This window comes from Abramis brama, assembly GCF_963993115.1.
Source record: "Abramis brama genome assembly, chromosome: 10".
In the NCBI taxonomy this organism is placed as follows: domain Eukaryota; kingdom Metazoa; phylum Chordata; class Actinopteri; order Cypriniformes; family Leuciscidae; genus Abramis; species Abramis brama.
Window position 1 is genome coordinate 23940071 of NC_139972.1, and position 288358 is coordinate 24228428.

At 37.9% G+C, this 288358-nt stretch overlaps 11 protein-coding genes and 1 long non-coding RNA gene across 18 annotated transcripts in view; 8 read left to right on the top strand and 4 right to left on the bottom strand.

Moving 5' to 3' along the window:
- Nucleotides 1-20410: 20410 nt before the first annotated feature.
- Nucleotides 20411-21358, top strand: LOC311090357 (olfactory receptor 52K1-like; the record flags this gene model as incomplete). The annotated part of the gene is made up of 1 exon (XM_084125617.1): nucleotides 20411-21358. One exon carries the CDS (start codon nucleotides 20411-20413, stop codon nucleotides 21356-21358), a length of 948 nt encoding a protein of 315 aa, XP_083981743.1.
- Nucleotides 21359-28454: 7096 nt separating this feature from the next.
- LOC311090358 (olfactory receptor 52K1-like) lies at nucleotides 28455-29402 on the top strand (the record flags this gene model as incomplete). The annotated part of the gene is made up of 1 exon (XM_084125618.1): nucleotides 28455-29402. The coding sequence occupies one exon, from the start codon at nucleotides 28455-28457 to the stop codon at nucleotides 29400-29402; it is 948 nt and encodes a 315-aa protein (XP_083981744.1).
- Nucleotides 29403-41046: 11644 nt separating this feature from the next.
- or30bw1 (odorant receptor, family 30, subfamily BW, member 1) lies at nucleotides 41047-42042 on the top strand (the record flags this gene model as incomplete). Its single annotated transcript, XM_084125619.1, has 1 exon — nucleotides 41047-42042. One exon carries the CDS (start codon nucleotides 41047-41049, stop codon nucleotides 42040-42042), a length of 996 nt encoding a protein of 331 aa, XP_083981745.1.
- Nucleotides 42043-47000: 4958 nt separating this feature from the next.
- On the bottom strand, nucleotides 47001-60937 carry LOC311090360 (protocadherin Fat 4; the record flags this gene model as incomplete). The annotated part of the gene is made up of 10 exons (XM_084125620.1): nucleotides 47001-47864; nucleotides 48802-49899; nucleotides 53561-53834; nucleotides 56448-56665; nucleotides 56763-56890; nucleotides 56972-57145; nucleotides 57312-57397; nucleotides 57507-57808; nucleotides 58385-58486; nucleotides 58591-60937. The coding sequence occupies 10 exons, from the start codon at nucleotides 60935-60937 to the stop codon at nucleotides 47617-47619; spliced, it is 4977 nt and encodes a 1658-aa protein (XP_083981746.1). The 3' UTR covers nucleotides 47001-47616.
- A 13192-nt stretch (nucleotides 60938-74129) lies between these two features.
- Nucleotides 74130-77546, bottom strand: hmgb1b (high mobility group box 1b). The gene is made up of 5 exons (XM_084126209.1): nucleotides 77392-77546; nucleotides 75548-75703; nucleotides 75246-75391; nucleotides 74989-75163; nucleotides 74130-74885 (listed from the first exon to the last, which is right to left on the bottom strand). Exons 2-5 carry the CDS (start codon nucleotides 75692-75694, stop codon nucleotides 74760-74762), a joined length of 594 nt encoding a protein of 197 aa, XP_083982335.1. The 5' UTR covers nucleotides 75695-75703; nucleotides 77392-77546; the 3' UTR covers nucleotides 74130-74759.
- On the top strand, nucleotides 76105-85885 carry tex26 (testis expressed 26; the record flags this gene model as incomplete). Its single annotated transcript, XM_084125621.1, has 6 exons — nucleotides 76105-76170; nucleotides 79678-79839; nucleotides 81493-81556; nucleotides 81676-81685; nucleotides 83580-83713; nucleotides 85752-85885. 6 exons carry the CDS (start codon nucleotides 76105-76107, stop codon nucleotides 85883-85885), a joined length of 570 nt encoding a protein of 189 aa, XP_083981747.1.
- A 907-nt stretch (nucleotides 85886-86792) lies between these two features.
- On the top strand, nucleotides 86793-107183 carry wdr95 (WD40 repeat domain 95; the record flags this gene model as incomplete). Its single annotated transcript, XM_084125622.1, has 29 exons — nucleotides 86793-87101; nucleotides 90606-90659; nucleotides 90753-90836; nucleotides 90993-91073; nucleotides 91536-91766; nucleotides 91879-91964; nucleotides 92323-92415; nucleotides 92727-92772; nucleotides 92857-92903; nucleotides 93196-93313; nucleotides 93571-93640; nucleotides 94399-94621; nucleotides 94804-94909; nucleotides 95848-95999; nucleotides 96145-96247; nucleotides 97176-97282; nucleotides 97367-97446; nucleotides 101238-101292; nucleotides 101382-101427; nucleotides 102458-102517; nucleotides 102619-102787; nucleotides 102898-102996; nucleotides 103076-103134; nucleotides 103245-103383; nucleotides 103453-103492; nucleotides 103652-103740; nucleotides 106471-106649; nucleotides 106768-106863; nucleotides 106968-107183. 28 exons carry the CDS (start codon nucleotides 86793-86795, stop codon nucleotides 106849-106851), a joined length of 3009 nt encoding a protein of 1002 aa, XP_083981748.1. The 3' UTR covers nucleotides 106852-106863; nucleotides 106968-107183.
- Nucleotides 107184-107548: 365 nt separating this feature from the next.
- On the bottom strand, nucleotides 107549-124395 carry hsph1 (heat shock 105/110 protein 1; the record flags this gene model as incomplete). The annotated part of the gene is given in 27 exon segments (XM_084125623.1): nucleotides 107549-108027; nucleotides 110047-110079; nucleotides 110082-110168; nucleotides 110539-110646; nucleotides 110972-111094; nucleotides 112092-112094; nucleotides 112098-112229; nucleotides 112443-112547; nucleotides 116366-116422; nucleotides 116426-116559; nucleotides 116645-116688; nucleotides 116690-116776; nucleotides 116887-116993; nucleotides 117755-117983; nucleotides 118919-118935; nucleotides 118938-119168; nucleotides 119238-119383; nucleotides 119452-119549; nucleotides 119831-119936; nucleotides 119939-119978; nucleotides 119980-120005; nucleotides 121729-121774; nucleotides 123568-123630; nucleotides 123720-123777; nucleotides 124107-124211; nucleotides 124213-124279; nucleotides 124353-124395. Coding segments are annotated over 27 exon segments (2487 nt in total). The 3' UTR covers nucleotides 107549-107835.
- On the top strand, nucleotides 124255-233607 carry b3glcta (beta 3-glucosyltransferase a). 2 transcript variants are annotated; one of them, XM_084125757.1, is made up of 16 exons: nucleotides 124255-124602; nucleotides 125036-125276; nucleotides 141441-141487; nucleotides 158574-158613; nucleotides 179420-179529; nucleotides 197490-197566; nucleotides 199119-199230; nucleotides 200913-201049; nucleotides 201400-201463; nucleotides 204996-205127; nucleotides 209670-209739; nucleotides 210519-210632; nucleotides 215161-215260; nucleotides 215389-215508; nucleotides 220646-220790; nucleotides 233102-233607. In XM_084125757.1, the coding sequence occupies exons 2-16, from the start codon at nucleotides 125042-125044 to the stop codon at nucleotides 233258-233260; spliced, it is 1662 nt and encodes a 553-aa protein (XP_083981883.1). In that variant the 5' UTR covers nucleotides 124255-124602; nucleotides 125036-125041; the 3' UTR covers nucleotides 233261-233607. The 2 variants fall into 2 exon arrangements, with proteins under 2 accessions (XP_083981883.1, XP_083981884.1); XM_084125758.1 differs by having other exon boundaries at nucleotides 124255-124477.
- A 7640-nt stretch (nucleotides 233608-241247) lies between these two features.
- Nucleotides 241248-272890, top strand: rxfp2b (relaxin family peptide receptor 2b). Of its 3 annotated transcripts, none has more exons than XM_084125294.1 (18): nucleotides 241248-241571; nucleotides 245207-245347; nucleotides 253118-253195; nucleotides 254209-254314; nucleotides 255611-255682; nucleotides 258228-258299; nucleotides 258633-258704; nucleotides 260946-261017; nucleotides 261275-261349; nucleotides 262781-262852; nucleotides 263145-263216; nucleotides 263335-263406; nucleotides 263535-263606; nucleotides 263847-263918; nucleotides 265728-265957; nucleotides 269919-270329; nucleotides 271717-271935; nucleotides 272157-272890. In XM_084125294.1, the coding sequence occupies exons 1-18, from the start codon at nucleotides 241478-241480 to the stop codon at nucleotides 272399-272401; spliced, it is 2247 nt and encodes a 748-aa protein (XP_083981420.1). In that variant the 5' UTR covers nucleotides 241248-241477; the 3' UTR covers nucleotides 272402-272890. The 3 variants fall into 3 exon arrangements, with proteins under 3 accessions (XP_083981420.1, XP_083981421.1, XP_083981422.1); XM_084125295.1 differs by having other exon boundaries at nucleotides 241250-241571; nucleotides 245210-245347; XM_084125296.1 differs by having other exon boundaries at nucleotides 241250-241571; nucleotides 245210-245347; nucleotides 269925-270329.
- An 841-nt stretch (nucleotides 272891-273731) lies between these two features.
- Nucleotides 273732-288358, top strand: part of frya (furry homolog a) — a 72539-nt gene continuing 57912 nt past the window's right edge. For 2 of the 4 annotated variants that reach the window (XM_084126974.1, XM_084126977.1), the window contains exon 1: nucleotides 285576-285862. In XM_084126974.1, coding sequence (XP_083983100.1) covers nucleotides 285793-285862 — 70 coding nt within the window. In that variant the 5' untranslated portion in view covers nucleotides 285576-285792. Of the gene's footprint in view, nucleotides 273831-280056; nucleotides 280357-285575; nucleotides 285863-288358 lie in introns of those variants that run through there. The other 2 variants (XM_084126976.1, XM_084126973.1) reach the window with 2 other exon arrangements.
- On the bottom strand, nucleotides 277222-285542 carry LOC311091173. Its single transcript, XR_014608013.1, has 2 exons — nucleotides 285398-285542; nucleotides 277222-280394 (listed from the first exon to the last, which is right to left on the bottom strand). It is a non-coding gene; the product is annotated as an uncharacterized lncRNA (long non-coding RNA).

Below are 288358 nucleotides of genomic sequence, written 5' to 3' on the forward strand. Positions count from 1 at the left end.
TCAGGCAATGGCACTGGCACCACCGGCTCAGGCAATGGCACTGGCACCACCGGCTCGGGCACTGGACCTGGCACCACCGGCTCGGGCACTGTAACTGGCACCACCGGCTCGGGAACTGGCACCACCGGTTCGGGAACAGACACCACCGGCCCGGGAACAGACACCACTGGTCCAAGTGTGTGCGTAGCCCACACACACCACATGGCTGTGGCCATAATGGCCAGTGTCGCGGTCACTGAGGGCTCAGGAACAGACGGCTCCGACTCAGGAACTGGCAGCACCGGCTCGGGCACAGGAACTCGCACCACCGGCTCGGGCACTGGAACTGGCACCACCGGCTCGGGCACTGGAACTGGCACCACCGGCTCGGGCACTGGAACAGACACCACCGGCTCGGGCACTGGAACTAGCACCACCGGCTCGGGAACTGGCACCACCGGCCCAGGAACAGACACCACCGGTCCAAGTGTGTGCGTAGCCCACACACACCACATGGCTGTGGTCATAATGGCCAGTGTCGCGGTCACTGAGGGCTCAGAAACAGACACAGAAACAGACACAGGCTCAGAAACTGGAACAGACTCAGACACTGGCTCCGGCTCAGGAACTGGAACAGACACAGACACTGGCTCCGGCTCAGGAACTGGAACAGACACAGACACTGGCTCCGGCTCAGGAACTGGAACAGACACAGACACTGGCTCCGGCTCAGACACAGACACTGGCTCTGGCTCAGGAACAGACACTGGCTCCGGCTCAGGAACAGACACTGGCTCCGGCTCAGGAACAGACACTGGCTCCGGCTCAGGAACAGACACTGGCTCCGGCTCAGGAACAGACACTGGCTCCGGGGTGACAGCAGGCTGTACGGGCACGGTCTTGGACCCGTGGTCGAGGCCAAGAGGTTTCCCCCTCCTCCGCCGTCTCTGATGGCGAGTGGACGGCTCTGGACTGGGTGGAGCCCACGGCGGAGGGACCTCTGGATCAACGGGCGGCCAGAACGGGTGATGGGACTGAACTCCCTCCCGACCCCCTCCGCCTCCTCTGCGACCTCCACGAGTCCCGCGGAATTTAGCCAGTTTGGTCCCCTCGAAGGACTTGTCAGGGCGGGGGGCGTGGTCCGACCCGAAGCTTGCTGTGGGCTGGGAATCAGGGGTTTTGATGAAAAATCTTTCGTCCGTCCTACGAGCCCACAGCGCAAAGCAGTCAAAAATGTTCATTCTGGGCTCTGGCTTACTGTCTGATGGTGCTGGCCATCTCCTCTCCTCTCCTCTGGCAGCGGGGAAATTGCGGCGGCCACTCATCCTGCTTGGATCCTAGTGGTGGTGGATCGTTCTGTCACGGATCGCACAAGGAAGAGGGCAAAGCGGATCCAAAGTGCAGGGATGAGTTTATTATATAGGGCAATCCAAAATCATAGTCAAAACAGGCAGGGTTCAAAGTCCAGACAGGCAATACAAAACAATAAACAGGCTACAGGCAAGAAACACGGGAACACAAGCGAGGTGACATAAAACAACGATCCACACAGAACATGAGACAAACAGGGCATTAAATACAAGAACAACGAGGGAACAACGAGAGACAGCTGGGTGATTAAAAATACCAACACCTGGGTGTAATCACGCAGACAGGGATAGTGGGACATGTAGTTCCTGTGAATGACACCGTGGGGAAAAGGAGGACATCTAGTGGATACCCGGGGAAACACAACCAGACACTGTGACATTTCCGGCATAGCGCCGCTGCAATCTCGAGTTGACTCTGCGAGTGGGAACGTCACGTGACTGAACTCTATCCATCAGCTGCTCTAACATCTCCATCATACGTGAAAGCACTTGACTTTCAGGCTGCTGTGTATTCTGTGTCATGGTTTGGACAACAGGCAGGTTTGAAGCAGAACATGACCGACATTGAACAGTACTGGGCTCTGCTGAGAGCTCTGGCTGCTTAAATGTATTTGGCGTCAATGGAAAACTCGATGCATCCTGAATAGCAGACTGCGAAAAGCTGACGAGGTGATTATGCTCAGTATGCTCCTCATTAAGCACAGCTGAAGTGTGGCTCTTTACATATGCACCAGCACGACCCATGTATTCACTTTGATAGTCATCAATTCTGCTCTGTATGTCTTTAGCTCTCCACTCATGAATAGGTTTACATTTGAATACACTAGTCAAACCTGGGTCTGGACAGTGCTTGATGAACATCCCTGTCACCTCTTCACTCATATCAGCCAGCTGTTTTCCTTGTCTATGAAGGCCATCATTCGCCAGATCAGCAGCCTTGTTGATCCGAATCCAATAGTCTACTGGATTCTCTCCAGCTCTGGGAAGAGTAGCATAGAAATTGGCAAGAGGTAAGCAAGATGATGTCTCACTGAAATACTGTAGCAGAATATTATAAATCAGCTCAGGATTCTGCTTTACATCAAGCGTACAATTGCTACGCAGACTGATTTTAACAACATCTTTTGCTTTTCCTGCAAGCCTGCTCATAATTTCCTCAGCTTGTTCTGAGATGGGACATTTCTGCTTTCTTATACAAGCTTTGGTTCTATCAACCCACTCGTTAACACAATACTTGTCAGATCTGTCACCACGAAACATGTCATGTTCTGACCCCACATGTACTGACACTTGTGGTACCATCATAGACATAGACTGTTCAGGCCTCGTCTTTGGTTGAGTGTGTTGGTCTAGGGAATCGCTCTGGCAGTTATTGCTTGCATTTACTAAGCCTGCTGAAAGCAGCCTGGAGACAATTGATTCTCCAATCTGTGTACCTAACTGGCCCATCATATCTGTGAGGTGACTAAGAGCATCCCTCTCAGTATTTGGTGTCGAAGTACAAGGGAACTCAGCTGTGGCATGACCAACAGGGGAATTATCTGTTGTTAAATGTAAACCACGACCCCCACTGTGGTCATTGTGAGACCTTGACTGACCCACCCCTCTACTGCTACTTTCATTGAAAACACCATTCCCAGAAGCACCAATGAGCCAACCACCCCTCCCTCTGGGAAAACCGGTGGCTTCCATGAATGACCTATCCATATCTGTATCACAATAATTTTTTTTAGTCATAACTCAGTCACTGTTACTTACAAGCAATAAAGAAAATGAGTATATATATGTATTATAGACTTAAACAATGAAAATGATGGGACACTGAAACACAAAGTTCAAGATGGTAATATCAGTATAAGTGTGCTCAAAAGTCCATATTCAAACTGTGTAAAGTGATTGTCAGTCACTCAGCTGTGTAGCAAGTGTATGCGTTTACGGTCTTTATCCACGAAAAAGATCCAATCTGGGTACAACCACAGCCGATGAGCAGCAACCACGGTCGATCTGCGTCAGGCTGATCAGGGCGATCCAAAGGGTCACGGCACCAGTGTAACGATTGTTGTTCTTAATGTGTCCTTTACACATCCCCCCACAACCGTCATCAAATCAAAATGGACGACGCACACAGGACTCTGGTTCTCTGTTATCTTTATTCTCCGCAGCAATGATGATCATGTCCGAAGAATACATCGAAATGTATCAATTTACTGGGTGAAAACACTGCAGACATAAATTACCGCAGCAGTGTCAGCCATTTCTGCTGAACTACCAATAACTTGTAACAATTCCACATTAACAGAACAATTAGTACATTTGAAAATCACATACCTGAAGAATACATCAAAATGTATCAATTTACTGGGTGAAAACACTGCAGACATAAATTACTGAAATAAAGAAAAACATAAAAATCAACAACTCATTCTCATTGAGAGTAAATGAACTATTTAGCCATCCGGCGCTACATTAGCAGCAGCACATGTTAATTTCCTATATGAGACACGAGGCACAAAAATAATTACTCAACAAAGTTTCATTGGACATATAAACCCATCCAACACAATGTATGTTTGTTGACAATCACTACAAACATTTACATCTCAAAGAACTCATATAAAATACACTTGTATCACATTAAACCCAATAAACAGGAGAGAAGAGAAGCACTCTCACCCGCAGCAGTGTCAGCCATTTATGCTGAACTACGGTGCGCAATTGCGGACAAAATAACAAACGTCTGCAGTATAATAACCACTAGGGGGCACTAAAACACCATTTGATGTAGCTTCACTTCTAATTTCATGTAATTAGATAATATGAATAACATTAGAATTAATGTTCTTTTTTTAACTCTGTTACACATACATTGCTCTAGGGTCCAGGAAATATTCTATGTGGTCAGAATATAATAATATTCTAAATGTGTTTTTAAAATAAAATTAAGATGTTTGTTATATAGGCTAGGCCTATATTGTTAATTACATTATTGCGCGCACACACACACACACACACACACACACACACACACACACACACACACCAAACACCTGCAAGGCCTGGAAAAGAGCGAACCTTAAGCCAGGTGACAAAAAGTATCGCAAAAGTACTATAACATTATTTTCCATAAAAAGAAAATATGTAACAACACTGGCTGTAGCACACAAGTTGAATGGCTTTTGTGGATGCTTTATGGTGTTTGGTTCTATTTGACAAGTTCCAGACCGCCATAGACAGTGGAAGGAGTCACGTCTCATGCATCACATCTAAAATTTCGTATCAATTCAGTCACAGGTGACTTACAAAATTGTCAGAAGCTATATCAGCTTCCGAATACATCATGGTCGGCCTCTTTGTCATTCTCGCGGAGAGATCTCGTTCGAGTGTGCACAGCTTTTGGGTTGGCATTTGCTCCCCGCTGTAGCACACCTATGGAGAAAACAAAGAAACGCAATTTTGCGTTGGAGTTTATTGGATTCATCATTGGATTACATCGCAGTCATCTTTGGATATTGGATTGGATTGTTTCAGACCCATTGGCTATCCAGGATCTTCACAAACACGGTGTTCTGGCCACTGTAGTTGATGCGAGTGTTGTGAGAACTTATAAAAAATTAGGTTATCAAGATCTTTCAGGACATGGTACCAAATAAAAAAGTGTTGCTGTAAATGGAACAGGTAAATATAAAAATGTAAAACAGCAAATAGTTTCTGTTATTATCAGCAATGTGTAATTGTGATGTTCTATCAAAACATCTACAATAAAGTCTAAAATGTATGTGAGCATGTGCTGTCTTCTCTTTTAATTGTATATTTTGTAATAACTGGATAATTTGTGTTAACAAGCAACCACCCCCTTAGTGCCCCTTTTTTTGGTTTAGGCCACTGCCCCTCAGAATGTCTGTGCACGGCCCTCCACCCACGCGCGCATGAGCGATTGACATGCAAATCATCCACGTGAAGGAACGCAGACCTGAAAACGCCCATTGCCTCAAGAACAAAGAATCAGAGACTTCAGTTCTCCTCTGCTTTTCATCGAGTTTGGAAGACACGTTGTGTTTGTGCTGTGCTGTTTACCTTGGATTTACCTTGGAAGAATTAGAAGAACGCGATTTGAAGATGAGAAAGATTTTTAAGGTAAGACATGTCCACTCATAATAGTAAGCATGTTATTGTTGCATAAACTTTACATTGTAGCAACTAGTCAAACTGGTGCCAGACTAAAATGTATGTTATGAAATGAGATTGGAGTAAAAACATGAAGCCTAATGCTAAATTTATATACATGTATGACATGACGATGTTTTTATGTTCGATAATAAAACACAGCATGATATAAAAGTAGGCTAGTATGAGCGTTTACTCTAATATGGTGAATATTATAATGTTTAGACCAGTGTTTACTGTTAAATACTGTGTTTGTGGATATCTGCTCAAACGTAGATATGTATAATGTGGTAAAAATAATGTTTCATATGAGGAGCGGCTCGATCGCTTCAGTAAATGGTCTCTACACGTGCTGTGAGTTTGAGTCACTCGCGCTGTGCGTTTAAAAAGCAAAACGCACCAAACATTAGGCTTCATTTTTTTTACTTACTCCAATCTCATTTCATAACGTCATAACAAATGGAAACATTTGAAGTCACATATGATAATCCATTTATTTTTCTCTAGTGCAGTGTTACTGAAGTGTTCATTTTTAATGATTTATAGGCTGCATGCACTCATCAGTGGCATCTGGTCCCAAAAAACAAACAAAAAAAACAACTGTGAACATGCTAATATGATATATGTGTGTGTATTTTGTACATTTTAAATCACAGTTTTAACCAGAAAAATCTAAAATATATTCCCAAAATCATGCAGCCCTATAGTTTCTCTTGATATTAGCATGTTCACAGTTGTTTCGTTTTTTTTTTTTTTTTACAGGGACCAGATGCCACTGATGAGTCCTGCTGACTTCAAAATTCACATGAGTCTCTGTACATGAACATTGTAAAATGAAAAATCAATCAACATGGAACTGACAGGTGTGTACTATGTTTCAGGAATGGCACAAAGGTGTGTGACTGTTCAAGTCTCTGTCTTTAGATCTGTGAGTTCAATAATGTGCTTTTTTGTCCTTTGTTGTATATCTTTGGTTTATGTTGTGTTGTAAATAAATCCAAACAATCAAAAAGCCATTCTTTTTTAAATCTCTCCTCATTCTTTGTGCAAGGTTCCTCATAATGATAGGGCCTGATAGCACCTGATAGGGCCATTATGGGAGGGTCTTTGTCTTTCTCAGGTGTGAAACACATCAATATTCATGATGATTCAGGCCAAGCTTTCTTACACAAAACATGCCTTACAAATTTTAAATAAATATAATGTTTTATCTGAATGAGTATGCAGGATGATTTTCACATAGTTTTGAAGCAAATATGTACTAGGAAGCCTACTACAAATGGGCTACGTAATACAATTTCAGACCCCAGAGGGTTAAGGGCAGGGAACCTAGCTGATCAGCAAAGGTAGGTGACGTGGGAGAACCTACAATCAAAACCTCAGTTTTACTCTCATTTAATTGGAGAAGGTTGTTTGAAAGCCTAAGCTTAATGTCACTGTAATATTCCTGTACTTTGTCCAGCTAACAGGTTTTATCTAAGCTCACAGGAAAATAAAACTGAAAATCGTTGGTGTAACAATGGTATGCGATACTATACTTCTGAAAAATAGTGCTTAGAGGAAGCATATATAGAGAGAACAGCAACGGTCCCAAAATCGACCCCTGAGGAACATCACAAACTAAAGGGGCCAGTGTGGAAGAAAAGTCTCCCACATTCACAGCAACTGTCCTGTCTTTTAAATACGAGGCAAATCAATGAAGGACTTTACCCTGGGACACCAACCCAACACTCCAGATGGTTCAGAAGAAAAATATCATGGTCAATCGTATCGAAGGCAGCGCTTATAATAAAACTAGAACAACATGTGATCCTGAGTCCAACGATAATAATATATCATTAGTGACCTTAAGCCAGGGGTGTCAAACTCAGTTCCTGGAGGGCCACAGCCCTGCAGAGTTTAGCTTCAACCCTAATTAAACACACCTGATCAGCTAATCAAGTCCTTCAGGCTTATTTGAAAACTGCAGGTGTGTGTGTGTGTGTTGGAGCAGGGTTGGAACAAAACTGTGTAGGGCTGTGGCCCTCCAGGAACTGAGTTTGACACCTGTGCCTTAAGCAATGAAGATTCTGTGCTGTAACAGGTCCTAAAGCCCAACTGGAATGTGTCTAAAATATCAAAAGTATTCAATTCAATTCAATTTCAATTCAAACAACTTTATTTATCCCCGTAGGGCAATTCAGTTTTAGCCTACCAGTCGTATCAACAAGACAAGAAGACAACACTTAGTCAAGCATTCAGAAACACTGTCAATGACATCATAATGCATTTGGGCACCAAAACAAAGCAACAAATACACAGGCCACAATACATAGGCTAAGCAGCGACCACGTTCAAGTAGATAAATAAATAATAAATAGAAAATAATACTAATGTGGCGATACGAGGGGCATTGAATGGTTGAGGGGCAAGCTCTCCCATACAGAGCTATAATGAATCACGACTACGCCACCCCAGCATTAACCCAGCTGGGGAAATACCCATAAGAAAAAGGGCACACAAGTTCGCTTCTCCCTCCCACAATCACCAGACACTGAGACGTGAATACGTACAAAAATATATATAATTCTTTAATGATCATAAATAATTTAAAACAGGGTACTAGAGTCAGTCAAACAATGGGGCTTGATGGCAAGGCCACTACTTTGTATATGAGCAGCGAAGTTCAATCAGTACAAAAAAAGACATGTTGACCCTCGTGATGGAGCTGAATGGCAAGGCCATTACTTTGTACATGAGCAATGAAGTTCAACCAGTAAACAGACAGGTCGACTCTCGTGACGGAGCTGGGGTGTACCATTAGCTGGACAGGCTGAGCAGTAGGCCTCGAATCAGCCCGCAAAGAGTACACCATGCCCAAAACTTCCAACGCACCCACACACTTGTGAAATCCACTACAAGAAAGCCTCTACCGCACACTCAAAAGAGAACTTCTGTTCGCCATGCACCGGACGGCTAGCCTGCCCGCTTTTGGGTCACCCCTGCTCCGATCGGCCGGACTTCCGTTCGAATATCTGGCAGACCATTCCCTCATCCCATTTACTCACGCACCGAACAGTAAAGTTGCAGTCTCTCACAGCACACCGGGTTATACGTGCGATCGATTCCCTTTTCTACACTGGAACTACAGCAGCAGTGTAGGGGAACAAAAACCCTTGAGCAGTACGCTCCGTACCTCCACGCAGACACCAGCTCACGCACCGAGCAGTAAAGCAGCAGTCACTCACAGCACGCCGGGTTATACGTGCAATCGGATCCCTTTGCTACACTGGAACTATAGCAGAAATGTAGAGGAACAGCAAAACCCTTGAGCGGTACGCTCTGTACCTCCACACAGACACCAGCTGCGCGGAAAAGTCAGCTCATACAGAGCAAGCGAGCACCAGCAACCATGACACCCAGATGAACGCAAGGATGACGCCATATCCTACCACTCTGGAAATGCCCTTTATAAGGCCCGCTAAATAATCAGGGGGCGGAGTCATGCTTAAAGGAGCACTTCACCACAATCTACCCCCAATTTATGAATCGTTGCCCCGACGATTAGGCCCCAGACCCAAGAGACTCACCTCTGCTATGGGACCTAACAAACGCTAAGGGAGACCCTCATTACAGATCTTCTTGCCATAACGGCTACACAACGAGAAACACTAATTAAAAGTACTCTTGCCATGACGGTTTAAAAATGAGAAACAAGTGATACACAAGTTATCTGCCTTGACGGCTATACAGGCCCCAGACCCAAGAGACTCACCTCTGCTATGGGACCTAACAAACGCCAAGGGAGACCCTCATTACAGATCTTCTTGCCATGACAGCTACCAATGAGAAACACTAAATTACAAGTGCTCTTGCCATGACGGTTTAAAAACGAGAAAGTGATACACAAGTTCTCTGCCTTGACGGCTATACGACGAGAAACACGAAATGCTCAGGCAGTGTGTCGGTATCTACAGGTTGAATGTACCGACACATGGCCCAGGTATCCTCGGGGGGGTCACTACTAGGAACAGGCGAACTGACCAGGGCTTGATCTTGACGCAACTTCAAATTGTCAGCTCTTAATTTAGCTACTAACTCTCTTAATTCCTGCGGTTCGTCTTCCATTGTTAATTCACACAATAGAAGGGAAACTTACCACCATTTTGAATAGAGAATCTCACACGTTAAGATGGAATTCAGCTTACTACAAAAAGCACACTCCCAGCCTAAATGAACACTGCTGTTTTGTTTCTAAAGGAAAAAAAATAAAATAATTAACAAACAACAAATCAACCACAACAATGCAAATACAAATATCCACATCTCAGATCAGTATGTGGAGAAGGAGAATCCTGCCGACTACACCAGATGTGGCGTTACGAGGGGCATTGAATGGTTGAGGGGCAAGCTCTCCCATACAGAGCTATAATGAATCACGACTACGCCACCCCAGCATTAACCCAGCTGGGGAAATACCCATAAGAAAAAGGGCACACAAGTTCGCTTCTCCCTCCCACAATCACCAGACACTGAGACGTGAATACATACAAAAATATATATAATTCTTTAATGATCATAAATAATTTAAAACAGGGTACTAGAGTCAGTCAAACAATGGGGCTAGATGGCAAGGCCACTACTTTGTATATGAGCAACGAAGTTCAATCAGTACAAAAAAAGACATGTTGACCCTCGTGATGGAGCTGAATGGCAAGGCCATTACTTTGTACATGAGCAATGAAGTTCAACCAGTAAACAGACAGGTCGACTCTCGTGACGGAGCTGGGGTGTACCATTAGCTGGACAGGCTGAGCAGTAGGCCTCGAATCAGCCCGCAAAGAGTACACCATGCCCAAAACTTCCAACGCACACACACACTTGTGAAATCCACTACAAGAAAGCCTCTACCGCACACTCAAAAGAGAACTTCTGTTCGCCATGCACCGTACGGCTAGCCTGCCCGCTTTTGGGTCACCCCTGCTCCGATCGGCCGGACTTCCATTCGAATATCTGGCAGACCATTCCCTCATCTCATTTACTCACGCACCGAACAGTAAAGTTGCAGTCTCTCACAGCACGCCGGGTTATACGTGCGATCGATTCCCTTTTCTACACTGGAACTACAGCAGCAGTGTAGGGGAACAAAAACCCTTGAGCAGTACGCTCCGTACCTCCACGCAGACACCAGCTCACGCACCGAGCAGTAAAGCAGCAGTCACTCACAGCACGCCAGGTTATACGTGCAATCGGATCCCTTTGCTACACTGGAACTATAGCAGAAATGTAGAGGAACAGCAAAACCCTTGAGCGGTACGCTCTGTACCTCCACACAGACACCAGCTGCGCGGAAAAGTCAGCTCATACAGAGCAAGCGAGCACCAGCAACCATGACACCCAGATGAACGCAAGGATGACGCCATATCCTACCACTCTGGAAATGCCCTTTATAAGGCCCGCTAAATAATCAGGGGGCGGAGTCATGCTTAAAGGAGCACTTCACCACACTAAGTAAATAATAATGAATTATAAATACAGAAGTTTGCGATGCCTGGCACCTATCTAGTTGCTGCTGTCAACAGTATTTAAAAACCTGATGGCAGAGGGAATAAAAGAATTTGCATATCTGTTAGTTTTCCTTGGGGGGGGCAAGGTAGCGTCGTCCTGAGGGCATTAGACAGAATTCCTGACTAAGAACATGGTCAGGATAACTCATGACCTGTCTAGCCTTCTGGAGCACCCGTTTTCTCCTGAGGGAGCTCAGGTCTGTCAGCTGAACTCCAATGATCTTGGAGCAGATTTTAACAATACTGCTGAGGCTATTCTTGTCCCTCACAGACAATCCATTAAACCAGCAGATGAAAGAAAATGTTAAAAGGCTTTCAATAAATGAATAATAAAAGTTGCATAAGATCCTTTGAGATACATTGAAAGAATTTAGCTTCCGCATCAAGTGGATTCTTTGTTGTCCCCGCTTAGTGATTGACTCTGTGTTTTTAATCAAACTTGAGGTTTGAATCAAACGTGGTTCCTAAGTACTTATACGTCAAATATGAATATAGCTGTGAGTAGACCACTTTCTCTAAAATCTTGGAGATAATAGGCAGTTTAGAAATAGGTATATAGTTGTTATATACTGTATGATCCAAATTAGGTTTTTTAACAAGGGATGGAGAATTTCATGTTTGAAACTGTTTGGTACTACTCCATTCATCGAGGAGCTGTTAATAATAGCTGTTAGGCTAGAACTCACAGAAGGAAAAGCATCTTTAAAAAGATGAGAAGTGAGAATATCCAGTCTGAAGCTACCTCCTTTCATTGTCCTCCATTCATTGCAGTTGGCAGACAATGTCTGCCAATTGCGCTGATGAGACTGGTTCAAAATTAGTGAAAAGGTTAGACAGGGCAGGAATTAATGAACGGGAATGTGAAAGTACAATTGCACTTCTGATCTTCACATTTTTTTGAGTAAAAAAATAATAAAAACTCGTCACAAGTCTCTTGTGTAGCATCTCTAATAACATTCCTTGAGGAGATTAAAACAGATTCAGTTATATCAAAAATTACTTTTGGACGATTTGCATTACCTCTAGATAGTTAGTCAGAGACACTTTTAACATCTCAAACGAAATCTGAAGCTTATCTCTCTTCCACTTTCGTTCAGCTTTTCTGCACTCTTGTCTAAGAGAGCTGGTGATATTGCTTAGCCAAGATTGAGAGGTTCCCTTATGTTTCTTTAATTTAAGAGGGGCAACACAATCTAGGGCAAGAGTACATGACTTAGTAAAAGCCTCAATCAGCACTTCAGTGTCCTCTCCACCTAAGACTTTGTCTGAAACGTGATAAATAACCTTAGCAGATCACCTTAGCAAGCTGTCGACAACATGCACTGTCTGTTATCTCATGTTGCTACCTTGGGTCTGAAGGTGAATTTTCAGAAAATCTGCCTAACTCCATGTCAGTCAGTCTGCTTTCTGGGCATGCAGTTGAATTCTAGGGCATTGAGCTACCCTCACGGAAGGTAGAAGGCAGGTATTGCAGACAACCTTAGCAAAGTTCCAGGTCCATTGCAAGCTGCCCTTTATCAACTTCCTAAGACTGGCAGGCCTTACCACAGCGGCTTCATCCGTCATTCAGCTAGGCCTGTTGCATCTTTGTCTGTTCCAATGCAGGTTGATAGCCAAACGTTTGTCATTGGTTCACAATCGACACACGCTGGTTCGGGTCATGAGCAGTTGTGCTGCTTCTCTGAGACTTTTGAGGAGGGACAAATTTCTACGAAGGGGAGTGCCAATTGGGCCACCTCCAGCACGCAGGGAGGTGGTAACCACAGATGCCTCCCTCAGTGGGTGGGGGAAGACTTTGGCAGCACCGAGGTATACGGGGCAGTTGGGACCCATGGTTAAGTGGACAATTTTAGCAGTTTTGAAGTTCAAGTGCTTAAGATAAGTACAGAGGATGCCCTTCTCTGTGCCTTGATTTATCGACCACCCATTATAATAAGATAATAATTTTATCTTCTCTGGTACCTTTTTATGACAAACTATTAATTGTTGGTGATTTTAATATACATGTATTGTCCCTCTCATCCTTTGGTTAATGAATTTCTGCAAATTATTGACTCTTTTAATTTCATTCTACGCATAAACAAGGCCATACTCTTGATTTGGTCATTTCAGTAGGTCTCTGTGTCAGTAATATAGAGATTTATGAATTCTGTCTATCAGATCATCAGCCACTATTGTTTAACACTGTGCTCAATACTTCAATGTACTGAAGTATTCAATACATTGGTTAATGTCAAGTCTTGTTGTCGTCCAATCCGGTCTGTTAAATCTGCTACATCTAAACAGTTCAAAGATGCTTTTGTTAGGGATGCTTGCCCTATTGTGTCTTTTTTCTCAGAGCTGTCTGTTGATGATCGACTTTATTCTTTTAACACTCTGTGTGGCAATGTTTTGGACTCTGTTGCTCCACAAGAAACCCAAATTAAAGACGCAACCTTGGCTTAACAAGGATGCTCTTGCCTGCAGATAGAAATGGAGGAAAGCTAAAAAGAAAGTGGAAGAAAGATAAGCTCCAAGTATCCTATGAAATCATGAGGGATTGCATGGTGAGCTACCAGCACTCTGTTATGGCTGCTAGGGAAAAATATTTTTCTAACTTGATAGCAAAGCATGCTCACAGCCTATGGATTCTGTTTACAATACATAATGTACAATACATAATGTACTAAATCCCAATATGCTTTCATTCCCTAATGCTACATCTACAATCTGTGATAACTTTGTGAAGTTTTTTTGTTGATAAAATGAATACTAAAATAATACTATTTGATCTTTTATCCTCAAATTTGATATTAACTCATCTGTTAATGACCCATGTTCAGTCTACTTAACTGAATTTGAGCCTATTTCCTCTTTTTTTTTTTTTTTTAGCTTTTTAGCTTTTCTTTTTAGCTTTTCCATAAAATGAAGATTTCTTCTTGCTCCTTTTCTCTTGGATGTAGTGCCTCCTCGTCTCCTTATGGACGTGCTGGGTGTAGTTGAAAATTATAAATAGTAACCTATCTCAAGGCACTGTTCCATCAATCCTGAAACATGCAGTAGTGAATCCACTTTGTAAAAAGGCCAATTCAGATCCTTATGTTTTGGATAACTATCGAGTTGAGTAACTGCCTCTTATCAACTCTAACAACTGGTCCGCCTCACCCCCTGCCACCGCGGAAGGATCAGCTGTCACAGATGGATCGGGCACTGTGGTAGAGGTCTGCAGGACCCGCGGGACCCGACCAGATATTTTGCGCCGCGGGATTAAATTTCCGACTAAAAAACGGTAGCGGTCGGTAACTCTGGTGTAATTTGAACGGGAGCGGTCGGTCATTCAATATCACGTTCCCGACGCCGACGTTCTTTCAGAACAGCATATCTTCACTTTACCTAATCTTAATCTTATCGACCACCCGGTATAGGCTACAGTCTGCCCTACATATTGTTCGGTTAAGGCCTACATATTTTGCTTAATGACATGTCATATTTTCTTTCTTTCTCTGACACTTTTCCTGTGTTGACAGCAAAATGTTACGAATTTTGATAATACGAATAAAAATAATAGCCTACACTTCATTTTTTTTTCGCTGCGACATTTTTTCCCCTACTGTCTGCAGCAAAATGTTACATTTTGTATATTGACAAGGCGAATAAAATAATAATAAAAAAATGTTTGTGCAGACTACATTTTTATTTTCTCTGTGAAAATGTAGGCTACATGTGAAATTCTGGGAGATCTATATTAAGCGGGATGGTCGGGTCGGGAAGAAAATTATTCTAAGCAGACAGCGGGTGAACAAATAGTGTATATATAGCGGGAACGGGTGGGTGCGGGATATAACCCCAGCGGGAGCGGGAGGGAGCGGGACTTAAAAAACAGTCCCGCGCAGACCTCTACACTGTGGCATCCCTTTCCGGACAGGCAGAAGCTGTGCATCTGGCCCCTGGGGTTGAGAGGGTGCTCTCTCAGTGTTCAACAGGAGTAAGGAATACGGTTATGAATGCTGCCTTCAACACGTCGCACAGATCGTGCTCTCATCCAAGTTGATTGCCCTATTAGTGAAGTGTTAGACTTCCTGCAGTACTTGTTGGATGCTGTACATTCTCCAGCCATGCTTAAAGTGTTTGTGGCTGCCCTGTCAGCTTATCGGGATCATATGGAGCAGGTGTCAATTGTAGCAAATAGGTTAGTGGTGGCTTTTCTAAAGAAAAGAACCTACGAACCAACCTCGGTTAAAGTCACATGTGACTGAATTGATACGAGATTCTCGATGTGATGCGTGAGACATGACTCCACCATTGACCATCTCTGACGGTCTTGCACCATTCATAGAACCACGGTTACGTCAGTAACCAGCGTTCTTTATGGAGCTTGATAAATGGCTTTAGTGGTTGCTTTATGGTGTGTTTTGAATATTTTTAGAGCTTGATAGCTGTGACCACCAATAACTGTTATTTTTTAGTATTATTTTTCTTTATTCATTTACATAATAATTTCAAAATATATTTTATGAGTCAGAGTATGTTTGTACATGTGTGCTGATGAGAGATATGGGATAAGTTATATATTTTGCTTAGAGGTACGTGTGCAATGCAACGTTCACTGAGCAGAGATGTTCCACTAATGATGATACGTCAATTGTGTACAGTTGGCATGTTCTTTACAAGGAAAGGAATGTTTCAACTGATGCAAATGTACCACTATGTATACACTGAGGGATAGTTTCTTAATGTGGAAATTGGATTGTACCATGTGCAAGCATGAGGTATAAATTCCATTTTAAACATAAGCAACTTGTTTTTCTACCTAACAAGGAAGTTGAAAGTTGCTCAGTGGTGTATATAAGCTCAATCCTTACTGTGCCACCTCTGAGAAACATAGAGGCATGACGGGGTAAGAGGAAAGAGAAACATACAGGCATGACAGGGTGAAAGGAAGGGTAAACATAAAGGCATGAGGGGGTGAGGGAGGAGAAACCCAGAGAAACCATTTACAATTGGCATGATGGGGTGAGGGGATAGAGAAATGGGGAACAGAGAAATCTGGAATGAAGACCACCTCTCATGTGGTCCTTATTCTTCTATGCCTGTTTCTCTCCTATGTCTGATACATGTATAAAAGTAATAAATAAGAAATCTCATGGCAAAAGTAACTGGTGTAGCTTATGATTCAACAATAATGGGGAAAAGCATGATTTTCAAATCTACACTGATGTTATGGGAAAGAGTTGGGTGAAAATTCTTCAGGATTGTTCCCTTAAAGGGATACTTTACCTCTGGAGAGATGAATGTGTATTTAAAATGGGTCATTTATGTAGTAGAAATGTGAAATTATTTTTGAATTTGGAGCCTTCTAGACTGAGAAAAGCCAGAAAATGTATTTTTGGCTTATGTGGATGAAAGACAACAACTCCCAGAATGCACTTGCTTCGCTGCTCTACGAGGCCACTCCCAAGCCACGCCTACCGGTAAGAGCGCGCAGTTAAACAACAAGACTAGGCTACTAGTGAGTCTCCGTGACGAGTCTGCCCGGGATTTCGAGATCGCCCAAAATGTCCGGGATTCGGCTTTTGCGTTCTACAGTCGCCATTTATTATGTGTACTGTGGCGAGCAGGACGAGGCTGAGGCTGTAACCCCTACTACTCAGCTTTCTCCACAGAACAAGAGCCTGCTAGCATAGCTTCCAAAGAAAGACGGCTGACACTATGTGTACATTCTGTGAGTGAGATCCCACCCTCTATGGGCGGGTTGAAAACATGCATAACAGCCCCTACTACTGGCTGTAGTCTTTACTGCCCCTTATATACTTAGGTGCCCCTTATATACTTCCTGGTTGCACTGATGTCATAGGCTGTTGCTGGCCAATACAATTGCCATGATTTGACAGTTGCTTCAGATACCAGTCACACTGAGCGTTCCCCATAAGTGTCTCAGGACGCAGTGTCTCATTCCCTGTTCTCAGGGAACAAGCTTTACAGTCATAACCCGAGACATTATTTTGGTGAACTCAGAAGTAATGCAAAAGTAGTGTGATGCATTACAATTCAGACAATTCAGTCTTTAGCTTCTGGCCAAAAACTTTTTTCCAGACAAAAAATACATAAATTTCTCGTCTCAGGGGGACATGAGGGAGGAAAGCACGGTAATTCGAAAACACTACAGGTTTTCTACTGATACAAAGCTTAATGCTAAATCCTGAAGTATCCCTTTAAGCTCCATGTATAAAATGGTAGAATATGGGTTTGGATTGACGTGGGGGTGCGTAAATGTCAGAATATTCATTATTGGGTGAACCATTTAAGAGATGTACCCTATTTGACATCCTTATTCACGTTAACAGTGTTGGGAGTAACGTATTTACAAAAGTAATTATATTACAGTAATATATTACTTTTTGCTGTAACGCGGTAATATTATACCCGTTACAATCTCAGTAATGCGCGCTACAACACATTTTTACCCCGAAATCAAGTAGTTATTTATTTTTTATTTTTTTAAAGAATTTACCAACACCGCAAGACATTTCAGCACTAGAGAAAAAAATTTGCGGGTAAAAAATAGCACGTCTGTTTCCTGTAGCTGGAATTCGATGGTTGAGATGACTGCAGAGACAGATTCTACATTTATGAGATGGACAAATTCCCATTATTTTCAGTTTGTCAGAGACATATTGTCCCCCTAAAAGTGACAGGCCAGGGTTCCTGTTAGACCCCTGGCCATATTCCCTTAAAGGAATCCCTTCCCAGTGAAGATGTTGGTTCCAAGCCCTTGAGCGGCATTTGAAGCTTTTTGATAAGGCCTCCGCTTATCTTAGCCAGATAATGATATGTCATGCGTTCGGCCCTCTGAGAGCTGCATTGAAAATCAGTGTGTTGGGTGAGTGCCGAAGCCACTGCTCTACTGAGCTCATTGTGGCATGATAGCTCGGGCAGTGGCCATAGGGAGTATTGTCAATGACAGTCTAGTGTGTGACCAGAATTGGTGAGTGGTTTTGGCATTTCCGCTTGAAACTGCCATTATTGTGCAATAGTCTCAGCCATTGTTTTGGCATGCACTCCCCTCAGCATGGGGGCGAGGGTATTTCTCAGGACGCAGTGCGAGTTCCCTTTTGAAAGGGAATGTCTTGGGTTATAACTGTAACCCTTGTTCACTGAGAACAGAGAACGAGACACTAAGCCTTGTTGCCATGCCTCCGGGCTGCCTGCACAGTCCCTCAGACAAGAAGTGGATGACATATTCTCTAGGTGCCCCTTCCTGGTTGCACTGATGTCATAGGCTGTTGCTGGCCAATACAATTGCCATGATTTGACAGTTGCTTCAGATACCAGTCACGCTGAGCGTTCCCCATAAGTGTCTCAGGACGCAGTGTCTCATTCCCTGTTCTCAGGGAACAAGCTTTACAGTCATAACCCGAGACATTATTTTGGTGAACTCAGAAGTAATGCAAAAGTAGTGTGATGCATTACAATTCAGACACAGTAATATTGTAATGTATCTAATTACTTTCAAATGACTGTAACTAAAATATAATGTATTACATTTTGGAAGTAACTTGCCCAAGTCTGACAGTAATTGCTGAATTTGTTAATGCTCATCCAAGTCATAACTTTGAGGGTCAGCTGGTAAAAAAATGTAGCCCATCTACAGGTAAACACACAACTCTAGGTTCATACATATAAGAGGTTCAGACATGCAACACAAATTAATGGACGAATTCACTGTAACAGTTTCAATGTAACTTTAGTAGGAAAATAATATTGTATAGAGTCACAAAATAATGTAGCCAGCGTACAAATAAAATGTAATAAAACCCCTTTTTGAAACGAATATTGGTGTGTGCGTTTATCAGTGTATGTGTATTGTACATGACCAGTTCGGCAAGTCTTTCAAAGGTAGTCAAGCATCAAAATTATTTTCCAATGTCTGTTAAATTACTTGTTGGTAACAGTCCGTCTACCACGTAATGTTTCAGAATTTAAATATCAAGTTTGTGGAGACTCCAGAAGATCCAGTTGGGTGGCTCGCCATCGACGGTTTCACACTCCTTACAGATTAACGAACATAATTCCTGATGAAAAGACCCGACCAAGATACACAGGAACCCGATCAAAATTATGTGTATATTATTAATGTGTAATATCTTTTTCAAATAGTTAAATAAAATAGAAAAATAGTTCCAACAGATTTTGCTGTGCTGAAATTGGTACAGAGAACCGTAAAATTTTAATGGTATCAGTACTGACTATTGGAATTTTGGTATCGTGACATCGTGAACATTAAATAAGATTAATAAATGTGTAAACAATAAACACCCATTTGAATTACACAACAAAATTAAATTAACTAATAAAAATGCATATTTGTGAGTAATACATAGCTGAAACAGGGAAGAAAGAGGTAAAAATTCATGGCATAGTTTATTATTTGCATCTATTTGACTTCATTAAATAATCATTTTTTTAAAATGCATTTATTAAAATTGCTTAGCAAAAATCTGTTCACTGTGACAATTAAATTTACTCAGTTAAAAGGTATGAACATGATTAAAATATGGCAAGCTGTAAAACAAACAATATTCACTTAGTCAAAATATATTAGATAATGCATGCTGATTATAAAAGTGAAAGAGTAAAATAGTGCATGTACATTGTAGTTGCTTTTATTTTTTTCTTTATTTCCTGGTGATGTTTGGCTCATTTGGTAATGGGGATTGGAAGATTTCATTGAACAATCAGGTGATTTTTTTTTTTTTTTTTTTTACTGTAGGCTGTCAGCAATTGTGGCTACTCAATATAGCATGCCATTTAAGGTATTATGAGGGTTTATTTTAAACTACAACAAGACTCAAGCATGTTAGTGTTGTCAAAGAAATCAAACTGTTTCCATGAAAAAAAGAAAACCAAGTGGCAATGAGACGGGATAAACTCCAAACAACACGTCACCCTGTGGGGAGGTGTCTTTGGTTTTGGAGAGTGATGATAAGCAGTCTTTGTCGTTGTCAGATGGATGAACAGAGAGACAGACATTTTTATTTATGCCATACCTATGGCATATGCACATGACAGATTATTTTTTTGTTTGTGCATTAATACAATTGGTGATTCAGTGAAACTTCTCCAGTTTGGTGGTCAAAGTCAAATTAATGTAAATTTAATAGATTATGCTATTCACATCTAAATAGTTTCCACAGAGGTATGTACTGTATGTGAACTATAGCGTATCAATATAATCTGTACTTTATAAAGTCAGTAATTGTTAAAAATGTTTGTATGTTGCTTTATTTTGCCTTGACAGTCAAATGCTTTTGTAAAAGTCAATGCTTTTTTACATTTTTGCTGTATGAGGTAATTGTGAAGCCGTATAGAGTCATGATCTACACCAATGTCACTGTCTTTACTGAGTTCTACCTGCTGGGATTTCCAGGACTCCATCAACAGTATTATGGAGCTGTGGGAGCCCTTTTGTTCTTTGTCTACTTGACACTGGCAGGAGGAAATATCTTTATTATTTCTTTTATTTCTTATGAGAGAAGCCTTCAGAAACCCACCTATTTAATCTTCTGTAATCTTGCTGTGTGTGATCTTGCTTTTGGAACTGTCACGCTGCCTAAAGCCATTGCAAAATACTTTTTTAATAGCAGTGAGATATCATTTTATAGTTGCTTAGTGCAGATGTTTTTTGTTCACTACTTAGGGACTATTAACTCTTTCCTAATGCTATTAATGGCCATTGATCGGTTTGTTGCAGTGTGTAACCCACTGAGATACTGTGTCCTTATTACAAACAAAACTATTTTTATGGCATGTGCTGTGATTTGGGCAATCTGTATATCGTGGATGTCAGTCATTGTTTTTAATGCCTTCAATGAACCCTACTGCTCTTCTAATGTAATAACCCAAAATTACTGTGACCATAATTCAATTATTAATCTGTCTTGTGGAGATGTTAAGCAGAAAATTTTTGTTACATTTTCATGTGCTATGTTTGTTCTTTTGGGCCCTTTAATTTTCATTATATTTTCTTTTATTGCCATCATCACTTCTGTTTTCAAAATCTCAGACATTCAGGCCCGATATAAAACATTCTCAACTTGCACTCCTCAGCTTATTATCATTTGTCTGTACTATGTGCCCAGATGTGTTGTTTATGTGCATGATGTGACAAATGGGAGAATCTCACCTGGCATCCGGGTTATGTTAATAATGTGGTACAGTCTGCTCCCACCTGTTGTCAATCCCATGATATACTGCTTCAGAACCAAGGATATCAAAGATGCATTAAAGAAAAAAATTAGAGATATGAAAGTGAGCATATGAATAGAGAACAACCTATGACATTTGGAAAAAAAGATTGAAATTGCTTAATTGCAGTAATACTGTTATTTTGGCTGTGCTAGCCCCCTTTCAATCCGAATCAATTACATGTTTGTGAAATTATTTTGTTTAATAAAATATGCTAAATGTAATTTTAATTTTCCTGATGCAATAACTAATTTATTAAATAAGTAAATATTATTGCCCTCTAAATGAGCATCAAAACGCGTCAAACTATTTTCTTTAACTACTTTCTAAACTATTTTCCAAACCATTTAGAATTGAGTTGTATGGTTTGGTTTTAATTTATATATATTCCAAATGTGAATTTAACTTTTTAAAAATAGTACAACATTACATGAAATATCAGAAATGTTATCTTAAATTTTAACAGTCATCATGGCTCAAGCCATTATGTGGTATTATACAGAACAATTTAGTAAAAGAGAAAGTAATTTACTCATAGATGAGGGTGAAAATATGGAAATTGAAATGAAATATAACAGCCAATATTACAAATATTAATAACCGATAGGATTTCTAATTCTGCCTTGTGATATGCATAAAAATAGTGTGGGCCTACTGATTTTGTAAATACAGTACATTATTCTGTTATGTGACATGCATATATCCATTTAACAGAGACACATGAAATGTACTCTAATAGGTTCAGTAGGTTTAATGAAAACAGTAGGATGACAAGATGATTTTTTTAAACATAAGATAACTTATTTACCATCATTTCCTCATATTAATTCTGATTCAAATAATACAGAAAGTGCTCAAATTTGTAGATGAGTGACACAGTTCCTCTGTGTCTTTGTTCATGAACTCTTATTTTGACATTGCCTGCATTCAGTTCCTGTGTGTTTAGTTCCTGTTTTCGTGGTTACCATAGTTATTCATTGTTTCATTGATTATGTCTTACGTGTTACTCATCATCCTGTGGATTTATACCCTGTTATCTTCTTTTCTTTGTCTTATGTTAACTTTTCATGCTGGTGTTTCTCGCTAATGTTCCTTGTGTTTATTAAATGTGATTTTATCATTCTTCTCTGTCAAGCCTTGTGAATCTGGATTATCATCATCTCTAGCCAGCGCATGATAACGAGATGGAGATGAAAGTGGAGGAGTGAGAAAAATGCCAAATCCTTCTCCACTGAACTTTCCCTGGCATACAGTGAGAATGACCAATGATCAATTCAGTCAAATATATTTATACGTTACTATATATGTACTTTACTTTGGAGAATTAGCGCATGTACCCCACCAGTAACAGCCTTATCTCTCCAAGTCCTTCTGACATTTGTCTCTGGCTCTGATGTCTCTGTAGTGGTTAAACATGAGCTAATTCATTTTGGGTATATCTAACAGGCAGTCTTTGATCTCATGAATCTATTATTTGTTTCTGGGCAAATTTGTTCTGTCTCAGGGCAAAGTTAAGTTTAATAACTTTATATTTTTATTTAACTTTAATGCTGTACTAGAGCATATATGCCTTTGTACATATGATTGTTTGTGTATTTTATTGTACAAACTTATGCTTGGATCGTGGATATTATTGTTCATTAAATATTATTGTTAAATAAATAATATTTTATATAAAATTTAAATGTTATTGGTGTACCTGGTATTGAGAAATAATAGAATGAATTTTTCAGCGACTTCAGTGCTGGTTACATTGGTAGCTGGTGGCAAGGGACTGTCTTTATGAGCGAGTTAGCGGACAATTCTTTCAGTCAAGTAATTAAAAAATGCTGATTCATTCAGAACAAAACAAGGTTTTGAGCAAGGGAATTATTTGAACTTTTCTCACCACCTATTAAGAGGCTCAATTGTAGGTATGAGAGCGAATCAGACAAAGATGACTTGTTCAAACTAACCAAAAGAGATGAAACTCAGGACCATAAATCAGAATATCCTGTAATTTTGGTATCAGCCAGTCTAAAAACTCCACAGCTAAGTAATGCAAAGACATTCCAAGCTTGTAAGAGATGTTAGGCAGTTAAACCAAGACAAATGGGACCGAAGAGGGAACATCTTGGCTATCACTGAGAAATGAATGAGTTAAGACCCAAAGGTGGGGTAATTCCCAAGACAGAGACCTAAAACAGACCTTCCTTTTGAGACTTCTTGGTGACCTCTTGGATGCTGGACTGAAATCCTCTCTAAAACCCACAGAGACTATCTTTCAATATCAAAATGCAACAGATTATCCCAAAATTATGCTAAGAGGACTTATTGTTAAAATCATTTAATTACATAATTCTACATAATGTCTGTTGATAGCATAAAGACAAAATAAAGTCTCGAGTGTTTGCATTCAAGTTTCGAGTCAAGTCCCGAGTCAAGACAGAAGTCCAAGTCAAGTTGCAAGTCCTCGAGTTTAAGCTTCAAGTCTTAAACAAGTCATTAGTGCTTTTTGCACAAATTAGTGTCTGTTATTACTATAGTAAATTAAATGTATTCTTATTTATCTCAGGAAGGCTTTTAAAATAGGTTCATGACTTAGCAGTTCAATTTCATGATTGCGATACAATTTTCACTAAGGGCACCCATCTATCTCAGTTCAGTTTAGGGATTGTTCTTACTTGTGACAAAATAAGGAAAAGGCAGTGAAAAAAAAACTATTTTATTGGTAACCGAGTAACAAAGGCAAAATCATTTAATAGAAATAACTGCTACACATTGAGTATGTGTCACGGTTTGGGTTTTGTTTCTTGTTCCTGGTTCTTGTCTGTCATGTGATCCCCTGTTCTAGTCATGTGATTTTTGCCTTGTGTTCCCCTGTCTGTTGTGTCATGTTGTCATTGGTTGATTGTTTAAATGTTCACAGGTGTGTCTTGTCATTAGTCCAGTATGTATTTAAGCCCTGTGTCTAGTTCAGTCTTTGTGAGTTCTTGATGTTGTTAAGTGGATGTTGGTTGTTCTGTTCCTGAGTCCTCCTGGTCCTGTATTTGAGTTTGTAAGTCTGGAGTTTGTTTAATAAACTGTGCTGCATTTGGATCCTGCTTCCTCCATGTTTCAACTGAATGGTAACAGAATGTGTGTGTGATTGAGAATGTGACTATTAGTGTATCTAAGCCATTATTTGGAACCTAAAATAAACCGAATAAGAAAAAACATCTGTGAGAAACACAGATGCATAAGAAATAACTGCTACCATAACACACTTTACAAGTGAGAGAGGAAACATGCAACATGGATGCAGACAAACTCATGAAGACACGGCGCGTCCCAATTCACATACTATCCGTCCAAAATAGAATTCGAAAATAGAATTAGTATGTCCCAAATCGTAGTATGTTGAAATGAGTGTTCCAAAGATACCCGGAAGGTCTACTATTTCCGGTCAGAATCCAAAGTGCAGATCGATGCGCACTCTAACGGCTAATATTGCCCACAAACCATCGTGCGTTAAACGAGGATTCGATTAGAACTACAAACACGAGTGAAAAGTGTTTAAAAACTACAGACATGGAGGACGCGCGAGTCCGGCGGTTATGTAGAAAGGTTTAGATAAAGGGGTTTGAGTGATTATCACTAACCTGACGAAAATTGATTTATTCAATGTTGTCTACATTATATTGCATCTGCAGCAGCATTGTGAACTTTTGTAAAGATACGTTTAGCTATTAACTTTTAAATGCATCATTATATTCAAATTGCAAACACATGAGGAGAGTCTCTGCAGATGATAGGGTGGCCATTTCCATAACACCAAAAAGGAGGACACTTTGCGGGATTTAGTGAGGCAAGGATAATTGCATAGGACTCTGGTGTACTTGCAACTACAATACAATACAATACAAAGTGCGCAGTGCCTGAAAACATAACATTTCTGGACTTCTGGAAATAACAGAAATACATAAACAAATAATGAATGCGAAAAATAAATAAATATATATATAAATATAAACTTCAGTTCTTAACAAAGAAGTTCACACTCTGCAGCAGCTCAGGTGACACCAGCTCCTCTAGGGTCATCATGGCCAAATTCATGCTCTTTTGTCCATTCCGGATGAAATGAGGTCTGACGTTTCGGCATGTTAACGTTATGATATGACGTAGCCAGCACGTGGACTCCACGACTTGGAGGCTTGTTTCAATTTTTAACCAATGATATATCAGATATTTATTTGACAGTGCTTTCAGCCATTAATTGGTTTGACCAGAGATCTTACGACATTAAAAAAGGGAGGACAAATGACTTTACATAAGTTGGCAAATCGGGACGCAGCATCAGTCATTTAAAAAATGCTGTGCTACCATACTTAAAGGGGTCATCAGATGCAAAATTCACTTTTATATGCGTTTTTATATGCGTTTGCATATAAATGTGTCTTTGAAGTGTGCGCAACCATCATATAATGAAAAAAAATCCATTTACTCCTTTTTTATCCTCAAAAAGTCTAGACACACTCAATAATCAAGCCGTTAGGATTTTCTGAGCAATATGATGTCATATTGCTCATGCCCACGACCACTGACGGACTGTCCCATATTAGCATATTTCCGTCCTTAGCCATTTGTATACAGTCTGTCAAGGCAGAACTTTATGTGTCTTGTGTCGACACCCCCCATGGAAGAGAGGGGTGGGGTGAGCAGTTGCTCATTGTCATTTAAAGAGAGATGCACCGAAATGGGTCGCTGTGAACAGAGCTGTTTTTGAGGAGGTAAAAAGGGTGTTTTTTACACAACCATTAAGGAATTTTAACCAAAGTATGTTAGAAACTTTACATAAAAGGAACAAACCGATGATCGACTTTGTGGTTGTTTCATGCGACCTCCGGCCGTATGTCTTGGACACTCGGGTGAAAAGAGGGGTGGAGCTGTCAACTGATCACCACCTGGTGATGAGTTGGATCCGATGGCAGGGGAGGAAGCTGGACAGACTCGGCAGACCCAAATGTACTGTGAGGGTCTGTTGGGAACGTTTGGCAGAGTCCCCTGTCAGAGAGATCTTCAACTTCCATTTCCGGCGGAGCTTCGACCGGATCCCGAGGGAGTCTGGAGATATTGAGTCTGAGTGGACCATGTTCTCCACCTCCATTGTCGACGCGGCCACTCGGAGCTGTGGCCGCAAGGTCTCCGGTGCCTGTCGAGGAGGTGGATACCGGAAGTAAGGGATGCCGTCAAGCTGAAGAAGGAGTCCAATCGGGCCTGACTGGCTTGTGGGACTCCTGAGGCAGCTGACGGGTACCGGCAGGCCAAGCAGACTGCGGCCCGGGTGGTTGTGGAGGCAAAAAATCGGGCTTGGGAGGAGTTCAGTGAGGCCATGGAGAAGGACTACCGGTTGACCTCAAAGAGATTCTGGCAAACCGTCCGGCGCCTCAGGAGAGGGAAGCAGTGCCCTACCAACACTGTTTACAGTGGAGTTGGGCAACTGTTGACCTCAACTGGGGATGTCGTTGGATGGTGGAAGGAATACTTTGAGGATCTCCTCAATCCCACCAACACGTTTCCTTTGAGGAAGCAGAGGCTGAGGGCTCGGAGGTGGACTCATCCATCACCCAAGCTGAAGTACTAATAATAATAAAAATAGGGGGGGGGTTTGGCTCGAGGTCATGGTGCAAAGGACCCTAGGTTGAAATTACTCCGTACCATCCCTTTAAGAGATCTATTTCAAAAGAAACAAATTGGTATTCCTTTACAGTTGCGCTAATGTACTTTATTGCTTGAGCTGTACAAACTGTTGTCAAACTCTAGATAATATCCTCATATTGCTAAGCATAAAACAGATTCCAGTAGGACTTGTTAACTAACATGAACTAACAATGAGCAATACATTATAAATTATTTATTAATCTTTGTTAATGTCCGTTAATAAAAATCCAGCTGTTCATTGTTCATGTTAGTTCACAGTGCATTAACTAATGTTAACAAATATTTTTTTTGTATCAATGAACATTAACTAAGATTAATAAATGCTGTAGAATTATTGTTAATTCTTAGTTAAGTAGTTAACTCATGAAACCTTATTGTAAACTGTTACCAAAATTCACACCCATTTGAATTATACAACTAAATGAAATTAACTAATAAAAATGTTATGCATGTTTGTGAGTAATATATAACTAAAACAGGGAAGAAAGAGGTAAAAATTCATGGCATAGTTTATTATTAACTATTTGCATCTATTTGACTTCATTAAATAATCATACTTTTAAAATGCATTTATTAAAATTGCTTAGCAAAAATCTGTTTACTGTGACAATTAAATTTACTCAGTTAAAAGGTATGAACATGATTAAAATATGGCAAGCTGTAAAACAAACAATATTCACTTAGTCAAAATATATTAGATAATGCATGCTGATTATAAAAGTGAAAGAGTAAAATAGTGCATGTACATTGTAGTTGCTTTTATTTTTTTCTTTATTTCCTGGTGATGTTTGGCTCATTTGTATCTCAGCTATATGCTTCTTTATAGCTCTTACTGTAGAATGTCAGCAATTGTGGCCACTCAATATGCCATTTAAGGTATTATGAGGGTTTATTTCAAACTACAGCAAGACTCAAGCATGTTAGTGTTGTCAAAGAACTGTTTCCATGAAAAAAAGAAAACCATGTGGCAATGCATGTCAACACGTGATTCATGTCAAACAACACGTCATCCTGTGGGAAGTGTCTTTGGTTTTGGAGAGTGATAATAAACAGAGTATTTGTCGTTGTCAGATGGATGCACAGAGAAACAGACATTTTTATTTATGTCATACCTATGGCATACCTATGGCATATGCACATGACAGATTATTTTTTTGTTTGTGCATTAATACAATTGGTGATTCAGTGAAACTTCTCCAGTTTGGTGGTCAAAGTCAATCAAAGTCAAATTAATTCAAATTTAATAGATTATGCTATTCACATCTAAATAGTTTCCACAGAGGTATGTACTGTATGTGAACTATATCTTATCAGTATAATCTGTACTTTATAAAGTCAGTAATTGTTAAACATGTTTGTATGTTGCTTTATTGTTAATGTTTGTATGTTTTAATGTTTGTATGTTGCTTTTTAGACAGTCAAATGCTTTTGTAAAAGTCAATGCTTTTTTACATTTTTGCTGTATGAGGTAATTGTGAAGCCGTATAGAGTCATGATCTACACCAATGTCACTGTCTTTACTGAGTTCTACCTGCTGGGATTTCCAGGACTCCATCAACAGTATTATGAAGCTGTGGGAGCCCTTTTGTTCTTTGTCTACTTGACACTGGCAGGAGGAAATATCTTTATTATTTCTTTTATTTCTTATGAGAGAAGCCTTCAGAAACCCACCTATTTAATCTTCTGTAATCTTGCTGTGTGTGATCTTGCTTTTGGAACTGTCACGCTGCCTAAAGCCATTGCAAAATACTTTTTTAATAGCAGCGAGATATCATTTTATAGTTGCTTAGTGCAGATGTTTTTTGTTCACTACTTAGGGAGTATTAACTCTTTCCTAATGCTATTAATGGCCATTGATCGGTTTGTTGCAGTGTGTAACCCACTGAGATACTGTGTCCTTATTACAAACAAAACTATTTTTATGGCATGTGCTGTGATTTGGGCAATCTGTATATCATGGATGTCAGTCATTGTTTTTAATGCCTTCAATGAACCCTACTGCTCTTCTAATGTAATAACCCAAAATTACTGTGACCAAAATTCAATTATTAATCTGTCTTGTGGAGATGTAAGGCAGAAAAAGTTTGTTTCATTTTCATGTGCTATGTTTGTTCTTTTGGGCCCTTTAATTTTCATTATATTTTCTTTTATTGCCATCATCACTTCTGTTTTCAAAATTTCAGACATTCAGGCCCGTTATAAAACATTCTCAACTTGCACTCCTCAGCTTATTATCATTTGTCTGTACTATGTGCCCAGATGTGTTGTTTATGTGCATGATGTGATAAATGTGAAAATCTCACCTGGCATCCGGGTTATGTTAATAATGTGGTACAGTCTGCTCCCACCTGTTGTCAATCCCATGATATACTGCTTCAGAACCAAGGATATCAAAGATGCATTAAAGAAAAAAATTAGAGATATGAAAGTGAGCATATGAATAGAGAACAACCTATGAAAGATTTTTGAACAAAAATATTGAAATTGCTTTATTACAGTAACACTGTTATTTTGGCTGTGCTAGTGCTTTAAATCCGAATCAATTACACATTTGTGAAATTATTTTATTTAATAAAACATGCTAAATGTAATTTAAATTTTCCTGATGTATAAACTAATTATTAAATAAATATATTTTATTGCCCTCTAAATGAGCATCAAAACTATTTTCTTTTTTTGCTTATGCAAGGTTTACCAAATGTTCATTTAATAGACTGCACTATTTTTTTTATATCTGTTTTCACCTGTTCTAATTAAGATATTCCAAACCATTTAGAATTGAATTGTATTGTTTGGTTTTAATTTATATATATTCCAAATGTGAATTTACCTTTTTAAAAATAGTACAACATTACATGAAATAACAGAAATGTTATCTTAAATTTAAACAGTCCATCATGGCTCAAGCCATCATCTGGTATTATACAGTAAAAGAGAAAGTAATTTTACCCATAGATGAGAGTGAAAATATGGAAATTGAAATGAAATATAACAGCCAATATTAAAAATATGAATAACCGATAGGATTTCTAATTCTGCCTTGTGATATGCATAAAAATTATGCATATCAGGCCTACTGATTCTGTAAGTACAGTACATTATTCTGTTATGTGACATGCATATCCGTTTAACAGAGACACATCAAATGTACTCTAATAGGTTCAGTAGGTTTAATGAAAATAGTAGGATGACAAGATGATTTTCTTAAACATAAGATAACTTATTTACCATAATTTCCTCATATTAATTCTGATTCAAACAATACAGAAAGTGCTAAAATTTGTAGACAAGTGATACAGTTCCTCTGTGTCTTTGTTCATGAACTCTTATTTTGACATTGCCTGCATTCAGTTCCTGTGTGTTTAGTTCCTGTTTTCGTGGTTACCATAGTTATTCATTGTTTCATTGATTAGTGTCTTACGTGTTACTCATCATCCTGTGGATTTATACCCTGTTATCTTCTTTTCTTTGTCTTATATTAACTTTTCATGCTGGTGTTTCTCACTAATGTTCCTTGTGTTTATTAAATGTGATTTCATCATTCTTTTGTGTCAAGCCTATATATATATATTGTGGCGGGGTGAAGAAGGACACGACGCGAGGATGCAGGTGGATTCCCCGAAGGGTGGATTTTATTAAGGGCAAACTGGTGAAAAGGCGTTGGTGCTCGGTGCTCGGTGCTCGGCTTCCTCTTCGGTTGGTGCGCTTGTGCGGTGTGGGTCTGTGCTCTCCCGTGTGCGGTGGGGCTGGTGGTCACACACTGCTCTCTGCAGAAACAACAGAATAAGGGGGTTAGCCAAGTCTTGTGGAGACATCTCTCACCTCTGCGTTCGTTTGCTGGGTTTAAATAACCAGAGCTTGATGGGGCGCAGGTGTGTCCGCTCAGCCCATAACGAGCAGGTGCAGGTGTGACTGCTCGGTTTCCAGGGTGACGCTGACGAGAGCTCGGGACACGTGTCACAATATATATATATATATATATATATATATATATATATATATATACAGTGAGGAAAATAAGTATTTGAACACCCTGCTATTTTGCAAGTTCTCCCACTTGGAAATCATGGAGGGGTCTGAAATTGTCATCGTAGGTGCATATCCACTGTGAGAGACATTATCAAAAAAAAAAATCCAGAAATCACAATATATGTTTTTTTAACTATTTATTTGTATAATACAGCTGCAAATAAGTATTTGAACACCTGTCTATCAGCTAGAATTCTGACCCTCAAAGACCTGTTAGTCTGCCTTTAAAATGTCCACCTCCACTCCATTTATTATCCTAAATTAGATGCACCTGTTTGAGGTCGTTAGCTGAATAAAGACACCTGTCCACCCCATACAATCAGTAAGAATCCAACTACTAACATGGCCAAGACCAAAGAGCTGTCCAAAGACACTAGAGACAAAATTGTACACCTCCACAAGGCTGGAAAGGGCTACGGGGAAATTGCCAAGCAGCTTGGTGAAAAAAGGTCCTACAGGTAATACACTAAGACGTCATGGTTTGAAATCATGCATGGCACGGAAGTTTCCCCTGCTTAAACCAGCACATGTCAAGGCCCGTCTTAAGTTTGCCAATGACCATTTGGATGATCCAGAGGAGTCATGGGAGAAAGTCATGTGGTCAGATGAGACCAAAATAGAACTTTTTGGTCATAATTCCACTAAACGTGTTTGGAGGAAGAAGAATGATGAGTACCATCCCAAGAACACCATCCCTACTGTGAAGCATGGGGGTGGTAGCATCATGCTTTGGGGGTGTTTTTCTGCACATGGGACAGGGCGACTGCACTGTATTAAGGAGAGGATGACCGGGGCCATGTATTGCGAGATTTTGGGGAACAACCTCCTTCCCTCAGTTAGAGCATTGAAGATGGGTCGAGGCTGTGTCTTCCAACATGACAATGATCCGAAGCACACAGCCAGGATAACCAAGGAGTGGCTCTGTAAGAAGCATATCAAGGTTCTGGCGTGGCCTAGCCAGTCTCCAGACCTAAACCCAATAGAGAATCTTTGGAGGGAGCTCAAACTCCGTGTTTCTCAGCGACAGCCCAGAAACCTGACTGATCTAGAGAAGATCTGTGTGGAGGAGTGGGCCAAAATCCCTCCTGCAGTGTGTGCAAACCTGGTGAAAAACTACAGGAATCATTTGACCTCTGTAATTGCAAACAAAGGCTACTGTACCAAATATTAACATTGATTTTCTCAGGTGTTCAAATACTTATTTGCAGCTGTATCATACAAATAAATAGTTTAAAAAAATCATACATTATGATTTCTGGATTTTTTTTTTTAGATTATGTCTCTCACAGTGGACATGCACCTACGATGACAATTTCAGACCCCTCCATGTTTTCTAAGTGGGAGAACTTGCCAAATAGCAGGGTGTTCGAATACTTATTTTCCTCACTGTATATATGTTTGTGTGTGTGTATATAAGGCTAGATTATTGTAATGCTCTACTGGGTGGCTTCCCTACATGCTTAATTAGCAAACGTCAGCTGGTCCAAAACGCAGCAGGTAGAGTTCTTACTAGAACCAGGATGTATGACCATGTTAGGCCGGTTGTGTCAGCACTACATTGGCTCCCTTTTAAACATTGTATACATTTTAAAATCTTTCTAATTACTTACAAAGCATTAAATGGTTCAGTTCCCCAGTACTTGAGCGAGCTCTTAATGCATTATAGTCCTTCACGTCTATTGCAATCTCAAAATTTTGGCCAATATTCAATAGTACCTATATAATTCGATAATACCTAAAATATCAAAATCAACTACAGGCGGTATCCTGTAGATCCTTTTCCAATTTAGCACCTAAACTCTGGAACGGTCTTCCTAACATTGTTAGGTAAGCAGACACACAGTTCAGGGAGGAGCCATAGAGATGTTGTCACTGACGCCACCATGAGGACGACTGCAGGTGACGATGACATGGAGGAAACGAGCCCGACCTAGGTGGAGCCGACGTGCTGAGGGAGTCCGGCGAGGAGCCAGGGCAACAGGTCGAGGAGGAGGAGAGCACACAGAGGCAGAAGGCGGAGCCACGGGATTCCCACATCCAGGAAGAGATGGCTCCCAGCAGTCCCAAGGTGGATCCACGCCATGGAGAGGAGGCTGAGGTGAAACTGAAGGGCTAATGGGAGGCAGCGATGATTGGGTGGCAGACGTGGCTGGGCACAGGAGAGTGATGCAAAATCCAACAAAAAATAAAGTCTCAAAAACATTTTGGAGAGGTGGTGGGAGAGGGAGGTTGGCTGGGACCAGAGAATTAGAAACGTAACAGACAGATTCAGATGGTAGAAAACTGGGCAGAAAGTTAACCTCCAAAATCAAAACAGTTTTCCCATGTGCTTGCCAAACACTCTCAGTGGCGTGAGGGTGGGGCTCCCTTCCATACCCTCATATTCCACTAGCACTCCCTCAGCATGGATGAAGCTGCCGGCTCACACACCTGGTCAGGCACACGTTGTTCAGGTTCCATAGTGATGTTCTGCACGGTCACCCTTGTTGGCGTTGGCTGGAACGTCACTGCAAAGTCTCTCGGTCTGCGGTGGGCTCAGGCTGCTGATCTCCGCAGTCTGGGTGTTGTTGGCTGGGCACTGGGTAGTTAGTGGGGCTGGGTTAGGGTTAGGGTTAGGGTTAGGACACAGGACAACAGCACCCACTCTACGTATCTGGTGAAGCTCCCTCGAGGGCCATCCTCGGACAGCTGCTCTTTGGTGGCGGTGTTGAGGCCGACATGCAGGAAGATGCAGAGGCAGTTGTCCGGGAAAAGTGAAGCTGGCACAAGGCTGAGGAATTCCTCCAAATTTTCCTCAAGGGAGCAGTCCTTCTGCTCAAGGCATAGCAGTTTGGCTGCTGCAAAGTGGTCCATATTGCAGAAGGAAAATCAAAAAAAGCGTACTCAAAGAAAATCAAACAAGAAACGCTTCAATAAACACGCCGCTTATCCTTTCTTAGGTCTGGTCTTCAGTCACGTGTTGTGTGGGAGGGACTAAACACACGATTAACACAAAGATAATAAAGAACTCATGAAGACAGTCATTTCTGTGCTACCATACTTAAAGGTGCTGTGCCACCATACTTAAAGCAAAATTCACTTTTAGATGGTGTTTGCATATAAATGTGTCTTTGCAGTGTGTGGACACAACCATCATATAATTAGAAACATCCATTGACTCCTTTTTTTATCCTCAAAAAGTCTAAACACTCTCAATAATCAAGCTGATTGGATTTTCTGATCCTCTGATGCTCATACTCCGCCCACGACCGCTGACAGACTGTCCCGTATAAGCATATTTCTGCTCTTAGCCATTTGTATACCGTCTGTCAAGGCAGCACTTTATGTGTCTTGTATCGACACCTCCCATGGAAGAGAGGGGTGGGGTGAGCAATTGCTCATTATCATATAAATGGTGTTGTTTTTACACAACCATTGAGGAATTTGTTACAAACTTTACATTAAGACCCTAAAGAATCATACCAACTTGTGGAAAATGGGCATCCGATGACCGCTTAAATACTAAGAGAGAGTCAATGTGAGTGAAATGAATATTTGAGTCAGTAAGAATCATTGATCTTTTCTTTGGGCACTATGATGCATTGTACTTGCAAAAGATCAAATTGGCCAAAAGTCTGTCAGACATGATGGGGCCGTAGTATGATGCCTCCATGGCTGAAAACACGTCCATACTTGGAAACTCACATTCAGGGAGGCCTGGTGAGGCCTACTACCTGAGAGCCAGTCAGGCTAGCTGTCCAGTTGCCCATATGTGAGAACTCACCTTCAGGGAGGCCTGGAGGGCTGGTGAAACTGGTGAAACCCGATTCCGGGTGTCAGTCCCAGAGTGGCTTGCTAAGGCCAGCTGTCCAGTCCTGGGGCTCAGTCTCGGAGCGGCCTGTTAAGGCTGGCCGCCTGAAAGTCTTCTTAGGTAACAAACTGACTGCCATGGAACAGTAAGGTTGGGGACCGAGCTTCATGGTGGCCTGATAAGGCCAACCGCCTGACAGTGGTCTTACTAGCTGGCAAAAATTACACACGCTGTTGGGTTTTGCCTTCTGGGAGGCCTAAACGGCCAACCATACGGTGGCAAATCTTATTTGACTGATCATGATCGGGGCTCGCCTCCAGAGAATCCCAATGAAGCCAACTGTCTGATTGGCCAGTGAATTTAACAGCCAAGCACCCTATGTTGGGGCTCAGGGTCAGGAAGGCCTGCTAAGGCCAGTGCCTGACTGTCAACACTGCTGGCTGTGTACCCCGTCACTCGAAAACTCATTTGAGGATTTGAGAGGCCTACTCAGCCTAAAGCACACCAGTGCTTTCAGCCATCTACCCATACTGCTGGGGACTCGCTTTCAGGGAGACCAGATTCAGGGGCCTACCATCTAAACGCATGGGTGTCAGCTCATGGCAAAGCTCTGGCTTCAAGGAAGCGTACTTCGAAAACCAAAATAAAGTGAAACTTTCCGCTCGACCCGAGCCATAGTGGTGAGGTAGAATGATACAGAGCTGAAAGTGGAGTACTCATAACTATCTTGTATCGACAGGGGAGTACCAACCACCTGCCCCTGAGAATTTTAACAGGGTGTGGGCCTGCCAGTGGCTCTAGAGGTGACAGGAATTTTCCTGCGCCCGGCCCAGGGGAGTGGGGCTTGTCTGCAAGCCAACCACCTTCAACCCATCGCTTGAGCAGTAGCTCCGCGAGCTGAGTGGAGCCTATTCTGGAGGCCCAAGTCCATAGGCTAGCTCTGCACGGCGGGGTCTGACAAACAAAAAATGATCTCTTCGCAGACCGAAAGACTGCCTAACCCTGCCCAAAAAGACCCATTGTACTGGGGATGCCTTATTGAAGGCTTAACCCTAGGTCTTTATCAATCATGCCTCTGCACCAGCCTGCATTACTCTTCTCACCTCTGAATGCAGAGAAGGGGGCGGGTCTTAGCTGAGCGACTCCCTCTGGGAGGAGGCTGTCACATAGGGATGCTAGAAAGCCTACATTCACATAGTGAAGGGCCAGAGGCAGAAAATGCTTTAGCAGAACGCCTTCACTATCCCTAGTACAGCCTAGGCCAGCTATCGAGGCAGCCCTGGTGAGGGCCAGCCTACAAGGCATATATATAAGAGGCTGCAAAAACGCTCAGCCTGTACGAAAAATCAAACAGAGCTAAAGGGAGTGATGTACTCAGATCAAGAAATGTCAGACGGCCCATAAGCCGAACATAAGATCTATCTGAAGCTGCAGCGTCAGTCTCTAGAAAAAAAAATCGATATACTCTCCAGTAATTTTTTTTTTTTTTAGAGAGGAGACTGTAATGTATTTGTAATTGTAGTGATTCGTCAATTTAGCTCAAAGGAATTATTAATTAATTTATAGGGAATTCGAAAGAATCACTTATTACAACCGAGCAAATGACTCATTCACGGTTCATTTGAACTGGCTGTAACTATCAGCTCTGCAACGTTCTTCCTTTAGTTTGGCCATAAAGTTCTTAGCTGGGGTTTTTTCGTTGGTTAGCATAGGCTGGCTGGAGCCTGATTTTATGGCTCTGGCTCTGGAATGGTGATTTGGGGTCTGGAATGTTGAGTTCTGTGTGGAATTATGTTTGAACAAATCACCTGAAAGATTCATTTGTGTTTGATTTCAACCTCAAATTCTACAAGACAAACTACTCTACCCTGAGGTGGCTAATAGCCCGAGGGCTAAGGCAGGTGTGCTTAGAATTTAAACCAAGCGGCAGCATACAACATTTCCATTCGTTTTTAGAATGATGTTCCGCCACTTAGTGCTCCACTTAGCAGCGGCCTCAAAATGCTCTCATAATGAGAGGAAGCCTAAGCTGTTAACATAGTTTACACCTAGAATGAGTGATGGCGCACCCGTGAAATCACAAAAGGGGAAGCTATACATACTCACACTTGAAGCCCATATAGCTGGTGCTTCCCTCTGTTTCTAGCCACCTAACTTCAGGGCCCTTAATAATACCAACCTTACATTACTTTATAACAGTGACATGACCCCATAACTCTACACAGGGAACGAGGATCTGTAGAGAAATACATTTTAGTTTTAGTTGCACACAAAAATGAAAAAAAGACTAACTCAGCTCACCTGCGGTGTGCAAAGTGAAGACTCACCACACAGTTATTTTATGAACATGGGGTCTACCACCATTACATGCCTGAAAGAGGCACTCTCACTAAGCCTAGGCGGGCCATCAGAATATTCCACTCATCATGGGCCCAGCCTCAGGCCTGATGTAAGAAGCGCCTGGGGAGTAGTGGATGAGGGGAGAGGGCTAAGGTATGATTACATAAGGTATGATCCATTACCGACACTGATTGTGTTTGTGCTGTATCACCTCCCTCAGATCCCTCTTCTTGCGGGAGTCCCGTCTCTTCTGTGACCTACTTCTCCACGGAGAGGGTGCACGAGAGGCGATGCTGAGCGTGGACACGGATCTCAGCAGTATACAAGTTTTAAATGCCGCTGAGCGTGCCTTCGCCTCTCTGAACTTACCAACCACCGCCTCCACGGAGGTGCCGAAAAGCTCAGAGGGCGAAATTGGCGAATCAAGGAGAAAGCCCTTCTCTTTCTCCCCAATGTCAGTCAGGTTCAACCACAGATGTCTCTCCATGGCCACCATCGTGGCAGCAGTTTGTTTGGTGGCCCAGAGAGCTAGGTCTGAGGTCCGTCGCAGCTTAGCAACCGCCTCAGGGGACAGCCCCTCCCCTTGGCCGAGATCCCCCAGCAGATCGGCATGGTATGCCTGCAACACCGCCATGGTGTGCAGGGCAGCACCGGCCTGACCCGCCGATGTGTATGCTCTGCCATTCAAACGGTTTGGATGGCAGGGTTGGAGCTCTCAGTGTTGATGCCCGCCCAGATGTCTCGTCAATGGGCGGCATCGACACATACCCACGTTCTCCTATCCCCTCAACATCAGCAAAACTAGCCCGCTGATGTCGATGGATACGTGCAGAATATGGGTTCTTCCATGCCCTCTCGATCTCAGTATGGAGATCCGGAAGGAATGGAAGGCTCACCTGAGCAGGTGATTTATGGCCGGAGAGAAACCGACTGCCAAGTCTCCCGCAAGCGGTCTCTCTCCCAGCGCGCTGCCACGGCAGCATAAGACAGACCACGGCGCATTCCATAACCGCAACTAGCTCATACACTGGGCAGGGTGGCTGAGAGGATTCAGGATTAACCTGATTATCATCCCCCTCATCAGCCATCTCCTGCTCGTCCGGAAGAGCACTCGCTGCCGGACTAGGAGGGGAAAAGTCACCATCCACCTGCAGCTCACCCTCGTCAGCCGCTGAATTGTCTGTGAGATTACACCCCTCTCAAGGTGATCGGCGAGCTCCATCTGAGAATCCCATGACGCACGTCGCCGCTCTGCCTCAGAACTAGCGGGACCTGAGGCGCGAGGTCCAGACGCTGAGCCCTCTTCACTCGAGAAATGGGCCAGACGAGAGCAGAGTGTTCTCAGAGGAAAACGCTCACAATTTGCACAGGCAGATCAGTATGACGTTCTCCCCTGTGATTATCAGTTAAGACTCATATAGCATATTTCTCCATATAAAAGCGTCTTTCGCCGGCGTTTGTTCTTAAAACGCCACGCCTCCGAGTGCATCACTTTCCAAGGCCACGTCCATGCAAGCCATGTTCATCAAAGACTAGCGCTCTCACTGGGAGTGCGCGAGCCCTGCCTCGCTACATTCGAGGACCACTAAGAAAGCGGCTCTGCTCCTCATTCTCCACTGTTCTCTCCCTCTCAGAAGCATAACATGTCGAAACAATGGAGTCACAGGCCTGAGGAAACGGGGCTAAGTGAGCCCACGCCGGCCTATATCCTGCGTGTCTCACTCTCCCTGAATCACGGCATTCCCCAGTGCTGCTTCCACTGCAAGAGCAAGCACAGCGCTGATGGCTCTGCAACTGAAAATTATGTATCTCCCCTGTAGCTAACAGGGAGACTCATTGAGCATATTCCTCTCTAAAGAATATCTTTTGCCGGCAGTTGTTTTACAGTCCCGCGCCAATGAGCGTGTCACTTGCCAGGGCTGTGCCCACGCAAGGTACGTTTAGCAAAGATGAACAATCTCACGGCGAGAGCGCAAGTCTCGCCTTACTGCGCTCGTGTTCTGCGGCTCAGCAGCGACCCAGGCGCCCAAGCAGAGCAGCAAGCCAAACATTACTTCTATGAACGCCAGCTCCCCGCCCTATCTGAACTGCCCGCCCAGAGTTATGGGGTTTGAGTTATATTTGGCCTCTGAGGGCCCAACAGAGTCTGCTCTCTCAAGATTGTTGAGACCAATATTCACTCCAGAGCTCCCTCCATTAGGAAACTGTACACCCTGAAGTAGAGTGTATAGGCCCTGTCGGTTTCCCCTTTATTTTTAGAATTTGCACTATGCATGGTAAAAACTTTTATAGCCTCCTGGTCATGATGTTACCCGCCTATGACGTTCCATTACACTTTCTAGTTGGTAGTTGTTCTGCTTCGGTGGCAGTAGCAGGGCCTAACCCACAGATTGCAGACGCTTGCCTCTCCTCCCTGGAAGCTAAGCATCCACTTGTCAGAATAAGTGCATCCAGCCCCCTCAACGCACATGCTCCATTCACAAGAAGACAATGTAAAGCTTACAGGTGTCCTCAGATGTCAAAAAGTGTGGACAGGGAGGCACACAATTCCTGAAACTCTTACTGTTTGCCATGGTTTTCACACACTACAAATAAGTGGGTCCTGAAGACAATTAAGCTGATTTTGTGTAACTCAGGCACCATTTTATATGCATGGGTGCTCTGTGTGTGACGTCATGGACTGCCATCTGCCAATAAATTTGAAGTGTATTTCCAATATCGTCAACACCAAGACGCAGCGCCGAAGTTCCACTTCGAAAGGCAACTGCTGTATGCGCTTTTAATAATCAGGGCATTTTCTAGCGTTAATGTGGAGGGAATATAGTGTAATTATAATATTGTTATAATTATCTTTATAGTATCGTTATTAGTGTGAATGGGCCTTTAACCCTTACAAGTTATGGATGCTACGTCAATGATATTGCTTTCATAAGCGGGCATGGCAAACTGATTTAAAAAAAAAACGTAACTTAAACACAGTAGTGGACGAAGTATGCAAATTAAGTACTTGAGTAAAAGTACAGATACTCTTTTAAAATATTACTCCAGTAAAAGTATTTAGTACTCCTTTTTATTTTCTTGAGTAAAAATAAAAAGTACTAGAAGTTTAATGTACTTAAGTATTAAAAGTCAAAAGTACTGATTGATGGATACCACTGCTTAAACAGCCCAAGCTGTCATTGCTAGCTATAAAGTGACGTTTTAGACCTGGGCGCATTTGTTGTTCTATCAATGGCAGCTTTGAATCCATGGTGGAAAAAAGCAGTTTTCTGTTTCAGTATTGATCAACCAACACTGATGTAAAGGAAGTAGCAAACTTATTTATTGATTTATTTATTTTAGCTTGGCTGACCTCTGCACTTCATCATTAGGCTATATAATGTTGACAGTAAATACGTATATAAATGAATACATTACAAATATAGGTTTATGTGCATCAAAACTGCTTTTTCCACCCCCTATGTAATTTTAAAACAATAACACAATAAATTTGGGGCCCTTGGGGGGAGGGGTTATACATGTGAGAGTTGAATATTACGTCAAAGAGTTTAAGTGTATCTCAAGTGTGAGCATTTAAAAACCAAAGCCAAAGCAAATTTGTACCCATAACGTAACTGAGAACACTCTGACCTGTGCTGTAAGTATATTTGTTATGTCTAGAAAAAGATCATGAGCCTGCGTTTTGTCTTATCCTTTGCCTCCCCCCTGCCCTCTTTCTCACCTCACTCATTTGTAAATATTGTGTTTGTAGATACCGCACTGTAAAAAAATATCATCTAAGCTAAAAGTATTAACGTCTATGCTAAAATCATAGAGCAATGTTCTTCAAATGTTTTATCTTTATGTAGGCATACATATTGTACTCATGCAAGAGTTTGTGTATATAAAGAGTTTTATTGTGCTATTTTACTTTTTATTTTGCCAGATGGGGTTGGGCAGCAATGATACCTACCAAAATACAAACAGCACAACAATGATCACTGAGTTTGTTCTACGAGGTTTTCCTGGCCTCCCTCCTGAGTATTACGGATATGTTGGAGCTTTGTTTTTCATCTTATACCTTCTTCTTGCTACTGGGAATATTTTCATCATTGTCTTTGTGATGTGCGAGAAAAGCATTCAGAAACCAACATACCTAATCTTCTGTAACCTCGCAATGGCAGATCTTGCACTTGGAACGACAACCTACCCAAGAGTCATTGCAACGTACTGGATGTTTAACAAAATCATATCATTCAAGGCCTGCTTGACGCAGGTGTATTTTGTCCATTTTCTTGGGGCTACAAATTCATTTCTCATGGCACTGATGGCTCTTGATCGATTCATAGCTATTTGCAATCCTCTCAGATATCATACCCTGATTAAAAATGCAACTATTGCCATTATGTGTGCATGTGTTTGGATAGCAAACATGCTGCAGTTAGTTGGAGTCACTCTCCTGATCCTTGGTGTGAATTTCTGTGGGTCAAATGTCATACCCCATTGCTACTGTGATCACGTCGCTTTAAGCAAACTGGCATGTGGAGATATAACTACCATGAAAGTCACATCTACAGCCATTGCCATGTTTGTTCTGTGGGGTCCTTTAAGTTTTATCTTATTTTCTTACATCTCTATCATCATCACTGTGTTGAGAATTTCAAATTCAGAAGGACGTTATAAAGCCCTTTCCACGTGCACTCCACAATTACTGATCATTTGTCTGTATTATCTACCCAGAACTTTTGTATATTTGACAAATGTTGCTGGCTATGAATTTAGTACTGACATCCGCATTGTGGTCTCCATGATGTATAGTCTCATACCTGCTGTTATTAACCCGTTTATATATTGCTTCAAGACTAAAGAGATCAAAGAGGCAGTGATTAAAAAATTTAAGATAAAACAGATTGGAGTCAATGGAAAGTTCAATCTTGGGTAAAAATAATCTGGTCCAGTATTGCTTCTTCCTTAATATCATAGAAATAATTATTCCGATACAGTGACAATGAAACTGAAACACTGGCCAATATAGTGTTGGAGGTTTCACGTCCATGTGCATGGCCTGGTGGCCAATCTTACAAATATAAATACAAATATTATTTAATTTGACAGATACTCTTTGTTCACCTCTTTAATAAGATATTTGTATCAATGTAAAGCACATTGATCAACTTTCAGTTGTTTTAAACTGTGCTCTAGAAATAAATTTGAGACATCGACATGTATGTTAAATGTACAATTAATTGCTTTTATTAAAATTTAAAACTCTGTGATTGCACAAGCCTGTCTTTGGTCCCTCAATTTTTATCTATGTTTGTGCTTTTAAAAACGTAAGAGAACTAAGCCTTGAATTATGGGTTTTGAGAAAAATCTGTCCCTATATACAGTACAAAGATCACACACACACACTGCAACAAGACTAACGATCTATCTTTTATTTATTTATTTATCTGCTATTATTATACTGATATGTTTTATCTATTATTAAAAATATCTATTTACTATTACATTTCTGTTACCATTAAATACAAAATTATAATACCATAAATGTTTGGTAACGGAGATAAAGACTTTTCTTTCTCCCATGGTAAATTTACTGCAAAATGCAGACAACAAACAAATGTGTGATGGTGTTTATTTTATTGAAGGATGAAGCAGACTGAAAACAAAATTATAAAAAGTGAATTTATAGAGTGAACTCTACCTGTTGTACTTGGTAAAGTACAACAATTTAACACTTTTTTTTTAATCATGATTAGAAACATTAAAGTTTTTAAAATACTTCATAAAGTAATAATTTAATAGTTAATCTCCAAAGTAATGTAGAAACAACATAAAGACAGTTTTAAAAACTTGTTTAATGGCATCTTTTTATGAATGAAGGCCAGTATCACTGATACCAGTGTCACTGATGCCAATTTTAAACATTATAGCCATTCACCATTACCGTGTAATTGAAAGCTATCAATTTTAACATTTATTAGGCTCCCAAAAATATAATAACTTTTAATTTGAGTGAACTTAAAACAATCTTCACATAAACCCATAATAATTGTCATATTTACCTGTACCCTTCCTACCTGTCTAACAGGTAGGAAATATACCAACATTTAGAATATAATTAAGAATAAAGTTATCAAACACTCTGCACTGCATAAATTATAAATTAAATATATTAATCCTTATTAAAGCTACAAAAGTTCTTTAGTCAAGAGAGTTATTTTCTCTGTTACCTTTGTTCTTTGATTAACATTAATGACAGACAGCATTATAGTGGCTGTCACTTTAAGATGTGCTGCTGCTGCACATGACGCGGATTTTATACGCATCCCATTTTCTCACAACTCTTTACATTCATTTAAGACTTTATATAAATACTCAATACATTTTCAACACAGTTCTGAAGTTCCCTTTTAAAATATATAATAGTATTTTTCTAAAACCTTCAAATCATTGTCAAGCAACAGCAGGTGGCCACTGTGACAACTTACCCCCTAAATCATGTTGTCACAAAAGGTCCATGTCTGTTCAGTAAAAAAAAAAAATTCCCTGGGCACAGTGGAAATGTTCAATCCCTTTTTTATAGCAAAAACATTTTTAAATGGATTTAGAAAATAACTTAATGTTGAGAAAAGTTTGACATTTAGGCCTGCTTTTTTCCATTTTCATGAACATGCAATAGCTTGTAAATAAAATGCATATTAAACAAATACCCAGCTGCAACATGCAGTTATTTCGATCCGTGTAAAAACACATTTTACCTCCTCTGACATTTTTAATAATAGTTACAAAATTCAAAGTTCAGCTCCATAAAAAAGTAGAAAATCAGTCGTGAACTGACATCTAGCATTGAAACTTAAATAAAGCTTAGATAAGTAAGGGATAATGTACATCCAGCCGGTGGTTCTCTCAGAATAACCCCCGGGCCCCGACAGGGTGATGAGGAAGGGGGTTATTCTGAGAATAAATTATGCTGCTTTTTACACGGCTACTTGCCACATAAGTAAATAATTTGACATGAAATATTGATCTGAGTTGAAATATTTTTTTAGGTCTTTAAACGCAAAGCTTCCGCGGAGAGAGCCGTTGCAGCGCGGCAAGTTCAAACTAAACGGACATGAAAGAGATACGGTATACAGTTATTCATATGACTTATTACACAGCATTTCACGACATAAATAATTATGGGGATAAGATATATTGATTTCAGATTAAACTGTTTTAAAATCGTACCTGTTTGTATCTCATCTATCTAACAGTGTACAAAACTACTCGGTTACTAACGTAACCTCAGTTCCCTGAGATGAGGGAATGAGTATTGCGTAAGACTAGCTTACGCTATGGGAAAACCTCCTTTTCTCGAGAATATTGAAGCAAACTTTTTAAAATGCATTGCAGCTGCACAGCGAGCACAACTGAGCGCAAGAGCGGTCATTGGCTGTGCTGCGGCAACTGCACAAACCTATGGCGAGGCGGCTTTGACGCGAGAACCAATCGGGACGCTTAGCGCCCTGGCGCATCATATGGTCAGAGGCTATATATTGGCGTGTCTCGCCTAGGTGCTCCAGGTTTAAACGACTGAAGCGATCCCCTGATCCAAGCACAGTAGCACGGCAGGTTACGCAATACTCGTTCCCTCATCTCAGGGAACTGAGTTTACGTTAGTAACCGAGTAGTTCCCTTTCGAGAGGTCTCTCGTATTGCGTAAGACTAGCTTACGCTATGGGAACCCCCTGCAAAACGCTGTGTGTGCTAACTTCGCTCTACCGTGACCAAAGCATATGTATGAATCACAAGGGAAGCATGATCCTAATATAAGCCAGTAAAACGGGCTTTATATATTGGATAACTAGGAACTTTAGTTCATGGTGGCCAGCTAAAGCAGCGCCAGGTGTGTATGAACCCTAAGACTTTGTGGGGGTGCTTAACACTTTTACACTGAGATAACCTTGGCCTGGCGGGTACCTCCAAGTTATAAAACTTCACAAATGTGGACGGCGAGGCCCAGCCAACCGCCGCACAAATGTCCTCAATGGGTATTCCACTGGACCAGGCCCACGAAGAGGCCATGCCTCTCGTGGAGTGAGCTCTGACACCCAAGGGGCAAGGAAGGCCCTTGGACTTATAAGCTAGCGCGATAGCATCTACTATCCAGCGCGACAGTCTTTGCTATGTAACAGCCAAACCCTTAGTTCGGCCGCCAAAGCATATGAGGAGCTGTTCTGACTGCCTAAACGGGGCAGATTAATCCTGAGAGCCCTTACAGGGCAGAGTAAATGCACATCACTCTCATCATCTGGCGAGGAGAGAGCCGCCAGGGAAATGACCTGTGCTCTAAATGGAGTGGAGAACACTTTAGGGACATAACCGTGCCGCGGTTTAAGGACGACTTTAGAGTCAGGCTATTGAGCGTGGAGGGGGTGCACCCCACATCCAGCAGCTCTTGCAAAAATGTGAGCACACTTGGTACTTCACATGCCTGAGGGTCTACACCAGCCAGCAAACACTGCCCATTTCTGAGCATACAGGTGCCTCGTTGAGGGCGCTCTCGCCTCTGAAATACCCGTTGAGGGACCATGCGTGGAGGGCCCATAAATCTGGACGGGGGTGCGAAATCGTTCTATTTGCCTCTGTGAGAAGGTCTTTTCTCAGTGGAATCGGCCATGGGGCTGTTTCCAGCATCTGTAAGAGCTCTTGGTACCAACACTGGGTTCTCCAGAGGGGGGCTATTAACAGCACTGCACATTTGCACTCCCTGATCCTTTCGATGACCTGTGGTAGCATCGTGACAGGAGGGAATGCGTACAGAGGGCGGCTCGGCCAGTCGTGGGTGAGCGCGTCCCTGCTCTTCGTAAAACACATTTGGCAGTGAGCGTTGTCTTCTGAGGCGAAGAGGTCGACCGCTCGCAGAGAGGGGCGTTGGTCGGCCTGTGTAAACAGAACTGGCGAGGGAGATCGCTGGAGAGAGACCGAGGCACGCGGGGACTGGGCCGGCGTGAGCTCGCTCGTCTCAGCTCGCTCAGGCTCCCTTTGTGAGCTGCGCTTCTTCTTGCACGGCTCGAGCAAAGGGGAGGGGAGTGGATCGTTGTTGGTGAAGCTGGCGAGCCGAGCCCGCAGGGTGGAAAGGTCCATGTCGTCACATTCAGGGCAGCCGCCCTTAGCGAGTGCAGCTTCGGCATGGTCGCAGCCCAGGCAGGAAGTGCACAGAATGTGGCAGTCTCCACCGAACGAGTGGGCCTCTATACACAAGGCGCAGGTGGTACGAGGCATTTGCAACAACACCTTCGAAATCTACTCTTTTAGAGTGTGAACGCAGCGGAGAACACGCGTGAAAGGCAGTAAAAAGGATATGCGCACCGGATGGTACAGTGACACAGCTTGCTGAAGGTGGCGAAGAAGCCGGCGTCCTCAGAAGCTCTATCCCGCTGAATGGCGTTTCGACGGCGGAAAGATGCTTCCGTATTCCGAAGGTCAGTGAAGTGGTGAAGTCCCTGAAGGAATAAAAATCTGGAGCACCTAGGCGAGACATGCCAATATATAGCCTCTGACCACGCCCATACTGACGGGCTATGACGCACCAGGGCGCTAAGCGTCCCGATTGGTTCTCGCGTCAAAGCCGCCTCGCCATAGGTTCGTGCAGTTGCCGCAGCACAGCCAATGACCGCTCTCGCGCTCAGTTGTGCTTGCTGTGCAGCTGCAATGCATTTTAAAAAGTTTGCTTCTATATTCTTGAGAAAAGGAGGTTTTCCCATAGCGTAAGCTAGTCTTACGCAATACGAGAGACCTCTCAAAAGGGAACAATAGTCACAGAATGGCAGCAGCTGTTTGTATGAAACAAGAGAGCGAGTCCACAATACTGGATGGCATAATTAAATAACTGTGCACAAAATATTGATTCGACTGAGTTTTAATATTTTATTAGCTCACCAAACGCAAAACATCCACAAAGAAAAAACGTTCCTGACTTCAGTGACCCGGATGAGCCTGTGGGTGTCTGGGAATAACAAACCACTGGATGGCGCAATTGACCAATCAGAATCAAGTATTCCACAGAGTGTAATAAGTAGATGTAATGTTAGAGATCTAACAACAGATGGCGCTAATGTAACAATATTATTACGCTTCTCAAACACTGTGATACTAAGCCTGTTTTAGGGGGGGGACTCTCAAGGAGTTTTTAAAGCCCCCAAAACATTTCATTAATGTATTTTTTAGAGCAACTATGGGTAAAACCTATCAAAATAATGTTATTTTTGGTCAAGTTTGGCTAAAAGTAATGCCCCCCCTAAAATAAGCCCAGTTATGTCCATGGTTATACACAAGAGATAAAAGCAATATTAATGATTCAGTCACTACTGGTAAATTACAATAAGTTTAAATAATATATTTACAGTTTTATTAATTCTCTTAATGAATAAATGATTCACCAGTATTTCACTGGTCAAGTATACAAAGTACATGTACAAGTACTGACTAAATAATTAAGGATTTTGTGAATGCTGTTTTAACACTTTCAAATGATTTCCTCTTGGTCACTTTGAAAATCACAATCAGCTGGCTGAATAGTCGGTAAGCTAGCTATGTCCTGGAACACATCTGCATAGGTGTTAAAGTGAACACCTAGATTTAGAAGATTCTCTAGCTGCTGGATCCCGCCGGAGACAGAGGTGTTGGGGAGACTGTGGACGGAGGGGGATGTGACCATGTCTCTGAAGGGTGAAGGGGCCGTTAGTATAAACTGTCCTCTGGACCAATCTGCAGCTGAAACAGAGTCAAACAAGAGTCAAATAAAAACCAAACCCAATAATTTGTTCAATAATTGTCATAATCAAACAATGCTGTGCATTCACATTTGATATTTATCAAATAAAATTTGTCTTAATATTTCGTTTGAATAGTCAACAATATTAAAAGGTTAAAAAAAATAAGGTCTTTCTTGTTTCCTAAAGCAGTGTAAAATGTAGAAGTGGTGGTGAACGAATGTTACATGGCCACTAGATGGCGCCAAATCTTCAGAATGCCTCTGACAGACGTTGTTCTAAAAAATGAGGATTAATTATTCAAATTAAAATCGCATATCAATATTTGCTGAGAAATATTGATATGCTTTTACATTTTAATTTGTTATTGTTTATTTTTTTTAAAATAAAATACAATTTTAAACGGAAATTAAAAATGTAACAATTAAATTTCTAAATAAATGCTCATTTAGTTAATTATTTAAAAAAAAATCAACACATTTAATCCTTCTGACCCATATTAATTTACAAATGGACCAGTGGGCATTATTAAGTGTTTTATTTATTTATATTTTTAAATAATTAACTAAATTAATAATTTTAGAAAACCTTATTTGGATATTTTTGATTTAGGTTTAATAAAAAAAAAAATTAAACACAAATTAACTTTTTAAATAAATATTAATGTAGTTAATTATATTTAAAAAAAATCATGTTAAAAATAACACATTTATCCTTCTGACCCATGTATAAATCCTGTTTTTTCTTCAGCCTTAAATGGCAACAATTCCTTTCATACCAAGACAGAAATGTCTCTCTTTTATTGTTTGTGTCACCCACATCATGTATATTATTTTATTTCTGAATATTATAACTAAAGGGCCAAACCAATATCCACCCCATTTTTACGAGCCTCTTTAATTTAGGTGTCATAATCGAAACTGCCAGTGTGTTCTTGCCTTCAGGTGCATGTTCATCTTTCTCATGTGAGCTGACAAGGGACAGTTCTCGCTCACAGTCAAACTCTGAGCCGGTGAAGGAGCAGTGACTTTCACTCTCTGATGACGTCTCTGTCGCCCCGCTTCTGCATGGCTTTATGGGACACTCTCTGAAATTGTGATGAGGGTATCCCTTGTGGTCCCGTGGGGTGTTCAGCTTCTCAACCTCATCTACTGAGAGATGCTGTGGAGGGCCTGTCAGATCAGGAGCCAGTTTTCTCTTGAAGAAAAGGTGGGACTGACGTTGCCACTGGTGAAAATCGCCTCTAAATGTTTTCTGATGAAGTTTAGGAGATGGATCATGATTAGTTTGAGGTTGAGAAAATTTAGGATTGCCATTCGCCTGATCTCCACGTTCATCCTCCTTCTTCAGCTCTGGGGTCTTCAAATCTGAGTATGTGCTGTCAATCTCGTAGTACTCCAGTTCACTCCCTCCAAAACCTGAGACATGACAAGAAGGCCCACTTTCAGTACAACCTTCCACTCCTTGCATCAAATCCCTTGGTTTTATCAAATCCGGTTGCTTGCTGGCCCCATTTGAGATGTTCCGATGAGACTCATCAGCAGGACCTAAACTAAATGCCAGGTTATCTGTTCCGTGCTGTTTGCTTGGTGGCATGAGGTAGACATGACTCCTCTTTTCACCCTCACAAAGTTTTCCTTGTCTCCTGAGGAAAAAACATAGAATCAGAATCAGCAGAATGAGGATGATGGGAAGAACGATGGCCACTATCCATAAGGGGACGCTGTTTTGTGTTTGAGAACAGGCCTCGCTGTGGACGACATCAGATGAACAGGATCCACACGGAGACCCGGACACATTGTATAGACAAATGCACCAGTAGTCTTCTTTGGAAGAAGATCCACAGTCACTATCGTTCCAGCAGGGCTCAGATAGACAGGAATCCTTGAGGCATGGAGTCAGAACACAGCGGTTCGGAGAAACGCAGAAGGTTTGGAAGACAGACGGGCTGGAGCTGGCCTGGACTATCTCATTATAGCCGCTGAAGGATAGGAGGTGGCCGTTGAATTTGATGTATTCCACACACCCTCTAAAACCTGGAAAGACAAGAAAAGCAACATAAGCAGCAAAATAAAGGGGTTGGACAAAATAATGTAAACAATAATGTAAACACCCATTATTATAGGGGTTAATATCATTTGTGTAAGCTACAATGACAAAAAAACAAACATTGCAATTATATATTTTTTAATCTTTTTGTTTTTATTCTCTATCAGAGTGGTATAAGTGGTTTTCAGAAATTTTCATCAGCGAAGAAGAATAGAAGGAAAAAGCCGAAAGTGAATGATAGGGATCGTCGAACACTTTTTTGTGTTTGTGTTTTTTGTGTAGGCATTGTGTCCAAACAACACCGAACAACTGCAGCAAAGTGACAGCAAACATCAATATTTCCCCTGAAGACCATGTTTCCACAAAAACTGACCACAGAAAACGTCATAAAGCCATCATCAATGAAATAGCTGCAATTGCTTAACATTTAATCTCAGACAACACTGCTAAAATGTGAAAAAGATAGTGGTAAAAACCAGGGCTGCTTTTCTCAAAAGCATCGTAGGCCTAAGTAGATTGTAGAACTGCCACCAGTTACAGTCCCGTATTTCAGCTCTATTTTTAGTGTCCCGACTTATTATGAAAAATGCTTTGTCCTTTATTTCATCTTTCCTAAAATGTCTTTATTGCTGAGCGATAGAGCAAGAAGTCGTCATCTGTCAACCGAGAATAGCCTAATCAAAGGTTAGCCAAACACAAAATGTTCTTCTGCTCAAACATATATATATATATATAATGTTGTTGCCATATAGATATTTTTATGCATGGGGTGGGGAGGTATGGAAGGCATTTTCTGCCAAATTTAAAAAAAATAAATTAAATGATTAAAATTAAAATTAAAACCAGATTAACGATTTCATTACAGAAAACTGTATGCAAAAAATGTGACAAAATTGAGAATGAAATTAAATGATTTCATTTTCACAGCATTATCCCTCTCAAATTGAAAAATAAAATGCAATTGGTGATTTCACATTTCATTTTCACTACAGTCTCGAGGCAAGACTGCCAATATTAAAATGAAAAGCCAAACGTGAAAAAGAAACTACAAATACAGTTTTTACAATGCTCTTTAGTAATGCTCACGCAATAATAGTGACACAATTCAAATACAAATGTAAATTTTCGTTTTCATTTTAATTCCTCTTTTATTTCAGTTTTCATTTTCGTTTTCATTTTCAAAGACAACCTGCATGCAAATTCTATGTTAATGAGTGGGTGTGGCTTATTCTAGTAACGGCGCTGAGACACGCCTTCTGTAAAGCGAAGTCATCGACGTCCCGTGTGCATGAGTTGAATGTGTGAAACGAAATTATTTAAATGTAATTATATTGTAATCGAGACGACAAGATATGGCGAAATCTGTTAGTGAGCTTTTGCGGGAAGCTGCCGCAGCATTAGAACATGGAAACAACCAGCCTGACCATGTTAGTTATGATGTTACTCAGACTAGACCATAATCGACGATGAGGTTCATTCATGTATTAGGCTGTTTTGGAAATTCAACTATTTGGGTGTACAAAGGTCTTAGTAACACAATTTCTACAACAATATAGCCAGACATTAATACCCACTGGCTTTAACCGAGAACCTCGGCCAATGTTTCATATTCGCATCGTGCCTAACAACGCCCTTCAGCCGTGACTTATTCAGATACAGCACTAGCCTAGAGTACCTTATTGCTTTTATAAAACGGTTACCACGCAATACAAATATTAATCCCGAAACATATGTATCTATGCAACTTTCATGAAGTAAAATGAATCACTAAAAGCCAATTCCTTCCGCTGGAGAAAAAAAAAATAGTCCCTGACCATAAAGCAACAGAAGAAGTTACATTATTTCTCCATTAGATGGAGACAAAGACTGTCTTAATGAGTGAGTCAGTCAGTCAGTTGAGAAGACTTTTGAAATGACTCAAACTTGTGATCACGGAGAAGAAAGACGCAACTGACATGACTATAGGCACGGACAACCCCTATTAACTGTTAAAAGTACAAGATATCACACCGGACATTCAAACGGATTTTTTATTATGAATACAGGACTGACCTGAAGGAAAATGCTATATCTAGCCTACTGTAAATGCAGGTACACTCGCTTTCTCGATCTCATCCAGAAGTTGTTACTGGAAATGAAAATCAGCATTGTGATTCTTTTTGTACACAAACTTAAAATAACCAAAAGACACGTAACAGTTAAACAGCGGACAGATACAGGCTAGTGCTGTATCTGAATAAGTCACGGCTGAAGGGCGTTGTTAGGCACGACGCGAATATGAAACATTGGCCGAGGTTCTCGGTTAAAGCCAGTGGGTATTAATGTCTGGCTATAATTGTTGTAGAAATTGTGTTACTAAGACTTCTGTACACCCAAATAGTTGAATTTCCAAAACAGCCTAATACATGAATGAACCTCATCGTCGATTATGGTCTAGTCTGAGTCTAACATCATAACTAACATGGTCAGGCTGGTTGTTTCCATGTTCTAATGCTGCGGCAGCTTCCCGCAAAAGCTCACTAACAGATTTCGCCATATCTTGTCGTCTCGATTACAATATAATCACATTTAAATAATTTCGTTTCACACATTCAACTCATGCACACGGGACGTCGACGACTTCGCTTTACAGAAGGCGTGTCTCTAGCGCCGTTACTAGAATAAGCCACACCCACTCATTAAAATAGAATTTGCATGCAGGTTGTCTTTGAAAATGAAAACTAAAAAGAAAACTGTGAAATAAAAGAGGAATTAAAATGAAAACTAAAATTTACATTTGTATTTGAATTGTGTCACTATTATTGCGTGAGCGTTACTAAAGAGCATTGTAAAAACTGTATTTGTAGTTTCTTTTTCACGTTTGGCTTTTCATTTTAATATTGGCAGTCTTGCCTCGAGACTGTAGTGAAAATGAAATGTGAAATCACCAATTGCATTTTATTTTTCAATTTGACAGGGATAATGCTGTGAATAATGAAATCGTTAATCTGGTTTTAATTTTCATTTTAATCATTTAATTTATTTATTTAAATTTGGCAGAAAATGCCTTCCATAGGGAGGAGGGTGCCTGTCCTTCCTGTATTACACTCTGAGAAATCTGGTCACCCTAATATTATTGAACTACTGTGGCCAGTTTTGGAGAGAAGAATGAGAAGCAGATTTCCTCCTTCAACATCCCTGAAAAAACTGGCAGATGTTCTGATAGACGACATTTGACTGCAGACTATTAAAAAGTTTGATTCATCTATTGTAATAAGGTTGGAAGCTGTAATAAAGGCAGATTTTGGTAAAACACCTTAATAAAGATATATTGCCTATTTCCCAGGTGTTCACATTATTTTGTCCAACCCCTGTATAAGGGCTTTATGATCAAACTAAAAAACAAATAAACACTATTAAAAAATCATGAATATATTAATTGAAAGAAGAAATGAAAGAAAACTAAACTAAATTTAAAATACAACTGAAAATAAAATAGAAATAAAAACTGTTCAAATTCTATACTATAAAATAAACAAATTATAAATTAAAAATTTGAAATAAAAAGATTAACCATTTTAAGCAGCAAAAAAAATAAAAATAAAAAATTCAACTAAGTACTGTAAAGCATGTTTAAGTTTATATTCAACAAACCAGGGGCAATCTAACCTAAGTCCTGGATCCTCTCTGGGAAACCTCTGGATTCTCCCAGTGAAGTAGTGCCCAGAAAAATGGTCTCCACTAAGAATGCAGAGTGAGTTATGGTGCCATTGGTGGTGTTGACAACAGGCCGTTCATCCACAAACAGAGAGATGTATGCACCCTTTCTGCATAGCTGAAGAACATGCCACTGTCCATCTGACACATCTCCCTCCGTTGAGAGCTCCAGCTGCTGACCAGATGTGACATTGGTGAAGACATACAGAGGTTTTCCATCTGATATCTGAGGAGGTAAGGGAAAACATGTTATCAGCTGAATTAAGAGATACAGTGGGGGAAATAATAATTTGATCCCCTGCTGAATTTGTAAGTTCGCCCACTTACAAAGAAATGAAGGGTCTATAATAATGGTAGGTTTATTTTAATGGATAGAGACAGAATATCAACCAAAAAATCCAAAAAAAACACATTATATAAAGGTAGTAAATTGATTAGCATTTGTCGAGTGAAATAAGTATTTGATCCCCTACCAACCAGCAAGCATTCTGCCTCCCACAGATTGGTTATGTGCCCATGTGGAACACAGGTTAGTCCTGTCACTTTAAGAAAGTTCTCCTAATGTCCTAATGTCAGTGGACACATGTCCACAGAATCTGTATCTTCCATTCCAACCTCTCCACCACCATGGGCAAGACCAAAGAGATGTCAAATGTCAGGGACCAGATTGTAGACCTGCAAGGCTGGAATGGGCTACAAGACAATCAGCAAGAAGCTTGGAGAGAAGGAGACTTGTTGGTGTGATTATTCGGAAATGGAAGAAATACAGAATGAAAAATCAATCGCCCTCGGTCTGTAGCTCCATGCAAGATCTCGCCTCATGGGGTAAGGATGATCATGAGAAAGGTGAGGGATCAGCCCAGAACTACACAGGAGGAGCTTGTTAATGATCTCAAGGCAGTTTGGACCACAGTCACCAAGCAAACCATTGGTAACACACTACACTGCCATGGATTGAAATCCTGCAACACCCGCAAGGTCCTCCTGCTCAAGAAGGCACACGTACAGGTCCGTCTGAAGTTTGCCAATGAACATCTAATGATTCAGAGAAGGCTTGGGAGTAAGTGCTGTGGTCAGATGAGACCAAAATCAAGCATTTTGGCATCAACTCAACTCGTCGAGTTTGGAGGGAGAGAAATGCTGACTATGACCCCAAGAACACCATCCCTACAGTCAAGCACGGAGGTGGAAACATTATGCTCTGGGGCTGTTTCTCTGCTAAGGGTACAGGACGACTTCACCGTATTGAGGGGCTGATGGACGGGGCCATGTACTGTCAAATCTTGGACGAGAACCTCCTTCCTTCAGCCAGAAAAGTGAAGATGGGTTGTGGATGGGTCTTCCAGCATGACAATGACCCAAAACATACCTCAAAGGAAACGAGGAGTGGCTCAAGAAGAAGCACATTAAGGTCTTGGAGTGGCCTAGCCAGTCTCCAGACCTTAATCCTACTGAAAATCTGTGGAGGGAGCCGAAACTTTGAGTTGCCAAGCAACAGACAAGAAACCTTAAGGATTTAGAGAGTATCTGTAAAGAGGAGTGGGACAAAATCCCTCTTGAGATGTGTGCAAACCTGGTGACCAACTACAAGAAACATCTTACATTGCCAATAAGGGTTTATCCACAAGTACTAAGGCATGTTTTGTTTGGGGATCAAATACTTATTTCACTCACTGTATAGTTCAGATACAACAGATTCAAGTTTTGTGTTTACTGTTAAAAACAAATGTAACAAAGATGAAACAGCAATAATAATTTATATTAAAATATATAATTAAGGTTCAATAAAAGTTAAGCAGTTAAACTCAACAGAATGTGGCATAATATAGATTACCACACACAAAAAATGTGTCCCTCCTTATCTTTATAAATTGCAATGGCACTTACAATGGAAGTGAACGAGGCCAATCCTTAATGTTTTGTACAAGAACAACAACAACAAAAAAACGGTTACTAACCTGTTTTAAAATACATGTTGCATCCATTTTTTACTTACTTTTATTTATTATGCATCTAAAAAAATCTAACTAAAATAAAAAGTAAAAAAGTAAAAAAAAAAAAGTTAAGTAAAAAAAAGTAAAAAACTAACGAAAACTAAACAAATTTTAGAGGACGAAAATAAAATAGAAATAAAAATTGTTAACCTGTTTCCTGTTCTGTTTTTTTTATCCATTTTTATTTCTTATTGACCACTTTTATTTTTTATGATTATTTTATGATTGTGCTATATAAATAGACTTGTCTTGCCTAAATTATATCCAATTTTACGACGTAACTAAAATGACAGTAAAAAAGGTAATTAATAAAGATTTAAAAGAATTATTATAAGTGCTGTGCTTTTATAAAATGATAAGCGTACTGGTCCCTAGATCTAGGCGGAAGAAAAAGTGTTTTTGCCATAGCCGGCCCTAAACTGTGGAACAGCCTACCGCTCTCTATTAGAACAATCTCATCAGAATCACGTTTTAAAGCAAAATTAAAAACCTATCTCTTCGAGAAGGCTTATAATCACTAAGTCAAATGGGGCTTGTCTAATTATGTGTTTGTGTCTTATGTCTTTTAGTTTTCTTTTAAATATTGTTCAGCGCAATGGTCCACCACTGCTGTTTTTATTTGTGCTTTATAAATAAATTGATTGATAATCTTCACATTTCTGTTTTAAAACCTCCAAAAACTGTCTTCTTTTACTTCCATTGTAAATGCCTCATTGTAACCTTGATACTTTTTTTTTTAAATAAAAGAGAAACAGTTGAAAGATTTTTTTTTTGTGGTAATTAGCTGCAAACGCTATCAGCTTAACTTGTATTGAACGTTCCCTTAAAAATCTTTCAGAGCTCACCTTAAGTTTTAGATGTGCTGTTTGACACCAGCACACAAGCAAAACACCATTTCTTCTGACAGTCCTTATCTTGATCTCAACACTGTCAAACCCCTGAGAGTCTCCTTCCTTCCCATCCAGAATGGCTTGTAGAAGCTGATTTCTTCTGTAGCTTTCCTTGACATCAAACTCAATGTAGGCCTCTCCGTTGAGAAACAATACATGCTGCTCAGCCAAATCTATCAGAAAGCGAATTACATTCACTTTAAGGCTTTAAACTTTGAACTATCACAGAAAAAAAACAGACAAACAACAGATATGTATGGATGAAATTACTCATGGCACAGTTGGGTCCTGTGAAATGGTCTCTACACTGGCAGTGGTGGTGAGACCATCGGTCTTGACAAACTCCTTCATTCAAACACTCTGCTGTTTCGCAGGGAGGAATATTTGCTCGCGGACATCTGATCATCAAAAAGAAATAAACTTAAACATGGTATTTTTAATAGAACTTTTACAGTTACAAAGTTTCTTTTGAAACTGACCGATCAAGAACATTCTGGGATGCCAGAGATTTTAAGGAATCTGGACCAATGTTGTTCACTTGCACATTTCTCATACAGCCAACAAAGTCGTGAGTCCTGATTTGCCTTTGCAAAATGACATCAATGGACTTTACGCCACCAAATGTCATGTTATTTGAGCTCACTTCCAGAGTTCTGTGTGTAAACATGATTTAGAGTTCAGTATGAGTTCAGACAAACAAACAAGTACTAAGATGATGTAAAATGGTGATTCATAAGCATGAAGATAACATTGAAATTATTATGTGTACTAGTATGTTTAATCTTGGACAAAATGGCAAAATTAAATTTAATGCTATACCTTTGGGTTCCAGTGCCACCATTCTGCGATAAGCAAAACCCTTGGGGTTCATTGGCAGAGCAGTTGTCTATTTCTAGAGAAGCTATCTGAGAGACACAAAGGGAAGTATACCTGCAGAATATCTGACAAATGTTTCACAAAAACGGCTTGATTGATTGCTAAGTTTAAATATAACCATGTATAGGAATCACTTACATTTCCAGTTCTTCTTGCGGTGATGTTGTGAAAACTTCCATCAGCCACTATCTTTCCTGTTTCCAATCTTATCACTCCAGATCCAAGATCATAAGACAGCCACAGCCTTCCACTCACAATTTCAAGGGCCATGAAGTCTGAAGTTGATGGGTCACCATGGTTGTACAAAAGCAACGCGTTTTGCTGTACAGTCGCAAATTCCAGATAAATGAAGTTATATTGTGGATCCAATGGAGGAAATTCTATAAAAGAAAGTTCCTGAAAGCCATAACTGTGTTCTTCACAATTGATTCCGCTCACACCTAAAAAAATAGGAATGTCAGAAATATCTCTATTCAGAAATGTATCTACAATGTATCTATGTCTATAGCTAATCAGAAATGTATCTATTCAAATTAATATAATAATTAAAAAATTAAATGATGAATAAATACATTATTCATACTTATCATTAAAAATAATATAATATTTAATATTTAATATAAGTATTAAATAACAATGGAATGTATTAATTATATAAAATAATATACAACAAATACTATATTTAGCTTAATAATACATTATTCATTTTATCATTAAAATAATCTAATATTTAACATGAATATAAAAATGAATAAATTGAATCTAATCAAACAATACATTTTATTATTCTTTAACATTTAAAGTAGTATAATACATTGAATTTATTAATAATATTAATAATTAATAATATTGTTAATATAATAAATACTATTAAATAATAAATTAATTGAATTTAACTATAAATAATATTCAACTAAAAAAATAATAAAATGTTTCAAATATGTGCCTATGATCAATATAAAAAAATGAGGTCAGACATTTTATCATAATATACAGATACGTTCATTTCCTCTTACCAAATGGACACTGGCAAGAGTAACCAGTTAAAAAACTGAAGCAGTTGCCAAACACACAAGGGGAGGAAGCACAATGGTCAACAATACGATCGCAAAATCTTCCTGCAACAAAAATAAGTGGTTAATTCATGTACAGCAAATCAATTAAAATTAGATAGAGCAAACACAAAAAAAACTGATTCAGTGCATAAGTTATATGACCATACCTTCATACCCTGGGCTGCAATCACATATGAACCCTCCCTGTCTGTTCCAACACGTTCCTCCATTTAAACATATTACCGTTTGACATTCATTATCAACTGTATTGCAGTGCGGTCCTGAGAACCCCTCTTTGCATTGACAAAAATAAGTTCCTGGATTATTATAGCAGTTTCCCCCATTTTCACAAGGTTCCTTGGTGCATTCATCAAAGTCTAGTTCACATGCATCACCTGTAAAGCCTGTTGGGCAAGAGCAGTTAAAGATCTCCGCAAAATAGGGAGAAACAAATATAAGACTAGAGCTTTCCAACACAGCAACTTCCTGACTGATGTGAATGTTTCTGTTGCAGGTGGCACCATTATGGCAGGGACGGAGCATACAGGGGTCGCTGGTTATTTGGGATATAGTCACATTGCTTTGCACTTCCAGTAACTTTTTATGCATGTTTGATATTCCGCTTGCTGCCTCTCCAGTTAGATACTGACCATTGTAGCTTTTCACTGCAGCCAAAAGCAGCATTTTATCTCCTTGCAACTTCATTCCAAATAAATGCGTTTTGGATGCTTGTAGGTTAAAGAGGCTATCCAATGCTTTGACAAATTTTAAATACTTCAAAGACAGAAATTCCTCAAGAGTAGATATAGAGACGTAGAACAACACACAGTTGTCCAGAGAGACGTTGGTAAAGCCTTTGTAATTGACGTAGATGCTGTTGTTGACTGAAGGGTGGAGCTGGTCACTCGCTTCAACAGAAATATTATATGTTGCCTCTCCTTGGTATGGGGAGGACCACAAATTACACATCCCAAATGGGAAACTAAACATCCTAAGTGGCCCATTTCTGATTGTACAATTGAACACATCCAGTTCGTCCTGATCGGTCGGTCTCACATTTCCGATTAGTCCTCCTGGGAAAGAACTTCCATAATATTTCACCAATATATTGATGTTTCTCTGAAGTGGTGCATTGTCATTTTCATCAAGAACTTTAATATTAAACAAAGTGGTGGAGGACATAGGCGGCTTACCAGCATCTTGAACCACAATATGTATGTGAAAAAGAGGGTTGTGCTCCCGATCAAAAGGTCTTGAGGTAAGGAGAACTCCATCAGATGCAAGCGAAAAACCCTCAGCAGGTCTCATCATCCAGTATGTGAAGGGACCTTGATTTGGAGGAAGATCATCATCTGTGGCAGCTAAAGTAGAGACGAGAGTGCCAGCAGGTTGGTTTTCTCGTACAAACCCTTCTGTGTTCAACAATTTGGGAGAATTGTCATTGACATCGGTGATGGTGATAGCTACCTTTGTGCTTCCGGTTACAGCAGGTGTGCCCTCATCAACAGCAATGACCGTCAGGTTATAGATGGCCCACATCTCTCTATCCAGGTGATTGTTAACTAAAATGACGCCACTGGTGGGATCTATAATGAAGGAACTATTGATATTTCCATGTTCAATGCTATAAGAGAACCTGCTCCATTCTGGGATCACATCCCGATCCACCGCTTTGACTTTAGTTATGGAGGTCCCAATCGAGATGCCCTCCGGCACTGCTACAGTGTAGAGCATTGAATCAAACTCAGGGGGATCGTTTTCATCTAATATGTGTAGATGTATCAATGCCTCATCAACATTAAATCCAGTAATGGCTCCTCTGTTTTTTGCCAACACTCGCAGGATGTCTTCATTTTGAAGGCGATTTTTCAAATCTTTGCAGATATATATTATTCCTGTATGCTCGTCCACCACAAAACTAGCTTTTTTACTTTGCCCTGCAAGTACATAAAACACTTTTCCATCAGGCCCTAGGTCATAGTCTATGGCGATGACCCTTCCTATTTCAGTTTGTGGCGGCAAAGCCTCTGACACAGAGAAGTTGTATAGATGTCTTTGAAAAGCAGGTATGAATTCATTGAGGCCAGCGACCTGGATGTGTATATGGGCAACATTAAACAAATATGGAAACCCAATGTTGGTAGCCTTGACTGTAAGTTCAAAATGCTGATTTTGCTCATAGTCAAATATCTCTGAAGTGGTGATAGTGCCATTTTTAGTGTCCAAATAGAAGAGATGGATGTCTCCTGCAATAAGCGAATACATGATTTGAGAGTGAATTCCTGTGTCAGCGTCCTTCGCCCAAACCTGCAAAACTGAGGTACCAATTAAAGCATTTTCTGAAATAGTGGCAATGTAATCTCTAGATGTAAACACAGGAGGGTTATCGTTTAAATCTGTAACATATACTGTGATATTGAGTCGCCCCATCTTAGGATGCCAGCCTCCATCCTTGGCAATGACTTTTAGATGGTGAGTTTCTGATTCTTCAAAGTCAAGCGCTTTAACAAGCATGATCAATCCTGACGAGTGTCCAATGGAAAACAATTCATTTTCATTCCCACCATCAAATGAATAGGAAATAACACCATTGATGCCAAAATCTTTATCTTTGCCTTGGATCTTTCCAATAACTGAACCAATGGGCAAATCTTCTGGAACAAAAAACTCAACTTTGCTGTTAAGAAAATGTGGTGCGAACAGGTTCTCTTGTGTGACTTCAAAACTGATTTCAGTTTGTGCAGAAAGAGGAGGGAGGCCTTTATCTTTCACAGTGATTTGAAGTGTTAGGATGATGTTAAGGCTATTTGCTAAAGTTTTATTCAACAGCACTTTTCCGCTGTTATGTTCTACCTCAAAATAAAGAGATCCATTGCCACCACTATTAAAGTACTCAACATTGTTGTTCATTTCAAGAGAATCTTGATCTATTGCAGATATCTGGATCACTTCTGTTCCCACAACCAGGGTTAAAGGGACTGATACCAAAGGCATGAAGGGTAAAAACGAGGGTGGGAAATTATTATATTGTACTATTGTCACTGAAACGATGCTAGAGCTGTTCAAAGGAACACTGCCGCAATCAGACGCCACAACTGTAAAAGCAAAATTTACAGATTCAGATTTACGGAGAACAATGGGCTGTTTGTTTGAAATTTCCCCAGTTGATACATTTACCAAAAAAAGTTCATTTGGAGGGTCGATGAAGTAGAGGATATGTGCATTCTCACCAAGATCTCTATCAGTAGCACACACTTGTAGAAGTGAAACTTCTTGCATCTTCATCTCAGGGACAGTGACAGAGTAAAGTGGTTGATAGAAGATCGGTGTATTGTCGTTGATATCTGTAATGTCTATGGTGATGTCTGTGCTAATGCTCCAAGCAGAATCGTTGGCATTAACCTTCACTATGTAATGATCCTGATCTTCTCTGTCCAAAGGAAGCAGTACCAGTAAAATCCCAGTGGTTTTATCAATACTGAATGGGAACTCACTATAATGGCCAATGATTGTATATTCAATGACAGCATTTAAACCCACATCTTCATCTGTAGCAGTTATCTGAATGACTGAAAAGCCAACAGGTGCGTCCTCAGGAACCTCTGTGATGAAAATCTGTGAGAAGCGGGGCGCATGATCATTTGTGTCGAGAACTACAATGATAACTGCTGCAATGGCCGAAAGACTGTTGTTTTCTTTATCAATAGCCTTGAGGGTGAGATTATAATATGGTATTTTTTCTCGATCTAAATGCTTTGTTGTGGAAAGACTGCCACGATTTTTGTCTATTTTAAATGCGCCTCCGATGTTACCCGCTAAAACGTAGTACTCCACCTCTGCAAACACTCCAGAGTCTGCATCAGTTGCTAACACATTACACACCCTACTTGAAGCCAGGTTCTCATACACGTCACATCTGTAGATGCTTTGCGAGAACACTGGTGGATTATCATTCACGTCACTGACATTCAAATGAAGTTCGGCATATGATGAATATGGCGGTATCCCTGAGTCCCTGGCTTCAACTATGAGAGGAAAATGCATGTTGGTTTCAAAATCTAATGGATCCTTGACAGTCAGTTCGCCACTGCTGTGGTGAAGCTCAAAAACTTCCCCAAAGTTTCCAGAGGCCAGATAGAAAGACAATGATATGTTTCTCCATGTTTCTGCAGTCACAGTAGCCACAAGGGTCCCAGTAGCTGCGTCCTCGGAGATGATGTCTTTATATACTTGGACTGCAATTCGAGGAAAGTATGAGTCATTCTGGAATCTGACAGTCAAGGTTGTTATGTCCATTTTTGGTATATCTGCTCCATCCTGCACATGAACATCAAATGTGATGTCATTTCCTCTTTTCACAGAATCTGTAGTGAACACAGTTCCTGTGCTAGGGTTAATTGAGAAGAGATGGGCCTGTTGGCCATGTAGAGAAAAATGTAGTTTTGCATTCAATCCAGCGTCTGCATCCTCTGCCATCACTGTGCCAACAACTGATCCTGTAAAATACATGTTGAAAACAGTTTTTTTTTTTTTTTTTTTAAAGGCAGTTATCTAAGAACACTGGATAAAAAATATTAGGGTCACTATAATAGTGTGTACATTCACCTTTGGTTATCCCAGCAGGAACATTGGCCACATATGGTCCATAAAGAAAGGACGGAAAGTTATCATTCACATCCTCAACTTTTACTGAAACAGCAGCTGAGCTTGAAAGAGGCTTTGTGGGATGTCCGTCAGTGACAGTCACCAAAAATCTGTACAAAGCCACTGCCTCTCTGTCCAAGGAACTTATAGTAAATAAATCTCCAGATGTTTCATTGATGGAAAAAGGAATATCTAGGCCTTCTAAAGAATATCTGCAAGTGAAGTTAGTGAAATATCTACAGTCAATTATATTATACTACACAGGATCATATCAGTGTTGTTGTTGCTAACTAAAACGATTAAAAATATAAATATTAAATGAAAAACAAATGAAAATCACAAATGTTGCCTTGGCAACTAACTGAAATAAGTTGAAGAACTAAAACTGAAATAAAAATGAATTAAAGCTATATAGAAAAAATATATATAAGAAGAAGAAATTACAAAAGTTCATAACAAAAATACTAAAGCTAAAATTAAAATACGTGCTTCAAATTACCTTAGTTGTCCATTTGTCCCCTCATCTAAGTCTGAAGCTGTAATTCTCCAAAAAACCATCTCAACAGGAGAATCCTCTGATATGTGAGTATTGAACGTGTCATTGTCAAATACTGGAGCGTTGTCATTGACATCATCAACAACAATAACCATGGTGCCTGTGCTTGTCAGTGATGGGAATCCTAGAAAGGAAAGACAAAGAAATTGTAATAATAATACACTGATTATGTAAAGAATAAATTAGTGATGCACCGATTAACATTCTGGCTATTACCAATTCATATTTTCATGTTATGGCTGATTTTTAAATTAAAGATAAAACACTAACAACATAAATAAATAGTTTTAAACGCTACTAGTGAATATAGGCATCACAACATCAGAATGTACACTATAAAAAAATGGATATTCATTTTTAGGAATTTCACTAAATACTACATTTAACTGTTAATAAATTATTAGTGTTATTAAAGATTAACATTTTGAAACTGAAATGTAAAAACAAGGAAAATAAGCATGCACAATTAAATATCCAATATACACTGATAAATTAAAACAAATCTCTAATATTAACTAATAACCAATATATGGCACAGAAATATCGTGCATCCCTAGCTAGAATAACAAACTAACCCAGAAACAAGCAAATAAGTGATGTATTGAGCCATTGAGGTGAATGAAGCAAATGATTACCTGAATCAACCACAATAACTTTCAACATGTGATGGCTTTTCACTTCCCTATCAAGATCTTCTAAGATCTGGAACGTTCCATTGGAATGAAGTGAGAAGATACTCTCATCATTTCCTGATTCTAAAGAATATGTCAGCTGACCGTTAACTCCCAAGTCCTCATCAGACGCATATATCTACAAAATACGTATTTCATATCTTCATGAATCATTGAACAATAAATTAAAACAAAAACAAAAAATTTAGTCAATTAAACCACAAGTTAGTGTATCATTTCCATTTTATATTAAGTACCTGGTGGGTGTGCTGAGAAGAGTCTTCCCCATTTTCGAAGACATGTAATATAAGTGATTCGGATGAAAAAATAGGCACGCAGTCATTAACGTCTAGGACTGTGACGTTGATGGTTGCAGTGGCAGACCTTTGAACATCTCCCTGGTCTTCTGCTAGGACTGAAAAACTATAGAAAGGCTTCTTCTCACGGTCCATCTTGTCTATCACTGAGACAATGCCTAGAACAGAGTCTACCATGAACCCACTCTCTGAGACAGAGAACCGCACCTGCCCGTTTGACCCAATGTCTTGATCACTTGCGTTAACTCTGAGCAGGCCTGTTCCGCGAGGTACATCCTCATATACTGAAAGGCTGTAAGAGCTTTGACTGAACTCTGGATTGTGGTCATTCACATCCTCAATTAGCACTGTGAGGTTCAATGAACTGAACAACGGAGGTACACCTTTGTCTTTGACTTTCAATATGACCGTGATAACATCCTCGGTTTCCCTGTCCAATGGCTTCTGCAGGTACACAACCCCAGTTGAACTATTTATACTGAACGGTTCTTCTTCTGCACTCTCAAAAATGAAAACAACTTCACCATTGGATCCAGCATCAGCATCTATGGCCTGTATGACCGTAACAACAGAATGAAGAGGTGCGTTCTCAGGAAAACGGATTGTACTGGGTGTTGTGATGAGCGGGGAGTTGTCATTGACATCCAGAAGATAGACGGTAACATGCACTGAGGTTGTGAGTCGAGCCTCTGTGGGTAGAGCACAATCATTGGCCTGGACAATGAGACTATACATTGCGTTTGTCTCTCTGTCTAACTCCCCTCGCAGACACAGAGCTCCCTGCTGGTTTATAGAGAACTTACTCTCAAGATTTCCAGATGTCACCACTAAATCCACTTCTCCATTTATACCTGTTGGATACAAGAAAACAGAAAACCTGAATTACAATAGCCAACATAAAACCTAGTTCTTGGTAATTAAGAAAAAGTAACAGTAATATATGACAATTATAGGACATAATCATCAATTGTTTTGAAATAAAGTCTGGGCCTGTCAGCGGGAATCCTAAAAAGGAAGGCCAAAGAAATCAAAATAATAAAGCACTGAGTATGTACAGAATAAATTAGTGATGCGCCAATTAAAAATTTGGCTGATATCAACAAATTAATAAATATTTTCATGTTATGGCTGATTACAGATAAATGACTGTCATTAAATTCGGTCACACTTTAGATTAGGGTACAATTCTCACTAATAACTATAATTTTTGCCTCAATAAACTCCTAATTACTGTTTATTAATAGTTAACAATGTAGTTGTTAAGTTTAGGTATTGGGTAGGATTATGGGATGTGAAATATGGTCATCCAGAATAAGGCATTAATATGTGCTTTATAACTACTAATAAACAGCCAATATCCTAATAATATGCATACTAGTAAGCAACTATTTAATAGTGAGAATTGCAACCAAAACTAAAGTGTTACCAAGTGAATTTAGACATCACATCATTATAATGTACAGTATGAAAAATGCCTTTTTAAAAAGAAAAATATTTAACAGCGTTATTAAATTATTCATGCTTTTAAAGACTAACTGAATGTAAGATGATGGCGAAGGTGACGTTAATAATCATCAGATCTGCATACAAAAAGTTTGGTAATTTAGTAAAAGGCTTGTAAAAAGGACAGAACTTCAATCCCTGAGGCGGAAAGCAATTGTTTTGGTGCAACATCTCCAATAAAGAGCATGTCTTTCTCTTTCCAGAACAAATGAAGTGTCTTTTCAAACACATCTCAATAATCTTGGTCACTCTTGTTGCTGTTAAAGCTTGTGTGTAATCCTGAACAAATTCCTAAATGGGTTTAAAGGAACAAAAATGTGAATTTCATTGTGCACTTGTATGTGGAATACATAATATGCTTCAACCTGAACCTGAAATAAGAGAAGCCGAGATAGGGTGTTCTCCATTATTAACAGTAGCCAGCATCCCCGAGAGAGGACCCTATTCATCGTCTCAGGACACTTACAAAGGAGAAATGACGTAAGATTTAATGAGACCACTTTAGCCTGTTTGGTATTTCCCGAAGCTTTTCAAACGTGTGAACCTGGAGGTTTTGTGCTTAAAGGAAAATAAAAGCTGACCGGTACCATCCATTGTGCTAATTCTATATTTACTAGATTTAAGTATTGTAATACATCCACACTTTGCTTGAATGTCTCAATTTTGGTAATGAAGGAGATGTAAAAACCAAAAGAAAAAAGAAAATATTTTCGAAGACTAGACTTAAACAAGAATCTTATGAACACATGATCAATAATTGTTCATGAAATAACCTCTTATGCTCACCAAGGCTGCATTTATTTGATCAAAAATACAGTAAAAACTGAAATATTATTACTATTAATAATAACTGTTTTCTATTTTAATGCATTTTAAAATGCTTTTTACTTTAAAGGACTTTATTCCTGCAATGGCAAAGTTGAATTTTCAGCATCATTACTCCAGTCTTCAGTGTCACGTGATTCTTCAGAAATCATTCTAATATGCTGGTTTGCTCAAATTACCATAATCAGTGTTGATTATGTATTTTTATTGAAATCACAGTGCATTGTTTTCAGGATTCTTTGGTGAATAGAAAACGAAAAAGAACAGCATTTATTTGAAATAAAAATAGTTTGTAACATAAATGTTTTACTGTCACTTTTGATCAGTTTAATGCATCCCTCCTGAATAAAAGCATTCCTTTCTTTGAAAAATAAACAGTAGTGTAGTGCAATGTTACCCTCATCTGGATCTGAAACATTCAGACTTAGGAAGCACATTCCAACAGGTGAGTCTTCTGGTACAGAGGCAGAAAAGGCTTTCTGGTTGAACACTGGTGGGTTGTCATTGACATCGATCACATTGAAGTACACCCTGACCCTGCTGAGCTCACTGTCTCCCTGCTGAGCTGCAACAGTCAGGATGTAGTAGCGTTCCAACTCAAAATCCAGAGCACGGGACAGGAGGAATTCGCCGGAATGTGGATTGAGAAGAAAGAGGCCGTCGCCATCATCCTCCTGAACAGAGTACACTGAGGTTTCATTCTCTGCCTCCACATGTCCGACAATTGTCCCTATGAAGGTGACAGACAAGGCTGAATTTAAGTAATATTAGAGAAATATAGAAAAAAATAGTGTTTGAAATGTGCTCACAAACAGATATATCTATATATATATATATATAGACAATATATAGTAATATATATATATATATATATATATATATATACAGTCCTGGTCAGATTATTGGCACCCTTGGTAAATATGAACAAAGAATTCTGTGAAAAGATATCTGCATTGTTAAACCTTTTTTTTCCCACAAAAATCTAACCTTTCATTGAAGTAAAACAATTGAAAATCGGGGGGAAATCTCATTATGAAATAAATATTTTTCTCTAATACACGTTGGCCACAATTAATTGCACCCTTTTATTTAATACTTTTTTGCTACGTCCTTTTGCCAGGATAACAGCTCTGAGTCTTCTCCTATAATGCCTGATGAGTTTGGAGAACACCTGACAAAGAGATCAGAAATCATTCCTTCATACAGAATCTCTCGAGATCCTTCAAATTCCCAAGTTCATGTTGATACACTCTCCTCTTCAGTTTTCCACAAGATTCAAGTCAGGGGATAGGGACGGCCATGGCAGAATTTTGTGCTCAAGTTACCCATGTTTGTGTTGATGTTTGTTTTGGATCATTGTGCTGATGGAAGATCCAACCACGGCCCATTGTAAGATTTCTAGCAGAGGTGGTCAAGTTTTGATTTTTTTGACAAGATTTCCAGGACCTCCAGCAGAAAAATAGGCCCACAACATTAATGATCCAGCAGTATATTTAACCGTGGACATGGGTTACTTTTTTATCCCTGTGAGCACCAAACCCATCTGGTGGGTTTGCTGCCAAAAAAAAAGAAGCTATTTGTTTGGTTTCATCTGACCATAGAAACCCCGTTTAAAGTTCCAGAAGTGTCTGACAACTGAATATGCTGGAGTTTAGATTCCGCAGATTTGTAACATTTCCTATTGACTGGAACTTTTGAATCATTGCCCTGATGGCTATTTTCTTACAGCCCCTTTCTATTTTGTGAAGCTCAACAATCTATAGCTTCACATCAGAACTATATTCTTTGGTTTTACTCATTGTGATGAATGATTAAGGGATTTTTTTCTTTGTGTTATCTCATATTATACTCTTGTGAAACTAGAAGTCATGGCAGCATAATTTCATGTTCCTAGTAACCCTGGCATGCAAAAAAATGGTAAATGTGAAGTGGAATATACTTCAGAGATATTACTCGAATTTCTAGGGGTGCCAATAATTGTGTCCAACGTGTATTAGAGAAAAACATTTCTTTCATAATGTGATTTTCCCCCCACTTTCATTAGTTTTACTTCAATGAAAGGTTAAGTTTTTGTGTTTTTTTAATGAAATATCAAAAGGATCAACAATGCAGTATTATTTTCACAGCCTTCTTTGATCATATTTACCAAGGGTGCCAATAATTCTGACCACGACTGCATATATAGAAAAGCAATGCTCACCAGGGGGGGTGTCTTCCATCACTTCAAAGGAATATACAGATTTGGAAAAGGATAGCTGTGAGAAGCTTCTACGAACTGGAGCTAAGCCTGATTTGCTCATAGATGGCCGTGGTGATATGTTGAACCAGTTCTTTTCATTACTATTACCCATCTCTTTTCTTGTTGAACTGGTACAGCAAGCACCATAAGCAGTAAACCTGAAGAAAATCTGTAGGATAAAAGAAAAAACAATAACTTATAAATTAGCCACTGCGGAGAAAAACATCATATCAAAGGTGTGGAGCAAGAAACATGGAACAGTTTCAGCCATTAAATCCCATGACATACAGGAAAAGGCTCTTTATAAGAGACCTTTTCTAAAAGCGGCAACAGTATACCTTGATTTGTGTAAGGTCTGTGCTTTGAGAGCTCTTGTGGTTCTCCCCTTACCACAGTGTCCCACGCCAACCTGAATATGTTTCTTTATTTGGGTTCCCAAGGTACCTGCCTTTGTTAAGCTCTAAAATGTCAATTTAGATCTGGACAATCTGGTATCCAATGAGTGGCTCGGTGAATAAAAAGGAATGTTCTAATCCTGTTTAGCTGAACAAACAATAAATTTAAAGCATCACTTCATTTTTCATTTTTAAATAAAAAATAAATTGGTGTTTATTTTATTTTATTTCGGTCCTCTCGCAATATGTCAAGTAACTTACACTTTCATTTGTTCATTTGTTTTATAGATACATTAAATTTTCACATTATAATTAATTATATCAATATATATATATACAGTATATGATTTACTATGCAATTAATTATAGGCTATACATTTAAATACATGATATAAATATTTCATTAAATACATATCAAGAGATGTAGCCTATGCATGTATGTTCATATATAATTATTAATATATTTAATTAAATATTAATATTATCTATTTAATGTGTAGGCTATTTAATTAAAAATTACATACTAAATCAATGTGTTCACAAATTTTATCACGGACATGCAGACCATGATATTTAGGAAACTGTACATATCTTGCGCACTTTCGCAAAACTTTTCACAAAAACATAGGCTACAAGTTTTTTAATTGTAATAATAATAATAATAATAATAATAATAATAATGATAATAATAATAATAATACTCACCGTCGCGTGAATGAGAAATATACAGAGATGCATTGTTCCAAACTTGTTCATCTTTGCTCGTATCCATTTACCTCTCTACCAAAATATGAACATTTCTCGGACATAACACATATTCGAAGAACTTTGTGTGCACCATCTCTCTGTCCACTGTGCAGTGGTGGGCAGTGTGGGTGGGTGTAGATGTCCCGTGACGAATTTTATTGGCGCTGCCGCGCTTCCAGTCCAAATACACCGCCTCCAACTGTAACGCCAAAACGCGCAGGTAACGTCACTAAACTAAACTTTAATAGTTACCAAACAAAAAGCCCTAAAGTTATAAATAAGTTCCCCTGGTTGGCCTACATGATAATAATATTGTCTCTATTATCTAACTTAAGTAACAAAGACTTTAACATGTAGGCAAGTTTTGAGTGACGCAAGCTGTGTTTACAAGTCGGTTGGTCTTCCAGTGGCTTGATGCCATATCTGTCTGCCCACTTTTAATGTGAACTGACAATGATCTATGTAAATGTTCCCCCTCTCATGCGGCAGCAAAGAGATCATGTGCACTGTTTCTGTCTCCATTTGAATTCAGAGGATGCCAGCATGGCACTCGCCCAAAAGGTGAATGAATGGAGTGCCGCAGCGGGGAGCCACCAGACAACCATTAAACAGTACAACAAAAGACAACTACAATTTCGGGATTATTAATATTGGAGCAACTCTGAGTGAAATCCTTCCAGTAGTGATGACGAGCGCTTTCGAAACGCTTAGTGAAGCTTCGAACCCTTTGCGAATTTTGTTTCGAACCAGTGATTCGGAACTGCCAAAGTCACGTGATTTCAGTAAACAAGACTGAGCAAGAGTGAGACTGAGCATTTCGAAATGTTACGGAATTTCAATGGTTCATGAGATCTCTGTGACACCCATGAACCAGTGTCTATGTCTGATTTTTTTTTTTTTTTTTGGGATTGCCGATCAATTTGTTAAATTTGTAGACATGTAATATAACAATAAAACATTTTTTGGATTGCCGATCAATTTGTTAAATTTGTAGAAATGTAATATAACAATAAGACATTTGAATTTGTTTGTAAAAAGTTGTTTTTATTCATGTTTGGGCTGAGCAGTTGCTTTTGGACGAAGGAAATTTGTTTAACTAATGCCCCAACGTTTGCGTGCATTTCTTCGTCTTCATCTACATAGCCTACATAATTGACATTCTGCTAATTGTCCGAATTACTCTGCGTTGTTGGTGGTTATTGGCGGTGTCACTGCGACCAAACTGCCGCCTGTTGCCTGTCATATATATTTGCCATAAAGGTGCGTTTCATGCCATGCCATAATACCGTAATTCTGACTTGTAAAAAACATTCATGTGATTGTAGAACTCGCAATTACAACTTTAGATTCTTAATTTACTGAGAGCTATGACTTTGTACCACGTGAGTTAATAATACAAGAGAAATGTATAAGTCCGAATCCAAGGACATGAACAGGCTCCAAGTACAGTGTCCATGTTGTCATCTTTTATTTACGGTAATTACGACATAAAGGCTTGTTCGACTTCATGCAGTGCTGCGCAGACCAATCGGTGGCTGACTGAAGCAGTGCATGCCGGTTAGAAAATGTGTCCAACTTGAGACAGTGCCAATGCCACGTGATTGTGATGTATGCCATCAAAGTACCGCGAGAGCGATAAGACTCTAGTAGTAGTAGCAGCAGCTAAGCTAGTCATGAGATGTCAACATGGTGGAGCCCATGAGTACACTGTAAAAAATGAGCATGTTCAGTTGTTGCTTTAGGAAGGTATTTCTACCTGATTCTACCTATTAATTCTAATTTTGTTGTTGTAACCTAATTCAATCAGGCATATGTAACATAAAACAAGGGAATGCTGTTTTAACTTAATTGAGTTACATTGACCCAATATACAATTTCCAATAAAGCTCAACACATTAGACACATGTGTATAGGGCAGTATAGTCGTGACTCGTGTCAGCTACTGTATACAGGACATCTGCTCTGAAGCACAAAGAAGAAAATGGGTTTGTGTTTGGCAGCTTCTTGCTGATCGGCGAATTTTGCTTCAATGAGAAATTTTGATTTAAGGTTACACATTATGTTGCACCAAAGTGAAAATCACAATTGTAAAACAAATATACACTCAATTTTTTTTTTTTTTGCCTCTTGTTCAGTTTAATTAATTAAAATGAGCTTAAGTAACACAATTTGACATTTTGTCCCAACTTAATTGTGTTCAATCAACCTAATATTTAAAAGTGAAGTGTATTTAATTAATTTGTGTTAAAACTACATGAATAATTTTTATTGACATTAAATGGGCAGTAGATCTGTAATTCCCAGCATGCTTTGCAAGGGATTAAGTGTTATGTGCTTTTCAGTAAAGGGAAAGATGTTGTAGTTTATGTTCATGTTTAATATTCAGTTATGTTGGATATTTAGAGTTGTTTCTGTTATTTAATTTTGTGGTTACCATTGTGCTGAAGAGTAGCGCACAGCACTTTGCTTACGCTGTTGGCACTCAAAGTTTTATGCTCAGCTCAGTGGTTCATTATATACATTGTGAATATTGATGCATGACATTTCATGATTGATAAGTAGTAAATAAATTTAAAAAATAGATTGGACCAACATAAATGTAAAAAAGTTAAGTAAAACATACTAGAGTGAATAAAGTTGACATAAACCAACTAATTTGTGTTGACCCAACTAAACTGATTTATTTTGAATTAACTAAATTAAATTGTGTGTAAAACATTTCTTTAATTAAATTAAGTAAGGGTAATGGATTCATTTTTTGAGTGTATTTACATCAAGGTGGAAAAGGACTTTCATCATTATTAAGTAGTTTTTACCTTGCTGGTGAAATCAGGTTATATATACTGACAGTTATGTTTCAGTAAAACCTTGTTTTTTCAGGTTGGTTGAAATTCAGTTATAATAATTAATCTTAAATTATTTATTTCATTTCAACAAAACCACTTTTTGCTTCACAGCTTTGTCAGCTACAATAAAAATGCTCCATTAGCCACATTATTTAAACTGATTGGGGTTGCAATTAACTGTCAACGGCACCCCTAAAGCGCCCTCTGGCGGAACTAAATAAAGTCTGCGTTATTTTTTATGGCCTTGCTTTGTTTGTTATTGTCTTTTTCCATCTTCCAGATATTTGTCTTCAGATCAAGTAATTAATAGTCAATTATGTCAACAAGTACTGTTTGTTTTACAAATGCGTTGTGACAAATATGAAAGAGTTAAGTGCTTGTCTCTTATTGACTTGTGATCTTCCCTTTATCTTGAGTAGGCCTAATCATTATCGCAACAGATTAAAAAAAACAGAAATATCAGACGTCATTTAACCCCCCAAAAATGTAGATACAATGCTTTAAATAGGTGCTTTAGCATACTGTTATTTTGTCCTTCCTTGCAGTATTGGACCTTGTAAAAGACGTCAAGGTGAAACCTGAATAAGATGACATCATCTGTAGTGTGACAGTAAACAAAGTAGTTACACCTCACGGCCACAGGGTGTCGCTGTGTTTAGGTATTCCTTAACATAGTCAAAGTTCTTGTTCAATCACACAGCTTATTTAAAGTCATTAACCAAAACATTTAGATTTTTAGGTTACCTTTATGCTGTCTGATAAGAGTGAGAGTGTCTAAATTTCCATTTCCAAGTAGGCTAAAGTCTTCTCTTCATTTTTGATGGCACACTCCAATACACTGCATTAATTCATGCCAGAGCACTACTTCATGCAACACTGGGTAAGGCTTTGTGTGAAGCAACATTCTGAAATTCATTTATATTGTACACAACTGGAAAATTCAAAAACGTTTAGAGTCTTAAATGTGCTGCAATGTTTAATTGGCTGATGCAGATAATTTCTTTGTTGATTTTGTAATATTAATGAACCAGTTTATAATACAATGCATACATGGACCGATAACTTCAGATATTAAGTATAATATCCAAGAACTCTGTCACTACAGTAGCTAAGGAAGAAAAAAAACAGGACAGTTTTCTAAAAAAAGAAATGTTTACTTCAGACACATTCTTAAATGTCAAACAAAGCTGTATTCTTGTAATTAGAGTGGTATTCAAAGTACAGTTAAAGGACCTTATGACGGCAAATACGAAAAATATTTGTAAAAACTAATATGATAGTGCACTACAGATCTACATGAACCAGATACTTGTGCTATGCACCTTCAGAGAAACAGTTCAAATCATATTCAACCTTACGCTGTTCCTGGCAAGAACTACCACTAACGAAAAACAAAGATAAAAAAGAAAAATGTAAAGACTGAAGACACATAGTGTTAACTTTACAAAAGGAGAATAACACTGTACATCTTAAAAACGTCGCATATACACAGCCTAACAATTCTTGTTTCTGCTGTATTACGTTTGAAGATGTGAATCGTGTACAATTGGGTTTATGGCATGAACAAGAACTTAGGCTATATCAGGAGCTAATCTACTCATCATCATCCTCATCTTCCTCCTCCTCCTCCTCCTCTTCGTCTTCGTTCTCATCATCATCCTCCCCACCATCTTTTTTGGACAAGCCTGCAATTCCCTTTGTGCGGTATAGGGCAATATCCTACAGAAGATTCAAAAAGTTAACAAATAGGGCAGGTGCATTTTCAAATTTGAGAATATTAAAGAGTACTCAGGGAGGAAAGAAAAAAGAAACTATACACTACCTTGTCGTACTTCTCCTTAAGCTTTGCAGCTTTCTTCTCATAGGGCTGCTTCACCTCAGCCGCTGAGCCGTTCCACATTTCTCCAAGCTTCTTGGCAATGTCTCCGATGGAAAGACCTGGGTTCTCACCTTTAATCTTAGGGCGGTAGTCACCACAGAAAATAAAGAACGCCGACCTTGGGGGGAAAAACATGCATTCAAACCAAACCGTCTTGAAAAATGCTTTATTTTCAAAAGCAGTGAAAAGCTTGAACATACGGTGGTCTCTTGGGCGCGTTGGGATCCTTAAATCGCCTCTTCTTCTCTCCCTTCGGTGGGATGTAGTTCTTCATTTCTCTCTCATAGCGAACCTTATCTTGCTTGGCCATATCCTCAAACTTACCCTTCTCTTTGGCAGACATTGTCTGTTCAGAACGAGAAAAGGCTGTATCAAAACGTGCAAGTTACATTACAAAACAGATTTTTACAAAGATTTTTCTAAGTAAGCCTGAAAGCACAACAAATATAATATTTATGCAATATAACAGCATAATTTGCATCCACGTTTTTCAGAACAGTACCTTCCATCGTTCTGAACACTTCTTGGAGAATTCAGAAAAGTTAACGCTGGCTTCAGGGTGCTTCTTTTTGTGTTCTTCACGACAGGTTTGCACAAAGTAGGCATAAGAGGACATCTTTCCCCTGGGCTTCCTTGGATCTTTACCCATCTTTACTCTCTGTGAAAAAAAGATATTCTTAACTAAATGAAGGTGACACAAGCTATACTCATTTTATAACTCGTAATCTTGTATAATTATATATCATATAATTTTTTGTATATATTCAATTATATTATTATCCAGTGCAATTACATATTTTATATATATACATATATATAAACACACATATATATAAATGTATATGGATTAATCTATTTGCTCCCTGTAAATGCTTCCTAAATGTAGTTAATGTACTTCTAAAATGTATTTGTTCACTACAATTTAAAATGAATTTATATATATATATATATATATATATATATATATATATAGTTATTATTATGTACTGTGAGGGACATATTTGCACTAACTAAAAAAATGATTAATGATGAAATGTGCAGTGAAATCATATTATTGAGATGGACGGTGAGATGCACAAAGACCCCCTCAGGTTCAGGGTGAAAGACAAGGACATCCTCCATTTCGTGAATAAAATAAAATATTTAATATCCATTCCCACTATTTTATTTTCCATTGTGTGTATTTCTCATTAACGGAACATTGATAGCAGCATTGATCATGTGCGGGCAGATAGATTACATAGGGCCCGCCTTAAAATGCCTAAATGCTGCAATAATAATATTTCTTCTTCCATTTTGAAAAAGCCGTCTTCATGAGAGAAAGTCCCCCTCAATTGTCTCCTCCCACATTCCTGGGTAATTTCTAGGACCTAAAATCACCGCACTTTGTCCGTTTTTCGCCCCTGTCCCGCCGCCTTCCGATATTTCGCCTCCCCTATGGAAGAAGTCGGTCGGTCTGGACACAGTGTCTGTAACTATAAGCGCAATGCAATGGGAGTTTAGCTCTCGTAAGGCCGCCGTTCAACTGGAGCCACATGAGCACAGCTAGCAGAGCCAACATGGCTTCCTCTCGCTCTCTCCCTTTATGTCTGCTAGCCAGAGCCGCATACACACACACACACACACACGACACTGGCGGTGGGAAGCAGTATAAATATAATTTTACCCCCTTTTTCTCGCTCGAGTTCTCTTTGAAAACACCGGCGTTCCCTGAAATAGACCCTCGGGCTTTTGTGCGAGTTGAAAAAGCAATGCAAACGAGCTTGGATGAATTTCATTTTATTAGTTAAGTTGAATGTCGCTTACACCCCGTCCGTCTCCATCCCCCGCCACTCACAGGCAAAACGCAGAGTATATCCTCCGCAAGCCAACCATATTATATTACAGAACACGGCCGCACACGTCCCGTTCAGAGAGAAAAATGCACAAAATGACGAGTGCATTCCCTCGGGACTGGTAAATCTATCCGAGGTGTTATTTTAGTATTTTTGTGTCAATGCCAAGCACGTCACTGACTGACACAATAACACCCCAAAAATACCTCAAAAAGCTAACTGCTTTAGCTGGGATGGCTACCTGACAAATATTACATCCCACCCTAATAAAGACTATTCTAATACTGTCATTTCACATGAAAAATGCAATAATTTTTAATCTTCAGACGATTTTTCCATTCAGGACATTTCACTATGACTGAATGACTGGCGAATAGATTCTGACAAAGATTGCTCGCCCTGCGTTCACGAAATTACCACGCAACTACCAAGGTAAATGTGTTGTAATATACGACGCAATTTAAAAAATAGTTTATTAAGGCCTTGACAAGCATATTTTGACAAAACTCACCAGTCTTCTCTATTTGCAGCTTCTGTGGATGCCTAGATAATGGGGCTTTGAAGTACAATAACACCGATGCGCGCTCTTCCAAGTGCTTGCAGAACCCTCCGCTCACGAGAGACACAGTATACAGTCACGAATCCTATTGGCTACCACCAAGTCCTGAGCGCTCCTGATTGGCTGTCGGCGCACTATAGTCCCTACGAGAGCTGAAGTGTGGTTGGCTGTTCCTCGGCGAAACGTCACATTTTTTCAACGGCGCGTGAATATGAAAAACCATACATTGGTGCAAGTGCAATAGTTTCAGACACCGTTTTGTACTGCTGTGAACATACTGTAGTATATGTAAGCACACCCTTGTCGTTGAAGTAAAGGTTTCAAATTGTATTATGAATATTTGCTTTAAAAGCATAGTATTTCAAAGATTTCACAGCACAACTGCACACTGATAACTGTCGGAAGAGAAAAAGATGAAGAGTAGCCTATAGGGTATACTTTCTACCAGGGTGCAAATTACGGGAGTTTGGAGGGGTCTGGACCCCTAATGACTGTTTTAATCCCCCTATATAATTAACACAAATTGTTGTGAGTTTTACAAAGCATTAAACACATTTAATAATGTATATTTGGTAAGGAACGCTTCAATAGCATTTCAAATTATTTTTGCCGCAAACAAAATGTATTGCCTACGCAACCATACAGCAACAGTATACGCTCCGCCAAATTTTCTGATGAGAACGCAAAGCATATTACTGTCAATATTTATCACTCAATTGCATATTCACATAGGCTATGTATTTATTGGCGTGCCTGTTTTGAAATCGTGCAAATGCAAAAGCTGATTTAGATCCCTAGCTGCACGAATTTTACATTCAACAAACTAGTGAAAAATGTTATTACAATAATTGATCATGCATTAATTCATTGTTCATTTTTTTCTTTTAGAAAATTGTTATATAACACGCGGATTTAATAAACGTGACATAGATGAATCACAGGCAATGTTTTAGGACTTTATATTTTAATGATGTCATCGTTGTTGGTTCTGAGTTTGTAATGGTAATCTTTAAAGTTTCTTTGACATGAATAAAACAAAAAAAGACTGAGTATTATTATCAATCTTTCATTGCTCCTTGACAAATCTCACAAACATCATTGTAAATTCTCCAAGAACTCAAGACGGTAAACCTGTGCTGCCTTTTTAATTTATTTTGATAAAGGATGCAATATATTTTGTCGAGATATTTTTATATTTTATTATTGTTGCTGTTATTATTATTACTATTGTTATTATTTATAATTGGTGCTTTTTATTCCTCACATGTAGCCTACTATATTATTATTACATTTCAATTCCTTATTCGTGTATGTTTTGTGATCCCTGGCAATAATAATAATAGGCTAATAAAAAAGAAATAAAAAATAAAAAATAAAAAATAAAAAAAAATCTTGAATTGCATTATATCATGTTTTCCACTGAGCGGCGCTATATACGCCCAAATAAAATCGAACTGGCTCGATTCTGAAGGAATTTAATGATTCTGTTTCTTTAACGGTTACGAATTTTAAGTATTAAGAAACGTGATCAAATAAATAGCCCACAGCTTGTAGACTATTATAATCCTAATGCATGTACATCCTTTGCATGTTTTAATATTTTGTTTTGCATAGCTATAGGGCAATTATTTCAGTCAAAATGTAATCATATACCTGGAATATAGATTTCAGTGTGCTGTCTCCAACCTCTTTGGACGTTTGACACTGGTTTGTGGGTTTCCTCGTACGTGGAGAAGGACCATAGAAGGACCCCTGCGGAACAACCGTTGTTGTGCGTTTCCTATAACAACGCCATCTTACAGATAACATCCGATTAGATGAGCATTCATGCACATTAACATGCTAAAAAGTTTTTCTTCTTGATTCTCACTGTAAAACGACGGAGATACTGGTGAACAGCACATAAACCTCAGATACTGGAACTGGACACATTAATGTCGTTTGGACAACAGTCAGATATTTCACATCTGTCAAGACAACCATTGCAAATTATGGTTACACACGGTTTTTAGTTCATTTTCAGTGTTACTTTAGTTTTTCTTCATGTTTTTTTTCACTGTGCATTTTAATCTAGATATTAACAAAAAATGGGATGTGTATGAAACTTCTCATAAAAGATATTTCATCAATAGACTTATCTATTCCAATTCTAATATGGTGAGTTTTCTGTTAACAAAAGTGATGCAAAATATCTGAGTTGAGAATCATCTCTTTTTTTTAATCTGTTTCAAACACAAGGCCGAAAACATCTCTGGCAATATCTATAGAAATTCATATGCATTGGATGATCCAATGGGAGCAACTGCATACAGTGAAGACTTCTGCTGGAAGCCTGTGTCAAAGACTGTTAGGTCTGCCACAGCATCAGGAAACCGAAGGAACAACCCACACCCAAGCCAGGTAAATGCCACATTTTGTAATTTGCTGTGTTTGTAGTGTATAATTTGAAAGCGTCTGCTTGTACTATTGCTATGAATGTGCGTAGGCCTACTGTTAAACTTAAAAAAAGCACAGCAGCACTATATTTGTGTTCTGTCAACATGTTTGGAAAAACATTAGAATGTACAATCTTAAAAATAAAGGTTCCAAATGTTTTTTTTTGTTTTTTTTTAAAGATTCCATAAGAACCATCTTTGGTTCCACAAAGAACCTTTCAGTGAATAGTTCTTAAAATAACCATTTTTATTTCTTAAGGCCCGTTCAAGTCAAGTCAAGTCAAGTCAAGTGTATTTATATAGCGCTTTTCACAATACAGATTGCATCAAAGCAGCTTCACAGCATTAAACCAAAATAACACAACAAGGTTGTTTCTAGTGTAAATTTATTGATTGATAAAATTAAATTAATATCCCCAAAATATCCCCAACTGAGCAAGCCAAAGGCAACAGTGGCAAGGAACCGAAAACTCCATCAAGTGACCTAATGGAGATTAGTTGACCATGATATCTATCTATTAGTTAGACCTAATGGTGTCCTAAAACTCCATCAGGTGACCCAATGGAGAAAAAAAACCTTGGGAGAACCCAGGCTCAGTCGGGGGCCAGTTCTCCTCTGGCATTTATGAACTAGAGGCCAGACCAAGAACGATAACTATAACGATAAAGGTGTCTAAAAATCGTTCTCTAAATTAAAGAATAGCAGAGTTCACACCACAACTGTAACGATAAAGATCACTTTTAGAACGATTAAAGATAAAACACTGACAGCCAATCAGAATCCACTCGAATTTAATGGGCTTGTGCATTTAAAATGCAGACAATGTGACATTGTGGAGAAGTTAATCGCCAAGGTACAGAAATATCCAAGTCAAAACCCCTTTTCAAGTTAAAAAAAAAAAAAAAAGGATATATGGAGCAATACCCTTGTAGCCTACCCTTGGAATAAACGGTGAGATCATAATGCAGGCTAGCAAATCCTAGTGTAACAAAATTACCTCAGGTATGCAGCGCTAGTTTCGACAACATTGTATTGTTTCCTTTGAAGTTGCAGTGAAAAGACACACACACACACACACACACACACGTATATATATATATATATATATATATATATATATATATAGATTAGATCAATTACACTAGCTAGCTTCACTGTTTAGATGCGCTCAAAACGTAGCATGCTGAGGACATCTGCTGCCTGGTAAAAGACGTATAAACAAACTGATATTGATTCATTCGAAAGTATGAAAAAAATGACGTCTTCAAAAGACGACAACTCTCTAATCAGAGTGACGGTGTTTTGCCGAATTTCGCCCCCCTGCCAAATTATCGCGTGCTTAGAATAAAAAATCTGTTTTCGTTCGTCAGTGTAGACGCAAATATAGCCTAGTTATAGTTAACATTCTTGGTGTGAACGGGCCTTAAAGGGTAGTGTGAAGAACATCTTAATCTGAAGAAACTTTTTCCAGTTCTCTTTTTCCAACATTGGAAAGAGTGTACCATAATTGTATCTCTTTTATCACAAAGGCATTCATGGTGTGGAGACATAGGCCTAATGCAGATCAAATTAAACACTTTGATGGTAATTCCTCTCTTCAACTTTCTTTGACAAATCCAAAAGGCTCTGAGTGCCCAGTACAGGTCAACCTACCAGACTGACTTTATTGGATTACCTCAAGGTGAGTTCTAAGAATTACATTATAGGTGTATACACTGAATCTTATTTAATTTCAAGGTCTTGTGGTTCCAAAGATATCTTATTATGACTGAAGCATCTCAATGTCTTTGTTATATTCAGTCCGAATTTGGTCACAGGGATTATGAAGAACCATGCAATCTTTGCTCCTTTTAACCACAGTCTGTCACAGTTCTGCAAGAGATAGGACCCAAATGCAAATGAGCAGACAGGGTTTTTTTATTTATTTACAAGACAGAAGACTAGAGACAGCAGGGAGAGTGAAGCGTGAACCACAGCTCAAACAGTAGGGCAGGGCAGACAACGACAGGCAGGATGGGTGACCACTGAGACCGTCAGTAAGATGGCGATGACGTGAGTGAAATAGAGGCAGCTCCAAAGGAAAGACCAGGCAGGAACTCGCAGCTTGATGTAGACCTCAGATGCAGCACCAGTCTTGCCACCAGGTAGAGGCTCACAGAACCAGAGGCTTGACACAGGGGTTAGATAGCTGCACCAGTCAGGCTGCCCGGCAGTTAAGAGTCAGTGGCCAGGGAACTCGGAATACAAGGCAGGAGCACACAGAAAAACATACAAGACAAGACAGACAAGATATAGCAACAATTAAGAGAACCAAAATTAAACTGATAAGATCAATGACTAGAGGAACAAAAAGTTGAGAAATAACAAAAGCAAACTAACGAAAAAAGTTTTTAAAAAAACATAGCAACAAGGATATTCTGATACTGGGAATAAGATAGAAAACTAGAGTAAGCGCTAAAATCATTTCAAGAGCACAAACCAGAGAACACCATAAAGTAACCTACAAACACAAAACGAACCAGCAAAGACATGAGGGAAAGAGGCACAATATAAAGGGACCACCAGAGCACATGAGGATCAGGTGAGCACAATTAGTGAAATGAGGGAAAGACATATGCCGAGTCCCAATTCGCCTACTTATACTAACGACCTAAAAGTATGTACTTTTTTTTGTGAGGAAAAAGTACATACTTTTGAGTGTGTAGCAAAAGAGTATGCACGTTCTGGGACATACTTTGATGACGTCATGCAACGTGAACTTGAACGTGGTTGCCTAGTTACGCACACCGCAACTGTTAAAACAGATTTAATTCATTCATATGTCCAATATAATTTTATTTACTATTCCCATCTTTTTTTTCCTCATCGTTTTTTCCACAATACATTACAATGTGTTTTACCAAATTGAGGAGTGAAGCAGGGCGTCGTCGTAGATTAACCAAACGCAGGTCGTTTGTGAGGCGGCTGGTTCTGACGTTCATGTGCAATCGTGTGCAATGTGTGTAACGAAAGCTACTTATTTTTCTGAGTTAAAATATTTAAAGTTTATAGTATAACTATTGTTTAACGTATTTTATACTTAATTTTATCATTATGTATAATACTCAAAAATACCCGATGAAAATGAACCATGCTTTTACTATAGTAAAAGTGTAGTAACTGTGTCTTTTAGTTGGACTAATAAAGTTAACATTTGTACAGCCACAGTATTACAACAAATAAGTCAGTGTGGTTAAATATAACTTTAATTAGGGTTAAACATTTGAATTCTTACATTTAAAAACTGAGGGTGTATCTCCGCTGCTGCATCCAAATGCCATGTTTACATTATCACCACTATCACCACAAAGCTCCTCCCTCCCGCACGCAATGGGTTGTGGGCAATATTAGCCGTTAGAGTGTGCATTGATCTGCACTTCGAATTCTAACCGGAAATAGTAGACCATCCGGGTATCTTTGGAATACTCATTTCAACATACTACGATTTGGGACGTACTAATTCTAGTTTCACATACTATTTAGGACGGATAGTATGCGAATTGGGACTCAGCAATAGACTAAAAAAGGGGGCGTGGTAACAGGAAACAAGGAGCACATGGCAAACACAGACCAAGACAGAGCCATGTGCTCAAACACAAGACAAACATAGAAACATGAAACAAAGACAACACAGACAAGGCTGCCAGGGCAGAACCCTGACACAGTCTTGCTGTCCACTACTATACCCAGACTGAAATGAGACATAACTACCGCCCACCTCAATCAAAACTTGAGCTTCTGGGGAACAACTCTTGCTATGGGTGCAATATGCTGCATGGTATAGCAGCAAGGGGTATTGGTAAGCTTTGGAAAACCTGCAGCACTTCTGTTTCAACTAGGCTAAAATACCAAACTACATTGTTTGAAATTTAAGACAACCAACCCTGTCGGTAGCCAAGACACAATGCAAACACAAAAAAGTAGACTAGACATGCAATGAATTACAAGTTGAATTGCAAGTTAATTGACTTAATCTATCAGTTAGTTGACAATTACAAAGTACACTATATAATCATTCAATTATTGTTAAATAATTACCTTATGCCCTTTTACAAATTCTTGAGGGTCTTAGAAGGGTCCACTAGAGTAGGTTTTCATGGTCAAAAAAACTAATTATTTTTCACATATTTTACATTGTTGTAGCACCTCTCTTCCCAGTCTGTCAGCAACACACTATTTACTTCCTGTCTCTATGAAACCCCTCCTTCCGAAAAGTGCAATGTGCTCTGATTGGTTGGCTGGACCATTGTGTTGTGATTGGTCAACCAATTTGAGCATGTTTCAGAAATATCACACCCCTTACCATAACTGCGAGTTTCAACACACTATTACTCAACCAAATCAACCAGGCCAAAGTCCCTTTCAAGGAAAGTCTGTTCACTCGGCGGCCATATTTGCAACGCCTTCGGGCAGCTATTTCAGGCATCCAAGACCAAGTCCTATCTATTTGAATGGGGGGACTATTTGAATTGTACATTAAAATAATACACAAATAAATAAAATATTTCAAATCAATCAACAAAAACAACAATCAACAATCAATCAACAAAATCTGACATGAACTGTCCCATACATGTTGTTTCTTATAATCAAAAGCGTTAAAAAAGCTTATTTTCAGGCTAGAACAGCCAATGCGCATGTGCAGTCATAAGCGCGAGCTTCTAACAGCAGCTCCAGTGACGCAATGACTTTATCAATCAGTGATAGGCTCTTTTACTTACAAGGCGGCATGTATTCCGCCATATTGTGCATTGCAGTTTCTCCCATTCATAAGTAATAGGAGTGAACTGTCTTTCTATATCTATAGTCTTTGACCAGGACTCATCCCTTTATTTTTATGTATGCCTTGGGCGGAAAATATTTAAATTCATTTTCATTTCATTTCATCTTCATTTTCCAGCAGGATTTGCACCTGCCCACACTGTCAAAATAACCAAAACCTGGTTCAATGACCATGGTATCACTGTGTAATTACTGTGTGATTTCATGTAATATTCAAATTTTTTGAAATCCTGTTTTCGTGGGTTTTATGAGCTAGAAGCCCAAATTATGTACAAATAAACAACTAAATACTTGAAATCGTTTAAGTTGTGGGCCCTGAATCTATAATCTATGGAAGTTTAAGGCTTTGAATGGAATTATGGAAATAAACAAACTTTTTCATGATATTCAAATTTTTTGGAAAGGGTCTGTATAATGATATGCCTTAATGCATCTTTGATGATGTGCTTAATAAAATACTCAAAATAAACTGAAAACAGACATAAATCATTTTTTACTGTACACAGTTCTTTTTTTGTTGTTGAGATTTTTACTACGATGAATATACATGGAAAAAAATATAATTAATCATTTGTCTCTTGAGAATAATAAATCTCTTGAGATTCTGTACTGGAGAATAAGGCCCTATAGTCCTCCTGAGATAAATAGTTTATGTATTTTGACTTTATAAAATAATAGTAAAGGTATAAATCAATAACATCAGGTGAACTGATTTATTATGCAGAGCACAATAAAGAGATATGGATATGCACAGCAAGCTGTTTAATTTTGTTTTAATCTTAATACCACAGGTATCTTTCTCATTAAGTTTTTTAAATTGAAAAACGAAGAGTGAAAAGTTTTATTCCCCCTGAAAATTAAGAAAATTAGTTTGCTGAACAGACGTCTCTGCTTAAAAGGTATTTTTAACATTATGAAATTTAAAAGTGGTATTTTTAACATTATGAAATTTAAAAGCGGTTTTAAATATGTCTCTCATCACAATGCATGCGTAGCCACTCCACTCGGATTTGTGTATCAGGTAACCTGAGACTCAGGTGTGCTGTGTCTCTAAGCTCCTTTGCAAAACAAGCAAGCAGTCTCTAAAGAGAACGGAAGCCAAGCCGAAAAAGACGAGATACTCTCAGACCTCTTCAGTTATGCCGCTAGGCAAGAAAATTCGGGCCTCATCTGCTGGAGCCCAACTTGAGACCCATAACAAGCCCAGGTAATCTGCTTTATGTTTTTCATTTATCTATATCTTGACATGGCTTCCAGTTCCCATATTTAAGCATTTCATTTGCTCAGCACCACTTTGAAACAGCTCCTGATACAGAGACTAATTTGTTCTGCTTCATGACTTTCATTTCAGTATGAGGACTATGTTTCGTACCACATTGGTATTCGGTTGTTTTCCAGCTCCTGACCTTGAGTGTCACTCCTCCTGTTGTTCATGGTATTTACTGTTGCCAGGGAATATGGATAATGCGTTTGCCATGCTGGAACCAGTTTGTGTCCTTGAAGATTAATTAATTTATGTTTTGACAGACAAATATGAAGATATTACTTGACTCTAATTTGATTTGACCTAACATACTCTTGGCTTTCGCTTTGCAAAATGAAATTTTGCAGGTGTAAAGTTCTCCCTATAAAAACAACAACAACAACAACAACAACAACAACAACAAAAAACTGGCAGCTGTGGTTGACAAAATAATTCTGTAAAAATGCAGTAAAATGTACAAGTACAATTTTATTATTTAAAGCTGTAATTTACACACACACACACACACACACACATGTTGGGTTTTCATGTTTTATGGGGACATCCCATAGATATAATACTTTTTATACTGTGCAAACTATATTCTATTCCCTAACCCAACACACGTGCGTGTTTGTGTGTGTGGTTACTCATGACACATAGCAACACAGCTAAAAGGATTGCTAATATGTTAGATCTTTTATTGAAAGTAGCCTACTTTTACCTGTTGAGACATGTCGTCACAAGCACCTGTAAGAGGTATATGCGATGTTTGAGTTTGCTGTTGGGCGATGCGTGATGCGCGAAAGGGCCATTTGCAAGGTTGTTTCTTGATAACTTAAATGAAAAAGAAATGATAAACAAAATATTCAATGCAACACTCTTATGCAGTATTTCGACAGATTTTGGACCAGTGTATGGAGCGGCTGGACTGAACCAGATGCAGGGCACGTGGTACAGACAGCAGGCTGACGGGGTTCTGCATTCTACAGGGTTCATGTTAGACCCTACAGAGAGGAGCCAACAGATTCCTGCCTGGCTGGAGAGAGAGCTTTTGAGGCAAGAACCCAGACGACACTCTCTTGCCCTTGGAGACGATGTTAAACTTAGCATGCGAAAACGCTACAGAGCAGATCCTGCTGGGACCCTCTATGAGCTCAAGGTAAAAGTCAAAGGGTCACACTTGTGCAGCATCTGCTGCTTGGCTGCATTTCCCAACAATTATATTCTACCTAGATTGAATGCAATGCCTAGATTGGGGCAACTTGCCCCAGCATCATCTCTCACTGGTCAGGTATGCAAATGCAAATGTTATAATGATAAATAAGGGAGTTGGGCAGCTGGATTGATGCACTCGTAGATCCATAATATTGCATAAGAAATTAGAGTCTAATATAATGTTTACTATTTAATATATTAGGTTATATTGAATGTGTAACCCCGCCCCCTCCAGCACAGAGCCCGCCTTCATTTGTTCTAATCTTGTTTTGCATTTTTTAAACTGATCTGCTCTAACCGACCAGTAAACAGACCACTCAATTCAGTTTTTACATCAACTTTAGGTATGTACAGAATATTTTTCTTTTCATATCTTTTGTCTGCTCTAAATCATATCATATTTAATTCTTCAAAAAGCTATTTATTATGTCCCAGGTTTTGATGTAGAAGTAACCAACCAAATTGTAACTGCTTTTAGCCAACCATCTTTCAATCTTAAAATCTAAAGGTGTCAGTGTAGTATAAAAGAGGTCACTCTTCTCATACCAAAGCTTCATTAAATTTGCCAAAACCAAATCATTAACTTTCTGCAGGACAAAATTGTTGTCTTTTTTCAAAAATGACATTTTGATTCCCATTAATTCATTAGCTGGATGACCTTTGGATGGGCATGGGCAACCATTGCAGGGTAATCTGTCATGACTAGCGATTGACTGAAATGACACAGTGGACATGCATTATTTATTTCAACAGAGTGCTTGAACTTGCTCCCCAGAAAGCAAATCAATTTTTTTTTCCTTATCAAGCCCAAATTTGTTTGTGCTGGAGGTAATTTTCCCTCTGACTGCACAGTGAAATAGGAATGAAAGTTATAATCTGTATTTATCAGTAGGAGAGCAAATAACTACAAGTAGGAACACCCCAACTACATTTTTCAGTTGTGTAACGTTAACCGTAGCTCAGCTGTTTTCAGTGTTCATTTTGCTGTTTAATGCTGTCACCCTAATTTAAATCTTAATTGTTTTTGTGGCAGATGCAGTACTTATTATCAACTCCTAGGCTAACCTTGGGTTCCCTCTGCAATTTCCTATGGATTTTTAGTGGTGATTTTCGATTTGTGAGTAAATTGAGATCTGTTGTTATTCTAAAGAGACTGTTGTATATCACAAAATACAGTCTCAAACATGAATTTTAAAAACTTAAGTTGCTAAAAATTTGCAGAGATTTTTTTATTTATAATTGCAGAGGAAACCCAAGCTAAATTAGCCTTATAAATAAAAAAAATACTAATCTAAAATCCTATTAACAATTGTAGAAGAAACCCCTATATCTTAGACTGGGTAAACCCAGCCCGATCTGTCGGCGATTTGATTTCGCCCTGCAGCTCAGGCTGGAAATCTGTACATTCTTCTATCCTGCTTCCATTACAAATTTGCGGGGACCAATCACAAACTGGCTTATCCACCTGGCGCGCTATTGGTGGGTTTAATCCAATCCAATTCCTTTTAACCTCTCGACGATGCTCAATGGCTTCTTTAGTTTAGTAAACAAATCGCGCAAGTGGGTGTAAATACCACTCACTTTAAAGGGGACATATCATGCTAAATGCACTTTTTTAGCCCTTAAATGCATTTTGTTGTATATTTGGAGTGTTTAGAAGTACAGAAAAGATGAAATTATTCTCTTCAGGAGCTTCGTTGATATCTTTATATTCTGTTTTGGTCATATTTTTCAACCTGTTCCGATTTTTCTGTTATCTATGACGTTTTTTGAACTATTACGTCACAGTATTTGCAGCGGAACTGCCAAATAAGGACATTGACTTCCGGCCCAACACTTCGAGCAATCCGCCATTTTTATTTCTCGCTGCAATTTTGTAGTCCAAGCTAAAGGATGCAGAAGTTACGAGAGGGTAAGCTAAAATGTTCGGTTGTTGGATGTAGTAACCCACACGCTTCATTACACAGTTTAATGTAGATGAACTGCCGCGCTTGTGGCGCATGTTTAACTGAAAGAACGGGCAGAGACCCGGTCGCGCGCGCGCGCACTCTCTCTCGGAGCCAGGCGAAAGTGTAAACAAGACTTCACCGTCTCCAAACTAGACGCTGTCTTGCTCTCTCTTCCTCGCACATATTAATCAAAATAAATCGACACGGTGGTAAAAGGTCGGAAGACCAAAGTTTCATGTGTAAATACAGTACACACCATTGCGATACATCCATATGAAGACGTTGTTCTACAGGTTCGTCGTCTTCATTTTCATCTCGCTCCGGCTCCGACTCTGGCTCGAACATGTAAGGCTGGCTGGACAAGTCTTCCGTTGTTGACATTTTGTTAATAACGTGTGAATAAAAAAGTTTCTGTGCCGCTAGATAATCGTATCTCTGCTATCAGACTACAAAAATGGCCGAACGGGGTGGAGTTGAACCTCTGCAACCTGGAGAGGGGGCGGGGTATGAAGTGTCTCAATTGCATTTAAAGAGACCGCACCAAAACAAGTTGCTCTCAGACGCACATCAGAAAAGGGGTAGAAAAGGGGCCTGTGGAGCTATAATAATGAGGAATTCAGACCCAAGCATTGCAGTTCCGCTTTATATAGACTACAAATGTATGATTTATATGTAAAAAGGAACAATTTAAAAGCATGATATGTCTCCTTCAATGTTGTTGTTTTTTTTGCATAACCTGCAAAAATCGCTCGATGCCATTGCTGCTTCTGCAAACCGCTGATCAATGCTCCAAACCAACACGCTTGTTGACACGTTTCCTGCCTAGAGTTTTATGCTGCAAAGTATGTCACCCGGATCGTTGGTCTGATTGGTTGAAGGACTATCCAATTGCGTACAGAGTCATTTGAACTATGCCCGTTGATCACGCCTCTTGTGCTGTAGAAAAAACAGAGCAGACTCCCCAGACTAATGTTCAATCTTAAAAGATTGAGCTTGGTCTGGTGATAGCCAGACTACCTATATCTTATATCTTTCATCAATTCATCATATCATTCCTTTATCCATGGTAGATGGTTTGACTGATTTGACTGGCATGTAATCTATTGATTGTCTGCAGACTGATGAAGCATGTGGGTTTTTGATCCACAACAAAGTTTAAATTACATCATGTTGCAACGAAGCCATTTAAATTTCAAGTGAATTTATTATTGTAAGGAGGAGCAGAACATGTGACAGCAACCTGTTGAAATCCAGCAGCTGTTTCATTTTTTGACATGCTGAAAGATGTTTGATCATCCAACAAATGTCAAACAACACTTGTCGATTTATACTATGTTGAAATAGCATCTGTCACAGTGACTTTATGATGTTAATCTTTGTTAATCTTCTTTCTTACAAACCTCTCTGTAGAGACTTGCACATTTAATACATGCTCCTTCCAACTCACATGTTCTGTGAGATTTTTGCCTTTTTTAATTTATTTTTGCTGTCCAACATAGATTGAGAAGATGGTGTCCATTGATGATCTAAAGCACATTAAACTGGCCTATGATGTAAGTATTCAAAATGTGTAGATTATTTGGAAATCTAATTTAAATGATTAATTAGACACAATATGATTTTCCTAATTCTGTTCTCTTGAGCAGGAGTTTGCAAAGGCTGGCATCCATATGTTGGATTATTCAGAATTCAAATCTGTTGTGAAAAACTGCCCAGGTTTGAAAGGAGTTGTAAGTACTGTAAAAGTACTGTAAGAGAGGTTTATGTATTCAGTTATATCCTGTTGCTTGTGTAAATGGATTAACGGAGACATAAAATCTTAATGTATGATTGTACAATCTTCTCTCTCTCACTGTCTTCCCACCCATTACTTTGGACTAACACTTTTTGAAACGTCACAGAAAGAATCTCACATTCACCAGCTATTCATGAAGATCGATTACACTTGTGATGGCAAAATCGAATGGGTATGAATAATTCACTGCTTCCTCTTTAAATCTCAAACTTGCTCTCTTAGATGAACTGACAATTTGTTAAATGCACAGTTGCATCTGTTTTTGAGTCGAGTTTTTGCATATAAAAAACCTTTGTGGGCAAGTGGTCAAAATGGGTCTCATTCGGTAACTTTGAAATGCACATATTTGTGCAGGAAATTGCTTGCAAACATTTTCAAATAGAAGCCATGATTGAAATTAAGTTTGCAAGTAAATGTATCCCTAATTTCCAAACGTGTATGCAAAAATCCAACTCCTGATGAACTTAATGTTTTTTTTATATAAATGATATTGTTGTATTACGTAATGAATACATATTATACTAATTTTATTATGTTATATATTGTATGTTTTCATAATATTATAATATGAATATCAAAATAATATAATATTGATATTATTAATACCCAAATTTTTGTACTCTCTTTGTTTTAGCATGAGTTCTGCACATACATATACCTGGAGTACGAAGCAAAGGAAGAGACTGTGCGTCGCAGTAAAATGGCAGCTTTTATATTGCCGGCTAACATTAAGTTACTAAAACGTGGGAAGCCTGTTGTGAGAATCCACTTGCTTTCTAATGGAACCGTTGTGACTCTAAGAGAAGATGGGGTTGTTAACTTCTGGACCCCCAAGCTTTATTTGAAGAGCAAGAAGAATGTGTTTGTGGGTTACATTTACATTTTATTTGTTTACTTCTGTATTCCTGTTCCTGCTCTCCTCCATTTTTTAATTAACCAATATTTAATTTGAATCATTTCTTTGTTTCTATATCCAGCCCGAGAGATCCATCATTCGAAAACAAAAATGGTCTACTGATTTTGTGCCAATGTCAGAGTACAACAAACTGATCATTGGAACTGGGTAAACTGCTTTTAAAATACATTTATTTTTACATAACAGTCTTTATAATACACTGTAGTAGTGTATAGAACTTTCTAATGAAGATTTTTCCCTATGGCATGCTGTTTCAAATGAAGATGAAGTAGTCAATTTGCAGATGCTTTTATCCAAAGCAATTTACATTTATTACAGTGAAGATTCCCTTGGAGCAGCCTGGGGACTGCTCTGTTATTCTGCTAAAGTATAGGCCTACCTTGTAACTTTGTAGTGTTCTTGGTAAAAAAAAAAAAAAAAAACAGTTTTATATATAAAACAGCCACATCTGATCTCTGCCTTTCCTTCAGTCAATCCAAACAACATATTTTCTCCCACTTTACAGATCCAGAGAGATCCAGTTTTATGAGCTTTCCTCTTTGGAGCCTTGCTGTCAGTTGAGTGCACTAAAAACTGTGCCTTTAAACCTGGATTACTGGTGAGCAGACCTGATTCATGTCAGACATGTTGATGTGATTGCTGTTTTGTGAAGTTTTGGAGTTTTATTCATGTTTAATGTTTTCAGATATGATTTTAGTTTAAAAAAAACAACTTAATTTGCTCTGCATTTACAAAGTAACATGATATTAGAAAACATCTCAAATAAAATAATAAGGGTATGTTATGTTGGCTCTTGCATTTTTATTTTTGTGTACTAACATATTTAAGAACAAGAACACTCAATGCTCTTTGTTGATATGTCAATGTTTGCTTTTCTTGTAATTAAAAAATATACTCTGGTTTTGTTAGCTCTACTGGCCCAGATGAATGTATCATTGTATATGGCGATTCTCAGGTAAGTAAACGAAGGCAGTCCCACACATATGAATTCCATGAAAAACAATGTGTTTAACTAATCACAAAGCTTTTGGCACTCTAGGGCTGTGTGAACATCCTGTTAATAACATCGTTCAGGGATAAACTGAGGTAAACAAGGTTTCTTAATAGTATAAATTTTCCATGTGCAGTTTTGTAAAACAAAATTACAATAGCATGTCATGCAGGCGTGTTCTAATTTTCATAAATTAATGAATAAATTAATTAGGAAACATTGATTCTGTTCTCTGAGTTGTGAAAGATAACTGGCCTGTTAAGAATATTATATTACCCTGCTCACTGTCTGACACTGTGCATGATATTCATCTTATTTATATATCCTTTTTATAGTATATTTTATGCATGGTTTGTAAGCTTTTTTAAGAATGCATTTATGCCCTAGATTGTGGAAAAGATTGCCGATGGTTGACAACGTTCCAAACATAAGCCTCGACCGTGCAGTTCAGTCTCCAGAAATTACATTTATCAGATGGAAAGTCCACCAAGACTGGGTGTCAAAGGTAAAAAATGTATTATTATTATTATCATTATTAATGTATGTATTTTTTTTTTCTTATTTTCATCCTATGTTGTTCTATTGCTGCAATGCACATGGATATACATTGCCATGTATATCAATTGTAAATATTCCATCAGTGCATTAGTGTAAGATACTGACAGTGAAATATTTTACTAAATTAGTTTTTATAATCATCTCATTTTTTACAAAAGAAAAAAAAAGTGTCTAAAATGTAACAATATTTTATTATCAATTCAGGTGAAATATTTCCAAAGCTTACCTGCCATTGTATCCTCATCAGGGCATGAAGACTCTGCCCTTGTTATAGGTAACATTTAAAAATGACTTCTATTGGTTTACTTTTTGCAGTACAGTGGGATCATTGTGATTATTTTGTTTTCTCTCATTTAATAGGATTATATGTCACCCCAAAATCAAAAGTAAACATTAGAAATCATATTTTGCCTGAATAAAATTAAGCCTATTTTTAGACTATTCAGTTTTTTATTTTTGTACTTTTTTTTTTGTACATTATTTCATGGCACTTAAGCACATTGTCTTCCTCATTATTGTATTACAGTAATGATAATCATAATTAAAAATAATGAGAAATATAAGCAAGAGGGAAACAAGGAATAAGATAATGAGAATAGGGGTCGAAATGGGCTTAGTTGAATGAAAATAATGTCACAGAGCAAAAAATCTTATTGATCCTAAAAATTGCGTTCATTTTATTTATGCAAGATATAATTTAAGATAATTTTACTATTGATTTTAGGGTGAAATCTGACCTAAACATTCATATAAACCCATGTGTAGAAAAAAGTGTGTCCTCTTTTCTCACTTCTTTATCAGTGATGTCTGTTTAACATGGCAGAAGGAAGAAAATAGCTACTCTGGCGTCTTGCATGTTTAATGCCAGATGAGAGATGTGTCAGAACTCTCAGTGCAATGAAGCTCTGGTTAAACTCATTTGAATAACACACCATGACTCAGAAAGAGGGGAAACGGGATCTGAATCTGTCAGCTGTGATCTGTTTGAGTGGATATGCGTGTATGAAGGTTTGACAATCTGTTTTTAATTAGGATTCATTCGTCCATCAACCTACATGCAAGAGCAGATGAGAGAGATGGCAGAAGTGAGCAAAAAGGGAAAGTCTACGAAAGTCACACAGAGGGCAACCGGCAACCAAACAATCTTCACCGTTCCTAAAGGAGTCATGACCTTTGATTTCTGTGAGAAGCGTAATCTTTTGGTCACCGGCGGGTTGGACAGGCTGTTGCGCATGTGGAATCCTTATGTGCCTAAGTATGCCTTATATCTTTAGGGTATCTTCTTCATAAGTGGCATCTCTCTGATTTTAATTCTTTTGGACAATTTCTTCTCTGATCTATATAGGTGTCAGAAAATATGAAATATACATAGATAATACTGTTATCAAATACTGTTGTTAAATGCCAGGCTAGTAATTTTACATTTCGAAATGGCAGTAGACCAACAGGGATTTTGAAAGGTCACGATGCCCCTGTTTCCTACCTCTGTATCTGCTCAGAAGCTGGGCACATTTACTCAGTCTCCACAGACAAGACTGCTAAGGTGAGGAATTGATTCATTACTTAAAATCCAAAGTCAAATCTGGATTTATTATATCAAAAAAGTGTTTTAAATCTTCTCAATATGAAAAAGCCAAACATTAAACTAAACTAAAGTTAAACTGAATGTTCATAATCAGTAAAACCAAATGCAACATTTATAGACTGCACCACTTGTTTATTAAGGGATAGTTCACCCAAAGATTGAAATTAATTTACTCATTCTCAAGTTATTGTAAACTCGAATGACTTACTTTCATCTATATCCTGAACACAAGAGGGGGATTTTTTAAGCAAATGTTTATCACTCTTGTCAGTATAATGAAGGTGAATAAGGACAAGGCTGTCAAGCTCCAAAATGACAAAAAGCACCACAAAAAAAGAAATAATTAAATCCACCCAGTCTCTCCTTGATGCATTTATGAGAAAAGTAATGTCCAGTTTGTGAAGGAATCATTCTTTGAGTTAAACTGTTCTTTTCTATGAATCAGTTGATCTAGTCAACTAAACCTGTCTGAAAACCGGTCTGAACCGGACTGATCTTACAGACTCAATGATCCGGTCACAGTAAACAGCCCACTAAAGTGAAGATTAGCATGGAATAGTCTGTTCATCACGCAAAACTATTCAGAAGACTTGCAATATGGTGTGTAATTCACAAGGACCACTTTTATGAAACTATTACTTTTGAATCCTTTTCGAAGCTTGACAGCCTCAGTCCACGTTTACTTTCATGTTTTTGACAACAGTGGGCAGAATATTGTTTAAAATTCTCCATTTGTGTTTCACGTTAGACAGAAGGTTTGGAAAAACATGAGAGTGAGTAAATGATGACAGAATATTAATTTTCTGTGAAATATTCCTAGTTACGTGCTACATGAATATGAAAATGTATTATTTTTTTTATGATGACATTTTCTTTATTTCTTTATTTCTTTATAGATATGGCACATTAAGGATGAGACGTGTCTGTTTACTGCCAATCCAGAGGCAAGTAATATCCAGGGAGAATTGTCTGTGTGCCTCTACTCTTCAGCTGTGAAGGGGCTCTACATCGCCACAGATTCTCTCGCCTTACTATCCCTTCAGACAAAGTATGTATCTTAGATGTTATTTAACAAAGATTTCAAAGCCTATTATGAGTATCAGTTGGCTGTAAGACATTAGGTTGTATGTGTATTTAGCTACAATTTTCTTGTCATTTCTTGCCTTTCTCCTTTCATATGCCATCTGTTGTAGACCACAGCCTAAGGGCAATCAGATTCTGTCTCATGAAGAGCCAGTGTTGTGCTGCGCATACAGTGAGCAGTTTAGGCAGGTGGTGAGCTGCTCTAAGGGCTCGGTGAGTGCTTTTGACAAGTATCTGTATGAAATACATTGAGGACACAGATGCTCTGTTCCTCATGCTCATAGGTCGGTTTTTGAAAGAAGTCTCTTGAGCTCACCAGGGCTGCATTTATTTGATTAAAAATACAGTAAAAACAGTACTATTGTGAAATATTATTGCAATTGAAAATCACTTTTTTCTCTTTTAATATATTTTAAAATGTATCTTGCTCCTTTAATGGCAAAGCAAATTTTTCAGCAATCTTCAGTGTCGCTTGATCCTTCAGAAATCATTCTAATATGCTGATTTGGTGCTCAAGAAACATTCCTTATTGTTCTCAATGTTGAAAACAGTTGTGCTGCTTAATATTTTTGTGGAAAACATGATACTTTTTACAGGATTATTTGATTATAAAGTCCAAAAGAAAACTATTTATTAGAAATAGAAATATCGTGTAACAGTGTAAAAGATTTGACTGTCTCTTTTGATCAAGTTAATGTGTCCTTTGCTGAATGAAAGTATTAATTTATTTTAAAAAACTAAAAGCTTACTGACAATAAAACATAAAAACATACAAGTACTTCATACGTCTTGTGTGCTATATTCCAGTTCTTATAAAGTCATATGATAGCTTTGTGTGAGTAACAAATTGAAATTTATGTGAACAGGTTTGTTTGTCTTTTAGTAGGGTTTTTGGTTGAAGTTAGCAAAATTGTGACTAAAATCGCTTATTATTGTGAGTAGTCAAGGTTCCTTTAACATTCATTTTTCTTAAGATCCAAATAATAGATAGGCCTATACATTTGTATCCAGTAAAAATGTCCAGTAAAGTGTTTTAAAAGTAATTCTATAACTTCAACTCATGACAGGCTGAGCTGTTTTTAGTAAAGCAGCAGTCCCTCTTTTCTAAATGTAGTACTTTAACGTATTTACTTGAATTCAGGTTGTCAAAGTCTGGGATGTGGAAACTGGAGCTCAGATGTTTGAGTTTGGAGGTGCTCATGGAGAGTCTGCAATTACCTGCATGGCTCTTGACTCTAGCGGAAGGAGGTTGTTAAAGCTAATTTAAATATATGACATTGCGTAATATTACTGTTTTGTGCAGGTTTTTTTTGCTTTCTTTTTTTTCACCAGGCTAGTGACTGGTGGAAGAGATGGCTGCCTTAAGATGTGGAACTTCAACAATGGCCAGTGCGTGAAGATATTCAAGAGAGGTCAATAATTCCTTATAGTTCTTAATGTGCATTTGATTGATTTGCTTTGCTCCTGAGTAGGGTTGGGAACCGAAAATCGGTTCTTATCCAGAACCGTTAGTGTTTTTGAAAAATACCGGAACCGTGCGAAATTCCGAAGTTTCAGTTCCAAAAACGGTTCTGGTGCGATGTGTGGGCGAAGTGCAGGGAGCTTATCCTTTAATAGCGGCGTCTCAGCTCATGAATATTAAAATAGTAATGAATGCACTGGCCCTCGCACTACTCATATACGTTTTGCGTCAGATATCAATGCAGAGAGAGTATAAAGGCAGTAGAGCTGCATGATTAATCTTTAAACGATCTCGATTCAAACACCCACGCGATCTTATTCCTAAATGACAAAAAATTCACACCGGAACATTCAAATCTGTTTGCGCTGTCGTTCAGAGAGCAGTTGGCAATATATATGAAACAGCTTTACTTTCAGTCTTTTCAGCCACACAGTATCGACATTTCTGTGTAACAAATATTCAAATGATCACAGAAGTACTGAGATAAAAGTTTAAGTAAAAATTAAGTCGAGTAAATCACCTTTTGAAAGTCGCTGCCTTCAAATAACGAGTGTATCGATTACATTTGATGCTTCAAAACATTCATAAAGACGACTGTTAAAGCTGCAGTCTGTAACTTTTTTAAGTTCAGAATTTAAATTTATATAATGAGCGAGTACCAAGGTTATTATAGTTTTGCTTTTTTAAATTAGTTTTTATTTTAATATCGTTTTCAATTTTGCTTTAAATTTAAGTTTAGTTTTAGTTAGTTTCATTAATGGTTTTGTTAGTTTAAGTTTAGTTTTTATTTTGCAAACACATTTCTATTTAGTTTTTATTTTATTTAGTTTCAGTTTTAGTTTTAGTAATTATAGTTTAGCAGAGCAAACAGAACACTTCCAGGGTAGACCAAAGCGAGACGCAGAGTGACGCTTTTTTCAGAGTGACACTGGTACATACAACAACAAAAAAACAGCTAAATTAATCTGACAACCTGCTGTGAAGCCAGTGTGATTAAATAATGAAGTATCTATGCTGTTTGTGAATGTGTACATGTTTTTCTATCGTGGTGGGGACTTAAACCTGAATGCACACACACTCATGGGGACTTGTGTCACTGTGGGCCTAAATTAAATCACACAGAATGAGTTTTTTTGAAAATGTGTGTGATGGGTCGGTTTAGGGGTCGGGTTAGTGTGTGTGTGTGTGATGGGTCAGGTTAGTGTGTGTGTGTGTGAGTGTGTGTGTGATGGGTCGGGTTAGTGTGTGTGTGATGGGTCGGGTTAGTGTGTGTGTGTGTGATGGGTTGGTTTAGGGGTAGGGTTAGTGTGTGTGTGTGCGTGTGTGATGGGTCGGTTTAGGGGTCGGGTTAGTGTGTGTGTGTGTGTGTGTGTGTGTGTGTGTGATGGGTCGGGTTATGTGTGTGTGTGTGTATGTGTGTGATGGGTCGGGTTAGTGTGTGTGTGTGTGTGTGTGTGTGATGGTCGGTTTAGGGGTCGGGTTAGTGTGTGTGTGATGGGTCGGGTTAGTGTGTGTGTGTGTGCGTGTGTGTGATGGGTAGGTTTAGGAGTCGGGTTAGTGTGTGTGTGTGCGTGTGTGTGTGTGATGGGTCGGGTTATGTGTGTGTGTGTGTGCATGTGTGTGTGATGGGTCGGGTTATGTGTGTGTGTGTGTGTGATGGGTCGGGTTATGTGTGTGTGTGTGTGTGTGTGATGGGTCGGGTTTGTGTGTGTGTGCGTGTGCGTGTGCGTGTGCGATGGGTATGTTTAGGGGTCGGTTTAGTGTAAGGAGACAGAATATACAGTTTGTACAATATAATAGCCTAACCATTACGTCTATGGAGAATCCCAACAAAGATAGTGGACCAGAGAGAGAGAGAGAGAGAGTGAGAGAGTGTGTGTTTGTGTGTGTGGACATGTCTCCACATGGATAACAATATTATTAGCAGAAAATCTTTTGTAAAAACAAAGATAACAACAGCACCTTTCAACCTGTCAACCTTCATGAAAGCATGACATCGCCAGATTAAAGGTATTTTTGTGCTTGACGGACTTGTTTTGCTGTTGCACCCGCGTCTCGCACGCAAATGAAAGGACATTCTAAAAACGCTTCGCTCAAGTTAAAAGTTCAACTTGCGTCTCATTACCTTGAGTTATTATTTCCCATTCCACTGCCACAGACGCATCCTTTATGAACAGCCGCTTAGGACTAGAGATGTGTTCGTTGGTCCTTCATTGAGCACGTCACAGGACAGCGGTTAATCGCCTCAGCAACTTCACGCGTGTGAAGCGCAATAATACAGGCATTTCCCTAAACAGCCACAGGTCAGACTTTCCACAAAAGTAAAGAGCTTATTAAATACAGCAGCCATATAAATGTAATGAATTATTATTATTATTATAAATACGAAAACGATTATTTATTTTTGCTAATTATTATTTTATTTCAGTTAGTTTTTCAGTAACTGTTGTTAGTTTCGTTTAGTTTTAGTTTTTCATTTATTATGAATTTCTAATTTTATTTCAGTTTACGAAAATGTTTTTTGACCAATAGTTTTAGTCTTAGTTTCAGTTTTCGTTTACGAAAATAACCTTGGCGAGTACATCATGAATGCCTTTTTTCAAACCGTGTTTTTGTCTTATCCTGATTCACTACGGTAAACCTGTAATAAGCGCTTAGACTCGGACTACTTTACACCGGTCGAGTCGGCACTGCTGCGGAGTAGCTCAGACATAAACAGAGAGAAGTAGGTCCGGCTACAATGTTCTTCCGCAAGACGCATGCAGTTCTGTTTATTAACTGCTAGAGCGCTGATTCATCCAGTAATGCAGTGGTTCCCAATCCTGGTCCTGGGGACCCACAGCTCTGCACAGTTTGTATGTCTCCCTCATTTAACACACCTGATTCAGATCATCATCTCGTTAGGAAAGAGCTCTATGAACTGAACTGGGTGTGTCAGATAAAGGAGACATATAAAATGTGCAGAGCTGTGGGTCCCCAGGACCAGGATTGGGAACCACTGCAGTAATGAAACAAGTGAAGTCTTTATGAATCAATCATTCAAACCGATTTTAAAAATATTATGTTTCACCGGTCTGGATCTTACATGTGTGTTCAAGCATATTCTACCCTTTCTGAGAGTGTATAAACTATAGAAGAGGTCCCAAATTATCCTAGAGCAGTGGTTCCCAAACCTGTCCTGCCGGCACCCCAACACTGCACATTTTCTTTGTCTCCCTAATCAAACACACCTGATTCAACTCATCAGCTCATTAACCCATGTGATAATGAGCTGATGAGTTGAATCAGGTGTGTTTGATTAGGGAGACAAAGAAAACGTGCAGTGTTGGGGTGCCGGCAGGATAGGTTTGGGAACCACTGTCCTAGAGAATGCAGAATTGTTTATTTTCCTTCAGAAAAATGTATTATTTTTTGCAAAAATTGCTAAATAATATGTTGAATTTGTTGACATTACCAGTCTGTTAAACTCATTTGACAAGTATAAGAAATAAACTCAAAAGGATTGTGCATTTCCCCTTACTACTATTTCTTTTATTAGTTGTTTTAATAATTTTTATTGAATGAGAACTGGAACCGAAACCGGAATCATTTGGCGGAACCGGAATCGGAACCAGAACCGAAAAATTTCTTACGATTACCAACCCTACTCCTGAGTATGACTGATTATTCAGAGTATATTATATCCCACATTCCCTATAAAGCTGTTGTGAAGCAAAGCCCTTCATTATGTTTTTTTCCCAGATGGAAAATGTGCAGAGATTTGTGACTGCCTCTACCTGACATTGCACATGAACACGTAAGTCTGCTGACTGCAAGCGCCATAATCTTCATGGATATTATTATCCTCATTATTTGGCTGATTCACTTTTTTATTTCTTTTGGCAGATTTGTGATTTCTGTTGGTTGGGACCACAGGATCGACATTTACTTGGTGAGTATAAAGTGACCAGCCTGCTTCCCTTACAACCTTTTTTTTATATCAGCATAATTCCCCAGATGGCTCTCATAAAATGGTTGACTGCCATGACCTGTTTCTTCCCCCTGGTACTCTCGCCTTTATTGCTGTTCACTCCATTTCCATATTTCATTTACTTCAATGTTTCTCCCTCCTCAAAAGTGCTTGAGTGCTGTTTGGTGTGGTTTATTCTCCATTCCCTTCTGACAGTCCATTATTCCATCTATTACAAGAGCTTTTGTTCACTTAAGAAAAGAGAATCCGAGCTTTGTGAAAAAAGATACCCTAAATGCATGATTTTGACACCAATACGTATCTCATTTTATTAAAAACTTTCCCTCCCCATCTATTGTCAATTCTGTATTAAGTCTTCAGAGTACTTTGATTTAGTAATTCTTTCAGTGGAAGAGGAATATCTATCTATCTATCCATCTATCTATCTATCTATCTATCTATCTATCTATCTATCTATCTATCTATGATTTTGGTGATTTTATTGCTAAATGGCATGTAATTTATTAAAAAAATATTGTATGGTTGTCACGGTTATGAAATATATATAACATTGTTCTAGTTGTTTTTGGATATTTCAATCCAAAAATCGATATTGTGCCTTTAAATGAATGAATTAAAATTATTCTCCAAATGAAAAATTAATTAGATGAATCCCATAACCAACAAAATACATGTATGTACTTGCCGAGGGACACAGCTGTCAAGTTTATGACAAATAAAAAAAATCTTTTAAAAATGTTCAAACATTTTCTGAACTATTTTTTTCTCGCCACCAAATCACATAACATCAAGGATGTGTAATTAGTACTTTAACTTGTTGGTCAGGTTGTCTTATATCTGAATGGACCATTCTTTGCCAGATTAAGCCACAATATGGACCAAATTTAATGCCAGTGATTTAATTTAATTTAAGAGATTGTGAACAGAATAGTGCAGAATTGCCAGTGATTACTTTTGAAGCTAAACACGTTATTTATTTATTTTTGGACAGGACTCCAAAGAGGAAAATCTGTACAATCAAAGACCAAAACCTTCTTGGCAGGACGATGTGGTATTAGCATCCTCACACCCATGTTCTACACACATGTACTTTGAATCCCCTTCAAATATGCAGGGGCACTTTGGGAAATGTGTTGAATGTTTCACACACAGAGGAATGGGCACAAAGCCGATATTCTGTGCATTGCTCAATGCACACCACACTTCCTGGCCACTGGCAGCTACGATGGGGAGATCATCGTATGGAATGTAGTGTCTGAACGCATACTGTCTCGCTTCCAGACTCCTCAGCAGACCCCTCAACAGAGCAGCAGTTATCCTGGTATTCCAATCTTCCCATGAATTTTCAGTTAATACTGATTTCTGTTATATGAAAACTTGGTATATTATGCACAACTCATATGGATTACTTTTAATTTTTTTTATTTATAGTTCAATGCACAACTGTGCTGAGCCTCATCTTCTTAAAGACCCGGGCGTTTGTTCCTGAATTGTTGTCTTCTGCTTGGCTTGTATCTTCAGATACTGAAGGTAAACTGGTCCTTGCGATGAATAAAATGATAGAAATCAGTTCATATACAATTTGCAGAACGTATTTCATCTTTCAAAGGTTATGTTCATTTCTGGAGTGTTCTGAATGGCGGGAAGTTCATCACATCTTTTCAGGCTGTAAGTAGTATATTCGTATATTTTATATATCATATATTTCCTCAAGTTTGATTATAAATTCAATGTCAACAGAATGAGACAAAGGTTCTAATTAAAATCTTATGTTTAAGTCTCAGCATCAGCAGGCGATTATGAAACTGGCTTCAACGCAGGATGACAGCATGCTTTTTACAGCCGATCATGTCGGCTTCATCTACGTTTATGATGTCAAGCAATATGCCCTGGGGCCTGAACAAAACCCTCCTAAAAGTAAGGACATTCCTCATTTTATTTTTATTTTTTTATGTTGAGTCTTGATGTAGTGTTATTCATTTCTAGAGGTGAACTTCTGGCGTGCACACATCAGCAGCATCACTAGGTAGGTTCAATAAGTGGGGGGGGGGAAAGCAAACAAAAAGTGTTTATTCAATATTCTTACTATTATTTTATGTATTTTCCTTTCATTTTTTGTTTAGTATTTGTTATTAAAAAAAAAGACATCTCATTAACATTATTACCATAATTTCCTCTCCTCAAGCTTGAAGATAATTGACAAGGACCAGTTTCTGCTTACCTCCTCATTGGACTTCTCAGTGCGGTTGTGGAGTATCCATGGGGAGTTTATAGGTACATCTACAAGTTGCTTAGATGTTTGTTTGTTTTGTTTTTTCAGTTGTGGCATGTGCATTCTTTTGCCAATGTGCATCATACTAAGTATCATATTAAAATACTTGGACAGCATTTTCTGCAATACTTATTCAGCAGTTCAACAACGGCGATACTAATTCTACGTAACCAATGTAGTCCGATTCCGGAATAATGACTCTTGAGTTGGTTCTTTTTAAGTGAATCAAAAACTTTCAGGTCAACCAGTGCAGTCCAACACCTGAACGAATGACGCTAATAAATTGGCTCTATTTCAAGCTGCGATCTGTGGGGTTAAAATCAGTGGTGGACGAATCAAGTACTTGAGTAAATGTACATTGTAACAAATTATCTCAAAAGGGAAATATGAATAATTAATCATAACTTGTTATTATTTATTATAAATATTTGGATCAGTTAACTTAATGTAGCTGAATTAATATTACAGTCAATTAATCTGTTTGTCCAGCGAACTCTCAGTATCAGTCTATCAATTCTCAGAAAGGATTTTTTCGTGGCCACAGAAAATAACTCTTTCTTAGCATGTAGCAAGCAGGGAGCAGAATCAACACTCAGCTAAAAAAAAAAACTAAATCACAAACACATAACTAATCTAAACAAACACATGCACACAATCACGCATACATGGGTTAAATGGAAAGTGAAAGTAAATGAAACCAGAAACGGAAACAGGGAATGAAGCTATGGAAAAGAGTAATTTAAATGGATTTACCACTTATACTGAACCTCTAGTTAATTGTACGATACTTGCAATGCCTTAGCCATTGAACGAGCATCGAGATGCAGTCCCAGGAGAAAGTCTTGATGATTCCATGAGTCTATGGTGTTGAAGATGCAATCAATTTAAAAAATCAAAATGTATGAACTTAACTTTTTTATCACCAAAACTTATTATACATGATACGTATTATTATTGTTATTGTACACTATTACTGCAGATTTAGATCACAAATAACTAGGGCTGTTTTCGACTAAGGATTTTCATAGTCGAATCTGATTCATTAGATTTTGCCGTAGTCGACTGATAGTCGAACCTTTTTTTTTTTTTTTTTTTTTAGATTTTTTCCATTTCAAACAAAAGAGCTAAAAAAAACTAAAAGAAAAACATGGTGTGTAACAAATACCTTTTATTCATTTAAAGCCAGATGAACAAAACATATCACACATATATCATAACATTTCATAAACATGTGGAGCAATATGAGAGAGAAATTTGGTGATCGTTGTTTAGGTACATTAAATCACGTAAAGTTTTTTCACGTCCATGAGAACCGTGTGGAGTCAACCCACAACCGCTCCGCTGCCCTGCTGAAAATGTGAAGCAGAAACGCTTAATGTCAGATAACGTCCATAATAATTGGATTCTGGGTTCGATTTTTTTTACCATTTTCAGTGGTTATGAGGAGCAATATGAGAGGGAAATTTGGTGATCGTTGTTTAGGTAACGTTACATTAAACCACGTAAAGATTTTTCACGCCCATGAGAACCGTGTGGAGTCAACTCACAGCCGCTCCGCTGCCCTGCTGAAAATGTGAAGCAGAAACGCTTAATATCAGATAACGTCCATAATAATTGGACTCTATTTTCAGTGGTTATGAGGAGCAATATGAGAGGGAAATTTGGTAATCATTGTTTAGGTACATTAAACCACGTAAAGCTTTTTTCACGTTAGCCCATGAGAACCGTGTGGAGTCAACCCACAGCCGCTCCGCAGCCCTGCTGAAAATGTGAAGCAGATTTTTGAATACATTTTTATTTATAGTAAGCTACAGGACATCGTCTTTCAAAACATGACCTGCGCGAAAGCGAAACATTTTTTTTTGTACCCAGCCCTTCTGAAAATGCGAATGCGTCTCTGTCCCCAGCACATTTCAAACCAAATTGAGCCCATGTAAATTCGACTACGAGGTTCATAGTCGAATCAGACCTCTCCGAATCGAATCGTCGAATCCTCGACTATTAGAACTCAGCCCTACAAATAACTGACAGTCATGACCTAAATATGATTTTCCTTTACAATAATGATGCTAAAATTCAGAATTAGTGACTTATTGCGTCAATCAAGCTACAACGATACAACGAACATTTTGACCGGATCACTGAGTTGTTAACTCAAGAACAGCTGCAGTCAGATTAGTCAGATTCATGAATGAATAGTTCAGTGCAATTGTGAACCAATTCAACAGGTTCATTGGAAAGAATTGGCTTGTTCATGAATCAATCTATCTTGTTTCAGCTTGGGTATCAGGTGGCAATTTCTTCAGTTCAAAATAACGAGGAACGATATATTTTTATGAAATGAAGTAGAGTAAATAGTATGATATTTTGCTTTGGAATGTAGTGAAGTAAACATTTCCCAAAAGAAAAAAAAAATACTCAGAAAAAATAGATACTTGAAAAATGCACTTGTCAAAATCAATTTACAAAATTTGTCACGTTGACCATTGCTTCAATACTGACAATAGATTTTTTTTTTTTGTCCGCAAAATTTTGCTAATGTGACCGCACCTTTAGTAGACCTACAGACTACTACTTGAAATGATAAAATCAAAATTTTCAATTTGTAGGTCCACAAGACATAAGCTATATGTGTTTGATTCACTGGTTCACTGAAAAAAAAAAACAATTAATTAGAGTCATTTGTTCAGGAATCAAATGTATGACAACCTACACTACACTGAACTCTACAGGTACATTTGGACAAAGTGAGAGTTGGAGCATCGACACACCATCTTCTTGGAAGCACCCGGCTGTTCCCTCGGAAATTCTCATAGATCCTTTAAGCATGCCTTCTCAACCCATACTGGATAGAGAGACCAATCTGTCAGATGTCTTGGACTCGGTGGAAACTAAAAATAAAAAGAGTGAGGTAAGATATTTGGATGAAGCCTGGTGTGGTTGGGGGTTGTTTCATAAAGCTCTGTTTTCCCCACGTTTCTGAGATTGAAAACGGCTTCTAAAACAATCCAAATGTGCTTTAATTGCAGCTGGATGTCCTCATCGATGAAAGTGACCATCCATCAATCCTCAAAGAAAACAAATCTGCACAGAGCAATTCCAGGTGTGTCTGAGCCTGGCAAGAGGTTAGTGTATATTTTCATTCAGACCAAGCACACATCTAAATGTTAACCAAGTCTCCTTATTAAAGAGTAACAAATTGGATTTTCTCCAATTTTCTGGATCGCAGGCAGTGCCACGCAATATTCAAACGTATCAGAACTTCAGACAGAATGGGTCTCAAGGACTACCACACTTTTGAGGACTCATACCTTGTTGTTAACCTTACAACAATTAAAAAAACAGATCTCTCCAAAATCAATCCAACAATGCAGATGACTAGTCACGTCAAAGTCAGCGTGCTAAGATAAGGACAAATAAATGACATAACAGTACTATCAAAGGAGTGAAGAGTTGTTTTTTCTTTAGATATCATCTCATGATTTAAAGACATGCACTTTTCATGTTTATTTTCATTACAGTTCAATTTTTTTCTAACCATTTTGAAAGCCTTAAAGGGAAAGTCCAAACCTAAAGAATACCGTTCCAATTCTGAAGAATGTTTAAACTCTTTTTGTCCATACAATGGATGTCAAAGGGGTCCAAAACAACATTTTCCATCATATATTTTGTTCCAAAGAGAAAATTCACTAAGGTTTGGAACGACATGAGGCTGAGTAAATGATGACTGAATTAAAAACATTTGGGTAAACCTATACCTATAAGAGATTTGCAGAAAAACATGGATTAGAAATTTTTAGAAGTGTTTATTTTATTGCGATTTCAGCAAAAGTTTCAGGTACAACACAAAGGAACAAACAACAATTCACTGTATCAACAAATTTCCCAAGGACAGGTGGTGCATTTCCACCTGCACAGATTGTCAGTATGCGCTATAAATAAATTGCGAACTTAACATGACATATCCTATTGACTGCACAGTGAAAATAAAGCGAAACGCTCAAGCGTATAGCAGCAGTCCTTGTACATCAATTTCTGAAATTGCAAGCTTTCACTTTAGTGCCATAGTTTCAGCATGAGCTTTCTTTTAGTCACTGCTAGGCAATGCCAGTTTCAGTTCCTTTTGCTGTTCTCTTAATATTGTTGTTAACTGCTATTATGGCAGGATCATGATCAGATGTGTGTTTATTCTGAGAATCCTGTATGTTTGTCATCCACACTTGAGTATCTTCAACATACACTCTGACCTTGTCCATGTCTATGGCATCAATATGACAGTAACTGTCACTCTGGGAGACAAAAGTGTGCAATATATAATAAATGCACAGGGTTTCTGCACATTTTTTAAAGTCAAATGTAAGGCTTTTTAATACCTTTTTAAGACCTGAAGAAATAAAAATGAATACTGTGCATTAGAGGTGTGCAAAAAAACATTTATCTCGATATTTTCAAAGATTTTATTGATAGCAATAATTAGATGTTATTTAGCTGAGTGTGTTTTTGTGCTGGTATCATGGCTGGTTTAGACAGCTGACTTACAAAGCCATTCATATTACTCGTATTCTATGCGGTGGTCAGTTCACAGCAGTGACAGAAATTGACTTTTTTATTGAGGGGCAATATTTTCCTCCTTAAATAAATTTCCAGGGGCATTTTACCTATATAAGGGCATCTAAACTTATTAGATGTATGCATCACTTTTTATGTCAAATTCTAACATTCAAATTCAATTCAATTAGAATAATAACACAGTATAGGGCTGTTACCAATTAAATTAAATCATTATGAGCAAAATCCATCTTTGCAGTGCAGAGGTAACGCATAAGCGGCATCAGAAGTGGCATTAATATATTTACAATACATTTTCAATTACATAAATTACATGCTTTGAGATTTTTTTTTTTTAATTATTCAATATTTTAAACCGCCAGTAGGTGGAGCAACAAGGCCTCAGCGTCCGTTTTCAGGCTTTCCCACTTAGGTCTCTACAGCACTGGAAAGCTTTTCTAATATCAGCGCGGGTCCTAAAGCTCTTGCCTGATCATAACCCCCCCTTTTTCCTTTGACCTTTTCTCTTTTGTAATGCCTCTCAGCCCATCTCTCTCTCTTTCTTCATTCTTTCTTTCCTCTTGCTCACTTTGTCTCCTCCCCCAGCATGAGTGTTTACGCCCCCTACTGCTGATTGGCTACAAGTGTGTTGTGCCGTTCAGTCCACTTTCAACAGTGTTTCCCAGAAATCGCTTACTGCACCTTTAAAAGTGCGGTTTTTGATAGGAATGTAATGATTTTAAAATTAAGATAATAAAATTCTATATATTTGTCTAAATTAATTAAAACCTTAATAACTAAAATCAGTAGTTTTAAATGCTACAAGTAAATTTAGGCATCACTATACAGTAAGAAAAATGGATATACATTTTGAGATTTTTAAAGATTACATTTAACAGTGTTTCAAAATATCTCTTTAAATATTTACTGTGCGCATTAGATGATGGCAAAAATAGAGGAAATAAGTATATACAGTTAATTAAATATGATTTAAAAACCCTCTAAAATTGGCCGGTAACCGATATGGCAACAGTATATTGTGTAGGCTATATACATTAATTGACATTTTTAAAAAGGTTTCTATAGGAAAATATTAGAATTTTTATTGAATATCAAATTGAAATTTTTCATATACCTGTTATTATTATTATCATCAGTATTATTTTTATTTTTTTGTAGAGATAATATTATTAAATAATTTAGAATGATTGTATACAGTTAATTGAAATATTATTATGATTATTTTAAATTGTATTACTTTCAAGTTTGCCATGAAAAAGCTTTTCATGCTGATATGGCATTAAATGATAAATAAATAAATATCATGCATCCCTAGTTATTGACAAATTATTGAATTTATTATAATATTGTGCTAACTATAAGACAACCATTGATGCCTTGCTATACTTACAAACTCTAGTGTTGCACTGGCTCGTAATTTTCTTGTCAGTTTAGAAACTTAAAAGTATTGCAGCATTTCTGATATTAATCTCCTTAGGATGAAGTGCGGTGTTGTTGAATCCCTCATTTGTAAGGTGCTTTGGATAAAAGCATCTGCTAAATGAATAAATGTAAAAGCAGACATTCTTTATAGTCAGTGATGTCACTGATGACTGAAATCTGACTGCACAACTGCATCCATTATAATGTAAAAATTTTTTTTAGCATAATGCATCCCGATGCTATAATGTTCCTTGCAGAGCATGATTGTTTCAAATAAGATGTAAGATATGACAAAGTAAATGAGAGCGAAAACTTACTCCATGCTTGTATTCCTCCACAATAGTCATATATAACTCTGTATTTTGTCTGACAGTTCCTCAAACATTTTGGGTCTCCTTATGGACTCCTGGTATCTGTTTTGCACAGGCAAACCCAGTTTCTGTTGAATAAATCAAAAGGCTTTAATACATCACTGTTTGCAAGCATGAATGCTTTTGTTTGGTTTGCAGTACACAGCATCCAATTAGTGCTCTTCCTAAAGTGCATCAGAAGGGTTTTGAAAGCTACACAAATGACTCGCCCTGCCTTTAAGCGAAGCACATGCCATTGCAAACGCTGCGAGCTGTCAAGACAGCGCAAGTCAATTTAACCACAAAACTTTGGTCGCATATCAAGCAGAGTGTAATGTTAAACCTATTGCAGTGTACAAGTCCGGCTATCTCTGAGAGAACACAAAATAAATTTGTCACGGCACACAAAGGCTAACCTATGATCAAATGTGTTTGTTCATCAAAAAGGACAAACGACTCATGTATTTCTGCCAGCTTGTTAATGTACGTCTGCTTATCTTGGTCTGCTCCCTCATCATACAGCCAGTTCTCTGTGCCCTTCAAAAGCTCACAGAATGTCTGATGGTCCTAGAGAAAAGCAAAAACCAGCGCTTGTTTAGCAGTATTTTATGCCGCATTTACATTTGTGGTCCATTCAACTGCATTTCACCAAAGAGCTCATATGAACTACAAACTAATTTGAATGAAAGTTTGTTTCATTTATGCATGAGCTGAAAATGGCCTTTAGAGATTCAGCAATCAGGAACAGGCTTCTGAAACATGAAAACATTAAACGGGCGCTATGAATAAATCACAATCTGTTGATAACAGTTCCTGTGAGCTAAATAGATTACATGTCACTCTACAGGTAATGGCGTATTATCTGGGAAAAGCTGCACGGAAGATACATTACTTGAGCGTTCAGAAACGTCTGAAAGGGGCCCTCCAGGTTGTGTCGGTAGTAATAGACATTCTCCTCAACTGCGTTTTTAGCATTGTTACGCTCTTTCTCCCAGTCTTGCTGTATCATTTCGCTCTGTCAGAAAAAAAGAAGAGGAATTTAAGAGAGCGCCAGATGGTGAGAATGACTGATGGATTTTTTAATAGTTTTGATACTCAAAAATCCACCATAATGTCTTTATTTGTGTTTACGGCTTCATACATTGTCAAGATACCAAAATTACACTTCTTAGGCTAACAAAATATCTATCACAGCTTTTGAATCATCTTTTGAGCTTTACTGAAACAATATCATACAAAAAAGAGAACTATATTTGTTTTGCTTTCATCACTTAAAAACTATTACATGTACAGTGGGGGCTAAAAACTATTTAATATGGCTTATATAACTATGCATTTTATTATTAGCATTACAATTAGACTGACATTTTTTATTAAAATGAATTTCAAAATGGCTATATATAAATGAACACTTATTACATTAATTAAAAGTGACAGTAAATACATTTATAATGTTACAAAATATTTTGTTTTCAAATAAACACTTTTTCAAACTTTGTTCAAAGAATCCTGAAAAAACGTATCAGTTTCTACAAAAATATTAAGCAGAACAGCTGTTTTCAACATCGATTATATTTGATCAAATAAATGCAGTCTTGGTGAGAAATAAGAGATTTCTTTCAAAAACTTTTTTTTTTTTTTCACTAACCCCAAAATTGTCTATTTTTTAAAATCCATTTGTGACCTAGGAATAGCGCTGAATCTTAAATATTTCTTGCTCATTTTTTTTCCTAAAATGACTTGTTTTAAATGTTTCAACATCCTAAAACTTTATCCGGAAGGATAAAAGGAGTAATGACAATGGAAGACAAGAAAAGGCCAGGGGTGGGACTTTGCGCAATGTTTTTATGCGACAGTCGTCCATGAGGGGCTATTGCTTACTTTCGTTTGGTTTATTTTGTTATTAAAGTTACGCTTGCCGGTTCCCGCCTCCTTCCCTTATCAACGAACTTAGTTACTTTTAGTCACTGATGTATACATGTGGCATTAAACAAACATTTAGTCAACAGTACCTCCTACTCTATGTTAGTTCTGAGGCGATCCTTTGGCAACAGTTGGGTAAACGTCTCCTCAATAGGCAGAACAGCATGCTTGACCTTCATCTTGGCTTTTTTAGCATCAGGGGGGTGATTGTTTACTTCTCCATTCAACTGTAAATAACAGACAATGTCTATTTGCATAATGGTGTGGCAGTCAGTCAAACTGACAGAAAATGTCCATATTAAGATATGTAACAAGACATGCTGTGAATAACAATTTCTTACATAAACTAGATACACATCAACATGTCCATTTCATATGCACATACAGTCTAAAGCTAAATGTACTGGCCAAGCAGTAAGTGAGAGATGTAGCTCACTCATGCTCAGTGCATCTCTTTGATTCTGCTTTTCCATGGGGGGAAACTGTGCTATTGGCATGTTTTCTTTGTCTACCAAGAGCTGAATATTTGGCTCCAGTATCTTGTCCTATAGAAATCACAGTACCAGGGTTACATTTGATAGTTACATTTCTACACAACAATGTTACTGCATCACACAACAAGGAGCCAATCTCTCACTGTCACCCTCATAGAAACCCAATCAGTCAATGTTATTGATCATATAAATCATAACTATGAGAACCACATATGTTAGCTAAGCTACTGTAAATTAAAAAATATATATAAATATATTCCCACCACTGTGTGTGTATGTATTTCATCACTAAAAGCTTGAGCTGTTCAGTCATGATGTCAATTTGTAGACCATCCTGGAAGGGGATTTTAGAATGGTGTTTTTTATATATATTTTTAAGTAAATTAGTACGTGGTTACATTCCTTGAAGAGACTTTCCTGGTTTGCTACATATATTAAGAGTCTTGCCTTTAACTCAACCAGGGGGCCTCAACAAACTTCCAAAGGGGCCTCAAGGTGGCTTAAAATGATTTAAATCAATCAATTGTATCCCTTAAAACTCATCACCAAAATTACATATTTAAATCTTTTTTGTGAAAAAATATTTGTGAAAAAGAAATATTCCTGCCTTAAAATAGCTTGAATGTAACTCTACACCCTTGCTTCCTTAAGTACACAGATCCATGAATATGCAAATGAGCCCCGCTTCCACTCACTCATACAGGGTCGTCTATATAAGTCAATGTATCAGAATGGTTAAATGCGTTTTATGTATCGCTCTCTACGTCGGACACATAACGGTAATTAATATGATTAGTCTTTTGCTTGACTACATTATCAATCAGCTAATAATGTTGCTAATTTTACACAAACCATGTTCCTGTTCGCCATCTCAGTCTGCCTTCTAAAAATCAGCATCCTTAGAAATGCTTTGAACAACTCAGAACGTCAGTGGAGAAAGGCATATAGTTCATCATAACACCTAATACATAATTCATCTGCTACATTGCTAAATGCACACGATTTTTCATATCAGCAGAAAAATATACCGGGATATTGCTTCCTGGCTTCTCTTGAGTCCCCCCTGCTTCACAGTTAAAGGGTTTGTTCACCCAAAAATGAAAATTATGTCAATAATGACTCACCCTTATGTCGTTCCAAGCCCGTAAGACCTCCGTTCATCTTCGGAACACAGTTTAAGATATTTTAGATTTAGTCCGAGAGCTTTCTGTTCCTCCATTGAAAGTCAATGGACGGCATACTGTCCATGTCCAGAAAGGCAATACAGACATCATCACAGTATGCCGTCCATTGACTTTCAATGGAGGAACAGAAAGCTCTCGGACTAAATCTAAAATATCTTAAACTGTGTTCCGAAGATGAACGGAGGTCTTACGGGCTTGGAACGACATGAGGGTGAGTCATTAATGACATAATTTTCATTTTTGGGTGAACTAACCCTTTAAAGATATGCTAAAGCCACATGATTGGTTACAAGGTAGTTTGTGACGTAAGAAACACCGTCGATTTCAAACTGCGTTTTTGAGACTGTCTTTTTGCAGTTTTAAGGAGAAATTACTCAGCAATGGTGTTGACTTATGAATTTGCACATGGTTTGTCTTAAAGGTGCACTGTGTAGTTTAAGTATTTTATTAGCTAAAATCAAATAAAGTCTTTATTCATATGTACTCATTGGTGTAAAATTACTTCTGCCTATGATCTGACTTATCCTCGTAAGCAAAGAATTTCTTATCTTTATTTACATGGGGTGGGTAAGTCCATGGAGGATTCCATGTCGTTCCGCCATCTTGAAAAACTATAATAGCAGAGAGGGACAGAAAGCACTAGGCTACCTCAACGCGTTTTCATTCAGAGCCAGCGTCACGTGACTGAAACCAGCTGAAAAGGACAAGGAGATCAGTGAGAGGCGTAAAAGGAAACGTGACCGGCGATTTCAAAAAATGAGGGTTAATGTCGGGATAGCTTTTTCCAGGTGGAAAGAGCTAATGAAGGAGAAAGGCTTCGAAAGGCACGCTGAAGTTGCCTGCTTTCTTCTCGACAGGTAAGTCAATGTTACGGTCTAAATTACAAGCTTTTTTTCATTGATTGGTTGTGTACTTTATTATATAGGCAGCATAACAGTAGAACATGTATAGTTAAAAGCTAAACAGGCTCTTTGATGAATAACAGCATAGGCTGTGTTTGATGTAATAAGGGTTGCATTTCATGCATGTAATTCATATTGTAACATTCGTTTGTTTGTTGTGTGTCAAGTTGCAGTTTGTTTGAAATAACGAACCTCTTCACCCGAAAGAAAACTCGATGAAGTGCTATTGGAAGACATGCTGTGATAGCTTCTTGGTACATAACGGCTACCGTAGTTGCAACACGCATTTGAAAAAGCGAGGCGCTATAGAGCACTATTCGTTTGAATGCAAAATACAATTTCACCGCTAGATGGGAGAAATTCCTACACAGTGTAACTTTAAAGCATATTAAAAACACCACATAGACATATAAACAAAATTTAAAAACTTGATTTTCACCACAGGGGGTCTTTAAAATGGCAAAACAAGCATGACAAGCTAAAACAACTAAAAATCTATATATTTATTATTATTTGGTTACTTTTATAAAAAAAAAACATACATCTTTCTAGTTATGCCAAGCTCTAAAATATTTAATCAGGTAGAAAGTTGTGAGTGAGGAGGTGCCTTCAAATATTGTTATGGACACAACAGCTCAAAATTCACTATAGTACTTTTATAGCAGTCTTTATATTTTAAAAATGAGGTATGATTGTGTATAAAACTAAGCTCTAGTGACTTTGTCTTGACATGTACAACCATTTTTACAAAAAAGAAAAACCATCAATAGAATACATTTTATAACATCCTCTTGTTTATAATTGAATAACATCTGAGAAAGAAAAGTATCTGTAACAAAAACATGGTTTGCAACAATACATTGAATTTGGAGCTGTTAAGTGCTTTTTATAGTGTGTCACGACACAGAAGGGAACAGACGGTGGATGTAAAAAGCAGTTTATTGACAGAGCGGGAGCAAAACAACACAACAGGTGAAGGATGGTATTACTAGATGACACGTAGCACTTAGCTGACTGTAATGCAAATGAAGATTAAGGAAGTGAGGTTGATGATGTAGATCAGGGAACAAAGACACAGGGAGGTAATGAGGATCCAAAGTCTGCAGACTGATAAAGACAAAGACAAAGACCTAGAATGCTGGTAATCTCTGGTGAGAGCAGGAAGAGTCTGTGTAACGTGACAAGACCAGACAGTGAACTGAAGGGAGTGTAGGCTTGATATAGTGAGGCTGATGAGGGTGAACAGGTGCAGGTGATTAGAATTCCGGTGATGATGAACGAGTGGGCAGATCTGGTGCTGATGGCTGAGTGGATGGTGTGAATCCGTGACAGTGCTTATTTAGCAGTAATAATTAATATTAAAAAATATATATTTTTCAAATTCGGTATGAATGTGTGTAAAACTAAGCACTGTTGACTGTTTTTCTTGACATTAGCTTGTACATCAATTTTACATAAAAAAAAAAATCGAATGAATATATTATACAACATCCCCTTGTTAAAGGGAACGTTTACTCTAATATGAAAATTAAGTAGTCATTTATTCACCCTGGTGTTGCTCTAATGTCATATATTTCAAGTGTCCTGAGGTATACGATAGGGTTTGGTGAAAAACAACACCAGGCTGAATAAATGTAGGGTAAACTATCACTTCAATTATTGGATAACATCTGAGAAAGTAAAAAATATCTATAACAAAAAGATGACAAGAATTAAATGGCAAATAAATTTAGCTTTTGCTGTTACCCATGGTTATGGAACACAAGCCCAATGTGGTACCCACCTCTATTTCAATATCATCAGAGCCACCATGACCGCAAATCTCATCTATTTCTGTGGTTTAAGATTTGTCTGAGCTGATCCTCAGGACCACAGTAGCTGAGCTCACACTGACTATACCACTGGTGTTTACTTGAACTTTTACTTTTGCCTTTTCTCCATTCTCCTGAGGTTGAATGTTCTGCACTTTATATTCACCTGTGGAAGCATTGCACACATGCATAGCATTAATTCACTTTCAAAATATGATTTCAGTTTCATCTGTATGCTGCAATATAAACACTATTATGGCCTGAAGGGCAAACCTTTTGATTCTCACCAATCTGGAGCTTGCAGAATCAAAGGCTTGTTTCTGTAAAACTTAATCATTTTGGTTGATGGACAAGGATGATTCCTGCCAAATATCTCATGACAGCTGGAAGGTAAGGACAAACAACGCAAGGTTAGTATGTGAGATGCACAGTACAGCTTATGAAAACAATATGCTTGGTTCTGATAAGTGAGGTAGTTAACTGAGAGGCTTACGATTTGCCTTCATCTGCTTCACTTGTCCAGGAAAGAGAAACAGGGAATGGGATTACATCTGTGATGGAGAACTCGCACACTCTGAATGCAGGAGAGAACATGGCGCACTCTGGAAAAATCGTTATACAACAGATTAACTTTTCATTCCATCAGTATCATTATTTTTGTATAGATTCACACTCATTTCAAATTCTGTATGAAATATACTGTGCAACATGCCTCAAAACACACTACCGTTCAAAAGTTTAGGGTCAGTAAGATCTGTTATTAAAGAAATTACAATTTTACAAAATCTTCTTATTTGAAATAAATGCTGTCGTTTTGAACTTTCTTTTCACCAAACAATCCTTAAAAAATAAATCATGGTTTACAAAAAGCCACACATCAAATATTCAAATATTTCTTGAAATCAGCCTATTAGAATGATTTCTGAAGGATCATGTCACTGAATGATGCTGCAAATTCAGCTTTGCCATCACAGGAATAAATTAAAATAGTAATTTACAGTATTAAAACAAAACTATTTTTTATAGTAAATTGTGATCAAATAAATTCATATTTAGTGAGAATAAGAGACAAAAAAAAATCTTACTGACGCAAACATTATAAATGGTAATGTACAACACTCTGGCTGTTTTTCTAAACTGATTCCATTTTAGGATTCCTATTCATCTACTTTTTAAGAATTTCTGGTTCTTAAAACTGAAGTGTGTAATCTCTGCGCTACTAGCATCAAATTATAAAAACCTTGTAGTTGTCTCTGCATATTCAACTAGGCAAGGAGATAGCATTTTAACATAATATTATGTGCTTCAGCTTTAGATGAACCACATTATGCTATCTGTTACGTATTATAAAACCCACTTACGTGTAATGCACAGCCTCTGGCCACTGCTTCATCTGCATTTAATGTAGTGCTCACATCCCTCTTGAAGAACTTACTGATCTGTGCCTTTACAGCAGGGATCTGTGTGGCTCCTCCTACAATCTCCACAGAACTGATGTCCTGAAGCCGCACTTGAGCCTGTTCTAGAGCCGCCATCAAAGGAACCACCATTCTCTCGATCAAGTCAGCACACAACTCCTCAAATTTGGCCCTGTGTGGAAGAGGAAGGCATTTACTTCTCTTGGCTTCTCCATTTAAGCCCAATTGCAGTTCTGCAATAACATTATTGGTGCTTTGTAGACATGCATTTAGTAGCAAATAAGGACAATTAAATAATACTCGTGTAAACAGATTAAGATGTGAATTTAAGCATGTTACAAAACACAAGCGGGGGACTCTTAAATTACAGAATTAGGGGGTTGGGAAAACCATAGTCACTTAAAACTTGCATAAAATTGCCTATTAGAATACAATCCTGTGTCACTTAAGCAGATAAGACTGCTCCCAATATAACATGAATCTTATGCAATAAGTATTTGATTATTTATTAAATAATATAATCATTATGAATGTACTTTCAAAGTAAAGGTACCAATATGCAGATAAATATTTTATGATTTGTATATTATGCCTGATAACTGATGAACAGCCGATATTAAGATTCTATACTATTTTGTTTAAATAAGTAAAAATAAAATGAATCATTCAGAATGCTAAAAGTAAATTTAAGCATCACAACATCACAATGTACAGTACAAAAAAAATTATATTTATATTGAAATCTGATAAGGATTACATTTACATTTACAAAATTCTACACTATATTAAATAAATTACAAATAAAACACTAAAAACTCAACAACAACAAAAATCAATATGCTCCAAGTGAATTTAAGCATCACAACTTTATAATAAATGTACAGTATGAAAAAATGAATGTTCATTCTGAACTTTGATAAAGACTACATATAAAGTGTTAATAAATTATTAGTGTAGGAGGAGTGAGGAAATACAATTAAACATCAATTATCTACCAATAACAATAAAAAATAAAACTCTAATTTTGGACAATAAACTAAATGGAACAGATATACTGTGCACTCCAAAACAGTTCTGCGCTCTAAGTAATACTAAACAGTAATGTACCTGTTCATTTTCCCACATAGGCTACGTCTTTATCATCCATAAAGCACTTGATGTTGAGGGAAATGTCCGTAGAGTTGCTGCTCATCGGTTTCTTGAGTTTCTGGCACTTTTGTGTCAGTCGCAACAAAGCTTGAGCCTTGGACTTTACATCCATCTTGTACCTGGACTTAAATCCAGCACAGAAATATTCCACCAGCCTCTGATCAAAGTCTTTCCCTCCCAAATAAGGATCAAAGGCGGTAGACGGCACCTGCAAAGAACAGAGCATGCACTGATGAGCGTGAAAATGCAAAGTTGGTAATCTACACAGGCGTCTTACTTTGACTGAGACTCGCCTTAAGTTTGCCTTTGTTGAATGCACAGAGACCTGGAGGAATGAGTGGCCCATGTCCACAAACGCCACAATCTTTGGATTCTCATCGCAGCCTGGAAGATCTTCCTTATATATGCCGTAGTTTAAAGCCACTGGAATGATGCTGTGGACATGACGAGGCAAAGGCAGTTGTAGTGAGTTTCATTAATTCAAAGGATACCTGCAGTGTTGTCATTCATTAGCTTTAGGCAGTTCAAGCCAGCAATCTTGGCAGCATCCAGAACCGACCTCCTTTCTGAATCAGTGAAGAATGAGGGATCATGCAAAATCATTTGTATGGACAAAGAAATAACACAAACAAACAAACCATTGGATTGGTGGCTTGCACATTAGTGATTTACATACAAATTAAAAAAGGCCTGTATGAAAAAAAATGTATGAAAGCGAAGCAAGGGCTTTTCTTTAATTTATCATGATGACAAGCCTATAAATTACTATAATATATTATCATGTGGGAGAATTTCTAATGAACTAAAACCTCTATTTCTGGTACATGCCTCTGGTATCTATTAAATATAAAAAAATATATATATTTTCACAAGGCTCCAGTGCAAAAATGTATAGAGATGACACACTCCACCACTTTCTTCTGCAGATTTGCCTCTGCAATGTTTTTCATTTTGGTCAGCAACATAGCTGTGACTTTACCTTGACTCTAACCTTCCCATCATTTAGTGGTACCAGACCAGTTCATATATGGTAAACTAGCCTTCTCTGCACAACATACGGTGGCCGAGAAAGCTCAACGCGCTGCAACTGAAGAAAACACATGCAAATAGAAAAAAACACCTGCAAATTAAGAAAACATCTTCATCAGTTTCACAACACACGTGTGCTCCAAATACTCACAACACAACCCAAATACAGAAACGTGCTGCAAAAGTTCACATCACAACCAATTACAGAAAAGTGCTGCAAATAGCACAGACCACAGAAATGTTTCCAGGGGACCCCAATAAGTGACGAACCCGGCTGGGACGTACTTACAGCTCAAAAGTCTACTTTATTTTTTTATTTTTTTTACAAAACATACAGAGATGACATGTTTATGACATACAAAATTGTACACAATATACAAAATGTATTAACAATATGTTCAATGTCATCAGAATACAAATGAGAAAAGAACAAAAGCTGAAAACTAAAATAAATAAATAAAAAGACAGAGAAAAAGAACATGAGTGAAAGATATTAATCTATACATTGTACACATTTTGTCACGTTATGTTTAAATTTTCATAAAGAGTTATATAAGAAATTATAGGTAATGCAGGGTCCAAAGTTTTAAAGTTTGAGACACTCACACACAGCTATATAACGCATATTTTAAAAGCTTTTTTGTAATATATATATATATATATATATATGATATTTATATATATATATATATATATATATATATATATATATATATATATATATATATATATATATCATATATATATATATATTTGCAACCGTTATGTTAACAGCATTAATAAGATATTTCTGTCCTAAGAACAGCTATTCAGCTGATGGACACCGTGCTGCGTTGTCATGGGAACCATAGATGAGAACATCCCAGGTGAAAATAATGAGGAAATTACGTTGTCTTTCATTGCTCCCTCAAGTGTGGTCCAAACGGCTACATAATGGCACACAAGTGCCGTGCTCCCTCCAAAGTCCGGCTCTGCCGTCTACCCTTCGAAGGGAATAGGACATAGAGATGCTCACGAGCAATAAGGGCCCTGTCCCAAATGGCACACTTGTGGTGGACTTCCTCAGAGTCCACACTTTGGTGATGTCATGTAGTGCAGACCTATAGGGCCCTTGACGCGAGTCCACGAAGGCGCATTGAGAGGTATTTTTGGGACAGACTCGATCGTCCCGCCGGAAATAACGGTCTGGTTGTTGTTGGACAGGAGAAATCACATTTTTGCGCTCCGACGTCTTATCTCCATGTCAACTACACAGCCTAATTTTACAGTTCTATATTTTGATATTGTGCATGCCACATTAGACAATAGATACATCATGCTTATTTAAATGATGTATACAGTTGTACACAATAATACATAATGTTCCATTTGAACTAAGATTACAATTTGAACACATAATGAAAATGTGCATTAGTTTCAGATGAATTTACAGGTTTCAATATTCATACTATGTTTCTCAGTAAAGCCCTGACATTCGGTTCTATTTATTTAATGAAACATAATGTGATCGTATTATTCAACGCACTATTATTATGTTTGAGACATCAACCACTGGCAGAGATGGGCATAAATACATGGAAATGTATTTAAAATACAAATACAAAATACTGTGTGGAAAAATGTATTTAAATACAAATACAGTATTTTGTATTTTGAAAATACACAAAATACATGTGAAATTGGCCATCCAGTGCAGGTATAGGTCACAGTGAATGAAGAAACTACATAGGCCTACTGACTTTTCATTCCTAACCTCATCTCTGCCCTCTCTGTCATTCTTTCTTTCTGGCAATTACAAATAAACTTATGCAAAATAGCAGCCATTTATATACTTATTTCTGGTTACAATGTAGCCTAGTCTATTATTTGTGGTGAACACTATTAAAAAATTCATACTGTATGTAAAATTGTGGGAACCTTTTCTGCTATCTAGCAAAGAATATGGATGGGCGATTTTTACTTCACAGTAACAATATCATGGTTTCACAATTCTCAATATCAGTTTTGATTCCACAGCATAAACTGAATTTCAAACTCTTTTGAGGTTTTGTTGTTGTTGTTGTTGTTGCAGGTAGTCCAATGCTTTTTAAGTAATTGTATGTTTATTTTATGTAAAGTTTATTTGTTTCTATAAGTTTATTAAAATTAGAAAGTGTATCTAAAATTTAAAATTAGAATTCATTTAGATTCATTTGACATTATTTACCCATTTTTTTATTATTAATTTTTATGTACAATAAAACTAAAAGCTGAAGATTTTTGTGGAGTATCATTCATCAGTGTTTGTTTTTCCACTCCAACGTTCCAATAATTCCTGCCCACTAAAAGCTGCACGGATAAATTTGCTTACCTCACAAATAGGCCTATCTATGTAAACGATTTAGAAAAAGTTCCATCAATTCACACTTTATATCATCGCTATGATATGTAGTGTCATATCACCCAGCCCTAACATACAGTAACATACAGCTTTAAACACATTTGACAAGCTAGTTGATAAAAATCAACAACCGGTCAAGACTGATTGGCTAACGCTATTTTCCCATGTGTCTGCTCTTTTATTCTTTCATGTTAACTGAAGTGAATAATGCACTATTTTAACTTTAATCAACAAGTAGAATTGATCATGACATTCTCACCTTATTCCAAAAAAAATCGCTGATCCAATGCTGAGCCAGTGAATGTCTGAACTAGCTGATGCACAAAATCAATACCCTGATAAAGAGGTTGACTGGCAAAAAGTATTTTATGTATTTTGAAAATACAAAAATACTCATCTTAAATGTATTTAAATACAAATTACATTAGATTTTTTCCAAAGGCTTTAAAATACAAAATACAAAATAGTATTTTGTATTTCAAATACGAATACATGTATCTGAAATACTGCCCATCCCTGACCACTGGTCGATGACCATAATGTTAGTATAAACTGTAGGTAACAACTGTTATGTACATCTAGGTCATAAAAACCGTAATATTTTCTTCTCAGCCATGTCAACAATTATCCGTGAGCGAAATCTCCTCCGATCCCTTGTCTGATTGGCCTTTCGCAAGGATTCCTGGGTAGTTAAAGTGTGTGGAGCCTGCATCTATGCGGGCTTCGCGGAAGACCGCTTCAAGGGTACAAAGGGGGCGCAGCTGAGCACACTTCAGAGTGTTAAAATGCTGAATGGGACGGCCTACGACCTTACAGTCTATGCCTACGACTCGTAGACTCGGCGAGCACGCGCAATTTAAGTCCACGAGACTGAAAGTCCACATGAAGTGCGCCATTTGGGACAGGGCCAAACACGTCCCAGCCGGGTTCGTCACTTATTAGGGTCCCCTGGAAACATTTCCGTTGTGGTCTGTGTTATTTGCAGCGCGTTTCTGTATTTGGTTGTGTTGTGAAGTTTTGCGGCGCATTTCTGTATTTGGTTGTGTTGTGAACTTTTGCAGCGCATTTCTGTATTTGGGTTGTGTTGTGAAACTGAAGATGTTTTCTTAATTCGCAGGTGTTCTTCTATTTGCATGCGTTTTCTTCAGTTGCAGCGCGTTGAGCTCTCTCGGCCACCGTAACAACATGATCCTTAAACAATCTGCCATGAGGTCTCATGAGACTCATGAGAGACCATGCTTGCAGCAGGATTGGTTATCATCTAGAACAAGTGAAAAAAAGACTAATGGTGTTACATCACGCTAGATCATTTTCAATTCATAATCATCAGATGAGAACAGGGATGCCTACCTGGTTTCTTGCAGCATTACCAATGGTCCTGTTCTTTGAACTAAATGATACAACAGCTCTAAAAGAAAAACGTTAAGGCATATTCAATTCTGAGGGGCCCAAATTGACAGATAATACAGGTTTCAGATGTTTGACATTGACAGGTATATGATATGAGGAATGATGAGTTCTGATATTTTGTTATTTATTTTTATTAAGACAACAATAACAGCTTATAAATTAGACTTTAGATCCTAAAGTGTGACTTATGCTTGACTATAGTCTTTCAGCCTGGGTGGATACCAAATGTAGAGTAGTCGACATTCATCTGATACACTGATGATTCATGCAACGCAAGCTCTGTGTATTTTTATGCATTCAGCAAGCACAGAATCAGCATCCACTTACGGCCTGCATCTGTCTGAAAATTCATTGGATTCGGTCTCGATGCCCCCGCTTTTGACCACAGCTATGCAGCAGTTTTGAAATCCCACATCAAAGTCCACGACAGCCATCCTGGACCTTCCTCGGTACGCGAGCGGTGTTAAGATCAGATAAACAAACGAACAAACCCGCCTGTGCTTGTCAGTCCAGTCAATGTTGGTAATCCAAAACCGTATCTCTTTTCGGCGAACTTTCCAGAAACTTCCAAACACAACAGCAGCAGCAGCAGCAGCAGCGGCGCAGCTCGGTCCATTCCGCGCAGATTGCGTTGACATTTCCAGAGCTTTCCGGGCAGAACTCAAAGCGGAGCGTCCGAAGGGTTGCTGTGGTAACTGGTAACCGTGCGAGAGTATTCTGCGCTACAGCTAAATAGCACACATCTATTGATTTCTTGTCGTTATTTTAATGTTACAGAGCGGTACGGCTGGATGTTATCTACATAACAACATTTGTTCAATCGGTCAGTGCACATATTAAGCGTGAAAAAGACTGCATACATGTTAGTGGAGGTGATAGTCATGACTCTTGACTATTAAATATGTTTTAATATATAGCCAGATTAGGTTTTTAGTCATGTTTTTAGTCATGTCATTTATTGGGTTTGTGATCAAAATATGCAGGTTAACATTTTAGGTGATTTCATAACTGAAGCCAAATTATGACGTGATTGTTCACATGTTCTGTCATCATTTGCCATCTTTCAATGAACGTGAATGAAACTGTCGTTCTGCCGTTCTGTCTTTCACGGGACAAATTAAGGTTTTGATCAACGAAGATGATGGCTGTTACATTTGTTATCAGTTTCATTTGGCGATTCTGTCCAACTATCCCTTTAATAAACATTTGAATCGCACTTGTTATGTTAGTGACAAGCACTGCCCCTTTTGTTGTAGTTAGCGATGTGGACACTAGAGGCCGCAGCCGAGGCGCGCGTTCAACAGGAAATGTCCTCGCAAAACAAAAGCTGTGTAATGATCGGCGGGCACTGTAGTGAGTGTTGGATAGAAGATCAGTGCAAACATTCTGCTACAGCGAGCTGGCTGCCTGCGCTATCCGCGCTTCGTATTACTATGCTTCCCATAAACTCTCAATACGGATACAGTGTTGCCCAATATTTCTTGCTTTTGTCGCTTGGTAAGTATTTCTCTACTCATATAGCCTACCAAAATGAAGTTTTTCAGCTCGAGAATCTTACATTTATTTCTTTTGCTGTTTGTTTGAGAAAGGCAGCAGTCTAAAAGGATGTTTACTTCTTTTACTTATGGAAAAGCATATGCTGAGTATAACCGTTATTAGTAACAAGGGTATAGCTATTTTAAATAAGCTGCCACAAATGACACTTCCTTCTTTTTTAGTAACAGCTTTGCTGCTCTGTCAAGTTATGGGGAATGCTTGAGACCTATCTTTACAACTCCATTTGACAGTTGAATGAATTAAACTCCCAAATATTTGAAGGATACGTGCCTTTTCAAACTTATTTGTCTAATAGATTGAATGAATGGCTGAGCTGCCTAGGCAACATTTTGGGCATCATATGTGTGATTGGCCGTTTCAAAACCTAGAGAGCTGCGTGTAGACAGCATATTTGTGCATTTGTAGGTATCATTGATTGTCTCTCGAAAACCTAATGAGCTGCCAATCTTGACAATATTTTTTTGAGCATCATAGGTGTGATAATCTGTCTCAAAACCTAGTGTGCTGCTTGTCTTGACATAATTTTTGGGCAACATGAGTGTAATTTACTTTGAGTAAGCTGCCTTAACCAGAGTATCTGGTTGTCATTGTTAAAAATGAATTGAAGAGAAGGACAACAGTTTGGAGTAGATGCGTGCAAATGTGAAGTATTGTTTAACTGAAATCTTTTTTTTCTCCCCCTTCCTAGTTGAGGTCTATGTGCCAGGCAAATGAGTAATGTTACATGTTTACAGAGCACCAATGCAGATAGAGGCATTTTAATGTATTGATCAATGCCTATAAAGACAGTTTAATATGGACATTTGTGGATATTGGGGTCATAAATCAGGCCTAACCACCTGATTGCATGAATTGTGTGTTTCCGATGCAGTTCATGTAAGATTGTGTATGCCCTACATGCCAGTCACGTAAATGCAGTTCAGATTGTTGGACTGAGCATGCCATCCATTTGTATTGTGTATATATAGAGCACGTGGGTCATAATGGGTCTGAACACATGAACCACCGGCAAATGTGCACTGTCTGATAAGAAGTGTTGTCATTGCCCCATATTTTGTCAGTTTTGCCACTGAGGTATAATTTGCTACTTCTCAAAGTGCCTCAATTTGTTTTGGCAATTTGTTGAGATATGTAGAGAAAATAAACTCCTATTGAGGGCTTCTTTTAAATTCAAGAAGTAGGCTATGCTGAAAGATCTCACATAACTGTTCATGGAATTATTGATGTGCATTGTGCACGTAAGATATACCTCGTTGTTCAAGAATGAGACTTGTGGTTGCTAATATCTTGAGGAACTGACCTAGTTTTAGTAGTACTCGCACCTGCAGAGTTCAGTTAGGACGACCCCGCTGGTCTGGGGCACATGTGAGAGAGTTTCCAGGTCAGTTGACAGAACCGGAATCTGCTATTTTGGGCTAGTGGTACGTTATCACTACATCTTACATTTTCCGATCTTGCCCATATGATTTTAGATCTGGTGGATTTAAACATATCATATCAGTTTAGCTAAGTGACATGCGGTATTGTCAAAATTGCAAGAATTATTATGATAGTCTCGAAAGTATAATTTGGAATGTTAATTTTAAAGAAAATTACAAACCCATCAGTATTTTTTTTTTTTTTTTTTCATTTGGGTGGTTGACGTGAACTCAAATCCAAAGTGGAAAAAAATTTTTTTCTAAAATGTATGTCAAATATCTTATAATTATATTGCTTAATATGTGAATGACTCAAAACTGAATGTGTCCCTTTCTAATTCCTTATTTATTTAGCATTTTATTAACTTTTTTGTGTGGTAGTCCCAAATATTGTCCACCGGTGTGACAACATTTTTTATGTTAATATTTAATTCAGAGATTGTGTGACAGATAAGACAAATATGCACAATCCTTATCAATTTGTCCTCATTACATTCCTACATCAAAAGTAACCAATAAAAATTCACAATCATGTTATTATCCCACTATAAGATGTACACATAGGGACTTTACCCAAACGTCTGGATTATATTCATTATAATTAGTATAAAACCTAATGAAGCTTCATTCCATCCTTATATGTGCATAGTGATGATATCATTATTATACTATTCAACACCTTTTACATAAATTTGTGCATTTAAATGCCTTTTCCACTTATAATTCAGTTTGCCCACCACAGGACATTTCGTCACACCATTGGACAACAAAAAGTACCGGTATGCCCCTGTTTTGTACAAAGTCACATTTATTATTTCTTGTTCAAATAATTAAAAAAATTCATTAAAATAAAGTTACAACTTCAAGTTTAAATGTGTTTTGTACCATAAAGTAAGAAGAAAGAAGAAGAAACTATGCGCGTGGAATCTGCCTAACAAACATCGATTTCATTGGCCTTTTTACGCAGTGGTATTACGCAACAAGGAAGTGTATATACAAACTGGATACCACTGTTTTCAGCGGAATCTGAGAAATACGGCAAACAAGACTGCACCTCTCTATCATTAACAGTTTTTAAGATAATTACACATATGTAAAAGTATGCAATTTTGGGCGGTACTGCCTAATCCGTCCCCATAACATTTCCCATTGAACAATCCCATTGAAATGTGCGATCTCAAGAGCTTAAAACCATAGACAGTATATAAACTGGACACAGTGACCCCATTGGATTCAACGGAGACAAGTGAAGTCAATTAGAAGCTCTCACTTCCTGGGGGTCGAGCGTACTGCGCAGACTCAAACTGAGCTTGACGACGTAGCTGTGACGTGAGCAACCCGTCTGTCTTCTAGTAGCTGTGCCAAGAGAAATCTGAATCATTCCCTTCCGAAACTTGCAGAGACGGAGAGTGTGAGTAGGAGGTGTCCATGAGCTAGGAGCAACTTTTGCTAAGTATTCTGATTAATTATTTTGTCACTTTGCCTCCACGTCCCCCCGATTGCCCGTGAGCTTCTCCTCCTGTCCATACGGTAATCTCTCTACTGTGCGACAGAGAGTCACGTGGTTATGACGCAATCGTTAGCCTATTTTTACAAAAACTGCATGGGGCCATGCAGTTGGGGCCATAACGTAAGATACAAGGGGCCATAACGTAAGATACAAGGGGCCATAATGTAAGATACAAGGTAATGGAGCCTTTTATACATTTTCGTGTTTCTTTAGAAATAAATAATGGACAAATGGAGTCTTTAAACGCCTCAGATGTAAAGTTATTCGCTGTCAAAGTGACGCCAAAATGAATGGGAGTCAATGGAATGCTAACAGCAGGTGGGGGTCTGCTAATCAATGGCGGCGCCCGGGGAAGCTTCAATGTTTTATGAAACCCTGCCCCCCTGCTTAAAACAGCTAACTGAGCTAGCGATGACTCTCCTCTTCCTGATTCGCGTCAGCTATGAAATCAGCGTGATATGATTAGTTTCTAAAGCTGTCAATCATCTCACGTGAACCAACCAGACCATAAGGCTGTTCTAATGCAATGACGCTGTCTGTGTATAGTTCCTCATTCTGAGCTACAAACACAACTAAACGCATCTCTTCATCTGATTCAAGAAGCTAATACATGCAGGATTCAAATATATCTGGTTTGTGTGTGTGTGATTTCTGTCCATTTTGGTTATTTTATAGGAACAAAGAATGTTTACATCCACTGGTGTGACAGCCATTTCCACCAGTGTGACGCTGATTTCATGTCACACTATAGGACAGTGCTGTCACACCAGTGGACATTTTCAAGATCAAGGCCAGTTTGCAGCCTAGCTATATGAGAGACAGTCTTCAATCCTGACTAACAGTGTTAAGGTTTACATTATTGTCAATAGTCAATCAATATAAATTGATGAAAATTTTCAGATCAATACTTAGATTATGTCACACCAAAGGACTGCATAATGGATCCCATTTCCCACAGTGCACGGAAATAGCAATATTATGAAAATATTTGAAACAGAACTCACCTTTTGGGCAGTCCATGTACTCCAGTGAGGTCTACTGTACTTCCTGGATGAAGAAGGGCCCCTCTCAGTAATAGGGTGCCCAAATTAATGCCCGTTTTATATCTACAGAATGGCGTCACACCAGGTGGACACCAGTTTTGCGGACAAAATGTAATGCGTCACAATTATTTTAAATGGGGACCTTATGACTTATAACCTTTAGTTTCATTAAGTTAACACCGCTATAACATCTATTCAAGTATTTTAATGTATTTAGACTTATTTTTCATTTAATTACAGTTAGGGGTGTAACGGTACGTGTATTCGTACCGGACCGTTTCGGTACAGGGCTTTCGGTTCGGTGCACGTGTGTACCGAATGACCGAATGCAATATTTTGTGTGCGGAACATAGGTACATTTTCGTGTTTCCACACGAACATATTAAGTGGCGGAAGTCTCCGCGTTCAGCGCAAATCCCGCCCTGCAGCTGACGTTTGTATACTGCTGATGTTCAGCTGATTGTAAAGTTTTACCAGAGCCCGTCTGGTTTTACCCGTCGTCACTGTAACCTAAACCAATGAAATCGACTGCAGAGCGAAAAAAAAGCTTTTCCGCTCCGTGTGCGCCGCCGCACTCTCCGTTCCGTGTGTGTGTGTCTGCGCGCTGCGCTCTCTGCTCAATGTTCGACTCCGTGTTTGCGCTGCGCGTATGAAGGACTAAAAATGACAGAACGAAAAATAAATAAATAAATAAATAAAAGTAGAAATAAATAAATAAATGCAGAAATAATAGTGAAAATAAATACATTTTGGTATTATAAATGGCTATTTCTGTATTTTTACATGTATTTATTTATTTATTTATGCATTTTTATATGTATTTATTTATGTATTTATACATTTATTTATATATTTATGTATTTATTTATTTATATATGTATTTATTTATACATTTATTTATTCCTACATTTATTTATTTCTGTATTTCCACATTTCTACATTTATTTATTTCTGTATTTCCACATTTCTACATTTATTTATTTCTGTATTTCCACATTTCTACATTTATTTTTCCCTGCGCATGTATGCTAATTGACCAATGGCTAACCACGCCCCCTCCACTCACTCGGACAAACAGTCAACATTCGGTAACGGGCGCTTTGGCAGCTGTCACAGTAGGAGACATTTCACAGGAGGCAATTGATGATTTTTTGGAGACAGAAAGATTATATATCATCTCGATGTCACCAAAAGGGCCTTAAATATGCATTGGAGGGTTATATTAATAATTTTATAGTTGAGAAGGTCGATAAGCTTCAGCTCCAGAACAAAGATTTACAGTTCACAGTGTAAACGTTATAGTTTGGTGCTATTTCGCTTCAAACGCTCGCTTTATACGCGTGTCCTATTCGCTTTGGATTCAAAATGTTCAAGCGTCGAACTAGACGCGGATACGCGCGAATTTGACGCTCTATTCGCGTTTGGTGTGAGCGCAGAATAATGGCTGCGATGTCAAGATTGCATTGCTGGAATGTGTGTGTGTGTTTGTGTGTGTGTCTGTGTGTGTCAGAGAGCGGGCGCGATCGAACAGTGTAAACATAAAAACATACTCCATTTTGTTCATACAGGACATAATTAAAACTGCAAAGTGTTTAGCCTACTTATAGTTGTGTAAAACACAACATTGTGCTTTTGTCAAACTGTAAACTCTTGTCAAACTGTAACCTACAACTGTCACCCAACCAAAATCACACACACACGCTGTTTAAAGCCAAAATGACAAGAAAAAACATAAAAACGAATGAAAACCGATAACCGCAATGCATTGCAATGGACGAGGAAGCAAGCAGAGAATGTATGCGTACTGTGATTGGCTCATCTCGTTTGGGGGCGTGGCTTAGCCATTGGTCAATTAGCATACATGCGCAGGGAAAAATAAATGTAGAAATGTGGAAATACAGAAATAAATAAATGTAGAAATGTGGAAATACAGAAATAAATAAATGTAGAAATGTGGAAATACAGAAATAAATAAATGTAGGAATAAATAAATGTATAAATAAATACATATATAAATATATAAATAAATAAATATATAAATAAATGTATAAATACATAAATAAATACATATAGAAATGCATAAATAAATAAATAAATACATGTAAAAATACAGAAATAGCCGTTTATATTACCAAAATGTATTTATTTTCACTATTATTTCTGCATTTATTTATTTATTTCTACTTTTATTTATTTATTTATTTATTTTTCGTTCTGTCATTTTTAGTCCTTCATAGCGCGTTCTGCTCTGTCGTTAACGGGCCAAACACTTCAATCATGTACCGATCACGCACTGGAAAAGCAAAGTCCGCTCAAATAAGGTGAAATTTCTCTGTAGAAGACTTCTGTTTGCTGAGCTGGTATAGCCATGATGGGCAACAATGGTAAAATGACCTGCTCTGATCACATGCTCTGGTAATAATAGCTTTGTAGGAATATATTTTATTTTGATAATTAGTAAAAAAAATGGTGGAAAAAATCTTAAATTGATTGTTGATTGATTATTGAAAAATAATAATACATTGATATATATGTTTAATATTATTTTAATATAGGGCTATTTTCTGTTCCTTTTTTTCCCCGGTGTTTCATTTAATTAGGTGATTCTAAGTTTAATGATTGATGATTACAAGCTTGGATGAATTGCAATTAATTACAGCAAATTGTGCAATTAAAGTTCATTTTTTTCCCAGTCTTAATTTTTAAATATGAGCAGGCCTACAAGCTGGGATTGGTAATGCTGCACTGTAATCATAGTTATTTATTTATATTTTTCATTAAATTTATTATGTGATATTGGTTTGAGACTGAGAGTATTTTATTTAGTGGAGAACTTTGCAGCAGTATTTTATTTCTTATTCTTTTTTTATTTTATATATATATTATTATATTTAATTAAAAAGTGTTTAAAAAAAGTGTAAACAAATTGTTAAAAAAAGTTTATAGTAATAAACAACCTGCAGTTTAATGTTTGCATTTCTTTCCCTTACTGTACCGAAAATAAACCGAACCGTGACTTTAAAACCGAGGTACGTACTGAACCGTGATTTTTGCATACCGTTACACCCCTAATTACAGTAGTTTTAAGATAAGCAACGCTTATCCCCCGGACAGTCACGCCAGTGGACAAATGTCATGTTTAAAACTAAATATTTACATATTTGAATTATAATACTCATTAATTACAGATGTATTAGTTCTGGAAGATTAAACTGTATATAACAACAGATATTTTAATGAAATATTATACATTTTTATTTATATTTGTCACCATGAACACAAAAATGTAGCATCACGTCAACCACCCATTTGCCATTGTTTATCAATATAACCATCATGGAGTTACATTATAGCTGTAGAAAAACTAAATAATAAATTCAATATTGGACATTTTGTGACAAAAAACTAATGGAAGACTTTATCACAGTAAGATTTTTATGGAAAAATGGGAAAAAATACAAAAATAAATATTTTATAAATATAGAATTCAAATAAAATAAATAAAAAATAAATTTCATTATTGCAAATCAAAACCTAGTAATTTTTTGTGACGAAAATGTAAAATTTAAAAAATACAAAAATACTATCTGTAATATTGTTATGATTTTTTTTTTTAAGTAGTTGTTGTTTTTTCAGCCAAATGAAAACATGGCAAATGCAGATCTGAACTACTGTCACAACCAGGCCCAACTGGGACTGTGGGGAAAAAATACTGTTGATCTTAAAATATGTTGTATTTTTCCCTGTAAAGAACTTTTTGTGTAAGGGTTTTATGAAGATATGTATGTCAAGATTATATCAGCGCTGTCCTGCTGTATTTATGATGTACAGAATAAAACTTTGAGAAAACATCTCAGGCCTACCTTTTGTGTGAACCTGCAGGCAGAAAGAATGATCAGTCAAAGGCCACTGCGGTTTGGCTGTCAGTCACAGATAAAAACAAAGCCATTTAAAATGCGCAACAAATATGTTTTGTTATGATGAGTTATACTGCAAGATTTAGAATAATTATAGGCATTTTAAGTCTTTCCCACAGATGTTATTCTGCAAGTTATTCCATTGCTTGAGTCAGGAGGCAGTTTAAACTAGCCGTTTTGAAAGATAAAAGTGCTGTTTACACCTGACAGTTAAAAAGATAAACACTCTCTGACTGTCTGGAAAAGTGACTGTCAAATACAAATCTTAAGGTATGCAGGGAGCGCAGGAATCCATGGATGGCATGAAATCACCTTGGCGGTGTGAATACTTGCGCTCTGTTCTGCTTATCAGTGAGAGGCAGTCTTAGGATTTGGCTTGGGATTGAAAGCCATGGGAGATGGAGACAAACCGGCATTTATGATGAGCAAATAAATGCCAATGCATGCTCGTTTTCTTTTCTCCCAACTTTCTAACTTGTGGTAAAAGGACATCTCTTCTCTTGCCGTGACATCTCTCTTCTCTTCTCTGATGACGTGTTTACTGGCGTGAGGGCGGGACAACCTGTCACTCACATGAGGTCATAGACAGAATCAAGTCCTGCCCGACATTTTTTGTTGTTGCTCGAGAAGCCGTTTCACTCACATAAAAGTCACAACAGGGAAGAAAAGACTATCGCAACTTGCGTTTCATGTCGACTTAAATACTCAAGAAGTCTAAGTCCCCCTGTGGTAGAGAGAAGTCTGTCATTTTACCGGAAGGTTGAGTTACTGACGTTTTAATTGAAAATGACTATGTGTTGCAAAAATAAACTGAAACATGCATAGATGAATCGATCACAATAAGATAGAAAATCAATGCATTTTTATTTCATGCCCACTTTAAAAGCCATTCTCAGTTCATTTTTGAAGAGTGCACAGCCAGAGACATCGTCACACAGTGGGAGAGTTGTAGTCTGCTCACATCTTGTTGTCATCTAACTGCACTTTCATCATGTTTCGATCTTTTGAGTGATCAATATTTGTCTGTTTAGAGAACTGAAGACCCGTCATGTACATTTAACAACAAACTCTTGATGTGATTATCAGGCCTGCCGAGTCAGCTGACAGCTTCTTCTCTAAAGTTTTCCTATTTTTTTCTTAGACTGACAGGTCATCAGAAAATCTCTAGCCACCCGCTTCCAAAGTGAGATGGTGAAGTGATGTGTAAGATGAAGAGAGGTAGCCTACTTTTTATTCAAGAGATAAGTCATGCTCCTTTCAGGGCATATTAGTTTCATAGTGCCATGAAATGTTGTGTTTTAAAAGCATTTACTCATCCACTTTGAATGAAATGTCAAGAGAGAGTAGTTCAGGTTTAATACAGCTCACAAGCAATAATTTAAAAGGGATCTCTGATTGACTCATGTCTTAGATTGGATTTGGATTTTGTGTAGTGTTCCTACTGTTTGTGGTACTAATCATCATCACAGCAGGGTCTAGTACTCAGCAAGAGAATTAATACACACCAACAGAATACAGAAGCAGAGAACAGTCTATAGATTTCGATGTTATCATTTAATGGCTGTAACACCATTCAAGTGGCAGTGGTTGGTTTGCAAGTTTCTAATAACTAGGCTAATGCATTACATTAATATAATTCTCTCAGAACAGCTTTGAGGTCTCCTCTGAGTGCCTATTTGATAAATATCAGTGCGCCTTTGTGATTTATGGAAGGAGTAATGACTAATAACTTGCTTTATTTGCTTCACACTTGTGAATTTCTGACACTTTTTATACATTCTGTCTTTTGATTAACACTTATAGGTTCATTATCAACTTGCAGAGTATATTGAGTACAACAAATGACTTCTCGTACACTCTAAAAATGTAATTAATTTAAAAAAAACAAAAACGTATTATCATGTAATTTGTGCTGCTAACCACTTACTGAGGCAGTGAGCATAATGTGCAGGAAAGGTTGTGGAGACCTGGTAATGAAAAGAACTTCAGACACAAAACGGCACGCATGCATGAACAATAAATTTGGCTTCCGGAACCAAACCAAAGTGACTGCTCTCATTGTGACTCTGAGACTTTGGAATCCCATTTCCTTCATATAAAAGCCAATGCTGACAATAGTTTTGTTTCAAATAAGTGCCAGTTACAATTCTGATTCAGGCAAAAAGTGGCTAAATTTGGAAATGTTTGGAGGTGTGGTTGATGGAATGAGGCAAATTAATGCATTCTTGATGAAATTCAAAACTCCATGTTCACCATCCAAAGCTAAGTAATGCAAATTCATGTACTTTAAAAGTACATTTTGAGTTTGAGGAAGAACTCAGGGATGCACAATATCATCATCATCAGCAGCAGCTGGTTATAAAAATTAATTAATAAAAATACATTTTAACAGACAATATTAAATGTTTTTTGTACAGTTGTTTTTTTTACATTTTTTGTGAACTCTTCTTCAAAAGCTTGAATAACACTAAAAACACTGTTAAATGTAATCTTTAGCAAATTTCAAAATGAATATCTATTTTTCATACTGTATATTATAATGCTTTATTACATGGCTTGGTTGAATTCCAATGTAGAATGCGGTCTGTTTTTTTCTTGATAACAGACCGCTGCGAAGTATAGCACACGGAGCGTTGCTATGGACGCAGGATTCTTCTAACCGTAGAGACGGAACAGACTATTTTCTTTAGCGGAAGCAATACCATTGTTTTTAAATCAATAAACTCCTTTTTAAATCAATATTTTGTGTCAAATTATTGATTTATTTGGTGGGTAGCCATGTAATAAGTGGGATAATATAGAGCGAGGCGGTTGTTATAGCGAATACAACCCCTTCAGGCTGATTCAAGACCCCTCCGCTTCGTGTCGGGGTCCCGATCAGCCTGTCGGGGTTGTATTCGCTATAACAACCGTCTCGCTCTACATTATCCCTTACGTGATGCCTAAAATTACTTGTAGCATATAAAGGGTTTATATGTAGAAACCCTTGTCATTAGCGACACCGGTGGCTGTAAAGTGAAATGCAGCCAGCAACCTATTACTGAGACACAATGTGATTCAAGGCCACGATATACTTATGAAGTTCTTTGAATTTCATGATCGTTTGAATATAAAGTATATGGGACATTCCATGTCAAACCAACCAAATTTTGGAAACTTCCCCGGCTCAAATTTTGGATTTTGGTAATATTTTTTTCTGAAGAAAGACAAACATAAATAGTGATGAAAGTCAAAATATTAAATGTGATGGATGTTTGTTTACTGAGTAATCCATTATTTTTTAGAGGGGGTCAAAATGACAATTTTCACCTGAGATTTGGAGCCAAGTTACAGGAGGTAAAAATTACTTTAGAAAGATGGCAGCGTCAGTATTTTGTTTTTACACAGAGATTGGTAGGTCTATTAGTTAAATCTGTTGTCTTTAGCAATCTTTGTTGCATTATATGCCAATGCTGAAAGTCCCAATAGAAATGAAGAAAAAGCACTTCTTTTGTTTTTTGCCCCAAATTTGCATGCCTGTAACTCAAGAAGTATTAAAGATATCTTAATATCCTTTTAGATTCTGTTTTTTTTTTTTTTATCAAACTTTCCTAACCGTCACATCCTTTGGATTTTCCTGCTGAAACCGGCCCGAGTCCTTCACATAAAAATCAGTTCACAACCTACGAAGTCGGGGAAGGTTTTTCGTTACAAGCTGTTCAAACATTGGCAATACAAAAAGTGTAACATACATTAAAACTAAAATCAACCGTTTAATGGGGCTATATGTAAGAATTTTTGTGTTTTATTTTGATTTATTCTTAATCCATTTAACTGTAGGGGAATTACAGCTAGACCCCATAGAGAGACCGATATGGTCAGTGAAGACCAGGAGTCAAAGTTAAAGTTCAATCAGTTTTTGTTTTCTATTGTGTATATGATGAATACTGAGTATTCAGGCATGCTGCCGATTTGACATACTAATTTTTGCAAACTGTGTAGCAGGGAAGTATTCATATTTGTTCATAGGAACTGTGCATCAATCTTTCCTAGCAGACTTTGAAATACCTTTAATTGCACAAGTACAGCTTTCATCCAAATCTTCTAATTTCACTAATTTTTCCCATGTTGTTTTCCTTCATCTGAAGGAGCATCTGTTCTTTGCATTTGTCTACTCTAGAAGACATCTGAAAAAAATTGTACACAGATGTCATCAGTTCAGGCAAATGATTTGCTTGCAGTATTTTATCAAGAATATAGCCAGCAGTTGTTAAAAGCAACACTGGCAATAAAGAAGGGCACTTTATAGTGTAGCCGTCTCAGTGGCCATGTGCAAGCAGAGCTATACAGTGCTGGTAAATGGCCCTCGTGTGTGTCTTTCCCGCCCTATAACATCCTCAGGGGACCGGCATGAAAAGATTGAAAGTTTGCGACAGATGTCAGAAAATGAGGAGTGAACTTGGATGCGTTCCTGCAAGAAGCCAAGGTTTTCAAGCCAAATGTTGCATATTTAATCCACTCTGACAGACTCCAGTCCATGTGAGAATGTAGCCTGTCTTGCTGCTGAGAGAACCACTCTTTTCTTTGTTAAAACCCATTCTCTTATTTATGTGGAATTACTTATTTAAAATTCAAGATGGATCCAACTTTTTTGCTTGAATATGTTTGCTGAGTGAAACGGTGCTAGTGAATGCGCTCGGCTCTTAATATTAAACGCATATTTCTTGCATTTTACAATCGCTTTAATGGCGCGCTCAGGGAGATGTAGTATTATGAGCCTCCCCTATTGCTTTTCTTTTGTGATCCTGTCAGAGCACTAATATGGAATATTAGATTTGAGGTGAAATTGTGATCTATCTTTTTCCGCTATGAAAGTAGTGCACATTAGGGAAGCTATCCTGATGATAGGTAGTACCAATGTTCATTTTTCAACTGTAAACAACCCAATGCTTGGGTGAAACTGTTAGGGGAATTATCTGACAGCAACAGCAGAATTATATATCAGCTCTGGCCTCGGCTCATCCTGCCCACTGATATGCTGAAAATGCCTTGGCTCTTTATGATTCAGCCACAGTGAGAAAGATACTGTTCAGGGCATAGCAAATCCATCCACTCATGGGTTATTTATTATTAATGGCTTACATTTTGTAAGATAGAGGGGAAGTGATGTCCCCCTTTAAAGTGTGTTGGAAGATCATCTTAAACATTTGGAAGTTGTTTAACATGAATTAAGTTGTGTGACCATGGTGGTAAACACGGACACCTTTATTTAAATATTAGATAGATAAGCAGGTTAGTTAGTAGTGGTCAGAATGTTGACCACTGAAATGTTTGTCGGTGGCCGATGTGGATATCTAGAAATCATAGGGCCAGATTAAACATACTATATGGGCATTTTGCCACATGCCTGTGGGCACTACCAAATTGACACAATGCATTTATAAATGTTTTTATTTATTTATTTATTTAGGCTGCGCAATGGCAAAATATGTATGGGATGGTATACTAAGATATTACGCACTACTGTTTAAATGTTTGAGGTTTGGCAAGATTTTAAAAGAAATCCCTGATGCTCACCACGGCTGCATTTATTTGATCAAAAATACAGTCAAATTTGATTGCAATTTTATTACAAGGATCAGTGGCTTGGACCTGGGGGACCGCTGGGGAGTTGGGGGCTTCAGAGGGTAAATTTTTGTTTTGTTCATTGTGAAGAAACCTTTGGGCAATTGTATGTGATCCTGTCTATGAAAAATCCATTAAAAAAATGTATCAAAATACAATAAATAAAAAATGTTGTAAAATATTATTGCGATTTAAAATAAGTCTTCTACTTTACATTATTCAGTCTTCAGTATTACATGATACAGTACTTCATAAATAATTCTGATGTGTTGATTTGGTGCTCAAGAAATTCTCAATGTTGAAATAGTTATGCTGCTTAATATTTTTATGGACGTTGACAATTTGTTTCAGGATTTTTTTTTTTTTTTTTTTTTTGATGAATAGAAAGTTTAATAGAACAGCATTTATTTGAAATGTATAAAAAAAATTGTAGCAATGTCAGTTTACTAGGCTTTTTCCTGTAGTCAGTGTACCGGTCTTACACAGTGTTCGGCCGTACAGTGATTACATTACTTTGTGCCCACCATGGCACCACCTCTACTGTCGTTTTGCTTTTTTCTAGAAATAAAAAAACATTTAGTTCAGTTAGACAACAGACACTACAATTATAAACTGAAATTTCCTGCTCAAATCATCTGCTCTGCTCCATAAAGCATTGGTAAAGCATTGGTCATTCATTGACAAATATCTTGTAAAATATGCGGTCAGTACCGCCGTTCCTTATACTTAGGGTACGCATGATCTCGAATTCGCATTGAAGCTACAGTCAAAAGCGAGCCTGTATTCGAAAACTTTTTCAATAACCCACATATTGTTAGCGGCTCCCTGATATATACAGATATATATATATATATATATATATATATATATATATATATATATATATATATATATATATATATATATATATATAGTTCTCGTGACAGCGAATTCGCAAGTTTATGTACCGGTGTGAAAATTTCCTCATCGTGACATCCCTAGACTTTACTGTTACTTTTGATCAATCTAATAATGTGTCCTTGTTGAATAAAAGTATTCATTACTTTGAGGAAAAAACAACAACTTTTGAAGTTTGAACGGTAGCCTATATGACAACAAATGAAAATAATGATAACAATTGAAACATACATAAAATTGCTGAGAGTAGCATTTAACTAAATATTTTGTTATAAAAAAGAACTAAAAAGCTGCACGGGGACTTTTTAAGCTCGGTTTATTCATATTAAGCATTCAAACAAACAAACTATATTTGTTATTTTCCAATGATCCATGGAAAGTTTAAGTGAGCGTGTTGGTTTGTTCCCTGAACTCTGCAAAGCTGTTTGTGCAAACAGTGTGACATTAATAAAAATAAAAAGACAAATAAGCACATATATAAAATGATTTATATAATTTTTTCAGCAACATTAATTAGATCCACAGAGCCACTCGTGCTGTTTAGGTCTAATGAGCTCACATGACCTTTTGGTTCCCTTCATTTATGATTTTGCTCAATGTTTCCTCATTTCAAAGTTAACTTGGAATTTTAATGTTGCCATGTCTAGATTTCTTTCCACTTTTCTCTACGGCTATGTTTACCCATCATCATCTTTTTAACAAGTTTAGTTTTCATCGATGTCTACATTAATGAATTTAAAGATGTTTTCACTTAAGCAGCCATCAGATATTTCTAACATTGAGACATTCATTTATGCATATTTAATTTACTTAGCATAACACTAGGCCAAGAAATAAAACTTATTTTCCCCTATTACTTTTGGATCTTGCCATCATTTCTATGTTTATGAAATACACAGAATGTAATTAATCATGCTTGAATTTTTTCTGCAGGCTTCTCAACAGTTTTTTTTAGCATCTACAGAGAACTGGACTTCATAAATAATTAAGTTACAAGCATACAGGGCCAGGGATAAAGAAGCTAAATAAAATTCAAACCAACTATTGGCCTAGAGGTGTAAACATCAGCCTCATTAAAGAGTTATATGAAAGAAGATTTCACAGGTTGCAAATGGACTTGTGAAGTAGCAACAAGCAAATGCCTTTTAACCCTCATACGAGTTAATCTAGAGTTTTAATGCACACTTTCAGGGCTCTGCTCTGATAATGTCACCCGAGAAGCGGATAAGTAAAAGGAGCAATTATGAACTGTTCCAAGGACAGCATAATGGCCAGAAACCTGTGGTATTCTCAGAAGCCGAAACTCACTCGCACTGATCTCACTGGCACGGAAAGTCATCTCTGCATCTGCCGTTTTGACGCTCGGTATCGATTTTGAGGCTCCTCTCAAAGCGACTCTCTTCTCGGGATCAATGGATATGTAATTTGAGAGAAGCTTCTCCAGCTCTAATGAAAAACTTTGCAAAATACTTGTGGTGCAGAAGTCCCTAAAGGCTGGTGCAGATTAAAGGGGAAAAGATTCTCTTCTAATCAGCTGGCATTTAACTCCCTCTTCTAGATCTTAAAGGAGCAGCACTTAGCCTAACATTTACATTATAAAGTCATGGGCTTTTAGACTATTGCCTATGTGTTGCAGTTTTGCCAACATGTTAAATGGATTGATGATGGAGCCCTCATTGTTGTGACCTGATGTTTTCTGTTTGATTTTATTCCAGTGCCCCTCATCACTGCAAAAGGAGATGATGTGGAGAGTCACCAAAAGGTAAGGGTTGACGGCATGTGACAGCAGTTTGATTTTAAATGGCAGATCTGTAATCTCCTGTTCTTTTGTTTGTTTGTTTCTCATACATGGCTCAAGACCTATCACCCTTTGTACAGGTTTTGTATCTCCAGCACCAGAAATGCAAGCTACAGCTATAATTTTCTGCTGAAAGTGCACCAATTAAAGCCAAGCATATACAGTGCAATGCATAAGTGAATACACCCATGCTAAAGTTGACTAAAAAGAGGAATAAAAAATCATATTTTGGAAATTGAACTTAATGCCTTAATTTAAAAAATTAGGAAAAATCCAACCTTTAAGGACACCAATTTTCTTTGTGAATGAATAATGTATCGTAAATAAATAAATGTTCTTCCTTAAAATACATGGTGCATAAGTGAGTACACCCCTATGTTAAATTCCCATAAAGGCAGGCAGATTTTTATTTGTAAGTATTTTTAAAAAAAAAATTTAGGATACTATGCATCCTGATAAAGTTCCCTTGGCCTTTGGAATTAAAATAGCCCCACATCATCACATAGCCTTCACCATACCTAGAGATTGGCATGATTTTATTTCAGTTAGCCTAAAAGCTAGTTTGATTTGCATTGAGAGATGATCTTATGGAAAGTACCCAATGCCAATCTCTAGGTATGGTGAAGGCTATGTGATAATGTGGGGCTATTTTAATTCCAAAGGCCAAGGGAACTTTATCAGGATGCATAGTATCCTAAAAAAAAATACTTAAAAATAAAAATCTGCCTGCCTCTATGGGAATTTAACATAGGGGTGTACTCACTTATGCACCATGTATTTTAAGGAAGAACATTTATTTATTTACGATACATTATTCATTCACAAAGAAAATTGGTGTCCTTAAAGGTTGGATTTTTCCTAATTTTTTAAATTAAGGCATTAAGTTCAATTTCCAAAATATGATTTTTTATTCCTCTTTTTAGTCAACTTTAGCATGGGTGTATTCACTTATGCATTGCACTGTATATATAAGTTTTCCACAGCATGTATGATGATTTTTTTCATAAGCTTGTTCTTTGTAAGCTTGATTTTTAAGTGGCCTGTCAATATTATAGTAGACATAAATACATTTTGACATAAATAATTGCATTTTGCGACAATTAGGGTTGCACAATATTGGGGAAAAAAACTTGACAATGCAATATTGTGTTTTTCTGCTATATTGTAAAAAATACAAGAAGTTTCACCATATTAATTGAATAACTCCATTTGAAAAATTCTAAAATGATTGAAGTGATTTTGTTAGGGAGTGCATCGGCATAGAAAAAAGAGCCGGAAAATTACTTTTTACTCTAAAGACTTCTTGTGTGTGTGCGGAAAGGAGGGGTTTAGACAGACTGGATCATTGGAAGATTCGTTTGAGAATCATTGAAAAATGTGGTGATGTGCAATGTATATTATGAGAAAATATAACTGTTTTTGACATTTGATGCATTTAAACCCGTTGTAGGAGACCTCCAAATCAAAATTAGGAACCTTTAAAATAGCACAATAGGGGCACTTTAAATCACAGCCTGCGCAATTTGACAATGGCAGTAAGCCATATCACAATATTGATTTTTTTTTAAATATATATATCGTGCAGCTCTATTGCATTAGTTATCCAAAGCGACTTGCATAGCATTCAAGTTCAAATATATTTGATCAGTCTATGAACTTGGTGTTGCTAGTGTAGCTCTTTGCTCTACTGGAACGTTCTTAGGCAAATTATGAAAACCACCAAGATGTCAGTAAATTAAAAAGCAGTAGTTATGCATTGGTCAAATCACATTGTAATGTCCATATTCTAGAGTTGAAAGGGTTGCAAACAGAAAGAAAAAGTCAATTTATCAGTTATCCGCCATAACATGCTGTTTATTATCGGTTATTGTTGGTGCATCCCTGAGGTAATTTAGTCTCTGCATTTTAATCAATACGTGTTTCTTATTTGGTTCCAGATCCATCTTCAACTTGTCAGGCTGTGTCGTTGTCTTGCAATAAGCATTACACTGAGTTTGTCTAACTCTAAGGGACTTTGACGGGGGCCTTCACAGCTGAAATGCTGAGCATATGATCCTTGCTGCAAGTGACATTTTTCTCTTTTATTGCGTCAGCCGTTTCTGCTTTCCGCCGATAGGTTTCACGGTTAATGCATTCATTTTCTGGTGTAGCTTTTGTTGAGTTTTAACCAGAAAGGCCACTGAGATTATTGGTCAGGAGAGGGAACAAAGCACAGAGAGCAAAAGGAAGCGAATACATTAGAACGCATAGAACACTTTAATATGTGTTTAGACCTTGGACAGGGTTCAGATGTGCTTGTACATCTGGGGTTTTTAGCAATTTTCCTTTTCTTTGTTGATATTTCCTTCTCCTTTTTTCAATCGATGAAATTAAAAGTGAAATAGTACAGTTTGTTAATGTTACCCTCACTATGGTCGAAGGTTCACATGGTTGATTGAGTGTAAAAGTGGACATTTTGATGAATAGATCTCTCTAGGTCCTTTCAGACGCATGGAGAGGAGAAGAAATAGACATGAAATAGTGGAGATGCCTCTCTTGATATGCACAGCAGGATGACAGGATGGAAAATTGTGCAGGCCCTCCTACTGTTAAATCAGTGCTCTTCAAAGACAGCACATCCTTGTGCTCCTGGGGTGAGAGGTTTGACTGGTTCCAATCAAGGATCCAAATGAATGTTGCTGTTGCTGTCATTGAAGTTTATCTTTTTCTGCCATTTCTTTTTGTGCATTTAGTTGGACTGTCATTCGCCTACAGTACCGGCTAAATGATTGGAACCATTAGGCTACTATTTTTAATGTTTTTGAAAGAAGTCTCTTATGCTCAGCAAGCCTGCATTTATTTAATCAAAAAAATAGACAGAATACAGAAAAAACATTAAGATTGTGACATATTATTACAATTTGAAATAAAGATTTCTGTGATGGTAAAGCTGAATTTTCAGCATTATTACTCCAGTCTTCAGTCACATGATCCCTCAGAAATCATGCTGATTTGGTAATCAAATTATCAATGTTGGAAACAGTTGTGCTGCTTAATATATATATATATATATATATATATATATATATATATATATATATATATATATATATATATATATATATATATATATCAAAACATTTCAGTTCTAAATAAATTTTTATTTATCAAAGAATCTTGAAAAAAGTATCACAGGTTATAAAAAAATGATAAGCAGCTGTTTCCATCATTGATAATAAATCGGCATATTAGAATTATTCATAGAATTATAAGGATGTGACACTGAAGACTGGAGTAATGGCTGATGAAAATCCAGCTTTGCATCACAGAAATAAATTATATTTTAATATATTAAAATAGAAAACCTTTATTTTAAAGAGTAATAATATTTCACAATTTTTCTGTATTTTTGATCAAATAAATGTAGGCTTGATGAGCATAAGAGTTCTTTCAAAAACATAAAAAAATAGTAATGTTTCTAAACTTTTGACCGGTACTGTACAGTGAATCGTATATAATAAAAGTAGTTACATGATGTTGTAATTAAATAAATCACAATTGAATGTGTATATCAATATTTGCTAATAAATAATTAAATGACATTCAAAGCATTAATAAGAATTACATAAAAAATAAGAATAACATTAAAAAAAAGCATTTTAGAGGTCAATATATTGTTTTTTTATTTCCATATCATTGAACATAGACCTATCATGAGTGTTACTAGCATTTGTTCTGTAGCATCTTGCACCAAAATGCTGAATATTTAACAGGTTTTTTTTTCTCTTTTTTTTGAAGTTTAGTTTTGATTTTGGCTTTGTGTCAAGTTAAAAACCATTCAATCCTGTTGATTCTGTTTTATTCTTTTGCAGACCTAACAGCTGTTTTTAATCACAAGAGCGTGTTATGTGTGTAACAGGCTCTGTAATCTCATTCTGTGCTGAATATTCTCAATCTCAGTCAGGAGATATGATTAGATACATTAGTTCATTTTAACATATTTAATATAATATATAATTAAAATTGAATTAATTGTACTAAATTAAAACACATCAGTACTTCTGTACAGAAAAATGGTTTAACAAAACAGTAACAGAATACAATAATAATTAATATTAATATTTTAATTAATTACTAATATTGTATTAATTTCATTTGTTAAGCAACTGTGACATTTAGCACCACATAGTTGTTTTTTTAGTCTGAATTTAAGTGCCTGCAACAGAAAGTTGTATCTGAAGTTGTATCTATAATGATCGCAGATTTGGCATGTCATCACCACGACACTGTTGCAAAGCATGTTGTACAAAGTCCTTCTCGAGGCTTTTTTCGGGTGTTAGGAGGTTTTAATTATAAAGATATCCTAGTTACAGGTTAGGTGCTTTACAAAATCAGATTACTTTATGGAAGTTTTCTCCATAATATTAGAAAATAGATATTTCGAAAAATGCTATTTTTTTTTCTTCCATACAGTGGAAGTCATTGGGGACCAATGTTGTAAATTTGTACCCCATTAAAGGGGTGGTATAATGCCCTTTTCACAAGATGTAAAATAAGTATTTGATGTTCCCAGAGTGTGTATGTGAAGTTTTAGCTCAAAATACCCCACAGATATTTTTATATAGCATGTTAAAGTTGTCACTTTTTGAGGGTGAGCAAAAACGCACCGTTTTGTATCTGTTCCTTTAAATGCAAATGAGCTGCTGCTCCCGGCACAGGGGGCGGAGCTTCAAGAGCTAGCACTCACACAGACATGCACTGAAAATTTCAAAAACCTTTAGCCTTTTATGTTCAAACCGGATTCAGACAAAGATGGAGAGACTCAAGAAGAAGTGACAACATGTAGAATGCAACAGGACATTTCTGAATGGTTAGTTGATGAATTTATGTAGCTTATGTGTAGTTATCTTCTAGTCATTGATTAGCATATTCTGTCATGGTAATCTATAAATCGTGTTCAGGGGGCGGGGTTTATGTCAATTCCAGGGTTGGTGATGTCACTAACCCTGGAGGAATATCGTGTAGTCTCTACCAGCCATTTGTTGTAGTCCTTAAAAAGCAATTTCTTTAAAGAAAATATCTCCCTTTGCTTTGAACTTTGAGCGTTGTAACTTTGCAGATGTTGTTTATGCTCAAACAGCAGCATAAACACTAACTAAAGTTAAAAAAAGTGAAATCATAATCAACCACCCCTTTAACTTTCATTAAATGGACAAAAACAGTTCTTATTGTATTGTATTCTTCTTCAGAATGTCTTTTTTTGTGTGTGTGTGTTTCTGGATGTAGTTTAGGGGAATTTTTTGGTAAACTCCCTTTAAAGACCCATAAGTCTTGGGAGACCCTAAAGACTCCCTACATTTTCATTTATTTATTAGCAAGGTCACTATAGGCCTATGCGGTACACATGACACCATGTTTGTACAGGACAGTGGTTGCATGCAAATTATGTTGTTGGGCTGTACACTTGTCCTTGATCTTGGATACAGGACAGGGATTACAGTTTGGCTTGAAATATGGAAAATAATCTACAACCTATAAGTCGTGATTTACAACACATCCAACGCCTCATAAAAGATACACCAAGGTGCCGTTTTCATCTTCAGCTTTTTAGTCTTGCATGACCTTTGCTGTCGACCTTTTTCTCAATAACCGGCCACATTGGTCATGCAGCTCGAGGAGAGGCGCTGGACTCGGAATCTCAATGGCTCGGGGAACAGAGGCCAAATGAGATTCAACAGGTCACTGGTGTGTGCTGGAATACTCTACCATATATCACAAGGACAGAGAGAGCGAACCAACCTTGGTCTGTGTATGGAAAAATGAAAGGCGGGTAATCATGGATTTTTCTGAAGATTTCCTTGATTGAATTGCTCTGGAAGGCGAGCACACACATTAAACCCAACTCCAATTAAGCTCGGCCCTGTAATTTCAAGCAGCTTTTCCCATGTGAACTGACTGGTGACTCATTTTTACCTCTTCAAACAGGTTCAGTCCTGTCAGTGCTATAGCTGAAGGATATCGAGAGCCAGCTGGCAAATGTCACTCAAGCTACTTGCAATCTCTGCGTGTTTGTATTGGCAGTCCTAGACTTTGTCATTTGTGCCAAACTGTCCTTTCTGAATATTTCACAGAATCTCGCAAAAGAGTGTTTTTAACACACTTTGAAGCATTGGGAATGGTGAAGAAACAGCACTTTTCTGGGCTTACATGGTTCCTTCTCTTGCAGGAGGATGAGAAAGGGCCATCATGAGGGATTATCATTAGACTCGTCCCTCAGATCAGGGACAGGCTCCTCCAATGAGTTATGTGACAACAATTCCTTAAACTACAGGATATATATGGGACAGGATGGGAAGTTAAATCTTTCTCTGCCATTGGCCATTGAATAGTAATTGGTTCATTGACAGTTGTACCACTGGCGAAAGAGGCTCCCGGCAGCCCTGAGATGCCACAGTGTGTAGAGTTTATTATGTTCTCGTATGACCTTGTGAAGCAAGAAAAAAGATTTTCTGAGTCCCACATGTGTCTTGTGCTTTTTATTTGATATTCTTAGCAATGCCCACATGCAGCCATTCTCTTCTGGTGCATTGTTTTTGTCTCTGATATCCCCCGTGTTGGTGGGTTGAGCTTGTCCTTCATTCTCTTTCGGTTTTGTCTGTTGACTAATTTTCTTTATTTTGTGTTTAAAGAACAAACCTTCCTCTGGGTTCTTACTGGTAAAAAATAAATGGTAAATAAATACAGTGAGGAAAATAAGTATTTGAACACCCTGCTATTTTGCAAGTTCTCCCACTTGGAAATCATGGAGGGGTCTGAAATTGTCATCGTAGGTGCATGTCCACTGTGAGAGACATAATCTAAAAAAAAAAATCCAGAAATCACAATATATGATTTTTTAACTATTTCTTTGTATGATACAGCTGCAAATAAGTATTTGAACACCTGTCTATCAGCTAGAATTCTGACCCTCAAAGACCTGTTAGTCTGCCTTTAAAATGTCCACCTCCACTCCATTTATTATCCTAAATTAGATGCACCTGTTTGAGGTCGTTAGCTGCATAAAGACACCTGTCCACCCCATACAATCAGTAAGAATCCAACTACTAACATGGCCAAGACCAAAGAGCTGTCCAAAGACACTAGAGACAAAATTGTACACCTCCACAAGGCTGGAAAGGGCTACGGGGAAATTGCCAAGCAGCTTGGTGAAAAAAGGTCCACTGTTTGAGCAATCATTAGAAAATGGAAGAAGCTAAACATGACTGTCAATCTCCCTCGGACTGGGGCTCCATGCAAGATCTCACCTCGTGGGGTCTCAATGATCCTAAGAAAGGTGAGAAATCAGCCCAGAACTACACGGGAGGAGCTGGTCAATGACCTGAAAAGAGCTGGGACCACCGTTTCCAAGGTTACTGTTGGTAATACACTAAGACGTCATGGTTTGAAATCATGCATGGCACGGAAGGTTCCCCTGCTTAAACCAGCACATGTCGAGGCCCGTCTTAAGTTTGCCAATGACCATTTGGATGATCCAGAGGAGTCATGGGAGAAAGTCATGTGGTCAGATGAGACCAAAATAGAACTTTTTGGTCATAATTCCACTAAACGTGTTTGGAGGAAGAAGAATGATGAGTACCATCCCAAGAACACCATCCCTACTGTGAAGCATGGGGGTGGTAGCATCATGCTTTGGGGGTGTTTTTCTGCACATGGGACAGGGCGACTGCACTGTATTAAGGAGAGGATGACCGGGGCCATGTATTGCGAGATTTTGGGGAACAACCAACTTCCCTCAGTTAGAGCATTGAAGATGGGTCGAGGCTGGGTCTTCCAACATGACAATGACCCGAAGCACACAGCCAGGATAACCAAGGAGTGGCTCTGTAAGAAGCATATCAAGGTTCTGGCGTGGCCTAGCCAGTCTCCAGACCTAAACCCAATAGAGAATCTTTGGAGGGAGCTCAAACTCCGTGTTTCTCAGCGACAGAGAAGATCTGTGTGGAGGAGTGGGCCAAAATCCCTCCTGCAGTGTGTGCAAACCTGGTGAAAAACTACAGGAAACGTTTGACCTCTGTAATTGCAAACAAAGGCTACTGTACCAAATATTAACATTGATTTTCTCAGGTGTTCAAATACTTATTTGCAGCTGTATCATACAAATAAATAGTTAAAAAATCATACATTGTGATTTCTGGATTTTTTTTTTTTAGATTATGTCTCTCACAGTGGACATGCACCTACGATGACAATTTCAGACCCCTCCATGATTTCCAAGTGGGAGAACTTGCAAAATAGCAGGGTGTTCAAATACTTATTTTCCTCACTGTAGTATTATATACTAATATGTAGTTTTAATCATATTTTCAATTGGCTTTTATTTATTTTTATTTTCAGCTTTCATTTTAGTTTAGTTTTAGTACTTTTGTGCTTTTTTAATTTCTATTTTTTTTAAAACATTTAACTTTATATTCGCTTTAATTTAACTTTAAATTTCAGTTTTAGTAATTTTAGTAAATTAGTTACTTATACTTAACATCCCTAAGGCAGCATTTCTATATTATCTAATATTAATATTTTAAGTCAGCTTTATTTCAGTTTTAGTCATGTAAGGTCCATCCAATTGGCCCAGTGATGGTGTCCAATGGTGTGGTTGAAGGTTTCCTGCATGTTCTGTCTTTTTGGTGCAGAAAGTAATTAAATTCCATTTAAACTTGTATTAGCCTACTTCATTTTATCATGACCTCGAATTCAGGCTGGAATGCCAATTGATTATTTGTCATTTATATAATCATTTATGTAGACATTTGATTATTCTATTTAACTCTGTTTAACTCCTGCTTCATGCTTCAAAGCATGATATGCTAAAGACCGCCCTCACATTGATTACAAGGTAGTTTGTGATGTCAGAAGTGCCGTAAATTTCAAATTTCAGTCCTGTCATTTTTTTCACTGCAGTTTTAAGGAGAAAATACTCAGAAATGGTGTTTATTTATGAATTTGCACATGGTTTGTCTTAAAGCATATTTAAAACACCAAATAGACACAACATTAAAAACTAGACTTTTCACCACATGGGGTCTAGGCTGCCCATGCTCACAATTAATTAAATAGTAGTACCATAATCAGAGGTTATGGCTAGTACTATAAAGTATTTTTGTCTGCCAATACAAATAATATAATACAATACAAAACATCAAATGCTCAGAAATAAAGAGTAAAGGTGCATATCTGACATCTGAAAGATACATAATGCTGAGTGTACAGAAGACTCTGCATTACTGGATAATCTGGCTACAGAATCAGAGCCTTTTGCAACACTTAAATACCCAGACCAAGACAAAACATCCTCCAAATGGAGGCATGAATTAACAATTGAAATTTGCATTAATCAAGATCCCAGACCTGGGTCAGAGCATGTGAGTGGACTGGAATAATATTTCCTTTCTGAAGATTCCTCTCAGGGCCGCTCACTCAAACCAGAATAATCTTTGTGATATGCTGGTTCGAGAATATGTGAAATAAGCAATAGGTCTAAGGTTTTGGAGTTCAAATAATGAAGTTGTGAACCTTATACATACTTAGCCTAAATGCACAGTAAACATCAAAATTAAGAACGAAGGAGGAGAAGAAATTGAAAGGAAGTGTGAAGGAACTGAGTTTGCAAAGATTCATATATATATACATATATACATTGTACCAGTGACACTGAGACATTTCAAATGATATCGAACATGACTGTTACTTCAATTGAATTGACAGAACACTATATTTTTAATATAATTATTCTGAGTGAACTGAGTAAAGGGAAGAATGGGTATAGGAAAGAAAATGGGGGAGAAGGAACCAATGTTGAAGGAAGGACAAGAGGGAAAGAAGCTTTTCCACATCTTCACTCTGTTGTGTGTGGCGAAAGATGCCTGTATGTGTCCGCATTATCTGTATCTCAGGAGATCAAAGTATCTTTCAACCTTACAACACTGGGAATGAACAGCATTTTCAGATTATAATTAATTATAAAAGCCCTGATATACTTCAAGCGAAATTGAAGAATGACCTGATGTGACGTTATTTTGAACAAAATTAGGCCAAACAGCTTCCCAAACTTTCTGGAAAAGTTCTCTCTTGCTAGTTAACACCTTTGTACTACCACTGGTTCGTGGCGATTACGTAGTAGGTAAGTGTGCACTGAATCTCCTCCTCCCTTGATGTGGAAATCTTCTCTGGTTCATTTCTTCTGTTCAGTCTGTTGAGGTCGGACGTCCTCGAGTGAAAACATGAACACACTGGAGAGCCGCTTTATAGTAGAAAATGAAGTTGTAATTCTGATTAAATGAGACACTGGCACTGTTTTTCATGTTTAATACTGTAAAGCTGCTTGCTTTTAAGCAATCTATTGTATAAAGTGATATATAAATAAACGTCACATGATGTGCCTTTACAAGACTGCCGAAATGCAGAGCTTGTGCAAATGCTATGATCAGATTCTTATGCTTTATTTAAAAAAATGCTTGCTGTTCTCTGATTTTTGTTGTGTGTTTATTTTGTTATTGAGAGGAAAGCATGCAGCACATATTTATATATTCATCTAAACTCCGCTCTTAGCAGTGTGGGTGGCTTCGGGATGTTTGCTAACAGTAGGCCTGTATCGCTGCTATGTAACTTCTTTTTACCCCTAAGCGAAGAACAAAAAAGAACTTGCTGTGAGTATATCAGGGTCTTAACTGAAGCCTATCCCCAAAAGAAAACATCTCTAAATTTAAACTTGATTAATAATTAATTAAATGAATTAATAAACAATTATATTACACAATTAAAAGTCCCCATTTAGACATATGTGAGTGTAAAAAATAGAGAGCTAGTAGATGGTATAGTGGGAATGTGAATGTTATAATTTTCCAGCTCAGAAGTAGAATTTGGATAGAATAAATATATCTCATGCTTACAAAAACACACTCTCAGCAAACTGCTGTTTTGGGGTTGTAGAGATAGAAGTGGAAGACCAGGTAGTGTGTAATTTTAATGGGTTTTTTTTTTGCTGTTGACAATACAAGATCATGGTTGTGTAAACCACAAGTAGCATGCTAAAGCCACCTCCAACTGATTGTGTTATCCAGACGACAACAGTAGCAATGGCCCATTTTCTCCTGTTTAGTCCGCTTCAGAAAGTATGTGACGAGGAGAAACCCTTGAGCTTGATAAACCACAGAGCCTAATTAAGTCAGTGCCTTCTACCCACCCCTGGCACTGATCTAAATCAGTTCTGATGTGGTCCTTTCTGCCCATGCATAAATTTTCCTCTCACTGAAATCCGATCAAAAAATTTGACAAACCATGCAGACGTTTTTTCCTGGCATCCTGTTATCCACTTACTTCAAACAGATTTTTATTCGTCCCCTGTCGATTATATGATGAAACTGAGAAAGCATGCGTGTAAATCAGAACTTTCTGTGTGTGGAAATATTGGTGCTGTATGGCACAATATAAGGTGGCGTATCTCTATGGTGGGTGGCAGAAGATGTGTACAGTTTGACATGCCTCATGTTACACTTTCATTTTAAATGAATATGCAAAAATAGGAAATTGAAATGTTTTTTTTTTTTTTAGTGATGGATCTCTACGGGGGTTCAATTTAGACGCGTAACCTCTCATAAAGGCTTTTAGCATGCTGACAGTCAGTTAACCCTCTCCAAGAAGTTGCGTGACTAAATTCATACCCATTAAACCACCACCTCTACAGCCAGCAAAGGAGTGTTTTTTTTGTTTGGTTCTTTTTTGTAACAAATTCACCAGCCTCAGTAGTTCTGTCAGATTTCAAATGTGTGAGCAGAGTTTTTTATTATGCATGGTCTCTAGAAGTGTTGTTGTTGTGAGGACTAAGGTTATAATTAAAAGTTATAGTTAATAAAATGTTATTGTTATTATTTTGCCTATATTTGTTCAATATCTGTCAGTTAACCTATTTGAAGTCTGCACTTGGCATCCATTTATCCACAGAAGCACATCTGATGGTGTCTGCTGGACAAAAACCAGCCTAATTATACAGGGCTTTTTGTCCAAGTCATTCAGACAGCCCACTGACTAGTCGATTTTGAAGATATGTAATTTTGAATATCTTTTGTGCATTTTTTTCTGGCCAGAACCCACTTACTTAAAGAGGTCATGCATTTTTCTTTTCTTTTCTAATGTTCTCTGAGGGCCACTTATAATTTTATCAGGATTTGTACATCAAAAAACATCCTAATTTAGAAGTAATTATTTTCTATCCTGTTTTTTGACCCTCTATTTGAAACACACTTTTTTTGATGGGCATACCACATTCAATACTAATGCCCACTGCTATGATTGGGTAACTGTTTTACATTTTTAAATAATTTTCAATGGCCTGCCATTACATCTCGGAAACTTCCGATGTTGAAAAATATCTCGTTAGATTGTTGAAACATATGCCAACAATGTGAAACATTAATGTGTATTGTATATGTTTTGGTTAAGTCTTGGTTGTGACAAATAAAGTTTAAGTACTTGGAGTTACCATAGTTATAATTGACAAAGGATGACTTAGTGTTTTGTGTAAATGGAATTATGAATGAATGAATGTGCCATTGCTAGTCACCCTGTCATTCTTGTAGGCTATATTCATCAGGCTATTCATTCAGGATTACAGCAAATGGCTTGGATCAAAACAATAACAAAAGCAGCGTTCTCAACATGCTTTCTTCCGTATCCGGCAATCTCCCTCATTAACCCCATAAATGCCGAAGCAAAGGAAAGAACAGCCAATCACAACAGCATATCGCATCTATTCACCGTTTGACTGTGGCGCTACAGTATAAATACTCAAATATCAAACGATCTGTAACAGACTAAGCAATAGTGACACATGGTAAAAACAATGTTTACTCACACTTGTGTGTTGTGACATTGCTGTCGGATCCAATATAGTCGGAACTGCATCATCTTTAATTTTCAGTCTCTCCAAAAAGCCTGCGGCGAACTTTGAATCTGCAGTAAAAAGAAGCGAGCAAATGAACAGTCTTACTGACGCGATCTGACTGGAACTTCAGTTCATCCACGCTAGGGGTCATGGGACGCCCATTTTCCACAAGTTGATATGATTCTTTAGGGTCTTCATGTAAAGTTTGTAACATACAAACCAATTCCTCAATGGTTGTGTAAAACAACATCTTTTTTACCTCCTCAAAAACAGCTCTGTTCACAGCGACCCGTTTCGGTGCATGTCTCTTTAAATGAAAATGAGCAACTGCTCACCCCACCCACAGCCGCATTAATGCATGGGCTTACCTGGGCTGAAGCCCAGGGGCCTCCCAAGTTCAGGGGCCTCCCATGTTCAGGTTCATGATGAGCTGAAAAGGTCATATTGTTTTGTAACTTGTCAGGTTTTCTGTCAATCACTCTAATCGCACGTTACAGCACATGTCTGCTGATTGAGTGACTCACATGGCCCCATAAGCCCCATTCACACAGCCAGCGATTTTGTCGCTGTATGTCGCTAGTCTCTATACTGTGAAGTCGCTTGTGGGCGTTGGTAGTGCTGTCGCTCTAATGTTATTGGTAGACTGCTCATCTGGCCACATCTATACAAAACACCATCACAAGTGATACAACTATATTATTTTAATTTGACTAGGAATTAGGCTCAAAAGAAACAGTATGCTGTCGGGAGAGTGTTTTTATATTACCACACAGCAGTGTTCAGTGGATTAAATAATTTACTAGATTAACGATCGATCAATCTACAAATTAAACTCACTCATACTGTCATAAATTACTAAAACGTAATCCGAATTTGACAAATAATCAATTTTCTTGTCCCTAATAGTCAACATAATGCAGGGGAAACTGTGCATCATAATGCATCATAAAACTACAACACTCAAACTATAAATGTATGAATTAAACTCACTGAGACTGTCGACAGTTTCTTTTCCATGCATCATTTTATTATCCATGTTTGTGGTTAGTTACAGTCAAATCATATAAAACAGTGAAATCGCCCTCAAACTCTTCTGTCTTGCCTGCACTGCACTCCAGACGGTTGCGGGAGCTGAGCTCCACTGAAAGGCTTCTTTCCTATTGGTTGTCGCTCGTGAAAATCGTTTCTCATTTGCATAAAGTTGAAATTTCTCAACTGTGATGTAGATTACCTAGATATTACACTTTTTTTTTTTAAAATGAGACTCTATAAATCGAGGGGATGGGGGGCCTGCAAAACCTCTCAGCCCCGGGGCCTAACATTAGGTTAAGGCGACTCTGACCCCACCCCTCTCTTCCGTTGGGGGTGTGGACACGACACGTAAAGTGCTGCCTTGGCAGACAGTATACAAATGGCTGAGGGTGGAAATATACTAATATGGGACAGTCCGTCAGTGGTCGTGGGCGGAGCATGAGCAATATGACATCATATTGCTCAGAAAATCCAAACGGCTTGATTATTGAGAGTGTTTAGGCTTTTTGAGGATTAAAAAAAAAGGAGAGAAAGGATTTTTTTCATTGTATGGTGGTTGTGTCCACACACTGCAAAGACACATTTATATGCAAACACCATATAAAAGTGAATTTTGCATCCGATGACCTCTTTAATGTTAGGATCACAAGGAAGGCAATGCAAAGTCTGTGTTTTTTTCCGCAACTTGGCACTTCAAAACGTCTTGTAATCATCAGAGGCATCACTATGGTTTTATTGCAGGAGTATTCCTGTGTTTGCGTCTTTCTCGTATTTACTACTACATGACGTGTGTGAATCGGTGGGCAGGGCTAAAGAGGCAATGATTTAGAAGTAGGCGTTGATCTTCTGCAGAGGCAGTCTTTCGACGTACTATAATATAAATAAAGTAAAGCGATCTGAAACGAGTAATTTTTTGATCATGGTTTCAATAAAAGCTGGTTTTGGACTAACAAGGAAGTTTTGAGTTCTGAAAGGATATTTTTACAGTACAATGACCTCTTATATGTCAAAAGATGAAGGAAATTTTGATTTCTCAATTAAAAAAATGACTGACTGACATTTAAAACTCCAGTTTATTTAGTTTGTATTTCTTAATTAGGATCAGGTTTAACAGTATAAACACTATTATATAACTTATTATATAACTATAAATAAATATAATAGTATTATAAATATTATATTATTATATAACTTTAAATAATTTTGTACAAAAAAAGTATACAAATAAAAAACATTTGTATGTATGTATTTATTATTTTGGCAGCTTTGGAATTCCATATCACCAGACCTCTAACCACAGCACTTCTTTTAGTTGCACACTTCCATTGTGTATTGGTTTCAGGGTCAATTATACAACTGGAGGTGGCTCTTCCGTCTCAACAAGTCCCTGTCTTTGAGTTTCCTTGTCCTTTGGGGTTTCAGAATCAATGTTTTTCTCCTCTTCGGGTTGCCGTGGATTGAATCTCTAACCGTGCCATGATTCACTACGTCACCTTGATGATTCAGCCTCTCTCTCTCACTGTAATGATGTGCCACTCTCTGCCCCCGGTGTAAAGATATATGACTTGTTTCTCGAAGGGCTGCTTGGAGCTCAGGACTAGAGTAATTGTTAGCAGAGTGGTAGCAATAAATCAAAAGCCATCTCCTTTTTTCCTCGTTATCCTCTAATATACCACAATACGAGTAGGGAGAGCATTGAATATTGCTCGAATTTGCTCCCTTCTCTCTTCATGTCCCTGAGGACGTTAGATTTGGTTTGAGTGGGGAAGGCTTGTTCAAAGTTCGCAACAGGAACTGTGATCGATTCACTCTTTCCTCCACAGTCGACTGGTAGCACTGACAGCTCTGGTGGCAGAATGAGCTTCCTGATACTCTAATTGAGCTGAGCACTCAGGGTTAGAACAGCATCAGCTCCAGGCACCGAAACCACACAATTTGCAGTGAACTAATGACATGGTGAATCATGATTTATTAGTTCAAATAACCCTAAGGATCCTATCCACATTTTGATATTCTTTTAGAAATTTAATTGAACAACTAATTTATGCATACAGGAAGACTAATTCTGGCTTCATGTCAGAATGATTATGTTTAGGAGATTTGCATGAACGAAACCACAATGTCATAATTACCATTAGGGAAACTTGAGATGTTCTTTTATTTGTGGTTGATGGTAATTTGTTTTACATAATCAGAATTATAAACAGAATATAACATGAAATAAACAGAAATAACAGAAGAAATATAATAAATGGCAAAAGTGTAGGGCAGGCAGGGGTGCCTAATCCTGCTCCTGCCGATCGACTGTCCTACACAGTTCATCTCCAACCCTAATCAAACATCTTTAATTTTCAAGTGTTCCTGAAGACCTTTTATTGGTTGCTTCAGGTGTGTTTGATTAGGTTTGGAGATGAACTGTGCAGGACAGTCGATCGGCAGGAGCAGGATTAGGTACCCCTGGTGTAGGGTCATTCCATGTCAAATCAGCCAAATTTCGGAAACTTTCCCGGCTCAAATTTTTTATTTTGTTAATGTTTATCTGAAGAAAGACAAACATAAATGATGATGTAAATGCAATGTAATTTTAAATGTTATTCAAATATCATGAATTCATTTTGAAATTATACATTTCATTATAATATTAATAAATTAAAAGATTTCTGTTTATATTTTTGTTTTAAATTCTATTTCAAGTCCCTGATTTTCAATGTAATGTCAGACTTTTTGACCCCACCTACAAAAATATTCAAATGCAAACAAATAAATAAACTATTAAATTTAGATGCCCATTAAACCCTAGATGCCCATTGCATTGTAATTTAGATATCTGATCTTGTCAGTAAGAACTTCCCAGGAGGACTTGATGACATTACATTTAGAATAACCATTAGCTTGCAGTTTATTTAGACTTGGGAAAGGTTCTGTCTCATACATCTCTCTCCCTTAGTGTTTAGGTTGTACTTATTTGCATGTTTTAATAGTGCTGAATTTTCTTGTCAAAACGAATGATGTTAAGAGTGCCTCCAGGTTGGACTTTGATTTACTTGCTGGTTAATTTGTAAACACTGCCTCTAATGTTGTCTTTCTCTCAATTTCTCTTCTCAGATCCATGACGCTGACAAACCTCTCGCTGAGAGTCAGCTCGGTGAGTATCCAAGCAGCTTCTGTTTCCTTTCACATCCTGCAAAAGTCAGCCAGAGTGTGAGGAGCTTTCAAAAGACACCAAAATCCTATGGAAATAATTCCTGTCAGAGACTTCAAGTTGTATTTTAGTACCTTTTCAGTTTGGTCTTATCACATTTCATATTGTGTTTCTTCAGACCAACTGTAAATATCACTGATGCCTCATCTAAACAGAAAATGGTAAGGTTTATTTTAGATGGCTTTAGTTGATGTGGCTCTCCGTGCAGCAGGATTGGATTTTAGGGCACGGCTAATTGATTTGGGTCATCGTTTGCAGTGTGCTGTATGTGTGTTTGATATTTCAGTGTAGCGAGGCAAATGAGAGTAATCTGGCATGGCGTGGTGGAACGATCAGATCGTAGGGGTTTATTACAATACCCGTAATTTAGGTCCTCTTGAAATTGCCACAGTAAAACATTCGAACAGAAGGTGCGAAAAGTTTTGGATGATAAGAACTGGATGAATTTGACCTCTTAATTCCAGCAACCATTACAGCTAAATTGATACTGGTGTTTTGCTTTTCTTTTGTCTTTAAAAGGCCTATGCTAGAGCAATCAGCATACAAATGACTCTAAAGGTGCAAAGGTCAATTATGATTGGCTGTCGCCGCTTAACAAAGGAAATCTCAGTGGATGAGGCAGAGGAAGAGAGAAATGACAAGGGCATGTTAAAAGATGAAAGTAGATCAACAGTTTGAGCATAGACTGGGGGTTCAATTATGTACAGGCATGAAATTAGCCTTTATAAAAAGGAGAATAGAGTTAAACATGGTCTTTTTGAAATTTTTCTTTGTCTGACTCAAAAGTAGGCAAGTACGGCAATTAATCAACTTCATGAAGTGGATGTGGAGTCTGTCGAAATGTAATGACTTTCATACATCAAACAGTTGAAGGAAGCCTGAAGTGCAAAAATTTCACAGAACTCTCACTTTCAAAAAAGTCCTTCATATGCTTCAGCCTATAGTATGATTACGAATATTCTCAGAGCCTCTTTTTGCACCAAGCGTGTGACGCAGAACAATAACCTTTATGGTTTTGAAGTTCTCTTCCATAGTCTCCCAGAAGTGTTTGGATGCCTGAAGCGCTTTATGCGTATATGTCAGAGAGGCATTCTTTTGAGCTTTGTTTTCTCTTGTAATGCACTCTACAGATAGCGAAAAGTCAAGCACACTAGCATAATCTCTAAATTATTTCTGGATATTGTCTGTGCAGCTAAAAATACTGTACTTCAGACCAAAGTCTACATCATATGGGAATGTTGAGAAGTTAGAAGTAGTTTGAAATCCATCATTCCTCCCAGAATAAGCTCAAATGGAATATTTGAGTGTGTTTAATCTTAAATATTGTTTTTTAGAATGGTTTGAAGGCCTGTATGAATTTGATTGCAATTGAAGCAAACCGAGGATGCTTCCCTTATCCACCACTCCAGAACTGTAGTACCCGATGCCTCTTCATCCCTGTGCATAACAGTCACTTAACACAGTCACGGTTGCCATGGTGTTGACTTGACATCGGCCCTGTCTTATCTTTTAGAAAGTCAGGAGCCTTTTTTTTAATGTAATGAAGCATTAAGAAGAGTTGGATGGAGTGGTTAGAAAAAAAGGGATGATTTGAACATTCGAAAAGGGATAAAAGGATTTTTTTTTTTTCTGTTTAGCAACGCGTCAAACTGTAAAATTGAAACGTGAGGTTCTGAGGTGTCCTTAAGGATGTTTTATACAACTCTCTGATTGAATTTAAACTGGTTCAAACTTAAACGTGCCATTTGTAAATCATCTCAAAACTCTCAGTTGGTGCATTAAGAAGATATCAGAGTCTTTCAAGAGCCTCAGGAAGGGCGAGATAACAGTTCCTCTGAGTTTCATTTTCAAATTGGAGATTTTTCAAGGGTTTTTAAATGAGGCTTTAATGACTACAGCTTCTGAGTGCGAGAAAGAAAAAGGATATAAATCGAAATGACACCAATTGGTGTTTTATTAATAATAGCACAATAACTGATATTTCTAGCAAATTTTAAAGGACTAGCTGCTCGTTTACATACATTGAAAATGGACAGAGATTCACACTGTTGCTCCAAATTAAATAGCAATTAAATAGTTTTCTCTCCTGTATTGCCTCGTCTTTTAACATTTAAAACCGACACAGCTTGGGCATTTTGCCTAACATCTCCTTGGATCGACAACATGCTTCAACAGGGTGAGTAAATGTTGACAGAATTTTTTTTTTATCCTTTTAATAAAAAAGTATGGGTTGAAAAACTCTAAGTGCATCTCAAGTCTAAAATTAAATGCCTAGAAGATTTTCAAAGGCTTGTTTTACTTAAAAAAGGAACCTTGCCTCAGTATCAGTGACTCTTTTTTATTATATTCTTTTATCAGATACTCTCTTCATCGTGGTTACTCTCTGGACCATCTCCTAAAGGATCATTCACATGAAAAATAGCTTATGTAGATACAAGCCAAACTGTAATGCTTAATTAACCCAGCTTTACTTCTTCTTTATCCAGCACTGATGACACTTAGGTTTCATAACACAACACCTTGGATGTGCTGCTGTGTTTGTGTTGGCGTCTCTGATTTCTAATGTGATTACATCTATAAATATGATTAAGACCTTGGTCATTGTTCATAGTCATACTGCTGCGATGTCAGGTTTTATTACTTGGGCATGTGCCAAGTTATTAGGAGTCTTTGCAATTTCTGCATTGGTTATGATTAAGATTATTCTGCCAGAAGGCATGCAGAGCATGGCTCAAACTCTGTAGTTTAGTTTAATGATAGGCTTTTTTGTCGCATGAATCTATCTATCTATCTATCTATCTATCTATCTATCTATCTATCTATCTATCTATCTATCTATCTATCTATCTATCTATCTATCTATCTATCTATCTATCTATCTATCTATCTATCATCTCAACTATACCTCTTCCCAACTATCTGAATTATTCCTCTGCATCTATCACTACTAACTACTTAACTAACTCTCTGACAGTTGAGTACCACAGATTTGATCATTCCTGTGACATGAGACATAAAAATAAGTTTTCTTCCTCCTCATCCTACATTTTTTCCCTACATCTCTCTGAACTCAAGTAACCCGCATTCTTTTCTGGGATCTGCTTGGAAAATCTCACGGTGTTGCTTCTTCTGAACAGTTTGTCTCCTAGAAATGCGAAAACTCAGATGCTTTCTGATTAATTAAAGCGCAACTCTGCTTTTTAAAAAGTGGCTGAGATCATGTTTACTCAATCCACATCCTTGGAGCGGCGCTCAGTTTAAGACCTGATAATGAGGCTCACGGATTTGGAATCTTTTAAAGTGGAGCTGCCTCCAGGCCTTGAATTATTGATGCAAAGTAGGAGGTTTAAAACTGCCTTCAACGCTCATTAGTTTCCGGGTGAGATGCACACAGGGACTGCAGCTTTATAATGAGCATGATTAAACCAGCTCGAGCTCCCTTACCTAAGTTCAGGTGTTGGAGTCCAGGAGGTTTTGTGATGTCCAACCCTTGCTGAGAATCCTAATGAGTGTTATTCTTTTTTCTGTTCTGCCAAAAAGTGTCTACCTCTCTCTGCTTCCTTCCCTACAACTAACACTCTTCTCTCTTTTTTTAAATAGTTATTTACGTCATTGACCTTTCCATCGGTGAGTTAAAACTATGCGTGTTATATTGACCATTTGTGCTGAGTATTTAAACAGAAATTCACAGGTATAAAATGGTGGATGATTATACCATTAATGCAAATATTAATATTATATAATATTCTTAAAATATATTAGACATATTGGTTGAATTTACTAGGCAGTTAGTAGGGTCGACTAGTTAACAGTTTCTAGATTTTTTTCTTAATAAATTTAGCATCAAATCTTTAATAGGCATGTTGTTTGTTAAACAGTTTGCACGTTAAAACCATTTTGTGTGTAAGTTAATTCCTTTCAAAGTACTGCCACTTCAGCCATATACACTATTGTTAAAAATTCTGTAAGATTCTGTAAGAAAATGCATTAAATTGATCTAAAGTGACAATTTCTTTAGAATTTTAGACTTTTACATTGTTGCAAAAAAATATATTTCAAGTATTCATAAAGCCATCTATTCATCAAAGAATTTAAGTATTTAGCAGAAGTGTTGTCAACATTGATAATAATAATACATGTTAATTGAGCACCAAATCAGCATATTAGAATGATTTTGTATGTGTACATATATGGATGTCTTTAGCCATTGCATTGCGCCTCACCTCAAATGAAGGTGTGTCAGGTTAATAATCTCAAGAATCCTGTATTTTGTACTTGAGAACATGTCTTATGTAAATACATCTGATTAAGTCAGGTGTACCCAAAGTCAGCCTAATTATACAGTGTTAATTAGTCATTAGTCGTTTTTTCAAAAAAAAGATGTAGATGCACATCCCTAAGTCATATTCTCCATGGAAAAGCGTTTCATCTTAAACCTAAGATGGTTGTATTTTTTGTTTTTGCATTAATGTCCTATTGAATTAAATCTAAAGGGCTATTTTTGCTCCAGCTGATTTAGCCAGGCTTTTCTTTGCTCCCTCTTTCATTCCACCTCTCCCGTCTTATCTTGTTTTTCCATCTTTTTCTTCCCTATCATCCTTTGATCCCTTTCATTCACTCCCTTCTCTCTTTCCTTTCCTTGCTTTCTCTCTTCTTTGAACGACGTGTTACCCCGGTGAGTCGAAAGGGATTGGGTAGCTTTGCATACAAACTTGGATCACTCCAAATCGTTACATCTACAGCAGCACAATGATCTGAGTCACTGGAGCACAGCCAGTTCTACATTGAAACAATCAGCTCTGGGCCAGGATGCACAATGCCACCGCTCATGGAAATGAGCCATCGACAGTCTTTCTTGTCTCCCATCACCTGCCACTGAGCGTGCAAAATCCACTCTTGACATTTTCATTGTTTCTCCGTACGGCTTAATGGCCCCTCTTGTGTGGCTCCGTCATTTAGAAAGATGTCTGTTATTGTTAAAGCAACATTCAAATCAGGAGTAGGCGAAAAAATGGTGCCATTATTCTTCACATTTTAGAACTTCACATTCTTCACACTTTTAGCTTTCCATCTGGTACTCATTGTGATGCATGATTGACTTGATTGACGGAACAAACTCTCTCTCCAGTTATTTGGGGGGCTCATATAGGGGCTATATCCCCCCCCCCAGTTATTCCAATTATCATTGTTGGTAGACTGCTGCTTATTTGTACATTTGCCAAGTCTCACAGGGATAGTTCACCCAAAAAAGAACATTTTGTCATTTCTCACCCTTCATGTTGTTCCAAATCTGCATGACTTTCTTTCCTCAGAGGAGGAAATGAAATTATGAAAACTGGTTGCTGGTTGCTCTTTTCCATTCAATTACAATACAGTTACTGAAGCTTTCAAGCTTAAAAAAAAAAATCAAAAGCAACCTCAATGTATCAAATTTAATAAATGAGACGAATGCACTATTTAATGCACGTTTTAATTTTACTAACCAGTTTTATTTACTGCAGCCAAAATGTAATCGATTCAGTGAGTTGAACAAGACTGAATCAACTGAATTATTTGTTCGAGTCAGATCTTTTCAATAAATCATTCACAAATCGAACATGTCTACTTCAAAGAGAACTAGGGCTGGCAAGATTTTAAATGAGTAAGAAAGACTATAAAAAATACTTTATAATATAGATTTTTGTGTTCTTTTATTATCCTTTATTGAAGCATAAAAACTTCAGTACCAATTCATTGTAAATCGTTTAAAAGAATGACAAGCATAATTTCAGAATTTCTGCTGTTTTTCCACGAAAGAAAGTAAGTCTTACAGGTTTGGAACATCATGATTTTGAGTCAAAACTGACATCATTTTCTTTTTGGGGGGAACTGTTCGTTTAAGGGTGATGGATTGAGTTCTCTGCAGCTGTTTTGCTGACATTCAGAGATTTGACAATCCTCCAGCGGGGGCACGAGGTGACTGTCCTTTACGCTCCCCCCGGCCACCTCAGGCAATGCAAACTGTCAGCAAGGGTTTGTGCCAGGTGGATGGACTGTACCACCACACGGACAGCACATTCGTTTCTCTGCATTCAATCAGGCATGTGCACAGACTCTTTCTATGTCTTTAACTAAATCTGTCTCTGTAACCTTCCGAGTTGAGACTCATTAGGTCTGCATGACTCCAGTTAATGGAAAAGGCTTGTCTCTGGACTTTTTGAGTGAAGTCCAAAAATGGAGCAATAAACCTGGAATGGTAGATACTGTTGGTTGGTTAATCATTGCATTTTGTGCTCCCTACTGTTGTGCCCTCAAACATCACCTCTAATTACTGTACTTCAGTGCCAATGTTCTCTAGTAGATGCTATGATGGAACTTGTGAGCACCCTAATCGCTGGAAAACTTTTCTTCTTTTTTTAAATTTATTTATTTTTTAGCCTTTTTCACACTTCAGCAACTGCCATATGAATTCACTGCTCAGTCTAACATAATTTTTCTCTTCGATTTAAGGCGGTATGAGTGCACAATAAAGACTTTTAGCTTTTTTAGCTGATCCAAGCACAGCACACAGTGAAATTCTTGATTGCCTGTTGGTTGGTTGTGCAGAATATTTTTAAATCTCCCCAACCCCTTTGTCTACAAATATTATGCCACCAACTGTTCAACTGTCTTCTGGAAAATGGCTTATTTTTATGTAGCCTACTTGCATTCTGGGTCTTTCTCTTTAGAGGTAAAATTGCCATTTGGATTCAATTAAATAGTCTGCATTGAGATCTATTCCTCAGTAATCAGTCTGTTTTGTCAATATTCTGTTTTCAATCTTACATTTTATTCACCTCAGGCTTGTACCTGATTCACCAGCCTCTGGGTATAAATGTGCTATTTTCTCTTTAACTTTGTAGTGCTCTCTTACTTCCTTCTCCCTTTTCTGTCACCTCTCTTTCCCTCTTTCTATAAGCAAACAACATCATGTCTGACTTTGTTCTGGGTTGCTGTAGAACTAATTTGAGTTTCTGCTGTCATGTAGTTCCATCTTGTTGTGTTGCCGTGGGACAGAATCTGATTGGTTTGGGTTCCTGGGTAGATGCAATACCATCTGAGGTTCATTTTTAGTGGGTTTCCTCAGTGTGACTATAATGATACACTTGCGTTCATCAGATGCCTCTTCCTAGTCTTAATATCTGCTGTGGTTGCCAGAGCCTCTCTGTAAAATATGATGACAATGTTTCTGGACGTGTTGTGCCTATATTTTTTTTAAAGTTCATAACCATATATCGACAGTAAATTGGTAAATCATATATACAAACCCACTTAAAGTACTTGCATTCAATGTTGTTTTAGTATTATTTATATACTGTTATGGTATTTATTCAGATTTTGAATTGGATTTTATTTGTATATTTTCAGTTTTTAATTTAATTTTAGTTTAAGTACTTTTAATCATTATTTTTATCATTATTTTATTTAGCTATTTAGCTTTATTATTTCTATTTAGCTTTTATTATTTCTATTTAGCTTTATTTCTATTTAAGCTATTTAGCTTTAGCTTTATTTTTATTTTCATTTTAGTTTTTGTAATATTAGTAGGCTACACAGCTTAAACTTTTTTCAACTTTTGTTTCATTTAGTTGCCAAGGCAAAACATTTTTAAGTTTCATTTTTCAAGTTTAAGTTTTTCATCTAATATTTATTCAAAATATTGATGTTTATATTAAATATTTATATTTTAGAAGGAGGGATGTTTTCATTTACTGCATGAGAAATCAGTTAAATTTTAAATACATATATTTGTTTTTTAAATCAAATATAATTAAATATGACATGGCACGCAGGGAGTTATGGGAATGTCCTAGAAGTGTGTTGTCTTGTTTTAGGGGCCGTTCACATGTCACGTCTTTTGTGTGCTCATTCTAATAAGCTCATAATAAGTTAATTATTTTAAATGTAGACGCATGACAAGTACGCTCATATAGAGAGCAACACCATTGCGCCGCTCGTGTTGTGAAGCGCTCGCTTTTCCCAGGTGCGTTTACACTGCAGCGAGATTAAAAAATCTCACCTTTTTAGGTGAGGTCATGTGACGAGAACCAGCTTCACCCTTTTTGTAATAACATTGAAAGCTCAGCCAAAATGGACGAACAGCTAGTGATACCTGTACAGGGTGTTTTTTTTTGTTTTGTTTTTCTCATCTCCATAATAAATATATCTAGTAGCAGAGCTCATGCATAGGCTGGAAATACATTTATCCATTGCTGAAACTTCTTCATCTTTATGGAGAACGCTGCTCATGATTGCTTGGCAATGGCAGACACCACGGGAGAGCAAGCTCCAATGCGCTTTTTGAAAGAAGAAGAAAGCGGCGCGGCGTTTTCCACGAGTTTTTAGGCCTGACAAGTGAGCTAATTCCATTTTTTTTTTTTTTTTTTTACATTTGTGTTATTCATGTTTTTCTTCCAAAAGCAGCATGCAGCAACATTGCAACTTATTAGGTACTAGTATTTCTGCAAATTAAGACCCCTGGAGAGTGGCCAAACCCTGGAGGGCGTGATGGGGGGAAAAAAAACAAGCAGAGGTCTTAGCTTTGAAGGTGATACTTTATATGGGGAAAACAATTCACAACAATTCAGTGACTGAAGCTCAATTCTCCAGCGTCTCATTCAATAAATCTCCCTTATCCAGAAGATTCAGTTCCTTTATCTTTCGAGTCACCCCTCCAGTAGAATACAGGATGAGCAGAGAGAGAAGTGAGAGAGGACAGAAGAAACCTGACGAAGGATCACATGCTTCTAAGCCCTGTAATCAAGTGATACCTCACTAAATAAATCATAGACCTAACTCAAGCCATCAGCCACCTCTGTCTCCTCTCCATGTCAGAGTTTGATTGGCCTTCTCATCCAAAAGTAGTCTACACTGACAGTTTGAAGAACCGTTCTCTGCATTTTTACAATTCAGTGGTGGTCTGCAGTGAAGATATTGCTGTTTTAAAGCCTTGTGTAATAATTCAATACATTTCTTAATTGCTTACTTAGCTCCATCACGCAGAGTCCTCGTCCGCGAATTTGGCGCGTGCAAAAGTGATGGTGACCAAGCTTAGAGAGAAACGAGGCTGATGTAAGGTCAAAAAGAGAGACAAAATGTCAAGGCTTTTCCTTTTTCCATCCCTCTGCTGTTCCGTTGTTTAATGATTAATCGAACGCTATTAGTGGAGGCCACACCATTTAAATTCAGGTTTAATTAGTTTCTTTTTTTACACACTGCTCTGTGCTTTCATTCTGACATCACACAGGCATAGAGACACAATGAAAGATTGGCAAGCACCTTATCATTGATGCTTGCCGGGACCGGATAACTGTTATTACTGTGGCACCCCACAATGCCAGAAAAGAAAGACACTAAGGCTTTTAATACACCTGCACAATGCCTGTCAGACATACCCTTAACAGACGCAATCACTCTGTTACGAAACCTTGTTAGCTGCCTACAGTACATGTTTGACTCTAGATTCGTTATTTTACCCGTCGATCAGATATAATAATATATTATTTACAAATATCATGTACATTGGATTTTTTTTTATGCATTTCAATAACTTCTAACCCTTACAAGATGACTTTCTTTTTGGCCAAAAGAGGGTAGTATTCTTATCTGGCTGTGGAGAAGGGAATCCCATACATTGTGACAAGTCCAATTAAAAAAAATATATCTGACTGAATAAAATTTAAATTAATTTTACCCAGTATTTGCATTTGCGTGTGTTTTTGTGCGTATTAGAGGATTATGTTGCTAGCTTAGCAACAGTCTAACAGCGAACTATACTGAAAGCAATTGTGAATCTTGTCTTTTTGAAGCACTATGTGTGAAGTTATGTTGTAGTTTAATATAGAGAGCCTATATATGTAGAGTGTTTTACAATTTTCGGTGCAAAAACGGTCCATTGTCAATAGTGCTCTGACTGATGTATTGAAGCACAGCTCACACAGAAGTCACTTTCAAACCAAACAGCTTTCTGTTGGTCAACACGGCAAATCCACCTGACCATCTTAAGGCGAGACATTAGGCAAAAACAGTGTTTTTGCATGCATCTGTCAATTTTAAGCTTTTGGGCTTTTTGGCTTTTCACTGTAAACCCGGATAAGTAGAATTTACTTAAAAAAACCAAGGTAACTCGTTGCCTTAAAATGTTTAAGTAATGAAGCATTAGTTGAATAAGTGAAATGGACTACGTTCAATGTACTTAAGCCCATAATGGAATGGAATAGAACATTTAAGTTGAATGTACTTATAACCGAGTTAAAGTAACTGAAGATACTTAGTTTAAACAATCATCCCCCACCCATTTATTTAACTCAGCTTGTTAAGTAAGCATTACTCCATTACCAATTCAACTAAATTGTATATTCTAACGTACCCAACTTAACTTTTAGCTCCTGAAACTCAAAATATCTTTCAATAAATAGAGCCATGTAAAATATTTTGCCATTGCCAGCCACATACTGTATTTTTACAGCACTAGTACAGTAAAAAGCATTTATAGTACTCCACTGGAATTACCAAATACAGTATATACCACATACTTTTACAATATTAAACTTGTATACAGCAATAAATTGTATTTTACAGGGAATGCTGCTTTTATAATTACATAATTAAAATATTATATGTTAAGGTTTCATAAGAGTAGCCATACTAGGAAAAAGAAAACAACATTTTCTGGGTTTTAAAACATTTATTTTGGTTAAAAGCAAAGATCAGAAAATTGCCTTCTGTGAACATGTTGGCTGAATTTTTTTTAAACATAAAATGCAATTTTAACACTTTAACAACAAACAGGTAACACTTAGCGCTTAATTAAAGGGATAGTTCATCCAAAAATTTTAATTAGCCCATGATTTACTCACCCTCAAGTCATCTATATGACATTCTTCTTTCAGACGAATACAATTGGAGTTCCATTAAAAATGTCCTGGCTCTTCCAAGCTTTATAATGGCAGTGAATTGCTGTTTCTGTTCTGAAGTCCATAAAAGTGCAAACGAAATCCCATTCAAAGTCTTCAAGTTTTCGCAGAAGTGAGGAAACCTGTAGGCTTACAGTGTTCTTTTTTTGCACAACTTGGCCAGCTTTCTTTGAAGTTACTTGTCCTTTCTTTGTTTTTGATCCACGTTCAGGATTGATGTCAAGAAAGCATCTAAAAGGCTGAAAAGAAAGAAAAAAAAAAACAATGAAATATTATGGACTGAGTTTATATATTTTGACAGAGATAGACAGCACAAAAGATGTGTAAATAAAAACCAGATATTGGTTTTAACGACTAATTTGTTTGGATAAAACTGAACAACATGAAAAAAAAAGCAATGTTGGATGTTGTGATCAATAACTGATATTTTTTCTGCCCTGGTTAAAATACATCAACTCAATGTGTCTGTTTACATGTGCACCGTCATAATAAATACTACTAACTAAACTTTTGAAAGTGGGGTTGCCAGATTTAAAGTTTTATTCTACAACTTTTGTCTACTCATCACCCAGCTCATTAACAATATCATCCCCTCATCAGGTCCCATCAGAGTATCAGTGGAAAGGCAGCCATAGACTCTGTTTATATAGAGCACACATTGCCAGAATCCAGCCCAAACCTTTGTGACAAAAATAATTTAACCTTAATTGCAAGCCTTGCAATGTGAATTGCATACATGACTACATGATAATGTTAAACATGATATTTACCAGACTAAAATGCATGTTTGCACCCAAAAATGAAAATTCTGTCATTATTACTCACCCTCAAGACTTTCGTTCATCTTCGGGACACAAATTAAGATATTTTTGATGAAATCTGGGAGGTTTCTGTCCCTCCATTGACATCAATGTCATTGCAACTGTCAAAGCCCAGATAGGTGGTAAAAACATCAGTAAATAGTACATATAACTACAGTGGTTCAACCTTAATATTATGAAGTGACGAGAATACTTTTTGTGTGCAAAATAACCCCAAAATAACGACATTGTTGAATAATCTCTTCTTTTCCATGTCATTCTCCTACACTGTTGACTTGCACTACGCAAGCCAGTGCAGCGCTTATGGGTTCTATATCAGAATGTAGGCTCACTATTGGCTAGCTCTTGGGTCATCACACACGACCAGAGTTGGCCAATAATAAGCCTACGTTCTGACGTAGAACCCAGAAGCGCTGCACTGGCTTTTTTTCCAAGACTTGCACCTAGAAATCTAAAACAGGGTTTACATTCTCGAGCCACCAGACACATCCGTTTTGTGCAGATTAGTGGGCCGGAACGCGTTAAAGGATAACTCTTGCCAAAATGCAACCTCTTTTTGTTAATCTACCCGAGGCAAACTTTCGTTTAAAAGCATAATTAGGATGGAAACGCCACTTTTAAGTTTGACCGTATTTTCGTTTTCGGTCAAATTGCCTTTTGAATGGGAGTGCTTGGGGCACGACTATTATAGCATCAAAAATAGCTATTTTTAAAACAACCAAGAAGGCTCGACACAACATGAAACTTTACTGGAAGTATCACTAGGGGCTCTACACATGAACTCCAGCATTGAGAACATTGTTTGTGTACACAGAGTTTACTAAAAAGAAAGATTTTGAACAACTCACGGAAGCTGTGTCCGCCGGCATTTTGACGGTTAAAAAATAGTCTATCTAATAAATTTATTCTAGAGCTGCTGTAAAGCCTAAACAATCTATGTTACTGTACTTTTCTATTATCACTGTAAAGCTGCTTTGAAACAATCTATATTGTTAAAAGCACTGTATAAATGAAGGTGACTTGACACTGTTTACACTACGTCAACAGCGTAGGAGAATGACGTGAAAGAGTAGAGATTGTTGAATAATGACGTTATTTTGTTTTTGTGCACAAAAGATATTCTCATCGCTTCATAATATTAAGGTTGCACCACTGTAGTTACATAGATTATTTAAACGATGTTTTGACTACCTTTCTGGGCCTTGAAAGTTGCAAAGACGTTGCTGTCTATGGGTGGTTCAGAAACCTCTCAGATTTCATCAAAAATATCTTAATTTGTGTTCTGAAGATGAATGAAGGTCTTACAGGTTTGGAAGAATTGGTTAGTAATTAATGACAGAATTTTCACTAATCATTTAACTGAAAACAACTTGCACTGACATATCTTAAAAAATGTGACTGCCACTGTTTTGTCTCAAGATGCACACCAGTAATGTTTTTTTTTATTAGACATTTTTATAAAAGCTGCTTAAATATCCTAATTTTATTAAGGCCTAGACCTGGCTTAAGCTAAGCCCAGTATGGAAACCATGGCCATATTGTTTATACCAGTAGTCAGCTTAATAAATACTGTCAAGACAAGTCACAATTCAGTCCAATATTTATATGAATGGCAATTATGTCAATGACTAACCTCTGAACAAACTCAAGGTGCTGCCTCTTCCTGTACTGCAAACTGAACTCATAGGATGAGGCAAACAGCGCTGCCAGGCCAGTGATGAAGATGCTGTGATCCTTTCCACACACACCTTGACCTTCCAAATGTAATATCCAGCACTGGTCGCATAGAGATTGACCTGTAATTGAAAAAATAAATTAATAAATAATATTAATAATTAAAATAACTAGTGTGAGTTTCACTGTGGTTCGATGTAGTTGTCTATTCATAATTTTATGAATTACATTTTTCACCTAAACATTAAAATTGATTAGGGTTAGAACGTTAAAAGCACTGGCATATTATTTTGCTTGTTTTAAGCATAAACTCACTTAATTTTGACTTATTCTTTCAGAAAACAAGACAATTTTTACTTGTCTATTAAATGCTTCTTCATGTAAGAATTTTAGATATCTGGACTGGAAACAAGAAAAAAAAACACTAATTAAGAAAAACATATTTTGCAGTGGGGTGAGTAAATGATGGCTTTTCATTTTAGATTAAAACTACCTAATGTTTACATACCAAGCAATATAAAGTGTGGACTCTCTGGCAAATGTAGATTGCTGGACATCAGCTTTGCAAATTCCTGAAACAATTTTTAAAAAGGACAGCACAGCCATGATCAACAAAACCAAAACATAAAACATATTACAGATTAATGAGATTTGTTGAATAATCTCTACTTATCTGCTTTAAGGATAACACCGTCTAACTTCTCTTTGAAAGGTGGGAGTAGTTGTAGGACCATGGCATGGCAATCAGGAATACTACATTTAAAAACAAAATTAGGAACATGGATTTTCTTGTGCTAGCAAAATTCTGACAACGATTCAAAAGCACGATCACATAACTGACAGCATTATTTATTTATTTTTTTACCACATAGATAGACTATAACTGTAACACTACTTAAAAGCACTTACATTAGCACTGGATTGTCATCAGATTGCAAAGCCTGAAACGAAAAAAATATATGTATATATATATCAAAAGTGTGTCATGCAAATAACATGGTAAATGCATAGACTGTAAAAAATAGGGTAAATGTTGCCTATTAGGCTATGTGAAATGTCGAAGTTAACGTTAACTGTTACATGGTAAACAGGTGGAACAGAGTGAATGCTTGCGAGGCCGCGGTATAAACCGCGTTCGCAAAATCAAACCAAATAAGTTACGTGGAAACAATGTAGAAATGCGAACGCAAAAATATATATACTGGCTTACCGTATCACTCAGTTGAACAATTTTCCCATCTTCTCAAACTCTAAATCCCACTTATCGTCACAGGCGCAGCTAGATTATTCAGATGATTCTTCCATCCATCTTCATGTAACGTTAATGTCGTCCATTTTCTGCTGCGCCTCAGGCAACTAGCTACTGTTTGAAACACGAACCGAAGCTCACAAAATCTTAAAAATTGCTCACAGATTCGCAGACACTGTTTATCTTGATAGGCTAACATGAATGATTATTCTGTTCAGTTGAATGAATCTCGCTGACAAATCAAGTTTGCCTGTAGTAGTGTCTGCTCGCGTCACATTTGAACTGAATTGAGCGCAAAATAAATCAATCCCACAATGCAATACCTTTTCAGTATGATACTGTATTACGAATTTATCGGGTTGAAAACAGAAATGTGCTGTATATTTACAGCTGTTCTGTAAAAGATACAGCCTAATACTAGCTGTATTATGGAAATACACTACAATTCTGTAGGAAATTAGCAGTAAATTTACCCGTGACTCCATCTGGAAAATAATTCGCGATTTTCGTATTTTGTTTTTGACCCTCTGAACATACTGTTGGACAGGCAAAACTTGGTGATATTAAGTAGTTTGAGCTCAAACACATAATTACAATAAGATAGGCCATTAAAAAGTACAGTTTACTCAGAATTCATAATTAATGTAAAGAAATGACACATGTTTAAGTAATACAAACTCAGTTTGTTTGAGTAGAAACTACTGATTGGACTTAAAAACTCAATTACAATAAGAAAGGACAAGAAAAAGTTCAGCTTAATCAGAATTAACAAGTAATGTCAATAAATTAGACACATTTGAGTAATATGAACTCAATCTCTTTGAGTTGAATCAAAATCTGGGTTTACAGTGTTCATAAAGTGTTTTTTCAGACTAGTGGAAAGAAAACATCCAAAATACACTTTTAAATGTATCTTTTAGAGCACTTTATCTATTTGCGTCTGTAGTAGATTTCAATTACAGTCAGTATCTCCATGTCAATAGCACTTGCACCAAACTTTACAGTTTTATTCTTATCTATATTTTGAAGGTTTGAACTGAGGGGTTTGTTCATATATATTTTTCCAGATTTTATACAACATTTAATTCCTAAAATAAAATGGTGAAAATGTATTTATTTTTTGGCTGTTGACGATTTGTGGAGTGAATCAAAAGTAATCCAGGGATAACACGATGATGTATTGTGCATGACTATTTAGCTCCGCCCACGGCACGCCTCCAGGAGCTCGGCTGTTTTCGGAAAGAGGATGCAATACTACTCAATAGGTACTCAAAATTTACATGAGATTGGCAGAATCTGTGCGTGTTATGTGCCCTTTAAACAAAATCTGTAAAAAATTCAAACATTCACAGAACGTTTAAATTTGACCGCCCCTTTAGAAGGCAGCTTTCTATGTAGACAGAAATGCAGTTCACTTGGTTTTAGAATCAACTTTTGTTACCATGGAGGCATTGACAGACCCAGTGCTCCAAAATTCATGTATGCTATAAATAGATCTCAGAAAAGATCCTATCTCACATCCGTAAGCAGACACGTACACGTACATGCACACAAACTTGCAAGCGTACTTAGCACAAAGGCTTTTAAAAGTGGGATTGTGCCACTGAAAGCTCAAGGATGTGAATGGGAAGCTGGAGTAAATGGCATGTACATTTCTTTATAAGTCCCTGTCATTCCCTGAGGCAGGCAGATCTGTAAGAGATGGGCACGCCGTGGTTTAGGAGGTAAATCCCCTTCCCATCAGAGCCGGCAGATCAATAGCAGCTTTGAGGTGGAGAAGGACAGAGCGGAGACGGCAGGCAGCAATACTAAATTACAACAGCATGGCACTACATAACAGATCATGCCCATGGCCCTGGGCTTTCCTGCCCCTAAGCTTTGCGTGGACAGAGCGTTCAAGCAAAACAACTGTAGCTTTCAGTCTACACAGACTTAGGCCCTGTTTACACCTGGTATAGAGATGTGTTTTGGTCGATTAAATAGCAAGTGGACGACGCTAAATACAGATGTAAACGGGGTCAGGGCTCGACAGTGCAAGCATTTAATGCGTATTTGAAAACTAAAAATAGATGTGTGCGAACTGTAAAATGCATTTAGTAGCATGAGTGCGAATAAAACTTATATATATATAACAAACATCTTATCATTTTAAGATGTTTTCAATTAATAATAAACTAATCCACTCTTGAAAATGAAGACTTTTATGTTCACTCTTACATCCAACAACTGGGATTGCTTACAAGACATTGTCACTACAGCTGCTCGAGCGCGGAGAAAATGGCGGATAGTGTACAACTCACTGAGGGCGGAAACTATGGTAATGCAGGACTGTCAGTCAGCAGCCGTGGGCGGGGCCTGAGCAGTATGATGTCACACTGCTCAGAGAATCAACATGGCATGTCTAATGAGACTGATTTGGTTTAATAGGGATTTAAAAAAGAGTGGGCGGATTTTTATCATTGTAGGGTGATTGTGTACTGATTTTGCATAATCGTTGAGCTTTAAATATGTGTAATGCCTCATTTGTTAACATTTGCTAACAAACTAACAGTGATCAATATATTTGTACAGCATTTATTAACTTTTGTTAATGTTAGTTAATAATAATATTCATGTTCATGTTAGTTCACGTTAACAGATACAATGGATTTTGGATGGATTTTAATAATATATTAGTAAATGACGAGATTTAAATAACTAAAATTAATATATGCTGTAGAAGTATTGTTCATCCTCAGTTTGTTATTTAATGTAGTTATACATATATTATTTTTTTTATTATTTATCAAAAAGTATGCAGAATATTTATTTTTATTATTAGATTTTTATTTGCATAATATCCGGTGAAGTGAATATAGCATGCAGCCGATGCGCACTAGTTTGTACAGTGTATTTTGGGAATTTTTAAGAGAGTAAATAGTTCTTTGCACTGGAACAACCTGGACAATGGGACAGCCTTAGAAATGGCTGAAACCCTGGGAAGAGGGTTTACGACTTAACTAGGGAGCAGATTGAGGCATACAGAGATTGTTTGCTCATGTCAGCTGTTTTCCACATTCTCACTCTTTCTCAGCCTGTCTCGGAGGAAGATTACAAAGCTGTCGCTTTCCTCGTACTCCTTGTCTCGTTTGTGTTGACAAATGAGACTCATTTCTCAGAGCTGCTTAAAAACTGCATGAAGGAGAAAACTCGGTGTCCAATCATAATTTACGATGTGTAATATGCACTGTGTGGCCACATTTTGCTGCAGATGTTTGAAAGAAACCTAATAAAGAGATCCAGAGTGCTGTGGCTGGCAGAGAACCTCGTACATGAGCTTGAGCTAACATGCAACAGAGCTCATGATGAAGTGACTGCAACACTTATTAAAGAAGTGACGCTTCTCATTGGCATATGGGTTTTATTACATGCCAGAGCTTTCTTACTTGGGAGAACATATGAAAGCAAAGTTAATTCTCCCAGCCTACAGATTTAGAGTCGGTTTTCAATGTGTGGGTGTTGTAGTATAATGAAGTGGAATATGAGTGCATTTGGCTGGTTGTTCTTTATAGTTAAACTATATAGTTTACATTGCACCTGCATCAAGGATTTTTAATACCTCCTGTTACGAGATTTAATGCTGTATGTTTTTTTATGATTAGCGTGTGGAGATAGATATCGAATATCTCTATGCTTCCTGTGTCTGCGCTACTTAAAAATAATATTTTACCCAAAATTGTTTCTAACCAAATATAGCTTTTCTTTCATCATTTACATACCCTCATGCTGTTTTCATTCTGTATTACTTTCTTCTTTTGTTGTATCAAAAAATAGAGATTGAGCAAAATGTTTAAAAAAAATGTCAATGGGCACAGAGCTGTCAATCTCCTAAAATATATATTTTTTTAAATCACTGATAACGTAAATTCCCCACCCATCCATCCATCCATCTTCTATTCTGAAAATGATCATGTGATGATGTTTCCTGACTGGTTTGATGATAAATATAAAGTTCATGAATAGATTCCATGACTGTGACATTAGACAAATGCCGCAGATTCGTATTCGGTGTGATCAGTGTCTCAGCATGTTAAATCCGAGTCTAATTGCACCACTCACAGGCCTTCAAACGAGTCATTTTCATCAGGTCCACACTCATGACTTAAAGCCTCTTATGACACATTTATCAATGAGGTGGTCTAAGCTAATTCTCTGTTTTTTAAACTCATTATAAATTAATCCTTTGTGAATCATTCAAGAGACCATGCCGTTACATTTTTATGTAGTACTTAGCTATTGTAGATCAAGAAACAAACTCCATCTCGAATCAGGTCTTATCTGTTTAGTAACCATGGTGATTTCAGTTCTCATTTGGAACATTGAACTTGCCAGATCTTAACTTGAGACTTGAGATAGGAAGTTTCTGTAATACGGCCCCAGAAGCATAACTGTACGAACTTGACCTAAAGCCCAGAGAGTTCTGCTCTATAAAAGCAGTTTTTTTAATAGATTTCAATCTTGTAGCACATTCATAAACTGACAGGTGCGCCATGCTAAGCCCTATCTCTTCCCAGGGCAAAAACCCTCCGAATGTTAACGGTTTAGAAAAAAAAGGATGATTATTTTCAGGGCTTTTAGATTTATTGAACAGAGATAGTATAGAGACAGAATACACTGGATATTCGAAACCTGCATCTTCTGTATTGGCACCAAGGTTCAACGCTAACTGAGGAACATATGTGCTAACCATAGTGCAATGTTTTTATTCCCTCTACTGTCACCGTCCCGTATATGGGACGCCTAAGTTTACTTCACTATATTACAATTAAATCCTAATTTAATCATGACAAACTATATATCGTTGGAAAGGTCTAAGACTCCTTAATAGATATTTCAGCACTGTTTTTTGTTACAATTTATGCAGGAACAGTAATAGATGAATTTATGACAAGAGCGCACATCAAAAAATCTACATCATAACAGGTGTTTCTGGCGTTTGTCACAAAAAGTCGACTCACACACTTTTAATAATTGAAACTTTGGTTTTCATGCTAAAAATTCATAATAAAACATTTAATCTAGTATTTGTCAATAAAAAAAAATATATAAAATAATATTATCCTCTAAAAAGTATATTATCCTCTAAAATATAATATTATCTTTTTTATTGCCTTTTTTATTACATCACATATTTTAGTAGTTATCATAAATTAGGTATCATTTGAAAGCTTACGATCTCAGAATTCATCCTGTGAAATTGGACATTGTGTTACCATAGAAACGGTACTCTAAATTATTTTATCAGGCTCCTCCCCTTTTGGGCGTCGTCATGTTTCATAATTTATGATCAAAATATTTTCTAATCTTGACAAAACACATATTGTCAGAAAGGTCTGAGTCTCAAGGTTCCATATTTTGTGACAGAAGTGATATTTGGACAGAAATTTATTAATTTGTTAGAATGCATACAGTTAAATTCAATGGAATTCAATTACACCCGGTGGCTATTTTTGGTAATACGCCTAAACAAAATCTCATGGGAACTTCAATTTTTGTGATATCAACTTCAAATTTGGAACACAACTTGGTTAGATATATGGCTTTGATTTTATAGTAATTTTTTTGTAAAACATATTTTGTAAAATATATATTTTATATAAAAGAAAAATATTAAATAAATTATATTTGATTTAATGTAAATTTAAACTTCCATAACTTTTTCATACTTTAATTTTTTGAAGTGCTTTCACCTCAGTAATAATCTGCATTTTTTTCCCTTTAAAACAAGACCAAACTTGGGTCTATACTCCAAAGCATTCTTGAATAACAACCATTTAAGCTTGAATAGTGCATTTTAATGTCCATTCTCAAAAAGGGGGGTGACAGCTAAGGGGTTTTAAATATTGTGCTCAGTATTCTGCATGTCCTTCCTCTGCTTAGAGTTAAGAATGAATACTTTCCATAGATATGCTTGCCTTTGCAACAAAATAATTCTTACCCAGCCTTAATGTCATCACTCTCAATGGGAAAGTGTGGTATGCTGTGCAGGAAGCAAATTAACGGGGATGACATGTTTTCTCTGTTTGTTGTAGACTTGAAAGAAGTGGTGTTTGTCATCCAGAGCCAGAGGAACTCTTTCCATGTGCAGCAGGCAGAGAAACTCAGAAAAGACCTTCTTCAGCAGACACAAGCTCTTCAAGAGGTATCAATATTTATGATTTTTTAAATTCAAATTTTCACTTCGGTTTTTCATGACCATTTGACCTCATGCCTGGCATGTGTTCACATAATTTACTCTCATCAGTTCAACCCAAAGAGAAATTATTTGTGCAATTATGCTCCAATTTTGTCCATGACTTTCTGGACAATTACACCCATCTGTTATGAATTTTTTGCTAAGCCAGATTTACAAGACCAGTCAAAAGTTTGAACACACCTACTTATTCTTTATAAGAATAAGTATATTTATATATATATATACAGTATGTACATGTCCTCCTGAAAATTCTTATTTTAGGAAAGGCGGAAAGGCAAGGACAGATCATGAAGTGACATTTTCTCTAAGTGAAGTGGTGGGATTGACATTTCAAATGTTAAAAGCTTTATTTCAATTAGAGAAACTGTTGGGTTCATCCTCAATCCTCCCCCTTGATAGTGTGTTCTATTCATTTCTCAGCATGGCGACCATCCTCTGAGAGTGAAAGTGTAATGCAATCTATTTTTTCCTCCCCTCACATCCTCACCTGATAGTTTACAGCTTTTGTAGACAAACTCTTTCCGACTGCTTGTTTTGAAAATCTGGAGTGCCAAACCGCAATAACCTCCGAGCTCTGCACCAGTTCACTGAGCTGTCACCCTCCGATCCAATCAAAACCAGATTAAGAGACCGCTCTTATCCTGCACTATATCCATTCTGCTTCCTTTCTTTCCTTCTCAGGCTCTTCTTTTTGCAGAACATATTAGCCAGAATTTTTAAAGGATGTACAGTACAATGGATGTTCGACAGTATGTTGCATATTCTTTCATCTTTCTCATATCAGATTAGATGCTTTTTAGCAACACTTTGTGAACACAAATGAAGTGGGAAAAATGCAGTGCAAATTACAGAAAGTGCAAAAGTGTGTGATACCACATAAAAAGTTGCACTTCACTCAGTAGAGTGCTGTCAAACAGGACCATCGTCTAAGAATTCCTGCTTTTGTGACAAAGTTGAGTTTTTTTTAAAAACTCGCCCTCAAGCAAACAGCAAATCCATAGATTATTTTAGATATGTCAGTTTTGTTCTCAAATGCAATGTCCATGCAGATATTTTTAGAGTCAGTGGTGGTTCGGTTATTTATAAAATTCACTGAAACATACTTCCTACATAAGGACACAAAAACTAATAAACAATGTAATCAAATCCCACTTTAACTTTTTAAATGTAGGGTAGGCAATTTCAGAGAGGCTAGCAATAGCAAGCTACCTTTGAAAGTATAAGATCCCACCCTCCCTTCAGAGCCATGCCTCCTTCAAAACACAACGTGTACAGCAGAGTCTGTAAAGCGTCAAAGACTTGAGATGGCATTAATCTACCTCATGTCTCAAAGCAAATAACATTACAATAGTAATGAAATAGTAATGGATGGAAATACATATATTGACAGGCAGGTAGAACATCATATCATTGCATTCGGACCAAAAAACTTTTTTGTCCTGAGACTTTCACAAAAGATATATGTACACGTTTTAATATTTAGACCACTTCTATTATTGATTGCTATCAGGATGTGTAGAGTTTTAAACAGTATAACAGAAAGTGTTTATAAAATAAAATTGTCTACCCTACCTTTAAGATCATATTATAAATGAATGAGGAACTAGGCCATGTACATGTTGTCAAGAGTTTGAGTCAATTTTATCCAGATGAACAAAAAAAGTTCTGTTTAATTGTATTTATTTAGCCTTTTTTTTATATACGTATTATGTTTTCCTTCAGTGTATTGTTTAATTTATTTTATTAAAAAACATTTAATTTAAACTTTAAATTTAAAATGAAGTATACAAATATTATAAAATATTATATTATAAAATGTAATATTTAATTAAATGTTTTCTTTTTCTTTTCAATAATAAATATTATATTATACATTAATTTGTGTAATTGTATTTTTATATAATTATAATTAATATTTTATGCTTTATTTTTATTTCATTGTATAGACAAACAAACAAACAACAACAACAAAAAACACCGAGTCATTTTTTATCTTATTTTTTGTTCCAAAGAAGAACGTCAATAATAACAGAATTATTATTTTGGGGGAACTGTCTTTTTAAATAATGGACCCTTTTCGCATTTCCGGGTTTCTCAGAAGCGAAAGTTGTGATAGTTGGGTAAACTTCTATAGCGGTAAATAAGAGAAAACGTGAAATATATATATTTTTTGTGTTAAAATGCGTCATCACAGTCTGTGAAAAGGGTCCATACACTAAAGGAGAGCTTCTATAGATGAGACTGGATAACATCAGAGATATATGGAACGTCACTGTTCCTCTGAAGGAAGTTACAGCTTTGTACCTTCAGACCTAGAGCTTGCTGCTTTATGCATTGCCACAAGATGTCAGCACTAGTCTGAGACATGAGAGGGTTGATTTCTGATGCTTAATCCGTGTTTCAGTAGAGCAATGAGGCCTAACATCTATTCGTCACAGATAAATACTCATGCAACATGCTCTACATGGATGTGCACATCAATTCTCACCCTCTCTGTCGGTCTGTGAACCCTGACAGCTTCAGTATTATTAGTGTAAATTAGACTTCAGATTTATCTGTGTGACTGTACAGTGCTCACTTGCTCATATTAACACCCCAGTGTGCAGCCAGCAATGAATGTTATGTTGTAAAAGCTGTGGGATGTTTGTTCCACCACTGGGGGGCTGAAGCAGCAGAACAGTGGAGGAGTTTACAGCAGAGAACAAATTCAGACCAGTCTGTAAACACTGAGTTATTCATTTCTAAAGCCTTGAGAGGGCACAGAACAGAAGTTTACAAACTATATGGCAGCAACTGATATGACCTGGACAGTGGTGTATAGTAACAAAGTACAAATTCTTCATACAGTGCTTAAGTAGTTTTTGTATATTTGCACTTGAGTACAAATAATTTTGTTGACTACTGACTTACTTGACATATTAAAGAGAAAATTGATACTTTTACCCCAATACATTTGTCCAGACCCTTTCGTGACATTTGCAGCTGCAAAGTGCAAAAAATAACAAAGCAATATTTGCTGTGATTGGTCATATTATCCAGTTTGGAAAATAATCTTTTGATCAATTCGATTCCTTTAAATTTGTCAAACTAGTTCACGGCTCTCCACTGGTGATCTAAATTGAAGACGCTGTTTATCAAAGTACATACGTTTTAGGCTTAAGTAAACATTTTGAAATTGTGATTATGTGTGATATGATTGTAAATGTATGTGCCATAGGATATATGACTGAACTCTCTCGCAGGTGGTGATGAAAAAGATGAAAAGCTTAGTAAACATGCAGGACATCTTTGCCCATTGTGCCTCCTTATTTCCAATTTGTAGTAGGACACTCTCATTTAATTGTTCAGTTATTGAGTTAAAGTGACAGTTTACCCCAAAATTCCATTGTTTACTCACCCTCATGTATGCATTTGTAACTGGTCTGTTGTCTGCGTTGTGTTTTGGTTGATATGAGGAGGACAAGACAGCATTCGCAGTTTCACCGATCTTTTATTCCTGATGTACAAACAAATGTAATCAGCCTCTTAGTGAGATTCGCCCTCTTTAACTCTCTCAGTGCGTTACCAATGCAAAGAGCGATAAATCACATAACAATAAAATGCATATAACAGAACATACCTGATGTACAAACAAATGTAATCAGCCTCTTAGTGAGATTCGCCCTCTTTAACTCTATAAAACAAATGTGATGTACACTCGTCACATGTGCTCTCATTTCACATTTAGGCTCGGATGCAAAAATATAGCTCAATCGGAGTGAAATGACAAAAATAACCACTCAGATAGGTAAAATAATATTATATACATAAATTAGAGTGAAAATATAGACATAAAAGCAATGATTAAAATAAAGATTAATTTAGATTAACAGGAGCCCAAAATAACCTCACCTCTCAGTGCGTTACCAATGCAAAGAGGAAGAGGAGGGGATAGAACAGGAAGATATACTGACTCATGACGTCATCACAATTAATTAAAGGGAAAGGTACTCATTTCACTTAGGCAGTCATATCAGGTACATGTAAATGAACAATTTTGTGAGAATTCTAATAAACTATACATACATTTAACAGTACACATTCTGTACCTGTTACACTCACCCCTCAGAATTTACACAAAATTTCCAGAGTATAACAAAAAAAACACTGGTCACTAGAATTACATGGTCCACACTTAAACAGTGAAGACACAGCGTAAAAAGCTACCCAAATGAAAGGGATACAAATATGAAGAAAGTTGGCCAAACTTCTACACGTTTTGTAGGCATTACCAAAGTGCCCATTACACTTTGAAAAGAATCTCAAACCAGGTACTCAAACAGAACCAATAGGCATTAGAAAATACAAGACTTGACTCCAAGTAGAGACAGCGGTGAGAAGAAGAAAGAAGAGAAAAAAAAAACTCTAAACATGAATAACAGGAGAAACAGACTCCATACCAAGTAAGGTTTCGAGCTGAACCATTGACTCAATCAGCCTACGAACAGGCCTAATTACTCTACCAAGCCTGGTAGTGTAACGATCATCTGTATCTAAATCAGCTACAGGATCTTGCCTAAAGGGTTCACTGGCAGAGACAGGAATTTGGGGAGAGTGGATAGCACCAGCCACAGCCACAGTATCATCATCAGTCACTGACACATCAACTTGTGCATTTGGCTCCTCTTGATTCGACAACTGAGAATGCACCCATGAAGAAGTGCGGGCATCACCACAAGTAGCAACAATGGAGATGTTCGACATAGAATCTGCATGTGAGAGTTCCTCAGCCTCATTCTGCCCATCATCTGCGTTCCCAGCAGACTCAATTTCAGCATTGTAGAAGGACTCAACACTGCGTGTTTGCTCGGTTAGACCACCACTGCGTGCCACAGACATCCGTGAAGGTACACTACAGGCAAGTACGTCAGCAACCTCACGATCAGTACTAGCCATTTCTGGTTCAAGCAGAGGAAGGAAGTTCACTTGAAGAAGAAGATTCCGATGCACTATTCTCTCATTACCAGCTCTGTCACGGATCTTATAGACATGTATGGAAGGTTTTGAGGCAACAACAGTGTACATGACTGGCTCCCATTTGTCAGCGAGTTTTCGTTTTCCTCTACAGCCTTTGTTAGCCACAAGCACTTGATCACCAACGGCTAGAGGTAGGCCTTTAGATCTCTTGTTGTACTGGTGTTTTTGTTCCACAACAGTGTTTTTCTGTGCTAACGTCATGGCAGACTGGAGATCGCTGGCAAGAGATTTGACATACTTGTCATAGTCACAGATTGCCTTGTCTTGCAGGACACTACGGAACATGAGGTCGACTGGCAGCCTTGGTACCCTTCCGAACATTAGGTAAAAAGGGGCAAAACCTGTTGTTTCATGTGCTGTGCAGTTGTACACAAATGTCATGGTCTGTATCAACTGTGGCCACTTCTGCTTAGGCCTAGGTGGAAGAGACCTCAGCATATTACCTAATGTCCTGTTAAAACGTTCAGTACCGCCATTCCCCATTGGGTGGTACGGAGTGGTTCTCGACTTGTCTACTCCAGCCAGTTCAAGTAGCTCAGCAATCAACTCACTCTCAAAGGTAGCTCCCTGATCAGAATGGATGCGTTGGGGAAATCCATAGACGCAGAAGAAGCTGTCCCAGAGTTTCTTCGCAACTCTTTTTGCTGTCTGGTCTTGACACGGGAATGCATGCGCCAGCTTTGTGAAGTGATCTGTGACCACTAAAACGTCCACAGATTTGTTGTTCCGATCTTCAGCAGACCAGAAGTCGATGCAAACTAGCTCCAGTGGGGCTGTGGTCTTAATACTCTCCAAAGTGGCTCTCGCTGCAGGCTCTGGAGTTTTGCTGAGGACACACCTGGGACACTTTTTCACATAATCCCGCACATCACGCTCCATGTCAAGCCAGAAAAACCTCTGACGGGTCAAAGACAGAGTGCGGGGCTGCCCTTGATGACCAGCCAGGTCGTGTACACCCGAAAGTGCCTCAGACTTCAAGGAGTCAGGTAAAACGAGTTGGAACTTTTTGTGCTTGGTGAGCGGGTCTTTAATAGCTCTGTACAGGATTCCATTAAGCAAACAAAGTTTGTCCCACTGCTTCAGAATTCTCAGCACACACTGGTTATCATTGGCACGTTCACGTCTTGATGGTCTGCGTTTCCTGCCGACATAATAAGACACTCTAGCAATGACAGGGTCTTTGTGCTGGTGATCTTGTATGTCTATCAGTGAAAGAGAATGAAACACTTCCTCGTCTCCACTTATTAATGAGTTCAGATGTTCAGTAAATGATGTTGCTCTACATTCAGTTCCTGTTTCCCATTCACCACAGGAGGACAAAATGGAAGACACGTCATCAGCAGACATTGATGTATCCAGCCCAGCATCAAGTGATCCTGTCCCTAATGTTTGCGGTTGGCAAGTAAGACGGAACACCTCCTGCACATTTCCATCCTCTACACAGTGTACTTGTCGCAACAGTTCAGAATAAGGCTCGGACAAAAGCCGCTCACTCACCGGCCTGACAAATGGATTCCTACTGAGCGCATCCGCCACAACATTGAGTTTTCCAGGAACGTATTTGATCTCAAAAGAATATGGAGCAAGTTTCGAGACCCAGCGCTGCTCACATGCATCCAACTTCGGCTTGGTCATAATGTATGTCAGCGGATTATTATCCGTCCACACAGTAAACTCATGGCCCTTAAGCCAGTGACTGAACTTGTCGCACACCGTCCACTTCAGAGCTAAGAATTCCAGTCTGTGTGCAGGATATTTAGATTGGCTGCGGCTCAAAGCTTTGCTAGCAAACGCTATAGGTCTTGCTTTGTCTTCACCAGGAGGGATCTGAGAGAGCACTGCACCTATGCCATCCAGCGAGGCGTCAGTACAGAGAAGAAAAGGACGCTCAAAATCAGGATGAGCCAGCACCACACTGTCAACAAGGGCCCGTTTTAGCTCTTCAAACGCTACATCACAGTCAGGGGTCCAGTCCTGGGGTGTCAACTCCCGAAAAGTTCCTGCTTTCTTGTGACTACCAGCAGCTTTCACTGAGCGTTTCTGGCCAGCTGTTAAGTTGAATAAGGGTCTGGCAATGCGTGAGCAACTTGGAATGAATGATTGGTAGTACAGGACCATGCCGAGAAACGATCTGATCTTTTTTTGTGAAGGTGTGATTTTGTTTTCCTTCATTAAGTCCTCCTTCTGAAAAGCAGAGATGACTTTAACTTTCTCCTCATCAACTGAAACACCAGTACCATCTATCACATGGCCCAGGAACTTTACGGATTTTCTCAGAAAGTGACACTTTTTAGGTGCTAGCTTCAGGTTGCTGGTTCTCAATCGAGAAAACACGATCTCCAGCCGCTTCAATGCCTCCTCTTCAGAAGGAGCAAAGACCAACAAGTCATCCAGATAACAGAGCAGACTGGAAAAGTTAAGGTCTCCAAAAATGCTGAGCATCATGCGCATGAAGGAAGCTGGGCTATTGCAAAGACCTTGAGGGAGACGATTATACTCATACAAGCCCATTGGTGTTGTGAAGGCAGTGTATCTTCGGTCAGACTCATGGAGTGGTATGTTGTAAAATCCTGAAGTTAAGTCCATGGTGCTGAAAAGGGCATTACCACCCAAGGCTGCGAGACAGTCAGCTTGATGGGGCAGAGGATGGGCGTCCTTGAAGGTTTTAGCATTCAGCCAACGAAAATCAGTGCAGACCCTCAGATTACCGTCTTTTTTCCAGACCATCACCAAGGGTGACGCATATTCACTGACAGACTTGCTGATTATGTTTTTCTCCTCCATCTCTGACAACACTTCTCTCAATTTTTGATAGTGGGCAGGTGGGATGCGGCGATAGGGCAGACGGAATGGGCGCTCATCATAAAGATGGATCCTGTGCACAAAATCCTTTGTTTCTCCACAATCCAGCTTATCCTTCGAGAAAACATCCTGGTATGCCACAAGAAGATCCGTCAATTTCCTCTTCCAGACCTCAGAAACCTCACATCCATCAATGTCAATATCTTTCAGACCACAGTCTCCCAGCAATCGTGCAAGATCAGAGGATGAAGCAGTTTTAACGGGTAATGACTCAGAAATGTGACAATGGGTTCTACTTAAGCCCTGAATGACTGTGAGATCCTCCACAGCTAGACAAGAGGAAACATCGGCCAGTTTAGTGTTGCGGCGAAGCGTCACTGATGTTGGATTAGGGTTAAGGATCTTCATTGGCACCCATCGATCGCCCCACATCGGTGTTATTACTCGTCCGACAAGAATGTTTTTAGGAGCTGAACGTGCAGTGGTCGGCTCAACAATTACAGCACTTCCTGGGGAAACAGGCACATTAGCTGGCAATTTGCCCCAAACAAGATACTCGCATTTGGGAAGCAGAGTGACTGCCTGACAGAGTTTCACAGTTCCAAGTTTATCAGGCTGTTGAGGTCCAGACCATCGGGAAATACAACTCAGAAGCTCAAGGAATTGCTCACACTCAGGATTATTGTTATTGCAAGAAAGAAGCTCCCAGTACTTGTCATGCGATTTCATCTTCTGCACAACACATTTGATCACATTACTTCCAATTATGAACTCATCTCTTTGTCCTGGCACCACAAGAGTAGGAACAACAAACTTGAATCCATAGACTTCAATCTCCAAGTCGTATGTACACTTTGGCTGAATCGTTAGGCCGCCACAGCCGACCAGGACCACATTACTTGCAATCACTTGAGGTGGTGGAAGAAGACCATCAACTTGCAGCTTGGACTCACCCTCTTCACTAAGCGTGCAGGCCATACTACCAGAATCCAGTAACCCCTTTAATGTGTAACGTCCACTAACCGTCACAGGAGCATAAAACAACTCACTTGCCCCATCAACTCTTTGAGACCCCACATATAACACGGTTTTGTCTTCTGGCAATAGTTTGCAGCTGTTAACAAAAACATTTTGCACATCTTCTGTGAGGGAGGTTCTATGAAAACTGCCCATGCTACCCCTCTCGTCGCATGGGCTCTTTAGTTTAACTGAGCAGTATCTGAGGGAGCCGCAGGGCATGCAGCCTTAGGACAGTCATTCTTAAAGTGGCCGGGCCTGAGACAGTGACGACATAGCCTTTGACGTCTACAATGCTCATACGTTGTGTGTTCCTTGGATCTACAAACCCTACATGCAGTGCTTAAGTTGGCTTTGAAATCTGGAGTTTTAATTGGGTGAGCCTGACTGGAAGTTAAAGAGGCAGTGCACAATGACAGGACTCTATCCATCATGCCAACGATGTGCTGAAGGCTGGTATCTGGAGAGAACGGAACAGCATATGGATTAAGATGGCTTACAGGAGTAAGTGACTGGGCTGGCATGGAAACAGGCTGCTGAGGAGAACTGGGCATGGAAACTGGCTGCTGAGGAAAACTGGGCATGGAAACTGGCTGCTGAGGAAAACTGGGCATGGAAACTGGCTGCTGAGGAAAACTGGGCATGGAAACTGGCTGCTGAGGAGAACTGGGCATGGAAACTGGCTGCTGAGGAGAACTGGGCATGGAAACTGGCTGCTGAGGAAAACTGGGCATGGAAACTGGCTGCTGAGGAAAACTGGGCATGGAAACTGGCTGCTGAGGAGAACTGGGCATGGAAGTGGGGCCTGCCATAACAGTGCACTGATTGCTTGCTGACAAAGACATTGTGTGCTGCATCCTTGAAGAGACTCTCTTTAGTCCCCTCTGATGACCATCCAAGCGCTCCTGGACCTCAGCGGCGCTCCACTTCTCAGCTGGCTTAAACTGAAAAGACATAGCAAGACTTGGGTCTGGGCAATGTGAAATAAACATCATGACTGCTTCAGCAGCGGGATCCTCGACACTCTTATTACGTCTACGCAAGCACTCATTAGCAACATCTATGGACTTGTTAAGCCGTATCCAGTAATCCATGGGGCTTTCATCTGCTCTAGGGACAGTGTTATAGAAGTCAGCCATAGGCATGTTAGAGTAAGACAACTCACTGAAGTTTCGTTTGAGTATGTCAAACACTGCATTTGGTAGCTCACTGGCACTCAGTTCAGGTCGGCTTCGCAGGGACACCTTAACTATATCTCTCGCTTTGCCAGCCAATCTGCTTAGGATGAGATCAGAGACATCAATTTGCGTTCTGTATTTTGTTCTGTTCAAATAGCTGTACATCATATCTTCCCACTCGTGCACAGTAAATGAATCACTCTTATCTCCCCTGAAGAATGGCGGAGGTGGTGCATCTTGCTGTACTATCACCTTAAGGCTAGATTTATCCATATCCTCATTGGAGTGCTGAGACTGGCACGGTGGATTAGGCTGTACTGGGCTGGGCTGGTGCGCGAGGTTAAGGCTGGCTGAAATACTCTCTCCTATTTTCTGAGCCAGATCTGAAATGATGCCCCCTAATGACTCAGGAGTAACGACACGTTCGATATCAGGGCGTATGATTGGGGTGGAGCTAGCTGCTGGACCTACAGAAACGCCAATCGCTGAATCAGCTGTGCGCACATGGTCAAGTCCCAAATTAGCTAATGCTCTCCCTCTCCCATAACAACGTGTAAAATCAGAAACCCTCTCATTTCTATATATTTCAGGTCCACTGCCTCTGCCCAAAGGAAAAGTGACATTAGATTGTTTCACAGGACTGAAATCGTCTTTGCCAGTATCCTCAAACATGCTTCAATTTGTAAAGTGAAACAGATAAAACATGTAAAAATTACAGCAAATTATGTTACAAACAGTGTAACTTCAAATGATGAAAAGTTCAAGCATATGCAAGGAAATATATGAAATCAAACGACTCAAAATAAAACACTTCAATATCAAAATCCTGATGAAAATAAAATTTCCCTTCTCAAAATCAATTATATAATTTCCCTTGTTCAAAATGCATCAAGTGTCATTGATTATATACTATACAGATAAAGGATACGATGCTTGCAGGACAATGAAGCGTCCCGCGATGCTTATCACAGTCTCTGTCGTTCAGAATGCACCAACGAAAGTGCTCCGGAGAGAGAGAGAAAAAGTCTATTAGAAAGTCAATAACTCTTTACCGTCACTTTAAGATGCAACAGTCCGGACCGCGATATCACACGCAGTTCACAGGCGCGCGCGCCCTCCTTGTGCGCGAGCACGGCGCCGCCGCGAGCAATGGCGATGGGGAAGATCGGCGAGGAAGAAGAGCGGCGAAGCGTGCGAGCCGTCCCGCAACCACGGCGATCGGCGAAGCGCTGATCTGATGACCCGAAATGATCACGGCACCAAGTGTAACTGGTCTGTTGTCTGCGTTGTGTTTTGGTTGATATGAGGAGGACAAGACAGCATTCGCAGTTTCACCGATCTTTTATTCCTGATGTACAAACAAATGTAATCAGCCTCTTAGTGAGATTCGCCCTCTTTAACTCTCTCAGTGCGTTACCAATGCAAAGAGCGATAAATCACATAACAATAAAATGCATATAACAGAACATACCTGATGTACAAACAAATGTAATCAGCCTCTTAGTGAGATTCGCCCTCTTTAACTCTATAAAACAAATGTGATGTACACTCGTCACATGTGCTCTCATTTCACATTTAGGCTCGGATGCAAAAATATAGCTCAATCGGAGTGAAATGACAAAAATAACCACTCAGATAGGTAAAATAATATTATATACATAAATTAGAGTGAAAATATAGACATAAAAGCAATGATTAAAATAAAGATTAATTTAGATTAACAGGAGCCCAAAATAACCTCACCTCTCAGTGCGTTACCAATGCAAAGAGGAAGAGGAGGGGATAGAACAGGAAGATATACTGACTCATGACGTCATCACAATTAATTAAAGGGAAAGGTACTCATTTCACTTAGGCAGTCATATCAGGTACATGTAAATGAACAATTTTGTGAGAATTCTAATAAACTATACATACATTTAACAGTACACATTCTGTACCTGTTACACATTTATATTATAGGGTTGGTTGATTTATGATTTCACTTTTCTAACTTTAGTTAGTGTGTAATGTAAAACAACATCTGCAAAGTTACGACGCTCAAAGTTCAAAGCAAAGGGAGATATTTGCTTTTTAAAAAATAGCTTTTTAAGGACTACTACAAACGGCTGGTAGGGACTACACGACATTCCTCCAGGGTTAGTGACATCACTAACCCTAAAATTTACATAAACCCCGCCCCCAGAACAAGATTTATAGGTAATCATGACATAATATGCAAATCAGTGACTAGAAGATAACTACACATAAGCTACATAAATTCAACTAACCATTCAGAAATGTTGTCTACATGTTGTCACTTCTTCTAGAGCACATATGTCAAACTCAAGGCCCCCGCGGGCCTATTCTGGCCCGCCACTTTATTTTATAAGGCCCGCGAGAGCATATGATTGTCTTAAAATTAGGGATACACCAAATTTAGGCTGCCAAAAATGTTCAGCCGAAAATTGTATTTTAGGTTTTTGGGGCGCCGCCCCACCCTTCCGTGTTCGGCGATCTGGTTTCACTCTGGCTCAGCATGTTTTGTGACTTTGCGAGCGGCTCCGCTTCTGAAGATGCACAACTTCGAAGCATGTTCCACTGTGTGTCTGCGCTGTGCTCTCCGCTCCGTGTTCGCAGCGCGTTCTGCTCAATGTTCCGCTGCAACCTCAGTGTGTGTGTGTGTGTGTGTGTGTTGCGCGCTCTGCTCAGTCGCTCACGCTCACCGGAAAGGCAAAGTCCGCTAAAAAACATGCCGACATGAAATTTCTCTAGACTCGTTTCTGTTTGCAATAGCACTACTGTGCTGTAACATGGTGTGTATAGCCGTGCTGGGCAACACTGGTAAAATGGTGCTATACTCTCATTCACTGGTCCTCTCCCTGCTATCTGCTCACATGCTCTGATAATAATAGCTTTGTAGGAGTCGGACTATACTTTATTTTGACAATTGGTCAAAAACTAAATCTGTTAAATCTGATTCTGCTGCATAGAACTGAATGAAGAATAATATATTGGTATTTAATATTTTAATTATTTTAATATATGCACCAGTATCAACCTTTTCACCGTTTGACTTGCATCATTAAGCCAGTAGGTGGCGACAAGTGACTGTCTTTATGAGTGAACAATTTAACTTTAATTGAACTGATTAGTGCCAAATACATTGATTAACTCGTGAAAACCAAGTTGCTGAAACCAATCTTTAATGCTAATATAAATTGCTCATTTGCCTCTGGACACATAAAGATTGCACTGCTGTTTGATTGAAATGTAACATCTATGCAAAATAATCCTTGAAAGATTTCTCATTTAAGGCCATTCCTGTTTGGAATATGTGATTGTGTATTGTCAACAATAAGCAGAAACATTCTGCATTTCCATTTTGTAGTGTGGATCATTCATTGCGACATTTAAACTGATTCTAATGTTTAAGAATCTGTTATCTGCTTGACAAATAATTTATGCAACTGCCCACACTGACATGCTTTTAAAGCTATTGTTATCCAATTTTTTTGGCATTCAAACACCTTAAAATCCACAAATGTAGGGCAGATAAATCCAAATTTACCCTCCCATGATGTTTCGGGCTCAGCCCCTGATGTTTTTAAAACCTAGAAACGCCCCTGCAAATGCATATATAGTATTTGTAACTTAAATAAGTAATAATCAAATAAAGAGACAATTTTTTAACAATATGTTAAAGTCCAACTGAAATCAAAATTGACCCTATTTACTTTGTTAGCGCATATTACTAGTCTTGTGGTGAAAAATTAATCCGTGCAAGTTAATACACAGAAAAAAATTGTTTGCCGTCGTAATCTTTAATCAAAGTCTGAAAAGTTACTTCCGGTCTGGAATGGCGTTCCTTCTCTGATGATGTAGGTTTGACGGCTTGGGTTGGGAAACGCTTAACCACTCCCCTCAAACCGTTAGTCTGCTATGAGCGAGAGATGGAGAGGAGGAGCGCTAGAGTAAAACCCTGCCCTCTGTTCAATATTCCGTTTCACTGGGAAATACGTCACAGCACTGGAGAAAAGTTGTTTGCAACTTCCGGTTCACGCGGACTTTAAGGAGTAGTAACATTTTACAGTCTTACAGTTACAACCGGCCCTTTGAGGGCAGCCATAATGCTGAAGTGGCCCTCAGTGAAAATGAGTTTGACACCCCTGTTCTAGAGTCTCTCCATCATTGTCTGACTCTGGTTTGAACATAAAAGGCAAAATGTTTTGAAATTTTCAGTGCATGTGTGTGAGGTAAAAGGACACAAGCTGTTGAAGCTCCGCCCTCTGTGCCGGATGCAGCAGCTCATTTGCATTTAAAGGGACAGACACAAAAACGGTGTGTTTTTGCTCACCATCAAAAAGTGACAATTTTAACATGCTATATACAAATATCTGTGGATTTTTTGAGCCAAAACTTCACATACACACTCTGGGGACATCAAAGACTTATTTTACATTTTGTGAATAGGGCATTATACCACCCCTTTATGGAAAATAAAATAATATTTTTAAAAATCTATATATTTCCTATGTGATTTTTTTTTTTGTCAATACAATGAAAGTCACTGGGTTTCCATGTTTTTTTGGACCACTTTCATTATGTAAAGAATGATTTTTAAAAATATCTTCTTTAGTTTTCTGCAGAAGAAATTCATACAGGTTTGGAAGGAAATGAGGGTGAGTAAATTATGATATTATTTTATATTTATATTTTTTTGTGTGTGTGGACGATCCCTTTAATAACTCTTACATAACACAGCATCTCGGTGCCATTATTTATAAAATGTACCTGTACTTTTAATACTTGAGTAGCCTACTTTTAATATCAGTTACTTTAATGCTTTTACTTAAGTCTTTTTTTATGAGCAACTTTAACTTTTACTCGAGTCAGTTTCAAAAACTGTACTTTTATTGAGTATGACAATTGGATACTTTATACAACACTGGACTTGGACTGTTTCCTTCTGTTGATGTCATTTGCATTGCTTTGTAGATAATTACAGCCTTAGTTCAACCTGAAATTGTGTATCATTTTAAGAAATGTAAGATTAAAGTTTGAAAATGATCGTTGTAATATCTAAAGAGATTATATTTGTGTGTGTGTGTGCACGCTAATCAACTAACTAATCAACATTTGGTTGATGAATATTAGAACCTCACTGTGTAAGAAAGATGGGGGGAACAGAATTTGACAGCAAATAATTACTTAGCTGTATTTCAATCACTGGTATTTTCCAGGAAATGTTGATGTAAGTTAGTAATTTAGTTTTGGAGTGTGTAGACATGGAGTTTAATTAAAAAAATATTAAAAAGTAGCATTTTTAACAAGTCTTTGTGTATTCTCAACATATAATGCTTCCTGATTCATATCAAGTAGTAGTGGAAAGAGTTCTATAATTGCAAATGACTTGGAAAAGACAAATGGGTTATTCATTACAGACAGTGGGGAAGCTGTAATTAGTTTCATCCATTACCTTAAATTTGCCCTAATTAATTACACTGATACACACACAAGCACTCTTTAGCAGAGCATTACAATATAATATGTTTGTCCCAGTCTCTATGGTAATCAGGCTGAATGTGCAGAGAACATTAGATAAATTAACCTGACCTCACAACTGAAATGCTTCCTCATAATAAATTGTATTAGTTTGACCTGACATGCAACTTTTAAAATATTGTTTATGCTACCTGCCGACTTGTATATTTTATGACATTTAAGTACCCAAATCTTAAAAAAAAAAAAAAAAGCTTAATGGGTATATTGATCATTCTCTTCTGTAGTGATTTTTTGTGAGTCTCTTCTGTAGTGATCTTCTGTAGTGAGTCAAAAACATGATGCTAGCAATCGTATTTAATGTATGTAATGTAAGTGTTTTTTTGAAACTATCAGTCAAGTTGTTAGACCAAGCTTAGATGGCCAGTCTTACCAAATTGTTTCATTTAACGTCCATGTTCTCTCAAGGCAATATTCCATCCAAAGCCTGACATTAAAGTAGGTTTAGATTAAAAGACATTTTCCACAAAAAAAAATGGCACCCTAAGAATAGCGCAAAGGTTTATTATTGAACCGTTAAATCAAAAGGGACCTTTTTTTGGTGATAGAAAGAATCCATTTCTTTACCAATGAGTTAAAATTCAAATTGAAAGGACAAACTAAGGTAATTGAACTCGCTAAATGCAAGCTTTAGTCTCTTTTTTGCTTATATGTCTATGACATATAGGACAGACAGATCAGACACTTCTAAGAATCAAGTGCTAATTTCTCACCTTTCTGGTCTCTGGCTGCCACGTGATTGAGCCAGGGCAATCATCTGTGGTTACATAAGGTAGCAAGGTCACGCCGACCCCCATTTTCAACATCTTTAGTCACAGCATGATCACAAACCCTTTTTTCTGGTCACATCCTAATGAGCTGTATCAAGACACAATGGGTGTCTCAGAGTTCTCAGTCATTCATGTCTCTCTTTGGAGATAAGAATAACGTTTTTGTGAGCACATTTGTGAATGTACTAAGGGATACTGAACATGAGCACTCTCTCATCTGATTCATTGTCACTCCTATAAAAATCACAAATGTGAATTGACTTAGGATAAAAATGTTACCCCTGAAGGGATGTTGAAAACCTTTTTATTGCATATAGAACACTTGTGTAGCTCAAGGTTATGATTCTCTACAGGCTGATGATATAATTGTCCAATTTCAGCATTTTCTGCAATTGATTCCTATTATTAGGGACAGAAAGTGTGTGACTGCAATCTGATTAAAAAGAATATAAGGCTCTGTCTTCATTTATGCAGTCTTATAAGTGTACTAAAATTCAACAGTTTAGTTGAAATATGAGTGAGGCAAGTACATGTGGCTAATGTGAAGTGAGCGAGCAATTTTAAGTCGCACATCTTTTTTGTTTTGTTTTTGGTATATTAACTGGTGTGGGAGTTTATGAGTCGTGAAACGATAGAAGTAGAATAAAGTATTGGGTAATATGCTTTAAATTATTATCAATATCAGATGAATCTCAAGATTTAAGATTCATATTAATATTAATAAGCACCTAAACAGAGTTAAGCATCTTCAGTAGGAACTACCGGTATATTTAGCAGCCATATCAGAATATACTACAATATACTACAAATTTAGTCTCTTAAGGGCTATTTAAACTTATGAACTATGAAGTCTATCATCTAATCCTCCATAATCATTCTAATTTAATGAGAATAGTCATGTCCAACGCTATGCTGTTCAAAAGTTTGGGGTGAGTCTTTTTTTTTTTTTAAGTAGTTTTTATTCAGCAAGCATGCATTAAATTATTAAAAGTGATAAAAAATTATTAAAAGTGACAGTAAATTAATAATAAATAATAACAATAATGTTAAATAATTTATATTTCAAATAAATGATTATATTCATCAGAGAATCCTGAAAAAAGTTTTCATGGTTTCCACAAAAAATATTAAGCAGCACAACTCATTTCAACATTGATAATAATAAGAAATATTTATTGAGCAGCAAATCAGCATATTAGAATGATTTCTGAAGGATTATGTGACCCTGAAGACTGGAGTAATGATGCTGAAAATTCATTGGAATAAATGACATTCTAAAAGTATATAACCGTTATTTAAATAATATTTCACAATACTACTGTTTTATGGCTTTTTTGATCAAATAAATGCAGCCCTGGTGAGGATAAAACACTTTTTTCAAAAACATTACAAGGTGTGTCTTAAACTGATCGCTCTTCTGTTCTCTCTTTGAAGTCCATCCATGATTTTGCTGGCTGTTGTCCTGAAAGTAAACTACTCTCTCAAATCAGATAAACTCACTTGATAGCTGGCAGTTCTCATGGTTTCTTCCCATTTTCTCTTCGTCTGACAGTAGCTGTAATAGAGTGTTTGTCTCTTTCAGAGTCCCCCTGTCATCCTGCTCCTGCACACACTGTCAGACAATGAGGGAGACTGGAGCATTCTCCCACTGCTGCCATAGTAAGTGCTGTAAATACTGACATTACAGACATTCAGCATGGTGAAATCTCAGTGTTAAAGGTTGAAGTGAGGTTTACTTGGGTTATTCCTTAGAGTTAATTCAATGATAGTACTGATTGAATATCAATACAGCTGTGATTTTGCTATAAGCAGTAATTATTGATGTTATATTTTAAATAATAGTAATAATTATTAGTAGTATTAGTATAAATATTTCATAAGTAAGGGTTAATGCCCGACGAGGTGTCCATTGTCAGGTATTAATGGACGACGCCGAAGTCCATTAATACCTGACGATGGACACCTCGAAGGGCATTAACCCGCTTATACCATGGTCACTTGCCAAATAACACATTTTTAAAACATTAGTTTATATTTTAATTAGTTTTACAATCGAAATCTAAAGTTTTTACAAACAATAACTTGGTTTCCCTGGTTACGCCTGACGGTTTATTTAGCAACCGGAGATATTTATAGTCCGCTCAGCTCGTAGAACCCTTCAGTTTACTGCCTGTTGCTATGGTTACTCACAGCTGATGTAGCCAGCGCATTTATTTATTAATTTCGAACAGTAAACAGTCAGTTTCACCAGAACTCCTTTACTAGGTGTCTTCTATCACTTTTTAATGGACACCCTGCAGCCAATCAGAATCGAGTATTCACCCAGACCATGGTATAAGGAGTTACATTTTACACTCACTTTTGCCAGTTACTTTATGTATTTTTACTCTGCAAAATAAAATGGTTTCAAAAGCCACAGCAGAATCAACTCTTGTGCGTCTCCTGGCAACACACACTAGTTGTCCCTGAACGAATCAATACTTTAAATGATTCAATTGAGTAAAAGATTCACTGACTCACTTGCAAGGACAGTCACTGGCTGCATATTTGAGTAGGCAAAAGTAATTAACTCAAGTAATGACTTTGAGAGTGCTAAAAAAGTATCTTCTATATAGTTTGAATGTGTGTAGTATGAATGTAATCTGGACATACTAGATCCGTCATTTTGTTGTTATCATGTGACCTACCAGCATCAGTTGTGTTGCTTCAATGACGTGGCCTCATGGGATAGTAAAGTGTTCATTGTATGCACACTTCAGAATCTCGACGGAAGTAGGTAGTCATCTGGGGACTTTACCCTACTCTTTTATGAGTACTGTGAATTTGGGCAAACTTATTTTGTCACATACTGTTTTTCACCTGCTGTATAGTATGGAAATATGTGATTTCAGATGCAGCCTCTTATTTCATTCCTGACTGAATCAGAACAAATTGTTTGAGTGAATGATTCAGTGACTCACTGATAAAACAGACACGTTTCCATACTGAATGAATCTGGGTTTTTGAACAAATCTGTTGAACGATTCAGTGACTCATTCATAAGACTCTTGTCGCCACTTACCGTTGTAACAATGTTACTTGCAGAAACAATTAAAAAATCTCCACCACTAATGCACAGACTGATTATGAATGTTTGTATTCTGTTTTCTGTTTGTAATAACTGGTTTGTTTCTATAAAACTTGTGATAATGCAGAATGTTTTTCCCTTCAGCTTGTCGTCACAGTTTGGAAAGAACTCTTCTTGGATCATGTTTCTGGAGGAGGACACCAGAGTGAAACTCCAAAAACTTAATGAAGTCCTCAAAAAATTTGACCGCAGAAAAGTAAGAACTTTTCATAATGTGCTGAATGTGATTTACACAGAATTCACGTTTAGCACTGATGTACTCACAGTCCCTATGAGTGAAAATAGGCTGACATAGTGTTTTCTTATGTATATTCCATCTTGCTGTTCAATGAATACTTATACCTGTAGATATTCATGCTCATCATTAATTTAAAGGATTAGTTCACCCCAAAATGTAATTTCTGTCATTAACTACTTACCCTCATGTTGTTTCAAATCCGTAAGACCTTCATTCATCTTCGGAACAAAAATGATATTTTTGATGAAATCAAAAGAGCTTGCGAGAATACTTTTTGTGCGAAAAAATAAATAAATCCAAAAATAACAACCTTTTATTTTCTTTGGTGTCAGTCTCTGATGCTGTTTAAATATATGACCAATACATGACCAATATATTTTGAATTGGCACCACCTACTTCTATTATGAATGAAACCTTAATGTTTTTTCGACTTTTTAGACAACATTAAAGGTGGGGTATGTGATTCTCTTTTTTGTCCATTTTTTCAAAATCACTTGAAATCCTATTCCTAACCCACTTACAGCCACTGAGTTAGAAGCACTGAAATGAAAATTAAGCAATTTAATCATTTGTGGAACGGGCAGGACTCGAAAAACTCCAGCCAATCATTTCTAAGACCCCCTAGAATCATTGGACAGTAAGTTCGTCAATCAAACAGTCGTACCCCCTCCCCCCATCCCCCTCCCATCCATTGCATGTCCATGTTCTTCGAATGGGTGGAGTCAGGGCCAGCGTTGGAGGAAAGAAGGTAGGACCATTTGAGTTGTGTATTTTCAAAATCTGCCGGCCGTTTTGCAAATCCCATACCCTACCTTTAATTATTTTGAATGCCTTACTCAAGAGTAAAAGCACTTAATGCTGAAAGCTGATTTACATTGATCTTGTCATGGAAAAGTGAAAAGATTTATTGTGTATGCACTGAAAGACTTTACTAGATGCTATTTTATCAATGTTAAAACCCCCTAACAGAAATCACATTAAATCAGAAAATATGTCATAGCCCAGAAGTGATATTCATGTAATTTGCGGTTATTATTCTGAAAAAATACATAAAGCATATAATATAAATACACACTACCAAGCAAAAACTCAACTACTTCAACCTATTTTTTTTCATATATGAGAGTAATGAAGGGAAAGAATTCAATGAGTGAATCTTTTTCACCTGACATATGCCACCTGCCATTTTCCACATTATATGTTATACTGTATCTAAAAGTTTTTTACAATTTTTATATTAATGAAGTTTGACAGTGAAAGCCAGTTACAGCTGCCATACTAAACAAGTGACTTGTCTCAGGTTTCCACTTCATTCAAATCTGTTCACCTGACCCTTTACAAAATAACACCATGCATAATGTAAACTTGTACAGTGCATTCAACGTGACAATACGAGTAAGAACTTTTCTTGGAATAAATGTGTTACATTTGTTTGCTTTTGTCTTTATTATTATTATTATTATTAACCTATGGCAATATGTACAGAGCCGGATTGACTGTAAAAACAGAATGTTTGAGACTTGTTAAAACAAGTTTGAGACTGTAATGCCAATGTCATATGAACGGGTGGCAGCTGTTAGGTGTGATTTAGCCTGAGATGACCATCACGGTGTCATTACTCTCTACGTTTTGCCCTCAGGAGTGGTTTCTTGGCAAGGCACTGCATGATGAAGAGTCCACCATCATCCACCATTATGCCTTTTCTGAGAACCCAGTGGCTTTCGAGTACCCAGACTTCTCTGCAGGATGGGCGCTTAGTATCCCTCTTGTTAACAGGTTTGAATGCTGCCCTCAGCTGAACTGACTAACTGTCACAAAGCAGATCAAGGGATCAAGTCTTCCAGTATGATGTTTTTATAGATTAGGTTTAAGTTCAATTCTAAAAACTGTTCCATTTTATTATTCATGCTATTTTACTGAAAGGTTTTTCAAAGCTGGATTCTTTGCATTGTTAAAGTGATTATATCTTAGATTATGTCAGGTAGTTTTATAGATTTATACTATGGTACTGAAAAATTACCATCTTCATATAGTACATGGTATTACCATTTTGCCATTAGAAATGTTATGTTTGAGAGGGTATTTTGTGTAATTTTCACTAATTTTACAGTGATTTCACATTTTAGGTTGACAAGCAAAATTGAAGATGAGCCTTTAAAATCAGACTTCACCATAGATCTAAAACATGAGGTAAGAATGTTTAAGGTGTATATTTTGAGATAACTATGGGCTCACTTGATATTATTATTTAATTTTTTTTTATCATTTTAAATTTAGATTACATTAAAGTGTCCATTAAGAAAAACAGTGCACTAAAACAGTGGGAAACCATCACTCTAGAAACAAAACGAACACTGCAACTATTAACGTTTAGCAGACTTTACCTACACTTTCACTCAAAGTCTCTTATGCTGACCAAGGCTGCATTTTTTTTATCAAAATTACAGTAATGTTGTGATATATATATATATATATATATATATATATATATATATATATATATATATACAGTGAGGAAAATAAGTATTTGAACACCCTGCTATTTTGCAAGTTCTCCCACTTGGAAATCATGGAGGGGTCTGAAATTGTCATCGTAGGTGCATGTCCACTGTGAGAGACATAATCTAAAAAAAAAAAATCCAGAAATCACAATATATGATTTTTTAACTATTTATTTGTATGATACAGCTGCAAATAAGTATTTCAACACCTGTCTATCAGCTAGAATTCTGACCCTCAAAGACCTGTTAGTCTGCCTTTAAAATGTCCACCTCCACTCCATTTATTATCCTAAATTAGATGCACCTGTTTGAGGTCGTTAGCTGCATAAAGACACCTGTCCACCCCATACAATCAGTAAGAATCCAACTACTAACATGGCCAAGACCAAAGAGCTGTCCAAAGACACTAGAGACAAAATTGTACACCTCCACAAGGCTGGAAAGGGCTACGGGGAAATTGCCAAGCAGCTTGGTGAAAAAAGGTCCACTGTTGGAGCAATCATTAGAAAATGGAAGAAGCTAAACATGACTGTCAATCTCCCTCGGACTGGGGCTCCATGCAAGATCTCACCTCGTGGGGTCTCAATGATCCTAAGAAAGGTGAGAAATCAGCCCAGAACTACACGGGAGGAGCTGGTCAATGACCTGAAAAGAGCTGGGACCTCCGTTTCCAAGGTTACTGTTGGTAATACACTAAGACGTCATGGTTTGAAATCATGCATGGCACGGAAGGTTCCCCTGCTTAAACCAGCACATGTCAAGGCCCATCTTAAGTTTACCAATGACCATTTGGATGATCCAGAGGAGTCATGGGAGAAAGTCATGTGGTCAGATGAGACCAAAATAGAACTTTTTGGTCATAATTCCACTAAACGTGTTTGGAGGAAGAAGAATGATGAGTACCATCCCAAGAACACCATCCCTACTGTGAAGCATGGGGGTGGTAGCATCATGCTTTGGGGGTGTTTTTCTGCACATGGGACAGGGCGACTGCACTGTATTAAGGAGAGGATGACCGGGGCCATGTATTGCGAGATTTTGGGGAACAACCTCCTTCCCTCAGTTAGAGCATTGAAGATGGGTCGAGGCTGGGTCTTCCAACATGACAATGACCCGGAGCACACAGCCAGGATAACCAAGGAGTGGCTCTGTAAGAAGCATATCAAGGTTCTGCCGTGGCCTAGCCAGTCTCCAGACCTAAACCCAATAGAGAATCTTTGGACGGAGCTCAAACTCCGTGTTTCTCAGCGACAGCCCAGAAACCTGACTGATCTAGAGAAGATCTGTGTGGAGGAGTGGGCCAAAATCCCTCCTGCAGTGTGTGCAAACCTGGTGAAAAACTACAGGAATCGTTTGACCTCTGTAATTGCAAACAAAGGCTACTGTACCAAATATTAACATTGATTTTCTCAGGTGTTCAAATACTTATTTGCAGCTGTATCATTTAAATAAATAGTTAAAAAATCATACATTGTGATTTCTGGATTTTTTTTATTTATTATGTCTCTCACAGTGGACATGCACCTACGATGACAATTTCAGACCCCTCCATGATTTCTAAGTGGGAGAACTTGCAAAATAGCAGGGTGTTCAAACACTTATTTTCCTCACTGTATATTATTATAATTTAAACTGTTTTTCTGTTTTAATATATTTTTTAAAAAGTAATTTATTCCTGTGATTACAAAGCTGAATTTTCAGCGTCATTACTCCAGTCTTCAGTGTCACATGATCCTTCAGAAATTCTAAAATGCTGATTTGCTGCTCAATAAACATTTCTTATTACTATCAATGTTGAAAATAGTTGTGCTGTGGTGATGAATAGAAAGTTCAAAAGAACAGGAAATAGAAATGTTTTGATCAAAACATCTTCGTTTGTGTTCTACAGAAGAAAGAAATTCATTCAGGTTTGGAGCAAATGATATCATAATTTAAATATTAAATATTACAGAAGAAAAACTGGACCTTGTGTGCTAAACTGAAACATGGCACAAAGATTCAGATAATATTCTTTTTAATGAACTTACGGATTATTTGATCTGTTCCTCAGTTTAACTCGTACAAATGTTCTGAGTGTCTCTGCGCCCCTCACTACTGCCATAGCAACAGTCTGCAGGCCTCCAAGGCAGACTTTTTATCAGAATTAGCAGATTTGCAGTCATTGTTGTGCCTCAAATTTGAGAGAGCTTATATCCTGGTGGATTTTACCATCCACATGGACATAAAAAACTACAATAATAAAATATTTTTTGTCTTTATTGGAGTGCTTTGATTTGAACCAGCTAGTGGACTGTCCTACACATAACAAAGGCCAGACCTTGTGATTTCAATGGTTCATTTGTGTCTCTGTTGTCCACCTCTGATTTAGGGCTGTCTGATCATTGCCTATCTTTTTTAATATGGAACTGCCTGACATATACATTTCCTCTTCTCGCATCATTAACTATAGCTAATGGAGATCTATTGAGCCCTCTGATTTCACTGATTCTATTGATTCTTCCTTAAGTTGTTTTTCTCCATCTGGTGCACTGAGGGACAAAGTTTCTATGTTAAATTCAGTTCTCTTGACTGGCCTGAACTCATTTGCTCCTTTAAAAATCACGATCTGTTTCCTTTGTACGTTCTGCTCCCTGGTATAATGATGACCTGCGTGCAATGAAGCGTAGGTAAGCGTATGTCTGGCTTGACTGTTCATAACCAGGCCTGGAGAGACCACTTACTAGAATATAAGGCTGAGATTGCAACTAGGGCTGGGCAAATGAAATTGAGGAATCTTAATAAGGCAAACCAGGAAAAAGGATTGTAAACAATGACAAAAATAAATAGAAAATAATAATAATAATCTTTAATACACTTCCCTCAAAACATACTTTTTAGTGTAGCTTTATTGATTGATTTGTTTTACTTTCTAACTATCTTCTTCTATACTATTTACTTCTTGAATTGTTTTGATAGCATGTTTTTATTTTTGTATTGTATATCTGAATGTACTTCACTTTTAATGAATGCATTTCTTTTATGTTATTGTATTTCTCTTTTATTTAATCATATTTTTGTAAAGTGCTTTGAGATGTCTAACTTTTAAAGGTGCTATAGAAAATAGTTTATTATTATTATTATTATTATTATTATTATTATTATTACTTGCTCTAAACTAAAGCAATAAGAATTGCTTTGTATTTAAAAGCGTTGCATTTAATTCTATTATTACTCTCCTACAGGTGGCGCTATACATCTGGGAGGACGGAAAGGGACCTCGACTGACAGGGGTTCCAGAACTTTGCACGCTGCCAGAGCAAAATCCAAGAGCACAATATTGTGCCACCACTGTCAGCAGCCATTCACCACTGTGTGTAGGTAACCTCCACATCAAGCGCTTAACACACTTGTCACACGCACCTCATCAGCATGTGGAGAAGGCTGACATGGGAGAAAGTGCAAACCTTCTGGTACGATTTGAGTTGAGACTGGACACTGCTATAAGTGATTCATTTGATTCGTGCTGGATATAAGTTTTGGATAAAACCGTTTGCTAAATGGGTAAATGAAATGGAGTTTCAGTGTCAGGGTTTGGTTCATGTACCTTCGGATCATTTTTCTCATTTTTCTCTTCAAAATGGGAAAACAAAGAAATTGTTAATTTATCTGACCCTTCTCATGAACATAAATAAACTAATCTAATCATAAACTAATCAAACCGTGCCATCATCAGTTTTGCGCTACAGAAATCAAGCGTAACGTTATTTCTGGCTGTTCACGTTAGTCAAGCTCGCATCAGCTGACACTCAGCTGATCCACATCTACCTATAGGAATACGACGCCTATCACTGTATTCATAAATAAGCTCCTTCAGTATTATCAGCAGCTATCGCGTTTCTCAGGAGCTAATTACCCTCCTCCATCCCCAGCTCCTCTTGTCAGTCAGGATTTGGCATGATTTCCCTTTGAATCAGACTCATTTCTCTTATGTTGTACATTAAAACATTGACATTAATGAGATCTGCAATACATTCATGTTGGTTCTGTTCTGTTACCCTAAGGATGGTTATTGCTGCTGTCCCTGCTCTTATCCATGCTAGACTGCAGAACCATACCGCCAATCCTAACTGTATGCTAATTGTCAATCATCTTTGATGATAGTGTCCCTGACAGAATAATAGTCATCCGCTCTTCAGCTGTACAGATTCTTAAAGCATTTATTGCAACTACATTTCACCTCTTTCTCATCAAACAACCAGACTAATGACTTGGCACAAACCGTACCGGGGCAGAGCCTAGACCAAGCTTTCTTCTGTGTAGACATACATTCACCTACACGTGCTGTGAAATATTAGTTTATCTCATAAATATTTATTTACTTCACATCTGCACCTATAATTATCCCTAGGAGGTAATGTAGGATATTTGGCAAACTGCTGACCAACTATCAAAATCTGTGTGGCAAAGCTGTGCGATGCACTGGACAGCGTGGAGCGAATCCATTTAGGCTACGTTGATGAGAAGTGCAGACCAGTGTCGATTCAAGTACTCTTTGAAACAACACTTTGAACAAAGTCAGAGATGAAGAGTGTTTTTATATTTATTACCATTTTTTCCAACCTAACCCTCATCCTCTCCTCAAAAAACAAATTATCCAAAGGTATAATTAAGGTATAATAATTCAGTCTCTGAACATCTGGGTTTGATCCCAACCAAATATTATAAATCAAATTAAAAATCCATTTATCCTAATCCATTCCTGGTCATTTCATCCTGTTTCAAGACGGTGACCATGTGTTCACTTCATAATTGTTATGCTTCGAACGTTATGCAAATTACTATGAATTTGTGAGTTTGGGCCGTTTGCATCACCATCAAGCGCATTAAAGCAGTGTTCTTCAACCCTGCTCCTGAAGGACCCCCAACACTGCACGTTTTCTTTGTCTCCCTAATCAAACACACCTGATTCAATTTATCAGCTCATTATCACATGGGTTAATGAGCTGATGAGTTGAATCAGGTGTGTTTGATTAGGGAGACAAAGAAAACGTGCAGTGTTGGGGGTCCTTCAGGAGCAGGGTTGAAGAACACTGCATTAAAGCATCTGTCGTCTGTTCCATTATGAACCATTACAATCTCATTGATGTTAAGTGCCACTTTGTGGTTTCTTTTTGAAACATTATATTACATAATTCATAAACTGCTGTGCTTGAGGCTATTTTACCTCCTTATTTCCATTTTTGTAACTTTCTTTTTCAGATACAGACAATTGTGAATGTTACACTGCGTGCATGCGTGTGTGCGTGTTCCTGTGTGTAAATATTTTAAATAACCATGCCTATTTTCAGCATGATATCAACAGACATCTTCACTGCAGATTATTCTAAAATGTACAAACTTTATCAGGTCATTTATCAGCTCGTCTCCTGCCCCGATGCTTTTTCAACATCCGGAATCTCCTGGTGTTTAATTTTCACAGCGTGCTCAGATCAAAGCAATATCTCCCTGAAGCAGCACTGAGCGCTCTTATCTCAGAGTTACGATTATCAGGCCTTTGCATGCTCTCCTCAGATTTAGAACCAAAAACTTAACCAGAAATACATAAAAACAAACATTAGCATAATACAAAAAGAAGTTGGACTGCTGTATCTGTTGAAAGTGTGAAAATCACAAGTTTGGTTTGGAAGGGCAGATGTTTTCTGTTGCCTTTATTCCAATCTGAGACTTTTAAAGCATGTATCCACATTATTCCTACGCCCCATGACGCTTTGCGCGAATTATGGGTGTAACTTCCGTTAAGCTGTAAACAATCAGTGAAAGACTAGCTATATGGATGCAATAATATATTTTATATATACTGTGTACAATGACATTACATTATTCTACTCATCCTTCAACCATTTAACATTAAAAGGACATTCAAAAGTGTAAAAGCATCAACAAGGTACTTAAAACAGACCATGAATAACCCCAAAAGCGTGAATCTTTCCACAGCAAAATCGGGCGGTTAAATATGACTGTGGTAATCTGCATTATGTAACATATGTTGCCTTAATAAAAAAATAATACTAATATATAATATATATATTTCAGCATTGCGTGATACTATTTCAAAGTGATTTCAGTCATTTTGACTGATAATAAATTGTATTTACCTGTGAAAACAATCCTGGAAAGAGGAAAGTGAGGATTTGGGGATAAAAAAAAGACAGATTTTTCGTGCATTCCAGTGAATTATAATGGCATATAGTGTAAATTAAATCGGGAGAACAGACCACAAATTTGCAGTATATGTTGACCTTTTTCATACTTTTACAGTGGAATGCAAAAGGAAAAAAAGAAAATAATCATGAGGAAAAGAATGCAGTGACTGAAAAGAGCTCTTGCCATAGATAGGGCCTATTCTTTGTTATAACATGTCACGTTAAAATACCAAGTGTTATTCTTGTGTTATTCTTAAATAAAACATGAAAGAAAACTGATAGCTTATTGAGTCAAACTGACGGATAAGCTTTATTTGTAGGGCAACCTTATGATTTGAAATGATTCGTTTCAGTCTTTTTGAATAGAAGTTCCCCAAACCGGAAGTGCCACCCATAATTCAAAACGTAGGAAGTTCATCAGGAATAAGGTGGATAGAAATAACAAGTATAAAATTCAAGTAAAAATTACTTAAGCGAATAAATAGACTTGGCATTGTAAGTATGATACTCTGATGATTTGAATGGTTTGTAAACACCTGCTGTGATTCAATGTGGCAAATTAAGCATTAAGCATCTGTTAGAGGTGACTAAACACATTAAAGCGCAACATCCCTCACATTAAGCCTCCAAAATGAAAATTGTGGCCGTCTTCACAGCTGCAGTTTTACCAGTGGACACTGACTCATCTCTTACATCAGGGTTTCTCAAACTCGGGTTTGCTCAGGTGTGTTTGATCAGGGTTGGAGCTAAACTGTGCAGGACAGTGGCCCTCCAGGACCAAGTTTGAGAAACCCTGTCTTACATGGTGCTGCGAGTTACAGTGACCTGAGCTGTTGTCACAAATAGATAAGGAATAAGCAGCAAAATAATGTCCTAGTTACAAAAAAAAAATATATATATATATATATAAAAAAAAAAAATATATATATAAAAAAAAAAAAAAAAAAAAATATATATATATATATATATATATATATATATATATTATTATTATTATTTTTATTTTTATTTTTTTATGGAATAAAAATATATTCACCCATTAAATTTAGACATTATAGTATTCTCTATTTGCTTACTTGCAAAGATTTCCTATGTATATATGTGTATGATAAATAATATATATATATATATATATATATATATATATATATATATATATATATATATATATATATATATATATATATATATAGTCATTTTGTATGCTTTTGTCATTTTTATTAATTTTTTTTCTGTTTAGCTTTAATTTAGTTTTATTTCAATTTCAGTTTTAGTCATTTTAAAACTTAAATCTAAATAATTTCTGTTATCAATAAAGTAGTTCTTAATAGTTTTAGTCTTGACGATATCAACACTGCTTAGCATGATGATACTGTGTATTTCAATGCTTATGATCAAACCCATTCAGGTTATTGAGGTCCATATAAAGTGCTTCCTTATTTATTTTTGTTAAACTAATTTGAACACAATACTAATTTTAGCCCTTGATCTAGTGGTAAATGTAGAGGTGTACTAAACTTTCTTACTTAAGAAATGGATATTTCTGTATATAAAAACACAATTATTGCCAATTCAGTGTCTGTCTGATTATGTTGAAGGAAAAAACACTTTACATGGGGTGTTCTTACTTTTCACAGTATGCACTACTGAGCACTTTCAACATGTTGAACATTATGCAATCTGTCAAAACTTTCTCTTCACCTGTGTCCCCAGGGCCAGCCTGTTAATTGTGAAAACATCTTCGTAGCAGTGAAAACTTGTAAGAAGTTCCATTCTGACAGAGGTGAGTGGTACGTCCTTTATAATCCGTGCTCTTAACACATACGTCGCCGCCTCCCTCTCAAGGGTCCCACCTGTTCTTCACAAGAGCACTTAATAAGTAGTAGTAGTAGTAATATCATGTGTCTGAGGTTGTGCGAAAATTTAAAAAGTTATCGCTGATGACACAGTCTGACGTTTTCTTTTGCTTTAACAGTTCAACGAGCGTCAGTGTTTGACCTCCGAAGCAACTTGGTATTGAGAGATTTTTGGCCGAGTGCCCCGGCGGGCATCACTCCATTCTTCTCTCCATTATTAGAGCCCTTCATGGCAACTCTGAGCAGTTGCTAAGTACCAGGCATTAATTCAAACTTAACGAGACAGATAAAGTGTTGCAGTTTGAATTCAGAGAACCATCTGACACATCAGTTGCATCTAATTGCTCTGATTATCATAATTATATGATTATCATATAATCTTGCAAGTCTCTTTGAAGCATTTGGCATTTGGAAGAACATATTTCCCCTTCAATTATTTTTAGATAAAACTGCTCCTGTTGTAAATGAAGCATTAGTATTACAGTTGGAATAGCTTGTTACAAATGTGTGGCTCTCTTACCTGCAGAACATAGGTAATTCATTTATGAAGTAGCCCACTTGAATCATGATCGCATATTTTCAATAAAAAATGGCGAAATTTCATAAAAAGACAATGCCACCACCACCCACCGCAGTGTTCTGAGGATTGTGGGAGTTATCTCTTATTTGTTGAAGTACTGATTGATTCTCTATTCCCACACAACAGTTCCTGTGGTGAAGAAAACATGGGGTGAACAAGCCTCACTGCTGGAGTATTACAGCGATTACGCAGATCCCTCTATACCGACCATCAATCTGGGAGTGCCAAACACAGAAAGGGGTGAGTGCACAAATCTGTTCTCATACTTGGTATATTTGTGACGTGAGATCAGTGTCTAGGTCTATTATTGGAAATAACTATATTTCATTTCGGTGTTTCAATCTTAGGTACTGCACACTCATAGTCAAGCTGTCACTGACACTTTCCAAATTTGGGTGCAAAATTGGGTGTAAATTCACCATTAAAAGGTTTGGTGTTGGAAATGTTTTTGACAGAAGTCTTCAGAATGCTGCGTTTATTTGAAGTATTATTAAAATTTAAAATACCTGTTTTCTATTTTAATATATTTTAAAATGTTATTTATTCCTGTGATTGTAAAGCTGCATTTTCAGCATCATTACTCCAGGCTTCAGTGTCACATGATCCTTCAGAAATCATTCTAATATGCTGATTTGCTGCTCGAGAAATATTTCTATGTTGAAAACAGTTATGCTGCTTAATATTTTTGTTGATACCGTGAGACATGTCCTGATTTTTTAAAGTAAAGAATGTTCAAAGGAACAGCATTTATTTAAAATAGAAATATTTTATAACATTATAAATGTGATCAATTTAATGCACCCTTTTAAAGCATCAATTTCTTTCAAAATTCGTTCAAATCGTACTGACCCCAAATGTTTGAGCAGTATGTTAAAAAGTGATATTATTTTTTTATTCTAAAAAAGTTATAATAATAACAACAGCAACCAGAATAGCTAACAGGGTTTTAACCTTGCGATGCTATTCATTGGGACACAATTTTAAATTTTACTATAATTTTATGTATTTTTATTTATATTAATATTTTAATAGTATGTAATGCATGCAGGCCATTAAAATGACTAAAATAACTTTTACTACAAAAAATGTAATATCAATTTAATAATTATGTCAAAATGGTACTGTACTGTTATGATTTTAATTGTTGAGAATGCCAAGACCTCTGACATGTATAGAAAAAGTTTAGCACTCAGACTGAATCCAGTATTCTATTGAATTTTTGGGACTGAGTCTGATTCTAAGGACGGGTTGAATAGAGGGGTAATATGGATGTGAATGCATAAGTCTTCTAACCTGGTGAATCATGTTTGTTGTAAACCTCAGATGTTGTGACACTAGCTGGAATTATTAAAAATGTCTTATCAGATTCTTTTCTGGGAAAATCTGATATCATCAGAAATTTTCGGCTGTTTTCTGATGATTGCATAATGCCCTAGTTAATTTAAGAAGCGGTTAGTAAATGCTGTGTGCTCTAGGGTCAATTTCTCTATCAATCTCTTTCCATCGCTACCAACCCACAAGCTGATTAGATGCACTTCCATGGCAGTCTGTCACTGGTGACCTATGCGAATGTGATCATAATGCTGAAGTGAACTTGGTGCTTATCTTCTGATTAGAACAGGAAGTCAAATGCGAGCCAAGTTTTTTTTTCTAACATTCAAACTATTTGAAGTACCTCCGATGGGTCAATCTTTCGTTTGATTACCTTCTCCCTTTTGTTCTAAAATGCTCTTGACACATTCTGTTCCTCTGTTCTCTCTACTTGTTTATTCATAATGATATTCATTTGACATAGGCCTAATGTCTGTGACTAAAAACCCTCTTCAATAGATTAAATTAATTCGCTCTCTTAATCTCAAATGATGTCAAAGCCAAATTAAATGCGGATTCTTGCGTTTATCATTGGCAGATAGTGACGAAAGTGAAGCTGTATATCACTGTGTTTAAAGTTAAGAGGGATGAAAAAGTCACTATTTACTGTCACTACAGTATATCTATCTATCGATCCATATATTATATATACAGCTCTAGAAATACTCAAGAGACCATTGCAAAATTAGCAGTTTCTCTTGATTTATTATTTATATGTATCTGTTTGAGTAAAATGAAGATTTTTTATTTATTCTACAAACTACTGACAAAATTTCTTCCAAATTTAAAATAAAAATATTGTCAATTAGAGCAGTTATTTGCAGAAAATGACAACTGATCAAAATAATGGAAAAAAAGATGCCATGTTTTCAGACCTCAAATAATGCAAAGAAAACAAGTTTATATTAATTTCTAAACACAATACTAATGTTTTGGGAAGCGTTCAGAAATCAATATTTGGTGGAATAACCCTGATTTCCTATCAAAGCTTTCGTGCGTCTTGGCATGCTCCCTATAAGTTGGTCACATTTCTGTTGGGACTTAATGCCACTCCTGGCGAAAACGTTCAAGCAGCTTGGCTTTATTTAATGGCTGGTGACACTCTTGCTTACATTCCAGAGGTTTTCAGTGGGGTTCAGGTCTGGAGATTGTGATGGCCATGACAGGGTCTTGATCTGGTGGTCCTCCATCTACAACTTGGTTGGCCTGGCTGTGTGGATTGGAGCATTGTCCTGCGGGAAAAACCAATCCTTCGAGACGGGGAAGCATGTTTTCTTCCAGGATAATCTTGTATACGGCTTGAGTCACGCATCCTTCACAAAGACGGATCTTCCTGATTCTGATCTTTTCTGATGAGTCTCTAATGGTTAGACAGAGACCTGGAGAGGCCTACAACCCACAGTCTCTCGCACCCACTGAGTAATTTGGTGGAGGATTGGTGTTGATCTGGTGGTTCTTCTGTAAGGCTAGAATCTGGCGTATATGTCTTTGAGAAGGATGCGTGACTCAAGCCATGTACAAGATTGTTCTGAAAGAAAAAATGCTTCCTTCCCCAACTCGAAGGTTTGTTTTTTCGTGCAAGACAATGCTCCAATTTACACAACTAGGCCAATCAAGGTGTTCAGTCCTGTTCCTGTCATTCCAGTTCAAATCCAGCTCAACTTCCAAATCTAAGGGTATGGCCGATTTAATTCAAATTCACACTTATGGATTGAAAGGGAGCTACTTCTGAATTTTGCACAACTCAACTTGACACGTTCCTGTCTAATTCTTTTCCCTAGAATTTGTGCCATTTTTCAAACATATACACACAGTCACTCTTGTTCCCATCATTGTTGTCTTGAGGGTGGATTTAACTGGTGGCTGCAAGCTATCCGATGGCCGGCACATTACAGGGGCCTCTGATATTTGTTGTGAAAGGGGCCCTGTTCTCCCTGTGCAGTCTGACAGCAAGCACATCCTGTTCTGCTCTCTTCCCTTAGCCTTCATTGTCGCTGCCACATTCATGCTTTTCTCGCATTATTGTCTCCAGTGCAGTTTCTTTGGGGTCTTTCCGCTTACGGTGCACATTCTCTATTCAATATCAAAATCTGATTCTTGGCTTAGGAAAACATTTCCAGCTGATATCACATCATGTCTGCAGCACTTATGCAAAGGGTACATAACGGAGATATAGAGATATTCTCATTGCATTTCCCATTCAGCTCGTGGATGGAGAGAGTGCATTAATGTGCAGTTTTTTTCTGACAGCTGAATGACAGCATTGAGGTGAAAAGTTGTAAAGCTCTCAGCAAAGTCAACTGACCTCTGGCTGTTGAAAAAAAAACAACACAAAAAACACATTGTTTAAAAGACATGATTTTTAGGAAGGTGCACGCTGACATTTCTTGTACGTTCCCAATGCAAATTATGTACTTTTGTTTACTTTTACTTTTAATACTTTTATTTCGGTCGCAGAATATAAAATAAAAAAGCTAATTCAGAGTATTTTATCTCTAGCCTGGTAATACCAAACTCTGCTACTTTGCTTTGCTTCGTAGAAAGAGTCTGGCATGGCATAATTGAAAAGCGTTTTCTTTCTTGCGGGGGATGCTTGTCTGAAGTTTAAAATCATTGGTTACCCGTAAGCCAATCACATAACGTTTGGTTATGGCGTGTGTTATGCGCATGCGCACGCATCTAACTTCCACTGTAAACACATGTATGATGCGAAAACAAAACCATCGAGCGAAATACCGGAGTGAACGTGGCTGTGAACGACTTTTGCAGATTATGTGAAGTAAATCTACGCATCCACGGTACAATCAGCGTCTACGTCACGGCTCTCAGCCCGCCCTCTGTTCGTTGATTGGCCGGCTGTTTTCAGGCCGGAGGAAAACGGAAAGCTATTACGCTGTCTCAGACTGAGTACAGAAGCGAAATGAAATTGAGTGGAAGTACGAAGTCTGACGTAGTCAGGCTATTTTATCTCACAATTCTGACTTATTTTTATATCTCCTAATTCTGAGAAGAAAAAGTCAGAATTGCAAGTTATAAACTAGGAATGGGAAGAAAAAATGTCCGAATTGTGATATATAAACTCATAATGGCGAGAGAAAAAAAGTCAAAATGACCTTTTTAATTGCAAGATTAGATTATATCTGACTTTTTTTCTTACAATTCCAAACTAATATCACACAGTTCTGAGGGGAAAAAAATAATCAAGTTATAGACTCGGAATTGTGAGAAATAAAGTCAGAATTGCATGATAAAACTATCAATTCTGTCAATATTCTATCAATATAAAAACAATTCTGAGAGAAAAAAAAGTCTGAATTGTGAGAGAAATTGTCACAATTACCTTTTTATTTTTTTATTTCTTGGCGGAAAACAAGATCCCATATTTATCTGTTTGCAGGTCACTGTGGGAAAACATTCGCCATCTTAAGAAGATTTTTGAGCAGTCACGTGCCCAAGACTGATTGGCTGTTGATTGTAGATGATGATACTCTTATAAGGTAAGGCTATCTGTTTCTGTACATCCAGGCGACATATGCCTGTTGTCTGGGAAATTGCATGTTTTTACAATGAATCAATTTACACGTTTAGTGGGTGGCATAAAGTGTTATGTGTTTTGTTCTCACAGCTTGCCCAGACTGCAGGCGTTGCTGAGCTGCTATGACTCCAGAGAACCAGTGTGTCTGGGAGAGCGCTATGGGTACGGACTGGGTCAGGGAGGATACAGTTACATCACTGGTGGTGGGGGGTGAGTGTCTGCTTTACGAGGAAAACAACCTTTTTGACATTATTTACTTAACATGGTGTTAGGTTAGGTCAACTTTATTATCCCCAAGGGGCAATTTGTTTCACAGCCAGCAGTAATCCATAGAATCAACAAAAACAAAAACCACACAACAACAAACACACACACACACACACACAAAACAAAAACTACTTCCTTAATGAATTACTCTGAATAATTTAAAAAACCAATAGCAGCTGGTACAAAATATTTTTAAAATCTATTAGTCCTACAAAGTGGTAAAGAATATCTGCGAGGTAACAACTTAAAAAGATTCTGCAAAGGATGGCTGGAATCTCTCATCATTAACTCGGCCTTCCTCACTTTAACAGTACCCTGTAATCTATTTCTGTTTTTAAGGTTAAGTGATCCATACAAACACACAAATGAAAAAGTAATAACATTTTCATAAAAGTACTATCCACGTTAAAACCACAAAGCTTCTGTAAAAAATACATACGCTGGTGGGCTTTCTTACACCCAGCATCCACATGAGCCTCAAAAGTCAACTTTTTATCTATTACAGTACCAAGGTATTTAAATTGATGTACAATCTCAACAGCATGATCATTAAAAACCACAGGAGAGATGGCTGTACGATTCTTCCTAAAATCTACAATCATCTCTTTAGTTTTACATACATTGATATCCAAAAAGGACAATTTACACCAATCAGTAAAATCTGTCAATACAGAACCATGATCAGGATCCTCATTATTAAGGAGGGACACAATCACTGAATCATCTGCAAACTTAATGATATGACGCCTCTCTAGTTGCGTCCGACTCTCATTGGTATAAAGCATAAATAAAAGAGGTGAAAGAACACATCCTTGCGGTGACCCAGTAGAAGAAAAAACTACATCAGATAAAACGACGTAAGATTCTAGTCAGAATATGAGTCTGATACTGCTCCATTGAGCTTTGATTATGGGGCGTGTTTCAACCGAATCAGAATGCCTCTGCACTAAATTGGATAGACCAACAACCAATCAGAGCAACGGAGTAAGTTTTCATTCATGTTTCCGATCGACAAATGCCTTGATCGCGGTTCTCTGTTCCTCTTTTAAAATTAATGCGCTGTCGATATCTTCTATAACAGACGCGATGGCGGAATCTACACATAATGTTTCATAAACAAAGTTCGGCAGGAGCACGTTCAAATAATCAATCCAATCAACGTGTCATCAAACACCATGTCTACCCTATCAGCATGAGAGGAAACATATATTCACTCTGTCAACTCACTTACATTCCTTGACAGTTTTCAGCATCCCTCCACTCATTCTTGGCTTGTTCTTCCACAGCCTGGAATGGGGGGGGGAGTACTTTGGGTTCGGGCCGAATACCGAGCCCGGAGCCTCTCCTCGGACAGCACGTCAAATATGCATTTATTCTATCTGACTTATTTGTAAGTGTGAACTCGTGAAATCTCAATTCTCCAGCGGCAGTCATAACGAATTCAACCCAAGCGCTCGTTGGTGACGTAGATGATTACGTTGCTCATCTGTCCATCATCGTATAAAGCCCGCCCTGACAATTTGATTGGTCCGAACAATTTTTGTTCGGGCATAATAGCTCCTCAACGGATCGAGTCCAGACCGAACTTCCCGACCTAAAAATTTTGTGGGCGGGGCTAAGTTCGGCTGGCATCCAGGCTAATAAGATGACACAGTCTCTGTAAGTTCATCTAAATCAGCACAAGCATCAGTAAACACATCCCAATCTGTGCAACTAAAACAGTCCTGGATACAATTTATAGATTCCACCGACCACACCGGTGTTCGACCACACCGAATTTTGACCCCCTGCCAAATTATTACCCCCCTCGTCGAAGTCAGTACCTGATTGCCAGGTATTATGATTGCCTGATTATGATCAGATGTACCTAAGGGAGCTCTACAAAATTATTTAAATGCTCCCTTGACAGATCCGTAACAATGATCCAAACATTTCATATAACGTGTAAAACAGGTTACATAAAATCACCCATAATAAAATTCGGTGCATCCGGCAAGATCCCTTGAAGCCTTTGCACAGTTTTAACGATAATTCGGGTTGCCGTGTCAGCATTAGCTCTCGGGTGAATATACACAAGCATAACAAATATCTGCGGGAACTCCCTTGGTAAGTAATAGGGTCGTAGGGAAACAGATAAGAGTGTCAGGTGTGCATAATGTCTCCCTAACGACCATTGTATTACACCAACTTTTGTTATAAGACATAATCCTCCACCAAGTGATTTACCGGTCACAGTTGGATCTCTGTCCAAACGATAGGGTCCCCCAAATCCATAAATTTCCAAGTCGGAATAAGAGTCTTGTTTCTTGAGCCAAGTTTCTGTGAAAGCGAGAAGACATGCTCCTTTATACTCCTCCAAGAATTTTACATTTGCCCGAAGCTCATCCAGTTTATTTCGGAGTGACTGAACATTAGCCAGCATAACTGTAGGGAGAGGAATGCGACAATGGCCTTGTCTCTTCAATCTCTGACGCATGCCACCGCGACTCCCCCTCTTCCTCACCCCTTTCGGCTTGAATACACACTCTCGGTTTGCCGCGATAAAATCCGACTGGATAACCTCTGCTGGAAACGCCGCCAGAGGATCCACAGTGCCAAGTAGAAGTAGAAGTAGTAGAAGAAACTTGCGGCTGTACTGCAGAGGTACACCAAGCTCGCATAAAACACTCAAAAAGTGCCAAAAATGGGTTTTTGTTCTGAAGAGTGAAGCCTTCAGAAGAGTGAACCCAAGAGTATGGGTTCTGAAGAGTGAAGCCATTATAAGTGACAATGAGTTTTATTGGAGTCCTTCAAAAGAATATATGTGAATAAATTAGTTATTATGAAATGAATCGGCCATGAATCTGAGATGTTTTAATTGATTGATATCAAATACCAAATTTAGGGCCGTTTACATGTCACCATTTTCAACTGTTTATGCTTTTTGGCCGGTCATTTACATGACAATGGTGTTTTGGGGAAAATGCAAACTTTTGAAAATGGGTTTCCATCTCCATGTAAATTACAAAAACTCAAATTTGTGACTGTGACATGTACTGTACGTATATTACGTCTTCAGTCTATAGGCACATAGTGACATCACTGACTACTGGCCTGATATGCATAATACAGCTTTTTTAGTCTTTTTCGCAGATCTGTGTTAACTGGGATTGTTTTGACAATGTTGTCTGTATGCGAAAAACGCAAAGGAAAAACTTTTCTCGTTGTCGTGTAAACGTAGCCTACCGTTAGATTACCTTTGTCGTACACTTGTTGAACACTCACTTAAAGTTAATTTTCAAAGACACTAATAATTAAAAAAACACAAAAAAACAAGATGTAAACTGAAGTTAAGTATTTTTTTGACATGAATACATAATTTGGTATAAATACAAACAGTTATCACTGCCATGACAACGTCTAATCTTACAATTCATAGTCATGACGACAAAGTGCGCTAACCACGATTGGAAACTGAGCTCTCTAATTTGGCCCCCACAGATAAATGCACACATACGGTGCAATTTTCTTGCATATTTTGGAAGCAGTTCCGTCAGAAATGAGCTTACCTAAGTGACTCTGGTACCACCTGGTATTCACAAACCAATAACGCCTTACAATAAGCTCTCATTTGTTAAAGGGTTAGTTCACCCAAAAATGAAAATTCTGTCAGTAATTACTCACCCTCATGTTTTTCCAACCCCGTAAGACCTTCGTTCATCTTCGGAACACAAATTAAGATATTTTTGATTATATCTGAGAGTTGTCTCACTCCTCCATAGGCTTCTATGTGACTGAAACTTGCTGGCCCAGAAAAGTTATTAAATAGATAGTTAATATAGTCCAAGTGACTACAGTGGCTCAATCTTAAGTATATCAAGCGACGAGAATACTTTTTGTGCGCAAAAAAAATAAAAATAACGACTTTATTCCACTATTCATTTCCTTCTCTCTGGGCCTCGAGCTGGTTCACGTAGTGTTTTTGCGCAGCGCGTCTAAAATTAGTTAAAGGGTTAGTTCACCCATAAATGAAAGTTCTGTCAGTAATCACTCATCCTCATGTTGTTCCAACCCCATAAGACTTTTGTTCACCTTGGGAACACAAATTAAGATATTTTTGATTAAATCTGAGAGCTGGCTCATCTTAATTTGTTTTCCGATGATGAACGAAAGTCTTACGGGGTTGGAACAACATGAGGGTGAGTGATTACTGACAGAATTTTTATTTTTGGGTGAACTAACCCTTTAATGTGTTAACTATCTGTAACGACTCAAACAGGAGGATGCAATAATGCAAGTAAAACTCCAAGTATTGGAAGTTTAACAGAATAGTCAGATGTAAACAGACACACACAAAACACGGATGCAGACGAGTGGCGCAGGGACCTCGATGGGCAGCACGGGTGATGATGATGGTGAGGCTGAAGGATGTCCGTGACGTGCAAGGTGAGAAATCCAGACGAAGAACGGAGAACATGAAGAACAATCCAACAGGAACACACCGACGCAAGACAGGAACAGGAATGAACACAGGAATACTCCACAACGATCTGACAAAGACAAGATGAAACTGTGAACTTAAGTAGGCACGTTGATCAGCTGCAGCTGACGCCACTGATGAGAAACAGTTGTCGCCGCAGATCAGCGGTAGTGATCAGTGACCACGCCCACACACACACACAACAATCACACGAGACGAGAAAGAGAGTGAATTCATGAACCGTGTCACTAACTTAAACAAACAATGAGCAAATACATTTGTTACAGTATTTATTCATCTTTGTTAATTAAAATACTGCCATTTATTGTTTGTTAATGTTAGTTTACAGTGCATTAACTAATGTTAACATAATTTTGATTTTAATAATGGATTAGTAAATGTTGAAATTAACATTAATTAAAATTAATAAATGCTGTAGAAGTATTGTTCATTCTTACTAACTAAAGTAGTTAACTATTGTTAATTAATGAAACCTTATTGTAAAGTGTGACCCACAAACCTTACAATGGCAAATCAATAGATCAACGTATGTTTTTTAAATGTCCTGCACTGAAGAAGTCACATACTGTATACAGTGCTGTTGTGTTGTGTATTGAACAGGATGGTGTTCAGTCGAGAGGCTGTGGTCCAGCTGTTGGCCAGCGGCTGCAAGTGCTACAGTAACGATGCTCCTGATGACATGGTTTTGGGCATGTGTCTCAATGCTCTACGAGTTCCTGTCACACACAGTCCCCTGTTCCACCAGGTACACGCACACATTTTTACCTAATCTTACTATAGGCTATTATATAATTGTATTATTTCATAAGCATTTTTGTCTTCAGAAGTATGTTTTTCCTACTCCAACAGTGTTGCCTAGCTATCAAAATTATTATTGCAAAAATAAATATTAGTACTTTTATTTATTATTTATTTATTTATTTATCTATTTATTTTCAGACTTCTCTGGATTTTTTTTAAAACATTTTTGTCATCAAAAGTATAACTATAGGTTATGGCACATACACAGACTCCTTCGGGACTTAATGACGTACCCTGTCCTAATGTCAGCACACAATGTTGTGCTGCCATGTTTTGTCCAGTTATCAAAAGGTACAAAAGGTGTTGGCTGCACAGCAAGTGCCCCAAATTGTTTTCCTGTTGGTCTTCATTTTTCAGTGCACTAGATGTCTAAGATTATGTTCTGTGTGTGCACAATGATTTTGTGCAATTTTTAAACAAAACAAAAGTTTCCAATTTAGGATGGATAATACAGGTCTCTATATATTTCCTAGATAATTTAAAGCGCTGATCTTTGCAGATGGAAAGATGGCACATTCGTTCTGAGTTATTTACGGGGAAAAAAATAATTGCTTATAATATTGCTTTTTCTGCCATTTCTAAACTAATCTTCCTCATTGTCCTGCAAGAAGCAGTCTCATATGCTCTGTATATATATATTTTTTATCTTTCTAAGTAAATTATGCTAGCAGAATCGTTGTCACCAAAGGTCTCAACTAGCAGTGCTATGTAACCAAAGTTTTACTGATAACTCAGTGGTTGCTTTAGACTCATTTTGATGGACAGGGTCGTACAAATTCTGTCATAATCTATTATTACCCTTCATTTTAAATTTCATATTTTAATGATAATAGGCTTGAGGTTTGAGGTTTGAGAACAGATAAACAGAGACTGCATCACTTTTCATGTTCAACACTACACGAAGCAGATGAATGTTTGTTTGTTTTCTCCGCAGTAACAGCGGAGGCCACTAAAACAAGACTTTTGTGTCTGAACAGGAAAATATGAACAACGCAATATTACAAAATACAATTACAATTAAAATATGAACAAATCACAAAATTTTATTAACTGAACTAAAGTTAGTCTACTATGTGCCTGAACTCAAACCTTCCTCCTGGTCTGCATGGACTTTTGCTGCCTTCAAATTCTAATGGAAATGTCCTACTTCCCACTTCTGAAATTGTGATTACGAGCTTGTCACATTCAAGTGCTTTGTTGTCAGAAAGAACAGGAGTCATGGATGACACCAGGTTTATTCTTGCCTATTTATTGGGAAAATCTTATTAAAGCCAAAATGATATTTAGCGTTGTAAGGCTGGAAGCTTACGCTGCTATTTTGAACCAATAATCGGAACAAAAGGCAGTTGAATGATGACGTGTATAATTCAAATATTTATCTGACTCCAATATAATTAATCTGACTCCATTAAAGTTGTTGTTATTCTTTAACCTCTTATTCTTTAAAGGTAAAGGTCTTTCTTAGAACTGATAGGAAAACGTAGGATTTAACCTGAACGTTTAGATAACGAAAGTTATAATCACTTTAGTTTTCAACATAGTCAGTGATAAAAGGAAAGATTCTCAAAGCCTTTAAAGCAGGCAAAGTTATTTATTAAGTTACATGTTTAAATATACAGACAGTAGAATGGAACAACATACTGTATAGAAACTTAGTTGTTAAAGGGACACCAGGCAAGTCTGAGTGTTTTTTCTCTACGTAGCTCCCCCTAGTGTCTGGTAGTAAATGCTTTCAAACACTCTGTCATAAAAACGAACTGTTGTCCCTCCCCCCCTCGCCACGAGCAACCCAGCTGATCAGCTGTCAACCCAGCTGAGCAGAGGAACAGGCTATTTCAAAACCAGTTAGGTCTACCGAGGCAAGTAAAGCAATATTTTCTTTCCAACTGATGGCGATTTTTAAAAAAAAAAATGTTTTTATTGTGTTGTCATGCATACTATTATTTTTACCGGGAACGAACGATATGAACGAGGCGAACTACTGCTTTGGTGTTTGTTTGTTTTTGGGAGAATGGGCATGAGCATAAATATATATATATATATATATATATATATATATCGGAGGCTAATATTTGTCTAAAGTTATATTAGTAAGGTCTATAAGTTAATCTGGTAGAATGACGGTTTACCTTTGCTTGTCTAAGAAACCATCAGAACGTTTTTTCTAGCTCGATCATGATATGTGCAACATGTTTATTGCCTATTATCAGACGCGTTGACTTAGTGACATAAAATAAAAGTGTAAGTTACACAAATAAATCCGACAGAGGAACGGCCAAACAACTACAGAAATCAAACGTGTTTGCTAATGGCAATGCTAACATCAAAGTTATAGTATCTAGCGTACTAGTAAGCCCGTAACAGACAGCGATCATAATAAAAACCTTTACAGACAATAGCAAACATCCTGAGGTTGCAATTACTTGAAATTTAAATATTAAACACAGTTTATTCCAAAGATACTTACAAGTGCAACAGCAGGATCAGCATCCGTTTTGCAGGCTTCTGTTTCTCTCAGTTATCCCCATTCTGAAAAAGCCGGTCTGATATTTACTCGAGTCTGACTTGCTCGGTCAGTATCCCGTTTCCTCTTTCATTGGTCCTCCGACAAAGATTTCCTAGCTTTCTGCATCTTTTTTACAGCCTCAGCCATAACTCAATCTATCGTTGCCCTTTGCTTATAGCTAGCCGGTGCTTGAATGGGGGCGTGTACGTGTGCAGTGCCGTCAAGCAATTCGTTACATCGCGAGACCTGATATCACGCGATACTTCCTGACGCCGACCCGCCGGCCCAAAGTTGCAAGTGAGTTTTTTCCGCTCTCGGGCACCAGGGGGGTGCGAAACCACCACCATTCAACTCGAAATAAGTAATATAACCATTCCACTGACTCCAAAGCTGTTCAGTTAAGGTTAAAAAGTTACCTAGAGCACCTTTAACAAATAAAGCACTGTCGTGCAGAAGAGGCCGTAAAAGCCTTTCTTGTAGTATGAGGTTACGCACCGGTGTGCAGGAGTGGCAGGGTTAAAGCCTTTCTCCTAGATCAACAGTTACCTTTCCTTCTTATACCCTGAGCAAAGCATTGTTAAACATGAGTGGAATACCAACACCAAAACCAACCGACAGGAAACCAAAAGATGAGGCAAATGGGTGGAGATCAAGAGGGGGAGAAGAACATTAACATATTCTCCTCAATGCATGTTTAACCAATAGTACTTAGATTGTACATTAGGATACTTTAATATCTCTATTAAGTTCACCACCATTCATTTCAGTTTATAAGCTGAGACAGATGAGACCAAACATGGCATAGTTACATATTAGAACACAGTAGTAAATAAACAGTATGTAGTTGAAAGCATCTACAGTACTGTATGTCCTGTGAAGCAAATGGTACAGACGTGTCATTGAGGTGCAAACGACTCTGTCTCTCCCGACAGAACCATCCTGTGCCTGGAGTGTCCCAACAGTCCTCAATCAGCATATTGATGAATCCCTTGCACTACATAGGCATTAGCATACTGTGATGATGAAGGCCATTGTGCCACGTTTAATTCAAGTGTATACCTTTAAAAGGCTTTTTGAAGTACTAGGGCAGTAAAGAGTTCTGCCCATATTTGTTCAGCCCTACAGCGTCCCAATCATTGACAACAATATAGACATTCACTGCTCTATCTAGATAGTCACCTTGCTGACTATTCTGGAATTTAAGTCAAATACAGGCTATTTTCGCTGTGTATAAAACATAAGTTTCAAATGATTATTCATGTATAAAAGTATGCATTACTTAAATGACAATACAAGGTGATAAAGCTGTTGTGGAAAAATCTAATAAAGAATAGCCATCACAGCAGCAATCGTTCTCTTCTCTGCCATGTTTTACCCTCTGGGGTCTGAGCTGTTTTCTGGCCCTGGAGGTGTTCTGACATGCTCTGACATTTGTGTTTATTAGATTTTAGATTTTAGATTTTTCTGGTTAAAATTGCTTTTTAAAATTCACAGAATACACACACAAATGTTTCCAACAATGTATAATGATGCTGCATAAAATAATAAAAATAGCCTATAGCAGCCTATAAATCTTCCAAAAGATTTCAGTAACAACTACGTTAGAGAAAAATATATTGATTATCATATGTTACTTCAAATGTTTCCATTCGTTATGATGATATGAAATGAGATTAGAGTAAAAACATGAAGCCTTTGTTTGGTGCGTTTTGCTTTTCAAACCCACAGCGCGCTCCAAAATATGATACATTCAAACGCAGAGTGCGCTCCAAAATATTAAACATTATGGTTACCATATTATACATATCTACATTTGAGCAGATATCCACAAACACAGTATAGTAAACACGGGTCTAAATATTATAATATTCACCTTATATCTAGCAACAGTTCAACTGCAATGTGAAGTTTATGCAACAATAACAAACTAATAATTAAGAATTTCTTACCTTACATCTTTCTTGTCTTCAAATCGCGTTCTTCTTCTTCTGAGGTAAATCCAATGTAAGCTCACGGCGTGTCTTCCAAACTCGACGAAAAGCAGAGACTTGTGAAGTTTTTTGGTGCTTTGTTTTTGAGGTAACGAGCGCGTTCGCGTTCCATGTGGACGATTTGCATGTGAATCTCTTTTGTGCGCGTGGGCGTGGTCGAATTAAAAATAATGAGCAAGGGTTTGAGATACTGGACATCTTGTTGGTTTTATACATATTACTTAAACAGAGAATATTTGTTTTCAGTTTGAATCCGATCATTTAAAAGTACACACTTAAATGTTTATAAAGGTATATGGCTCATAAATGTGTGAATAGTATTCACTGAGTTTTGTTTCAGTTTATAGACGTGCTCAAGAAAAAAAAAGTTCACCGCGACGGAGAGGCAGAAAGCACACCCTGTTTATTTTCTTTATTTTACAAAAGCACAATGTTTTGATTTGATTGTAAGTGGACACAAATTAATACACAAATATCACAAATTCTTTTTTCATATTTCTTTTTTCTGTATGACCATAAATGATGGAGTAATTTAAGTTTATTGTGTTACCATGTGAAGAAAATCCAGCAAAACGCGGGGGCACGTTTGCCGACCTCAGAGGGTTAAAGTTTATGGCACGCCCAACTCGGAAACGTCTCGGTTACCAATGTAACCCTCGTTCCCTGAAGGAGGGAACGGAGACTTAGTCGATCGTACCGACTGTATGGGATAACGCCTAGTGAACCCGATCACAACCAGTCAATGACGGCAGAGGTGACTCTGCCGAAGGAAGATACGAGCTTACCGTAGGAAGCATGCCGTAGAGAAATACACATACGGGATCACCGTAGGGATCACAACGTATGGGCCCCACCTAACACAAGTTTCACAAGCATACAAGTGATAGGACTAGTATCAGAGTCCGCCACGTCTACTACGAACAGGGGGCTCGGAGGAACTCAATAGGGTACAATTCCGTAGAACTCACCAGAGTAAATTTACGCACTTATCCAGTCCAAGGAGGGGAATGGCGTAGCAAGCCGACACTAAACTAAGGCTAAGTGAGGCTGACTTCAATGAAGGAGCCTACTAAGCCGTGAGTTCAGTACACATTAGTGCAGGGGTACTCAATTAGAAACCTAAAAGGTCCACTTACCAAATGTTCCTTACGTCCAGGGTCCGGAACAGTGATGGTTCAAAATCCAAAAACAGAACTCCAACAAAAAAGGTGGTAAATCCCCCAAAACGTTCAAACTCTGTACAAAAGGTGATGTGGTCTGGCCTTATTAGTGTGAAAAGTGACACCTTTTTTGTGCCACCAGTTCTTTAAACTTGGGCATAAAAGGTGTGAGGGCCAGGCGGAGGCACTGATGTAAGTGTTCATTACTGAGGGTGCTTCTGTATTTGTTTTTCACCATATTCATGGTTGAAAAGGCAGACTCACAATAGTATGTTGAGGGAAACATGGTGAGAATTTGAAGGGCCATCTTCTGCAAGGAAGGAACACCTGCTGCAGGGACCATCTTAGTCCAGAAGATGGTAGGGTCACAGAGAGACTCCTGCAGTGCAAGATTTTCCTGAAGCTCAATTAGCTCTGATTGAAGAGAAGCAGCACTAGCCCATGGGCAGATTTTCAGGGCTTCAGTTGAAAATTCTGCAATGTTTTTGACAAGGAATGGATTTTCCATGCATAGTAAGACTTGTTTTCCCACAGGGAAATCTCCAAAGCGAGTTTGGAAATTTTCAATCAGCTTGTCCAGGAATTCAGCATGATTGTGATGATGATGTTTTCCTGCTGTTTGATTCAAAAGCTTTGGGAAGTGAAGCAGGTCCTGCTGTAAGTCACACTTGAATAGCTCCAGTTTCTTCTGAAAGGCACAGACAACTAATGTGAGGTTACACACTGTGTTAATTTTGCCCTGGAGCTTCATGTTCAGATCATTGAGATGGGAGGTGATGTCAGATAGAAATGCAACAATTTCCATGTTTTCTTATTCTGCATGAATTCCACAAATTGTTTTGCTTTTGCACTCTTCTGATCCAACAGAAAGGTTTCCAAATCTTTCCGTAATGTCCAAAAGCGCTCCAGTACTTTGCCTTTACTAAGCCACCGGACATTGTTGTGGAGTAGCAAATCATCAAATTCTGCATTCACCTCTGTTAGGAATGAGCACAACAAGCGATGCTGCAGAGCAGATGATGCACTCAAAAAGTTCACAAGTCTCATTACTGTTGTCATGACCTCTGCATACTTTTCTCCAAGACTGGCACACAAAACCATCTGATGGATTATGCAATGATATGCAATGAGGTCAGGGTGATGAGCTCTCAAGCGTGCCACTAATCCCCTCTCTCTTCCAGTCATACATGGAGCTCCATCAGTGGCAATGGAAATAACATGCTTCAGATCTATCTCTCTGTCTCTCAACATCTGCATCAGTGCTTCATAAATATCATCCCCTCTTGTGTGTCCATGGAGGGCTGTGAGGCCTAACACATCTTCACAGAATTCTCCCTTCTCTTCATCAAAACATCTGACAAACACCAGAAGTTGTGCGTTGTCTGTGTTGTCTGTGGATTCATCCAAAGCCACTGATATGCATTTAGCCTTTTTTATTGCGGACTTCATTTGGTCAAGCAAATCATCAGCAAGGACTTCAGTTCGCTTTACAGCAGTGGAGTCAGACAAAGATATTTGGTTTATTTTTTGTATTATGTCATCTTTTTGAGTTCCCTCAAACAGGGCAATTGCTATTTCATTCATGCATTCCTTCACAATCTCCGAGTCAGAGAATGGTTTCTTGTGCTTTCCTAAGACCCATGCCACTCTTAATGAGGCTTCAGTTGCATGCTCTTGTTGGGTGGCTGATCTAACTATTACATTGCATGTTGCTTGGTATGATGATTGCAGTTGTTTGATTTTTCTGGCCCTTACCTCAGATTTTTGGGGGTAATTGTGGTCAAAGTGTCCATGCTTTGAGTCATAATGACGTTTCACGTTACCACTCTTGACAATGTCTCGTTGCAAATTAAACACATTGGTTTTGTGCTCCCCACCGGCAGCACAAATGCATAACTGTCAGTCCACTCTGTCTTAAATTCGCGATTTTCAGAATCGACTTTTCTCTTGTCAGGTTTTGAGCACGCCATGATTTTCACTAGCAAGGAAACAGGTTAACAGGCTACCGTTAGCAGATGGATTAGCGATTGCGTTGTTGTGAATGACACTCACAACCTGCGTGACCCACAGACGTTGCGGCCAGCGTTGAGTGAGTTGTCATGGTGATTTCAGTTATTACAGCTCTGAGTCCTGATCGGGTCTTTGGATTGGACACAGAAGATAGATAAACCACATCTAGTAGGAAAACAATATAGGTGTGAAATCACGCAATGAAAACTCGCTTGGATCATGACTAAATTATAATGTTGATTTTGGCTTCGGTCCAAATTGTATTGCGTCTGGGTCCGGATTCGGACCGCGGTCCGCCTATTGAGTACCCCCGGATTAGTGTAATGTCGCCCAACCTCTAACACAATATCTGTTCAGCGAGGCACCCATGTCGACGCTTAGGAAAGAGCACACGCTCCAGATGCAGGGACTCCTAACCCAAGTGGACACGGTGCACCTTGAACTTCCAACAAGATGATGGCCACACATTCCCACGTGGGCTAACCATCGCACAGGGAACCGCCCTCCTTTCTGATGGTCCCCAAACAGACAAGTAGTTAGTCCGGTACCGAGACTTTGCGTTCTTTTCTACCACCGCAGAGCAAGAGAAGCAGAGAAAAGTCAGGGCTGGGTCTGCCTCCTCCGAGGTAGCGCTCACAGGCTCACTATCTATTCCCATTACAGGAGAGATAGGAGCCTTGGCATATATCCAGGCCAGGGTCCCCTGCAGGAGTATCCCTGGCCCGAATCCAGGCACACTTCGTCAACTGAAATGATGCAAGTTCCCACCTTCTGAGGAGTAAAACACAATTGGAGAACTGTTACTTAAAACAGGTTTTTAACTCGCTATTTGACTACTCAGGGGACCGCTCCGAGTGCATGGCACTGGAGAAGTCTCCGAGACGGTAAGAGCTATGCAAGAAGGATGACCCCTTGCATTGCTCAGGAACCAGATGATCAAATTGTACCCCCCTCAGAAGCCGCACCGTGACGTGCCAATGAGAACATCGTCACCCAGAAAGGTGGAGCGGAAGCCGCACCCCACAATTCTAGTGCAGGAGGGAAGTGACAAAATGACCGAACATCTCAGGGGTTCTTATTTCTAAGAACGCCAACGAACTGGTTCTACTTCAGATCACAAGCAGGCCTCCAGTATGGAGGGGTTTCACGCAGAAGTATTAGTATCCATAGCTCTTTCAGAGGTAGATACTGAACCACCACAACCAAGCTGCCGTTTAGGGTTCAGTGCGGGTGCCATCGATGCCCATCTCTGAGTTACTCAGAGGAAGTCAGAAGGCTCTCGAGGAATAAGTATAGTTGGGCCGGAATGGGGCAACTGAAGACTGTTCCATTCTGACATAGTACGCTAACGTGCAAGAAAGCTCACCGGGGAACGCCCTTAGCGTGAACCCTGGCGTCAGTTCATTCCGATACAACCACTATCCCCAGTGAGTAGCGAAAAGATAGGGGAATACCCAAAGCAGCACGGATGACCCAGTGCAGCCCCGAGAATCCTCCCTACAGACACCTAGGGGGATGGGATTTCCACTCTCTTATGGCGTTTGCTATCATGAGGCCCTGAGGCGGCATGATTGAGCAGGCCAGAGTTCTACTGTGGAGAAGCGTACCCAGCTTCAGCCCCATCGGAGGTAGTGGCAGGCGAGTTTGGACCAGCAAGGAAGCCCTTGAATTATCCTCGCTGAAACTCTAGGCGAAAAGACGCCAATGTAGTCTGACACACCCAATTTAACTGACTACATGCCCGTTATACATGGCCCCTGAGCTCGTGTCCCCAGATCTGGTCTAGAGTCACTGTCTCGAAAACCAAGACCTGTACACGGCTAAGGGTTTGGTAGCACACCATGTGAGTGTGCTACTCTGCCACGGCCACTAGCGAATCTGGTCATAAAGTCAATGTTGAAGCGGTCAACACATGGAGGAAACCATCCGTCTGCGTCTCACACATGCCCCGGGAGCCTTTGAAATTAATCAGTGGAACCCTTTCTCACCCCAACACTGACCGGACATGTCCCCTGAGGAACATGTAAACCAAGTTCACCTCCAGACTAAGAAAGGTTCCTCTCTGTTTAGGAAAGGAACCCCTCTCAGTTGACCTGCGAACCCCACTAGCTATGCAGCACTCGTAGGGTAAGGACCCATACCGAGACCTCCACCCCAGACGCCAGGCACGGGATGACGGGATGTCTCGCGGAAGAGTGGAGCCCAAAGTACTGATCCAGCAGGTCCTTCGTTGCAACCACTGAAAGACCACAGTTTTACCTGCTGTGTGAAAACTGAACAGGGGCTTTTTATCTTCCAATAAAGGCCCGAACAGTAAACACAGATCCCAATGAACTCACTGTAACCCAAGTATTACAGAAACGGATCCCATAGAGACCCGTTTCCATATTGGCTGGAGGAATGGCCTCACCGCAACCCTCACCAGTGGGAAGCGATGACCACGCTCGTCACGGTACTACCTGCACACATAGTGACACAGGCAGCACCGGCCCGAACGGGTGCCAGACGAACTGAATCGCCTTAGCCGAGTCAAAAATACACGAACCAATCGAGACAATCAGGAACACTTTTCAACGCTACAACTGACCACCCCAAAAGGCTCAGCGCACCAGACCTACTCAGAATGAGGCAACGGTTCGGAACAAACATACACAAACAAAGACTCCCCCCGGTCCTCCACCGAGGGGAGGGAGTGAACCGGTACCATCTCCAAGAACAAACATCGGCTGCGATGCATGAGAAACGGGAGGGATCCATGGGGCCACGCCGGGCGGATTACCCCCTCACCGTAACTCTCTGATCACCTGTACCCTGCGGCATTCCAGGTTTCCTCTTGGAGGTTAACCCAGGGGGCGCTCTAGAACGGGGCAAAGGCACGGGGACTACACTTCCGCGTTTAACGGAAGCGAGTCTCGATCTTAGCACCGAGATGATCATATCCCCGCAATGAGGACATGAATCATCCACAAGAGCCGCTTCAGCATGCTGAATGCCCAGGCACGTGACGCAGCTCTCGTGGCTGTCAGAGGATGACAGAGACCGACCGCACCCAGAAACGCACGGATGAAATGGCATCTTGAAAAAGACACACAAACCACAACCGTGTTTGCTCTTTTAGAAATGGGACCCGTCACCAGTGCCGGAGCACACAGGGGAACAACCGCAGCAACACTCGAAAGTGAAGCACTCACTACTTCCGCCCTCAACCGCGTCAACAAAACACTCTTACTAAGAAGAAAATGCTGTGGAAACACCTGAAGAGAACTTCCGTAGCTCGCGACCACCGCTGCAACTGCTATAAACACCGACGCCAGGAGAGTCTTCCAGAAGAACACTGGCACACTCGTTGTATAGTCGCTCGATCAGAGACCATCAGAATGAACCGATCAGCTCCGAAAGCGAAAGACAACTGGTAGGTGCATCCACTTCCGTGTTTATACCTGCAGGGTAAGGCAGGGCATTGATTACGCACCTGCCAAAGCTTGTTGGCTTGATTTTAAGAGTAATCAGAGTGATCAGGCTCACTAGGCATTATCCCATACAGTCGGTACGATCGACTAAGTCGAACGTTACCCGACTGAAAGGGAACTCAGGTATCATATGAGTTTCCCATTGGTAAATACGACTTGGGAGGGTGTTCTTGTCCAATTTTCTTACTAGGATACTTGTATTTACGATAATTCCGGCAGCACATGAAGGCAGCGTTAAACTGGGTGCTTGTGCTGGTGACAGCTAAACGTTGTTGTTTTTTTATTTCATCGCATCCGCATCAGTCCCTCTTTTTCACGTCTTTTATCAACAACATCACAACTATTTGGCCATTTGAAGAAACTTTTCAACTCAGCTGCTGTGATATTTTTGCAATTATTTGTAATAGAAAAGTCCCTTTCAGGCATTTCACTTGATGGCCAGCTTTGAAATGCCTCTCGGGTAGCTATTTCAGTCATGAAATTTTCAGTCATCACCAAGCTTACGATTAAATTTCATATTTGAAATCACCAATGAAAACTGTATCATAAATGTGGTTTCTTATGCTCAAATAGTGTTTAAAAAAGCTGCTTTTTTAGGCTGGAGCAGCCAATGCGCATGTGTAGTCCTAAACTTGTGTCTCAGATCGCTGACTGTTTCTTTAGCAACCGGAGCTTCTAACAGCAGCTTCAGTGACACGATTTACCAATCAGCGATTGCCTCTTTTATTTAAAAGTGGGAACTTATTCCGCCATATTACGGAATATATATATAAAGACTTTGCTAAAGCCACAGGCTGGACAAAGACGTCATCCACTCAGATCAGAGATGAGACAATACTTGATATTAGCTAATTAATATGCGCCACCAACTGGACAGGGTGGGAATTACAGTTACAATGTACAAATAGATCACCCTCACTGGAATCTGTCAAAATGATAGACGCCCTTCACTGCTAAAAATGAACCCATTTGGGTTCAATCAAACATCACATCATAATTTTTAAAGGAAGATTTCACTTTAAATGTCACCAAATAACAGGAAGTTAGTAACAGTAGTTGTTTCACTTGGTAACACTAATCATATCTGCACCTGTGTTTATTTTTGTATTCTGTCTCAGGCTCGTCCAGAAGATTACGCAAGGGAGTTCTTGGCCCACCAGACCCCCATTTCCTTCCACAAACACTGGAACATAGACCCTATCGTGGTGTTTAACAAGTGGTTGAAGAACGGCGAACACACAGAAGGACTACAGAAAAGCACTAAAGAGGAATTATAGTGTGTGTGTGTGTGTGTGTGTGTGTGTGTGCGTGTGTGCGAGTAGTAGTGAGAGTGTGTATGTCTGGTCTGACGTGCAAAAATGTTATTGTTCGCCCTTCATTGTTACATATGTTTTAAATTTTGTGAATCTTGGATGCCTTCTGATCTGTATGAATGTCCGTAACAGTGTTTTCTTGGGATTTGCATGTCTCAGATGTCTGAAATATTAATATTCCACAATTAATCCAACCTGTCCAATGTTATTTGTAGGTTTATTTTTAAATACCTTTGTTTTCTAAAAGATTTGAATTTTGTGTGAATTATAATATTGAAATTTATGATAAACTTCAAATCCTGTTGCCTTAATTTCATTTTTGCAGTGTCCTGATTTCAGTATTGAATGTAAAACCAACTGCCTCTCATAACTAATGAGACTGCATTGAAGCCTTTGTCGTGAGGTTATTTTTGGCCCGCACTGGTGCACAGAGCCAGAAAAAAAGACTATATTATGAATCACTTAAAGGAACACTATTATCTAGACTGAGTATCTCAGTCATTCATAGGTTATTCACTGAGATAAAACTTTGCATTTAAAGGTCAAGTGTGGAATTTATATGCCTAATGATGAAATATGCCTAATGTTCAGTTTTTCTGAACATCTGTTTGGTCAGACAGGTGGTCCAGCCTAAAATCAACTTCCAGTTATGCTCATTTGGATTTAAGTAACTGTCAAATCTCAATGAAATCTTCAATAAAATGCTGGTTACAATTTTGCTATGGCAAAAAGCTTTGGGAGAAAAAGCTTTTAAATTTAATTTACAAAATGAATAATTCAGGTTTTTACATTTTGTTTAGGATGAATAAAACATGACAAGATTAAATATCCTGTGCAATCTTGTCTGCTCAGCAATTTATCTGGGCTCTGTGCTCTCCTCGAAAAGAACCTACTGAATTTAAATCCACAACAAATGGATGGGAGTGTGCACTACTATTGCAATGTGAAATTGATCTGTTACCAGTTGCTTCAAGGAAAGACTGGTGAACTGCTTGAAGCAAATGTAGTTGTGTCCGACAACTCGTACTCGGAGAGAGAGAGAGAGATGGAGAGATAGACAAACAAATGGACAGATAGACAAAGATAGATGGGCAGAGAGACCGATCGATGCACTGATGGATGGATGGATGGATGGATAGATCTACGAACTACGGATCATCTGCCGCGGACATTGGCAGTTCTATGATGGTCTTGGTGGTAAAACAGAGAGGGACTTGTGGTTAAAGCTCTCAGGGATTAAAGGCGAACTCCGGTCAATTTTAACATTTTAACATTGAGCTTTTAACATCGATTGTCGAGTTCACGCGCGTGATCATAGGTAACTAAACCTATGCGCGTGAACTCGACAATCGTTTACTATGGACTTCGACCAAAAACAGGATGTAAATACAGGTATGTGCGCTGGCTGAAATAACATCATTTTTATTCATATCTTTCACATCTACTGCAGTCAGATTCACCTGTGTTCACTCTGAAGGAATCACTCACATTGGCTGTGCACTTGTAATGACACATCAAGGATGTTAAGAGGCTAAAAGCAGGTTTAAAACTTGCCCCATTGAAGTCAACAGGGTGCAAATTTTAAAAAGAGGATAACATGGTGTAGGCAACACCGATTTTTGTCGTTGTTCTCTGTATTGACAGCACTCCAAATTTACAAAAAAATGAGCTCAATGTTAAAATTGACCGGAGTTCTCCTTTAAGGAGAAAGAGAAATCTCTCTTGGACATCCCCAATTTCGTCTTCAGATCTCTTTGGCTCTTTGGTCAAGAGATTCAAGGTGATGGCTAGTGTGAATAAGTAGAGTTTAAGCTCCTCTATAGTCCTTTTGTGATGAAAACGAGAATTAATTTCTTCCCCAGAGAAGTAGTGGTAGATCAAAGGTTGTAGTCTACTTTGAACCGCTACTCCCTGAAAGGCTGTGTCAAGTTTTTGACATAGCTAATGATGTGCGATGCTCTGAGGGCACTTGGGTATCTTTACCTGCCCTGTCGGTAAGGGAGGTTTTTCAAAAAGGCCGTGACTTTTATAGTTAGTCTAGTAAGGCAGGCACTCCCTTACCATGGCAGAGTGGGTAATTGGATCATCTCCATAGGATCATCTCCAGACGCCGCATCGAAGTTCCTCTTCGTAAGGGAACGTCTCAAGTTACGACTGTAACCTTGCTTCCATGCGAAGGGGAACGAGATGTGGCATCTCGTTGCCATGCATCGGGTTTGCCTGCACGTCTCCTTTGTCCCACGGGTCATTTTGACCCGAATCTCATTTTAAAAAATTGAGTGGTCATCGGAGTGGTCCAAGACCTAAGGACTTTTGTCACACTTCAACCACAAATACACAAAAATATTGACTGGATTATTCGAGGAGTTTATGTTGTTGTAATAAAAAATTAACAAATCCAAATCCTCGCAGTATAGGAATGAATGTAATGCGAGGAGTGCTTCAGTATACATAAAAAAAAAAAACTAAAAAATGCTCAAAATTAAAACAAAAATGCTAAAACTTCACCAAAAATTATTTTATAATGTGTATTCTGAATGCAAACTGAAGAGATAAACTCAAAAACTGACTTTAGAACCCAGTGGAACAGCTCATTTGCTCAATATAGCTATTGGCAAGAGTCATGAAATATCAGGTTATATTATTTTTTTCCCACAAGAGATCGGCAGACACACCCAAATTGACCCAATGTGAGATATTTTTAGCCGATTTGAGCTGGTTATTGCATGTATTGGAGAGTTATTTTGAATTTAAGTTGAAAGAATGTGAAGAATGTGCTTAAATTATATTATTTATTGATAAAATCTAGAAATTTAAAGGTAGGGGAGACTGGGGATGGTTGTAACATGGGGTAGTTGAAACAATTCCAATCTGTCCAATCAGGAACTAGTTACAAATCACCTGATTCACTTGCACATGCTCAGTTTAGTCCTTATTCCACATGTGATAAAGTAGAGCCCTGTGGCAGACAGAGCAGATGTTAAAGTGGACAGACAGAGGGGTGTCTCTCACGATTTTGAGGAGAGCATCAGATGATGCAAAATAAATGGGAAAGTCTATAAGATCCGTGGCAAACTTGTATTGCATTTGCCATGTAACCTTGTACAGATTCTGAGAGGAGGATGTTAGAAGAGAAGGGATCAGGTGAACTTCCGAGAGTAGGCTACCACAGTGGAAAGAGGATCTTCACTGAGGAACAAGAAAAACAACTTACCGAATATCTGTTGAGGGCAGCTGATGCATTGTCCATGCGAGGTAAGTAGAATAAAAAGTAGAAATATGGATAAAATAGGAGAAAGTTAGGAGAAAATTATCAATTTATGGTGCCGGTATAAAATATAGAAATATTGAAAATACTGAAATTTGTATGTGATTAAAATTACAGGTGAGAGAACTTGCGTATCAGCTTGCTGTGAAATATGGGTGCAAATATCCAAATAAAGATGAAAAACCGCACTCTCTAGTTATATCTCATATATTTATTTATACCATGTCCACACAGACACGTTTCAGCCTACATTACAGGCCTCATTATACTTCTGCGTCGGACCTACGGCGGAGCCTCTACCCTGCAGGCAACACGTTGGTTTTCATTTATACTTCTGCGTCGCTGTCCGCGTTGACATGCAATTACACATGCAGAGGGAGTATGTGAAACCCGAGGGAGCAGTCCTAGCAGACCAATCACAGCGCTTACGTCCGCGTATAGTTGTTACATTTTTGGAGAGGTGCACGTCAGGGTACGCCGAAGGGTACGCGCGCTACACACAGCCTACGACGTAGCTACGGCGTGAGTTCGACGCAGAAGCATAAAACAGGCTTAAGCCATCATCAGTGTGTGGTGTGAAACACCAAAAGGATTGCTTTTTAAACATCACAGGTGAACCCCATTAACGTCATCAAATCATCTGCACCGTTAGGTGCATCAGGTTACCAACATTGTAGAAACACACAAGGAATAACAACAAAACAGGCCATAGATAATGCTCACATGTAACCCTTATGAACCAAAAAACAAAAAGACGAGTAAAAAAAACAAGAAAATAATAATAAAAGAAAAAAATAATTAACAAATTAAATAAACTGAACACAAATTTAAACATAAGAATTAAATTGATTAAATTGATTTCAGATTAAATTGTTTCACAAAAAAAAATTTAAAGCCAATTCTTCATTTAAACCGGGTATACTGTTTGAAGCGTATAAATCCAAAAATCCTCTCGTTGAAGGAGATAGCGCTCCCTATCTCCACCCCGCTGAAGAGATTTAACTAACTCGATGCCTTGAAATTTCAAAGTACAAATATCATGCCCAAATTCATTAAAATGTCTAACTTTTGTGTTTGTGTAATCTTATTATTAACTCTCTTTTTGTTTTACCAACATAGCAAAGCCTACATTGGCATTTAAGTAAGTACACAACAAAGGACGTACGGCAAGTAATTCTCCCTCTCACAGAGAATGTCTTGCCAGTCCGTGGATGTGAAAAAGAATTACCTATAATCATCGCATTACAATTCGTGCAAATCTTACAAGGGAAATTGCCTGGATCAAGGGCTGTAAGCCAATTGGTAGGCGGAGTGTAAGAATCAGCTCTAACCAGCATATCTCTCAAATTATGCGACCTCTTATAGGCAAAAAGTGGAGGGTTTTGAAAAGACTGGCCGATCTGTGTGTCACTAGGTAAATATCCAAAGACATGGGATGAATCTTTAAAGGATGGAGCAGACTGGTTTTCAGCTTACATGAAAAGAAACCCAAATTTGTCCATTAGGAGCCCTGAGGCCACAAGCCTTGCACGGGTCAAGATGGCCCTGGAAGAAGAGCAGAGAACAAGGTCTGAAAAAGTGAAACGGAAAATAAGCTTGCCCAAAAAGGGTAACAAGGGCAACAAACATAAGTCAACTCAACACCCTAGGCTGTCTAAGAAAACACAGGGAAAGTAAAAACAGAAATTGCATAACATTAAGCCACAGGACACAATCAATCTTTCATTTGAAAGTCACGTGTCTAGTATCTGTAAAACCGCATTTTTCCATCTTAAAAATATATCTAAATTACGCCATATGCTCTCATTGACAAATGCGGAACAATTAGTTCATGCGTTCATGACCTCAAGGCTAGATTATTGTAATGCTCTACTGGGTGGTTGCCCTGCACGCTTAATAAACAAACTACAGCTAGTTCAAAACGCAGCAGCTCGAGTTCTTACCAGAACCAGGAAGTATGACCATATTAGCCCGGTTCTGTCAACACTGCATTGGCTGCCTATTAAACATCGCATAAATTTTAAAATATTGCTGATTACTTACAAAGCACTAAATGGTTTAGCTCCGCAGTACTTGAGCAAGCTCTTAACGCAATATAGTCCTTAACGTCTATTGCGATCTCAAAATTCCGGCCAGTTGATAATATGTCCGGGAAGCAGACACACTCTGTCAGTTCAAAGCCAGATTAAAGACACATCTCTTTGACCTAGCATTCACATAATACATATAGACTTCTATAATTCAATGTTAGGCTGCATAGATTAGATCAGCCGGAACCGGGAACACTTCCCATAAATCCAGATGTACTCGTTACATCATAAGAAGAATGGCATCTAGGCTAATTTTAGTGTCTTTGTTTATCCCGAGGTTTTCCCGCAGCCTGCCGGATCCAGGCCGTATCCAGATCTGATGAAGGACCTTCGCCTGGACCCAATGACAACGCAGTGCTGAAGTGCCAACTAGTCTCTCCCTATGGAGGATCCCTTTACCACTCAGATAAAGCGTTTTTTCGGGAAATTCGTTTCGCGTACCTACCCCGAAGTGACAAAATAAAATTATGTATCAAAATTTATAAGGAAACACCAGTACTTTGTTTAGGCTTGGTTTGTAGGGAATTACAAACCTGCGCACATATATTCAAACGCACATAACTATAGAACCAATTCTTAATGCGCATATGAACACCATCAGCATTTCTCACAAGTTCGCGTTTAAAGTCTGTGTAGAGAGAATGGTGTCGTCTTAGCGGCCCTTAATTTAATAACAAATGATCCGTCGCTTTTACCCATAGTCTCGGAAGCGAGACTATGGGTAAAAATAACTTTATTAAAGAATGCTATAAAGCCAAAACAATCTCTGTTACCATAAATTATACGTTTATCTCTGTAAAGCTGCTTTGAAACAATCTACATTGTTAAAAGCACTATATAAATGAGGATGACTTGACTTGAATTGACAGATTCCACAGATGCTGTATTGTGTGCATGGAACACTTCAAAAACTCAAAGCCAAAAGAAGGTTGGGTTCAGTGTTTGACCTGTGCTCTGTGGGCACACGAAGCTTGCACTCCAGGAGTACCATACATCTGTCACCACTGTGATTCTGATGGTGACTAACACCTTACACACACATTTAAATGTTATTATGGCCAATACTAAAACAGTAACAAACGTGCTTACACAAACACAATGTTCAAGTGTTCAAGTTCAAGTTATTATGGTCAATTACTATGATTGAAAGTAACACACACACACACACAATGTTCAAGTGTTTAATTTTATTATGACCAATATTATGACTGACAGTAACAAACATGCTTACACACAAACAATGTTTGTGTTCAAGTTCAGTTTATAATGGTCAATTATGATGACTGAGTTACACACACAGACACACGCATCAGTTATATTGAAAAGTCAGTGTTGAATAAAAGGCTTTCAAAATTTTTTTTGTCATAATCCTTATTTCATTATGTTACATTTCACCCCAGGGTATGTTACAACTAACCCAGACTATGGGGTGAATTGTAACATTTCACTCCTCGTGTTTGAAAATAAACCATTCTGTAACGCAGCTGAGAAAAGCAGGCGAAGATGAGGATCTAAACGCAGGGTGATTTAATAAAGTAACACAAAACAGAGAACACAGAACTTGAAGAACAAAGGTCCAAAACCTTGGGAAACACAGAGAGAGGCAACCATTAAACGTACAACAACTGACAAAGTAACAAGTGAAACACAAGGGTTATAAATACACAGGGACAAACAAGCTAAGCTAGATAACAAGGGGGCGTGGCTAATTAGAAACACCTGGGAAGACCAATAAACAAGAAAAACTACAAAGGACTACAAAACATGGCACAGAATAGTAAATAACAAAAGTCCACACAAGACAAGGGGAACACAAGACAGGAATCATGACATATGCATTTTCTGTTTGTGTTGCAAAGATAATAGCTATGTCATTTAATAGCAGACACTTGTAACTAGTTTGAATCACATTTTGAACACACTGGCTTAAAAGTACTCCATGATATAGACAGAAAGGTGAAAAATGTTACAACCATCCCCGGTCTCCCATACATAAAATAAAAAATTATTTAAAAAAATTCTCCAAAAAAATTGCATTAAAAAATAGAAAAAATAATATAAAAATAAAATGATATAAGCTTTCTGGACGAAAAAAAAAAAGTATAATTTTAGGGCTTTGGGTCTTTTTGACCCACGAGGGAAGGATTTGTTACAGGATGCGGGGGAAGGATGAATGTCAATAATCCTTTATCTGACTGAGTTCTTATGTGCTCTAAATCTCTCACAAATCTTTTGATAATTCAATAATCTTCAGTTTTTACAAAATATTAGTTGTTTTCATGCCTTTTGCAAGACACTGTACCATTTCATGCTTTTCATCTTTAGAAAGATCTTTCTTCCTAGTGATTTGCTTAATAATGTGGAAAACCCATAATAATTTGGAATAATTTGCCTTTACAAATTAGACAAATCTACGTTTTTATGTAAATGTTATGAAAAGATGAACAGAACAACTGGCCACAGGTTTCATAGTAACCACACAAGATGAGGCTGACGCACGGCACAGCAGAGCTCTCTCTCTCTCTCTCTCTCTCTCTCTCTCTCTCTCTCTCTCTCTCTCCCTCTCTCTCTCCCTCCCGCTGGACAAACTTTTGCACTGTAAAATGTGTCAGGTTTCCACCTGTATTGACGATTTTGAATTGCCCGTGAGACTCATGGTTGCTCGTTCATTCACACACCACAATAACGCGCTCTATTTTTAGGAAGCTCTATTGAAAGGAAGCTGTAAATGCAGATATCGTGATTTTTTTTTTCCAGCTCAGTGTTTGGATAAAATGTAACTGGACTCATGTAAGCATGTAGTACGACTGCCACGAAGCCACAATGAGATCGGTTCAATCTGCTGCTGTGAGCTTTTTTACATTGGATTTATGTTTGATATGGATATTGTTCACTATATCGATAACAACAATCAAAGGTAAGAAATGATAAAAGACAGAGCTGGGTCATCTTAAATAAAATAAAATAAAGTTATTTGTTGGTGTCCAGTTTCATAAATATCATTATCACATCATTCGTTTCACAGTAAATTTAATGTGTAGCTATAGGCTACTGTATTTATAGTAAGCCTATACAAATTGTAAATTGTGCGGTACCAAATTGTGTTGAACACTGAAATCCAAAATTTTAAAAATGTATATTTCTGCTGTTGGGATTTGATAAGGTTATTGGCTACATACTTAAGGGAATACATAATTTTAAGGGATGATGAATAGTCTTGAGAGAGATTTCAGTATTACTCCTGTAGCTGTAGCCTAAACTGGACCCGTAGGCTACGTGGTTCTGGCGCTTAAAGAACAGGGGTGTCAGACTATTCTGCATGACAAGAGACACGTCAAGGGCAGCGGGCTTAGGTTGGGACTTGATTGCATCAAGTGAATAAGATTATAAATACCAAATTTATTTGAATAAAATCACGTTTGTATATGAATAGTCATTATCAGTCACTAATATCAAATACAGTATCACATCCCAGTGAGCTCAAAGTGTTTTTAGATTTATTGTGTAAAATACTCTTTATCACTATTCTTGGCAATGTTGCTATAAATTAGGCCAGTGTTCACGTTTTGCTCTTGAGGAACAGGCAGTAATCCAACTACAGTCTTCAAAATAAAAGGGACTTTATTGCAATGAAGAACCTTTTTTATTCACAGGATGTTTCCAATGCACAAGATGTTCAATCTTGTGGAAACGTAACAATTATAACAATGTTATAGTGGAAAAGGTTCTTTAGATCATTAATGTTCTTTACACTAATAATATAAATAATAATAAAAATAGTAAAGTGGTTCTTTTAAGAACGGTTTACTGAAATGTACTTTGTGAAACCACTAATGGTCCTTCTATGGCATCACTGTGAAAACCCCCTTTTTGAGCCTTTATTTTTAAGAGTGTAAGCTATTCTGTGTGACATGGGAAGATGGGATTTCCTCAAAATGTTGATTAATAAACTTCCAACCGAACCCAAACCAAACAGCCTGAGGCTGATAGAGATTTATAAAAATTCATAAAATTACAATTCAAGTAGGCTAGTATTGATTGTTGGGCTCATGTCAAGTCACCTTTATTTATATAATGCTTTATATTGTTTCATCGCAGATGCAAACTTCATCAAATATTCAAATCGATAATATTACTGAATATTAAGGTTCTTATAAACCTCAACCAAATAACTGACCTAAACTCTGGTGATAGATATGGAGAGAGAGAAAACCTTGGAAGAAACCAGGCTCAGTTCTCCTCTGGCCAAATTAATGAACATGGTGTGATATACTGTATGATTGCAGGCTCCGTCAAAAGTCAGATTGTATATTGATATCGTTTACATTTTTTGTCCATCTCCTTCTGCTCGAAAATTAGAAATGTCGAGCTGGCATTAGGCATTACAGTACAAGATCCAAGAAGGGACAGCAAGTTATTTTCTATTTCCTGTGATTTCACAGTAAAGTCTTGTCTAAAACTCGAACGCTGAGTTCTTATTAAAGACATTCCAAGACACTTACTAAACAGAGAGTTACTACAAGACACTTTACGGAGGTCATGGAAAATTCACCCTGACTAAATTGATCAAATTCTCTCAAATGTATTTTTGCCTTTAAAAGTCATGATTAAGTATTATAGGCTATGTTTAAGAAATCTATAATATAGTATAATGGATCCATTTATGATTTGATACATCTCTGTTCACCTCTCTCTCTCCATTTTACACCTAATTACAGCTGTGTCACATTCAAAAGTAGATTTGCATTACAGATTTGCACTCACATGAATATTCCAACCTAATGTTCTTGTCTCTGAAGCATGTGCCACCATATATACTAGTATGCATCTACTATCTAACACTCAAAGAAAATGTATTTATTTTTGACAATCTGCACAGTTTGTCCCTTTTCTCAAGGCATTTGGAAAGCAGATTAGATTTAACCCTCTGGTTGCACCCAAACAAAATCTTACTGAAATCTCTTTTCTTTTCTTTATTTTTTTTCAGTTTTACAGTTCCACAGTTTTAGAGTAAAAAGTTTTAGAGTGTTTTGGAATATATATATATTTCATATAAAAATTGAAAACAGTGTTTTTGTGCAGTTTCCATAACAATAAACATAAAATCCTATTACCTTTTTTAAGTTCACTTTTTCGAAACTTTACATTTACGTTCACTTTTCATTTTTAGCAATAATCTGCCAATAATCTGCCATCTTTAAAAAGAGACCAAACGTAAACCTGTGCTCCAAAGCATTACAGTAAATATTTAGGAAAGTTTAAGTTGGAAATTTCATTTTCAGGTCTATGCTCAAAAACGAGTATATATATACACTCACCTAAAGGATTATTAGGAACACCATACTAATACTGTGTTTGACCCCCTTTCGCCTTCAGAACTGCCTTAATTCTACGTGGCATTGATTCAACAAGGTGCTGAAAGCATTCTTTAGAAATGTTGGCCCATATTGATAGGATAGCATCCTGCAGTTGATGGAGATTTGTGGGATGCACATCCAGGGCACGAAGCTCCCGTTCCACCACATCCCAAAGATGCTCTATTGGGTTGAGATCTGGTGACTGTGGGGGCCATTTTAGTACAGTGAACTCATTGTCATGTTCAAGAAACCAATTTGAAATGATTCGAGCTTTGTGACATGGTGCATTATCCTGCTGGAAGTAGCCATCAGAGGATGGGTACATTGTGGTCATAAAGGGATGGACATGGTCAGAAACAATGCTCAGGTAGGCCGTGGCATTTAAACGATGCCCAATTGGCACTAAGGGGCCTAAAGTGTGCCAAGAAAACATCCCCCACACCATTACACCACCACCACCAGCCTGCACAGTGGTAACAAGGCATGATGGATCCATGTTCTCATTCTGTTTACGCCAAATTCTGACTCTACCATCTGAATGTCTCAACAGAAATCGAGACTCATCAGACCAGGCAACATTTTTCCAGTCTTCAACTGTCCAATTTTGGTGAGCTCGTGCAAATTGTAGCCTCTTTTTCCAACAACCATGCCACGCTCAAAATTGCTTAAATCACCTTTCTTTCCCATTCTGACATTGAAGCAACTGCCATGTGATTGGTTGATTAGATAATTGCATTAATGAGAAATTGAACAGGTGTTCCTAATAATCCTTTAGGTGAGTGTACATATATAGTACATTTATTTCCTTAAAATAAATAAATAAAAACAGTCATTTTGATCGCCACGCAAGCAGGGTTAAACGAAGGCTTGGATCACAGGGCAATAATTGTTGCAGAGTGCTTATCATTCATGTTTTTACTAAAGCCTTAAAAGCCCCAATATCCTCAATAAACTATAATGTCATTATAGTTCAGTATTGACATGTAAAAGTTGTTGTAATAATCACATGCAAACACATGCCCAAGGTCTTGGAAGAAAAACTAGAAAGACAGTATTATAGCTGCATTTATACCATCCGACTATCTTTATATCTGAATGACATTATTAAATAGCATTTTACCTTAACTTATGAAAGCAGAAGATTAACATAAGCATGGAGTGTTGAAAGTGATTTCTCACTTGTATATTGTCCCAGCAGCAGGGCTGGAGCGCAGGCCTTCAGAAGACTGTCAGCTGGGTCACTATCCATGTGGCAATATGAGCATTTGTCTGCCACAGGTTCTGCAATGCAACGGACAAAACGACTGTCCAAATGGAGCTGACGAAGACAATTGTGGTAAGAGATTTTTACAAATACAGACATGTCTTATATATATATATATATATATATATATATATATATATATATATATATATAGTCAGAGTATCTCTGAAACGGCAAGGCTTGTGGGTTTCTTGCGGTCAGCAGTGGTGAACCAAAAGTGATCTGAAGAGGGGCAAACCATAAACTGGCGGCTGGGTGTTGGGCTCCCAAAGCACATCAATGCACAAGGGCAACGAAGGCTATCCCGACTGGTCCGAGCTCTGTATTTGCTCCCCCTGGCATCTATTTAAAAAAAAACATGGTGTCTCTTTTCATCTATACCGATGATACCCAGCTTTACTTTCCCTTGCAACGCAATAATAAATATTCTCTTCAGCCACTATTGCCTGAACGAACTTAAGTCATGGCTTTCAAGCAATTTTTTACACCTAAATGAAAACAAATCTGAGTTTATTATGTTTGGCCCCAAGGTGTTTTTGATTTTGATCTTGGCTTCCTCACCCCATACATAGTGTGCAAGGAATCTGGGCTTCCTATTTGACTCCTGTTTAAAGTTTGACAAACAGATCTCAGCTGTTGTCAAGTCATGCTTTTACCAACTTCAACTTCTCAGTAAAGTTAAGCCCTTTTTATCAAGGAGCAATTTTTGAAACAGCTATTCATGCTTTTGTAACATCTAGTCTTGATTGCTGTATTTTGCTGTACTATGGCATTTCTCAGGCTTCCATCTCTCGTCTGCAGTTGGTTCAAAACGCAGCTGCTAGACTGCTTGAAGGGAAGCGAAAATATGGCCACATAGCACCAATTTTAATGTCCCTATAAGGTGTAATTGTCACCTTATTACACTTGCGGTGTTCCCGGTCAAAAATGACCGGCCTACAAAAAATGACTTATAATCTCTCATTATACTATATTATCACCCAATATTGGATTCAATCTTTTTGTCAACTTGTTTTCTTTCAATTAGGACTGGTTTTATATTTCTGTTTGCATCTGATTAATCGTAGGCCTCATGTATCTGAGAGTAGGCATCTAATGGCACTCTGATTGGTCGACGGCTACACAGCCCCATACACTGTAAAAACTAAAGGAGCCTCAAATATCCTGTCGGATACTCAAGGAACTTCGAAATGTAATTTAAGTGCCTCAAAGCTCTTTCTCCTATAGTAGGGTTACTGGAGGAGCATTGACAATCTTTGAGGTTCTTGCTGGAACTTATGGGATCCTTTAAGCACTTTTTATTTAGTTCAGAGGTTCTGGAGTCACCTTTTCATTACCATGAGACCTCGAAGTGCTTTGGGGGAAAATAGAGGAACCTGAATGCGATAAAAGGGTTATTGGAAGATCTTTTAACATTTAAGTGGTTCCTGGAAGATCTCTTAGTAGTTAAAGCCAGCATCTGGAGGATCCCAATGGTTCAGTGAGGCCAGAATAAGATTATTATTATCCTATTATTATTATTATTATTATTATAGGCTTAAGTTTGATTCAGTACATACCCAGGTGAAAAAGACATACTATTAAATGTATTAAAAATGTTCTTGAGTGTGTTTTTAGTAGACCTACAATACAAATATACTTTAATGCATTTTTAATACATTTAACAGTAGCCTACATCTTTTTCACTTGGGTAGCTTACATTTATTTAGTATAGGCCTATTTTATTGAGTAATTTAAACCTTAAACAACAACACTAAATAATAATAATATTAATAATATGAAGAAGAAGAACCAGGAGGAGAGAAGTTTTATTCTGTCACGAAACTGCTGCTATTCCTCTGCTGTAGTCGCTTCAGTGATGCTCGCGCTGCTGGCGCGCAACAAAGCTCAGCTGATCGACGTCATCGGGTTTGAAAGTAACGGCTCCTCTCATCAAAGCTTCCGGTTTGTTCGGCTCTCCGTTACAAGGTTTGTAAACTCGCCAAATAAATATAAATAAAGAGTTTACTCACTATATATTCAAACACACATATATATATAAACTAAATTTATTATACATTACTACTTTTTTACAGTGTTTACCACTCGTTTATTGCACAGTATCTGGTATGAAGGTTTTAGCCGCGATGCTAACTACGTTGATCTAATTAACAAATGGAAATTATTGACTTATTGTCTTAGATTGATTTAGTCATTCAATTCAACATATTCTGTACAACTGTGTCTTCAAATTGCTGATATAACCTAACTAATTTAGCTGATTCCTGCTGTGTCATTGGCGTTTGTTATGAATAACAAAAGCAGGTTAATATAGTTTGGTCTGTTTTTGTTTAACGTTAGCCTAACTTTACTTACTAGTTAATAAATATTATGTTGTGAATAATCAGCTTTGTTATTTTGTTCCCCCAGAACAACCAGTACATTTCTAAAATAATCTGAACATTTCAGTGGCAACATTATATTACAGTAAGTTACCTGCACCACATGCAAGTACTTTATTACTATAACTTATCTCTGTGTGAAATTGTATTGTTTGACTGTGTACTTGTGTTTTTTAATCAATTATTCTCTGAAAATCTTCCCTCATGCTCTCAAATCTCATTCATGTTACTCAGAAAAATAATATCACAGGTTTGGTTCACTTTATCATTTGCATTTGAATATAAGACATTTTAACTCTGAATTATAACTTCAAGTTTAGTCTTTTTCGACAAAAAAAAAGGAAAAAGCTATTATATGGCTTCAGAAGACTTACAACACAACCCATAACACATGAGTTGTGAACTCATTGATTATTTTTAGGATCTTTTCTGGGACATTTTTGGAGCTTAACCATTTTTACATAAATTGTTGCATTGAATTGAACTAGACAAGTGTACATAAGAATGGTTTCATGAATGATTTACACATTTTTTTTCTGCTTGTGTTTCATGCAGTGAAATTGAATGGTGACTAGGGTTGCATTATGCCTGAGATCTGCTTTTGGGTTCCACAGACAGAAAGTATTTAAATTTCACAACTATCACTTTAATAACCTTACTAACAGTAAATTTTGTACTTTTCAGGGATCTCGGTAAGCTGAAATGCAAGTTTGAACAAGAATAAATATCCTCCTGTAGACCTGAATATCACTGAAGTGCATGGACCATCCACCAGAAAAGAGGAAAAACACACGGAAAACGAATATGCTGTACCTTTTCACTTTTCTAACTCTTTAAGTACCTCACACCAACTTGGTCCCATAGTGACATTTTTGACCACAAACGAAATTGCTGATCGTGTGGATTCTTATTGAAATGACTGGAATTCACCAGTGAACATTCACAGAACAACAGATAATTTTACTGCACCCTAATACTGTTTCTGGGTCGAAGCCTCTACTTCTACTTCCTCTATCTTGTTTCATGAGAATACTCAACAACCATTAATGAACACTGTTGATTCAAGTCACACATTTAAGCTTTTCAAAAGCCATAGTGTACATTACAGTCTCCAGTCTCACGGCATCCCAGACTTCAACATTTTATGATTAAAAATAGCTGAATAACTAACCATCAGAGATTTCAGTATAGAGATAAAGGTTAGGATCATAATTTTCAGGAATATTACAGCACAATGAGTGTATATTAGCATTGTTTGTTTGTTTTTGGCATCTGATAGAGCTTTTGGACTTGGAAACAGTGATGTCAGACTTGCCATCGGACTGAAACACAAATGTTTTAAAGTTAAGTGAAGATGGACATTTTTAATTTGTCAAAATTATTATTTTTTACATTGATTTATTTCGTGGAACATATGTGTTTCCATGCATTTTGTTGAAATGTAATTTATTGTATAGCCTATTGTATATATATGGTTGATTATTCATGTTGCTTATGTATTATACTATTTTTTTGTGTATTCATTTATATTAATCTATAGTTAGCTTTTTTTCCCATGTGCATGGAAGTGTATGTATAAAAATGAATATAAAATATGTAATAAACAATTCTTATTTTGTATTTGGTTCAATTTGTTTATTATAATAGAAGTCAAAGGTAACCATAGTTACAACATGAAATTAAATATTTAAAAAAATGAAATTTGGTTCCTGGAGGCACCCAAAGTGGTTCCACACAGTGCCTAATATAAGAGTTCCTCAGGAAACCTGTGTGGTTCTTCAGAGAACCACCCCTTTTTAAAGGGTGCCTAGAGGTTCTACAGACGGTTTCGCCGGTGTGACAAAGTGAAGAACCCCAAAAGGTTCCTCCAGGCACCTTTTATTTTTACAGTGTAGGCAGCAGAGTGCGATGCACAGTGTGTTGTGACTCATTCCTCCCTCAACCATCATTACAATTTTGTGTGACCTTCTATAGACGTTCTGTCGGCTCAATCAATCAATCATTTATCTCTAGAACACATTTAAAACACAACCAAAGTTGACCAAAGAATAAAAGAAACACAAGAAATAAAAATAATATACATATATAACAAGGCAAAATAAGTAACAAGCAATCAATAGAATAAAAGAGAAACCCAGGATGACAAACTATGGAGTGTTTAAAGCCAGGGTGCATAAGTAAGTCTTAAGATAAGATTTAAAAATACTGACAGATGGGGCATGCCTAAAGGGAGGAAGGCTATTCCACAGCTTTGGTACAACAGTGGCGAATGCGCGATCACCACGTTTTTTTTATTAAGTTTTGCTATCTGAGAGTAAGCATCTCATTTTTTGAGTAAAAAAAAGCATTATTTATGAATAATTTTGGAAATATTAAATAAAATATGAAAAAGAAATTGCACTGTTGATCACACTAGTCTACTTTAATGTTTCACCAGGAAGTTTGTTTTGAAAAACTTTTATTTTGTACAAAATGGCACAAAGTTGGCCGGCCATTGGGAGAGACTAAAAATAAGAAAAAAAATGTAGTTTTCAGGAGCATGTTCATTATGTTCATGTACACATATGTGCATGTGTGCTTGCAAACATCGAGCCCTTGGACCTGTGCATGTGTGGATACATGCATACACACGCTACCCAAACACACACACACACGCGTTAAAACACACAAACTATTTTGAGTATTACACACATTCTTTTACATCTATCTAACCCGACACACACACCGAACACTTACCCTAAACCTAATTATAACCTTATCCCTAAAACCAAGTCTTGACCCTCAAACAGGCCTTTAAAGGGATCTCAGAAAGTGAGGACCGGCCAAAATGTCCTCACTTTTCTCTCTTTGTCCTCACTCCAATGGTCTAAAACTCAAACTGGTCCTCACAAAGATAGTACACACACACACACACACACACACCCACACACACACACACACACACGACGTGCGCACATGCAAACTGGTTTAGTCTTCAGTGACCCTGTTTCAAAAGAATCTTTTATGTTCTTCATCACAGTTTTCAGACAAACTATTATGACATTGTGTTTTGGGACTTTGATGTTCTCACAGAAAAAGACTCCTCCTCACTAGAATCTTGATCAGTGATCTGATGAAGAACATCATGCACAGAGAGCTTCTTCGCCATTGTGCTGCTACAAAATAAATGCCAAGCAAGGCACTGTAAAACATTTATATGTGTCTGTGCTATAACATCTATATTTGTACATTTTAGTCCCAAAACACAATGTCATAATATATTGTCTGAAAACTGTGATGAAACAAAGAACATGAAAGAAAGATTATTTTGAAATGCGCGCGTGTGTGTGAATGTCAGATGGATGAATGGATATTAGATGCAGTTCAGGGTAGGAAACAGTAGTTTCTCTCTGTGAAAAAGAATGTGTGTAATAGTCAAAATAGTTTGTGTGTTTTAACGTGTGTGTGTGTGTGTTTGGGTGGCGTGCATGTATCCACATATGCACAGGTCCAAGGGCTCGATGTTTGCAAGCACAGATGCACATACAGTATGTGACCCTGGATCACAAAACCAGTCACAAGTAGCACGGGTATATTTGTGGCAATAGCCAACAATACATTGTATTTGTCAAAATTATTGATTTTTCTTTTATGCCAAAAATCATTAGGATATTAAGTAAAGATCATGTTCCATGAAGATATTTTGTAAATTTCCTACCGTAAATATAGAAAACATTTATTTTTGGGAGTGAATGCAGAACAAAAATGTACCCATGTTTCTTATTTTCACTCTCCCATTCACTTTCAATGGACGGCCATTTTTGACCGGGAACACCACAAGTATAACTTTGTGCAATTTTGTACAAAATAAAAGTTTTTCAAAACAAACTGCCTGGTGAAACATTAAAGTAGACTAGTGTGATCAACAGTGCAATTTGTTTTCATATTTTATTTAATATTTCCAAAATTATTCATAAATAATGCTTTTTTTACTCAAAAAATTAGATGCTTACTCTCAGATAAATGAGGCCTACGATTAGATGCAAATAGAAAAATAAAACCAGTCCTAATTGAAAGGGAACAAGTTGACAAAAAGATTGAATCCAATATTAGGTGATAATATAGCATAACAAGTGATTTATAAGTTATTTTTTGTAGGCTGGTCATTTTTGACCGGGAACATCACAAGTGTTATAGGATTTTGAACACAACACAAGGGCTATAGTAAAACTTAAAAAAAATGTGGAATAGCCTTCCTCCCTTTATTAGGAATGCCCCATCTGTCAGTATTTTTTAATTTTATCTTAAGACTTATTCATCCTGGCTTTAAACACTCCATAGTTTGTCATCCTGGGTTTCTCTTTTATTCTATTAATTGCTTATTACTTATTTTGGCGATATACATGTATATTATTTTTATTTCTTGTAAAAGCACTTTGGTCAACTTTGGTTGTGTTTTAAACGTGCTCTAGAAATAAATGATTGATTGAGCCGACAGAACGTCTACAGAAGGTCGGACAAAATTGTAATGATGGTTACGGGAGGAATGAGTCACAACACATGTGCATCGCACTCTGCTGCCTATGGGGCTGTGTGGCCGCCGACCAATCAGAGTGCCTATGATGACGACCCCTATACTCCGCCGAAAGCGCCTACAAATGGCATGTGAGCATCAGAACTTGACCTTGGAGCGGTGGAAGAAGGTTGGTTTGATGAGTGTCATTTTACATCACATTGATGGCCATGTACGTGTGCATTTACCCTGGGAACTGTTGGCACCAGGATCCACTGTGGGACACCGACAAGCCAGTGGAGGGAGTGTAATGATCTGGGCAATGTTCTGGGAAACCCTGGATCCAGCTATTCATGTGGATGTAAATTTGACGCGTGCTACTTACCTAAATATTGTTGCAGACCAAGTACACCCCTTCATGACAGTGGTGTTCCCTGGTGGAAGTGACCTCTTTCAGCAGGATAATGCCACACTGCACTAATGCACCCTGCCACACTGCACACACTGTACAGAAATGGTGAGAGGAACACGATGAAGAGTTCAAGGTGTTGCCTTGGCCTACAAATTCCCCAGATCTCATTCCGGTTTAGCATCTGTGGGATGTGCTTGACCAACAAGTTCGATCCACAGCGCCTCCACCTCTCAACCTACAGGACTTGAAGGATCTACTACTAATGTCTTGGTGCCAGAGACCACAGGACTAGTTGCCAAGAAGAAGTCTGTGTCTTTTTCCAAGATAAACATGGTCCTAAATAAAAATGTAAAAAGAGTGACAACTAGCCCATATAAACTGATCTACAGTATATATATATATATATATATATATATATATATATTAAAATGGATACAATATTGTATCATTGTTTTATCAATAATGAACTTATGCCTGTCTGTATGTGTTTTGTGTGAATGTGTTTGTGTGCTTGTCTCATGTTGACGTCTATCTCATCGCTGTCCATCTCTCTGAAGGGGATAACAGTGGCTGGGCAGACCTCTTCGACCAGACATTTAAAAGGGTTTATCCACAAGAGCTTTCTACAGAGTGCCGTAAATATACACCTAATTCCTAATCATTAATCTCTTGAGTTTGCTGTCTTGCAGTCTCAAAAACGCATTTAGACAATCCAGTTCTAGACAGTACTGCTTGTATTAGTACAAGCTTTTCCTAAACTAGGCCTATGCCAAATATATCAAGTACAGTTTTTAATGTCACTTTCAATAGAAGTTCATTATCCACTTTCCTAATGATGCTCCATTTTAGATTATGGGAGGCACTTCCAGTTTGTAGAAGTTCCACTCAAAAAGACTGAAACAAATCATTTCAAATCGTAAGGTTGCACTATAAATAATCATTATCCGTCAGTTGGACTGAATGAGCTGTAAAATGTACTTTTCTGAAGTCAGGAGAATAACGTAACACTTGGTATTGTAATGTGATATGGTATAACATTTAGCAAGAGCTCTTTCAGTCGCTGGATTCTTTTCCTCCTGATGTTTTGATTTTTCCTGTGTGTTCCGCTGTAACAGTATGAAAATTAAAAAAAAAAAAATACTAGCCTATACTGCGCATTTGTGGTCTGCTCTCCCGATATAATTTATGATATAGCTATCCCATGATTAATTCACTGGAATGCACAAAGAATCTTTCGTTTGGGGTAGCCTATATTTCATTGTCTGTTGTAGTTTATGCTTAACTTTGAAATTTCCTTTTAATGTTCGATGGTTAAAGGATGAGTAGAATAATGTCATATTGTACTCAGTTTTTGAAAATGCTTATTATTGCATTCAGCGAACCTACAAATTGTACTTCCAAAGCTTCCAACTTTGAAAAGCGTCATGGGGCATAGGAAAAAGGTGGATAAGGTCAACTCATATTTAAACTTTGAAATATATTTGAAATGTAACCTTAATTTAAAATTCATTTTAATATACTTTTCCACAATGTAAATCCGTGTTCATTTTTAACTATATTTTGATTGTCACTGCACAGAACTTCCATATTGCCAAAAATGAGTGTATGTTCGTGTGTATATGTATCTCTTTCCTATTCTACCTTGCAGAAGTGGAGCAGTATCCTGATCGTTGCCAATGCATTAACAATGAGATCCACTGTGTGCATGTCAGCTTGAGATCCGTTCCACAGGTGTCAGCGAATGTTACCTTCCTGTACGCATCCTTCCATTGCAAATTTGTATAGTCAAAATGTACAGTAGCCTAGTTCACTGATTCAAAAGATTATGAATTGTTGAAGGTTTAATGCTGCTTTCACGTGCTATCGGAAATTTCCTACTTCCCACTTCTGAAGTTGTGATTACGAGCTCATCGCATTTAGTACTTTGTTGTCGGAAAGAACAGGAATTGTGGAGGACACCAGGTTATTCTTGCCTAATTCTTGGGAAAATCTTATTAAAGCCAAAATGTATTTAATATTTAATTTTGAATAAAATGTAGCTTCCCATTCGTTGACAACCATATAAAAATTCACCGCACCATATAGATAGTCAGCTTGTCAATTAGGCTACATGCTATTTTCACTGTGTAAAAACATACAATGCTTGAAACGATTATGCCTATATGTAAATATGCACTACTTCAACGACAAGACAAGGCGATGTAGCTGTTGTGGAAAAAAACGAATAAAGAATAGCAGTCAAAGGAGCAATTATTCTTCCCTCCGCCATGTTTAAAGTCTATGGCACGCCCTACTCGGAAACTCTGGTGTCAAAATCATATCTGAGTTTCCCAGTGGTAAATACTTGAGAGGGCGTACTGTGTCCAATTTCCGACTAAGGAAATCGTATTTATACGATCATTCCGATAACATGTGAAGGCAGCCAAAAAAACATAACCCAGTAATAAGCTCTAGAGCAGGGTCAGGGCCACTGGTGAGTTATACAAAATTTCAACTTGAAAATCACTATATAGTAGTAATCATAAACAGTCTCCTCTCTGGGCATCTAATGGGGTGGGGATAGTCCAGATCCTCCTCTCTGAATGTCTAATGGGTTGGAGGGATAGAGTTGTGGGTAGGGTTAGGGTTTGGTTGGATATTCTAGCTCCACCCATTAGGCCCAAATTACATTCGCTCCTCCTCGCTGGATCTCTAGTGAGGAGGAGCTCCACGTAAGCTCCACCCATTTGCTCTGCAGTGAGCAGCCTCTCGTCATGTTGACACATGGCAATAACGGGAAATGCGTTATTTGAATGAAAAATAGATTGTTTTATTCTTACAGCTATGGTCTGAAAAGTATATTCAGTAAACCAGCAGTGACATGCAACCATGACACGGCTTAACAATTTGAAGAGTGGAAAGGCCTTTAGTTTGCAAAATACACTGGAGTAAACAAAAGACAGTATCAGTATAGGCTATAAACAAATTTTCTTTATCATTTATTTTCTTCAGCATACACAAATGAAACACTACTGAGTGTTAAATTGACTATTTGTGTTGCTTTTGGACAGATCATTGAAGAGCAACGAGATTTGCATGTTACCCGATAAAGCCTTCATCAAAAACATAAAACTACAGAGGCTGTAAGTATGAATAAGCATTAATTTCCTCTGATCCGAAAATGCTACTTATAATTTTTGTCACATAGTGATTGATTTCATAAGACCTGCTCAAGACAACTTTGGTATGCATTTACTAAGGAGATGCTTTGCTAAGCCGCAAATCAGTACAGAGGCTTGTATAATGGAGCTGTCAACCTGTACAGCCAATGCTTGTTTATGTGGTACAAAAACTATTGGTTCCTGCATGAAACTGATTAACGTTTCTGATCAGCTTTCTGTTGAATCCACTGAAGCTTTTATGATGAGGCCATGGTCACCTTCCTTTAAATTGAGCTTGCTGCTGCTTATTAATCTCAGTATTGGCAGGTTTCTGTATAGCATGCAATTAAAGTTGGGATTTTATGTGTTGCTTTATGGTGATTAATGCTTTCTACACACTGACAGGCGTGAGGATAGTGGCCTACAGTACTGTAGATATGTATATGTATACAGTACTGTAGATAAGACATCAGCGGTTTTTCCTTTTTACAAATAAGTTTCATAAAATATTTTTTGTAAAGTCGTCATGATTAAGATTTTGCCATCTTTTGAATGTTTTAATGGAATAAACACTATAACGTTCATAAGATTGGGGAATATAAGCTCACAAGGCTGCATTTATTTTATCAAAAATACAGTAAAATCAGTAATATTGTGAAATATTATAACAATTTAAAATATTTTAAAATGTAATTTATTCCTGTGATGGAAAAGCTGAATTTCCAGTGGACATTACTCCTTCAGAAATAATTATAATATTATAACAGCATTTATACATTAACAATGTAAAAGTCGCCGCTGTTACTTTTGATCAAGTAAATTAATCCCTGCTAAATAAAGTAATCAATTTTTTTTTTTAAAAATACTTTCTAACCCCACATTTTTAATGGTAGTGTAATTTAATATACTTTTAACATAATTGATGTTATTTTTTAAATATTGATTTTTTTAAATATAATATAAAATAATTTAGTTTTCCCTATCCAGAGATAAAAACATCAGTTTGAGACCATCCAATGGACCAATGTCCATTTCATGGTTTTTTGCACGATACAAAACTGTGATTTACATATTGCTTGCAAAAAACAAAAAACTAAAAAAAACTGTCAATGGAGAAAGCAGGGACTAACTAGACATACAAACAGCTAAACTGCGACCCCTCGACCCACTGATGAGAGTGATAGAGGTAGGAGAGATAGAAAAAGATCAGAAATTACATAGAAAACTATTACTGGAGATGAATGAAATGATGTTTGTATTGTGAGTTATACCAGAGTAAATGGTTATAGAAAATTCATTACCATTTTCAAAAATACTTAAAGTGCTGCTTTTAATAGAAGATTTTGATAGTTTAAATGTTCAAATTATTTTAGAACAAACAAAGTTATGCAATGTAATTACTTCATTTAGCTCTTTCCTTCCGCTGAGGAGGACTGGGAACACCACTCTGACATATTTATAAAAACAAATAAAAGAGACAATCTTGTAAATGGCTGTTTCAATGCTCTCAAGCCTTGAAATGGCTTGGCATTAAATCAAACATGAAAAGTCAGTCATGTGGAGCTTTTTTGTGTGCTATTTCAGTGAATCTGCTTTTTGTATTTCTGTCAAGGAGAAAAGCTATTTTGTCGTATTTATTTGTAGTGTTGCGTCTCAGAAACGGCACTGAGAGTAGAGTTTTACCATTAGAGCTGTGTGTACGGTGGATACACTTCAATGTTTAGGTTCTGTTCCATATAGGTTAATGGAGTTTTCTTCTTATATAAATGATACATTTCATGATTAATTATCAATGGCCCATTCCCTAATTCATAAGTCAAAGCTCTTAAATATTTAATATTGTAGGTGACCCAAAAATGACTATATTTTCTGTAAAGAGCCACAGCAGACACTGTCAGCTTGAAAACACAACGTACTTGTGCAGTTACACTTGTGTGATGACGCTCACATGTCACAGACAGAGGATGTGGAAACTGTCCTGATGAGGCATTAATTTTAGCGCCTCCAATATTCCAATATTTATACATTCTTAGATAAATATTTGGTTGGGGACACTTAGTTTTGGATACAGTACTGTTGGCAAAGGATGCATGACTATATGTGAGTTGTTGAAGTATTCAGTGATATGATGGAGGTGTGGGAGGTGGAGTAAAATACATTTGCGGAGATGTATTAAAGATAAATAAAGGATATGAGGCAGGATGAAATTGTGGTCAAGGTACAGGCGTTGGTCAAAAACACAGTGAGGCAGTCTATTGTCATATAAGTGCAAATCAGCAATCCAAAAACCAGTCAAAATGGCTTATCACAAAGTCTCAATAGTTTAGTCTATATGGCTCGAGTCCCTCCTTCAACAAACATGATTTTTTTTCATCTCTCTCTCTCTCTCTCTCTCTCTCTCTCTCTCTCTCTCTCTCTCTCTATATATATATATATATATATTATTTATTTTTTTTACATTTTGGTTAACCTGTTAAACACAACCAGCTTTTGACCAAATTGCTGATTGTTTTGTTTTCTTCCTCAGGTTTCTCCAGGATAATTGCATTCTCACTGTTTCCATTCACGCTTTTAGTGGACTATATAAGCTGCAAAAACTGTAAGTGTTTTTTTTTGTTTTGTTTTTTAATTCACATTAAACAGGAATAGTCTAGTCACCCTTATTTTTTTATAGCACTTAGATTGTTTCAAAGCAGCTTCACAATAATAAACTGGAAAGTATTAATGATGCAAACGTCATCAAATTCTGTTGTAAAGCAGCTGTAGTAGCAAGATCATACTGTTATTATTCAGCTCAATTCAGTTGTAAAATTCCTCAATTATAAAAAGTTCAATTCATTGAATAGCCTACACCAATTTTTTTTTTGGTCTTTGTTAAAACTTCCCTCATTCTGAGTAAAGCTCAACATTATTTCTTGTTCTTGTGTTGCAGATCTTTGAGCCAGAACTGCATCTCCTTCCTTTCACCTGGAGTCTTCAGTGATCTTCATAAACTCAAGTGGCTGTGAGTACAACCATCAACAAGCTGCAAATGCTGTTGTTTCATATATATATATATACAGTGAGGAAAAGTTTTTGAACACCCTGCTATTTTGCAAGGTCTCCCACTTAGAAATCATGGAGGGGTCTGAAATTGTCATCGTAGGTGCATGTCCACTGTGAGAGAAATAATCTAAAAAAAAAAAATCCAGAAATCACAATGTATGATTTTTTAACTATTTATTTGTATGATACAGCTGCAAATAAGTATTTGAACACCTGAGAAATTCAATGTTAATATTTGGTACAGTAGCCTTTGTTTGCAATTACAGAGGTCAAACGTTTCCTGTAGTTTTTCACCAGGTTTGCACACACTGCAGGAGGGATTTTGGCCCACTCCTCTACACAGATCTTCTCTAGATCAGTCAGGTTTCTGGGCTGTCGCTGAGAAACATAGAGTTTGAGCTCCCTCCAAAGATTCTCTATTGGGTTTAGGTCTGGAGACTGGCTAGGCCACGCCAGAACCTTGATATGATTCTTACAGAGCCACTCCTTGGTTATCCTGGCTGTGTGCTTTGGGTCATTGTCATGTTGGAAGACCCAGCCTCGACCCATCTTCAATGCTTTAACTGAGGGAAGGAGGTTGTTCCCCAAAATCTCGCAATACATGGCCCCGGTCATCCTCTCCTTAATACAGTGCAGTCGCCCTGTCCCATGTGCAGAAAAACACCCCCAAAGCATGATGCTACCACCCCCATTCTTCACAGTAGAGATGGTGTTCTTGGGATGGTACTCATCATTCTTCTTCCTCCAAACACGTTTAGTGGAATTATGACCAAAAAGTTCTATTTTGGTCTCATCTGACCACATGACTTTCTCCCATGACTCCTCTGGATCATCCAAATGGTCATTGGCAAACTTAAGACGGGCCTTGACATGTGCTGGTTTAAGCAGGGGAACCTTCCGTGCCATGCATGATTTCAAACCATGACGTCTTAGTGTATTACCAACAGTAACCTTGGAAACGGTGGTACCAGCTCTTTTCAGGTCATTGACCAGCTCCTCCTGTGTAGTTCTGGGCTGATTTCTCACCTTTCTTAGGATCATTGAGACCCCACGAGGTGAGATCTTGCATGGAGCCCCAGTCCGAGGGAGATTGACAGTCATGTTTAGCTTCTTCCATTTTCTAATGATTGCTCCAACAGTGGACCTTTTTTCACCAAGCTGCTTGGCAATTTCCCCCTAGCCCTTTCCAGCCTTGAGGAGGTGTACAATTTTGTCTCTAGTGTCTTTGGACAGCTCTTTGGTCTTGGCCATGTTAGTAGTTGGATTCTTACTGATTGTATGGGGTGGACAGGTGTCTTTATGCAGCTAACGACCTCAAACAGGTGCATCTAATTTAGGATAATAAATGGAGTGGAGGTGGACATTTTAAAGGCAGACTAACAGGTCTTTGAGGGTCAGAATTCTAGCTGATAGACAGGTGTTCAAATACTTATTTGCAGCTGTATCATACAAATAAATAGTTAAAAAATCATTTATTGTGATTTCTGGATTTTTTTTTTGATTATGTCTCTCACAGTGGACATGCACCTACGATGACAATTTCAGACCCCTCCATGATTTCCAAGTGGGAGAACTTGCAAAATAGCAGGGTGTTCAAATACTTATTTTCTTCACTGTATATATATGCTATATAATGCTTAAATTAAACTGGCAACATCCAAAGTCCTGATGATTCTGTTGTTTACATTATATCTAAAATGTTTTGCAACAGCAGTATATGCCTGTTCTTAACTTAAATTTTTGTGTACACAAGTACACAATACATATTGAATATTTTGACCAAGAATAAAATCTGTATTAATACAATTAAAAAAACTTTTATTGTTGTAGTATATTAAAATAGATTCAAAATTCATAGCATATGTTATTACAATTCAGGGTTGTTAATATTTAGTCTCTTAAGCTCAACAATGCTGTATTTTTTATCAAAACAGTTGACAGTTACAATAAAAACAGTAATATTGTGAAATATTATTATAATTTAAATAGTTTTTACTGTGCCTTTTGATCAATTTAATGCATCCTTGCTGAAGGATATTCATTTCCTTTAAAAAAAAAAAAAAAAAAAAAATCTTAAAACTTTTAAATGGTATCTGCACTGAATCTACGAGTTATTCATTTATTAAATTAATTGGTCCATTAGTTTGGCTGGTGGTTTAGGAACATTTTTGCAAGTTTTGAAATGTTATTTTATCTTCAGGATTTTGGATGACAATCCCATAACAACATTTACAGCCAATACATTTACTGGTCTGAACTCCCTCTTCTTCCTGTAAGTCTTCATCCATCCTCATTTAAGAAGTGCTGTTGATTTCCTTCTTTTGTAATAACAAACCCCATTATTTGTGTGTGAAGCGCTGTTCTTCAGAATCAATGCGTTTTACTGTATATTTTCACCCAAGTTGCTTCAGTCACAAAAAATATTGCTCTGAAAAAAATATTTGCATTTTAAATGATTTAAGTCTGTAGTTTTAAGTGTCTGTACGAGGTTGTGATGTTGTGGCTCACCTCATCTAAACATCTGTACAGGTCAATGGTAAATACCTCTCTAGAACAGCTCCCCCCCGCCAGACTCTGCACCCATATGCCCTTACTCAGCTGGCTGTAAGTATCCACTTCTCTTTTACGTACTATAGCTGTCATGGTTTACAGGATTTTGAATTCAGTTCAGTTAGGAAGATGCTGGCAGCGAGGCAGATCATGTTTGAAACAGAGCTGGGTCACTCCGAGACAACTCAACCTGAGGTCTCCGGCTCACATTTTTTAATTTTGTTAATATTTAATTTTTCTGAAGAAAGACAAACATTAATAGTAAAATAGTCAAAATATCAAATGCCATGGATAAATATTTAGTTTATTGAGTAATCCACTATTTTATAGAGGGGGTCAAAATGACAATTTTCACCAGAGAAATGAACTATAGAAAGATGGCAGCATCATTATTTTATTTTTACAAATAGATAGGTAAAATATGTTGTCTTTAGCCATCCTTGTTACCAATGGAGACAGTTCAAAAATAAGGGGAAACACTTGTTATGGGTTTTGTCCCCTACGTTGGCATGCCTGCAACTCAGAATGCAATAAAGATATCGTAATATTCAGTGGTATATTTTTTTGTTATTTATATAGCTCATTTTATACAAATTGGAAATTGAAAGTGCTTTAAAAGAAATCAAGTTTAAAGTTCATTTACCATGGGTAAAAATGAAGAACTGAATAGAGTGCTGCAGGGATGACGTCAAAACACGGAAGACTAATTCGCCAATGTTTCCCTCAAGATTTCCCTATGGGGTTTTATCAATTAATTAGTAAAATAAGATCTGTGGTAAACATAATGTGACAATACTTGAACGTTTTGCTCTACAACTTAACCTGCACAAACTCACACCCCAAATGTTCTTACAGTATGTACTTATTAGAAACAGACGTTTATTTAAATTAAACATAACAGCTTTAAGATTTGTGTTTATGAAATGGGTGTGTGTAATTTACATTATAGAGCAAAACGTATCACCACAGATCTTATTTTTCTCACTGTATATATATATATACAGTGAGAAAAATAAATATAATATATATACAAAGATATATAAAAAACATAATGAAACTTAGTAAAAATTATTTTGTGCATAGTGTACATTTCTTCTTGCGCAGCATTAGTTTTTTTGTGTTCTTTTAAGATCCCAGACAGGTTTAAATGCTACCTGGGGCTCATCCTTCTTGCTCTCATCTTTGTGTAGTACAAGAACAGCATGTACTCTGTCACTAATGCAGCGTTATTCTCTCCTTGGTCATGGTGTCTGTCTTTGACAGCCAAGAGCAACAGGATGAGGCTGGATTTCACTGATATGCCGATGTTTAGGTGTAACCAAATAGTCTTAGGCCTTCAGCTGTCATGCTACCTTTTAATATTGTGTATATGTCACATGTACATGTCAACATGCCTGTATTATATTTACTGAAATTTTGTATATCCAGCATTTTTGTTTGCATTATTAATTCTTACTCATCAATTTATGACATGCTCTCTTAAAGGGATTTTGAGGGGAATCGTATTACGACGTTGGGCTTGTCAACTTTACTCACTTGTGAACATCTTACTGTGCTGTAAGTATTATTAAATACAATGTCCTTATTCAGCTGAAGAGAAGTGAACAGCAAAAAAAGTTAGAAGACTAATTTAGTCATTTTCAGTTTTAGTTTTATCTCAAAACTTTGGAAACCACTGTATGTTTATGTTCTCTGATCCAAATAATTCTGAAGTACTAAGTCATATGCTCTTGGAGGTCAGTTTCTCTATTAAGCTTTAGCTGATAAAAGTTTAGCTGACAAGTTCCAAATCAGGGCCCTTTCAGTGAGGTTTATGATCTTAAGTCTTCTCATGCTTGGTGCTTTTTAGGTCACTGAGAGCCAATCTCATCAAGAGTTTGCCGGAGAAAACCTTCCAATCCCTGCGCATGATGGGAGACCTGTGAGTGACAATGAAACATTGTTGTGAATGAGTGTGTGCATGGAAATAAGGAAAAAGAGAAGGCACTAGTGATTTATCAATTATTTTATCGTTTGACATGCCCATGTCGCTTTTGCAGAGATCTGTCCAGTAACTTGATAAAGGAACTGCCAATCAGTATTTTCAAGGATTTACCCTCATTGCAAATTCTGTGAGTAATAGCAGTTGGATGAATAGGCCAACATTTTATTTCAAATATAAAAATGTAAATATGAAAATCTGGTGCAGATCTTTATAAAGTATACATACTATTAGCCTGCTGTGTTTTCTCATTTGTAGGAATCTGTCCCAAAACCCACTGGACCACATCCACCCAGGCCAATTTAACCACCTAATTCAGCTCCAGTCTCTGTAAGTAACAGCGTTATCTAAGGTTTTCATGAGTTTTTTAACAATATTACATTTTCTATGCTGTAGTAACCACACAACAAAGGTTGTTCTCTGAGTCGAGTTAGTTAACAAACAGCAGACCAAGCTATGTGCCAGATTGTAGTATTCACTGAAGCTTAGAGCTTGCAGGAGACCGGACAATGGTCAGCAGAATAACCAAAGGCTCTTGAACACTAAAACGTCAATATTCTGTTTCTGCAGTGGCCTGGAGGGAGTGGAGATCCCAAATATCCAGACAAGCATGTTCCAGACCATGGATAATCTCTCCTACATGTGAGTATCTCATTCTGCTTTGAATTTTTTTTAATCAAACCTGCAAACTCACAAGAGGTGAAAATGTGACATGTTTACAAATTAAATCATTGGGGGGCATCCCAGATGTTTTTTTTTTTTTGTGTGATTTTAAAATATAAACAAGGCACTCTGGTGCACACTGACAAGAAAATAAAAGGAAAAGACAACATTTGCTTCAAGTAAATAAAATAAAAAACAGCACACATTTATTGACACCACTTAACTTGAACTGTTTGGCACACCAGCCACAACTTGCTACATCAATACAAATCTTGTATCTTGTCTGGTCTAGGGATGGGCGATATGACAAAAATATAATATCTTGATTTTTGTCAGGAAAATCACGATTCACCATTTTATCACGATTCTTTTTCATGTTGGTTTTACTATTTTGCAAGTGACTGGGCATTATAGCCAAACGAATGTCCCTATTTTAAAAACAAAGCCTTAAAAGTAACAAAAAAAAAAAATTGTCATTGTTTTCTTTGTTATTAAAAGATAAGAACAAAGATACACATTACATATACACAACATATAATACACAAATGAAATAAACAGGGCTTCATTTATTTTTTTCAGCTACAGTAGGTGTATTTAACAGAAGCATTTAAGAAATAAATTAAACAAATTAAAAATATTAACTCTACATAGACTTCAGTATAAATTATACATTGATACTTATTTAAGCTACTATTAAACTTCTCGGAGCAGTGAGTTATTTTCTCTTTGTTTATTGTTGTTATATTAACATTAAAGGGATAGTTCCCCCAAAAACTAATTGTCATCATTTACTCTGAGTTGTTTTAAACCCAAATAAGTTTCTTTCTTCTGTTGAAAATAAAAGTTATTTTGAAGAATGTGGCTAACCAAACAGTTGCCGGTCCCCAGTGACTTCCATAGTGTATATTTTCACATTCTTCAAAATATCTTCTTTTGTGTTCAGCACAAGAAAAGAAATTAATACAGATTTGGAACAACATTGTGAGTAATTAAAGTATTTAATTACATTGTGAGTAAATTAAGTACTTTTGATCAAATTAATGCATTCTTGGTAAAAAAAAGAAGAAAAAAAGAAGAAGTATTAATTACTTAAAAAAAAAAAAAAAAATCGTATTGACCCCAGACAACACAGGCACACGGACACTGGCACGGACACCCCGGCACAGACACCGGCACGGACAGCGGCACAAGCACGCACGCCAACATGGAAACGACATGGAAAACCGGCATGGACACAGGCATGGACATCAGCACGGACATGGACACTCGCACCGGCACATACATCGGCACCAGCATGGACATGGACACCGGCACGGACACACTGGCACGGGCACCGTCACGGACACCAGCACCGGCACCCACACCGACACAACAAAAAACTTGATTTTTTACAAATTTTTTATATACTGCATACAGTGGCGGGGGTTGGGTTCGGTGTGGGGTGTGTGGCCTCCGTGGCCTTCCACTACGCCACTGACTGTATCATGATAATAGTTGGTCGTCTTCAAAAGCGTGTAAATGACTGTCAATATACAAATATTTTTACATTTAAATGTTTCATTTATAGTAATATGATATAATATATAATATAATGAATAAAATATAATATAATATACAAGTAAATAGTACTACCAGCTGTATGAAAAAGGTTAATTATTTTTTACAATTCCGTTAGGTACCACTAGAATCACAGAAATTACACACATCAGTGAATTTGTAAACACATTACATAACATGAATATTAATATTTAAAATATTAATTAAATATTGATATTATTTTTTTCTCAGATATTTCAAGAAGTTCCAGTACTGTTCTTACGCCCCACATGTCCGGAAGTGTAAACCAAACTCAGATGGTCTCTCATCTTTTGAGGATCTGCTAGCTAACATGGTCCTTCGTGTGTCTGTGTGGGTCATGGCTTTCATCACCTGCTTTGGGAACCTCTTTGTTATCGGGATGCGGACTGTCCTGCGGGCTGAGAACAACCTGCATGCCCTCTGCATCAAGGTTTTGTGCTGTGAGTACCTGACGTATACATTTTACCATTGCCCACATTATATTAAACACTAAATATGCTTTATGATACGGTCTGAGTTAAAAGCATGTATCCTTAAAAGGCCAAGTCTTTTAAGATACCATCATTACTGACACCAGAGGGCACAAACATCTGTTTTCAGGGCTTATTTGTACTATAATTGGCTGACTGTTATGAAACCAATGTGACAAAAGCAGAAGCAGCTGGCACTCCAAGAAGAAACCGTTTTCTAGGACACCAAGCTCTCAAATTATAAGTGTTCCTGCACCCATAATGTCTTCTCAATTACATCAATTACATATCGCAAGCTATCTCTTAATTTTTCTATTTATCTTAAAAATGATGTGGGTTTCGTCTTACTAAATAGTCCAGGCAAAGTAGCGTTTTACGACAGACTAATTGTAAAATAATTTTTTTCAGCATAGATCATTTCTATGAGGTGTCCAGAACAACATACTATAAGTCCTAAGAAATCCTAGTTGAGGAAATATGTTAAATTCTCATCAATCCGAGATGTGTGCCAATAAGGCCAGGCAACAATACACCCCAATGGGGCTATTTTTTTCCTTTACTCCTATTAAAATGAAACTTTACACAAAGAAAGTACCCATGAAAAGTAAAAAATGTTTGTATTACAAGTTTCTTTGAAAATTAATTTTAATATGCAAATGAGCTATACACTAATCGAATATGCCCAAAATACACCCTAAATAGGCTTAATTTTTTTCTTTACTCCTAACACAATAAAACTTTACATAGTAAAAGTATACATGAAAGGTAACTTTTTTTGTATTACAAGTTTCTTTTGAAATGAATTAGAATATGCACATGAGGGCCACACCTATTGAATATGTCCTAATTTGCGGAAACACCATTCATATGTATGACAAATACATCGGCCCAATCTTCATCCAATCATTCTACTGCCAATGGGTGATGGCAATGCTGCTTTTAGACTGGCCTCTAACCTGAAAACTGCCTGGCTTGGTAGTACCTGCCAGGGGTATAACCCCCGCCAGTATAGTCTTCAGGGTCACGGAGACACACAAGCCTCCCCACCACGACAAGGTAGCAACAACAGGGGAAGTTTCTTTCTGGTGTTTTTTATTTTATTTTAGTTTTTTTTTTTTTCTTTAACTAACTAGATATTGCTGTTGCTAGCTTCTCATAACACTGCAAAGCTACTTTACAAACGGTGGAAGTCTGATGTGTGGCCCGCCTGGTCTGAAATACTTACTAACTACAAAAAGAGAAGCAGTTTTGGTGTCTGGCAAAATTATTGTAAAGAGCTGGAATGTCTGGAAAGTGTGTCTATCTGGTTTTTCATCTGTCTTCTGTGTGAGATTGAATCGTTTAGTTGGTAAGAATGACTTCTGCCTGTAATCTCGTAATCTTACCAACAATACCAATCATTTGTAAATCTACCAGCCCCAAATTTTACTAATGACTAAAATGGCTATTCTGACTTTCTTCTTATGTTATCTGTGGGGGAATGTCATTAGGTAAGGCTTGTTCGCAAAAAATAAATAAAAAATAATAATAATAATTTAGAAAGCAACTGGAGGCAAGATTGTGCAATCAATTCTTAAGGTCAATATAAGTATTTTTGTGGCAAGTGACTTTAAAGGATTAGTTCACCCCAAAATGAAAATTTCCTAATAATTTACTCACCCCAATGCCATCCAAGATATCCATGTCTTTCTTTCCTCAGTGGAAGAGAAATTATGTTTTTTGAGGAAAACATTTCTGGATTTTTCGTCTAACAATGGACTTCATTGGTTACCATCGATTTTAAGTCCAAATCAATGCAGTTTCAAAAGTCTCTGAAGTGTTTGAACGGGCTGTACGCGATCACAGCTGAAGAAGAGGTTGTTATCTAGCGAAACGATAGGTCATTTAAAAAAAAAAAATTATCATTTATAGACTTTTTAACTTCAATAGTTCAGATTGAGCTGATCAACAAACGGAAAGGGAACTACGTCATCACGTTGAAAGGTCACGTCGGCGCCGGCAATACTATTTGAACTAATATTCATATTCATCAGAATGTTATTCACTATTCATATTCATATTCACTGAATACTATTACTATATATATAATAGCAAACAATACTATTTTAACTATCCTCCTACGTATGGTCGCATTGTAAACAGTGGGGCAGTACTTCTGCCGGCGCCGGCGTGACCTTTCAATGTGTTGACGTAGTTCCCTGTCCGTTTGTTGATCAGCTCAATCCAAACTATTGAAGTTAAAAAGTCTACAAATTATATTTTTTTAAATGACCTATCGTTTCGCTAGATACAACCTCTTCTTCAGCTGTGATCACGTACAGCCCGTTTAAACACTTCAAAGACTTTTGAAACTGCATTGATTTGGACTTAAAATCGATGGTAACCAATGAAGTCCATTGTTAGACAAAAAATCCAGAAATGTTTTCCTCAAAAAACATAATTTCTCTTCCACTGAGGAAAGAAAGACATGGATATCTTGGATGGCATTGGGGTGCGTAAATTATTAAGAAATTTTCATTTTGGGTTGAACTAATCCTTTAATTTATCGTGTTTATGCATGGGTTAACTTACTGAATGGACATGAATGTGTTAGTTATTTGGCCCCTGTTTTTTCTACTTGTGACTTTATGGTATCTTGGCCATACAGTAAGTCAATTAGGCCTAGTGTTGAGCTCATTTGCATATTTAAAATAGATTTTCAAAGAAACTTGTAAAACAAAAATGTTACTTTTCATGTATACTTTCACTGTGTGAGGTTTGATTGTGAAAGGAGTAAAGGAAAAAAAAAGTCCATTAGGGTGTATTTTGGGCATATTCGATTAGTATATTGCTCATTTGCATATTCAAATTCATTTTCAAAGAAACTTATAATACAAAATGTTTTACTTTTCTTGTAGACTTTCATTGTGTAAAGTTTTTTTTGTGGTAGGAGTAAAGGAAAAAATTAAGCCTATGCGGGTGTATTTAGCCTATATTCGATTAGTGTATAGCTCATTTGCATATTCAAATTAATTTTCAAAGAAACTTGTAATACAAAAAATGTTACTTTTCATGGGTACTTTCATTGTGTAAAGTTTCATTTTGATAGGAGTAAAGGAAAAAATAGCCCCATTGGGGTGTATTGTTGTCTGGCCTTATTGGCACACATCTCGGATTGATGAGAATTTAACATATTTCCTCAACTAGGATTTCTTAGGACTTTTAGTATGTTGTTCTGGACACATCATAAAAATGATCTATGCTGAAAAAAATTATTTTACAATTAATTCTATTTTTGGCTCCAAAATGAGTTACTTTGCCTGGACTAAAAGAACTCGGTCCAATTATGCTTTCCGCATTCAGAAAGGGATGTGTGAGAGCAGTTGACAATATTATTTCGAACTGGAAGAGCACTGCCTGAGATGTTTAAAAACCCTTTTCTCCAGGTCCTCTTGCTGTCTGTCTCCTTTAACCAAAGTGTCCCACTGTTGACATCTCCCGCCTGACATTCAGCTTGAAAGGCTGTTGTGATCAGACGGGAAATCTATAAACCTGTAAAAGTTCTATTCACACAGGATTCGCTCTCGATTACAATCACCTTCAGTAATCAATTCTAACTCTGGAGTTCCTGGGCTGGTGCCATTAATCAATGCACCCATGTTTGGCATGGGAAAAGCTTCTATTTTAGCCTGCACTGTTATTACCATGTGCCTCGGTCACGCACCTGTGCTATCCTATGCCTCGTAAAAATTGATTTCTGGCCTGCTGGGATTGTGATTTATCTTTTAAAAATAACATTTTATATGTGCAGGAAATGCTCCAACATTCTGGCACAAGACCAAATTGTAAATCTGGGCTTTTAGGAAGCTACTTGTTCATTAATGAGTTCTGCTTCTGTTATCCAATGAGTAACAGCTAAAGCTATTTACCACAATGCTTCATTTATCCCTAGGTGCAGATTGCCTGATGGGGGTCTATCTGTTTTTTGTGGGGGTCTTTGATATGAAGTTCCGTGGCGAGTACAACAAGAACGCTAAGCTGTGGATGGAGAGCCTAGAGTGTCGTACTATTGGCTTCCTGGCTATGCTGTCCTCCGAGGTTTCCGTCATGCTGCTCACTTACTTGACCATAGAGAAATTCCTAGTCATTGTTTTCCCTTTCAACCACCTGCGACCAAGCAAGTGCCAAACATTTGCCGTCTTGACCTCTATATGGCTGCTAGGTATCTCTATAGCTGCAGTGCCTCTGCTTAATGAGGACATGTTTGGGAATTATTACGGACACAATGGAGTGTGTTTCCCTCTTCACTCTGAGCGTCTGGAAAAGCCCATTGCAAAGGGATATTCCACTGGAATTTTTCTTGGTGAGTTCTGGCAATGGTGACATTTTTTTGATTTAGTTATGAAGATTAAAGGAGTCATAGCTTTCCTTGTTCTTTTGAAATAAAAAGTTACTCTAATCCAATAGCCATCCCAGCAAACATAGATCATTTATTGAAAATAAGATTCAATAATGTATACATTAACATGACCGCCCACATTTATTGGACAGGTTTAATTGATTTTTTTGTAGTTGTTAAGAATATACCATTCAAAAGTTTGGGGTCTGTAAGATTGTTAATATATCATGTAAAATTTAATTTTGGCTATTTTTGATCCAGGAAACCTTGACTAACAAATGTGGACAAAAATAAAATGATAAAAATTGTGGAATATGGCCTCTTTAAAACAGAGAAATGTCTCAACCTCAATAATCTGAAGAATTTCTGTCTTATTTTTGTGCCACATTCTGTTAACTGCTGCTGATGATGGCACTCGTTTATTAATGAAACCAACCATACTGAATTGATGAAAGCTATTTTCCCGCGCATTGAATTGTTCATACATTCTCATAAATGGGGAGGATGCAGACCTGGAACAGGCAGCTGTAAGCCCCTGTTATTCCTAATGCGTCCAGTAGGGGGAGGCTGTACAATATGAGCCAGACCAAATCTATAAATGACACGAATATAAGAGGTTATTAAAGGTGCTCTAAGCGATGTTGGGTGACGTTACTTCTTTTGCTGACTTTCGAAGTATTGTCAAACAAAACAGAGGCTAGCTCGACCCTCCCTCCTCCTCATCCCATCCCCTCCCTTCCATGCTTCCTGAAACAGGCTTTTCGGATGTAAATTCGCTCTTCTTTGCTATTTGTTCATCAGAACGTCGTCTCTTTGGTCGTGTGTCGGCCATATCAAAATTCAAGAGAATATAATTCTAACATTAGTCGTTGTCTAGGACATCTTTCCTCTAACTTCCCTCTTCATGCTTCTCTCTCCTCCACTCCCCACACCCCCCTTCATGTGCACGCGCACTAACCCCCCAACCCCCACACCATTCTTGTCAGTTATTGGCTGGAACACTGTTTGTTATGTTTCGTGGCCCAGGTTGGCCCAGTTTGTTTTTGTTGCCGTTTTTGGAGCCTGGGCTGTCTACAGAGACCGCGTTTTTTTACAGTGTGTTTCAGCCTAAAAAACGTGTGACATCGCATAGAGCACCTTTACATAATTTGCTACAGATATTGTTGTTCAGCAATCGTGCTACGTTGCAACATTTATAATTTATGGACGATTGCTCCAGGTCTGCAAGCCTCCCTTTTCTTGTATGCTCAACTTTAAGAAACCTTTTAGTCACAGTACAGAAATGGCTTTGCCCTGTTTTCATTATGTTTTGTGCTGTTTTTCAGTCAGAGTTTTATGTTTATACTTGTAGGACTTAACTTGGTGGCCTTCCTCATCATTGTCGTCTCCTACTCCAGCATGTTTTACTCCATCTACAAAACAGGCATTGATGCCACAGAGCTGCGTGGACGGCTGCACAGGGACGTGGCTATGGCACATCGCTTTTTCTTCATCGTGTTCTCTGACGCCCTCTGCTGGATTCCCATATTCCTGGTCAAAATCCTCTCCCTGCTGGAAGTTAAGATACCAGGTTAGTTGGTCATTCAGAAATGAAATGAAGAAAAAATGTGCGTACATATAGAAAAGGTATACAAGTAAAAATGCATTCACAAATATTAATATGAGTAATTTATAAGTGCCACTTAGATTTTAGATTTTACTAAAACTACACAAAAGACTTATAGGCCTACATATAATGCACTCAATATTTTACTAAAGGAAAATATCTCTTATCTTTCATGTCTCTCTCAGGAACAATCACATCATGGGTGGTGATCTTCATCCTTCCCATCAACAGTGCCTTGAATCCCATCCTGTACACGCTGACCACCAGTTTCTTCAGAGAGCAGGTGGAACTTTTATGGTGCCATAGACAGCCAAGACTCAAACAGGACCGCAAGAGCTTCACCAGCTCTGTTATTTACATGGACCCCTCGAGGTCTTCTTACTACCACCCACATACATCTATCTTAGTCAAAGATGGCAGTTATAGATGAAGATATTCTATATTATGGACACTGCATTTGTCTGTAGTGTATATACAGAGTTTTCGGGGAGCCGGAGCACTTAAAGACGATGTCCTGGTAGAGCCTCTTTGCTGGTGATCCTAATCACAGAACCATGGACTGACTGTAATCAGATGCCGTCTTAAAGACCTGCATTAGATCAAATATCTACATGTTATGGTTGGACAAGAATGATAAAACAAAGTGCAAGATAGCCTGATACTACTCTTGCAGTACATCATAAAAAGCTTTAAAATGGTTGAATATGTTATAACCTTACTAGTCAATAGGTTTTAAGACCATACACTGATCTTGTAAGATGTAGCTTACTTTGACAGAGGGTTGGTTGTTTTTTAAACAGTGGGCATGCAGGCTATTTTTATTTTGTATATGTATATGATGTACAGTATTATTTCTCTTTTTTTGTGTGTGTGTATTTGTGTCAAAAATAAAGAAAAATCCTGATTCTCTTGCAATAGTAAATGGAGCTACCTACATTTTACTTCCATTCAATCATGACATTCATCATAGTGCTCAGTGTAATATTATATATGTAGAAAAATGATTACTATAAAAATATTTTTGTATAATGGCCTCTAATTTCACAGCTGTTTAATTTATTGCAAACCCTTTTTTTCGTTTTCACTTCACGGTATCTCCTTTTTTTCATCCCAACGTTTAATTGCCGCCACCTTGTGACTCAAAACGGTTAGGCCTACTTCGACTACCAACTGCAGAAAGGCCTCGGATTTTATGAATTCATATAATAATCAGCATAAAACTTTTGATAAAAGGATTCAGAATCAAGAAAACGGAAACATAACTCAGGAGAATAAGGAACCGGTAAGAGACACTAAAGGTCGCTGAGAATTAAATACTAATTAAGTTAGTGTTGTCTTGTTGCAATAGACATGTGCATTGTGATGAACTTTTTTAGATTAAGCTAAAAGTATGGAAATAAAGATATCAATATTTAATGTCCATGTATTTGTTAAGTACGTTAGCCGTGTAATAAGCTGGATAAGGTATAGCCTAATTAGCTGGCCATTATCAAAACCAACCCATTCAAGGTGGAAGAGTGTTTATTTTCTACATTGAACGGCTGACTGGACATCATTCATATTAACACAATAACTTAAACTATATCGTTTTGGAGTAAGTTATGTTTGTGAAGTAAAGACACATTGACTGACAAATAGAAAATACATAGGCTACCAGCAAGTTCGTTGTAACCGTAACACGCTAGGTCCAGGGCTACCGATGGGAGGGGCTTAACAAATGGGAGGAGCTTACGACTTCACACTACTTGTTTGATTGACGAGGCAAAGGCTCCGCATACCTCGAGGCAAGTGCGAGAATTCATCGCATCCGCAGCAACTTTAGGATGGAGCAGTAGTCGAGAAAAGTCCTTTCCTCACAGGTACGTCTATTCACTTATATTGGCGACTGTCATTTGGAGCGGTTTATCTGTCACCTCTGTGAATCCACACTTTGTATTAAATATTCATCACGTGAACCCTATCCTTCACGTTTCCTGAACTACATTCCCTGAAATCGTTCTGTTGGGTATCTGCATGAAGGATTATAACAAAAGTTTACTATGGTCGTGATGAGGTTTGCAACATGTTGCGCATGTGTTTATTTTTGGATAAACTGGGACGCATCAAATACTGACGTATCTCCATTAACCAGGCATTAATACTTCTGAGATAAAATGCAACTATTAACATTTTATCCGGTATACTGTTACTGACCAATCCTTTATTTGCAGGTTTCTTTGACTACAGCTGTCCTACCAAATAATATATATTTAATTAGGCTACCTCTTTTTAGGGAGTAGATCAGAATGAAGAATATGAACAGACTTTGATGCTTTTTCATATATTCACATATTCCTGTTAAATAAAGAATAGAATAGCACAATGCAACCCTTCTGTATGTAGGCGTGCATTTATGTAAATGATCCCATGCTGCTAGAGGGCCTGCCAAACATTAGCCTATTATATAAAAGCTAAAAAATAAATAAATAATTGGTTACAGTTTACAATAAGTTCCTATTAGGTAACATTACTCAATGTACTATTAGATTATTACAATCAAAGGTTGCATCTGTTAATATTATTTAATAGAGCTGATCTAACATGAACTAACAATGATTTGATACAAAATTTATTAAAGGGATAGTTCACCCAAAAATAGAATAAAAAATAGAAAAAGATATTTTGAAGAATGTCGGTAACCAAACAGCTGTGGGCACCATTGACTTTCATGGTATTTGTTTTCCTTCTATGGAAGTCAATGGGGACCTGAAACTGTTTAGTTACCCATTTTCTTCAAAATATCTTCTTTTGTGTTCAGCAGAGGAAAGAAATTCATACAGGTTTGAATATAAAGGAGTGCTGATTGATTGTGAAATATTACAAATAATTTAGATTTTAGACTAGAATGATCTAAAAGCAGTGTTGACTAATGCATTTTAGCTATCTTGGTGAAGTTGCATGTACAGTAGCTGCTTGTGGAACTGCAAAGTAGTTCAATAAATATAATAGGAATATGCAACAGGTCTGTATGTAAGCGGGCTTTTATCTAAATGAGCACATGCTGCTGGGTTATAAAAGTTAGTATTAAAAGTTAGGGTTTTTTTTATATGCTAAAAGTCCTATTGACTGTGTGAACCATAAAAATAGTTGTGATTTGCTTATAACAATTTGTGTTGTCTTAGAATAGCTAATAGAAGTGAAGCTATCAGAGACAGATGGAGTTGACCTTTATGACAGTGCAATGATTTGCTGTAATTCACTCTCTTTAGCTGCCATTCCAGAGTTTATTGAATCATTCTGACAAGAATATTCCCAGACATCTGTTTGAAGAACATCCCACAGAAGCGTGTTTCTCAGGCAACCGCGCTGGTTTAGTACGCTACTATAAATATGCGAGAAGGTGGGCAGGAAGCTTTATGATCTGGCATCTTTACATAGTCGTGTTCCTTCTCAATTTTTTTCTATTCTTCATGTTCATCCGCCAACACATATGCGTTTCATCCAAAGGCACATGAAAGCATCATCTAATTAGCCTGAATCCTGTTCGCTTGCAGTTCAATTATGACTTGGCTTGAACGTTGCCATTCAGACAATGGCCGAGGCCCAGGGACATTCAAACACCAACGTCTTCATGTGTCACTTGAGACGGAGGGCGTCTTTTGTGAGTGTCAAACGCTTGATTGTTGAACCTGAGCCAACGGCTGATTTCCTTTTCCCATCTTGAAAGCTGAACAATGAACGTTTGTGTATACGTATCGATGCCGGGAACAAAAAAAGATCAGAATCACCTGGCCGTAACCAGATATGAGAAGCGTGACACCGGTGTCAGTGGCACCGGTTTTCTGCGATGCCATAGGGTGATGAGATGTAAGCTCCGCCCATTAGCAGTTTCTGACCTGTCTGATTGGATGTCAGAAATGAGCTGTGCCTCTGTTTGCTAACAGACGAGCAGTTAGAAGGACAGGTGCAGGGTGAGGACCCAGATGCCCTGAAAGACCCCATTATCAGTGGAGCGGAAAGAACCGGTACTTTCATACAGCGAACACCAGTCTCAACCCTAAGAATGCTGCATTCGTTGGCACCTTTTGCTTCTTTTTGCTTGCTATAGAATTATTTTTATAATAAATACATTTTTATTATTGTATTATACTTAAACAAATAATTAAATAAATATATATAAATATATATATATTTTTTTTAAATATTACATTTTTATTTACAGAAATATTTATTATTGTCAAGTCAAGCCAATTCTATTTATATAGCGCTTTATACAATACAGATTGTTTTAAATCAGCTTTACGGTGATCAACTGGAAATAATGATTTAATGATGCAAACAGAATTCAGTTCTGCTGTAAGCAGCTCTAAAAGAAAATAGTGTCATTGTTCAGCTACGGTCAGTTCAGTGTTGATTCAGTTCCGTTGTAAAGATCATTAATTATTAAATTAGTTCAATTTGACGAAAGGAGCTCTGTAGAAAACAGTAGTGTCATCGTCCAGCCCAGTTCAGTTCTCATCCAATACAGTCTGATCAATAATATTGTTGAATATTAAGTGTCCCCAACTAAGTAAGCCAAATGTGACAGTGACAAGGAACCTAAACTCAATCTGTGACAGAATGGAGGGGGGGAAAACGTATTGTATTATTTAACAAATCCCTAAACTTCATTACTATTAAAGTCATGCTGCTTGTTGAGATGAGGAGTGCTATTTCCCTCTAAGTTATTTGACTTATGATTTTTGCAATAAAGTAAAAATAAAATTAAAATAATGATAAAAAAATATATATATATATATAAGAAGCATAATTTCATAGGGACTTGGGGATGGACTTAAAAAAAAAAAAAACATCTAGCAACAACCCAGAACAGCCTAGCTGCCAGTGTTGTTAATCTTAGTTGAAACCAAAACAATTAAATTCATTTTCATTTATTGAAATAAATATAGGCTAAATAAAAGATAAATGAAAAATATAATAAAATTAATATATTAGATAAAAGTTAGATTGATTTGATTGATTGATGATTGATTTGAAGTACTAAAATTACTCAAACTGAAATAAAAAATAATTAGATAGCCAAATAGAAAATTACTAAAAATGTATTCAAATGATTGCAATATAAGCTGATTCAATATATTGATAAATACTATAATAGTATAAAGATGATAATACTGCTAAACTACAAAGCAATGTGCTAAAAATCAGTCAGAACATGTAGTAATATAGCAACACATAGCAATGCATGAAATCAAGTAAACACACAAAATCTAGTAAAGAACGGCTTTTATTACAGAAATAGAGCCTAATATTTGCAAAGCATTAGGGCTAGTTATTAATTCTTATTCTTTTAATTAATTAAATCCCAGTATGAACTGCTTAAAAATCTACATGAAATCCTGTGCTCAATGCAAAGTGTCTAAGTGTAAAGCATGCGTTAAATGTACGGTTGAGCTTGATGTTGGGGTTTGTGTGTTGCGATGGGGAGCAGATAGATGCCTCTCGATGTGGTCTCTGAGCTCCAGATGGCAGCTGAAGCCCTTAGACGGATGGATGTACATGAGATCAGGTTGAAAGAGCTGCTTTGATGAGTCACATGATATGTTCTCACCATCTCCACGCATTCAACTATTGCCTGCAACAATGCACTAGTCCGAAACTATTTAACATGTTTTCAGCTTTTTCCCCTTAATGGCCTTTTGCTGTTGCTTTTCTCAGAAATCATTTGAGGAATTGATCTTCTAGAGTTTGTGTTGAACTACAGCATTTTAACTCAGTAAGCACATATTCTCCAAAGCGTTTGCACTGATGCAAATGATTGAGAAATATGGGTCAACAGAGACAAAGTACACACTCATCCACTTGAGAGTGTTGAGTCGATTATTTGCAGTGTGGCAGATGTTTGTTGCTGTTGTTTTCTCTGGAATTTACAGAAGGCACATCAGAGTACAATTAACTTTAAATGAGTTTATTCTAATAATAGGCGTTTATCAATTATTCACCAGGCCCTTCTCTGCGTATGTAAATTCAGATGTCCCTCGCCATGGCAACAGCTTGCTGAATTCTCCCAGTGCCCGGAGGTGTTGACTCTCTTCACCAAACTCTCGCCTACTTCTCTCTGCCCACAGAGACCTGCTCTGCATTTCTGGAGCTTATGAAACAGCTTTTCACTATAAACGGAGACTGTCTTTAAAGCATGCTCTGTGATCAATGAATTTATCACAGGCATGACATTATCTTCGTTAGTTTTTGATATGATATACTCCATTTGTAGGCGTATGTATGACATGTCATCATGTCCTTTCTTATGGATTTTTATGGTATTCTTTAAACGTGCACATTTGAGTTGCAAGTTGTGGCAGTCCTGCATATGCTTGTTTCTACTTTTAACTCTAGAGGGCGCAGTTGCCCCATTTTTTCTTCTAGATTTCACAAGACCTTTTTAACAAACATTGCATTAGTGCAACTTATGATACAATTTACGTTAAAAGTCACTTTGAGATTGCTTAGTATCAAATCTGAAATTAAAACAATAGTTTTGAAATTCAGATTTGACAAAAAATAAAACCAAACAAAACATGTACACTAATGTTCAAAAGTTTGGGGTCAGTAAGATTTTTAAAAAATAATTTAATGCTTTTATTAAGCAATGATGCATTAAATTGATCAAAAGTGACAGTAAAGACATTTATAATGTTATAAACCATTTCTATTTCAAATAAATGCTGTTGTTTCGAACTTTGTCCATCAAAGAATCCTGAAAAAAAGTTTTCCACAAAAAATATTAAGCCACACAACTGTTTTCAACATTGATAATAATAATTCCTTGAGCAGCAAATCATCATATTAGAATGATTTCTGAAGGATCATGCAACACTGAAGACCGGAGTAATGATGCTGAAAATTCAGCTTTACAATCACACAAATAATTGACATTTTAAAATATATTACAATTTTAAATAAGAGATGTCTTCAGAGTAACTTACTGAACCCAAAAGTTTGACCGGTAGTATACACTTGATATAGCTGTTCATGCCAAATTGTACATCCTAAAAAATCCATGAAGTTCTCTATACGCCCTCATATTCACTTTACTTTTTCACCGAAACTCCAGCAATCCTTTCATAGCTGTAATTTGAATACTTAAGTGATTTTGTGTGGTTACAATCCTCCTAATTCAATTGTGGTTTTCCATTAGGAACTTTTCACAAGCTGAACCTTTCCCCTATTTTATACGCTTTAAATTTGAATAGGACAAATGTATTACGCAACATCACAGGGTGTGACTAACCCAGATCATGCTGGGGAAAAACACTAATTGTATTTTTCTTGTGGCATACAGTATATCTATTCTTCAGTGTACTAGCTGGCTAAACAGACTTACTTTTAAAACAGAAAACGCCTATAAGTGCACACAAAGTGGGTTTGTATTTCTCATGTATGGTAACAGTGGAAAAATCCATTCACGTAGGTGTGGGCCATTTCTGGTGCTATTTCTAAGTACAAATGAGCGTCAGAAGGTGAGGTTTTTTTTAAAAGCTTTTTATAGGGATTTCTTATTAAGCCTTTGAGGGTTTACACCCATGATGCAACAATTCCCATTACATAGTCTGTGCTGAGTTTTTCTCAAAGTGACTTAATAAGGACAATCCACATCTGAGCTTTCAGATGCAAATTACAGGCACAAATGATTCCTCCATCCCAGCGGAGTTTGGGGATGCCTCTCCAAAACATGAGACGTGCAAGGATCTGCATTATCTTTGGGGAATCCCACCCTCTGGACTATCACAGGATGAGGGCTCAATTACACCGAATGACGGAAGCAGCTTATTTGTGATAACTACTCACAGACGGAGAGCTGCCCACTGCAGCATTTCCTGTGTCTCTTTCTTTTTCTCAGTTTTCCTTTTCCTTTCGTATTCTGTCACTGGGCGGCACAGTAATCCTACACCTGCCTGTTCTCATACGTTGTACTGTAACTGGCTGAACTGCTTTGACAAGCGCGAGGGGGTTAAAACACACTTGCAGCGTGGAGCCGGGCTCATATCTGGCTGCATCTCTCCACACCACACACACACACACACACCCATGCACACACTGGTATAAGAAACAGCCCAGGATCAAGACTCAGCCTTCTGTGAGAAGGAAAAGACGAGAGAAAGAGCAACAGAAGGAGAGCAAACAAACTGAAAATCACAAGTTCAATGGTCCCGCTGTGGAAAGCCTGACGTTAACTGGAGATGTCGATCGGTGAGCGTGGCTGTAAGGAGCTGCCGGTGCATCAGAAGAGTGATGGGATTGAAGTGGTGAGCATGGCCAGCTTTCCTGAAGACCTGATGCTGAGCGGCGACTTTCGCGGGAAGTTCAAGAAGATCCGGTCCAGGAAAAGGCCCACTATTCTGGCATGTAGGTGCTGATTGGTGTTCATTTGTTGTGACTGTCTGCTATGAAATAAGAGATTGGAGCAAAAATTAGAGGCTGCTTTGCTAGGGTGGTCAAGTTTTTCTGTTAACCATGTGTGAAATGCCTCAGCGTCTAGAGATATTTATTTGGTTACCTCAAGAATCTGGCGTCATGTTTGTTAAAATAGACTTTGCTTTCAGATTATCACATTTATGAGCCAACAGAATGTGTGCAGTGAAAACTGCCATAGTGATGTGCTGAAATGTGAGGAAATGGATATCAAAGTGTTTTGTGGCATTCACCCTAATTTTCAGCTGAATTTGGAACTGGATTGCTGTTAATCTATGACAGGGTTGTCCGGGATCATCTCAAATGATTTGGCATTACTTGACATACAGTGTGGTCCAAATGTCTGGGATTCAAAATCTGGAAATGTACAAAAAGTTGTAGCATTTTGAAAAGAAAGTTAAAAGAAAGAAACTGTTGCTGTTTAAATGATTTGGGTCAGTATGATTTTTTTTTTTTGGTGTCCAGGGCTGCATTTATTTGATCAAGAGAACAAACAGAATATTGTGAAATATTATTACAATTTAAAATAACTATTTTCTATTTGAATATATTTTTAAATGGAATTTATTCATGTGATGGCAAAGCTGAATATTCAGCTTTCATAAACATTTCTTTTGATTATCAATGTTGAAAACGGTTGTGCTGCTTAATATTTTTGTGGAAACCACACTGTAAAAGCGATCAGTTGACGTAACTTAAAAACGTGAGGAAACCCATTGCCTTAAAATTATTAAGTAAATAAACTTCACGTAATTGAAAAAATTAAGTTAAGTGAACTTGACAATTCAATTAAGCATGAAGTTTATTTATTTAATCATTTTAAGGCAATGGGTTTCAGTTAAGTCAACTGATCACTTTTACAGTGCATTGATAAAAAAAACAAAAAACATCAGGATTTTTAAACAAATACGGTAGAAAGCTCAGCAGAGTGGCATCAACTAAATACTAAAGCATTCTGATAACTTTAATTTGAACTTTTAACTCAAATTGTTATGCTGATCATATCTTTGTAATTCCGTAAAGCTATCAGACTTTTTGGACCCCACAGGATCTATCCTGATTGTTTAATGTGTGTTTAATGTGATAAATGACAGGACACACAGAGACCGCTTTTTTGAGGAGAGACACTGAAAATGTTACTTGAGCCTTGTGTGTTAGTCTTTGTGTGCCTTTCCTTGAAGTAGTCTGAAAAGGAGGATAAGGTAAGAGGAGAAAGAGGGGCCAGAGGGTGGACAGAGAGAAAAAAACAGCACAGGGGAGGAAAAGTAGACAGAAAAAAAGAGGAGTGCGGAGCTGGTACTGATATCCACAGTGACGCCTGCATCAGTGAGACATGCCTCACATTCCATCACTTCATCAGAGCTTGAAAATGCTTTTAATAGGCTCTTAATGGGACTCAACCTGCCGAACAACCTGCTCATACTCCCCCTGAAGGCTTAAGACTAAATATTTACTCCTGACCTGCCAATGAATGCCTGTGATGAGAAAATTGATTTTTGTTTGTAAGGTTATCAGATATCCCAAACATCCCAGATATAATCAGTTACTAATCAATTACTTTATTTTATTTTATGCTTTTATTTGATAGCTTGATTTCACTTGAGTGCTGTTTGAGTGATTGGCTTGAGCCATTTTCCAATACGATGCTTTCAGGCTTGTGGCCTTTAGCTTTTTGGACATTTCCACCCATCAAGTGCTCCATTTGCACCGTGGGGTGTTAATGGTCTGGTTGAAAGGTTGAGAGATAGTTCAGCCAGGACATTATGTAATAATATGTCTAGCTCCTCGCTGTGCCATGCAGCTCCAATCTCATAATGTTACCGTTTCTGATCTGTGTGGGTTATGTTACTGGGATAAGTATATTTTTTGAGTTTACATTTGAAATAAACGGTTGTTCAATTTCCATAATGTTATCACTGTAACCAACCGATGTAGCAATGTTTTAATGTTTGAAAGATAAACAAAAACAGGGAATCACCGAATCCCTTGTTTCCTGTAGGCAAATCCTAGTTGTGAATTAAAGTCAGAGGAAAAGATGCGGCACAGTTGACATGGCTTACTGTCTGGACTGTCTAGGGTATTTGCATATGAAAATATAAAAAAGCATGTGCTAAAACTGACTCATCAACTCATGAAACGCATGGAAATGTAAGCATCTTAACATCTTTCTATTAAAACACTTTGTATCTTATCATATCTACATTTGTTTGAATTAGTAGCATACAAGTAGACTGTTATTAAATTCAGTGGCTTCCACTCAGATTGATGTTATATTATAGACTCTTTTCCCGCAGAACACAAATGGGCAACTCTAAACTGGCCTGATAAATAGAGTGTGAGCATTATGTAATTAAGGGCAAGTTCTTGACATCGGAGGGATAGAGAGGGGCGTGATGGGATTATGGAGTAACTCAGGCTCAGGACGTGCAGTGCTTGCCAGCAAATCAGCTGTGTAACATCCAAAACTCTGTGGTGAATATGAATTATTCTGTGTTTATGTTTGTATTTTAGACAGGTAGAGTAATTCGTACCATGCTGATATCATTTGTGAAGGAGACTTTTCGCTTACAAAAGTCTCAAACTTGTTCACCGCTGCATTGATTGCACTGGTGTTTGTGCTGCGTTTGGCCTTTGCTGACTTCTTGTGAGCTTTGCACTTTGTTTCTCAGCAAAGAAATTAAGAAAATAGCATGTGAAAATGCGCTGACATTATTGTTCCGGATGCCCTGCAGCTGTCTCTTTTCAGCCCTTTTCTTCATACTTGACTGACACTTGTGATGAATAGGGACTTTAGTACTGGTTCAAGCCAAAATCAATACTCAAAGTCGAGGAAGTCAAGGAAGGTCATGGGTGCCACACAAAGAGTAGACAAGGCTTTGGAATAAACAGTGTCCCAAAAAAGTATTTCAACTCTTAAGCCACAAATAAAAATGAACGAATGTGTTCTATATTACAAAATAACAAACCAAGTGACATTTATTTAAAGAAAAGTGCAAAAATTGCATGCACACACACATGCACACACACACCATTTGTCTGGTTTTAAATGAGAAAATAATAGATAAATTGGCATTTAAAAGTTTAGAGCTGGTTTTAAAGGTTTTTGAAAGAAGTTTCTTAAAGGGGCATTCCACCCATATCATTGTTTTTTATTGAAAGTGGGTCATATATGTAGTCGAAATGTAAAATAAATTTTGAATTTGGTGCCTTCGTGACCGAGGAAAGACAAAAAATAACTTTTGTATGAAAGACAACAACTCCCACAATGCACCACATTGTACAGCTCCGCAAGCCACTCCCACTAATCCAGAACAGCGCATTTCTGCCTATAAGAGAAATCACTCTTCCGTCTACAAGGCTAGCTACCACCAGAGCTTGAAATTCATTTCACACAAAATGTCTAGTTAGTTGGCGAACTCATTAGTGCATTACTCCTCGTTTTTATTTCTTTCGAAAAGGTGAATTATTGCATGGTACCGGGATGTTCAGTCAGAACATATGCGGTGCAAAACTATAGTTCACAACACAAACGTCCGTGTCCTCGTCTGATTCAGAGATTTCATCCAGGCGAAATTGTCATCGTTGAAATTCTTTGCCGCAGACGGACTCTATCTCTGTGTTCGTAGCGGTTCGTAGTTGCATAGTGAGATCACCGGCGCCACCAGTCCGCCCTAACTCGAGCCAGTCCGGGCTCCTCGTCCGCGGCAGGCAGGTCTTCTGCCTCGGCTGCTCTTCGCTATAATGCGGCTTGTAAAAGTAGCCACAAACACCTGATTCAAGCATCAGACTTCCAAAAACCTCTTCTTCTATATCATATTGAGTACTCTCCTCCGCTATTGTCATAACTTTACATCTGTCTCCACAGCGCCTGTTAGCTTAGCTTCAAACAAGATGGAGGATATTGCTTTCAGTTTCAGAGAGTAAAGTCCCACCCACTGATCTGTAATAGGTCTGTAGCGTGAGCGGGTCCCGCCCCTGGGAAAGATGAGGAACTAGTGCTTGTAGTCTCAACAGAAATCCCCCCCTCTTACACTTCCTCCGACAATGACGCAAAATGACGATTTTTGCGTCATTGTGGGAGGAAGTGTAAGAGGTAAATAACGGATTTCTCCCGTCTCAGGGGAAAATGAGAGAGTGTTGCACGACCATTCAATAGTATGACTGGGTTTCTAACAATGCAAAGCTTAGTGCAAATGGGTGGAGTGTCCCTTTAAACTCACCAAAGGCTGTATTTATTTGGTCAGAAATACAGTTTGGAATCATTTTAAAAAACATTATGTTTTTTTTTACCAATCTAAAAATTTACTGTCACTTTTGAAAAATGTAATGTGCCCTTGCTGAATAAATGTATTAATTTCTTTAGTTAATGACATGAACTTCACCTTTGTTATCTTGAGAGAAACTGACTTCATGCATTATTTAAAGGAATAGTTCACCTAAAAATGAAAATATCTTGATTATTTACTCACCCCAAGGCCATCCAAGATCTATATGACTTTCTTTCCTCAGCTGAAGATAAAGAACATGTATATCTTGGATGGCCTTGGGGTGAGTAAATAATCAGCAAGCAATTTTTGAGCGAACTATTCCTTTAAAAATTAGCCCATGACCAGTTTGTTAAAAGTAAAAGTGATGTGAAGCTCTATCATCATTTGTTTGCAGAATCAGATACCACTTGGTTTCATATTTTCTAATACATACTCATACTCATTTCTCATACATTTTTAATTGTTATATAGGGCCTAAGTGTTTTAATTATCCAATATGTTGAAGGCCATTGTAGTAATATTATTTTGGAAAATAGCCCGGCTTTAGATTTTGTCTCTGATTTTCTTTTATCCAGAGTCATCGGTGGCTGCTAAGTGCTACGATTGCTATTTGGCACACACGCAGGTACATAAACCACAGTAGTAGAAAAAACATTTGTGGCGTATAATCAGGGGCTTCTTTTCCCCCTGTACATCAGGATACTGACCTACCAGATGCCTCTTTCATGGCTATCCTCACACACTCAAGCTGAAGATGACAGTCAGGAGCGTTTCTCTCACTTGATGCAAACAAACAGAGGTTATAATTAACCACACGGGGCTAAGAGGATTTCTCCCCGCTCTCCCTGCACTGCTCACAGCCTCCGACGTTGGGTTATTTAAAGTGAACCTGCCTAGAGAGAGTGAGAGAGAGAGGGAGGGTGGGTTGGAGAGGAGGACGAGGAGGGTGGGAGAGCTTAGCGGATCTGTGGCGCTCTGTTCTGGCTCAGTCTCCGGTGGCAGCATCACTCTCCCATAGCAGTGGATTCCACCTGCCTGTTCTGGAAATGTACAGGACTGCAGCATCCTCTGACTGACTTCACCAACTCATCCGCCGGCAGATATGGCCAGCCAGCAGGATTCGGGTTTCTTTGAGATCAGCATCAAGTCCCTTCTGAAGTCCTGGAGCAGCAGTGAGTATCTTGGCGCTCAGAGCTACGGGATCACAGCCAGGGCTGGCGGGATGGATCCTGATTTAGTTCGCATGCGAGTTTGTTGCTCTGGTACACGTGCTCTGGTGTTGTTGTCCTCTTTTATTTAGTGCGCATGAGGATCAGCATAATATGAATTTTATGGCATGCATTGCTATCTCTATTTTACTTTTTTGTGTGTGCGTGTGGTCAAATGATGCTTATGAATCAGGCTTAAAGCGATAGGTCATGCAAAACTCCTTTATTATAAAGGGTCATTTATTCACCCTCATGTCGTTCTAAACTTTGTGTATGAATTAATTTCTTCCGTGGAACACAAAAGAAGATATTTTGAAGAATGTTGGCATCCAAAACACCCCATTGACTTTTATTGTATGGACAAAAAGGACAGAGACATTTTTCAAAAAATATCTTTTTGTGTGTGTTTCGCAGAAGTAAGAAACACATGCAGGTTTGGAATGACATGAGGTTGAATTTTCAGTTTGGCTGACATTTTTGTCTATTTTGCTTAGTAATCTCTGTCCTGGTGTTGTGGTACACAAAATGCTCCCAAGAGCAGTGTACATCAGGTGCCTGTTCTCACCAGCCTAACCGACCAATCAGCTGTGAGGGCTGGTCAGCCCTCTGCCAATCAGCTTGCAGCAGCAGTGGCAGTGAGAGTGGCAGTGTCTTCTTTATAAATCAGTTTTGATTTACTTTTAATAGCTTAAACATACTTTTTGGTGTGTAAAATAATATATATATAAATTGCATTTTCCTCATACATTTGAATGTTTTATATGTTGTTTTTACTGAGGTTTTTTTGTCATTTAGAAGCGAATATATTTTCTACGAATTACGAAACACCTTCTTTTCAAGCCAGAGTGATATCAAACATGAATAGAAATAATAATTTAGACCAAATCATAATCTATCTCTCTCTCTCTCTGCCTCAGAGTAAATGGGTGAAACGTTCTTATCACTAAATCAAATGTGCGCTGCACAGTGTACCAAATATATTTTTAGCTCTGGCTCAGAGGTTTAGAGCTGCGAGTGTCCTTAGGCCTAATGGCTAAATCCAGGAAAAATGTCCTTGTTATTTAGCTGTCATAATCAGCACGGCTCAGATATCTGCGAACGTATCTCATCTTTCAGTTTTTCTGTTTGTAATCCTGACCTTTCTATATGACACAGGGATAGCCAACTTTCTTCAATCGGTACAGTGTGTTCGGGCAACTTTACAAAACCTGATCCTGTTTCTTCGGGTTATAGTATACTATAGGTGTGGATGCCCACGGGCGACTGATGTGACCTCTGGATGTCATTTTTTGCCTTCTATTCTTTGAATGGCTTTAGTCTGGTAACAATTTACAGAAAGGTCTTATTTGTTAACATTAGTTAGTGCATTAACTAACATGAACTACTGTAACAATGATCAATATCTTTTTAACCTTTGTTAATAACAGTAGTTAATAAAAATGCTCAAAATCATGTTTGTTCACAGTGCATTAAGGAATGTTAACAGATACAAATTTTGATTAGTAAATGCTGAGATTATCATTAGCTAAGGTTAATAAGTACTGTAGAAGTATTGTTCATTGTTATTTCATGTTAGTTCAATTTGTTAACAAATGAAACCTTGTTGTTCAGAGTTACCCTTATTCTGTATGTTTAAAAATAACTTTTTGTCATTGCTCGTGTCTTTAGTTTCTTGTTTAGGACGCCAAAGCTAAGTTCAGACTGCAACCAAATGTTCACATGTGACTCAGATCTGTTTTTTCCCACCATAACAGTGTGAACAGCACAAACCACATGGAAGCTGATCTTTTCAATTCCGATTTGGGCCAACATATGTTGTCCTAAATCTGATACAGGTGTTTTGCAATGTGACCTCAGTCTGAACAGTCAAATCGGAATTCATGCGACTTTTACGTCACTCTAGATCAACATTTGTCACAATTCTGCGCTTATGAGAGTCACTTCAAAGATTTTACATACCTGAAGTTATCAAAACATCACTTCTCGTTGAGAACTTTTCTCTGTTCGTTGATGAAAGTAACCAGTGGGATATGAGTGGGCTTTCAATGCTAACAGCCTGATAACCATCTGAAAATGGATGAGGTCCCATTTACAGTTATGTCAGTTGTCCCGAGGGATCTTTTGTACACAGTTGGGGTCTATGAATGTAAAAAGCCCACATCTTTTACATCAGAGGGGGATTTTGTTAGATGTTTTTTTCCATGCTTGTTGTCCATCCTTGAGCAAGAAAAATGTTGGGAGGACACAAGAGGATTTGTTTTAGAAAGAAAAAAAGAGGTTAAAAATATGTCTGTATACTGTATTTATGTTTATGTATATGTCTCATGTCAATGTGTGTGCGTGTGTTTGTGAAATAGAGAGGCGTTGTTCTGTGTCTTATATTGTCTCTGTTGGGAGCAGCTCAATGCTCAGAGGCTCCTCTGCAGAACGCTGATGTAATGCTCTGTCTGAGGCCATCTT

Bases quoted from the DNA above. Each gene is read 5' to 3' on its own strand.
- hmgb1b (XM_084126209.1), bottom strand. From the start codon at position 75,694: ATGGGTAAAGATCCAAGGAAGCCCAGGGGAAAGATGTCCTCTTATGCC. The intron at 75,392-75,547 runs GTACTGTTCTGA...CGTTCTGAACAG, and splicing joins AGTGTTCAGAACGATGGAAG to ACAATGTCTGCCAAAGAGAA. The intron at 75,164-75,245 runs GTATGTTCAAGC...TTTCCCCCCAAG, and splicing joins AACGCGCCCAAGAGACCACC to GTCGGCGTTCTTTATTTTCT.
- b3glcta (XM_084125757.1), top strand. From the start codon at position 125,042: ATGTGGACACTAGAGGCCGCAGCCGAGGCGCGCGTTCAACAGGAAATG. The intron at 158,614-179,419 runs GTGAGTATCCAA...TGTTTGTTGTAG, and splicing joins TCTCGCTGAGAGTCAGCTCG to ACTTGAAAGAAGTGGTGTTT. The intron at 201,464-204,995 runs GTAAGAATGTTT...ACTCTCCTACAG, and splicing joins CCATAGATCTAAAACATGAG to GTGGCGCTATACATCTGGGA.
- rxfp2b (XM_084125294.1), top strand. From the start codon at position 241,478: ATGAGATCGGTTCAATCTGCTGCTGTGAGCTTTTTTACATTGGATTTA. The intron at 241,572-245,206 runs GTAAGAAATGAT...ATATTGTCCCAG, and splicing joins ATCGATAACAACAATCAAAG to CAGCAGGGCTGGAGCGCAGG. The intron at 262,853-263,144 runs GTAAGTATTATT...GGTGCTTTTTAG, and splicing joins TGTGAACATCTTACTGTGCT to GTCACTGAGAGCCAATCTCA.